Source organism: Sceloporus occidentalis, unplaced genomic scaffold, assembly GCF_023333645.1.
Source record: "Sceloporus occidentalis isolate IW3139 unplaced genomic scaffold, rSceOcc1.0.p SCAF_23, whole genome shotgun sequence".
In the NCBI taxonomy this organism is placed as follows: Eukaryota; Metazoa; Chordata; class Lepidosauria; order Squamata; family Phrynosomatidae; genus Sceloporus; species Sceloporus occidentalis.
Window position 1 is genome coordinate 4499643 of NW_028317003.1, and position 251630 is coordinate 4751272.

General features: G+C 39.6%; 2 protein-coding genes and 2 non-coding genes across 4 annotated transcripts; all 4 read right to left on the bottom strand.

The window, feature by feature from the left end:
- Positions 1–21267: 21267 nt before the first annotated feature.
- On the bottom strand, positions 21268–21395 carry LOC149300716 (small nucleolar RNA SNORA35). The gene has a single exon (XR_016272292.1). It is a non-coding gene; the product is annotated as a small nucleolar RNA SNORA35 (small nucleolar RNA).
- A 102990-nt stretch (positions 21396–124385) lies between these two features.
- On the bottom strand, positions 124386–208242 carry LOC149300717 (collagen alpha-6(VI) chain-like). Its single transcript, XM_089484768.1, has 47 exons — positions 208206–208242; positions 207241–207861; positions 205665–206225; positions 204218–204775; positions 202295–202861; positions 200523–201095; positions 199190–199527; positions 199028–199106; positions 197392–197537; positions 196086–196139; positions 193523–193594; positions 192695–192721; positions 190703–190747; positions 190511–190564; positions 184785–184838; positions 183709–183771; positions 180697–180748; positions 178507–179565; positions 177384–177710; positions 177090–177284; positions 175642–175883; positions 174146–174208; positions 172988–173050; positions 172519–172581; positions 171787–171837; positions 169752–169814; positions 168938–168997; positions 166720–166755; positions 165864–165900; positions 165165–165176; positions 163916–164409; positions 163102–163198; positions 160525–161181; positions 159733–159820; positions 149141–149197; positions 148946–149002; positions 148363–148419; positions 148171–148227; positions 137108–137164; positions 136631–136687; positions 136241–136297; positions 136046–136102; positions 135687–135743; positions 135103–135138; positions 132921–132995; positions 126161–126278; positions 124386–125399 (listed from the first exon to the last, which is right to left on the bottom strand). Exons 1-47 carry the CDS (start codon positions 208240–208242, stop codon positions 124386–124388), a joined length of 9264 nt encoding a protein of 3087 aa, XP_089340894.1.
- LOC149300718 (small nucleolar RNA SNORA35) lies at positions 141053–141184 on the bottom strand. The gene has a single exon (XR_016272291.1). It is a non-coding gene; the product is annotated as a small nucleolar RNA SNORA35 (small nucleolar RNA).
- A 723-nt stretch (positions 208243–208965) lies between the features above and the next one.
- On the bottom strand, positions 208966–242386 carry LOC149300719 (collagen alpha-6(VI) chain-like). Its single transcript, XM_089484769.1, has 2 exons — positions 242278–242386; positions 208966–209582 (listed from the first exon to the last, which is right to left on the bottom strand). Exons 1-2 carry the CDS (start codon positions 242384–242386, stop codon positions 208966–208968), a joined length of 726 nt encoding a protein of 241 aa, XP_089340895.1.
- Positions 242387–251630: the final 9244 nt, after the last annotated feature.

A 251630-nucleotide genomic window follows, 5' to 3' on the forward strand; every position in this document is an offset into this window, starting at 1 on the left:
TAATTTTATTTGCATAAGCATGGGTCACATTATACAGCAAAACGCACACATTTTAACAAAAACTAACACATTCAACTGCGCCAATCTGTTGAATCCAGCAAAAAAAAAATTGCTGAATATCCAAACATCTTTATATTTTTTTGTTTAAAATTGTAGTCATTACAAATTCCCTTGCCTGAAACGTGCTCTTGGCTCATCGGCTCATGTAACTGAACATACAAGCCTCTGAACAGCAAAACTGTAGGTGGCAGCCGTGTGTATGCAGCAGGTAGCCAAAATTTAATTTATAAGCCTCTGGCGTTATATAGCACAATCAAATTTTCAATCCTAGGCCAGTTCTGTGTATTTTTCTAAATGTCATTTTTTAATTCTACGTGATTCCCGAGAAGTTTCAACGTTTCCATAATCCGACGAAGCCATCAAAATGGGTTTTTGTGCATAGTATATGGTTGTGTGATGCTAGCCAGGTATGAACACGATCTGGTTCCCCAGCTGCTGTGAAGTCAGTTCCCATAATCTTATGCCACATTGTCTGTTTGGCATAACTGGAAGAACCTGTGTATACTCAAGCAAGACTGGCTGGATGCAAGACCACATGTCTGAGCCAGGCTATAACTGGCTAAAGTACAAACCCTGCCTGTGTGCCAAGGCCAAGTTGGCTCGTTCTGCGGCCCATCAGGCTTGACCATGGCTACAGATTTAGCACCTTCAGAATGGTAGTCCGTGGCAACTGCTGTGCCATTTACTACTCTGTCACAGTCACGTTTTGCTTTATTCCCGAGCTGTGTGAGTGGCATATATTGTATATATAAGCTATGTTTGAGGTTATATACTGGAAATAATTCATGGGCAAAGTGGAGCAGTCTGCAGGGACATTCCATATACTGTAGAAATCTGTCAGTTTTTCCTGGATTTAGTACATAATACGCTGTTTTTTCCCACTTTGCTTTAGTCGCCTTCATTTTGTGGTTCAAGTCTAAATGTCATTTTGAAAGTGTTGTTATGAATATTAGGCATCTGACAGAGTAGAAGTGGTGAAACCATGAAAAAAAATCAATCACAATGACAACCGTGATAAATCATTTTTTTTACAGATCATTCATGCTCATGTCATACTCATGTGATATGATTTAGTTTCATACCAAGATTAACTGTTAAGCAAAAGTGTAGCCATGCCCATAGAGTCTGCCAAAACGGAAAATACTGATGATACTGAATATAAGTGGTTTTAGTGCCACCTTCCAAAAGTGATCTTATCACAACATTCAATAAAAAAACACCTGCTGGTGTCATCCCATTGGCTTCCATGATGGTAAGATCAATCTTTCAATGAAACACTAAAAATGACTTTTTATATATAACCATAAAGAATGTAAAGGTCCATCAGCATATACTGATGTTGACATAGACCTGGGCCTCGCCTTTATCTTTACCTTTACCCAAATGTCAATAGATCGTAATCTTCTTATGAGCATGGCTGGGGTTTACCAACACCAACAATTTTAGGAGGCTTTAAGGCTTTAAAGGTGTTGGTTTTTAAAGACAAATGGGTGTAGCTAAAAGTTAGCAAAGTGTAAGAAAGAATATCTGTCTGAAGAATATGAACGTGGCACCCGTTATTAGAAGCAAACAGAGTTCCTAAGGTAGGAAAACTCTACTTTAAACACAATGTAAACCTTGAGTATATCTATGTAAAAAAATGAATTCTCTAAGTGTAAAAACACACTGAAAATTATCTGATTCACTATTGTCTGTAGAAGAATCGATGATTATATGGCTTAATAACTGAAGATAAACCTTTTGGTTGACACATTGATGTTGGATATTATATGCTACGGCAAAACACTAAATCTTGATTTTTTTATTTGTTTTTATTATTGCTGGATAGAGATAATTTCTGGGCTTGGTATCTGTGGCACAAAACAGTAGTTTAGGTGTCTTTTTTCACGTCCCGTTGGCTCTGTTACCTGAAAATAATGAAATGCAAGAATGTTACATTACAGCAAAAATAAAGTGAAACTGAAGTGATCTAAAAGTAACACATTTTAGGTTTGGTCCTTTTTAGAACCGCACAACACCCTTGATTGCTTGGAAGTCATTGTGATAGAAAACACTAATTACACATTCTCCAAAACAGACCAGATTTCCTATTAATCCTGCTAGACATTTTTCCAAAATACTACTTTTAGGGGTGCCATTTTACCTGTGCTCTGTCCCATCTAGCCCCCGAGGTGCTCTATGTTCAAATTTTGCATGGTTTTTCCAGAAAAGAAAATAGTTTCTTTTTACATTACTGTCATAGCAAGGCCAACTTAATGAAAAATTTTTTTCGTACTACCTGTACTTAACTATATATATATATTGGATGTTTCTCAGTTGCTCCCTGGTGTCCCCTACTCAGTAAGGTCTGAGGAGCAGACGTGAATCTCTGGTTGGACTGCAAGGAAATAGTATTCTGACTGTGCAACTCTGTAGAATATACACTATACTTATTTCAGACTCGGCGTGTTCTGACTATTATTAGTCAAAGGAATTTAAGTGATGATGGAATTATGTTAATAGCAATTTTCCTGTGAGAACTGAACTTCATCATCGGCATAATTACACATTTGGAGACTTTATAATAAATATGCCACATTTATCAAATAATTTCTGTCTACTCCTACATATATAAATTATTTGTGACTGATAAAAAAAAAACACTAGTTGCGCCAACTTAGAACAGGGATCTATCACGTTATTGCACTATAAAAATATTCTCCTTTTTTTCCCGGGTTCTCTGCATTCCGAGATAATAATAAAGGCCTTGAATCAGGGTCACTTTCTATACACATTCCTCGTTGTTACATGAATCTGTGCAAAGCCTCCAAAAAAGAAATATATTTCCATATAGGTTTTTGTATTCCTACCAAAATGTATTGTGCTAAAGCTATAATTAATTAATGCCCCACTTTGTGTCAGGCAGGGTGCCAGAGAGACATCATGGTCTGCCGGTATATAACAAGGGCAGTAGGCCCTTGTGTATAAAGAGTTTATACTCCAGAACTGTATGAAGCTCTGTGTAAATTGTCAGGGCTGTATCAATAATATTCTTATTGTTGTCGGTACTGCACAGGATCTAAATCCTCTCGATTGTGATCTTGGAAGCAGGGTCCCCTCTCTACCTAATGTACCGGCTTGTCTTAGTCTGTCAGTTCTAGTTTTGTCATATCATTTTGAATATATATACTGTAAGAAGTACGGAATAAATAGTTGCCGTTATATAAAAAAAATAATATAATATAAATAATAATAATAATACTTATAAATATTATTATTATTATTGTGCTCACCATGTAGGTTGTTACTCTAGTTACTTTAAAGTACTCTTTCAGTACGCATTACTCCAAAACCTAGTATAAAGCTGTTATCTGAGACAGAAGCTGTAGCCCGGCTGCAGCCACTGCCTCCTCTATGGTCCGACATTTCTTGAAGCAGCCAATCAGCTGGTGGAAAGTGCTCTACTTGAAATAAATGGGAGTGCTTTCTACACATGGGCACAGAACTGACCTCCACCCATAGTCTTCTCTGACCCAATGCTGGAGCAGACGGGAAGTGAGTATATCATGTACAGGGAGATGTTTTCAGCTGAATATGCATGTTTTGAAGATGAAAAAAAGTATTGCACTCTACAAATACATAAACCCTTCACAAAGAAAACAATGTTCGACTTCCAGTTGTGGCATAAGTGGGAGAAATATGGTGAAATTCTAAAGTCGGATTCCAGGATGTAAGCTTTGCTTGTTTCAGGTAGGATGAATGACATTAATTCACTGGTGGACAGGAATAGTATGACTGTTACTATATAACTATAATGAGCTCTAGACTGACGGAGGGTAAAAATACTTGCGAAGACGTAGCTATACAAATTTAACGTCTTGACCTTTTGAACATGGCTGTGAGTAAATAAACAGAGTGAATTCTGCAGAAAACATACGGTGCAAATGTTAAGCTAAAACATAAAAGTAAAGATAGAGCACATGTCTCTGAAGCAAGAACAAAAAAACCGATGATCTTTTTTAGGCCCACACACCCCTATAAAAAGAATACGAAGTCTGGAAGTAGGGGAACGAGGGCTGGGAGAAAAATTAAATGGAAGAAAACAGAAATTGCTTTTTTTTAAAAAAAAAAAGTAACATCGCCATAGAAAAAATAAATAAATAATTAGATATAGGGATTTTTAAGTTCAAAAACACTTACAGAGACACAAAAATATCTGTTACAAAAAGGATTTAAATTTGCACCCACCAATCACTTTAACCACTTCTCCACTTATATTGATGTACAGAGATTTATTAGAAAACTCAGTTTAAAGAAATTTTTCTTAGAAAATTCAAAAGGAAGAAATGAAAATATAAAGACTAAGGAAAGTACTGATGGCACTAATAACAGCTACTCCTTTTCTTAAAACACATTAATGCAAATACATGGGGAGTAGAATTGACTTCAGAGATTAGTAAAAGTCTAATTAATTTTTTAGATCTAAAAATATACATTTGTGAGAATAAAATAGAAACATGTATGTTGTTTTTTAAAAAGGTGGACACAAACAGCTTTATTGAACAATCTAGCTGCCACTTTCCACCATGGATTCAAAACATTCCTAAAAGTCAGTTCTATAGGATTAAAAGGAATTGTTTCAATATAGATAACTTACACACAGATGGCTAAATTACAGAGAGATTTTGAAGAAAAAGGATATGATTCCAAAAAATTAGAAATGATTATAACAGAAGTTAAACAAACAGATAGGGAAAAACTTCTGAAGCCAAAAGTAAAAGAAGAGAGAGCTATACAAAATGAGCTTCCCATGATTGTCGATTTTAATGCAAATCATAAACAAGTACGTAGGATAATACAAACTCACTGGCCGATACTCATGAAAGACAAATAATTAAATAAAATTCTCACTCCCTCTCCAAGGATCGTTTTTAGAGGAGCTCCAAATTTAAGAAAAAAGTTAGTTAAGAGCTATATAAAAGAAAAGAAACCAACACATTTTTTAAATAATGTAAAAGGTTTTATTCACTGTGGGAAATGCCAAGCCTGTGTAACTAGAAACAATCTTAGTAGTAAAAGAGTTACACATTTTAATTCTAATGTAACAAACAAGAAATATGATATAAAAACTGTTATCACTTGTCAATCAACCAACGTTATATATTTACTCACTTGCCCATGTGGGATGCAATATGTTGGCCGGACTACAAGGAAAATACTTCCTAGGATTAATGAACATATCGAAAATATCAGACGAGGGTATATGCCCCATAGTGTATCAGCTCACAAGTGCACAATAAAGAACCGAGAGCTCTAGATTTTATTGGAATAGGAAAGATTTCCAAATATTGGAGGGGAGATAATTTAATTAAAAGTATAGGTAAAAAAATAAAAAAAATTATTTTAGGTTCTTTTTATTGGCTTATATTTTATTTTTCATTTTTTGCATTTTTGTATGTAAAATAAATATATATTTAATAAAATTTTACAACAAAAACTTTTTATGTAAAAATGGGGCTGCTACCATATATAGAGATATATACACATCATTTATCTATTTTTATATATATTTTTAGATAGAATAAACTATATATTTTAAAACTCTCTCTCTCTCTCTATATATTTTTTTCCCTTTTCCTTATATATATATTTTTCCTTATGTGTATATTTTCTTTTATGTGTATATATTCTTTCCATATAGTATGGATAATAGCCCCATTTATATAGGGGTTAACCCCTTAAGGACCGGGCTCATTTTTTCTTTTTGTATCCTGTGGGACCAAGGCTGTTTTAACACTTTTGCGGTGCCTGTGTTCAGCTGTAATTTTCTCCTCACCCATTTAGTGTACCCACACATGTTCTATATTGTTTTTTTCAGGGCAAGATGGGATTTCCTCAGATACCATATGTTTTGATCATATCACCTTATTCACTATAAAAAAATTAATAAAACATGGTGAAAATTTGAAAAAAAACCCACCTTTTATGACTTTTCTTTGAAAAATCTTTTACTTACCTACAAAAGGAAGTAAAAAAACTAGCTAAATAGATTCTACTATTTGTCCTGAGTTTAGAAATACCCAATGTTTTTATTGGGCAATAAGTACAAGTAGCGTTTTATGATTTCCAAACCTTTTTTTCCAAATCTGGTAATTCTGCCTCCATCTCCTATTTGGAACATCTTTGAAGCCGGTAAACTCAATTAATCCCCATCAAACCATATATTTTTGAAAAACAGACACCCCAGGGTATTTCAAATGCTGGTATTTTAACTCTTTCCATGCACTAATTATACAACCACACTTTGTCAAACTTTGTAATAGTAATTTTTTTTATTTTATTTTCACACGAATTGTAATTTAGTTATAAATATAAAGGTCCTGGTATATGTCACTGTCAAACAACAATCCAATATGTGTTCAGCAACATCTCCTGAGTATGGTGATACCCCACATGCATAGGTTTGTCAGATTTTTTGGCTGGTAAAAGGCTACTTTTGGGACATGCATAATTCAGGTAGTCATTTTGTCATTCTGCCTCTATATCCTCTTTGGAACATCTTTGAAGCCGACTACTTCAATTTACCCCATCAAACCATATATTTTTGAAAACTAGACAACACTAAGTATTTCAAATGCTGGTATTTTAACCCTTTTATGCATGAGATTCTACCACCTGCCCTTTCCCAAAATTAAATTTTGTATTTTTTTCCACACAAATTGTACTTCAGGAATGAATTCATAGCTCCTGGTATGCGTCACTATCAAACAACCCCCCAATGTGTGTTCAGCAACATCTCCCGAGTGCAGTGATACTCTACATGCATGGGTTTGTCGGGTTGTTTGAGATTTAAAATCCCACATTTGGGAAGTGCGCTTTTTTTCTCTATTTTGGTCAGTCTGTACCTATGCCCTATCTTTGAGCCCGGCCACTCCAATTTACCCCATCAAGCCATTTTTTATTAAATTAGACACCCCTTGGTTATTTGAAGTGCTTTTATTTTAACTTTTTGTATGTTGAGATTTTTTTTTGAAATTTTAGCACTTGCTCAAAATACTAAACTTTATTTATTTTTATTTTTATTTTTATTTTTTTTACACATTTTGCTGGTACTGGATGGTTCCTCTGGTGACATCACTGCATAATTATTTTTAAATGTTAGCACATTTTTTTGTAAGCATTTTTTTTCCATATTTTTTTATTTTTTACTAATCACACTGTGATTAGAAAGCTGGGCTTCATTGGCTTGCAGGTTGAATGCAGTACCTGTATTCAACCTGCAAGTGGAGCCAGAGTTCTCTAGAGGGTCTGGAGACCGTCTAGCGAACTTTTTCAACTTTATTATTTTTTTTACAGGGCGGCCGCCATCTTGCGGATGGTGAAGATCACCGGCAGCGGCGGCTGTCACCGCTCTCTGGAGCGGTCACAGTCCATCCTGGGGTAAGTGTTTGGTGTCGCTGAATGCCTCCTGATCGAGGCATTCCAGCGACACCATTGAAGTTTAGGAGGTCTCCTAAACTCTTTTAAAACGGGCTCCCGCCGCCATACAATGTATGGCGGATGTTGACGCCCCGGGGAGGGGCCAGACATGGCCCCTGATGCCGATCTTGGCGTTACTGAATGCCTCGACGTCGAGGCATTACAGCAACGCCGTTTAAGCGAAGAAAGTGATCGTTGATCACTTTCTAAGCTTATTTAATTTTTTGACGGTTCAGGACCGTCAAAGGTCGTTAAGTGACCGTTTTTCCGTGACGGTCCTGAACCGGCAAAGGTCGTTAAGGGGTTAAAGAACTCCACCTTTTGATGTTATGTAGAATATATCATAGGTCTGTGAAAGGGTTAATCTAATTTACATATTAAATTGAATATGGGATGTATATAAAGGAAGTCCTATCCTCCTCCAAAAGATGCACCTGATAAAGCCGTGATAGAAGGCGAAACGCGTAGTGCTACTGTTTTTTTTTTTAACCTCCAGAGATCTTGTGAGGTGTCACACAAGAACCCGGAAGCAATCAGCGCGCTGTAGAAGATAGACGCCAACTGAGTTTCTTAGGTTTTCTACCTTCCGTTTGGGACTTCTATGCTGGCTGTATACATTGGTCCTGTAAGCATATTTATTGTATTTATTTAATGCCGGAATTAAACCTACATATAGAAGTTTATTCTGCGGGACCTTAACTGATCTTATTTACTCTTTATGATCCATGCATATAACACTTTATTAGTGCTGTTGTAAAGTGTGAGTTTGATACTGCATAATGTTTCCATGTTATTCATCTTGTAATTAGAGTTTGCGCTATGTATTATTTGTTTTTTTATGTTTCATGTTACGAGTTCTAAACATTCGGACAGAAGATCCTTCCACATTCGGATATAAGTATATGTTTCCATTTTTTATATTAATTTTTGATATCACAGGGTGTGAACAACACATTTTACATATTGATTTAGTGATTTATTATCCACAGCTCACCTACTCTAAGTTTTAATTTCACTTTATTTTTTTTTGGGTGTGTTCAAGGGAGACCACCTTGAGAATTTGGTTTGGAGCTTTTCTTAAGAGGCAGTTATGGTTAAGGGGGTGGTTAGGGTTAATTTAGGGGCAGTTATAGTAAATGGGGTCTTTAGGGGTAATTTAGGGGCAGTTATGGTTAATGGGGTCTTTAGGGTTAATTTAATGCTGAGGACTGAGGGTTAATTTAATTAATTTAATAAAGTTAACAAGGTGCAGTTAGAAGTAAAGGTGGGGAAATCTAAATCCTGGGGGCAGTGAAGATTAATCCTGTATTTATTTATAAAAGTATGGTGTCAGTGAGATTCTCTGAATCATTCACTGAAAGATTTGAATCTCTGATAGATTTGATTCTCTGAAGGATTTGAATCTCTGAATGATTCTCTGAATGACTTTCTGCATTCAGTGACATCACCAGAGTAGGCAGGCATTCATAGATTCTTATGAAAGGGGCGGGGTCAATCATCAGTGTGACTGCAGGGATGGACTGGGAAGGAGGGACTGGGAAGAATTGGGTCATAAATCGGATTTCAAATGACTATCAAGAAGAATTTTTCATGTGACTTCTGTTTTAAGGCCTGTCTCATAAGCACTTTAAAACTATTCCTCCTTACTCAAACATGAAGCATAGCTTGTGAATCTTTTGTAGGATCAACATTTTACCTCTATAATGATGTATTTTCCCACTTTTTTGCAAATCTTAAAGCAGAATTTCCATTTGGGAGGGTGTAACGGGAAACCCAGTACCCTTATTGTGTTCATAATAATTGGGTAAAATTCTCCCAAATCTCCATGTGACTTAAATAAATACATAATTTCCTTCTGTATTCTTGTTTTATTTTCCCAAACAAAATCTATTCTGGGTCATGAAATAAGTATTGACATTTTAAAGCCAGGGATCCACAGGTTATGATAGATGCATGCGCACCGGAAGGAGGCTGCTCACTACTTTATTACATTAGATGATAATGAAGTATCAATTAAGTATGACTAACACCCGGATAATAGTAACCAAAATATTTTAAATATGAGGAACAGGCTCGCATGGAGTCTCCACAGTCATGGAATACAACTAACCATAAACATGAATCTCCACTCACCATGGATCAAAGAGTTAATGATCCTCTAGGTTGTAAGCTCTTTTGAGCAGGGCCCTCCTCACCTGTTTTTTCTGTATGTCATCTTGTTATGTTACATAATTATTGTTATGTTCTGTCTATACTTTGTACAGTGCTGCAGAATCTGTTGGCGCTATATAAAAAACAAAAAAAAAAGAGGTATTTCATGTTTTGTTATTTATTATTGCTTAGTAAATTGGTGTAAATTCACTTCAAATGATGGCATAAATACCAAATTATAAATATTTAATTACATAAAAATGTACAAATGTAGCAATAATCCCTGCGGAATAATCAAATGTGCAAACATGGATCCAAAAATCAAAGCTAATCATTAAGTACAATTAGCCAAATATCTAGCATAATGTCTACAATCCCAATGATGGAGCCATGAAGTTCGGCTCACCAATATCATCAAAACATGTAGAAAAATTGGCAGTTTAATCAAACTCAGAATACCAAAAGTTTTTCATGAAACAATAATGGTCATAATAGCTTCCATCAAATACAGAGATACTCAGAAGAACCACTTGATTCAGTAATCATTAGTATGATAGTTTAAAACGGATAACTAGACTTGGGCACCGGCCAAGTCTTCATGTTCGTCTTCGTGTTCGTCTGTGTGTATAAAAAAAAATTTGTATTCCATGAACATTTGCCCGTTCTCGTGTTCTTTTCGGGCAGATATTCTTGTACATTCCTCGTGTTCGTTTTTTGCTGTTTTATTTAGCAGAGGTTAATATGGGGTTAATGCGGTAAAAATATGAAGCCAGGATTTAAAAGGTCTGTAAGAGCGACTCTATCGGTTGCCAGCAGGACCCTCTTCTTGCATCAACCAATGAAGGGTAGCACAGACTTAGACAACCGCTCTGAGCAACTTGGCTTGGGATGAACAGGGATTTCAGACTGTGTAAGGACACTGGGTGCCGGATCAAGTAGGAGTCTTGATGCAGGGGCAGGTTCAGATTCAGAGCATGGCTGTAGGCAGGCTGATGATGTATCCAGTTCTGGGCTGCGCTCCACTTTTGCCTTAGTCGTTCTCTTGGGCGCCATCTACAGGTGTTCAGAGAACTAGCAGGAAACTGAAAGGAAACTGCACCAGTAAGGCAAGAGGTAGGAGCACAGCTGGAAGCCCTCTGGCAGGGCACACGGCTTGGAAAGCCTCAGGCTGCATAGAGAAGGTAGGCTAGAGCCAGTTGGAAGGGACCAGGGAGATTAGCTAGGAGATATTAGTGAAGATGATTCTTCGTGTTGTGCTTCTTCGTCTTCATGTACGTTTACCCGCCGCCATATTACCATATTGGCTCGAATATAGAACGCACTTTTTCCCCCCACTTTAAGTCTTTAAAGTGGGGGTGCGGCCTATATTCGGGGTCTAGCACCCGACGCCCGGGACATGCAGGCAGCAGGGTTAGGATACAGATCCCCCGCAGCGATGCAGGGAACCTGCATCCTACTCTCTGATACGCTCAGACAGCCTTCCCTGCCAGCACTTCCCACGGGGGGGGGGGGATTGTTAAAGCACATCCTGCCGGCAGCGGAGGTCCGCACGATGCGTTTTACCTCTGCCCCCAAGACTTACCAAAGCAGACTCCCGGGTGTCTTGCGGGGCCGGCGGGGGACACCTACGCAATACGCGTATACAACTTCCGGTGCCGGCACATCCGCTGAGTCCCGGCACCGGAAGTTGTATACGCGTATTGCGTAGATGTCCCCGCCGGCCCCGCAAGACACCCGGGAGTCTGCTCTGGTAAGTCGGGGGGGGGCAGAGTGGCAGCATATCTCGGGGGGGAGGAGGAGGAGGACAGTGGCAGCATATCTCGGAGGGGGGAGGACAGTGGCAGCATATCTTGGGGGGAGGACAGTGGCAGCATATTTCGGGGGGACAGTGGCAGCATATCTCTGGGGGGACAGTGGCAGCATATCTCAGGGGGGACAGAGTGGCAGCATATCTCAGGGGGGGAGACAAAGTGGCAGCATGTCTATTAAAAAAAAAAATTCTTTAAAAAAAGCACCGAACTTTTAGGGTGCGGCCTATATACGGGGGCGGCCTATATCCAAGCCAATAGGGTACTTTATTCGGTATTCCGTTTGAACAACAAAAACGCACCATTCGTGTTTGTTTTCATGTTCTTCCGAATATGAAAGAATAGGTCTGCTGATAACCATTACTGTATGGGTAATCCGGCAGGTGTCTTGTATATCAGGGATCTCTCACCCCAACACTTCTCAGCGTCACAGAGAGGGATTATTTTATCTGGTTCATCGCTTGTTTGTTACCCAAATTAAGAGCAGGTATACATTCAGCACATAAAACAACCCGAGAACACCCTATTGCACATAATAATATATATTTTATTTTGACACCCGGGTAAGTCGGGGGGGGGGACAGAGGTAAAACGCATCGTGCGGACGGTCCGCACGATGCGCTTAGACAACCTCCCGTGCCGGCACCCCCCCCCATGGGAAGTGCTGGCAGGGGAGGCTGTCTGAGCGTATCGGGGAGTAGGATGCAGGTCCCCTGCACCGCTGCGGGGGATCTGTATCCTAACCCCGCTGCCTGCCCGGCGCCCGGGACTGCATGTCCCGGGCGTCGGGCGCTAGACCCCGAATATAGGTCGCACCCCCACTTTAAAGACTTAAAGTGGGGGGGAAAAGTGCGGCCTATATTCGAGCCAATATGGTATATATATATAGTGTATATGTACCGTTTTATAATTGGCCCCCCTACTTTGGTCCCTGGCCCCCCATGTGCCCCCCCTAAATATGAAAGCTGGAGATGCCACTGGGCTACGTGCTCCGATGTTGTCTGTCCTTCAATGTCCAATGTGGCGTAATCCATGGTGATCAATGATCATGTTATATGTGGAGACTTTAAAGGACCAATCATGATTACAACATTTTTAGATTTTTTTAAATTTTATATATCTTAATCCCCTCTGACATAATATCCCCCCTCCCCCCAAGCATTTCTTCCTATGAAGTGTCCATGGGCTCCTCCTCGCACATTCTGGAAAAGAGAATAATAAGTAGGCATTTGTCGTTACTTCACTTATTTAATATCAGCAGCCGTCTGACTGCTGGAGAGATGTATAAACTATTGATCAGAGGTATAGATCAGACCTTTAGTTGATCCAATGTGATATCAACTGAACATTAGCTACATCCCGAAATTAGAAGAGTCCATAACACTTACTTATTAATCCCCTTGAGTTCTTCATCTGATGTTCTGGAAAAGACAGTAGAGTCAGAGGTTAGTAGTGGCTCGATTTATAAACTAATAATCTGATATGTATCTTAGACCTTTACCCTAAAATTATAAGTGTCCATAACACTTACATATCGATTTCCATCGGCTCTTCGGGATCCAATGGTCTGAGAAAGACAGTAGAGAAGAAGGTTTGTAATAAAATGGAAACAAACAACTTTTCACCCTTTTTTGCTAATAACCACAAAAAGATGGAAAACGTGAAACCTACCTTGGTTTTGGATTCTTGAAGCTATAGATGTTGCTGGAAAGAACGCAAAAACTCCATGTCAGTTTGGAATTATTAGATATTCTTACCATTCTCTTTAATAGAAATGGATATCCATAGAGCATTCTGTGTTTGTTGTCTTATTATGTATGGAGAATAAATAGGCTAGAATTATAGCCTAATTATATCCGTCTGAAATGAGCTGCATGCTGGCCCAAGGTGTTTTTCTATGTGAATCTTTATGAAACATGTAGAACCGGGCAATGTCTAGGACAGAACCATAAAAGCTTGTAAAGAGCATTATGGATTTAATATGAAGTAACAGGGTAAGCCTGGATCTACCCTATATATACAATGGAATAGTAAAAGTTTTGAGTGCATACATCGTGACATTTCAAATAAGTGAAGCCTAAATTTGTTTCATTTGTTACCCGTCTTACCTGTCGTACATGAACTGTGGGGCCTTTAAGATTGGTCTGATTCCGTTATTAGCTTTCCTATTGAGGGCAAAAACAGGACAAAGATTGATTAGAATATCCTTGTGTGTTCCTTGTAAGCCTGGATCTATGCTATATATACAATGGAATAGTAAAACATTTAAGCGCATACATCTCGACATTTCAAATAAGGAAGCCTAAATTTGATAAGAACAAACATTCATTGGTTACTTACCCGTCGTACATGAACTGTGGGGCTTTTAAGATAGATTTGGACCCATCTTTAGCTTTCCTATTGAGGGCAAAAACAGAACAAAGGATAGAATATTCTTGTGTGCTCCTTGGTATAAATAATTGTTATGATCCCATTACGAGAATGTTTCTTATAAGTAAAGCATAAAGAACAAACATTTATTGGTTACTTACCCGGGGTCCATGAGCTGTGAAGCCCTTGGGACTGGTTTGATCCTATCATTAGCTTTCCTATTGAGGGAAAAAACAAAACAATAAGCGAATAGGATATTGTTGTGCTCTCCTTGTTATAAATAATTGCTATGAACCCATTACAAGAATTGTTCTTATATATCAACACCCACAGAATAAATAGGCTAGAATTATAGCCCAATTATATCCCTTTGAAATGAGCTGCATGCTAGCCTAGGTGTTTTTCTATGTGAATTTTTATGAAACATGTAGAACCGGGCAATGTCTAGGACAGAACCATAAAAGCTTATAAAGAGCCTTATGGATTTAATATGAAGTAACAGGGAAAGCCTGGATCTACCCTATATATACAATTGAATAGTTAAAGTTTTGAGTGCATACATCATGACATTTCAAATAAGTAAAGCCTAAATTTGTTTCATTTGTTACCCGTCTTACCTGTTGTACATGAACTGTGGGGCCTTTAAGACTGGTCTGATTCCGTTATTAGCTTTCCTATTGAGGGCAAAAACAGATCAAAGAGTGAATATAATATTGTGCGTTCCTTGGTATAAATAATTGTTATGAACCCATTACGAGAATGTTTCTTATAAGTAAACCCTAAAGAACAAACATTTATTGGTTACTTACCCGGCGTCCATGAGCTGTGAAGCCCTTGGGACTGGTTTGATCCCATCATTAGCTTTCCTATTGAGGGAAAAAAACAAAACAATAAGTGAATAGGATATTGTTGTGCTCTCCTTGTTATAAATAATTGCTATGAACCCATTACAAGAATTTTTCTTATAGATCAACACCCACAGAATGTGTCTGTAAGAATGAAGTAAAGGAAAACAAGGTATATCTGCATATTGCCAGCTGATACATTAGTTGAGGTGACTAGTAAGTAGAAAAACAAATTATTTTTATTGTATCTTCTGTAGTGTTAAAAGTTGTGTTGGCCTATTCATATAACACAGAATCCCTATCTGTTGTGGGGTACACTAAAAATAAAAAAAGTAAGAGGATCAGTTTTGAACAAGAAATCTCTAGGGTTTTGGACTGGGCCATAAAAGATCCTAAGGAGCATTATGAGTTTAATAGGAATTAATAAAGTAAGCCTGGATCTACCCTATATGTACATTGGAATAGTAAAAGTTTTGAGTGCATACATCTCGACATTTCAAATAAGTAAAGCCTAAAAGAACAAACATTCATTGGTTACTCACCCATCGTATATCAACTGTGAGGCTTTTAAGATAGATTTGAACCCATCTTTAGATTTCCTATTGAGGGCAAAAACAGAACAACGAGTGATTAGAATAATCTTGTGTGCTCCTTGGTATAAATAAGTGTTATGATCCCATTACATGAATGTTTCTTATAAGTAAAGCATAAAGAACAAACATTTATTGGTTACTTACCCGGGGTCCATGAGCTGTGTAGCCCTTGGGACTGGTTTAAGTCCATCATTAGCTTTTCTATTAAAGGGAAAAACAAATTAATTAGTGAATAGAATATTGTGGTGCGCTCCGTGTTATAAATAATTGTTATGAACCCATTACAATGATGTGTCTTAAATAATAAATAATATTTTCTGATTTGTTTTATTGTATCTTCTGTGGTGTTAAACGGTTTGTTGGCCTATTCATATAACACAGAATCCCTATGTGTTGTGGGGTAGACTAAAAGTAAAATAGGGGATCAGGGTTGAACATCCATTGAAGAAATCTCATTGGAATTGGCAACACCATAGCCTTAATAATGAAGGAATTCGGGTTATGTATAAAAAAGTGATGTTTCAGCAAAGCTATGGGAATGGCCATATCATTTGTAACATTCCATTTCTTGCTATGGCAACCATGTTTTGTACAACAAACATTGAACCTATCTGCCTAAACGCCAAAGCCTTCCTTTAAAAGTTTATATATTTTACTGCCATTAGCGGCAAAAAAAGAATTAGTGATGAATTAGTGTTTCAGAGATGGTGGGACTCGCGTCACTTGCTGTTTGTCCCATTCATCTGTCCCAATTATCTCTTGTGGCGAAACCCATTGAAACTATTTAACGTGTGTTGATACCACAGAACCTGCTGATGCTCTGTAACTAAAATGTGATGTAGTTCTCATATTATGTGCTAAATTAAGATGTATTTTATCTGCCCACGTGATATTCTGATGGAAAAATGGTGCCCCGAATATACAATTCCCACAGCACAGGATTCAAAAATCATCCTAAAATATATTTCTCTGCAACCCTTTCTTCTCTTACCCGGCCTCTGGAGGCATCATGGAAATGTTTATGGCGTTCAGCCACATTTTTCAGGCGCTTATTAAACCGCTTCTGCTGTCTCCTGAGATAAACAGAAAATGAGTCTGGTGGCAGCGGTCAACACATCAGTTGGCAGGCAACTGATGTCATAATTGGTTAGAACCCCACAGAGGTGCATGAGGATCCCCATGTTAACATCATATGGATATTCCATGTAAATAAAAATATAATAGGAGAAGCCTGGGGGCAATAGGAATTATAAGTGCTGAGGTGATGTTTAATACAGCAGAAGAAATGGAGATAGTTTATTATGATTTAGTATTCTTACCCACACCTTAGAATATCTCCAAAGATATTATAGCGGTGATAATGATGATGATAAAGTTATGAGATACTGTAGAGCTTTTTTGGACACAGAAAGCAAATTACACTATTTGGGCTGTTACATAGACCTTGGAGACTTTTAATCTCCAAGTGACTTATTCACTAAAGCTGCAGTTTACAGCACAGTGACAATGTTAGCACACAATGCAAGTTTATTCAGCAGGTAAGGCTTAGGAAGCCTTGGATACTTTCTAGTTAAAATAAAGAATCAATATAACGATTATATTGATTCTTTGAATAGTTGTGAGGAGTGTTATTTTGGAGCAGCAGAACGTGTAGGGTATATATATATATTTTTTTTCCCTCACATCTACACGTGAAGGTGGTTTCTTTGTTTTCTACTAGTTAAAATAAAGAGTCAACTTTGAAGATTTCTCATTTATTTTGTCTTTTTTGTATATATTTTTCAGAAATATGGCAGAACACGCTCATCATCAAACAGAAAATGTACTTAGGGCTGATAGACAAGTAGAACAGCCTCACAGCAGAATTTGGTTAAGGTTACTACAATAAGGGAATGTAGCCATGCCCAGGACAGGCACATCTTTTTATTTTATTAAGTACTGATTAAGGTTTAAGCCACTTATATGCATTTACAAACATCTTCACATTACAATATGTGTAAGTACATCAGTCTGATGGGTCTATGTGGAAATGTACATGTCTCTATATATGAGATGATGTACTTACATACTGTATGTATACATCTTATTCACACACACACTATTTATAGTTAATATATATATATATATATATATATATACATTATATACAACATCTATAAAACTAAACATCCATAACCGGCTTCCTCCATCGGTTCTGCATTACACCCATCCAGCACCCTAGAGGCAGCTGTAACGACCTTCACTTTAATCTCTCCACCGTCCTGACCAGATTGAAGGAAGGAGATGCGTTTTGCTATGACTTTACCGTTGACAGTTGTGAAAGGGAACTAATTTTTTTGTTTGTTTAGGATGCAAAGAAGACAACGTGTAACATGTAGGGTCCAAGTGAAATCTTATTTTTGGCCTCCACATGGGACAGGATCAGGATATATTTAGGATTCTTCCTTTATATTATGAGAAATCTACTGCATCTCTACTATTTACAACAGGGTTATATACGTTCTTTCACAGGAAGCTGCAGATTCTGATTTTGAATAATAAAATATATCGTTATATCAGTAATTAATTTGTTACAATTTATGCTTTCACCATCATCATCATCATATGCTATATAATTATATATCTATATAAAGAGAAATTGTTATAGCTATCATATAAAAGAATTCAGTGTCAATGGTGTCCATGATATATTATAATTATTCACGCATTCGGCGTTTCAGCTCATGGGAATGATGTTCTTGGTAGGTGGTAAAACCGGATGCCTAAAAGTTTCCTTGCCAGCTGCTTTTGGGCTTCATATGTATCTTTAAGATGAAATGTTTGGGTGGGGTTGTGGTTGTATCTATTATCTCTGCTTGCCCCTGTTCAGTGGCCATTCATGTTCCTTCTCTGTGAGGCTTCACAGGTAACAAAGTAACAACGTTTCAGCTGTTCTGGTTATTTCAGTATCTGAGACCATAAAGGGATAAATATCAGAAACTAATACAAGGAAATAAATAATTATCTCACTTATCTCTGTCTTTCCTATCCTGTTTATTGACATTTTATATAATTTTCCCTGACTTATTTCTTGACCACCCAGGTTATCTTCAGAGGTTCAGACATAAAATCTTGCTGCTGTTTTCAAGGGATTCTTGGGTAATCTACCATGTCAGCATATGGAATATATCATGGTCCATACATGTTGTACCAGAGGACATATCAATTAAAAATGCACAATTGTACCCTTGCACATCTCAGACAGTGTTAAGACAAAAAAACTTAAAGTACAAATATTATCAAAATAAATAAATATACTATAATGTGAGCACACTGATGTCACCATTATATATCTGGTATCCATAACATATCAGATAGATGCCCAACTGATCCCTATTCATATGGAACTAATACCAGTGCAAACAAAAAGAATATTAATGAAGAGAAAAACTAAATTTATTATATATATATATATATATTTATATATATATATATAGATCTATATATATATATATAAATATAAACCTTCACTACTCCCAAATCCCTTAAGCCAGTAGTATTAAAATAGTACACTAAAGGGTACTATTTAAGAGATGGATGTTGCTCTAAAAAGATATATGTGGGGTATTCCAGTAATTAATATAAATTGGGCTATTGTTCAGCAGTGCAACCAACTGTGTAGAAGATTTTTTTGATGTGTAATTATTATTTAATATTTGAACATGTATTTGCGTTTTTTGTATTTCTTCAATATTTTCATCTGTTGAATATCAACTAATAATCGTGTATTTGAATTTATATGCTATATATTTCGCGTTATCTCTATTTCGATTGCAACATTGTTTTGTATGCAATCTAATATAGTGATATTTATAAATATATTTAGCTGCTTCTGTGATTATTGGATGAAAAAAAGATACTCAATACTAAAATCCATCGGTACAGAAGGGGTTTAAGGAAGGCGGTAGAAACATTATACCAAGATAGGAAATGAATTATATAATGTTGGCTGTGCCACATTTAGTGACAGATTTGCCCGGCATGAATCTGCTGTAGTAAAAACTCTGAAACAGTTGTCTGTGATTGACAATAATATATATGTAGTTTACCTAATCTTTCTCTATTAATTAATTAAGACTTTACCCCACTCACAGAGAATGCTATCGTCTTTCTCCAGAGGGGTCAGATACCAGAGTGTAGTGTGTGTATGTGCATGTGTGTTGGTATGAGTATGTAAGTCTTTGCAAATGTGTATAAAATGTGTCCCAGCGTGTATTTGAGTTACCAGGAGAGCGGCAGGGGGCCATTGGGGTGGCTGCCAAGTATAGTATCTGCCCCTGGTGCTAAATACGGAAGCAGTCTGGGGAGAAGGTCGAAAGATATTAAGAGTGAATGTTTGAATGGGAATGTAAAAGAGAGTGAAAGAGTGAATTTAATAATCTTGATATAACATAATGGATGTGGGCATGGTTAGGTTTGCGGCTCTGGTGGGTGGGGGGACCAGCATTTCCTCCTTGGACCCATGCAGCACAATGTCTTGTTCTTCCCTGGGAGAAACAGTCTTTATTAGCATTGCCATAAAGAATCAGATAAATTAGTTATTTGAGCAACTCTCCCAAAGTATCACATGGCTGACAATAGACGTTTATTAGAATAAAAATGATTGAAACAGGTTTGTTTCAATGCTAACCTATATTAATGTAATATCCGACTGAAACCAAGTATGCACGGTGTTTGACAGAATAATGTGGATTTAAGCATTACTTCCAACTAAGTCCATGATATAATTATTTTCAGATCTCTTGTTTCTTAAGCCCGTAAGGACCGGGCTTATTTTTCTTTATGTACCCTTTGGGACCCAGCCTGTTTTAACACTTTTGCGGTGTTCGTGTTTAAATGTAATTTTCTCCTCACCCATGTAGTGTACCCACACAAGTTATATGTTGGTTTTTTTTCTGGACAAGATGCGCTTTATTCAGATACCATTATTTTGATCATATAATCTAATTTACTATAAAAAATTATAAAAAAAAAACCTTTTATGACTTTTATTTGAAAAATCTTTTACACATCGACAAAAGCAAGTAAAAAAACCAGCTAAATAGATTCTACTATTTGTCCTGAGTTTAGAAATATCCAATGTTTTTATGTTTTTTTGTTGTTTTTTGTAAGTTATAGGGCAATAAGTACAAGTAACGTTTTATGATTTCCAAACCTTTCTTTCCAAATCTGGTCATTCTGCCTCCATCTCCTCTTTGGAACATCTTTGAAGCCGGTTCACTCAATTTTATTTTTGGAAACTAGACACTCCAAGGTATTTCAAATGCTGGTATTTTAACCTGTTCCATGCACTAATTATACAACCACACTTTGTCAAACTTTGTAATAGTATTTTTTTTTTTTTCACACAAATTGGAATTTAGTTATAAATACAAATATATATGGTGTATGTCCCTGTCAAACAACAACCCAATATGTGTTCAGCAACATCTCCTGAGTATGGCGATACCCCACATGTATAGGTTTGTCGGATTGTTTGGCTGGTAAAAGGCTACTTTTGGGACATGTGTAATTCAGGTTTTCAACACAGACTTTTAGCATCTGGTCATTCTGCCTCCATCTCCTCTTTGGAACATCTTTGAAGCCGGTTAACTCAATTTATCCCCATGAAACCATATCTTTTTGGAAACTAGACACTCCAAGGTATTTCAAATGCTGGTATTTTAACCCTTTCCATGCACTAATTATACAACCACACTTTGTCAAACTTTGTAATAGTAATTTTTTTTTTTTTCACACAAATTGGATTTTAGTTATACATATAAATATATATGGTATATGTCCCTGTCAAACAACACCCCAATATGTGTTCAGCAACATCTCCTGAGTACAGTGATACCCCACATGCATGGTTTGTCAGGTTGTGTGGGGGCTAAAACGTAACATTTGGGACATGCGTAATTCACGGTTTTAATTTGAAATTTTGACATCCGTTAAAAACTTTTTTGTACCCAACTTTCAGAAGGGGCAGGCTACAAGAAAGCCTGGCCTTTTTCCAAGAAGGGATTTGATCTAGCACCGTTAAGCGATTCCCTCATGCCATGGGAAAGACACAGAGGTCACTTGTGCAAATAAAGGCTCAAAAATGGTGCAGCAAAAAAAAATCTAAAAAGCAGTAAATGTACAAAAAAATAAAAAAAAATATAAAAGTGGAGCAGGAACAAACAAAAAAAAATAAAAAAATGGGCAGCTGTGTGGTACAGCTTGAAGCAGTTACCAAGGCAGAGTGCAGGTTCTCCAGGGCAATCTGGACAGTAGAACGTGGTATCCTTTCTTTGCCCCCTGCTTCTTCTTTGTAGGAGGAAGTCTAAAAATAAAATGGGTAGCCCCAATTCTACTAGACTCCGTCACCGCCCGGGGAACAGGTGCATCTTGGTACAAGATACCCGAAATAACTTGAAGTTGAAACTGCAAAAAAGACAGTTGCATTCCGGGATTTGCTTTTTTGTGCAACAAAAAAGCATTGTAGGTCGCAATTTGCATGATATAAATTGCAACCTTCTTGTACCAGGCCTTTGCCTTCCTCATAATGAGGTAGGGCTGTAGGAGTTGATCTGACAGATCAACTCCACCCATGTTCTTATTATAGGCCCTGATGCACACTGGCTTTCTAGTGACCCCAGCTCTGCCACGGACAGAACCTCCACAGTTCTCTCATCGTGGATGGTGGTCAGCATGCACACCTCTTTTCTGTCCATGAACTTCAATGCCAAGAGCTCCTCTTGACGTAGAGCTGAGGTCTCCCCCTTTCGTAATCGGGTTTGTGCCAGATCTTGTGGGAAACCCACGCCGTTCTTTCTAATAGTACCGCAAGCTACTGTGTCAAAACAACACAGCAGCCTGAACAAAGGGATGCTTGTATAAAAGTTGTCAACGTACAAGTGGTAGCCTTTGTTCATAAGTGGGAATATTAGGTCCCACACAATCTTGGCACTGGTGCCCAGATGTTCTGGGCAACCTGGAGGGTCAAGGTGGCTATCCTTTCCCTCGTATACCCGGAAATCCTGAGTATACCCAGTCCCGCTCTTGCAGAGCTTATACAATTTTATGCCATACCTGGAGCGCTTGGAAGGAATATACTGCTTGAATCCCAACCTTCCTTTATACTTCATCAGAGATTCATCCACGCAGATATCCCTTCCAGGTGTATAAGCCTCTGCAAACTTGGCAGCGAGATGGGTACTCAGGGAGCGGATTTTATAGAGCCTGTCAAACTGTGAGTGTTCCTTAAGGGGGCACAGGCTATTATAGCTAAAATGCATAAAATGAAGAATCATTTCATACCTTCTCCTACCCATGGACTGGGTGTAAATGGGGGTACTAAGGATGGGGCTGGTGCTCCAGTAGGAGCGGATGGAGGGTTTTTTTAATAATTCCCATCAGCATAGTTAACGCCAAGAATTTAAGAAATTCTGGCACGTCAATGGGGGTCCATGGCTGCTTTGCAAAATAGGAGTCGGGGTTAGCAGCACGGTACTGCTGGGCATAAAGGTTTGACTGGGAGACAATGTCTCCCAAGATATCTTCTCCCAAAAAATCTGCACAAACTGCAATGGGGTGAATCCTGTAACATCAATATTGATGCCAGGAATTGCAGTAAAAGGAGGGATAGCTGGCTTATACCTATTAGGTGCTACCCACTCCTCAGGTGCCCTGCCACCACTACTTGTGGCAGCGGACCCAGCAGCCACAGATACATCACTAGATGTATCTGTGAACTGACCAACATCAAAATCTGACGCTGTATCAGTGGCCTCAGAATCTGAGGCCAAAAAATCATACACCTCCTCCGCAGTATACCTGCGCTGCATCATTAACCCCTAGCAGGTAAAATGAAAAAGAAAAATATATATATATATAAAAATACAGTAAGTAAAAAAAGGTGCTAAAAATAATATAACAATATAAAATAAACCTGAAATAAAATGTGGATAAAATAAAAGGGCACAAACAGCAAAAAAGTGCTGATGTGCAATATCACTGCCTATGCAGTGATCAACAGTAAGGAAGGGGTTAAAAAGAAAAAGAGGGGCTCTTATAAGAGCCTTTTGTGTAAATGTTTATTTTTGATAAGATTTTATCAAAGTGTACCTGCTTTCTCAAAGCAAGTGATGGAGGGAGGCAGATCTTTACCGGTCAAAGGCAATGTTTATAAACATTGCCTTTGACTGAGCAAATCAAGATCACTCTCCTGAGTGATCTTAAGGCTTTGGGTGTCAATCAATGGATGCTGATAGCATCCAGCAACACCCCCTGAGTGATGAAAGCGATTTGTAATCGCTTCTGAGGCTACTGCCAGGAGAAGGGCAGCGCCATCTTGGAAGGCAAGGTAAGCATGGCGGCTCCCTGCCACTAGAAACTTCGTTTAAGAAACGATCAAAGGTCGTTTTTTCCACTAAGTTGGTGTTCTCGAAATGCCTCGATATCGAGGCATTTCAGTAACACCAACTAAGTGAAGGAAACGATTGCCGATCGCTTCCTAAACAATTTTACCGGCGACATGGCGCCGCCATTTTTAAACGAAACGCCGTCTTTTTTATTAACTATTATAAAGGCTCCGGGGAGCGATCTAACCACTCCCCGGCGTTTTTTTTCTGTGTTACTGAATGCCTCTATATCGAGGCATTACAGCAACACCATCTGAAAAAATTTAACGCCATGACGTGTCAGGCACGTCATAGGTCGTTAACTGACTGTTTTGCATGACGTGCCTGACCCGGCAATGGACGTTAAGGGGTTAAATGTCTACAAGAAAGTCATGCAACAAATAATTGGCAAGGTTTTTTTCCATGTTCATCAATGTCTCTAATGATAGATGACATCCTAGATTAATGGCAATATTGACAGGTGAGGTGTCTTGTCTATAATCCCAGAAATCATGCAGACATTGTAATGTTATCACTACTCACTGATTTAACTCTATATATACTGCAGATTCAGCAGATACTGGAAACAGAAGCAGGTAAGTAGTCAATGTTACAAGCGGAAGAAATAAGTATCGCTTTCAGATGTAGGTTTCCCAGATACAGCAGGGATTCCAAACATTTAAATCAGAGACGTGTTTGGAGCGGAAGATTCCTCCATACAGTGAAGGAACACAGAGTCTCAGAGTAAACATGGACTCCTCTCACCGGGTGCTTCTGTCAGGGGTTCAGGTATCCAGAATTACTGATAGGAACTCTTAGAACATGCAGTCTTGAAGCAAAGACTGAATCTTATTCTGGAGTTCAATTAGGGATTTTAGCTTTTTGGAATCTCTGGCCTGGATCTCAAATAAAGTGTAGTAGGATAGGGGGTAGTAAATTATTCTGGTATGAATTAGTAACATAGGATCCTACAGAATCCTGACAAATACTCTGTTATTCCATGCTCAAGAGGAACTTTCCATGGGACTTCTGCTTTGAGTCCTGTCTCATAAGCACTTTAAAACGATCCCCCTTACTCATACATGAAGCATAGTTTGTCAATCTTTAGTAGGATCAACATTGCACCTCTATAATGATGTATTTTCCCACTTCTCCTGTTTTGCGAAAGCAGAATTTCCAATTGGGAGGGTGTAACGGGAAACCCAGTACCCTTATTGTGTTCATAATAATTGGGTCAAACGCTCCCAACTCTCCATGTGACCTAAATAAATACATAATTTCCTGTATACATCTGTATTCTTGTTTTATTTTCCCAAACAAAATCTATTCTGGGTCATGAAATAAGTATTGAAGTTTTAAAGCCAGGGATCCACAGGTAATGCAGGATGCATGCGCACCGGAAGGCGGCTGCTCACTACTTTATTACATCAGATGATAATGAAGTATCAGTTAAGTATGACTAACGCCCTGCTAATAGTAACCAAAATATTTTCAATATGAGGAGCAGACTCGCATGGAGTCTCCACAGTCATGTAATACAACTAACAATGAACCGGATCAAAGAGTTAATGATATTTTAGGTTGTAAGCTCTTTTGAACAAGGTTCTCCTCACCGATCTTTTTCTGATGTCATCTTGTTATGTTACATACTTATTGTTATGTCCTGTCTACACTTTGTACAGTGCTGCAGAATCTGTTGGCGCTATATAAAACAATAAATAATAATGAGATATCTCATGATAAAGTTATATATTATAGCTTAGTAAATTGGTGTAGATTGGCTACAAATGATGGCATAAATACTAAAGATTTAGTTACATATAAATGTACAAATGTAGCAATATTCCCAAATAGCTAGCAAAATGTTTAAAAACCCAATGATGGAGCCATCAAGTTCGGGACACGAAAACCATCAATACAGCATAATGTAGAAAAACTGACAGTTTCATCAAACTCAGAGTATCAAAACTTCATGAAACAAGGATGGTCAGAATAGCTTCTGTTAAATATAGTGATACTCAGAACCACTTTAAGCCGAGATTCACTAATAATTAGTGTGATACTTTAAAACGTATAACTAGACTTGGGCACCGGCCAAGTCTTCGTATTCATCTTCATGTTTGTCTATGTGTAAAAAAACAAATTTGTATTCCACAAATATTTGCCCGTTCCCGTGTTCTTTTTGGGCAAATATTCTTGTACATTCTTCTTGTTCGTTTTGTGCCGTTTTTTTTAGCAGGGGTTAATATGGGGTAAATGCATTAAAAATACGCAGCAGCTTTGGCGCCAGGTCTTTAAAGATCCATAAGTGCGACTCTACTGGTCGCCAGCAGGGGCCTCTTCTTTCATCAACCGGGGAACTCAGATTCCTGTTCCTCCGAAGCCAATTTGCTCAGAACGGTTGGCACAGACTTAGACAACCACTCTGAGTAACTTAGCTTGGGAGGAACATGGAATTCTCTGTGTAACATGGAGACTGTAAGGTTTGTCTTACCAGAAGGAATCCGATATGCAGGACTGGAACACACTTGCTCAAAAACAGAACACACGCAAGGGGCCTGGTGAGGATAACAGGGCACTTGGTGGTGTAACTGTAAGCACGAGTGGTCAGAGGGCAACCGTTTAGCAGACCAGGGTCGGGACGCCAGAGGTACACGTAGTCGGGTCGGATAGCCAAGGTCAGGATGCCAGAGGTACACGTAGTCGGGTTGGATAGCCAAGGTCAGGATGCCAGAGGTACACGTAGTAGCAGGAAGAGCCAGGGTCAGGAAACCAGAGAAACACAGGAAGCCGTTTAGCAGACCAGGGTCGGATACCGGGAGTACAGGAACAAGATATATATATATATAGGATACGGGAGGAGCCCGGGGGGGCGTTCCCCGACGTCCGGGACGTGATCGCGTCCTGCGTCGCCATAGCGACGCAGCGGAATCCAGCCGGCGGTCAGCTTCATGAATATTCATGAAGCGGCCGCGTGCGCGAGCGGCTGCTTCAAGCTCCAGTCTGCGGTGCCGGCGTTTCTGCTGGGGAGGAGAAGAGGACGGCCGGGAGCTGCTTAAGGTAGGTGCCTTACAGGATCCCCCTGCAAGACGCGACCTCCGGGGGCGAGGATGGCCTGGCTTGAGAGGATGCAGTTTATGAAACTTTTGAACACATAATGGAGCATGAACTTGACTTGCCGGTTCCCAGGTCCTTTCTTCTGGGCTATATCCTTTCCATTGTATAAGGTATTCTAGATGCCCTCGACGGATCCTGGAATCTACCACTTTTTGTACCACGTATTCTTCAATCCCGTCGATGACCACTGGTGCAGGAGGAGGAGGTACCCGGTCAGGAAAAGGATTGGCCACCCAAGGTTTGACCAGCGATACATGGAAAAACCGGATGAATCCGACAGGTAGAGGGAAGTTTCACTGGGTTGATGATTTTCGTGATATTGTATGGGCCAATGAACTTAGGTCCCAGTTTCTTGGAAGGGATCTGTAGGCGCAAATGACTTGTGGACAGCCAGACTTTGTCGCCACAATGGTAAGTAGGGGGACTGGAACGGTGGCGGTCTGCATATGATTTGTAGGCCTTTCTGGCCTTGATTAAGTTTTGCTTCAGGACTTGAAATTGTCTTGTTAGCACGGTGACTCGATCCGAGATCCCGGGAATCGTAGGTTCGGTTGGCAGACCTGGAATCATGATAGGATGGTAACCATAGTTTGCGAAGAATGGAGACATCTTTATAGATCGCTGTGTTTGATTGTTGTAGGTGAATTCTGCGGAAGGGAGAAATTGGAGCCAATCATTCTGAAGGTGCGTGGTGTAACATCTTAAGTAATGCTCTAATATTTGATTTAGACGTTCGGTCTGACCGTTGGTTTGCGGATGAAAGGCCGTGGACAAAGTGGGACGAATGTGCAGCTTGCGGCAGAACACCTTCCAGAAACGAGATGTGAATTGCACTCCACGGTCTGAAGTGATAGTTCGTGGTAATCCATGAAGCCGGAACACTGTATCAAGGAACAAGGTGGCTGTGGTGGAAGCGGAAGGAATGCCAATTGTGGGAATAAAATGTGCCATTTTGGTGAATCTATCGATCACCACCATGATTGTGTCGTGTTTCTTGGAGGGTGGTAGATCGACAATAAAGTCCATAGAAATTTTAGACCAGGGAACCGAAGGAATAGGTAATGGGCGGAGAAGGCCCGTTGGTTTTCTACGGAGGGTCTTGGTACGAGCGCAGGTAGTACATGAACGGACAAACGAGGTCACATCTTGGTCTAGCGAAGGCCACCAGACGTCGAACGAGGTCTGTAGTCTTCTTAATGCCCCCATGTCCGGAGAGGAGAGAATCATGGCATGCTTGTAGAACCTTTAAACGGGCCGGGGTCGGTACAAATATCTTATCACGGTAGTATAATAAGTTTCGGGTACGACGAACCGGAGGATTGGTTCTCGGAACTACGGCTCTGCGGGATAAGGAGCGAATGAAGTCCATGAGAGATGGTTGGTGTGTGAGGAAGAGGCTGGAAGGAAGAATAGTATCCGGATGAGTCTCGGGACAACTCGATACAGTAGGTAACCGAGACAAGGCGTCTGCTTTGGTATTACGGGATCCAGGGCGATACGTGATATGTAGGTTAAATCTCGTGAAAAAGAGAGCCCACCGAGCCTGTCTGGGGCATAGACGCCGTGCGGAGCGAAGATACTCCAGGTTCCGGTGGTCAGTATATACCGTTACTGGATGTTGAGTCCCTTCTAGCAAATGACGCCAGGTGTCCAGAGCCTGTTTGATGGCCAGTAGTTCTCTGTCCCCCACACTATAGTTCATCTCGGCCGGGGTGAGTTTACGCGAGTAGTAGGCCACAGGATGCAAATTTTGTTTCTCCCCATGTCGTTGGGACAGAACTGCTCCTACCGCTAGATCCGAAGCATCCACCTCCAAATGGAACGGTTCCGCCACCATGGGTTGAATAAGGATGGGAGCAGTGGTGAAGTGTTGTTTGAGAGCGTCAAACGCATTCTGTGCTTCCGGTGTCCAGGCAAAACGGGAGTATTGACGAGTCAACTTGGTGATGGGCGCGATAACATGAGAGAAGTTTCCAATAAATTTGCGATAATAGTTTGCAAAGCCAATAAAACGTTGGACCCCTTTTTTATCAGAAGGTACTGGCCACTCCAAGATAGCTGACACCTTTTTAGGATCCATCTGTAGGTTTCCAGGCGTAATGATGAATCCCAGGAATTCTACCTGATCAGCTTCAAATTGGCATTTTTCCAGCTTAGCATAAAGGTGATGTGTGCGTAGACGGTCGAGAACCATTTTGACCTGGTCGCGGTGATCAGATAGGTTTGACGAGAATATGAGAATATCGTCCAGATAGACCACCATAAAGACATCCAGATAGTCCCGAAAGACGTCATTTAAAAAATGTTGGAAGGTAGCAGGGGCATTGCAGAGCCCAAAGGGCATGACAAGATATTCGAAATGTCCATATCGACTTCGGAAGGCGGTCTTCCACTCATCTCCTTTACGTATGCGGACCAAATTATAAGCCCCTCGGAGATCAATCTTGGAAAAGATCCGCGCAGTTTTGAGTCGATCCAGGAGTTCAGGAATAAGAGGTAACGGATATCTGTTTTTAATGGTGATCTTATTTAGTTCCCGATAGTCTACACATGGTCGCAGACTCCCATCTTTCTTTTCTACAAAAAAGATTCCTGCGCCTGCTGGAGAAGTGGAAGGTCGGATGAACCCTTTAGCTATATTTTCTTGGATATAGTCCTTAAGGTGCTGTAATTCAGGTTCTGATAATGGAAATATCCTGCCGAATGGGATGGGAGCGCCAGGGAGGAGATCAATGGGACAGTCATAAGTCCTTTGGGGAGGAAGTGTATCAGCTCCCTTCTTATCGAAAACATCACGGAACTCTGCATATTGTTTAGGAATACGTGGATCAGGAGGAGGAGGCGAACAATCAGGAAGCAATAGAAGTGTAGGGTGGTCTGTCCGGCATTGATTGCGGCAAAACAGGGATTGGAAGGAGAGGGTCCCCTTGGACCAATCAATTGCAGGATTATGGAGTCTTAGCCAGGGTAGGCCAAGAATTACTGGAAACATGGGTGACGGAATAAGGTCAAAGTTCAAGTATTCCGTATGATTATTCCCCAATAGAGCATGAAGTGGTGATGTTTCGTGTGTAACGGGTCCAGTAGACAGGGGGGACCCGTCGACCACTTGTATATGTATGGGAGCTGACTTAATTGAAGTTGGTATATGCAGTTGCTTGGCAAAGTCCTGGTCCATGAAGCAACTGCTGGCTCCAGAGTCGATGATAGCAGAAACGGTGGTAGAATTATTGGTCCACTGTAAAAACAAGGAGATGTACAGGTGAGGAGAACCGTCCTTAGGGAAGGAACTTAGGCAAACTTTATCAGGTGCAGGCTTACCCCTGGGAGGGCGTCGCGGACAGGTAGATATCAGATGTCCAGGTTCACCACAGTATAGACACAGATTGTTCCTCCGACGACGGGCCTTCTCGGCTTCTGATAGTGGGCCACGTGCCACTCCGATCTGCATAGGTTCTTCTGGAGGGGGCATGATCGCTGGAAACTGGAGAGGAGGACCGGTAGGAACCGTAGGAGCAGTATGAACCATAGGAGGGAAGTGGCCTCTCGGGGTAGGAATGGCTGAAGCTGCGCGTTCCAGGTGTCTTTCCCGAAATCTGCGGTCAAGCTGTATGACCAGGTGTATGAGGTCTTCTAAGGAATCAGGAATGCCCACGCGAGCCAGTTCATCCTTCAATCCTTCGGCCAAACCCAGACGGAACTGATCTAACAGTGCTGGTTCGTTCCACTTGCTTTCCATAGCCAAGCTTCGGAATTCGGTCACGTATTCCTCTACTGGCCTCTTCCCTTGTCGTAAAGCACGTATGGCAGCATGAGCAGAGGTAGTGCGAAAAGGATCGTCAAATAAAGTGTCCATAGCGTGACTGAATTCGGTCCATGAGTTCAGGACTGGATTATTGGTGCGCAGTAGATGGTGAGCCCAGATCTGTGGTTCCCCTGATAATAAAGAAATCACAGTTCGTACCGTCACATGGCGTAGGTTCTGGGTTGGAGAGAGAACAGGATTTGGCAGGACGTCATGAAGGTACGATAACTGGCTCTGTCTCCTGAGAAGCGCTCGGGAAGAATAGCCTTGGGTTCAGGAGTAGCAGCAGCAGCAGAGGCCCCCTCCATTGGTGGAAGCGGAGCGGGAGCAGGAGATGGTGCCCCAGGGCCAGGGGGGTTAGTTTGCAGTTCATGAAGCTGGTGCTGCATATGCGCATGGCTGGCTTGGAGGTCCTGGAAGGAGCGAGTAAGTGCAGTAATCTGTCCAGCGATGGCTGCAAGAGCATCAGAAATTCCTGCGGATTCCATGTCGAGGCTCAGTTATTCTGTAAGGTTTGTCTTACCAGAAGGAATCCGATATGCAGGACTGGAACACACTTGCTCAAAAACAGAACACACGCAAGGGGCCTGGTGAGGATAACAGGGCACTTGGTGGTGTAACTGTAAGCACGAGTGGTCAGAGGGCAACCGTTTAGCAGACCAGGGTCGGGACGCCAGAGGTACACGTAGTCGGGTCGGATAGCCAAGGTCAGGATGCCAGAGGTACACGTAGTCGGGTTGGATAGCCAAGGTCAGGATGCCAGAGGTACACGTAGTAGCAGGGAGAGCCAGGGTCAGGAAACCAGAGAAACACAGGAAGCCGTTTAGCAGACCAGGTCGGATACCGGGAGAACAGGAACAAGATATATATATATATAGGATACGGGAGGAGCTCACGTAATACGGACAGAACCAGTATAACTGAGCACTGTGGATACTGTGCTCGAGGTTTAAATAGCCCGGGGGGGCGTTCCCCGACGTCCGGGACGTGATCGTGTCCTGCGTCGCCATAGCGACGCAGCGGAATCCAGCCGGCGGTCAGCTTCATGAATATTCATGAAGCGGCCGCGTGCGCGAGCGGCTGCTTCAAGCTCCAGTCTGCGGTGCCGGCGTTTCTGCCGGGGAGGAGAAGAGGACGGCCGGGAGCTGCTTAAGGTAGGTGCCTTACAGAGACTCTGTGTAAGGACACTGGGTGCCGGATCAAATAGGAGTCTTGATGCAGGGGCAGGTTCAGATTCAGAGCATGGCTGTAGGCAGGCTGATGATATATCCAGTTCTGGGCTGTGTGCCACTTTCGCCTTAGTCTTTCTTTTGGGTACCATCTATAGGTGTTCTGAGAATTAGCAGGAATTCAACAAGGGGTGACAAGCTTATTACAGGCAGGAAACTGGAAGCGCACCAGTAAGGTAATAGGTAGGAGCACGGCTTGAAACCCCTCTGGCAGGGCACACGGCTTGAAACCCCACTGGCAGGGCACACGGCTTGGAAGCCCTCAGGCTGCATAGAGAAGGTAGGCTAAATCCAGTGGGACAAGGGAGATTAGCTAGAAGATATGAGCATGAAGATTCTTTGTGTTGTGCTTCTTCATCTTCATGTACGTTTACCCGCCGCCATATTACTTTATTTGGTTCTTTTTCATGCTCTCCTGAATATGAAAGAACAGGTCTGCTGATAACCGTTACTGTATGGGTAATCCAGCAGGTGTCTTGTATATCAGGGATCTCTTACACAAACACTTCTCGGCGTCACAGAGAGGGAATGTTTTATCTGGTTCATCACTTGTTTGTTACCCAAATCAAGAGCAGGTATGCATTCAACACATAAACAACCTGAGAACACCCTATTTTACATAATAATATATATTTTATTTCAATATTGTTTTTAGTTACACGCAGATTATTAAGGGTATTAGCAAAAGTCTATAAGGTAGTAGGCAGAATAGCATGAAGATAACAGTAACAGTTTTTTAGTCGTTGAGCTGCACTGAAGGATTTGTCATCATCTAGATTATTCCTTAAAGTGCATAAAACCAACAGTAACAATAAAAGGGTTAAACCCGCCAACAGTGCTGAGTTTCATCTGCACCCAGGATTCTACAGTAATCATGTCACATAGAGGAGGTAGTTATCTAAAAGGTAGTGTTCAATAATGTATGGGTAAAATCAAATAAAACAAATGAGGAAATAAAAAATAAAATTAGCCTTTTTTCAATTTCCATACATGTTTAAATGCCTTCATTGTTTTAGCCTCAACCACGTCTGATGGGACCCTGTTCTATTTATCTACTACCCACTTGGTAAATCATTGGGGGAATGATAATACCGTGTAAGTAGCAAACTACTATCTCTGTACGTCATAACAGACAAGACCAGGCAGGCTACGCCCCCCGATGTGGTCTGTCCTTCAATGTCCAACGTGGCGTAATCCATGGTGATCAATGATCATGTTATTTGTGGAGACTTTAAAGGACCAATCATGATTACAACATTTTTAGATTTTTTTAAATTTAATATATGTTAATCCTCTCTGACATAATACCCCCCCTCCCCCCAAGCATTTCTTCCCCCATCTTCAATCTCTTCTCCAATCCCATGACCTGTGGATAAAGAGAAGACATGAAATGAAATCAATAAAAGAGACACTATAACTATATATAAAGTTATTTACACGTCTATAATTATAAACAGAGAAAGTCTCTGGAACTCCAACCCCATCATTTGTCGGTGATATTTGGCCGAGCAGACTGTAATGGGGAGTAGGGCTCTGCTCAAATGCGCTAATCATCAAGAATAAAGATGCATCCATATTTAAAAATTCACAAGTCAATGAAACTTACTATAAAGTGTCCATGGGCTCCTCCTCGCACATTCTGGAAAGGACAGTTGAGAATAATAAGTAGGCATTTATTGTTACTTCACTTATTTAATATCATACTTCTTTTCAAATGAAGCAGCCGTCTGACTGCTGGAGAGATGTATAAACTATTGATCAGAGGTATAGATCAGACATTTAGTTGATCCAATGTGATATCAACTGAACATTAGCTATATCCCAAAATTAGAAGAGTCCATAACACTTACTTATTAATCCCCTTGAGTTCTTCATTTGATGTTCTGGAAAAGACAGTAGAGTCAGAGGTTAGTAACGGCTTGATTTATAAACTAATACTCTGATATGTATCTTAGACCTTTACCCTAAAATTATAAGTGTCCATAACACTTACATATCGATTTCCATCGGTTCTTCAGGATCCAATGGTCTGAGAAAGACAGTAGAGAAGAAGGTTTGTAATAAAATGGAAACAAACAACTTTTCACCCTTTTTTGTTAATAACCACAAAAAGATGGCAAACATGAAACCTACCTTGGTTTTGGATTCTTGAAGCTATAGATGTTGCTGGAAAGAACGCAAAAACTCCATGTCAGTTTGGAATTATTAGATATTCTTACCATTCTCTTTAATAGAAATGGATATCCATAGAGAATTTTGTGTTTGTTGTCTTATTATGTATGGGGAATAAATAGGCTAGAATTATAGCCCAATTATATCCCTCTGAAATGAGCTGCATGCTAGCCTAGGTGTTTTTCTATGTGAATTTTTATGAAACATGTAGAACCGGGCAATGTCTAGGACAGAACCATAAAAGCTTATAAAGAGCCTTATGGATTTAATATGAAGTAACAGGGAAAGCCTGGATCTACCCTATATATACAATTGAATAGTTAAAGTTTTGAGTGCATACATCATGACATTTCAAATAAGTAAAGCCTAAATTTGTTTCATTTGTTACCCGTCTTACCTGTCGTACATGAACTGTGGGGCCTTTAAGACTGGTCTGATTCCGTTATTAGCTTTCCTATTGAGGGCAAAAACAGATCAAAGAGTGAATATAATATTGTGCGTTCCTTGGTATAAATAATTGTTATGAACCCATTACGAGAATGTTTCTTATAAGTAAACCCTAAAGAACAAACATTTATTGGTTACTTACCCGGCGTCCATGAGCTGTGAAGCCCTTGGGACTGGTTTGATCCCATCATTAGCTTTCCTATTGAGGGAAAAAAACAAAACAATAAGTGAATAGGATATTGTTGTGCTCTCCTTGTTATAAATAATTGCTATGAACCCATTACAAGAATTTTTCTTATAGATCAACACCCACAGAATGTGTCTGTAAGAATGAAGTAAAGGAAAACAAGGTATATCTGCATATTGCCAGCTGATACATTAGTTGAGGTGACTGGTAAGTAGAAAAACAAATTATTTTTATTGTATCTTCTGTAGTGTTAAAAGTTTTGTTGGCCTATTCATATAACACAGAATCCCTATCTGTTGTGGGGTACACTAAAAATAAAAAAGCAAGGGGATCAGTTTTGAAGAAGAAATCTCTAGGGTTTTGGACTGGGCCATAAAAGATCCTAAGGAGCTTTATGAGTTTAATAGGAATTAATAAAGTAAGCCTGGATCTACCCTATATGTACATTGGAACAGTAAAAGTTTTGAGCGCATACATATCGACATTTCAAATAAGTAAAGCCTAAATTTGATAAGAACAAACATTCATTGGTTACTCACCCATCGTATACGAACTGTGGGGCTTGTAAGATAGATTTGAACCCATCTTTAGCTTTCCTATTGAGGGCAAAAACAGAACAAAGATTGATTAGAATATTCTTGTGTGCTCCTTGGTATAAATAAGTGTTATCATCCCATTAGGAGAATGTTTCTTATAAGTAAAGCATAAAGAACAAACATTTATTGGTTACTTACTCGGGGTCCATGAGCTGTGGAGCCCTTGGGACTGGTTTAAGTCCACCATTAGCTTTTCTATTGAAGGGAAAAACAAAACAATAAGTGAATATATCAATAATTGTTATGAACCCATTACAATGATGTGTCTTAAATAATAAATAATGTTTTCTGATTTACAAATTATTTTTATTGTATCTTCTGTGGTGTTAAACGGTTTGTTGGCCTATTCATATAACACAGCATCCCTATCTGTTGTGGGGTACACTAAAAGTAAAGAGGGGGATCAGGGTTGAATCTACACTATACGTACATTGGAATAGTAAATGTTTGGACCGCATTCATCTCCACATTTCAAAGTAAACCCTAAGCAGCAAACATTCATTGATTACTTACTTGGGGTAAATGAGCTGCGGAGCCCTTAGGACTGATTTGATCCCATTGTTAGCTTTCCTATCGTGGGCAAAAACAGAACATAGAGTGAATAGAATATTGTTGTGCTCTCTTTGGTATAAATAATTGCTAGGAACCCATTACAAGGTTGTATTTTAGATATCAACAGCCCCAGGAATTGTCTGTAAGAATTGAAGAATGAGAAAAAAACATCAGTCTGCATATTGCCATGTCAGCAGGGAAAATGATCCCTGCAGACATGCAATAAATAATGTTTTCTGATTTTTTTTATTTTATATTCTGTAGTGTTAAATGGTTTGTTGGCCTATTCATATAACACAGAATCCCTATCGGTTGTGGGGTACACTAAAAATAAAAAAGGGGATCAGGGTTGAACATCCATAGAAGAAATCTCATTGGAATTGGCAACACCATAGCCTTAATAATGAAGGAATTAGGGTTATGTATAAAAAGTGATGTTTCAGCAAAGCTATGGGAATGGCCATATCATTTGTAACATTCTATTTCTTGCTATGGCAACCATGTTTTGTACAACAAACATTGGACCTATCTGCCTAAACGCCAAAGCCCTCCTTTAAAAGTTTATATATTTTACTGCCATTAGTGGCAAAAAAAGAATTAGTGATGAATTAGTGTTTCAGAGATGGTGGGACTCGCGTCACTTGCTGTTTGTCCCATTCATCTGTCCCGATTATCTCTTGTGGCGAAACCCATTGAAACTATTTAACGTGTGTTGATACCACAGAACCTGCTGGTGCTCTGTAACTACAATGTGATGTAGTTCTCATATTATGTGCTAAATAAATATGTATTTTATCTGCCCACGTGATATTCTGATGGAAAAATGATGCCCTGAATATACAATTCCCACAGCACAGGATTCAAAAATCATCCTAAAATATATTTCCCTGCAACCCTTTCTTCTCTTACCCGGCCTCTGGAGGCATCCTGGAAATATTAATGGTGTTCAGCCACATTTTTCACACGATTATTAAAACCGCTTCTGCTGTCTCCTCAGATAAACAGATAGTGAGTCTGGTGGCAGCGGTCAACAAATCAGTTGGCAGGCAACTGATGTCATAATTGGTTAGAACAGAGCCGGCCTTAGGCGTTGTGGCGCCCTGTGCGGACTACTCCTCTGGCGCCCCCCCTCACTACCCCCCCTCTCTGCCCCTTCAAACTACCCCCCCATGCCCCTTCAAACTACCGCCCCTCAAACTACCCCTCCCCTCTGCCCCTTCAAACTACCCCCCCGTCCATTCAAACTACACCCCCCCGTCCCTTCAAACTACACCCCCCCGTCCCTTCAAACTACACCCCCCTCTGCCCCTTCAAACTACACCCCCCTCTGCCCCTTCAAACTACACCCCCCCCTCTACCCCTTCAAACTACACCCCCCCCTCTGCCCCTTCAAACTACACCCCCCCCACTTACCTTGTTGCCGGAGTCCTGCGGTGAGAGCGGGAGGCATCCGTCTTCTTGCTCTGCCGCGGTGCCGGCATTTCATGTTGAGAGCCGGAATAGTCCGGCGCTCAACATGAGATGCCGGCACAGCGACGGAGTCACGGAGAGTAAGGGGCGCCGAGCGGTTGCCGAGAACTTCACGAGCAACCGCTCGGCGCCCCTGACCGGGACTTAGATTTAAACATCGGGTTTTTTTTAAAACTTTATTTAACATGAATGATGTTAAATAAAGTTTTAAAAAAACACACAAAAAAAAACCAGATGCTTTAATCTAAGTCCCGGTCAGGCGCCCCTGCAACCATGGCGCCCTGTGCGGTCGCACAGGTCGCACACCCCTAAGCCGGCCCTGGGTTAGAACCCCACAGAGGTGCATGAGGATCCCCATGTTAACATCATATGGATATGCCATGTAAATAAAAATATAATAGGAGAAGCCTGGGGGCAATAGGAATTATAAGTGCTGAGGTGATGTTTAATACAGCAGAAGAAATGGAGATAGTTTATTATGATTCAGTATTCTTACCCACAGCTTAGAATATCTCCAAAGAGATGATAGCGATGATAATGATGAGGATAAAGCCTAAGTTATGAGATACTGCAGAGCCTTTTTGGACACAGAAAGGAAATTACACTATTTGGACTGTAACATAGACCTTGGAGACTTTTAATCTCCAAGTGACTTATTCACTAAAGCTGCAGTTTACAGCACAGTGACAATGTTAGCACACAATGCAAGTTTAGCCGGCAGGTAAGGCTTAGGAAGCCTTGGATAATTTATAGTTTAAATAAAGAGTCAACTTTCAAGATTTCTCATCAGAATTTGGTTGAGGTTAATACAATAAGATAATGTAGCCATTCCTGGGACAGGCATACTTTTTTCAGATTTTAAGATGAAAAGTACTGATTAAGCTTTAAGCCCCTTATATGCATTTACCAACATCTTCACATTAGAATATCAGTCTGATGGGTCTATGTGGAAATATACATGTCTATATATGAGATGATGTACTTACATACTGTATTTATGCATTTTACATGCACAGTCTTTATAGTAAATATATATATATATATATATATATATATATATATATATGCAACATCTATAAAACTGAACATCCATAACCGGCTTCCTCCATCGGTTCTGCATTACACCCATCCAGCACCCTAGAGGCAGCTGTAACGACCTTCACTTTAATCTCTCCACCATCTTGAGCAGATTGTAGGAAGGAGATGCGTTTTGCAATGACTTCACCAATAACAGTTGTGTTCCCAGTTGCATTTTTTGGTTTAGGATCCAAAGAAGACAACGTGTAACATGTAGGGTCCAAATGAAATCTTATTTTTGGCCTCCACATGGGACAGGATCAGGATATATTTAGGATTTTTTATGTACATTCTGAGAAATCTACTGCATCTCTACTATTTACAGCAGGGTTATATACGTTCTTTCACAGGAAGCTGCAGATTCTGATTTTGAATAATAAAATATATCGTTATATCAGTAATTCATTTGTTACAATTTCTGCTTTCACCACCATCATCATCATATGCTATATAATTATATATCTATATAAAGAAAAAATGTTATAGCTATCATATAAAAAAATTCAGTGTCAATGGTGTCCATGATGTATTATAATTATTCACGCATTTGGCGTTTCAGCTCACGGGAATGATGTTCTTGGTAGGTGGTAAAACCGGATGCCTAAAAGTTTCCCTGCCAGCTGCTTTTGGGCTTCATATGTATGTCTTTAAGATGAAATGTTTGGGTGGTTGGTGGGATTGTGGTTGTATCTATTATCTCTGCTTCCCCCTGTTCAGTGGCCATTCATGTTCCTTCTCTGTGAGGCTTCACAGGTAACAAAGTAACAACGTTTCAGCTGTTCTGGTTATTTCAGTGTCTGAGACCATAAAGGGGTACATATCAGAAACTAATACAAGGAAATAAAGAATTATCTCACTTATCTCTGTCTTTCCTATCCTGTTTACTGACATTTTATATAATTTTCCCTGACTTGTTTCTTGACCACCCAGGTTATCTTCAGAGGTTCAGACATAAAATCTTGCAGACTTTTCCAAAGGATTCCTGGATGTCCTCATCGTGTGCTGCTAACTCTACCATGTCCCATGTGGTTTATCTACTATAAGATGAATGAGACAAATACTTGGTTTGTCACAAATCACTAAGTAGACATATTCATTGAATGTATTACTGGCTTTGGATAGCCTCTTCACCACTTTGACTAACAGTGGTGTAGAGGCTGAAAGTTGGTTACAAGGAATTTTCTGAGTGGAAAAAGTTTATTCTAATTTCATCAGTAACCAAACTTCGTTCTTTTGAAAACGTATGGACCAAAAACAAAACTGAGAATTTTTCCATATATTTTTTGATCCATTTGTATAATTTCCAGTGCATATATTTCACCAATTAATTTATCAATAATAACACAATAAATTACTGATTTTAAGATTTAGTTAGCAAATGTTCAGATATTGTTAAAAAATACATTTCTCTCAGTATTTAAAAACCAAAATAACAAGCAGCAAAACAATTTGTTAACAACCTTCTTTTCCTGTAGGTAACCTTTTGCACCCAGTCCTTGATTGTTCCCTGTGGAGTTTGCTAATATTTAATAAGCAGCACCTGTTACATTTATTGGGATCTCAGATGCTGACAGGTTGTTGCTCTTTACCTAATCTATGTCTCTGCAACATTTTATTTTTTGTTCAATGCTTTTGTGAACAATTGTAGGACCATCAAAATGTTGTAAGGTCTGTTGACGTTGGTTCTCTTTATTGAATCGGTATGTTTCTGACTAATGGTACCCCGCTGTTTACTATGTCTGCTGACATCTTATTCCCCTTCCATTAATAAAAATAAGATAAACAAAAATGTACTGTGCTCTGAATGCTTAACACATGTACCCACTTGGAACCTTAACCAATTTTTCTGCAGTTTTGCAATAAGTTTTCAATGGTTTTGAAGAAAAAATAATTTTAGTTAAAAAAGAAGCTTTTAAATCCAAATACACATGATAATAAGAGCAAAATATACATCACATACAGTGAGAATTTCTATTATTGTTATTATTATTATTTAAATTTGATTTTCCAACGTCAGTCATTTTACCATATGAATCTTCAGAATTTTCCTTTTTGCCTTCTCCCACATTATCACCCATAAACCCATCCCTGGGAACTTTCTAAATGGCCTCACCCTGAAAATCTTCAAATATTAACTTTTAATAACTCATTGTGAAGGTTCTATGGCGTGACTTGGGAAATGTGTCCCCCAAATGGCTCTAATGTAGCCAGTAGAAAACAGAATATCTCAACAAAAATAGGTTTCTTGGTAAAGCCGAACTGGATGACCCCCTCAGGGACACGGGATAAAGGATGAAAAGGTCAAAAATAATGTAATACTGTCTCTTAAAAATATCTGTATACAATTTATTATAAAATAACTCACAAACAAACATGCACTGAGGACCAGCTCAAGCGCAAAATGTGTATCAATAAAATTAGGATAACTGGAACCTCGGTACGATAAAGTGCTCTTCAAGAAATAATGCAGAATATAATTAAAGAGTTTGTGATACTTTAAGCACCGCTTTTGAGTTATGCAGCTATTATGCCAAGGTACTGGAAGAAAATATACTTAGGGTCAAGGGCAAATACAGAGCCTAACCTCTGGGGGGGCATTAATGCTAATTCACTAACATTCACAAAGACACACTCACATCTAGATACTCACACTAACACAATCCGATACTCACACAAATCTAGACATTCAGCACTAACACACATGCACATAAACTAATACAAAAACACAGACACACAAGGTAACAGAACCAGACACTCACACTAGAATAAACCCATGACACTTACACTAATACAGACTCACATCCTGACGCTCACATGACAGGGGTAGCCTCGACTCTCGGGCTATGTCATCCAGATAACCACCCCCCAATAAAACACAGACACGAAATGTGGGATGAATAAAGGCCACAGCCAATTTATTAACGTCATTGCCACGCAACCTGTAAACATAAAAAGGTGCATTAACACGGCAATGACCCAAATACCATAAACACCCGTAAGCTTGCCAGGACCAACCGGGGCCGAACCGTAAGCATAACCGTATGGGAGGGCATACCATGATGCCCCTCCCCCACCTGAGGTTCCAGCAACCGCCCAGCCAGGAACCTCCCACCGAGACTTGAACACCAGTGGCAATAACCACATAACACCCCCCGGCAACCTGGCAAGCTACCGCCCCCCCGGCTGTGACAAAATCCTGAAACAAAACAAAGAAAATTAGTAACAAGGTCACATATCCACATGAAACATCACAAAATAAAGGGAGGGAGGGTGGGACAAACACACCGGGTATGCTGGCACAACAAAAAGCCCCGAACCCCCTTAAGCCCCATCCTTATATACCCCCTTCACTTCCTCCCCCTCCCCACTGAACTTTCTATGACCCCCTGACCTAGCCCTGCTCTGCATCCCTGTCAAGGCCCCTTCCGTTCCATTCTGACTACACGGGCATCAATAACGTAACTGGGCACTCACACTAATATGTATGTATATACATGTACACTAACATACTATATATAGACACACGTAGATATATGCCCACAGATACACACTAACATACAAATTAACATATCCACACATACTCACACTAACAAAGCCAGATACACGCACATACACACACACAGTAATATACCCAGACATGCAACTCCCTTATTCTGTGAAGCCTCAGCCTGTCTACCGAGGGGGACACATCACAACCCATCTCTTTATTAAAATTAGGGAAATAAGGAGCTAAGTCTGGGACTCAAGAAATATATACTGAAAGAGGAGCACAGCTTTGCTAGAAGGTCTCCAGACCCTCTAGAGAACTCTGGCTCCACTTGCAGGTTGAATACAGGTACTGCATTTAACCATGCAAGTCAATGGAGCCCAGCTTTCTAATCACATATATTATATATTATAATTATTCACGCATTCGGCGTTTCAGCTCACGGGAATGATGTTCTTGGTAGGTGGTAAAACCGGATGCCTAAAAGTTTCCCTGCCAGCTGCTTTTGGGCTTCATATGTATCTTTAAGATGAAATGTTTGGGTGGTTGGTGGGGTTGTGGTTGTATCTATTATCTCTGCTTCCCCCTGTTCAGTGACCATTCATGTTCCTTCTCTGTGAGGCTTCACAGGTAACAAAGTAACAACGTTTCAGCTGTTCTGGTTATTTCAGTATCTGAGACCATAAAGGGATACATATCAGAAATTAATACAAGGGCTTAAAGAACGATTACACTTTTCTCTGTCATATCCTGTTTATTGGCATTTTATGTCATTTCTCTTGACTTTTTTCTTCACCACCCAGGTTATCTTCAGAGGTTCAGACACAAAATCTTGCTGCTTTTTTCAAGGGATTCCTGGGTAATCTTATCGTGTACTGCTAACTCTACCATGTCCCATGTGGTTTATCTACTATCGGTGGAATCAGACAAGTATCTGGTTTGTCTGTTTTCCATGGTTTGGCAATGCACAAATTACTAAATAGACATATTCATTGAATGTATTACTGGCTTTGGATAGCCTCTCCACCACTTTGATTAACAGGGCTACCATGGGCTTCCTTTCTTTTTCTTGTTCCATGATATGGGTCAGCATATGGAATATATCATGGTCCATACATGTTGTACCAGTGGACATATCAATTAAAAATGCACATTTGTACCCTTGCACATCTCAAACAGTGTAAAGACAAAAAAACATAAAGTATACAAAAATTATCAAAATAAATAAATATACTATAATGTGAGCACACTGATGTCACCATTATATATCTGGTATCCATAACATATCAGATAGATGCCCAACTGATCCCTATTCATATGGAACTAATACCAGTGCAAACAAAAAGAATAATAATGAAGAGAAAAACTAAATTATATATATATATATAGATATATCTATCTATCTATATATATATATATATCTATATATATATCTATATATATATATATATATATATTGTCAGATATTTTATGATAGAAAACATGTATTCCACATATTCTGTATTTTACATGAACACAAAATGGAGTCAGATCCATTTTATTTTATCATATAGTGATTATTTCTTTTTGTCATTGTTCCCTTTATAATTGAGAACAAAGGAGTATTCATGTATAATGATGTTTCAGCGTATATATGATACAATTAATGTTATCTTCCATGAGAAAGTTAAGGAGTAGACGCTGCATATCTTTAGAAATGTAACTTGGAATGGGGGATACATGGTAAGACTACCAAGGCCTGAGTTACTATCTAGGAGGTAACACCTGGTGATTAGGGTGACCAAGGATAAATTCCAAACACATATGTAATGGTTTTAAGTTAATTCTTAGACCAGAGCGTCTCTCACAGGTAAATTAAGAAATTACAACGGTGTAAATATGAGTAGAAATCCTAATTTTAATGGGTAAAACCCACCGTTATGATTGGAGAATTCCAATCAAGAGGTGGAGGCTATGATAATAAGCTCTGTTTTTAAGCTTATGTCTTGGATAATTAAGAGAAAAAAAGAAAAAGGAAAAGGAGGGACTGATTCACCAAATTTACCCCAGAGAATTGGAATCTAAAGATCCTGGCACCATATTTCACTCTTAGAGTTACTTGGAGTCCTAACCTATATAACTTTTAGAAAGTTATATTCTTGCCAACTTAATTTCTTGCCACTGAGCCTGGATTAATTTCTACAAGGACCAGTTGGACAACAGCAACAAGTGGTGGTAAATATAATTGTTTTATTATTCTGAATAGAGGTGAATTTTGTTTTCTTCATATAGAATTCCCTGTTTCTGGGAAATAATATATTGCATTATTGCATATGGCGGCTTGTGAGACTGCAGCTTATAACCCGTGATAATAACAATAATGAAAAGGTATTTTTACCTATAGATGAAGTTTGACATCATTTGCATCTATTAGGAATTTCACTAATACTCGTAGATATTATCAAATTATTTTTAATTTGTCATATTAGTTAAACTAATATAAGAGAGATAGCGATATCTTTATTACTGCCCTGATTATTATCAATTTTTGCTTGCTGAGTGGACTGGAAATTAATTGTGTGTTAGACTCATAAAGTACTAATTCATATCGATAACTATCGATAATATATTGTATTTGAATTGATTCAATTTTGACATGTTTTAAGAATTTTGTGTTTTATATCATGCACTGTGTGACTCATATATATATTTTATAAATTGTGTTTACAATAAATAATATTTTTATTGACTATCGTGGCGATATCTATCTAATTTGAATTATAATTTTCGGCGATCTGAAAGAATTTAGGATCGGAGATAAAATATAGGGTATCGCCTTAAATTAATATTGTGGATGTGGTACTACAAGATTTGGTAGCGTCGTTATTTTGTGTGTGTGACAAAATATTGGTTTTGCCTATTTTGTCTCATTAATATCCCTAACAATATAGATATAGATATATATATATAGATAGATATATATAGATAGATATATATCTATATATCTATATATATATATATATATATATATATATATAGATATATATATATCTATATATCTATCTATATATAAAAATATAAACCTTCACTACTCCCAAAACCCCTTAAGCCAGTAATATTAAAACAGTACACTAAAGGGTACTATTTAAGAGATGGATGTTGCTCTAAAAAGATATATGTGGGGTATTCCAGTAATTAATATAAATTGGGCTATTGTTCAGCAGTGCAACCAACTGTGTAGAAGATTTTTTTGATGTGTAATTATTATTTAATATTTGAACATGTATTTGCGTTTTTTGTATTTCTTCAATATTTTCATCTGTTGAATATCAACTAATAATCGTGTATTTGAATTTATATGCTATATATTTCGTGTTATCTCTATTTCGATTGCAACATTGTTTTGTATGCAATCTAATATAGTGATATTTATAAATATATTTAGCTGCTTCTGTGATTATTGGATGAAAAAAAGATACTTAAGGAAGGGGGTAGAAACATACCAAGATAGGAAATGAATTAGATAATGTTGGCTGTGCCACATTTAGTGACAGATTTGCCCGGCATGAATCTGCTGTGGTAAAAACTCTGAAACAGTTGTCTGTGATTGACAATAATATATATGTAGTTTACCTAATCTTTCTCTATTAATTAATTAAGACTTTACCCCACTCACAGAGAATGCTATCGTCTTTCTCCAGAGGGGTCAGGTACCAGAGTGTAGTGTGTGTATGTGCATGTGTGTTGGTATAAGTATGTAAGTCTTTGCAAATGTGTATAAAATGTGTCCCAGCGTGTATTTGAGTTACCAGGAGAGGGGCAGGGGGCCATTGGGGTGGCTGCCAAGTATATTATCTGCCCCTGGTGCTAAATACGGAAGCAGTCTGTGGAGAAGGTCGAAAGATATTAAGAGTGAATGTTTGAATGGGAATGTAAAAGAGAGTGAAAGAGTGAATTTAATAATCTTGATATAACATAATGGATGTGGGCATGGTTAGGTTTGCGGCTGTGGTGGGTGGGGGGACCAACATTTCCTCCTTGGACCCATGCAGCACAATGTCTTGTTCTTCCCTGGGAGGAACAGTCTTTACAATTGCCATAAATAATCAGATACATTAGTTGTTTGAGCAACTCTCCCAAAGTATCACATGGCTGACAACAATAGACGTTTATTAGAATAAAAATGATTGAAACAGGTTTGTGTCAATTCTAACCTATATTAATGTAATATCCGGCTGAAACCAAGTATGCACGGTGTTTGACAGAATAATGTGGATTTAAGCATTACTTCCAACTAAGTCCATGGAATAATTATTTTCAGAGGTCTCTTGTTTCTTAAATGTCTACAAGAAAGTAATGCAACAAATAATCGTCAGGTTTCCAATTAAAGCAGAATATGGATAAAAAGGTGGTAAAAAGGGTTTTTTCCATGTTCATCAATGTCTCTAATGTTAGATGACATCCTAGATTGGTGGCAATATTGACAGGTGAGGTGTCTTGTCTATAATCCCAGAAATCATGCAGACGTTGTAATGTTATCACAACTCACTGATTCAACTCTCTATATATTCAACTCTATATATCTGCAGTATATATAGAGTTGAATCAGTGAGTTGTAATGTTATCACAACTCACTGATTCAACTCTATATATACTGCAGATTCAGCAGATACTGGAAACAGAAGCAGGTAAGTGGTCAATGTTACAAGTGGAAGAAATAAGTATTGCTTTCAGATCAGTGGCGTCGCTACAGGGGTAATTGCCCCCCTTAGGATATTCCTTGCCCCCCCTGTTGCCCCCATGCCGAATTTGGAGTCACCCAGGACAGTCCCGCAATGGGACTTTAGCCCCTTGACTGCTAACGACTAGACTTGGGCACCAGGGGGCTCTTCGTGTTCGTCTTCGTGCTCGTCTTCGGGGAGAAAAAAATCTTCGTATTCCGCGAATATTCTGTTCCTGTCTTCTCTTCGGGGGAATATTCGTGGACATTCTTCGTGCTCGTTTGATCTTCGTTTCCCTCCTGGTTGCCTAGCAGGGGTTAATACGGGGTTAACAACAGATCGGAGCAGCAGCAGCTGCCGTGAAGGTACGTGTGTGCAACTCTATTGGTCGTTTTGGCAGGGGGCTGGTCTGGCATCAACGAGTGAATTGCAGAACGCACTTCATTCGTTGATGGCAGGCGAGCCCCCTGCCGAAACGACCAATAGAGTTGCACACACGTACTGAGGTGTACTCTACACAAAATGACCTAGAGACAAATGCTCCAAGGAACTTGGCCTCCGTTTTTATCATACACAATCACACATCCATAGATGTTTAATAAAAGAATAGGGATTATTTTAAATTTTATAATTGATTTTGGACCACTTGTAATACATGCCTAACATTTACTACCTATTTACAATGGCATACTGTGCAACAACCCAACTTTTACTGGACAGGACTGGAAAAAAGCAGGACTGTCCACCAAAATCTTGGGTGTGTTGGCAGGTATGCGGATGGAAAAATGAACTAAAAAATAGCTTAGGGTTAATGTACGGTTATGTTTAAGATTAGTAGCAGTGCACTGGTTTGGTTAAAGATGTATTATGTCTAAATAATAATTTAATTTTAATTTTAATGGGTTTTTAAAAAAAAAATAAGGGTTTATTTAAATGTATTTTAAAGTTAGATTTATTATTTAGTACTTTATTATATTTATTTAATGTTTATACTAGTGCTACCTACCGAGCTATAACTACCTACGTGTATTTGCATACCTAGTTTAGCTAAATTAGATGGGACAGGACTGGAAAAAAGCAGGACTGTCCCTGAAAAAGTGGGTCAGTTGGCAGGTATGTGGATGGAAAAATGTTATAGGATGAAGTGTGAGTTATAGCGTTAATGCTAGTGAGTGTAGAAGTGAAGGCCAGGACAAATAACAAGAGGAAAGGTCCTTGTGATTTGTGCATTGTACGTGTATGTGTTATGTGTGATGTCACTGTGTTATATGTGTTATGTGTGTTATGTGTTATGTCACTGTGTTATTTGTGTTATTGTGTGTGTTATGTTTGGTTGGTTGTGAATCAGAAGGAAAATAATGAAATGGAAATGGAAATGGAAAAGGCGAATGAGTGGGCAATTGGCGACCCACTCACCTGTTTCACCCCAGAGCAAAGCATCCAAACACTGTCAGTCTTAGACGTTTGGCAGCGGACTTCCAGAGCTCAGACACAAGGCCCTAGTGTAAGCTGGCCACTCCGGCGGAGGTAGCAGGCGTTGCCACACCGCAAACAGATGCAGCCAGGGGGGAGAAACTGCCCTTACCATTAGGGACATTTTGGGCATGACTCTAGCCAGGAAGCGAACTGGCAGAGAAGAGATGCTGGCACCACCACCAGCAGCAGCAGCAGCAGAATTGGAAAAGGCGAATGAGTGGGCAATTGGCGACCCACTCACCTGTTTCACCCCAGGGCAAAGCACCCAAACACTGTCAGTCTTAGACGTTTGGCAGCAGACTTCCAGAGCTCAGACACTAGGCCCTAGCGTAAGCTGGCCACTCCGGCGGAGGTAGCAGGCGTTGCCACACCGCAGACAGAGGCAGCCAGGGGGGAGAAACAACCCTTACCATTAGGGACATTTTGGGCATGACTCTAGCCAGGAAGCGAACTGGCAGAGAAGAGATGCTGGCACCACCACCACCACCAGCAGTATTGAAAAATGGGAAAGGCGAATGAGTGGGCAATTGGCGACCCACTCACCTGTTTCACCCCAGGGCAAAGCACCCAAACACTGTCAGTCTTAGACGTTTGGCAGCAGACTTCCAGAGCTCAGACACTAGGCCCTAGCGTAAGCTGGCCACTCCGGCGGAGGTAGCAGGCGTTGCCACACCACTGACAGAGGCAGCCAGGGGGGAGAAACAACCCTTACCATTAGGGACATTTGAGGCATGACACTAGCCAGGAAGCGAACTGGCATTGAAGAGACGCTGGCACCACCACCAGCAGCAGCAGCAGAATTGGGAAAGGCGAATGAGTGGGCAATTGGCGACCCACTCACCTGTTTCACCCCAGGGCAAAGCACCCAAACACTGTCAGTCCTTGGCGTTTGGGAGCGGACTTCCAGAACTCAGACACAAGGCCCTAGCGTAAATTGGCTACACCGGCAGAGGTAGCAGGCATTGCCACACCGCAAACAGACGCAGCCAGGGGGGAGAAACTGCCCTTACCATTAGGGACATTTAAGGCATGACACTAGCCAGGAAGCGAACTGGCAGAGAAGAGACGCTGGCACCACCACCAGCAGCAGAATTGGGAAAGGCGAATGAGTGGGCAATTGGCGACCCGCTCACCTGTTTCACCACAGAGCAAAGCATCTAAACACTGTCAGCCCTTGGCATTTGGGAGCGGACTTACAGAACTCAGACACAAGGCCCTAGCGTAAATTGGCTACACCGGCAGAGGTAGCAGGCATTGCCACACCGCAGCAAGTGCAACCAGGGGGAGAAACTACCCTTTCCATTAAGGACATTTGAGGCATGATTTCAGCCAGGAAGCGAACTGGCAAAAGATACTGGCACCACCACCAGCAGCAGCGTTGGAAACGGAAAAAGATGAATGAGTGGGCAATTGACGACCCGCTCACCTGTTTCACCCCAAGGCAAAGCATCCGAACACTGTCAGTCCTTGGCGTTTGGGAGCGGATTTACAGAACTCAGACACTAGGCCCTAGCGTAAATTGGCTACACCGGCGGAGGTAGCAGGCATTGCCACACCGCAGCAAGTGCAACCAGGGGGAGAAACTAAACTACCCTCTCCATTAGGGACATTTGAGGCATGATTTCAGCCAGGAAGCGAACTGGCAAAAGATGCTGGCACCACCACCAGCAGCAGCGTTGGAAACGGAAAAAGGTGAATGAGTGGGCAATTGACGACCCGCTCACCTGTTTCACCCCAGGGCAAAGCATGAAAGTCTGTCAGTCCATGGCGTTTGGGAGCGGACTTCCAGAACTCAGACACTAGGCCCTAGCGTAAATTGGCTACACCGGCGGAGGTAGCAGACGTTGCCACACCACAAACACGTGCAACCAGGGGGAGAAACTACCTTAAACATTAGAGAGAAAAAAAATTAACTTTCCAAGATAAGAGCTGGGTAACCCAATTTGGGCAGATTGAATTTAAGAAAGGCAATCTGCTCCATCAGATGAGGTGCCATGCGTGAGCGCTGTGGTATCAGTATGTTTCCAGTCATAGAAAACACGCGCTCACTTTGAACAGTGGTTGGCGGACATGATAGAAGCTGCTGTGCAACCCATGAGAGTGCAGGTCACACACTCTTCTTTTCATCCCAGTAGCTAAGAGGATCAACATTAGGCGCAGAAGGAACTTCACAGAGGTAAAGTTTGACTATTTCAGCAGCACTACTCTCCTTTCTGCTGCTAGCTCTGTCAGATGGTCCAACTATACTCCCAAGTGCCTCTTCCCAAAACGCAGCTGCTCCACTCAGCTGTGTTGTGATGCTTGTGGCACTGCTGCTGATGCTGCTGCTAGGAGTAGCAGACCACATCATCTCTTCCTCCTCCTGCACCTCTCCCTCCTCGGACAGCATTCCCATTTTACGCTGCCAGTCACGCACCTTGTTGACCAATTGCTCCCAGTAGCTACTGAGAACATTACATTTCAAAGCTAGCTTTCCCTTAATTCTTGGATCGCAAAGGCACGCTAGCATCATTTTGGGACTCTCTTCCATGCGTTTGCGAAGGTGTACTTTTAGCAGATCCTTCAGCTTCCTGACTATGGCTGCTACGTCAGGATGTAGAGTGCCACCTTGAACAGCCTCACGGTTTTCAAGGAACACATCCATCTTGCTGCCTAGATGGGAGAACACTGGGATTACCTGGGCCAGACTGGCAGTGTTCTTAAATTTTCTGTGGCATCCCTGAATGGTTTAAGTACTGCCACTAGCTGGGCGATCACTGTCCAATCCTCCCTATTCAATGGAGATGTAATCCCAATATTGTGCTCTGAGGCAAGATTATGGATTGCCCTCTGCTGCTCCAAAATCCTTTCCAGCATGTCTAACGTGGAGTTCCACCGTGTACTGACATCCTGACGTAGGCTGTGTACGGGAAGACCTGACTCTTCCCTCAAAAGTTGGCTAGCCTTAACACTATGGTGAAAGTGCCCAGCGATCTTTCTGCAGCGGGACAGAACTACTGCTACCACATTAGTTCCTTCTGACATTTCTGCCTTCACTACAAGATGGATGATGTGGGCTGCACAGCGCACACCAACAATATGACCATCTCGCAGCGCTTTCACCATATTGGCACCTCCGTCAGTTACCACAAAACCAACCTCAACATTGGTGCCCGCCTCTGCTCCCACCCAAAGGCTAAACATTTTCCTCATTGCATGCAGAATATTTTGGGAAGTGTGCTTTTCATCCATCACTTCTGCATGGAGAAGGAAAGATCGGTAGCCTGCTGCAGCAGCTTCCTTAGACACACCAGGCTGCCACCAGTGTGCTGTCAAAGAAAGAAAGGCATGCTGGCCGCTAGGTGCACTCCACAAATCTGTAGTGAAATGAACACACTGACCAGCAGCCTTGGAAAGCTCCTCTTTCACTGCTGCAACACAGGACCGATACAATGAGGGGACAATGTTCCTGCTGAAAGTGGAATGTGACGGAACTGTATATTGTGGAGCCACAGCCGCCATCAATTGTTTGAAAGGCTCCCCTTCGATCATAGAGAACGATGCCCCTCCAACAGCAATGAACTGACCAATCAGTCGCGTTACTTTATTGGCCTGCTGTTTGGGCATTGACCTTTTGGATTGGAATGCCACAAATTGTTCCAGGGTGGGCTGGACATGCAGTGCTCCAACCTGCCTTGGTCTCTGGCTGCCAGCACCTGCTGCTATTGGCTCAGAAGAAGAAGCTGTTGGGGTTTTTCCACGGCCACCAGCTATGCTGCCTGCACTAAGTTTTACTTCTGCATCTTTCCCCCATAGCACAGTGTTGTGTTGAGTGCTGAGATGATGCTTCATGCTAGCACTGGTAAAATGGCCAGACACTTTCCCTCTGCTTCTTAGCTTCCCACAATGTTTGCACTTTCCATAGCGCCCTTCTTCAACATTTTCAAAGTGCTCCCAAATTGGGGCGCGCATAGCCTTGGAGTGTGCCTTGGGTGCTGCTCCTACTGCTCGGGGTGGATGAACAGAGGCAGAACTAGTGGTGGTGGGACTGGTGGTAACAGTACTGGCCATAGTGGGACTGCTAATTGCTTTAGCTTTAGATTTGCTAGGTTTTTCTGCTGCTGGTGGTGATGATGGTGATGATCGTAGCGGAGAAGGTGGAGGCTCAGGGGAAAATTGTGCACTAGTCATTTGGACACTGCTCCCTGAGGAATCTGATTCCTGACCACTCATCTCCTCTACTTCCTCTGGCTCATAGTCTAGTTCTTCATTAGCCAGATCGAATGGAATTCCTGCTAGGCTGGAGCTAAGACTGATATCGTCGTGAGACTCGTGACTAGTAGTAGTGCGAGCAGGAAGAATAGACTCTGCACTTGGCCTCTCAGTCTCAGGCTCCTCTGCTACCTCGCTAGGTGGAGTTCCACTATGTGTAGCCCTCTCTCTAACTGTCTTTACAAAAATTTTGTAAGGACTTGGTGGCTTGCTAGAGGTACTAGGAGGACATGGCGTGGCGGTACCGGTGGGAACAGTAGGCGCAGCATTAGTGGCGGTAGAGGTGGGGGTGGTGGTTTTCCCTACAAAGGAATGTGATCGCTTTGGTTTGGGACCCCTCTGAGTCTTGCTGCTAATTTGGCTCTGCTTGGTACCTTGCATGCTGCTCGTGGATGGGGAAGATGCTGCTTGGGGCAAAAGACACTTCTTTTTACTCACTGGGCTAGTAGAAGTACTAGTTGTGCTACCCTTTAACTTTGAACGTGCTTCTGGTGCTTTAGGCTTTCCGTAAAAAACCATAGAGCTTGTGGGCCTAGCCGCACTACTACTGCCTGCTTTTGGTGCCTTTCCTTTACTTGATGATCCTTCAAGCAATGCTTCCCCAAATGATAAGCGAGAGCTTGGCCTACTTGGCCGACTAGACTGACGCAAAGGCTGCATCTTAGAACTGGTGGTGGTGCTGGTGGTGCTGGTGGTGGTGGTAGATGGAGTCCTTAGTCCCAAAAGGAGGATCCATTTCAAATTTTGTGTTGTGTGTGTAGTGTAGTGTTTAAAAAAACTTTAAAAAAAAAGAAAAAAAAAAAAAAAAGGGGGGGATAAAAAAATTAAAGACTTTGAATTTACACCGGCCTAAGAGCCTATCCTACTACTATGCTAAACCTAAAGCTATATTAGTATTCTAGTCTAACTCTAGGCAGACGCTCTCAAGCCCACTGAGCTAAAGTGAGGTTAAATTATATATAATATTATATTATTAGTAGATTAGAATTACTTATATTAGGGATTATAGATAGACTATAGTTTATGAATTAGAAAGAATTACTTATATATATTATAGATTATGAATTAGAATTTATATTATATTATATAATATATTATAGATTAAGAAGATTAGAATTATTTTAGTACTACAGCTAGTAGCTTGAAGCTTTGCTTAGTACAGTTGTTGTCGTCACACAGTCAATTTTTCTTGAAAAGAAATTAGAAATAAAATAAAATGTCACAGCAAAACAGTTAGCTTCACTGCTTGCTGAAACACACAGCACTTATGCGGCTGCACTCACTAGCCCAACAAGTTCACTTTACTGATGGACTGAGGTGAGCAAAACAAATGAAATAAAATGAAAGATTATTAATTAAGAAAAATTGACTTGGTCTCTTGCTGTTGCTAAAACAAAGCACAAACTATAGAGCTGCAGAACCATATACGCTAGTAGTAATTAATTAATATTATTACTTTTATTTATAGCTAATTTAATTAACTATTAAGATAAGAATGATAGAATTATTGATATTAATTAATGATTTTAGATTAGACACTAGTAGATGTCTTGAATGTCTACAGTACACTCTACACTAGTATACTATAGTATATAATATATATATGACTGACAAATATATATATATAATATTATAATGTACTATTGTCACATACCTGGCTGCCGGTGCCTCTGGGTCCGCGGACCGGCAGCCGTCGTGGAGAAGAGGGAGACCCCCCGCCGCACCGCAGCAGCTGCAACCGCCGCGGAAAAGAGGGAGACCTCCCGCCTCGGCACAGCAGCCTCAGCCGCCACGGAGAAGGGGGAGACCTCCCGCCTTACCGCAGCAGCCGCAACCGCCGAGGAGGAGAGGGAGACCTCCCGCCTCTGCGAGACAGCCTCCGCCGCCGCGAGGAAGGGGAAGACCTCGCAACTCCACACGTCAGCCGTCCACTGCTGGAGCCAGGTCTGGTCCTGCTGCGTGCACGCAGTCCTCTGCACGCCACCTAGTGGCGCCAGCCGGTACTACCGCTCCTTTTAGGATTTTACGATCTCGCCAATCCCAAAATGGCCGCGAACCGGAAGTGACGTAGCAGCACTTTGAATTTTTGGCGGGAATTCGTTAATTAATGCCTGGACTTCCTCTGCCTATTTAAGAGCCTCAGAAACCTTCCAGCTTTGCCTTCTGATGGTTGTACCTATCTTGCATAGTGTCTTCTCAGTACGCGTTCCTGTTGATTTCCCGTTACCGACCCGGCTTGTTCCTGTTTCCGATTTCCTGGCGTTTGACTCTGGCTTTCCTCACGACGATCCTGACTTCTGGCTTCCTGACCTTGGCTTGCTCATTGGCTATTCTGTACTGGACTTTAGTGTTCTGTCTATTGAACTTGCATACGCTGCTCTACCTGATTACAGGTTCTACTTTACGCTGTGCGTGACAACTATTAAATTATTATATATTCTATTAAATTATTATTTATAAATTCTATTATTTAATTTATTTAAGCAGGACAGGCAGTAGGCACTAGTGCCAGCCCAGGGCACTGAGGCACTGGGTGCACTGTCAACTCAACAGCACTATACACTACAGTTGATGACAAATTAAATAAAAAAAATATTAAATTAATTAAATTATTATTATTAAATATATTAATTAAGTAGAACTGAAGTGAGGATGAAGTACACTGTGAGAAATGGCAGGCTAAGGCTTACCAGTCTCACACAGAACAGAACAATCTCTCTCTGTAACGCTCGGATGCAGCACAGCAGTGTTGCCAAAGCAGTCACAGCGAAAAATGAATGGATCTCTCAGGCAAGCTCTGGTCTTATAAAGGCGCCTTCAGAATTCAAAAAACAGCAGCACAGGCATTGGACGAGACCCTTAGCGTGACGTCACAAGAGTGAGCTGATTGGACAGACGAGGATCGGCTGCGCGGCAAAAACGAAGACGATTCTTCGTGGTTGGGAGTCTTGGTCTTCTCCTACGTTTTGCCGGCACTGTATTCTCTTCGGCGTGTCTTCGGAATGAACAAAAAAACGGCCTCTTCGTGCTCGTTTTCATGTTCGCCCGAAGACGAATGCGCAAGTCTACTAACGACGGCATGGTGCCGTCGCTAGCAGTCCCAGTCAGGTGCTAACGACGGCACCATGCCGTCACTAGTTGGAGGTCTGTGGACCTCCATCACCACCTACCCCGGCGATCCGCCCCTCAAACTGAAGGGCATCACCGGGGCCACCCGATCCGCCCGGTGACGTCTCGCGCAATGACGCGATGACGTCACCGCGCAACTTTATTAACAACTGACAATTGTCAGTTAAAGAGGTATGGGGGCATGCTGCTTAGATGCCTGTATCTCAGGCATCTAAGCAGCTACAGACCCCCAACATATACCGTTGGAAAGGTAAGGCTTGTGAAAAGAATCAAAAATATTAAGTTAAAAAAATAAATTTTTTAAAAAAAGTTTAAAAACATTATTTAAACATAAAGTAGTTTAACTTAAAAAAAAAAAAAGTTTAAGTATTCTAGCTAAATGATCCACTGTGGTAGCCAATGTTACCACAGTGATCATATAGCTATAAAAAGTCACATTCCCTTTTTAAAAATGGCCGATACTAATTTTTAATCCCATGATCCCTTTGATCATGGGGTTAAATTTAGCCAATGGTAGAGGGAGGCAATTTTTGAAATCCTGATGAACTGCAAATATTAATAAAATCAACCATTTAGCCTGTGTGGTACGTGAGTAACCATCTTATCTTAACCCTGGAGCGCCTTGCATTTTTACTGCAAAACTTATTTTTGGTGTAAAAGTGATTTTTTTCTCCCTTTACCATCATTTCTTTGGGATTGTAAGAGGAAAGAATGGTGTGTGCTTCTGTGAGTGAATGTATGGAAAGTATGGTGTGTGCTTCTGCGAGTGAATGGAGATATGAAAGGCATGTGAATGATCAGTAATTAGGGTTGAAGCCTTGACGTGGCATTATTGCTCACGTAGGAAGTTAAATTATGGTACAAAAAGTATACATTTGCAAGAACTACACCCCTTGGCGCATCAAATGAGGGGCTGTATGTGTTTCTAGTACAAACCTGGAGTGCGCAAGACACAAATGAACATGTCGCTATGTTTAGAAAAAACATATTTTCTAGCCAAAGCGACATATTCCATCATTATTTGTGCAGTCAACTTTTGTCCTAGAAATACATGTAGCCCCTCATTTGAAGCTCCAAGGGGCGTAGTTTCTTAAAATGGATGAATTGTCCGAATGAGGGAGAGCATGAGTTAATGTGTTTGTGTGTATCATAGATGTATAATTGTGGAAGGGCAAAGATGGCACTAGCAGGAGGTTTGAGCCTTGGGGACCAAGATGGCACAGGCAGGGTGTATATGGGACAAAGATCGCAAATCTTATGTGTGTTATCTGGGTGCTGGCCTGGTTCTATGTGGGCAGTGTGGACGCCAGGGCTGACTTTGGGGTGTGCAACCTGTGATCTATGCCTGTAATTTAGGGGGTTTAAAATATACCTTTAATACTGTGTTTTTATGTGAATTCCAATTGACCTACACCTGCAAAGCTGGGTTTCTGTGTTATTCTGTAGATCCATATCTGCTATGCTATGTTTCCATACATTATTTATGTATACCTGCAAATACAGGGTTTGTATGTCTTGTTCAGTTGATTAATACCTGCAATGCTATTTCCATGTATTTATTTGATCTATACCTGCAATGCTACATTTCATATATTATTATTGTATACCTGCAAATACAGGATTTGTATGTCTGATTCTGTTTATTTGATATATACCTTCAGTGCTGAGATCACAAGTGAATTTCAATTGATCTATACATGCAAAGCTGGGTTTGTGTGTTAATGTGTTGATCTATACCTCCTATCAGCAGCAGGATATAATATTTATATATACATATATATATATATATTTATATATATATCGGCAGCAGGGACTAATATTAATATATATGGGCAGCAGGGGCTAATATATATATATCAGCAGCAGGATCTAATATTAGGCCCTGAAATCATTTAGTGCAAAAGTTAAGGTATTGTGTTGTTTTAAGGATTTCAAGGATTAGTTGTACTAAATTGTGTCTTCAGGCTTCCCATGTTGAATGATCAAGTATTGTATTGTCCAATAACAAAAGTATCATTCCATAGCACATTACTATTGGCAATAGTAAAGTCTCAGAGTGAACATGGACTCATTTCACCGAGTGCTTCTGTCAGGGGTTCAGGATTCCAGAATTACTGATAGCAACTCTTAGAACATGCAATCTTGAAGCAAAGACTGAATCTTATTCTGGTGTTCAATTACGGTTTTTAGCTCTTTGGAATCTCTGGCCTGGATCTCAAATAAAGTGTAGTAGGATAGGGGGTAGTAAATTATTCTGGTATGAATTAGTAACATAAGATCCTACAGAATCCTGACAAATACTCTATATTATTCCATGCTCAAGAGGAACTTTTCATGGGACTTCTGCTTTGAGTCCTGTCTCATAAGCACTTTAAAACTATCCCTCTTACTCATACATGAAGCATAGTTTGTCAATCTTTAGTAGGATCAACATTGCGCCTCTATAATTATGTATTTTCCCACTTCTCCTGTTTTGCGAAAGCAGAATTTCCAGTTGGGATGATGTAACGGGAAACCCGGTACCCTTATGGTGTTCATAATAATTGGGTCAAACGCTCCCAACTCTCCATGTGACCTAAATAAATACATAATTTCCTGTATACTTCTGTATTCTTGTTTCATTTTCCCAAACAAAATCTATTCTGGGTCATGAAATAAGTATTGACATTTTAAAGCCAGGGATCCACAGGTTATGATGGGTGCATGCGCACCGGAAGGCAGCTGCTCACTACTTTATTACATCAGATGATAATGAAGTATCAGTTAAGTATGACTAGTGCCCTGCTAATAGTAACCAAAATATATTAAATATGGGGAGCAGACTCGCATGGAGTCTCCACAGTCATGTAATACAATTAACAATGAACCGGATCAAAGAGTTACTGATATTTTAGGTTGTAAGCTCTTTTGAACAAGGTTCTCCTCACCGATCTTTTTCTGATGTCATCTTGTTATGTTACATACTTATTGTTATGTCCTGTCTACACTTTGTACAGTGCTGCAGAATCTGTTGGCGCTATATAAAACAATAAATAATAATGAGATATCTCATGATAAAGTTATATATTATAGCTTAGTAAATTGGTGTAGATTGGCTACAAATGATGGCATAAATACTAAAGATTTAGTTACATATAAATGTACAAATGTATCAATATTCCCAAATAGCTAGCAAAATGTTTAAAAACCCAATGATGGAGCCATCAAGTTCGGGACACGAAAACCATCAATACAGCATAATGTAGAAAAACTGGCAGCTTCATCAAACTCAGAATATCAAAACTTCATGAAACAAGGATGGTCAGAATAGTTTCTGTTAAATATAGTGATACTCAGAACCACTTTAAGTCGAGATTCACTAATCATTAGTGTAACAGTTTAAAACGTATAACTAGACTTGGGCACCGGCCAAGTCTACGTATTCATCTTCATGTTTGTCTATGTGTAAAAAAACAAATTTGTATTCCACAAATATTTGCCCGTTCCCGTGTTCTTTTTGGGCAAATATTCTTGTACATTCTTCGTGTTCGTTTTGTGCCGTTTTTTTTAGCAGGGGTTAATATGGGGTTAATGCGTTAAAAATACGCAGCAGCTTTGGCGCCAGGTCTTTAAAGATCCATAAGAGCGACTCTACTGGTCGCCAGCAGGGGCCTCTTCTTTCATCAACCGGGGAACTCAAATTCCTGTTCCTCCGAAGCCAATTTGCTCAGAACGGTTGGCACAGACTTAGACAACCACTCTGAGTAACTTGGCTTGGGAGGAACATGGAATTCGGACTCTGTGTAAGGACACTGGGTGTCGGATCAAATAGGAGTCTTGATGCAGGGGCAGGTTCAGATTCAGAGCATGGCTGTAGGCAGGCTGATGATATATCCAGTTCTGGGCTGTGCGCCACTTTAGCCTTAATCTTTCTTTTGGGTACCATCTATAGTTGTTCTGAGAATTAGCAGGAAATAAACAAGGGGTGACAAGCTTATTACAGGCAGGAAACTGGAAGCGCACCAGTAAAGCAATAGGTAGGAGCACGGCTTGAAAGCCCTCTGGCAGGGCACATGGCTTGAAACCCCACTGGCAGGGCACACGGCTTGGAAGCCCTCAAGCTGCATAGAGAAGGTAGGCTAAATCCAGTGGGACAAGGGAGATTAGCTAGAATATATGCGCATGAAGATTCTTTGTGTTGTGCTTCTTCGTCTTCATCTACGTTTACCCGCCGCCATATTACTTTATTCAGTTCTTTTTCATGTTCTCCTGAATATGAAAGAACAGGTCTACTGATAACCATTACTGTATAAGTAATCCAGCAGGTGTCTTGTATATCAGGGATCTCTCACCCCAACACTTCTCGGCGTCACAGAGAGGGATTATTTTATCTGGTTCATTGTTTTTTTACCCAAATCAAGAGAAGGTATAAATTCAACACATAAACAACCTGAGAACACCCTATTGCACATAATAATATATATATTTTATTTCAATATTGTTGTTTTTTTTCCAAAATCCAAGTTTATTTGGTTTTTCAAGATGTTTTAGAATATGGGAGGGGGGGTACAGAAGGCAAAAAAGGGAAGGGGAAAGGGGGGGCAAGGAACAAAGTGTAAGGCAGTGGTACAGCAAGTACAATAGTACATGTTAACAAGGCACAACGTACAAAATGAGCATAACTGACACAGCGAAATGTAGACGTCCCAGGCGCAACAACCCGAAACAAATATGAAAACGCGCCCATCCGAGCCCTGGTAATGGAAGTCGGTAAAAAGAAACACACACCCCAACCGAACGAGGCAATTACGAAGCGCGCCTACCCATGAAAGAGAGCCAGTGGAACCAGGTAGCAGTGTAAGCCTCCCTCTGTTTAAGAGAGGTGGCAGAGAGGTCCTCAATCACCCTAATGTCCTCCACTTTGGACATCCAGGCGTGCAGCGTCGGAGGAAGAGCAGACTTCCAGCTGAGAGGGATAAGGCACCTTGCTGCGTCAAGTAAGTGACGAATGACAGATTTTGTATAGCGCGAAACAGGGAGCGACGTGTGATGTAACAGCATGGACAGCGCCTGGTAGGGAGGGGGCGAGTCAGTAAGCTCTACAATAACCTGGTAAACCTCCTTCCAAAAAACCTGTAACACGGGGCAGGACCACCAGATGTGGAGCATAGTACCAACATCGCGGCTGCACCTCCAGCAGCAAGCGGAGACAGTCGGGAACATGACGTGCAACTTCTCGGGTGTGCGGTACCAGAGAGATAGGATTTTATAATTAGTCTCCTGGACTTTGGTGGCTCTGGAACTCCGATGGGTGAGGGAGAATATTTTGGACCAGTCCGCGTCAGAGAGCTGCACGTCACAAACGGATTCCCACGTCAGACAAAACGAAGGGGGGGGGTCCGCCACTCCAGACAGTAGCAATGAATAGAGCATGGAGATGGCCCCCGCCGGCGGGCGCCCCTGGGTGCATAAGGTCTCGAAGACCGAGAGATCCCTATACAAGCACCGCTGATTAGGAAGGGAAGAGATGTAATGCGTTATTTGGAGGTAAGTGAAGCGGTCCAGCCAGGACGGCGACCCGTGTGCGCGGAAAGCCGTAAAGGGCAGGGCACCCTGATCACCCAGAAGTGTGTGCAAACGGACAGGCGGGGGGACCCCCAAGAAAGCCAGCCTCCCCCGGGCCCGTCCCGGCGCAAAGTCCGGGTTCCCGTCGAGGGGCAACATGGGAGAGGGCGACGAGGAGAATCGGGCCCGACCACCCACGCACCTCCAGACCGCTAGGGTAGCAGAAATCAGAGGATGTTGCTCCACGCCACAGCCGAGCCGCGGACCCCACAAAGCATGAAGGACACGACCTCGAAGCGAACCCAGTTCCAACGCGACCCAGGGCTTAGCAGACGGGCCAACCAGATTCCATTCCAGAACTCGCAATAAGTGGACAGCCCGATAATACGATTGAAAATCGGGTAGAGCCAACCCCCCCCGGGACTTAGGGCGAGTGAGTTGCGAGAATTTCTGTCGAGGGCTCTTATTGCCCCAGACAAACTTAGTGACGGACGTCCGGAGGGAAGTAAAGAAAACGCGCGGCAACCGAATCGGGAGGGTTTGAAATAAATATAACGCTCTCGGGAGTAGATTCATTTTAACCACGTTGACCCTACCAATCCAGGAGAGGAAGAGAGGCGTCCACTTACGGAGGTCCTCGGCCAGCGCGGAGATCAATGGCGCAAAGTTAGCCCGGTATAGGTGCGCAAGATCGGCAGTCAACCAAATCCCCAAATATCGCATGCGGTCTGAACACCACCTAAAGGAGAAGCTCGACACCAGCGAGGGGACCAGGTCAGGGGGAACGGAGATGTTGAGAATTTCGGACTTGGCGTAGTTGATCTTGAGATTCGACAGGGAGCCATAAAGATGAAACTCTCGCATGATATTCGGTAGGGTAACACTGGGGTTGGTCACAACAAAGAAGAGATCATCAGCATACGCTACCACCTTATGGTGAACGTCCCCTGCACAGAAGCCCTGTATGTCGGCGTTAGCTCTGATCGCCTCCAAAAAAGGCTCTAGGGACAGCAGGAAAAGCATCGGGGATAAGGGGCATCCCTGCCTAGTGCCGTTCCGAATCACCACCGGGGGTGGCAGAGCGCCGTTAATCCGAATACGTGCGGTAGGTGCAGTGTACAGAGCCCCAATCCAGGCCAGCATAGCAGTGCCCAGGCCCTGCCGCTCCAAAGTCGCCCGCATGAATGCCCAGTCCACCCTATCAAACGCCTTTTCCGCGTCGGTGGACAGGAGCAGGACCCCGCGAGCCTCCCTCTTCGCCCTGTGTATCACGTTGAGCACCCTGACCGTATTGTCGCGCGCTTCACACTGGGGAACAAAACCCGCCTGGTCAGAGTGAACCAGCAGGGGGAGAAACCTACTCAACCTGAGGGCCATCATCTTGGCGAACAATTTTAGGTCGGCGTTAAGCAACGAAATGGGCCTGTAGCTCTGGCACAAGCTAGGGTCCTTGCCCTCCTTGGGAACAACCACAATTGTGGCAGACAGAGCCTGGGGAGGGAAACAGAGGCCCTCTTGGATGGAGTTAAGAGCCCGCACAAGGTACGGGAGTAGCCGGGCAGAAAAGGTCTTATAGTACCCCAAGGGCAGACCGTCCGGCCCCGGGCACTTGCCCCGTTGGCTGGATTTCATCGCCAGGGAAAGTTCCTCAACCGTAAAAGGGTCCTCCAGGGCAGAAGCCTGCTCGGGGGTAAGCCGACGGCGGACATGGCGGCTCAGATAATCAGACACCCGTGCCGGCACCTCAGGCCGCCCCCCCCGGGGGTCCCCCGCCCGTATGTTGTAAAGTGAGGTGTAATAGGCATGGAAAGCCTCGCTAATCTTGGCCGGAAAAGGGGAGACCTGACCTCCCCTCGTCCGAATCTTGTGGATATATGAGCGGCGGTCGAGGGGACGCAGCATTCTAGCAAGCAGGCTACCACATTTGTTACCGTGCTCGTGGAAAAAACGTTGGCTATAAAGGGAAGCCCTCCTGTAGCGGGAGTGGAGCAAATCGGAGAGCTTACCCCTCAACGCCGTTAACTCTCGGAAGGACTCAGTAGAGAGAGAGCATTTGTGTGCAGTTTCGAGAAGGGAGATCTGTTTGGTGAGCTCAGTAATCTTGCGATTACGTGCCTTCTTTCGCTGCGCCCCCTGCTGAATAAGAAAACCTCTGATCACACTCTTATGGGCCTCCCACAAGACCAACGGGGACATCCCCTGCGTGTCATTGCTCTGGAAGTAATGTTGTAATTCAGCCTCAATCTGCGCCACCATAGTCTCGTCCGTCAAGAAAGAATCATTCAGTCGCCACGTCCACTCCCCGGCTCTACAAAGCGGTGACGACATGGTCATGAGGACGGGAGAGTGGTCCGACCACGTTAGCGGCAAAATAGCCGCCGACTGTAAGAGGTCAAGATGGGGGTGGGAGAGAAAGATATAGTCCAGTCTGGAGTAACGATTGTGGGGAGGCGAGAAAAACGTATAGTCCCGAGCCGTGGGGAATAGGGTATGCCAGCAATCAACCAGAAGGAGTCGCGTCAGGGAACTGCGGAGTGAGCGCAGGCGACTATCAGGGAGACAACTAGAGCCGGACGATGTGTCCGACTGTGGGAAGAGGGGGGCGTTCAGGTCCCCTCCAGCAACCAGGATTCCCTCCCGAAAAGCTGACAGGGAGGTCGCGATGGATCGCAGTGCCACGTCCTGACCCTTATTGGGGAGGTAAATACTTGCAAAGGTATAAACGACTTCCGCGATTGTGCCCTTAACAAATGTGTAGCGGCCCGAGGGATCTAGCAGGGCGTCCTTAACAACAAAGGGGACTGAGCGAGCTATCAAAATGGCCGTACCTTTGGACTTGGCCTCTACATTATTACTAAAAAATCCCGTGGGGAAGTGAGTGTCCCTAAGGCTGGGAGCCTGTCCCGCTTTAAAATGGGTTTCTTGCAACAGCACGACAGAGGCCATATGAGACCGAAATTCCCGCAGGGCCCTGGAGCGCTTCTCGGGCACGTTAAGGCCCTTAGCATTAACCGAGTAGAACGTCAAGGGCGAGGCCCGATAGGCCATCGTGTGAAATGCAGTGTAGGAAGGGATAAGGGAAGGGAAGGGAGTGGGAGGACGAGGAAGAAAGGGAACCGGGAGGTGGGTACGGTGAAGGGAGAGCGGGGGAGAGTGGGAAACGTGTCAAATACCGGTAAGTGTACTGCGCCCCAAGAAGGGGGAGCAGAGACCCCAATAGGAGAAGTGTGACACCAGGTCCCTGAGGGGCAGGAGAGCAGGCAGACGAGGAAGGGGAAACCACCACCGCAACGATGCGGCTACAGGTGACTCAATGGAACAGTAGAACAAAGCCCCGCCACCCGCCGAAGCATAACGAAGCAGACTTAGCAACACCAAAGTACATTCACATGTATATAGGTGGAAACAAGCCACACCATCACCGTAAAAACAAAACAAACAAAAGAGACAATACAACAATAAAGTAAATGAATGTTTCCCCCGTGAGCAGTGTGGGGAGCACCCCGACACTATCCCCGGCGAGCGCCAAGTGCGCCTGCGCGCAGCGAAATGCAATGAAATGTAGGGCCAGCAGGCCTGGACAGTAAACGAAATAAAACAAAAACATGTATCTCACAAGCACCAGGAGCGAGCCGGCATGTTAAGTGTGCAGATTTCTGGGGGGCAACGAGCCCACAAGACGCGGGAAAAAAACGTCGGGAGAGCAGGAAAACACGGAGGGAGTCCCGTACCGGGGAGGCCGCTCCAATATGCATCAAACACGGGCGACCTCTTGTGCAGCTTCACGTGGAGAGCGTGGACGTCCGCCTCTGATCCGCGAAGGTCTAGGTCGTTGCGGTCGCGGCCCAGGGATCCAGTCGAGCCAATCATCGAAGGCCACCTCTGGTAGTTGCAGGGTTCTCAGAAAAGGCCCCACATCCGCTGGCACACGAACTGTGGCCGTGGTGTCACCTCTGCGTGCTATCACAGCAAACGGGTGGCCCCACCTGTAGGCAATGTTGTGGTCCTGGAGAGCCGCAGTGACGGGCCGTAGAGCCCTCCTGGCTTGTAGGGTGTAGCGGGAGAGGTCCTGAAAGAGGGATACCTGGTGACCCTCAAAGTCCCAGAGTCTGCGGGCACGTGCCTTCTGCATAATAGCATCTTTTAGGGAAAAGCTGTGCAGGCAGCAAATGACGTCCCGAGGGGGATCCCCCGGGCCCCCACCAGGACGAAGCGCCCTGTGCGCACGGTCAAATTTCATGGGTCGCCTACCCGGAACCGCAGGTTCCCCCAGAATCATTGAGAAAAGTCTATCCAAAATCTTGCGCAGGTCTTCAGGGCGCTCCCCCTCCGGCAGGCCCCGCACCCGTATGTTGGATCGGCGGCCGCGATTATCAACATCCTCCAAGTGATAAAATAAATCGGCTAGCCTGGTGGAGAAAGACCGGTCCAGAGTAGTGACCTGTTGTTCAACCTCCCTCAGCCTGGTCTCTGCAGTGCTGAGCCTCGTATCCAGGCGTCCCAGGTCCGCACGCAAGGCCGTGACCTCCGTCCTGACCGTCTGCTTCACCTCCGCCACGAGCATGCTAAAATCATCTTTGGTGGGGAGCGAGGAGAAGATGCGTCTCCAGTCTCTCGAGGTAGGTTCCGGAGAGCCACCCGAGTGCTGCTGTGAAGGAGCGTCGTCGTCCGAGGCCTGGGAATCAGTGTGGGTCGGCGCCATATTGGAATCGGCACGCTGTGACTGCAGCAGCGCCGGAGAGTTGAAGTACTCCCTCAGGGAGGACGAGGGAGGTTTGGAGCTGGTCCCCGGCGTAGCAGGGTCGGCAGGTACCTTTTTATTCCTGCCCATGGTGCAGTGTACAGGTGTGCGAGCGGTCGTAAAGGCAGGTGGCGCGGAGCTCAGCAGTTAAGCTGCCATCTTCATCGCCAGGCCAGCCACGCCCCTCAATATTGTTTTTAGTTACACACAGATTATTAAGGGTATTAGCAAAAGTCTATAAGGTAGTAGGCAGAATAGCATGAAGATAACAGTAACAGTTTTTCACTCGTTGAGCTGCACTGAAGGATTTGTCATCATCTAGATTATTGCATAAAGTGCATAAAACCAACAGTAACAATAAAAGTATTAAACCAGCCAACAGTGCTGAGTTTCATCTGCACCCAGGATTCTACAGTAATCATGTCACATAGAGGAGGTAGTTATCTAAAAGGTAGTGTTCAGTAATGTATGGGTAAAATCAAATAAAACAAATGAGGAAATAAAAAATAAAATTAGCCTTTTTTCATTTTCTATACATGTTTAAATTCCTTCATTGTTTTAGCCTCAACCACGTCTGATGGGACCCTGTTCTATTTATCTACTACCCTCTTGGTAAATTTAAACTTTCTTACATTACCTCTAAACCTCTATAAAATAGCTTAAAAGGAAGCTTTTTTTTCATTATGTTATTTAACTTAAAATATTTAGAATTGGCCAATATTAAATATAGAATGTTATTTAACTTTATGCCAAGTGATACCAAAGTTCCCAATCGTTATTATTAGTTTGGTGGACGTTTTATGTCATTTCACATATGAAGTCGCCGGATACAGAGTAACCAGCACTCCTCTCCTCCACACTATAACAGAAATGGCACAGTCTCTGCGTTAAACAGTTTGCAGGAAACAGAAGACGATAAGAAAGTTTTTATCTAGTATAACCTGAGTAGAACTACATCATATGATTTACAAAATGGGTTGACAGATAGGAAGTTAAAACATTGGGGGAATGATAATACTGTGTAAGTAGCAAACTACTAACTCTGTACATCATAACAGACAAGACCAGGCAGGCTACGCTCTCCGAATGTCTTTCGTGGCATAATCCATTGTGATCAATGATCATGTTATTTGTGAATATTTTGAAGGATCAACCATGATTACAACATTTTAAAAATGTTTTAAATTTTATATAATATCTGAATCCCCTCTGATGTAAAATCCCACCTCCCCCCAAGCAATTCTTCCCTCATCTTCTCCAATCTCATCTCCAATTGCATGACCTATGGATAAAGAGAAGACATGAAATGAAATCAATAAAAGAGACGCTATAACTATATATAAAGTTATTTACACATCTATAATTATAAACAGAGAAAGTCTTTGGAACTCCAACCCCATCATTTGTCGGCGATATTTGGCCGAGCAGACTGTAATGGTGAGTAGGGCTCTGCTCAAACGAGCTTATCATCAAGAATAAAGATGCATCCATATTTAAAAATTCACAAGTCAATGAAACTTACTATGAAATTTCCATGGGCTCCTCCTCGCACATTCTGGAAAAGAGAATAATAAGTAGGCATTTATTGTTACTTCACTTATTTAATATCATACTTCTTTTCAAATGAAGCAGCCATCTGACTGATGTAGATGTATAAACTATTGATCAGAGGAATATGTCAGACCTTAAGTTTAACCAATGTGATATCAACTGAACATTAGCTATATCCCAAAAATAGCAGTGTCCATAACACTTACATATCAATATCCATGGGCTCTTCTGGATCCAATGGTCTAAAAAAGACAGTAGAGAAGAAGGTTTGTAATTAAATGGAAACAAACAACTTTTCACCGTTTTGTGCTAACACCAGCAAAATGATGGCAAACGTGAAACCTACCTTGGTTTTGGATTCTCGAAGCTATAGATGTTTCTGGATAGAACACAAAAACTCCATGTCAGTTTGGAATTATTAGATATGCTTACCATTCTCTTTAATAGAAATGGACATCCATGGAGCATTCTGTGTTTGTTGTCTTATTATGTATGGAGAATAATTAGGCTAGAATTACAGCCCAATTATATCCATCTGAAATGAGCTGCATGCTAGCCCAAGATGTGAATCTTTATGAAACATGTAGAAACCGGCCAATGTCTAAGACAGAACCATAACAGCTTGTAAAGAGCCTTACGGATTTACTAAAAAATGGATTTACCCTATATATACAATTGAATAGTAAAACTTTTGAGCGCATACATCTCGGCATTTTAAATAAGTAAAGCCTAAATTTGATAAGAGCAAGCATTCATTGGTTTCTTACCCGTCGTACTTGAACTGCGGGGCTTTTAGGACAGATCTGGTCCCATCTTTAGCTTTCCTATTGAGGGCAAAAAAAAACAATAAGAGGATAGAATATTGTTGTTATCTGAAAAAAAGCTGCATGTTGGCCCAAGGTGTTTTCTATGTGAATCTTTATGAAACATGCCTAAATTTGTTAAGAGCAAACATTCATTGGTTACTTACCCATCATACATGAACTGCGGGGCTTTTAGGACAGATTTGGTCCCATCTTTAGCTTTCCTATTGAGAGAGAAAACAGAACAAATGTTGATTAGAATATTTTTGTGTGCTCCTTGGTATAAATAAGTGTTATGATCCCATTACGAGAATGTTTCTTATAAGTAAAGCCTAAAGAACAAACATTTATTGGTTACTTACCCGGGGTCCATGAGCTGTAGGGCCCTTAGGACTGGTGTGAGTCCGTCATTAGCTTTTCTATTGAGGGCAAAAACAAAACAAAAAGTTAATAGAATATTGTTGTGTCCCCCGTGTTATAAGTTCTTATATGTTTTATTGAATCTTTTGTAGTATTAAACGTTTTGCTGGCCTATTCATATAACATCTGTTGTGGGGTACACTAAAAGTAAAAAGGGCAAAAACAGAACAAAGATTGGATAGAATATACTTGTGTGCTCCTTGCTATAAATATTTTTTAATGAACCCATTACGAGTAAAGCCTAAAGAACAAACATTCATTGGATACTTACTCAGGGTACTTCAGCTGTGCAGCTCTTCGCACAGATTTCTGCCAATCGTTAGCTTTCCTATTGAGGACATAAAAAGAACAGAGTGAATAGAATAAAACTTTCTATGAACCAATTACAAGAATGTTACTTATATATCAACAGCCCCAGGATTTGTCTTTAACCCCTTCACGACCTTTGCCGGTTCAGGACCGTCATAACAAGAAGGTCACTAAATGACCTTTGACGGTCCTGAACCGTCAAAAAATTAAATAAGCTTAGAAAGTGATCAAGGATCACTTTCTTCGCTTAAACGGCCTTGCTGCAATGCCTCGATGTCGAGGCATTCAGCAAGGCCGAGATCGGCATCGGGGGCCATGTCTGGCCCCTCCCCGGGGCGTCAACAGCCGCCATACATTGTATGGCGGCGGACGCCCGTTTTAAAAGCGTTTAGGAGGCGATCAACGATCGCCTCCTAAACTTAAAAGGTGTCGCTGGAATGCCTCGATCAGGAGGCATCCAGCGACACCAAACACTTACCTCTGGGTGGGCTGTGACCGCTCCGGAGAGCGGTCACAGCCGCCGCTGCCGGTGATCTTCGCCATCAAGCAAGATGGCGGCGGCCCGGGAAATAAAACAATAAAGACGAAAAAGTTCGCTAGAGGGTCTCCAGACCCTCTAGAGAACTGGCTCCACTTGCTGGTTGAATACAGGTACTGCATTCAACCATGCAAGTCAATGGAGCCCAGCTTTCTAATCACTATGTGATTAGTAAAATATTCAAAAAAAATAAAAATAAATAAAAAATGGAAAAAAAATTAAAAAAAAAATGTGCTAACATTTAAAAATAATTATGCAGTGATGTCACTAGATGAACCATCCAGTACCAGCAAAATGTGTAAAAAAAAATATAAAAAAAGTATTAAAAAAATAAAATTAAATGAAAAAATAAAGTTTATTATTTTGAGCAAGTGCTAAAATTTCTCAAAAATCTCAACAAAGAGTTAAAATAAAAGCACTTCAAATACCCAAGGGGTGTCAAATATATAAAAAAAATGGCTGATGGGGTAAATTGGAGTGGCCTAGCTCAAAGATAGGGCATAGGTACAGACTGACCAAAATGGCGAAAAAAAGCGCACTTCCCAAATGTGGCATTTTAAATCTGAAACAACCCGACAAACCCATGCATGTCGGGTATCACTGCACTCAGGAGATGTTCCTGAACACACATTGGCGTGTTGTTTGACAGTGGCATATACCAGGACCTGTATATCTATAACTAAAGTACAATTTGTGTGAAAAAAAATAAAAAAAATTACTATTACAAAGTTTGACAAAGTGTAGTTCTATAATTGGTGCATGGAAAGGGTTAAAATAACAGCATTTGGAATACCCTGGGGTGTCTAGTTTTCAAAAATATATGGTTTGAATGGGTTAAATTGAGTTAACCGGCTTCAAAGATGTTCCAAAGAGGAGATGGAGGCAGACTGACCAGATTTGTTAAAAAAGATTTGGAAATCATAAAACGCTGCTTGTACTTATTGCCCTATAACTTACAAAAAACAGCAAAAAAACATAAAAAACATTGGGTATTTCTAAACTCAGGACAAGTAGTAGAATCTATTTAGCTAGTTTTTTTACTTGCTTTTTTAGGTGAGTAAAAGATTTTTCAAATAAAAGTCATAAAATGTGTTTTTTTTCAATTTTTCACCATGTTTTTTTAATTTTTTTATAGTAAATAAGATGATACGATCAAAATAATGGTATCTGAAGAAAGCCCATCTTGTCCTGAAAAAAACAATATATAACTTATGTGGGTACACTAAATGGGTGAGGAGAAAATTACAGCTGAACACAAGCACCACAAAAGTGTCAAAACAGTCTCGGTCCCACAGGGTACAAAACGAAAAATGAGCCCGGTCCTTAAGGGGTTAAGAATGAAATAAAATGTCTGCATATTGCCAGCTGATATATTAGTTCAGGTGACTAGTACGTAGGAACATGATTCCTGCTGTCATACAATAAATATGTGGTTTTTTTTGTATCTTCTGTAGTGTTAAACATTGTTGTGGGGTACACTAGAAGTAAATATGGGGATCAGGGTTGAACAACAATAGAAAACATCTCTATGGCTTTGAACAGAGCCATAAAAGATCCTAAGAAGCCTTATGGATTTGATAAGAACTAAAAAGATAAGCCTGGATCTACCCGATACGTACATTTTAATAGCAAATGTTTTGACCGCATACATCTTGCCATTTCAAATAAGATAATACTTACTCGGGATACATCAGCTGAGGGGAACTTAAAACAGATTTAATCCCATTCTTAGCTTTCCTGTTTAGGGCAAAAACAAATAATTAGTGAATATAATATTGTTGCAACCATTTTTTCTACAACAAAGATTGAACCTTTCTGCCTAATTGCCAAAACCTTACTTTAAAAGTTTAAACATTTTACTGCCATTTTATTTCCCACAGCACAGGATTCAAAAATCATCCTAAAATATCTTTCTCTGCAACCCTTTCTTCTCTTACCCGGCCTCTGGAGGCATCCTAGAACCTTTAATGGCGTTCCGCCACATTTTTCAGGCGCTTATTAAACCGCTTCTGCTGTCTCCTCAGATAAACAGAGTCTGGTGGCAGCGGTCAACACATCAGTTGGAAGGCAACTGATGTCATAATTGGTTAGAACTCCACAGAGGTGCATGAGGATCCCCATGTTAACATCATATGGATATGCCATGTAAATAAAAATATAATAGGAGAAGCCTGGGGGCAATAGGAATTATAAATGCTGAGGTGATGTTTAATACAGCAGACGAAATGGAGATAGTTTATTATGATTTAGTATTCTTACCCACAGCTTAGAATATCTCCAAAAAGATGATAGCAGTGATAATGATAAGGATAAAGCCTAAGTTATGAGATACTGCAGAGCCTTTTTGGGCACAGAAAGCAAATTAATCTCCAAGTGACTTATTCACTAAAGCTGCAGTTTACAGCACAGTGACAATGTTAGCACACAATGCAAGTTTAGCCGGCAGGTAAGGCTAAGGAAGCCTTGGATAATTTATAGTTTAAATAATGAGTCAACTTTCAAGATTTCTCATCAGAATTTGGTTGAGGTTAATACAATAAGAGAATGTAGCCATTCCTGGGACAGGCACATTTTTTCCAGATTTTAAGATGAAAAGTACTGATTAAGCTTTAAGCCCCTTATATGCATTTACCAACATCTTCACATTACAATATGTGTAAGTACATCAGTCTGATTGGTCTATGTGGAAATATACATGTCTCTATATATGAGATGATGTACTTACATACTGTATGTATACATCTTATTCACACGCACACTATTTATAGTTAATATATATATATGCAACATCTATAAAACTGAACATCCATAACCGGCTTCCTCCATCGGTTCTGCATTACACCCATCCAGCACCCTAGAGGCAGCTGTAACGACCTTCACTTTAATCTCTCCACCGTCCTGACCGGATTGAAGGAAGGAGATGCGTTTTGCAATGACTTCACCAATAACAGTTGGGTTCCCCATTGCATTTTTTGGTTTAGGAACCAGAGAAGACAACGTGTAACATGTAGGGTCCAAGTGAAACCTTATTTTTGGCCTCCACATGGGACAGGATCAGGATATATTTAGGATTTTTTATGTACATTCTGAGAAATCTACTGCATCTCTACTATTTACAGCAGGGTTATATACGTTCTTTCACAGGAAGCAGCAAATTCTAATTTTGAATAATAAAATATATCGTTATATCAGTAATTCATTTTTTACAATTTCTGCTTTCACCACCACCATCATCCTATGCTATATAATTATATATCTATATAAAGAAAAAAATTTATAGCTATCATATAAAAAAATTCAGTGCCAATGGTGTCCATGATATATTATAATTATTCACGCATTCGGCGTTTCAGCTCGCGGGAATGATGTTCTTGGTACGTGGTAAAACTGGATGCCTAAAAGTTTCCCTGCCAGCTGCTTTTGGACTTCATATGTATGTCTTTAAGATGAAATGTTTGGGTGGTTGGTGGGGTTGTGGTTGTATCTATTATCTCTGCTTGCCCCTGTTCAGTGGCCATTCATGTTCCTTCTCTGTGAGGCTTCTTAGGTAACAAAGTAACAACGTTTCAGCTGTTCTGGTTATTTCAGTATCTGAGACCATAAAGGGATACATATCAGAAACTAATACAAGGAAATAAAGAATTATCTCACTTAACTCTGTCTTTCATATTCTTTTTATTGACATTTTATGCAATTTTTCCTGACTTGTAGCTTATTTCTTCGCCGCCCAGGTTGTCTTCAGAGGTTCAGACATAAAACCTTGCTTACTTTTTCAAAGGATTCCTGGGTATCCTTATCATGTGCTGCTAACTCTACCATGTCCTATGTGGTTTCTCTACTATAGGATGAATCAGACAAATATCTGGTTTGTCTATTTTCCAGGGTCTGACAATGCACAAATTACTAAATAGACATATTCATTGAATGTGTTGCTGGCCTTGGATAGCCTCTCCACCACATTTGCTAACAGGGCTACCTAGGGGTTTCTTTCTATTTGTTGTTCCATGATATGGGTCAGCATATGGAATTAATCATGGTCCATACATGTTGTACCGGTGGACATATCAACTAATAACGCAAGATTATACCCCTGCACATCTCAAACAGCTGTGACAAACCCTATAGCATGAGGGCCATACATGTCACTTTTAGGGGTCCTAAGCACAGTCCTCTAGGGCAATCAGAGTCAGGAACAGCAGCTTTAAACAAAACAGCGCTTTATTTTAACCACTTAAACCCCAAAAACCAAATCATAAAAAGAAAACCTAGCTCCCAATTGGAGCCCTCTCTAACTTAACTATGCTGGTCTAAACTGACCAGCCTAATCACCCACTACCTCAACCTCCCAACCAGACCCAGCTACGCCAGGCTCTGGAAAACCTCCCCCAGACAGCACACAAAATGTCCAGGCAGGTATTGCCTCACTTGGCTCAGGGATAGTCTTCTTCAGGGCCTCTCCTTGCCCTGGGAGCACAGGGAACTTCCTCTTCCCCCAACAGTCTTCCTGAGTATCAGGCTCCAGGGGTTTTTAATGCCCAGCACCTGTGCCTGAAGCCAGCCTCATAGAAATCCCGGACCGGATCCTGCAGATTTCTTGCCTCCTGGAAAACCCAGCATGGAGTTTCCACAGAATGGGGGAATGGAGCATTGGCCCACCCTGCTCTCCAATTGCTCCACCCCAGGGACCCATATGTATAATCTGCATAGCAGCTGTACTCAGATGCCATGCTAATCATCTCCCTGGGGTTCACACGGTCACACAGCGTTAAGACCATGTGGTCAATTCTGTAAAAAAGAAAACCCCAAAGAAACATAAAATATACAAAAATTATCAAAATGAACAAATAAATAAATAAGACTATAATGTGATCACAGTGATGTCACCATCATACCTCTGCTATCCATAACATATCAGATAGATGCCAAAATTATTTCTGTTCATATGGCACTGATACCAGTGCAAACAAAAAGCATAATAATGAAGAGAAAAACAAAATTTGTAAGATATATATATATATATAAAAACCCTCACTACTTCTAAGCCCCCTAAAGCCGGTAGTATTAAAATAGTACACTATAGGGTATTATGTAAGAGATGGATCTTTCCATAAAAAATATGCATGTGGGGTATTCCATTAATTAACATAAATTGGGCTATTCTTCAGCAGTGCAACCGAATGTGTAGAAGATTTTTTGATGTGTAATTTTTATTTAAAATTTAAAAATGGATTTGTATTTTTTGTATTTCTTCATTATATTGATCTGATGAATATCAACTAATAATCATGTATTTGAATTTATATGTTCTATATTTCTCCTTATCTCTATTTTGATTGTAACATTGTTTTGTATGTACTTTGATATAGTTATATTTATACAATATAAATATTTTTAGCTGCTTCACTAGGCTGTGATTATTGGATAAAAAAAGATACTCAGGCTACTAAAATCCTTTGGTACAGAAGGGGTTAAGGGAAGGGGGTAGAAAGATTAAACCAAGATAGGAAATTCATTAGATAATGTTGGTTGTGCCACATTTAGTCACAGATTTGCCCATCATTAATCCGCTGAAGTAAAATCTCTTAAACAATTGTCACTGATTGACAATAATATATATGTAGTTTAAAAAGTTATATTGTGTAGTTACTGAATTTTTAATACTATTCTGCATATATAAGCTATTTTAACTCTTCTCCATTCCTCCAATCAGGTAAGAGAGTCTGCGTGGAGGCTCCGCCCTTTAGCGGAAAAGCTCTGGTAGGTCTGGTTATTGGAAAAGAAGGGTAGTTGTAGTAAAAGAGACATGGACATGGAAGCGGCAGACGAGAGAGAGAGACAGGGTGAAAGTGGGCTACAGTGAATCTTCTGAACGGAAAAAGCCCAACCAATTTCATCAGAACCAAAATGTCAGGAAACGAAATTTGTTCTTTCATAATGAATGGACCAAAAACGAAACTAAGATTTTTTTTCAGATAATTTTTGGTCCATTTGTATAATTTTCAGTGCATATATATAACCAAATAATGTATCAATAATAACATAATTACTGATTTTAAGATTTTGTTAACAAATGTTCATAAATTGTTAAAACAGACATTTCTCTCAGTATTTAAAAAACAAAATAACAACATGCTAAATAATTTAACAAAACTTCTTTTGCTGCAGGTAACTTTTAGCACCCGGTCCTTGATTGTTCCCTGTGGAGTTTGCTAATATTTAATAAGCAGCGCCTGTTACATTTATTGGGATCTCAGATGCTGAGAGGTTGTTGCTCTTTACCCGATCTATGATTTACGGGTCAAACACATCCACCTTATCCTCATCATGCCCCAGGACATTTACTGTGTAGCCAGAAATAACTCCTCTATAGCAGGCAAACAAATGAACACATTTCTTGGTAGATCTGCAATAAGTTTTTGTTACTTTCGTCGGGGTCACCCTTGTTTTGGGAGAAACAATCATTTTAGTGTTGTCATAAGGTACCGTAAGTACATCCTTGGAAACTTTCTAAGTGGGCTCCCCCTGAGAATCTTCACATATTAACCTTTTAATAACTCATTGTGAAGGTTCTATGTAGTGACTCGGTATATGTGACAACCAAATGGCTCTAATACCGGTCCTCATGAAAACCTTGACTTATTATTTAAAGGTACATCCTAGTCGACATCCTAGAACAGATTCAGCTTTGACTGACATCATCCATGTTTTGCTGCTGGCTCAAAATATTTCTTTACAGGAAAGAGGAAACCTAAGTTATGATATCACCAGTAACAGAAGCGTATCATGTGCTGAATAGGTTTGATTATACTTGCGTTATAATAATATACTGTATACATAATGTAGCACCACGTGGTCAGTAGATGTGCTAACAAAATGTGGAGGAACAAAGCCTAAATATTTCTGGAGTGTATTTCAACCTAAATTACTACGTTACTGAGTGACCATGTTTTTCTCTATACCAAATGACAATAAACACAGATCTATGTTATAATTAAAGAGTTTGGGATACTTCAAATACTGCTTTTGAGTTATGTAGCTATTGTGCCAAGGTACTGGATGAAAATATACTTTGTGTCAATCCAAAGCCTGACCCCTGGGGGTAGCACTAACGCTAATACACACTTACCCAGACCTACACACATCTAGATATTTACACTGACACAATCATATACCGTATTTGCTCGATTATAAGACGACCCTGATTACAAGACGACCCTCCCAAATCTGTATATTAATTTAGGAAAAAAAGAAAAAGCCTGAATATAAGACGACCCTATAGGAAAAAAGTTTTACTAGTAAATATTATTTCTATGTAAACTATTTGTTGATATTTAATAAAAGCTATGATTAAGAAAAATATATATTTTTTTGTTTTTATTTCCTTTTATTTGCCAACCTGCCCCCCAGTTATGCACATCTGCCCCCAGGCTTGCCACTCTGCCTCCCTGATATGCCTTTATCCCCCTTAGTGCCACTCTGCTTCCAGAAATGCCTTATACCCCTTTATGCCACTCTGGCATATAGGGGGTTAAAAGGCATATCATGGGATAAGTGAAGAGAATTAAAATAGAGAATTAAAATAATATGTATAATCCGGTTCTTCTGGATGTAAGTTCCGCCAAAGATCATACAATCTATATTTCCCTACAAAGATCTTGCCAGGCCAAAAACTTCCATATCTCTTTTTTTATATTCTAGCGTCATTTTATCTAGATCTGGGTCTGCAATACAATTGAAATCTCCTGCCATTAGCATTATTCCCTGGATATATCCTAGAGTTTTATTCATAAGTCAATTCAAAAAGCACCCCTGTTTTTTTATTAGGGGCATATATATTTACTATTGAATGTACTTGGACCCATTCTCTTTAATATTTTTATTAGTGATATTGCAGATGGTCTTGATGGAAAGGTCTATTTGCTGACGACACAAAAATTTGCAACAGGGTTGATGTTCCAGGCGGAAGAAGCCAAATTGCAAATGATTTAGATAAACTGGAAAAATGGTCAGAGTGGTGGCAACTGGCGTTTAATGTGGATGAATGCAAAGTAATGCATCTGGGGCATAGAAAGCCAAGGGCAGAGTATAGAATATTTCATACTGTCCTAACCTCAACGTGTGAGGAAAGGGATTTAGGGGTAATTATTTCTGAGGATGTAAAGGTAGGCAGACAATGCAGTAGAGCAGCAGGTAATGCTAGCAGAATGCTTGGTTGTATAGCGAGAGGTATTAGCAGTAGAAAGAGGGAAGTGTTCTTGCCGTTGTACAGATCACTGGTGAGACCTCACTTGGAGTATTGTGTACAGTACTGGAGACCGTATCTCCAGAAGGACATAGATATGTTGGAGAAAGTTCAGCTACTAAAATGGTTTATGGATTACAGGATAAAACTTACCAGGACAGGTTAAAGGATCTTAACATATATAGCCTGGAAGAAAGACGGGACAGGGGGGATATGATAGAAACATTTAAATACTTAAAGGGAATCAACAAGGTAAAGGAAGAGAGTTTATTTAAATTAAGGAGAAACACTACCACAACAAGAGGACATAGTCAGGGCCGGCCCTACCATGCAGCAGAGTGGGGCAATTGCTCCAGGTGGCACTTTTGAATAGGCGCCACTCTGCCGCCCCAAGCGCCTTTTTTTTTAAGCGGGGCTCCTCTGCAAGCCCTCTAGCTCGGTCTCGGTGCTGGCTTGTAATGCTGAGCACCAGAAGATGATGTAATTTCTGTCACTCAGCAGTAAAGCAGCGCGCACCGTGGCAGAGCAGGGAGACTCGCCGCAGGACTGCTGCAAGGTAAGTGACGTACAAAGGGTGGGATAGGGTAGATAATAGGGAGGGAAGTAGAGGAAGGGTAGATAATGACCCCTGGCGGCGGCGGCATTTTAAACTTCGCCCCAGGCCGCATTTTGTCTTGGGCCGGCCCTGGACATAGTCATAAGCTAGAGGGGCAAAGGTTTAATGGTAACATCAGAAAATATTACTTTACGGAAAGGGTAGTGGACGCATGGAATAGCCTTCCAGCAGAAGTGGTAGATGTTAATACAGTAAAGGCATTTAAGAAAGCATGGGATAGGCATAAGGCCAAGCTAGATATACAATAAGGGCAGGCACTAAAGGAAAGCACTCAGATTGGGCAGACTGGATGGGCCTAATGGCTCTTATCTGCCGTCACTTTCTATGTTTCTATATCTTATTATTTAATCTGCAAACCAGAAGTAGAAAACCTCCCTCTTTATCGTAATGGATATATAACTTCTCATACTTTATTTCCCTGGTAATCTGTATGGCGACTCCCCTCTTTTTTTGATGTTCTATTACTGGATATTTCCTAAATGAGAGCTTCTGTGTAAATTGATACGTCCAATGGGTTTCCTGAATTATTCCTACATCAATTTTATTTTCTACAAGGAAATTAATCAGACTCCTTCTTTTCTGAGGGAGATTCATACCCGGAACATCCAGTGATAATATTCTCGAAACCGTTTATTTAAATATTGATCATATTCTTTCTCGTCTATTTTGCTGTCTTTAAAAGAATAAGGAGTCCCACATCGGAATAAAGTATCGCTATTCCATATACCACATATAACATAAATTAAGTAAACATATAAATACTTTTCCCTAGCATATTTGTGGAAGATCATCGTTTCTATTGATCTAAACACAGTTATAATTAAATGGTCAAAACAAGAGAGAGAGGGGAAAAAAATAGATATACAATTAGAATATGTAAAGATACATTCATGTGTATATAAGGATGTCGAATTTCAAGATATAATAATATATCAATGTACAAATTAATTAATCTAACTACAATTAAAGTGTTCTATTAAGTAGTGAACTTGAAAAAAAGAAAAGAAAATGCTAAAATAAATACGTGTGCAATATTACTCAATATTATTAATTGTTATACCTATACATGATTGATGTAAGGGTGAAACTAGAAATGCAGCTATTAATATATCTGGATATCTCTTTAATTCACCCCACATCTTATTTCCAACAGATATTCAATTCATTTAAGTGAAAAAAAAAGAGAAAAAAATATTAAGATGTATAAAGAATATAGCCATGTGGTAAAATATAAAATATCAAAATATAATAATAATATGTAAGTGTAAAAAATAATTAATCTAATTACAATTAGAGTGTTCTATTTTATGGTGAGTGTGATACATTCAATTCGCTTGAATACCATAAAGATCTAATATACAGCAAATGAGTATTTAAAATCACGAAATTAGTGGAGACAAAAACCTATAAAAAATGCTAGAAAAAATACGTGTGCGATATTGGTTAATATTATTAATTATTATACCTACACATAGTTAATGTAAGGATTAAACTAGAAATGTAACTATTAATATATCTAAATATCACTTTAATTCACCCCACATCTTATTTCAATCAAATATTCAATTCATTTAAGTGCAAAATATAATCATGTGATAAAATAGCAAGATATAATCATATATAAGTGTATAATGTGAGCCCAGTGATGTCACCATCATATCTCTGCTATCCATAACATAGCAGATAGATACCCAAATGATCCCTATTAATATGGACCTAATACCAGAGATAATAATGAAGAGAAAAACAAAAGGTGAAATTCACCAACATACACCGAGACACACTCACACACACAAGCTAATATATCTAGACACACATACACCCTGGGGTGAAACAGGTGAGTGGGTCACCAATTGCCCACTCATTTACCTTTTCCATTTTTCACTCATCTACTTTTTATCAGCAAATGTTTCATTTCATTTTTTTCCATCTGATACACAACCAACCAAACATAACACACATACACACATACGTACAATTCACAAATCACAAGGACCTTTCCTCCCGTTATTTGCCCTGACCTTCACTTCTACACTCACTAGCCTACAGTTAACGCTATAACTCACACTTCACCCCATAACCTCATTTTTCCATTCGCATACCTGCCAACAGACCCAACTATTTTCGGCACAGTCCGGCTTTTTTCCAGTCCTGTCCCATCAAATGTAGCTAAACTAGGTATGCAAATGCAGGTAGGTATAGCTAGGTAGGTAGCACTATAAACATTAAATAAATATAATAAAGTTAATAATAAATATAACTTTAAAAATATAATAAAATTAATTAAACCCCTATTTTTTTATTAACACCCATTAAAATTTAAATTAAATTATTATTTAGGCATAATACATCTTTAACCAAACCAATGCAGTGCTACTACTCTTAAACATAACCGTACATTAACCCTAAGCTATTTTTAGTTCTTATCCCACATTTTCCATCCGCATACCTGCCAACAGTCCCAACTTTTTCGGGACAGTCCTGCTTTTTTCCAGTCCTGTCCTGTAAAAGTTGGGTTGTTGGAAAGTATGCCATTGTAAATAGGTAGCAAATGTTAGGCATATGCCAGAGTGGCATATAGGGGTATAAGGCATTTCTGGAGTTAGAGTGGCAGATAGGGGGACAAAAGGCGTATCATGGGGCACAGTGGTATATAGAGGGTTAAAAGGCATATCATAATGGACGCGATGTGACGCGACGGATGTGAATGAGCGCCGAACGTGAGAGGCGAGAGACGATGCCGGTACGTCCGCATCAATCACACAGGGGAGAACCGGACGGCCACGACGCTGACCGATATTGACCCTGGATCTGCCGGGTGGGCAACGGAGGAGGACGTCCTGTTCCGGCGCACCAATGCACCGCCGATCGATCGAACGCTCGGCCGCTAGAAGGACTGGCGGCTGACGATTGGTGGATGATCCTCGGCAATTCTCGGCAGAGTTCGGCGGAGTTCGGAGGTCTCCGGTACTACCTCGTTGTAGGGGCACGTTGCAGGTCTCGGCTTGGATGCCGTTTGATATCCCCTGACGGTCCCATGATTGGTGCAGATTGGTGCAGGTCACCCCCCCTCCTCCTCTCTCCTCCTCCCTCCTCCTTCCTCTTCCTTTCCACTCAACCAGGTGATGCTATTAAAGCAACGCCATAAAATGGGCGCTAGACGCCATTAAAACGCCGTTTAATCGCCACGAATACCTGCAATATACATAAGAAGCTGTGAAAGTGAAATATTGAAGAAATTGAAAGCTGGATAATCGGGAAAACTCATTAATCAAGCCATTTCAACCTTTTCAACCCTGCTAACCGTGAGTAATATTGAAACTAGAGACAATACAGAAAACATATAACTATATTATTGTATAACATATTTGAAATAACAAACGGGTACGGACAGCTCATTAAGCTATTAATTTTGGATAATTAAGGAATATTGTGGTTTGAGGAAACTTAAATAAAGAAGACTATAACTATATTTAATTTGGATAAATGGAGGAAACTATATTTATTCAATTGTAAATGGGAAAACGGAGTTGAGGAGCTGAGGTAGAGAAGGGGGAAACAACAGTGGTGATTGAAACTCGTACCTATGAATAAAAATACACATGCTTTTGAAATAAGCTCTATAAAAAAGTCGGTAAGAGAATGGCAAAATGAAAAAGGAGAAGGGAAAAGAGAAAAAGAAAAAAGAAAAAAAGATACAAATAATTTATTTGAAAGATAATGAATTGCTGGACAATATATTTAAATTAAAGAATACACTATACTTCTAATTCCTAGTTTTAGATTTAGGATTTTAACGCAGTACTAACCATATCGTCAGAACTATATTGCTCGGAAATTTAATATAAAGTTAGTAATAAAGATATATTTTCCCTGTACAGCAGATTTTAACTCAAATTAGATCGAGATAAACATCTTATTGAAACCAGCAGCTGAAAAACAATGGGACCAAAGAAAGATAAAGAGAAAGAAAAATTAATCCAGGAAAAAAAACAAGAAAAAACGAAATCAATTAATGATTTCTATTCTCCGAAAACACATAACTCAGACGCTACGCCAATTAACAGAAGGCTAACGTTAGAAGGCCGCAGGGACTCGATTCAGCTGGGGAAAGAGTCAATCCAAGGTAACGAAGAGGAGACGTTACCCGAATTAATTAACAATCTCTACAAGAAAATTAAATCAGATATAGAAGAAAACAGCCACCAGATTAAAGAAGATGTTTCCAAAATATTTAACCTATTAAAAATACAAGATGACATCATTGCAAAAATAAAAGAAGACCAAAAGATCCTACAAGTAGAAAATAATCAATTAAATATAAAGGTCAAAACTTTGGAAACTAAAATAAAGGACCAAGAAGATAAGTATCGAAGAAACAATTTAAGAATTAGAGGTATCCCGGAACTAATTACCTACGATGACTTAGAATCATATCTACTGGAATTAATACTAGAAGTTGTGCCGAATCATTCATTCAAGTATACTCCATTAGAATCGTATTATAGAATTAATAAACCAAGTCAAATAAACCAGGATTCACCAAGAGATGTTCTTTTGAGGTTTGTTAATGCATCAATAAAAGAAAAATTCAACAAAGGAATACGCAGTAACCCAAATAGGCCTGACAAATTTAAAAACTTAAAGTTTTACCCGGACATATCACCAATAATACGAAAAGAAAGGAAACAATTTGAAGAACTGACCGTAATTCTAAGACAAAGAAACATAGAATATAAATGGGGATTCCCAACTAGTATTAAATTGAATTACGAAGGCACTACAGTGAACATTAAGAATAAAGAAGAGGGGAAAGAAAAATTTAAACAATGGGGATTCCTGTAATGAAATGGTTATATGAAGTATATGAATTGATGAACATATGGTGAACAATATTTTTTTTTTTTTTTTTTTTTTTTTCTTTTCCTTTTCTTATGAAACACAAGTATATAAAATTTAATTTTATATAAATTATTAATATATTTAGTATTTATTTCACTAAGGAACTCACATCTTATACACAAATACACAAATTACTTTTTTTTTTTTTTTTTTTTTTCCTCTCTCACATAGATATTCACACAATTCAAGAGAATGCATAGACAGTATTAAATTTCATTAAAAATTAAAGTTTTTTTTTTTTTTTTTTTTTTCTTAACACCTAAATATTTAAATTTTACACTTTAGTTATGGAAGGGTTGCTAACCTTAACACATAAAAACACACATAATTTTAAGAGAATATACACTTTGTATTAAAGGGTCATTAAGATTAATTCACATCTTGATACACAAATAATTTTAAAGGAAAAGGAAGGAAAAAGGGGAAAATGAAAATTTTCTATATTTATATACCTTAAATATGCCTCATTGCTTTATAGACATAAAAATAAATATATATATGTATTATTTATTAATTTATATTATTTTTTATTTTTATTTTTTTTTTTTTTTTTTTTTCTTTACTAGTATTTATCTATTTACTTATTACTGTCTATAACTGACTATATTCTTTGAAGAGTACTGTAAATCCGACGTATGAATTTGTTGACATAAATTTATGCTGATACTTATTTTATGAATTACGACACTGACGCTAAATAGTAAATACATAATTTATCATATATTATGTATAGAGCATTTGTTTGTTTATTCTTTCTCTTGTCCCTCCGTCCGCCTCGTCCCTTGTTAATCAGGGGATGAGGCGGACGGAGAGACACGGGCAAGAATTTATGCAATAGTTTTAGATTGTATTGTATCTCGCCTCTACATCGGGAAATTCCTGTATTTGTAACAGGATGGATTTTGAGAGAGAGTTTCTCAAAACTGGAATATATTTGTTTATGTGTGGTATGAATGTTTTTATTAATATAAGTAAAGGAAAAGGAAATAATAGCAAGGTATCTCAAAAAACATATAAGGAAGAAACATTATGTCCCTGAAATTAGTTTCTATTAATGTGCAAGGGTTAAATTCTCCACAGAAAAGAAACCTCCTATATAATATGCTAAATAAAGAGAAGGTCGCTGTTGCATTTATTCAGGAAACCCACTGGATAGAAAATCCACAAAGATTTTGGAAATTTAGATCCTTTTCAGAAATATTTTATTCTAACCTAGAGGGGAATGTTAAAAAAAGAGGAACTGCAATTATGATCTCCAATAATACTAAATTCGAACTTGTATATGATGAAGATGATAATCAAGGCAGATCACAAATTCTAATCTGCAAGATTAACGATATATTGTACACATTAGTAAATATATATGCCCCCAATAAGGATTCTCCTAAATTTGTGGAAAAAATCTTTAATAGAGTACAACAAATAAAAAAAGGTATACTATTCATGGGTGGAGATTTCAACTGTGTTACAGACCCCAAAAAAGATAAAAGAACTTCTACAACAGTCGACCCATACATAAAAACAGACGCAAAGAAAATGAATTCCTTTATTGAAAACAATTTATTATATGACATATGGAGAGTACAGCACCCAAATGAATTAGATTTTACCTTTTTTTCACACCCACATATGTCTTACTCCAGAATTGACTATATTTTGACAGAGTTAGATAATTTGAGAATAATAATAAGTTCGAATATAGGACAAATTACATGGTCTGACCATGCTCCTATATTTATTAAATTTAAAGATAACCAACAATATAGAACAAATTGGAGATGGAGGTTAGACGACTCAATACTAAACAATCCAGAAATGTTAGATGATTTAACAAAACAAGCGGATTTATTTTTGGAGCAAAATAACAATGGAGAAGTGAATAACCTAATTTTATGGAATGCATTTAAATGCTTTATGAGAGGCTGTTTAATTAAAACTTTTTATAATATTAAAAAGAAATTGGGGCAGAGCCTAGCTGACCTATATATTGAGTTAGCAAAAAAAGAAAGATTAAATAAAGAAAACCTTAACATAGAAAACACAGCAGAATTTATTAAAATAAGATCAGAAATTAATATAAAATTACAAGAGAGAGTAGATAAGGGACTTTTAAAAATGAAACAAAGGTGGTACTATAGTAACAATCGTGTAGGTAAATATTTAACCAATAAATTAAAATACGAACGGAAAAAAAGTATGATAAAAAAAATAATAATAGGGAACAAAACTTTTTTAAACCCTTTACAAATAACTAAATGTTTTGAGGATTACTACAAATCACTTTATAATTTAGAAGGCCCTGTAAAATCTCAAACAGACATTAGAAATTATTTGCAATCCCTCAAATTACCGAAATTGAAAGAAGAACATATAGAAATGCTAAACGCTCCAATAAAACAAGATGAGATTAAAAGAGTGATTGAAAAATTGGAAAAGAAAAAAGCTCCAGGTCCAGATGGATATACAGCGGCTTTTTATTTAGCATTTAAAGAGATTATTATTCCGTTACTATTTAAATCCTTTGAAGAAATAACAAATGGTTCTAAAATTCCCCCTGAGATGCTTTTGGCCTCCATAATCCCGATACCGAAACCCAATAAAGACCCAAGCAGGATCCCGAATTATAGGCCAATATCTTTAATAAATATTGATATCAAAATATATTCTAAGATTCTTGCCGAAAGATTAAAAATCTACCTTCCTGAAATAATTCATTCGGACCAGGCTGGTTTTATTGTTGGCAGAGGCTTGTCAGATAACACTCGTAAGATGATAAATTTGATGGATACTATTAATAAAAGACCAGCATATACAGCGTTTCTGGCTTTAGATGCTGAAAAGGCCTTCGATCGAGTGGACTGGAGGTTTCTATCTGAAACTTTGGAGACCTTTGGCATATCAGGGAAATTTAAAAATAATATATTGGCTCTATATCAAAATCCTACTGCCCAAATTGTAGGTCCTATGATAACTTCGAAATCTTTTAGAATTAGTAATGGAACACGACAAGGGTGCCCACTGGCACCCTTATTATATGCTTTATCAATCGAACCTTTGGCGCAATCAATAAGGAATTCTAAAGAAATAATCGGGATTAAAATTAGACAAAATGAATATAAAATAACACTTTTCGCTGATGACATTATATTGACTCTTTTAAATCCAGATAAATCTATGAAATATGTTCTGAAATTAATAGAAGAATATGGGAATCTCTCTAACTATAAACTAAATGTTAATAAAACACAGATTATTTGTGCCAATCAGACTAAAGTGCAAGCCATAGCAATGAGATCGTTTATAAATGTCAACTGGGGTATGGACTCACTGGAGTATTTAGGTATAAAGATTAAATATAATCTTAAAGAAATGGTTAGAGATAATTATAACACACTAACAAAGAAAATGGAAGAAAAATTAAATAAATGGAAGGGCCTTGAAATTTCTTGGTTGGGAAGAATAAATGCCTTTAATGCGTATTATCTACCTAAAATAATTTTTGTTTTAAGAGCAATTCCATTAAGAGTCCCTTATCTTATTCTATCTAAAATTCAAAAATTAATCTTAAAATATATTTGGCAAAATAAGCCATCTAGAATATCCTTCAATAATTTGGCTAGACACTCTCAAAAAGGAGGCCTCTCGGTCCCAGATATTAAAGATCTGCATGAAACATGCATGATAATGCACTTATTACTTTTAGACAGACCAGAAAGTGATAAAACTTCATGGTTCATTATAGAAAAAGGGACAACAAACCTCGTACGTTTATCAGATATTATTTGGATGACCCATGAAATAAATAAATATATCAAAAGTGACAATCTAATAATTAAAGATTTAATTATAACGGCTAATAAACTTAAAAAAACTATGAATATGGAAGAAAGTCTTCTCCCTTCAGCTCCAATAGGAATTCTGAGTGTTTATATAAACAACTTAGATTTAACTAAATGGAGATATACAAATATAAAGTGTATATCAGATCTATACAATGCAGAATCTATTAAATCCTGGTCTTCCTTAAAAGAGAGAGAAGATTTACCAAATACAGAAATATTTAATTATATTAGAATAAAATACTATCTTCAAACTGTAGAAGTAACAGCCTCTCCAACATATGAAGAATTTCTCAATAAACATTACAAAACTAGATTAATTCATCGAATAGGCATATTAAAAAGAAGTATCGATACTGATGACATTATACCCAATAAAGAGAAATGGGAAAAAGACATAGGAGTAATACTCCCTATAGAAGAATGTTTACATGCTTACACTAAAACTAAGAAATATTCACACTGTTTAGGGATGCATGAACTTTATTATAAAATCATTCATAGGTGGTACAGAACTCCGGTCCAAATCTCTAAATATGATAAAAAGTCCTCAAAGCTTTGTTGGAGATGTGAGAAGGAAGATGGTACAATTTACCACATGTGGTGGGAATGTGAAGAGGTGAGATCAATTGTATCAATTCTTTTTAAGATAATTGAAGAGCTGGTTGGCTGTAAAATTAAGCCATCTCCTCAAATATTTATCTTTCATATGGGTCTTTCGAACTTAAATAAAACGCAGAGAAATCTGATCGTACAATTAATTTTAGCATGTAAACTCGTCATAGCGAGGAACTGGAAAAAAAAAGGTAAAATCAGTTGGAATGAAATTTATGCTCAAATCCAACATCAAAGCAAAATGGAAAAAGGCTACTATATGAGTATAGCTAAAAGTAATATACATATTGATATCTGGAAACCATGGATAACCCGCACACAGGTAGAACTAGTAATTGGAAACTGAATAGAAATAATCATAAAAAAAAAAAAAAAAAAAAAAAAAAAAAAAAAAGAGATACCGAGATGCTATTATCGATTCTTTCCTTACGGATAAACGTATTTATAATATATATATGACTTATTTATGAATGCGTATATGTATGATTATGCACTGTTGTTTGCACTTTCCTTCACCTTTTATGTCTAAGTATGATATTTATTGAGAATTTATGTTTGTATGTCATTTGATACGTTCAAATAAAAAAAAAAAAAAAAAAAAAAAAAAAAAAAAAGTTAATAATAAATATAACTTTAAAAATATAATAAAATTAATTAAACCCCTATTTTTTTTTTAACACCCATTAAAATTTAAATTAAATTATTATTTAGACCAAACCAGTGCAGTGCTACTACTCTTAAACATAACCGTACATTAACCCTAAGATATTTTTAGTTCTTATCCCACATTTTCCATCCGCATACCTGCCAACAGTCCCAACTTTTTCGGGACAGTCCTGCTTTTTTCCAGTCCTGTCCCGTAAAAGTTGGGTTGTTGGAAAGTATGCCATTGTAAATAGGTAGCAAATGTTAGGCATATGCCAGAGTGGCATATAGGGGTATAAGGCATTTCTGGAGTTAGAGTGGCACATAGGGGGACAAAAGGCATATCATGGGGCACAGTGGTATATAGAGGGTTAAAAGGCATATCATAGGACGCAGTGCCATATGGGAGTATAAGGCATTTCTGGGGGGCAGGTTGGAAAATAAAAGGAAATAAAAACAAAACACATTTTTTTTCCTCAATCATAAAAAATAGTTTACATGAATTAACATTTACTAGTAAAATGTTTTCCTATAGGGTCGTCTTATATTCAGGCTTTTTCTTTTTTTTCCTAAATTATTATTCAGATTTTGTGGAGTCGTCTTATAATCAAGCAAATACGGTATATCTAGACACACATGGTAATATGACCCCCCCCACACACTAACATACTCACACAAACACACATTAACATATCCACACATAGGCACACTAACAAAGCCAGATACCCAGACATTAATTTCACTTATTCTGTGAAGCCTCAGCCTGTCTTCAGTGCAACTGCCACACTACTACCGAGGGGGACACATCACAACCCCATCTCTTTATTAAAATTAGGGAAATAATTAGGTTTTGGTGGGTGGGTGGCTTTTACCAGCATTTCCTCCTTGGACCCATGCAGCACAATGTCTTATTCTCCCTTGGGAGGGACAGTCTTTATTAGCATTGGTTTGTGTCAATGCTAACCTATATTCATTTAATATCTAATTGAAACGAAGTATGCACGGTGTTTGGCAGAATAATTGACAAAATGTGGATTCAAATATTACTTCCAACTAAGTCCATGATATAATTATTTTCAGAGGTCTCTTGTTTCTTAAATGTCTACAAGAAAGTAATGCAACAAATAATCATCAGGTTTCCAATTAAAGTAGAATATGGATAAAAAAGGTGGTCAAAAGGTTTTTTCCATGTTCATCAATGTCTCTAATGATAGATGACATCCTAGATTGATGGCAATATTAACAGGTGAGGTGTCTTGTCTATAATCCCAGAAATCATGCAGACATTGTAATGTTATCACAACTCACTGATTTAACTCTATATATACTGCAGATTCAGCAGATCCTGGAAACAGAAGCAGGTAAGTGGCCAATGTTACAAGCGGAAGAAATAAGTATCGCTTTCAGATGTAGGTTTCCCAGATACAACAGGAATTCCAAATGTTGAGCGGAAGATTCCTCCATACAGTGAAGGAACACAGAGTCTCAGAGTGAACATGGACTCCTCTCACCGGGTGCTTCTGTCAGGGGTTCGGGATTCCAGAATTACTGATAGGAACTCTTAGAACATGCAATCTTGAAGCAAAGACTGAATCTTATTCTGGAGCACAATGAGGGATTTTAGCTCTTTGGAATGTCTGACCTGGTTCTCAAATAAAGTGTAGTAGGATATGGGGTAGTAAATGAACCTGGTATAGATCAGTAACATAGGATCCTACAGAATCCTGACAATTACTCTATATTATTCCATGCTCAATAAGAACTTTTCATGGGACTTTGAGTCCTGTCTCATAAGCACTTTAAAACTATCGCCCTTACTCATACATGAAGCATAGTTTGTCAATCTTTTGCAGGATCAACATTGCGCCTCTATAATGATGTATTTTCCCACTTCTCCTGTTTTGCAGGTTTTGAAGCAGAATTTCCAAATGGGAGAGGAAACCCAGTACCCTTATTGTGTTCATAATAATTGGGTCAAACTCTCCCAACTCTCCATATCACATAAATAAATAATTTCATTCTGTATTCTTGTTTTATTTTCTATAAGTAGACTTTGGCGCCGGTGGTGTCTTCGTGCTGGTCTTCGGAGAAATTTTTTTTTTCGTATTCCACCAATATTCGTCCGTTCCTGTCTTCTGTCCGGACGAATGTTCACGTGCATTCTTCATGTTCGTTTTTTTCTATGTTTTTTCCGTTTTAGAAGGGGTTGATACGGGGTTAACGCGGTATGGACTATGCGACAGCTTTGGCTCCAGGAGTTTAAGTGTCCGTACGAGCAACTCTATTGGTCGCCTGCCGGGGCCTCCTCTGCCATCAACCAATGAAGTACACCTGCACTTCATTGGTTGATGGCAGAAAAGTCCCTGCTGGTGACCAATAGGGTCGTTCGTACTGACTTCTAAAATCCTTTCCTAGCAACTTGGCCGGCAGAGGCCACTGGTCTCCCTGCTGCAACAGTTAAAAGTCCTTACGGACGACCACTAAAGTCCCTTGTACAGACCTTTAACTGTTATAGCAGGGAGACCAGTGGTCTCTGCCGGCCAAGTTAACCCCTGACGGGGAATCTACGGATTCACGCTCCCGTTATCTCGGCAGCATCGCAGGAAATCCGTAGGTTCCCCTTCAGGAGTTAAGAAGGCTGTGCAAGTGAGCCTATTGGTCGCTTGCATGCTCTTCCTCTGGAGTGGACCCTACAGGTGACCAATAGAGTCGTTCGCACGTCCCCTTTAACCCCTGACGCCGAACCTACGGATTTCCTCTTCCGTCAACCCCTGGCATGCTGTGGAGATAAGGTAAGCTAGATGGGGAAGGGACCAGGGAGATTAGTAGACGAAGACAAACACGAAGATTCTTTGTGTTGTGTTGTTCACCCTTTTTGGTATGAAGAATGATCCACAAAGGTTCTGTTAAGTCAACATTTATTTATTCCAGTACTGTATCATGACACATTAGGTGCTTGCTTTGCCCTCTACTCTGGGTGTCTGCAGTTCTGGCTCTTGCTGAGGCATGATGTCCCTTCCCGTTATCTGACCCTTATGCATATTCATAAGGCTCAGCTCAGCACATCCTTCCTTTTCTAAACAAAACAACAACAACAAAAACATTCATAATAATAGAACTATTGTTGCAAAACAAGATGTCAAAATTTTCTGACAAGTCAATCAACATATAACACATAAACTGAGTATAACACAAAATGAAGTAAAAAATGAGTTTAGGGTCAGTTTGCAGTTAACATTCTTCAATGAGTCTTTGTGGCCTTCTGATCACTCTGCCACTTGATGTATGTTGGTTCTCCTGTGAAGACTGTGGTAGAGTTCCACCTGTATATTGTTCTGGGGCATGAATGCCCTCTGCATTGTATCCTCAAAAGATGACTCATCACCAAAAATTGGATCACGATCAATTACATTCTGCTCATGTTGTATTTCAGGACAATCCTTTTCTGAATCCTCAGGATTGCTTAACAAATCCGTATTCCAGTGACTGTGTTTGGTCCAGAGAATTTTATTATTATTATCCTTTATTTATATAGCGCCAACAGTTTACGCAGCGCTTAATACAATACATAAATTCAAGGGATATGACAAGACAAGAATTGACAGACTAAGACAAACCGATACATTTGGTGGAGAGAGCCCTGCTCACAAGCTTACAATCTAGAGGGAAAGATTTGGTATCTTCAATAAATGTTTCCGATTACATCTCAAAATCACTCCGTTATTTCTCTTTACTTCAAAGGACCTGTCTGAGACTTGACGCAGTACTACAGCTTTATTCATCCAACGTTGACCTGTCCAGATCTTTACAGTGTCCCCAATGTGCAGCATTTGTACATTCTTTGCACTTTTGTCATAGTTCCTTTTCTGACGTTCCCTGATTTCTTCCTTCTTTGCTATGTAGGAAGTGTGCAAGTGTCTGTTAGAATGATACTGAGTCAAATTCAATTGTGGGAGTTTTGTCTTTGTCTGACGCCCAAAAAACAATTCCGCAGGAGATTTGCCCCCCCTCCAAAGGTGTAGCTCGATAATTAAGCAAAGCTACTTGTGGGTCTTCACCTGAGTGACTGGCCTTTTTAAGTAATCTTTTAAGGATTTTGACACCGCACATAGCTAATCCATTACCTTGAGGATATTTGGGACTTGATGTTTTGTGAAGAAATCCAAACTCCTCAGAAAATGCCTTAAAGTACCTGCATGAGAACTGTGGTCCGTTGTCTGTTTTTATAATTGTAGGGATGCCAAACCGTGAAAATATAGGTCGTAATTTCCTGCATACATGCTCTGATGATGTATTCCTGAATTTGGCAACCTCTGGGTACGATGAGTAGGAGTCCAGCATAGCTAGGTAATCGTGTCCATCGAGTGAAAACAAATCCACTCCCACTGTATGCCATGGAATCTTCACCATATCTTCTTGCAGTAGAGGTTCTTTAGGACTGGCAGGCTGAAATGACTGACAAGTGTGACATGAAGAGACTAGGGCTGCTATATCACTCATCATTGAAGGCCAGAAAAGAACTTCCCTTGCTCTCCTCTTGCATTTTTGTATCCCTAAATTTCCTTCATGTATTTTTTGTAGCAGGTCACACCTGAGAGAAACTGGAATTACCAATGTCCTGCCTTTCAAGAGTACATTGTCAAGCACTGATAGTGCATCCCTGTGTGCCAAGTATTGTTTAGGCATGTATATTTTCTTATTTGTCGAATGTATGGCTTGTATCACATTTTGAAGTGTTTTTTGAAGTTTTTTCCACATTATTGGTGAAATCACTCCAGACATCACGACACTGTTAATAGGAACATCCACATCAGTATCAATTCCATCATCAGGAGACCTGGTTCGTTCAGACCAAATCCTAGACAGGGTATCTGCAATTAAAAGATGTCTGCCAGGAGAGAACTCCAATGTATAGTCATATTTTTGCAGCTTGAGCAGCAGTCTCTGAATTCTAGGTGGAGCTTTCCATAATTCCTTGTGAGAAATTGTGATTAAGGGTTTATGATCCATTTCAATTGTAAAGGAAGTGCCATAAACAAAATTGTGAAATGCTTCACAGCCAAATGCTATGCCAAGCATCTCTTTTTCTATCTGGGCATACTTGTATTCAGTTTCTGTGAAAGCCCTGGCAGCGTATGCAATAGGCCTCCACCCTGTGCCATCATTTTGTAACAGAACAGCACCAAGTCCATCTTTCGATGCATCTGTAGAGATTTTTGTTTTAAGTGAGGCATCAAAAAACTGTAGCGTAAGAGCTGTCATTAGCAATTCCTTTAATAATACAAATTCAGCCTCATGCTCTTTTCCCCAGTGCCACTCAACAGCTTTTACTAGTAAACCTCTCATGTGTTTAGTTTTGTCTGATAGATTGGCAATGAACTTGCCCAAGTAGGTTACCATTCCCAGGAATCTTTGTAAATCTTTCTTGTTTACAGGACTTGGCATGTATTCAATAGCCTTGACCTTGGTAGGGTCAGGCTTCACTCTAGAACATGAGATGATCTCTCCCAGGTAAAGAATCTCTGATTGAAGAAATCTACACTTTGTTTGGTTTAACGTTAACCCCTTAAGGACCGGGCTCATTTTTCGTTTTGTACCCTGTGGGACCGAGGCTGTTTTGACACTTTTGTGGTGCTTGTGTTCAGCTGTAATTTTCTCCTCACCCATTTAGTGTACCCACATAAGTTATATATTGTTTTTTTCATGGGCTTTCTTCAGATACCATTATTTTGATCGTATCATCTTATTTACTATAAAAAAAATTAAAAAAACATGGTAAAAAATTGAAAAAAAAACACATTTTATGACTTTTATTTGAAAAATCTTTTACTCACCTAAAAAAGCAAGTAAAAAAACTAGCTAAATAGATTCTACTACTTGTCCTGAGTTTAGAAATACTCAATGTTTTTATGTTTTTTTGCTGTTTTTTGTAAGTTATAGGGCAATAAGTACAAGCAGCGTTTTATGATTTCCAAATCTTTTTTAACAAATCTGGTCAGTCTGCCTCCATCTCCTCTTTGGAACATCTTTGAAGCCGGTTAACTCAATTTAACCCATTCAAACCATATATTTTTGAAAACTAGACACCCCAGGGTATTCCAAATGCTGTTATTTTAACCCTTTCCATGCACCAATTATAGAACTACACTTTGTCAAACTTTGTAATAGTAATTTTTTTTATTTTTTTTTCACACAAATTGTACTTTAGTTATAGATATACAGGTCCTGGTATATGCCACTGTCAAACAACACGCCAATGTGTGTTCAGGAACATCTCCTGAGTGCAGTGATACCCGACATGCATGGGTTTGTCGGGTTGTTTCAGATTTAAAATGCCACATTTGGGAAGTGCGCTTTTTTTCTCCATTTTGGTCAGTCTGTACCTATGCCCTATCTTTGAGCTAGGCCACTCCAATTTACCCCATCAGCCATTTTTTTTATATATTAGACACCCCTTGGGTATTTGAAGTGCTTTTATTTTAACTCTTTGTTGAGATTTTTGAGAAATTTTAGCACTTGCTCAAAATAATAAACTTTATTTTTTAATTTAATTTTATTTTTTTAATACTTTTTTTATATATTTTTTTTACACATTTTGCTGGTACTGGATGGTTCATCTAGTGACATCACTGCATAATTATTTTTAAATGTTAGCACATTTTTTTTTAATTTTTTTTTCCATTTTTTATTTATTTTTATTTTTTTTGAATATTTTACTAATCACATAGTGATTAGAAAGCTGGGCTCCATTGACTTGCATGGTTGAATGCAGTACCTGTATTCAACCAGCAAGTGGAGCCAGTTCTCTAGAGGGTCTGGAGACCCTCTAGCGAACTTTTTCGTCTTTATTGTTTTATTTCCCGGGCCGCCGCCATCTTGCTTGATGGCGAAGATCACCGGCAGCGGCGGCTGTGACCGCTCTCCGGAGCGGTCACAGCCCACCCAGAGGTAAGTGTTTGGTGTCGCTGGATGCCTCCTGATCGAGGCATTCCAGCGACACCATTTAAGTTTAGGAGGCGATCGTTGATCGCCTCCTAAACGCTTTTAAAACAATGTATGGCGGCTGTTGACGCCCCGGGGAGGGGCCAGACATGGCCCCCGATGCCGATCTCGGCCTTGCTGAATGCCTCGACATCGAGGCATTGCAGCAAGGCCGTTTAAGCGAAGAAAGTGATCCTTGATCACTTTCTAAGCTTATTTAATTTTTTGACGGTTCAGGACCGTCAAAGGTCATTTAGTGACCTTCTTGTTATGACGGTCCTGAACTGGCAAAGGTCGCGAAGGGGTTAATCCCTTTTCATGTGCAATCTGTAGTACCTTCTCAAGTCGTTCATAATGCTCAGCTTCATTAGTACCCCAAATCAGAATGTCATCAATGTATACTTTGACACCTTCTACCCCATCAAACAGTTGTTGAATGGTTCGGTGAAATATTTCGGGTGCTGAACACAGACCAAGCGGAAGACGCTTGAAACAGTGCCTTCCAAAAGGTGTATTGAAAGTACATATGCTTTGGGGATTTGGTAATGCTCCCTTTTAATACTGGCATTTAACTCTTTGGGGTCCAGTCACAACCTTAGGGAACCATCCTTTTTTGCCACAATAACCAAAGAATGAACCCATTCCGTTGGTTCATGTACCTGTTCTAGGACATCCATCTTTATCAAGCGCTGTAGCTCTTTTTTTAAGTTTGTCTCGTAGGGCTACTGGTACTTTGGAAGGAGCATGAATCACCGGCGTTGCTCCAGTCTTTAAGGCAATTTTATATTTAATGGGAAGTTTTCCAAGTCCACTGAAAACATCCTTATACTTTACAAGTAAGGTAGCGATGATCTTGTGTTTCAGTTCTGTAATCTCAAAGAGCTTGGTGAGCAGTCCTAACTGTTGTATAGACTGTAATCCAAGCAAAGGAACCTTTTCTCCAGGAACCACAACAAACGGGTCTTTTGTGACTGTAGAGTTATGCTTTAGGGTAAGTATGCATTGACCCACAGTTGGAATGTCAAGTCCATTATATGCCTTCAGTACTTTAGTTTGTTTCTGAAGTTTAGGTCTAGGTTGTAGTTTTTTCCATAGAGCCTCTGGAATAACATTGGGATCTGCTCCAGTATCTACTTTAAATGGTATCAGTGTACCATGTGCTTCCACCTCTATAATCCATTCTTTAGCTGGCATAGGCAGTTGTTTGACCATGTCCACAAAAAGATCTTCATCACTAGAGTCAGAGGTATATGTTTTAACAGCATGTAGCTGTGTAGCTTGCTTACACCGTGAGGCAAAGTGATTATATTTTTTGCAGATCCTACATTTCTGTCCATATGCTGGACATTTGCGAGGCTCATAATTTTTTCCACATTTCCCACATTACATATCTCTGTGCTTTGCATCTTGTATATCCACTTCATTCCTCTGTCTCCTCTCTGACAGGTGTCGAGTGGACAATCCTCTTGAATATGTAGGTCTGTGTGTTCTTACATCATTAACCATGTCCTGACTATCTTGCTTACATAAGACACCTAGTTGTTTTCGGGACTGCTCTGCAGACTGACAAATGAACACAGCTTTTTGCAGAGTCAAATCACAATCTCTTAGTAGCCTCTCACGTGTTTTATTACTGTAGCAGCCTATCACAAGCCTATCTCTGATTAAAGATTCTTGCAGAGTGCCATAGTTACAAGACCTGCTTTTTAATTTGAGGTCAGTGAGAAACTCCTCCACTGTCTCGTGTGGTTGCTGAACCCTGGAGTTAAACACAAAACGTTCATATGTCTCATTTTTCTTTGGTGTACAATATGCAGAAAATCTTTCCATAACTATTTGATAGTTCTCACTATCAGTTTCAGATAATTGAAAACTGTTATATATGTCCAAAGCTTCTGCACCAGCAACAGTTAAAAGCAATGCTACTTTCTGATCACTTGGCAAAGTGCTTGTGTTTGTTGCTTTCATATACAGGCTAAACCTTTGCTTGAATGATCTCCACACTTCTTCCAGATTACCCACAAACCAGATTTCAGGAGGTGGCTTCAGACTATCTGTTCTCACTGGTAAATTCTGTGAGGTTTGCTGGCCATGAGGTGTGAGACTCATTTCTGCTCTTTGTTGCAGATCCATGCTTCTTTATTTGTTTGTTTCTTTTACCTGGAGAACCCCACTTCTGGTACCATGTGTTGTTCACCCTTTTTGGTATGAAGAATAATCCACAAAGGTTCTGTTAAGTCAACATTTATTTATTCCAGTACTGTATCATGACACATTAGGTGCTTGCTTTGCCCTCTACTCTGGGTGTCTGCAGTTCTGGCTCTTGCTGAGGCATGATGTCCCATCCCGTTATCTGACCCTTATGCATATTCATAAGGCTCAGCTCAGCACATGTGTCTTCGTCTTCATGTACGTTTTATGGCTGCTATATTCTATTATACGTTTCTTCGGAAACGAACACGAAATGCACTCTTCGTGTTCGTTTTCATGTTTATCCGAAGACGAATGCACAAGTCTAGTAATAAGTATTAATATTTTAAAGCCAGGGATCCACAGGTAAGGCGGTTGTACACTAGCTCTTTTGAGCAGGGCCCTCCTCACCTGTTTTTTCTATATGTCATCTTGTTATGTTACATACTTATCGTCTACACTTTGTACAGCACTGCAGAATCTGTTGGTGCTATATAAAAGAATAAAAAAAATTAGATATGAAATGATTTATTATTTAGTGCTCCTTAGTAAATTGGTGTAAATTGGGTACAGGTGATGGCATAAATATCAAAGTGTAAAGCTCTCCATACATAAAAATGTGCAGATGTAGCAATATGCCCAGCAAAATAATCAAATATGTGCAAACATGTATCCCTAAATCCAAGCTCATCATTAAGTACAATTAGCCAAATAGCTAGCAAAAGGTCTAACATCCCAATGATGGAGCCATCAAGATCAGTTCACGAAAATCATCAAAACAGCATAATGTAGAAAAACTGGCAGTTTAATGAGACTCAGAATACCAAAACTTCTTCATGAAACAAGGATGGTCAGAACCTCTGTAAGCCGAGATTCACTGATCATTAGTGTGATAGATTTAAAAATGATAATCATTACTGTATAGTAACCTGAGTAGAACTACATCATATGATTTACAAACTGGGTTGACAGGAAGTTAAACATTGCGGGAATGATAATACTGTGTAAGCAGCAAACTACTAACTCTGTACACCATAACAGACAAGACCAGGCAGGCTACGCACTCCGATGTGGTCTGTCCTTCAATGTCCAACGTGGCGTAATCCATGGTGATCAATGATCATGTTATTTGTGGAGACTTTAAAGGACCAATCATGATTACAACATTTTTAGATTGTTTTTAATTTAATATATGTTAATCCCCTCTGACATAATATCCCCCCTCCCCCCAAGCATTTCTTCCCTCATCTTCAATCTCTTCTCCAATCGCATGACCTGTGGATAAAGAGAAGACATGAAATGAAATCAATAAAAGAGACGCTATAATAATATATAAAGTTATTTATACGTCTATAATTATAAACAGAGAAAGTCTCTGGAACTCCAACCCCATCATTTGTCGGTGATATTTGGCCGAGCAGACTGTAATGGGGAGTAGGGCTCTGCTCAAATGAGCTTATCATCAAGAATAAAGATGCATCCATATTTAAAAATTCACAAGTCAATGAAACTTACTATGAAATGTCCATGGGCTCCTCCTCGCACATTCTGGAAAAGAGAATAATAAGTAGGCATTTATTGTTACTTCACTTATTTAATATCATACTTCTTTTCAGATGAAGCAGCCATCTGACTGCTGGAGAGATATATAAACTATTGATCAGAGGAATATGTCAGACCTTTAGTTTAACCAATGTGATATCAACTGAACATTAGCTATATCCCAAAAATAGAAGAGTCCATAACACTTACATATCAATATCCATGGGCTCTTCTGGATCCAATGGTCTAAAAAAGACAGTAGAGAAGAAGGTTTGTAATTAAATGGAAACAAACAACTTTTCACCGTTTTGTTCTAACATCAGCAAAATGATGGCAAACGTGAAACCTACCTTGGTTTTGGATTCTTGAAGCTATAGATGTTACTGGATAGAACACAAAAACTCCATCTCTTTAATAGAAATGGACATCCATAGAGCATTCTGTGTTTGTTGTCTTATTATGTATGGGGAATAAATAGGCTAGAATTATAGCCCAATTATATCCCTCTGAAATGAGCTGCATGCTGGCCCAAGCCAATCTTTATGAAACATGTAGAACCGGGCAATGTCTAGGACAGAACCATAAAAGCTTATAAAGAGCCTTATGGATTTAATATGAAGTAACAGGGTAAGCCTGGATCTACCCTATATATACAATGGAATAGTAAAAGTTTTGAGCGCATACGTTGTGACATTTTAAATAAGTAAAGCCTAAATTTGATAAGAGCAAACATTCATTGGTTTCTTACCCGTCGTACTTGAACTGCGGGGATTTTAGGACAGATCTGGTCCCATCTTTAGCTTTTCTATTGAGGGCAAAAAAAAACAATAAGTGGATAGAATATTGTTGTTATCTGAAAAAAGCTGCATGCTGGCCCAAGGTGTTTTTCTATGTGAATCTTTATGAAACATGTAGAACCGGGCAATGTCTAGGACAGAACCATAAAAGATCCTAAATAGCCTTATAGGTTTAATAGGAACTCACAAGGTAAGCCTGGATCTACCCTAAATGTACATTGCAATAGCAAAGGTTTGGAGGCATGCACCTGACATTTCAAATAAGTAAAGCCTAAATTTGTTAAGAGCAAACATTCATTGGTTACTTACCCATCATACATGAACTGAGGGGCTTTTAGGACAGATTTGGTCCCATCTTTAGCTTTCCTATTGAGGGAGAAAACAGAACAAGGGTTGATTAGAATATTCTTGTGTGCTCCTTGGTATAAATAATTGTTATGATCCCATTGCGAGAACGTTTCTTATAAGTAAAGCCTAAAGAACAAACATTTATTGGTTACTTACCCGGGGCACATGAGCTGTAGGGCCCTTAGGGCTGGTGTGAGTCCATCATTAGCTTTCCTATTGAGGGCAAAAACAAAACAAAAAGTCAATAGAATATTGTTGTGTCCCCCGTGTTATAAATAATTGTTATGAACCAATTAAAAGGATTTTTGTTAAATAATAAATAATGTTTTCTGATTTGTTTTATTGTATCTTCTGTAATGTTAAACGTTTTGCTGGCCTATTCATATAACACAGAATCCCTATCTGTTGTGGGGTACTGTAGGGTATGCAGGGTTTGGAGCGTAGCGCAGTGAGACACCAGATATGTGATAGAGTCAAAACAGGCAATATCAGGAATTTCAGCAAGTTTATTCTACAAAAAGGCATAAACTGTACCGTGTAGCAATCCTGAGGTCAAGGGTAGGTGAAGTGTAGCAAAGTCCATTAAGCAAGCCGAGATCAAGGGTAGGAGAGGTATATCAAAGTCCAATAACAAGCCGAGGTCAAAAGTCCAGTAAATCCAGTGAAGAGGTAACAGCATACAGGTATCAGCAAAACGGGTAGGTAGAGACTTGAACAATCAAGTAATGAGGCCTAGAAGCTGTGGGTTTAAATAGCCCTCTAGGAATCAGCTCCTCCCCACCAATAACAGAGACCCCTCCCCTCCTCAGTATGTACAATGGAGTAGTGACTGTCCATCACTACTCGTCCCGCCCCTGACCAGGAGTAATTCATTATTGGAGACGCCGGCCACGCCTCCCCGCCATCACTCCACGTGTGGAGTTTCTCTCGTGCGGTATTCGCCGCAATGGAGTCCGGGGATGCGGCCTACCGTAGGCCGCAGTAGGCCGTGACCGCGTGGCTCGCGGTCGCGTACAACGGGGCCGCGTGGTGCGCGGACGAAGTCCCGGGCGTCCCGCGACTCCACCATCGGGTGGAGACCTGTGCTGCCGACGGGGGAGTGAGGTAGGACCCTGACAGGTACACTAAAAGTAAAAAGGGCAAAAACAGAACAAAGATTGGATAGAATATTCTTGTGTGCTCCTTGGTATAAATATTTTTAATGAACCCATTACGAGTAAAGCCTAAAGAACAAACATTCATTGGATACTTACTCGGGGTACTTCAGCTGTGCAGTTCTTAGGACAGATTTCTGCCAATCGTTAACTTTCCTATTCAGGACATAAAAAATGAACCTATTAAAAGAATGTTACTTATATATCAACAGCCCCAGGATTTGTCTTTAAGAATGAAATAAAATGTCTGCATATTGCCAGCTGATATATTAGTTCAGGTGATTAGTACGTAGGAACATGATTCCTGCTGTCATACCATAAATATGTGTTTTTTCTGTATGTTCTGTAGTGTTAAACATTGTTGTGGGGTACACTAAAAGTAAATATGGGGATCAGGGTTGAACAACAATAGAAAGCATCTCTATGGCTTCGAACAGAGCCATAAAAGATCCTAAGAAGCCTTATGGATTTAATAAGAACTAAAAAGATAAGCCTGGATCTACCCGATCTGTACATTTTAATAGTAAATGTTTTGACCGCATACATCTTGCCATTTCAAATAAGATAATACTTACTCGGGATACATCAGCTGAGGGGCACTTAAAACAGATTTAATCCCATTCTTAGCTTTCCTGTTTAGGGCAAAAACAAATAATTAGTGAATATAATATTGTTGCAACCATGTTTTCTACAACAAAGATTGAACCTATCTGCCTAATTGCCAAAACCTTACTTTAAAAGTTTAAACATTTTACTGCCATTTTATTTCCCACAGCACAGGATTTAAAAATCATCCTAAAATATATTTCCCTGCAACCCTTTCTTATTTTACACGGCCGCTGGAGGCATCCTGGAAATGTTAATGGCGTTCAGCCACATTTTTCAGGCGCTTATTAAACCGCTTCTGCTGTCCCCTCAGATAAACAGAAAATGAGTCTGGTGGCAGCGGTCAACACATCAGTTGGCAGGCAACTGATGTCATAATTGGTTAGAACCCCACAGAGGTGCATGAGGATCCCCATGTTAACATCATATGGATATGCCATGTAAATAAAAATATAATAGGAGAAGCCTGGGGGCAATAAGAATTATAAGTGCTGAGGTGATGTTTAATACAGCAGATGAAATGGAGATAGTTTATTATGATTTAGTATTCTTACCCACAGCTTAGAATATCTCCAAAGAGATTATAGCGGTGATAATGATGATGATAAAGTAATGCGATATTGTTGAGCTTTTTTAGACACAGAAAGCAAATTACACTATTTGGACTGTAACATAGACCTTGGAGACTTTTAATCTCCAAGTGACTTATTCACTAAAGCTGCAGTTTACAGCACGGTGACAATGTTAGCACACAATGCAAGTTTAGCCATCAGGTAAGGCTTAGGAAGCCTTGTATAATTTATAGTTTAAATAAAGAGTCAACTTTCAAGATTTCTCATTGATTTTGTCTTTTTTGTATATATTTTTCACAAATATGGCAGAGCACGCTCATCATCAAACAGAAAATGTACTTAGGGCTGATAGACAAGTAGAACAGCCTCACAACAGAATTTGGTTAAGGTTATTACAATAAGGGGATGTAGCCATGCCCAGGACAGGCACATCTTTTTATTTTAGGAAGTACTGATTAAGGTTTAAGCCACTTATATGCATTTACAAACATCTTCACATTACAATATGTGTAAGTACATCAGTCTGATGGGTCTATGTGGAAATATACATGTCTCTATATATGAGATGATGTACTTACATACTGTATGTATGCATCTTATTCACATGCACAATATTTATAGTTCATATATATATATTTATATATATATATATATGCAGCATCTATAAAACTGAACATCCATAACCGGCTTCCTCCATTGGTTCTGCATTACACCCATCCAGCACACTAGAGGCAGCTGTAACGACCTTCACTTTTATCGCTCCACCGTCCTGACCAGATTGAAGGAAGGAGATGCGTTTTGCCATGACTTTACCGTTGACAGTTGTGAAAGGGAACTCATTTTTTTTGTTTAGGATGCAAAGAAGACAACGTGTAACATGTAAGGTCCAAGTGAAATCTTATGTTTGACCTCCACATGGGACAGGATCAGGACATATTTAGGATTATTCCTTTATATTGTGAGAAATCTACTGCATCTCTACTATTTACAACAGGGTTATATACATTCTTTCACAGGAAGCTGCAGATTCTGATTTTGAATAATAAAATATATCGTTATATCAGTAATTCATTTGTTACAATTTCTGCTTTCACCACCATCATCATATGCTATATAATTATATATCTATATAAAGAGAAAAATGTTATAGCTATCATATCAAAAAATTCAGTGCCAATGGTGTCCATGATATATTATAATTATTCACGCATTCGGCGTTTCAGCCTACGGGAATGATGTTCTTGGTAGGTGGTAAAACCGGATGCCTAAAATTTTCCCTGCCAGCTGCTTTTGGGCTTCATATGTATGTCTTTAAGGTGAAATGTTTGGGTGGTTGGTGGGGTTGTGGTTTTATCTATTATCTCTGCTTCCCCCTGTTCAGTGACCATTCATGTTCCTTCTCTGTGAGGCTTCACAGGTAACAAAGTAACAACGTTTCAGCTGTTCTGGTTATTTCAGTGTCTGAGACCATAAAGGGATACATATCAGAAACTAATACAAGGAAATAAAGAATTATCTTACTTATCTCTGTCTTTCCTATCCTGTTTATTGACATTTTATATAATTTTCCCTGACTTATTTCTTTACCACCCAGGTTATCTTCAGAGGTTCAGACATAAAATCTTGCAGACTTTTCCAAAGGATTCCTGGATGTCCTTATCGTGTGCTGCTAACTCTACCATGTCCCATGTGGTTTATCTACTATAAGATGAATGAGACAAATATTTGGTTTGTCACAAATCACTAAGTAGACTTATTCATTGAATGTATTACTGGCTTTGGATAGCCTCTTCATCACTTTGAGTAACAGTGGTGTAGAGGCTGAAAGTGGGTTACAAGGAATTTTCTGAATGGAAAAAGCTCATTCTAATTTCATCAGTAACCAACCTTCGTTCTTTGAAAACGTATGGACCAAAAACAAAACTAAGAATTTTTCCATATATTTTTTGATCCATTTGTATAATTTCCAGTGCATATATATTACCAAATAATTTATCAATAATAACACAATAAATTACTGATTTTAAGAGTTAGTTAGCAAATGTTCAGAAATTGTTAAAAAAAGACATTTCTCTCAGTATTTAAAAACCAAAATAACAAGAAGCAAAACAATTTGTTAACAACCTTCTTTTGCTGCAGGTAAAATTTTGCCCCCAGTGCTTGATTGTTCCCTGTGGAGTTTGCTAATATTTAATAAGCAGCACCTGTTACATTTATTGGGATCTCAGATGCTGACAGGTTGTTGCTCTTTACCTGATCTATGTCTGTGCAACATTTTATTTTTTGTTCAATGCTTATGTGAACAATTGTAGGACCATCAAAATGTTCTAAGGTCTGTTGACGTTGGTTCTCTTTATTGTATCGGTATGTTTCTGACTAATGGTACCCCACTGTTTACTATGTCTGCTGACATCTTATTCCCCTTCCATTAATAAGAATAAGATAAACAAAAATGTACTGTGCTCTGAATGCTTAACACATGTACCCACTTGGAACCTTAACCACATTTTCTGGCATTGCTGCCAAAATGCTAATCAGAACTAGTTTAGCCCTTAATGATCCCAGATAAATCAACTTTTTATAATGTCCACCCAGAAAATGTGTGAGAGGAAGAGATAACTCCTCTATAGCCGTCAATTTTTTTTTCCAATAAGTTTTCAATGGTTTTGAAGAAAAAATAATTTTAGTTAAAAAAAGAAGCTTTTATGAATCCAAATGCACATGATAATAAGAGCAAAATATACATCACATACAGTGAGAATTTCTATTGTTATTATTATTATTTAAATTAGATTTTCCAACTTCAGTCATTTTACCATATGAATCTTCAGAATTTTCCTTTTTGCCTTCTCCCACATTATCACCCAGATGGATTAATGAGTGTTGCCATAAGGTACCGTAAGTCCAACTCTGGGAACTTTCTAAGTGGCCTCACCCTGAGAATCTTCAAATATTAACTTTTAATAACTCATTGTGAAGGTTCTATGGCGTGACTTGGGAAATGTGTCCCCCAAATGGCTCTAATGTAGCCAGTAGAAAACAGAATATCTCAACAAAAATAGCTTTCTTGGTAAAGCCAAACTGAATGACCCCCTCGGGGACACGGGAGAAAGGATGAAAAGGACAAAAATAGTGTAATACTGTCTCTTAAAAATATCTGTATACAATTTATTATAAAATAACTCACAAACAAACATGCACTGAGGACCAGCTCAAGTGCAAAATGTGCCAGTGGTGGCTGCTGGGTAATTCCAATGGGGGTTCACAATATATACATTTATATACACTTATGTACAGGTTAAATTACATTTCCCTAAATTAACCCTAAAGACCGCATCAACCGTAACTGCCACTAAATTAACCCTAAGAAACACCATAACGGCCCCTAAATTAACCCTAAACACCCCATCAACCATAACTGCCCCCAAATTAACCCTAAGCACCCCATTAACCATAACTGTCCCTAAATTGATCCTAAAGACCTCATTAACCATAACTGCCCCTAAATTAACCATAAAGACCCCATCAACCCTAACTGCCACTAAATTAACCTTAAACATCCCATCAACCATAACTGCCCCTAAATTAACCCTAAAGACCTCATTAATCATATTTGCCCCTACATTAACCCTAAACACCCCATTCACCATATTTGCCCCTACATTAACCCTAAACACCCCAACAAACATAACTGCCTTTAAATTAACGCTAAACACCCCATCAACCATAACTGCCCCTACATGAACCCTAAATAAAATTTCATTAAAAAAAACATTTTAATCTAATTTAGATTGAAATAGATTTTTTATGAATTTTGCAAAATTTTGTTTACTTTTGCGCTTCTGGGTTCATGTGCGCATGTGCTCCTCTGGAGGAGCCTCTAATGAATTGTGCATCAATAAAATGATTGGCCTGGATCTCAAATAAAGTGTAGTAGGATAGGGAGTAGTAAATTAATCTGGTATGGATTAATTAACATAACATAAAATCCTACAGAATCCTGACAATTTCTCTATATTATTCCATGCTCAAGAGGAACTTTTCATGGGACTATTGCTTTGAGTCCTGTCTCATAAGCACTTTAAAACTATCCCCCTTACTCATACATGAAGCATAGTTTGTCAATCTTTAGTAGGATCAACATTGCGCCTCTATAATGATGTATTTTCCCACTTCTCCTGTTTTGCGAAAGCAGAATTTCCAATTGGGAGGGTGTAACGGGAAACCCAGTACCCTTATTGTGTTCATAATAATTGGGTCAAACTCTCCCAACTCTCCATGTGACCTAAATAAATACATAATTTCCTGTATACTTCTGTATTCTTGTTTTATTTTACCAAACAAAATCTATTCTGGGTCATGAAATAAGTATTGACATTTTAAAGCCAGGGATCCACAGGTTATGATGGATGCCTGCGCACCGGAAGGTGGCTGCTCACTACTTTATTACATCAGATGATAATGATGTATCAGTTAAGTATGACCAACGCCCTGCTAATAGTAACCAAAATATTTTAAATATGAGGAGCAGACTCGCTTGGAGTCTCCACAGTCATGTAATACAACTAACAATGAACCGGATCAAAGAGTTAATGATATTTTAGGTTGTAAGCTCTTTTGATCAAGGTTCTCCTCACCGATCTTTTTCTGATGTCATCTTGTTATGTTACATACTTATTGTTATGTCCTGTCTACACTTTGTACAGTGCTGCAGAATCTGTTGGCGCTATATAAAACGATAAATAATAATGAGATATCTCATGATAAAGTTATTTATTATAGCTTAGTAAACTGTTGTAGATTGGCTACAAATGATGGCATAAATACGAAAGATTTAGTTACATATAAATGTACAAATGTAGCAATATTCCCAAATAGCTAGCAAAATGTTTAAAAACCCAATGATGGCGCCATCAAGTTCGGGACACGAAAACCATCAATACAGCATAATGTAGAAAAACTGGTAGTTTCATCAAACTCAGAATATCAAAACTTCATGAAACAAGGATGGTCAGAATAGCTTCTGTTAAATATAGTGATACTCAGAACCACTTTAAGTCGAGATTCACTAATCATTAGTGTAACAGTTTAAAACGTATAACTAGACTTGGGCACCGGCCAAGTCTACGTATTCATCTTCATGTTTGTCTATGTGTAAAAAAACATTTGTATTCCACAAATATTTGCCCGTTCCCGTGTTCTTTTTGGGCCTCTTCTTGCATTAACCGGGGAACTCAAATTCCTGTTCCTCCGAAGCCAAATTGTTCAGAACGGTTGGCACAGACTTAGACAACCACTCTGAGTAACTTGGCTTGGGAGGAACATGGAATTCGGACTCTGTGTAAGGACACTGTGTGCCGGATCAAATAGGAGTCTTGATGCAGGGGCAGGTTCAGATTCAGAGCATGGCTGTAGGCAGGCTGATCCAGTTCTGGGCTGCGCGCCACTTTAGCCTTAGTTTTTCTTTTGGGTACCATCTATAGTTGTTCTGAGAATTAGCAGGAAATAAACAAGGGGTGACAAGCTTATTACAGGTAGGAAACTGGAAGCGCACCAGTAAGGCAATAGGTAGGAGCACGGCTTGAAAGCCCTCTGGCAGGGCACACGGCTTATTGGCCCTATCGCAGGGTACATGGCCTGAAAGCTCTCTGGCAGGGCACATGGCTTGAAAGCCCACTGGCAGGGCACACGGCTTGAAAGCCCTCTGGCAGGGCACACGGACCAGTGGGACCAGGGAGGACCAGGGAGATTAGCTAGAAGATATGAGCATGAAGATTCTTTGTGTTGTGCTTCTTCGTCTTCATCTACATTTACCCGCCACCATATTACTTTATTCGGTTCTTTTTCATGTTCTCCTGAATATGAAAGAACAGGTCTGCTGATAACCATTACTGTATAGGTAATGCAGCAGGTGTCTTGTATATCAGGGATCTCTTACACAAACACTTCTCTGGGTCACAGAGCGGAATTATTTTATCTGGTTCATCACTTGTTTTTTTACCCAAATCAAGAGCAGGTATACGTTCAGCACATAAACAACCTGAGAACACCCTATTGCACATAATATATATTTTATTTTAATATCGTTTTTAGTTACACGCAGATTATTAAGGGTATTAGCAAAAGTCTATAAGGTATTAGGCAGAATGGCATGAAGATAACAGTATGTCAGGCTGGTGGAAGCGAGGAGAGGAACCCAGTACGCAGGCTACCTTCCAGGAGATGAGGGAAGGTTTAGATGATAAGGCAAATCAGAGACGGTCCAAAGGTCAGGGTTGGAGAGATCAGCGAAGTCCGAAAGACGAGCCAAAATTCAGGGTTGGAGAGATCAGGACAAACGAAGTACAAAGCCAAGGGTCAAACCAGAAATCACAAAATCGGGAGCGCAAACTAAATAGCTCTGTCAGGGAAAATAACTGAGCACCGAATGAAACTCAGTGCCAGTTTTTAAATCCTCCCCTAGATGTCGCCCCTCCTCCTTGCGTGGTGCCGTTGACGTGCATTCCCCAGGCTACGTTGTGCAGGAAACTAGGAGAGGCAGAAGGAGACAGTACCTGCTATCGGCGGGTACTCGGGTGAGTTGTTGCGGCGAGGGTTCTCTCGCCGTGGACCCTGACACAGTAACAGTTTTTCAGTCGTTGAGCTGCACCGAAGGATTTCTCATCATCTAGATTATTGCTTAAAGTGCATAAAACTAACAGTAACAATAAAAGGATTAAACCCGCCAACAGTGCTGAGTGTCATCTGCACCCAGGATTCTACAGTAATCATGTCACATAGAGGAGGTAGTTATCTAAAAGGTAGTGTTCAGTAATGTATGGATAAAATCAAATAAAACAAATAAGCCTTTATTCATACTCCATACATGTTTAAATTCCTTCATTGTATTAGCCTCAACCACTTCTAAAGGGACACTGTTCTATTTATCTACTACCCTCTTTGTAAATTTAAACTTTCTTACATTACCTCTAAACCTCTATAAAATAGCTTAAAAGGAAGCTTTTTTTCATTATGTTATTTAACTTAAAATATTTAGAATTGGCCAATATTAAATATAGAATGTTATTTAACTTTATGCCAAGTGATACCAAAGATCCCAATTGTTATTATTAGTTTGGTGGAAGTTTAATGTCATTTCACATATGAAGTCGCCGGATACAGAGTAACCAGCACTCCTCTCCTCCACACTATAACAGAAACGGCACAGTCTCTGCGTTAAACAGTTTGCAGGAAACAGAAGACGATAAGAAAGTTTTAATCTAGTATAACCTGAGTAGAGCTACATCATATGATTTACAAAATGGATTGACAGATAGGAAGTTAAAACATTGGGGGAATGATAATACTGTGTAAGCAGCAAACTACTAACTCTGTACTCCATAACAGACAAGACCAGGCAGGCTACGCGCTCCGATGTCTGTCCTTCAATGTTCTTCGTGGCATAATCCATGGTGATCAATGATCATGTTATTTGTGGAGACTTTAAAGGACCAATCATGATTACAACATTTTTAGAATTTTTAATTTTTTTTTATATCTTAATCCCCTCTGACATAATATCCCCCCTCCCCCCAAGCATTTCTTCCCCCATCTTCTCCAATCGCATGACCTGTGGATACACAAAAGACATGCAAATTAAGTTAACAAAAGAGACGCTATAACTATATATAAAGTTATTTACACGTCTATAATTATAAACAGAGAAAGTGTTTGGAACTCCAACCCCATCATTTGTTGGTGCTATTTGGCCGAGCAGACTGTAATGGGGAGTAGGGCTCTGCTCAAATGCGCTTATCATCAAGAATAAAGATGCATCCATATTTAAAAATTCACAAGTCAATGAGGCTTACTATGAAATGTCCATGGGCTCCTCCTCGCACATTCTGGAAAGGACAGTTGAGAATAATAAGTAGGCATTTATTGTTACTTCACTTATTTAATATCTACTTCTTTTCAATTGAAGCAGCCGTCTGACTGCTGGAGAGATGTATAAACTATTGATCAGAGGTATAGATCAGACCTTTAGTTGATCCAATGTGATATCAACGGAACATTAGCTATATCCCAAAAATAGAACAGTCCATAACACTTACTTATTAATCCCCTTGACTTCTTCATCTAATGTTCTGGAAAAGACAGTAGAGTCAGAGGTTAGTAGCGGCTTGATTTATAAACTAATAATCGGATATGTATCTTAGACTTTGTCCCCAAAATTATAGGTGTCCATTACACTTACATATCAATATCCATGGGTTCCTCCGGATCCAATGGTCTGTAAAAGACAGCAGAGAAGAAGGTTTGTAATAAAATGTAAACAAACAACTTTTCACCCTTTTTTGCTAACACCAGCAAAATGATGGCAAACATGAAACCTACCTTGGTTTTGGATTCTTGAAGCTATAGATGTTGCTGGAAAGAACACAAAAACTCCATGTCAGTTTGGAATTATTAGATATTCTTACCATTCTCTTTAATAGAAATGGACATCCATGGAGCATTCTGTGTTTGTTGTCTTATTATGTATGGGGAATAAATAGGCTAGAATTATAGCCCAATAATATCCCTCTGAAATGAGCTGCATGCTGGCCCAAGGTGTTTTTCTATGTGAATCTTTATGAAACATGTAGAACCGGGCAATGTCTAGGACAGAACCATAAAAGCTTATAAAGAGCCTTATGGATTTAATATGAAGTAACAGGGAAAGCCTGGATCGACCCTATATGTACAATGGAATAGTAAAAGTTTTGAGTGCATACATCGTGACATTTCAAATAAGTAAAGCCTAAATTTGTTTCATTTGTTACCCGTCTTACCTGTCGTACATGAACTGTGGGGCCTTTAAGATTGGTCTGATTCCGTTATTAGCTTTCCTATTGAGGGCAAAAACAGGACAAAGATTGATTAGAATATCCTTGTGTGTTCCTTGTAAGCCTGGATCTATCCTATATATACAATGGAATAGTAAAACATTTGAGCGCATACATTTCGACATTTCAAATAAGTGAAGCCTAAATTTGATAAGAACAAATATTCATTGGTTACTTACCCGTCGTATATGAACTGTGGGGCTTTTAAGATTGAGTTGAACCCATCTTTAGCTTTCCTATTGAGGGCAAAAACAGAACAAAGAGTGAATATAATATTGTGCGTTCCTTGGTATAAATAATTGTTATGAACCCATTACGAGAATGTTTCTTATAAGTAAACCCTAAAGAACAAACATTTATTGGTTACTTACCCGGGGTCCATGAGCTGTGAAGCCCTTGGGACTGGTTTGATCCCATCATTAGCTTTCCTATTGAGGGAAAAAACAAAACAATAAGTGAATAGAATATTGTTGTGCTCTCCTTGTTATAAATAATTGCTATGAACCCATTACAAGAATGTTTCTTATAGATCAACACCCACAGAATGTGTCTGTAAGAATGAATTAAAGGAAAACAAGGTATATCTGCATATTGCCAGCTGATACATTAGTTGAGGTGACTAGTAAGTAGAAAAACAAATTATTTTTATTGTATCTTCTGTAGTGTTAAAAGTTTTGTTGGCCTATTCATATAACACAGAATCCCTATCTGTTGTGGGGTACACTAAAAATAAAAAAGCAAGGGGATCAGTTTTGAAGAAGAAATCTCTAGGGTTTTGGACTGGGCCATAAAAGATCCTAAGGAGCTTTATGAGTTTAATAGGAATTAATAAAGTAAGCCTGGATCTACCCAATATGTACTTTGGAATAGTAAAACATTGGAGCGCATACATCTCGGCATTTCAAATAAGTAAAGCTTTTAAGATAGATGTGAACCCATCTTTAGCTTTCCTATTGAGGGCAAAAACAGAACAAAGATTGATTAGAATATTCTTGTGTGCTCCTTGGTATAAATAAGTGTTATGAACCCATTACTAGAATGTTTCTTATAAGTAAAGCATAAAGAACAAACATTTATTGGTTACTTACCTGGGGTCCATGAGCTGTGGAGCCCTTGGGACTGGTTTAAGTCCATCATTAGCTTTTCTATTGAAGGGAAAAACAAAACAATAAGTGAATAGAATATTGTGGTGCGCTCCGTGTTATAAATAATTGTTATGAACCCATTACAATGATGTGTCTTAAATAATAAATAATGTTTTCTGATTTGTTTTATTGTATCTTCTGTGGTGTTAAACGGTTTGTTGGCCTATTCATATAACACAGAATCCCTATCTGTTGTGGGGTACACTAAAAATAAAAAAGCAAGGGGATCAGTCTTGAAGAAGAAATCTCTATGGTTTTGGACTGGGCCATAAAAGATCCTAAGGAGCTTTATGAGTTTAATAGGAATTAATAAAGTATGCCTGGATCTACCCAATATGTACTTTGGAATAGTAAAACATTGAAGCGCATACATCTCGGCATTTCAAATAAGTAAAGCCTAAATTTGATAAGAACAAACATTCATTGGTTACTCACCCGTCGTACATGAACTGCGGGGCTTTTAAGATAGATTTGAACCCATCTTTAGCTTTCCTATTGAGGGCAAAAACAGAACAAAGATTGATTAGAATATTCTTGTGTGCTCCTTGGTATACATAAGTGTTATGAACCCATTACTAGAATGTTTCTTATAAGTAAAGCATAAAGAACAAACATTTATTGGTTACTTACCTGGGGTCCATGAGCTGTGGAGCCCTTGGGACTGGTTTAAGTCCATCATTAGCTTTTCTATTGAAGGGAAAAACAAAACAATAAGTGAATAGAATATTGTGGTGCGCTCCGTGTTATCAATAATTGTTATGAACCCATTACAATGATGTGTCTTAAATAATAAATAATGTTTTCTGATTTGTTTTATTGTATCTTCTGTGGTGTTAAACGGTTTGTTGGCCTATTCATATAACACAGCATCCCTATCTGTTGTGGGGTACACTAAAAGTAAAAAGGGGGATCAGGGTTGAATCTACCCTATACGTACATTGGAATAGTAAATGTTTGGACCGCATTCATCTCCACATTTCAAAGTAAACCCTAAGCAGCAAACATTCATTGATTACTTACTTGGGGTTAATGAGCTGCGGAGCCCTTAGGACTGATTTGATCCCATTGTTAGCTTTCCTATCGTGAGCAAAAACAGAACATAGAGTGAATAGAATATTGTTGTGCTCTCTTTGGTATAAATAATTGCTATGAACCCATTACAAGGTTGTATTTTAGATATCAACAGCCCCAGGAATTGTCTGTAAGAATTGAAGAATGAGAAAAAAACATCTGTCTGCATATTGCCATGTCAGCAGGGAAAATGATCCCTGCTGACATGCAATAAATAATGTTTTCTGATTTCTTTTATTGTATATTCTGTAGTGTTAAATGGTTTGTTGGCCTATTCATATAACACAGAATCCCTATCTGTTGTGGGGTACACTAAAAGTAAAAAAAGGGATCAGGGTTGAACATCCATAGAAGAAATCTCATTGGAATTGGCAACACCATAGCCTTAATAATGAAGGAATTAGGGTTATGTATAAAAAGTGATGTTTCAGCAAAGCTATGGGAATGGCCATATCATTTGTAACATTCTATTTCTTGCTATGGCAACCATGTTTTGTACAACAAACATTGAACCTATCTGCCTAAACGCCAAAGCCTTCCTTTAAAAGTTTATATATTTTACTGCCATTAGTGGCAAAAAAAGAATTAGTGATGAATTTGTGTTTCAGAGATGGTGGGACTCGCATCACTTGCTGTTTGTCCCATTCATCTGTCCCAATTATCTCTTGTGGCGAAACCTATTGAAACTATTTAACGTGTGTTGATACCACAGAACCTGCTGGTGCTCTGTAACTAAAATGTGATGTAGTTCTTATATTATGTGCTAAATAAAGATGCATTTTATCTGCCCACGTGATATTCTGATGGAAAAATGATGCCCCGAATATACAATTCCCACAGCACAGGATTCAAAAATCATCCTAAAATATATTTCCCTGCAACCCTTTCTTCTCTTACCCGGCCTCTGGAGGCATCATGGAAATATTAATGGTGTTCAGCCACATTTTTCACACGATTATTAAAACCGCTTCTGCTGTCTCCTCAGATAAACAGATAGTGAGTCTGGTGGCAGCGGTCAACAAATCAGTTGGCAGGCAACTGATGTCATAATTTGTTAGAACCCCACAGAGGTGCATGAGGATCCCCATGTTAACATCATATGGATATGCCATGTAAATAAAAATATAATAGGAGAAGCCTGGGGGCAATAGGAATTATAAGTGCTGAGGTGATGTTTAATACAGCAGAAGAAATGGAGATAGTTTATTATGATTCAGTATTCTTACCCACAGCTTAGAATATCTCCAAAGAGATGATAGCGGTGATAATGATGAGGATAAAGCCTAAGTTATGAGATACTGCAGAGCCTTTTTGGACACAGAAAGGAAATTACACTATTTGGACTGTAACATAGACCTTGGAGACTTTTAATCTCCAAGTGACTTATTCACTAAAGCTGCAGTTTACAGCACAATGACAATGTTAGCACACAATGCAAGCTTAGCCGGCAGGTAAGGCTTAGAAAGCCTTGGATAATTTATAGTTTAAATAAAGAGTCAACTTTCAAGATTTCTCATCAGAATTTGGTTGAGGTTAATACAATAAGAGAATGTAGCCATTCCTGGGACAGGCATACTTTTTTCAGATTTTAAGATGAAAAGTACTGATTAAGCTTTAAGCCCCTTATATGCATTTACCAACATCTTCACATTAGAATATCAGTCTGATGGGTCTATGTGGAAATATACATGTCTCTATATATGAGATGATCTACTTACATACTGTATTTATGCATCTTACATGCACAGTCTTTATAGTAAATATTTATATATATATATATATATATATATATATATATATATATATATATATATATATATATATATGTATATATGCAACATCTATAAAACTGAACATCCATAACCGGCTTCCTCCATCGGTTCTGCATTACACCCATCCAGCACCCTAGAGGCAGCTGTAACGACCTTCACTTTAATCTCTCCACCGTCCTGAGCAGATTGAAGGAAGGAGATGCGTTTTGCAATGACTTCACCAATAACAGTTGTGTTCCCAGTTGCATTTTTTGGTTTAGGATCCAAAGAAGACAACGTGTAACATGTAGGGTCCAAATGAAATCTTATTTTTGGCCTCCACATGGGACAGGATCAGGATATATTTAGGATTTTTTATGTACATTCTGAGAAATCTACTGCATCTCTACTATTTACAGCAGGGTTATATACGTTCTTTCACAGGAAGCTGCAGATTCTGATTTTGAATAATAAAATATATCGTTATATCAGTAATTCATTTGTTACAATTTCTGCTTTCACCACCATCATCATCATATGCTATATAATTATATATCTATATAAAGAAAAAATGTTATAGCTATCATATAAAAAAATTCAGTGTCAATGGTGTCCATGATGTATTATAATTATTCACGCATTTGGCGTTTCAGCTCACGGGAATGACGTTCTTGGTAGGTGGTAAAACCGGATGCCTTAAAGTTTCCCTGCCAGCTGCTTTTGGGCTTCACATGTATGTCTTTAAGATGAAATGTTTGGGTGGTTGGTGGGGTTGGGGTTGTATCTATTATCTCTGCTTGCCCCTGTTCAGTGGCCATTCATGTTCCTTCCCTGTGAGGCTTCACAGGTAACAAAGTAACAACGTTTCAGCTGTTCTGGTTATTTCAGTATCTGAGACCATAAAGGGATACATATCAGAAACTAATACAAGGAAATAAAGAATTATCTCACTTAACTCTGTCTTTCATATTCTTTTTATTGACATTTTATGCAATTTTTCTTGACTTGTAGCTTATTTCTTCGCCGCCCAGGTTGTCTTCAGAGGTTCAGACATAAAACCTTGCTTACTTTTTCAAAGGATTCCTGGGTATCCTTATCGTGTGCTGCTAACTCTACCATGTCCTATGTGGTTTATCTACTATAGGATGAATCAGACAAATATCTGGTTTGTCTATTTTCCAGGGTCTGACAATGCACAAATTACTAAATAGACATATTCATTGAATGTGTTGCTGGCCTTGGATAGCCTCTCCACCACATTGGCTAACAGGGCTACCTAGGGGTTTCTTTCTATTTGTTGTTCCATGATATGGGTCAGCATATGGAATTAATCATGGTCCATACATGTTGTACCGGTGGACATATCAACTAATAACGCAAGATTATACCCCTGCACATCTCAAACAGCGTTAAGACCATGTGGTCAATGCTGTAAAAAAGAAAACCCCAAAGAAACATAAAATATACAAAAATTATCAAAATGAACAAATAAATAAGCTATAATGTGATCACAGTGATGTCACCATCATACCTCTGCTATCCATAACATATCAGATAGATGCCAAAATTATTTCTGTTCATATGGCACTGATACCAGTGCAAACAAAAAGCATAATAATGAAGAGAAAAACAAAATTTGTAAGATATATATATATATATATATATATATATATAAAAACCCTCACTACTTCTAAGCCCCCTAAAGCCGGTAGTATTAAAATAGTACACTATAGGGTATTATGTAAGAGATGGATCTTTCCATAAAAAATATGCATGTGGGGTATTCCATTAATTAACATAAATTGGGCTATTGTTCAGCAGTGCAACCGAATGTGTAGAAGATTTTTTGATGTGTAATTTTTATTTAAAATTTAAAAATGGATTTGTATTTTTTGTATTTCTTCATTATATTGATCTGATGAATATCAACTAATAATCATGTATTTGAATTTATATGCTCTATATTTCTCCTTATCTCTATTTTGATTGTAACATTGTTTTGTATGTACTTTGATATAGTTATATTTATACAATATAAATATTTTTAGCTGCTTCACTAGGCTGTGATTATTGGATAAAAAAAGATACTCAGGCTACTAAAATCCTTTGGTACAGAAGGGGTTAAGGGAAGGGCGTAGAAAGATTAAACCAAGATAGGAAATTCATTAGATAATGTTGGTTGTGCCACATTTAGTCACAGATTTGCCCATCATTAATCCACTGTGGTAAAATCTCTTAAACAATTGTCACTGATTGACAATGATATATATGTAGTTTAAATAAGTTATATTGTGTAGTTACTGAATTTTTAATAATATTCTGCATATATAAGCTATTTTAACTCTGCTCCATTCCTCCAATCAGGTAAGAGAGTCTGCGTGGAGGCTCCGCCCTTTAGTGGAAAAGCTCTGGTAGGTCTGGTTATTGGAAAAGAAGGGTAGTTGTAGTAAAAGAGACATGGACATGGAAGCGGCAGACGAGAGAGAGAGAGAGAGAGAGAGAGAGCGACAGGGTGAAAGTGGGCTACAGTGAATCTTCTGAATGGAAAAAGCCCAACCAATTTCATCAGAACCAAAATGTCAGGAAACGAAATTCGTTCTTTCATAATGAATGGACCAAAAACGAAATTAAGATTTTTTTCCAGATAATTTTTGGTCCATTTGTATAATTTTCAGTGCATATATATTACCAAATAATGTATCAATAATTGTCAGGGTCCACGAAGAAACCCACAACGCAGTGACTCACCTGAGTACCCGCTGACTGCGGGTACCAGCTCCCACGCCGCTGCTCTCACTGCTCCTGCCACAGTGCCGGTCTCAAAGAGCGAGCGCGCATGCTCCCACCTCTCCTTATTCACTCCTGAATGGAGAGGGCGGGGAACACACACCACCGTCAGCACGTTCAGGGGGAAGGGCGACCTCTGGTGGTAGCTTTAAAAATGAGCACTGAGAATCATTCAGTGCTCAGTTATTGTGCTGTTAAGAGCTACATTGTTGTTCTCTCCTGAGCCCTGTTATTTACCCTTGGCTTGTTACTGACTACGCTGCTATCTCCTACCCTGAACCTTTGGCTTGTTACTGACTACGCTGCTGTCTCCTATCCTGACCCTCTGGCTATTGTTACCGGCTACGCTGCTAAACCTTGGGTTTGATCTGGACTTTGCTGGGTTTTCCTGCATATCGGGTTCCTCACCTTGATCCTGACAATAATAACACAATCAATTACTGATTTTAAGATTTTGTTAGCAAATGTTCATAAATTGTTAAAATAGACATGCGTACAGGAGGAGACACCGTAGTCAGGTAGGACTGGCAAAGGATGGTCCAGAGAGCCGAGGTCAGGATACCGGAGAGCAGGATAGTCGAGGAACAAGCCGAGGTCAGGATACCAGATATCAGGATAGTCGAGGAGTAAGCCGAGGTCAGGATACCAGAGATCAGAGTAGTCGTATGAACAGGCCGAGGTCAATAACAGGAACAACAGGAACCAACAAGAACGCGTACTGGGAAGGCACTACCGAGATAGGCACGACCATCAGAAGGCAAAGGCTCAGAGTTAGGAAGTCTCTTAAATAGGCACAGGAAGTTAGGCACTAATTGGAGATCTCCTGCCAAAATTCAATGTGCCGATACGTCACTTCCTGCGCGGCCATCTTGTGGTTGGCGATCACGTAGTCTTCCCATATAAGTCGAGTTAGTACCAGCCGGCGCCACTAGGTGGCGCGAAGAAGAACGAGTCCGGATTCCAGAAGAGGACCCGTCTTCCGGCTGCAGCTGCTGAGGACGCACCGTGCAGGTAGGCGGTCTCCCTCTTCCTCGCAGCGGTGGCTGCTGTGTAGAAGCGGGGGGTCTCCCCCTTCTTCGCGGCGGCTGCGGCTGGAGTGTAGAGGCAGGTCTAACCGTCGGGTATGTGACAATGTCTCAGTATTTAAAAAACAAAATAACAACATGCTAAATAATTTAACAACCTTCTTTTGCTGCAAGTAACTTTTTGCACCCGGTCCTTGATTGTTCCCTGTGGAGTTTGCTAATATTTAATAAGCAGCGCCTGTTACATTTATTGGGATCTCAGATGCTGAGAGGTTGTTTCTTTTTACCTAATCTATGATTTACGGGTCAAACACATCCACCTTATCCTCATCATGCCCCAGGACATTTACTGTGTAGCCAGAAATAACTCCTCTATAGCAGGCAAATAAGTTTTTGTCAGTTTCGACGGGATCACCCTTATTTTTGGAAACTTTCTAAGTGGGCTTCCCCTGAGAATCTTCAAATATTAACCTTTTAATAACTCATTGTGAAGGTTCTATGTAGTGACTCGGTATATGTGACACCCAAATGGCTCTAATACCGGTCCTCATGAAAACCTTGACTTATTATTTAAACGTCCATCCTAGTCGACATCCTAGAACAGATTCAGCTTTGACTGACATCATCCATGTTTTGCTGCTGGCTCAAAATATTTCTTTACAGGAAAGAGGAAACCTAAGTTATGATATCATCAGTAAACGAAGCGTATCATGTGCTGAATAGGTTTGATTATACTTGCGTTATAATAATATACTGTATACATAATGTAGCACCACATGGTCAATCTAGATATTTACACTGACACAATCATATACCGTATTTGCTTGATTATAAGACGCCGCCAAAATCTGAATATCAATTTAGGAAAAAAAGAAAAAGCCTGAATATAAGACGACCCTATAGTTAAAAAAGTTTTACTAGTAAAAATAAAGCTATGATTGAGAAAAATAGTTTTTTTGTTTTTATTTCCTTTTATTTGCCAACCTGCCCCCCCTAGTTATTCACATCTGCCCCCAGGCTTGCCACTCTGCCTCCCTGATATGCCTTATACCCCCCTATGTGCCACTCTGCCTCCCTGATATGCCACTCTGCCTCCAGAAATGCCTTATACCAGATCTGGGTCTGCAATACAATTGAAATCTCCTGCCATTAGCATTATTCCCTGGATATATCCTAGAGTTTTATTCATAATTCAAAAAGCATCCCTGTTTTTTATTAGGGGCATATATATTTACTATTGAATGTACCTGGACCCATTCTCTTTAATATTTTTATTAGTGATATTGCAGATGGTCTTGCTGGAAAGGTCTATTTGCAGACGAATGGCAAATGATTTAGGTAAACTGGAAAAATGGTCAGAGTGGTGGCAACTGGCGTTTAATGTGGATGAATGCAAAGTAATGCATCTGGGGCATAGAAAGCCAAGGGCAGAGTATAGAATATTTGATACTGTCCTAACCTCAACGTGTGAGGAAAGGGATTTAGGGGTAATTATTTCTGAGGATTTAAAGGTAGGCAGAAACTGCAGTAGAGCAGCAGGTATTGCTAGCAGAATGCTTGGTTGTATAGCGAGAGGTATTAGCAGTAGAAAGAGGGAAGTGCTCATGCCGTTGTACAGATCACTGGTGAGACCTCACTTGGAGTATTGTGTACAGTACTGGAGACCGTATCTCCAGAAGGACATAGATATGTTGGAGAAAGTTCAGCTACTAAAATGGTTTATGGATTACAGGATAAAACTTACCGGGACAGGTTAAAGGATCTTAACATATATAGCCTGGAAAAAAGACGTGACAGGGGGGATATGACAGAAACATTTAAATACTTAAAGGGAATCAACAAAGATAAAGGAAGAGAGATTATTTAAAAGGAGAAATACTACCACAACAAGAGGACATAGTAAGGGCCGGCCCTACCATGCAGCAGAGTGGGGCAATTGCTCCAGGCGGCCCTTTTGAAGAGGCGCCACTCTGCCGCCCCAAGCGCCTTTTTTTTTAAGCGGAAGAGAGAGGGATGCCGAGTGGTTTTCGCTTACCAACTTGTCAGTACCCGCTCGGCGCCCCTCTCTCTCCTCTGCTAGCCGTCTAGCTCGGTCTCGGTGCCAGCTTGTAATGCTGAGCGCCGGAAGATGATGTCATTTCTGGCGCTCAGCAGTAAAGCAGCGCGCACCGTGGCAGAGCAGGGAGACTCGCCGCCGGACTGCTGCAAGGTAAGTGACGTACAAAAGGGTAATAGGGAGGGAGAGGAAGGGTAGATAATGACCCCTGGCGGCGGCGGAATTTTAAACTTCGCCCCAGGCGCCGTTTTGTCTTGGGCCAGCCCTGGACATAGTCATAAGCTAGAGGGGCAAAGGTTTAATGGTAACATCAGAAAATATTACTTTACAGAAAGGGTAGTAGACGCATGGAATAGCCTTCCAGCAGAAGTAGTAGATGTTAATACAGTAAATGCATTTAAGCAAGCATGGGATAGGTATAAGGCCAAGCTAGATATAGGATAAGGGCAGGTACTAAAGGAAAGCACTCAGAGATTGGGCAGACTGGATGGGCCTAATGGCTCTTATCTGCCGTCACTTTCTATGTTTCTATGTTTCTATATCTTATTATTTAATCTGCAAACCAGAAGTAGAAAACGGCCCTCTTTATCCTAATGGATATATAATTTCTCATACTTTATTTCCCTGGTAATCAGTATGGCGACTCCCCTCTTTTTTTGATGTTCTATTACTGGATATTTCCTAAATGAGAGCTTCCGTGCAAATTGATACGTCCAATGGGTTTCCTGAATTATTCCTACACCAGTTTTGTTTTCTACAAGGAAATTAATCAGCGTCTGTCATGCACAGCGTAAAGTAGAACCTGTAGAACCTGACAGTACCCCCCCTCGAAGGGGGCGGCCACCGGACGACCCTTGGCAAGACCAACACGTCTCCTGGCGAGGAAGACCCGTACCAGACGAGGAGCGTTGAGACGAGCAGTGGGTACCCAGGAACGACTCTCCGGACCAAGTCCTCTCCAGTGGATCAGATACTGCACGCTCCCTTGTTGTCTGCGAGTGGCCAGAATCATCTGACGACAACACCGAAGTGGATCTGCACCAGAAGTCCCCGCAGCAGGAGGTCTTGTGGTAGTAAAACGATTGCACACCAGAGGCTTCAGAAGCGAGACGTGAAAGACTCGCGGAATCCGAAGGGTACGAGGTAAGAGAAGTTCGTAGGCTACTGGATTGATCCGGCGAGTGATAGGAAAAGGACCAATAAAACGTGGAGCCAATTTCATGGAAGGAACCCTGAGTTTGAGATACCGGGTAGACAACCAGACCCTCTCTCCAGAGGGCCTGTTTGCCTGATGCTCCTGACGCCTGCCCTCCTGTTGCAATGCCTCTAGTACTGAAGACCACGTGGACCGTATGGTAGCCAATCTCTCCTGTAATTCAGGAACCGCAGAGGCAGGGAATGTTCCGGGAAAGGACTGTGGATGCAGACCATATAAACAGAAGAATGACGACACTCCTGTGGACTCCTGTACGGAGTTGTTACGGGCAAACTCAGCAAAAGGTAGCAGATTAACCCAATTGTCCTGGTGGTTATTGACAAACAGGCGTAAATACTGTTCCAAGTGTTGATTAGCCCTCTCCGCTGCTCCGTTGGACTGTGGATGATACGCGGACGAGAATGCCAGAGTAATACCCAAGGCCTTAGTGAATTCACGCCAGAAGCGTGCTACGAATTGTGAACCTCGGTCGGAGACAATCTCGGTGGGTAATCCATGGAGACGGACGATCTCGCGTATAAAAACTTCGGCCAACATGGCAGCAGAGGGCAATTTTTTCAACGGGATCATATGAGCCATCTTGGAAAAGTGATCAACAACCATAAGGATAACAGTATGACCTCTGGAGTTCAGTAAGTCCACCATAAAGTCCATGGCTATGTGCGTCCACGGAGTCGAAGGAAGAGGCAGAGGATGCAAAAGACCAGCAGGCAGTCTCTTGGAAGACTTGTTAGCTGCACACTTGGTACAGGACTGGACGAATAGGACAACGTCCTTGGCCCAATTCGGCCACCAAAAAGTTCTGGACACGAGCTCCTTAGTGCGTGTAATTCCCGGATGTCCCGCCGTCCTGGAACCATGAGAAAGACGGAGGACTCGAGACCGGAAACGAACAGGAACAAACAACTTGCCAACAGGTAGAGACACCGGAGCTTGAGTTTGCATACTGGCAATACGATCCAACAGGGGAGTACGACAGGTAAGTCGGATAGCAGCCATGACCTTGGTCGCAGGAACGATCGCCTCGGGTTCGTGACACTCCTCTTCAGGAAACGTGTGCATGCGTTCTTGGATCCTGGACGGTAGGTCAAAACAAAGGGAAATCGTGACAGGAACAAGGACCATCTTGCCTGCCGAGGATTGAGACATTTTGTGGTCTCGATGTACTGTAGGTTCTTATGATCCGTTAAGATCAAGGTAGGAACTTGTACCCCCTCCAGCAGATGTCGCCACTCCTCCAGGGCAAGTATAACCGCCAGTTCCTTGTTGCCGATGTCATAATTTTTCTCCGCCGAAGAAAATCTCCTGGAGAAAAAACCACACGGGTGTAGTGGCCCACTATACGAGGCCCTCTGGGATAGGACAGCCCCCACGCCCGTCTCTGATGCATCCACCTCCAGGACAAACGGTAAAAGGGGTCCGGATGTCGCAGTACCGGAGCAGTAGTAAACCTCTCCCTCATCTGGTCAAAAGCGGAGACGGCAGCGGGTGGCCATTCGATGGTATTGGTCCCTTTCTTGGTCAGGGCCGTCAGAGGAGCAGCAATCTTAGAATAGTCTCTGATAAAACATCTGTAATAGTTGGCAAACCCCAGAAAGCGTTGTAACGGTTTCAAACCCACAGGCTGCGGCCAGTCCTTGATAGCCTGTACTTTGGAAGGGTCCATCTCAAATCCCTCCGAGGAAATGACATACCCCAAAAACAAGACCTTGCGGACCTCGAAATCGCATTTCTCCAGCTTGGCGTAGAGCCCATGTTGTCGTAGTCGGTGTAGTACTTTAGCTACCTGCGTGCGATGAGTCGAGAGATCCGAAGAATAAATCAAAATGTCATCTAAATACACCACGACAAACTGTTGCAGGAAGTCTCTGAGACAGTCGTTGATGAACTCCTGGAAAACAGCTGGCGCATTGCATAACCCGAAAGGCATCACTGTATACTCGTAATGTTCCGACCGTGTGTTAAAAGCCGTCTTCCACTCATCGTCGGCACGAATTCTAACAAGGTTGTAAGCCCCCCGAAGATCCAGCTTGGTATAGATGGTAGCTCCGCGCGAACGGTCAAACAGTTCGGAGATCAATGGAATGGGGTATGTGTTTTACGTCTTGTAATTCTGTTAAGGCCCCTTTAGTCGATGCATGGGCGAAGCTCTCCATTCTTCTTCTTTACAAAAAAAAATCCTGCTCCTGCGGGCGACGTAGATTGGCGAATAAATCCCCGACGAAGATTCTCCTCAATATACGACTCCATGGCTTTAGTTTCAGGAACAGAGAGCGGATAAACCCGACCTCTGGGTGGCATGGTACCAGGAAGCAGATCGATGGGACAGTCGTATGGTCGGTGCGGAGGTAGTTTCTCCGCCTCCTTCTTGTCGAAAACGTCCGCGAAACACCGATACGGCTCAGGCAGAAGTGAAGTCCCGATGGAGTTCAGTGTCACTGACGTTTCACGAAGACGCAAGTCCACCTGGGAGACGTACTGTATTACCGCATCCAGGTCCGTAGGAAGGTCTCTAGCCGCGATCTCATCCTTGAGGGATTCAGATAGTCCATTCAGGAATGCGGCGACTAGAGCCTCATTGGTCCAGTTGACCTCCGCCATCAGGGTGCGGCATTCGATGGAATACTCCTGAAGAGAACGGGAACCTTGGCGGATAGAGAACAGGGATGCGGATGCCGTACTCCTCCTTCCAGGAACGTCAAACACCGAACGCAGACTTGAGACGAATTCCGAGTAGGACCGACATGGAGGAGCATTTCTTTCCCATAGTGGAGAGGCCCAAGCCAGTGCTTTGCCCGTGAGTAACGAAATTACATAGCCCACCTTAGCCCGTTCAGTAGGGAAGGCATAAGGCGAAAGTTCAAAATGTATCTCGCACTGGTTCAGGAACCCTCTGCATGCTGCTGGCTCGCCATCATAACGTTGTGGGGGAGGTAGATGAGCGGGCACAGAATGAATAGGTGCAGGCGGTGGTGGATGAACCGCAATTGCCAGAGGACCTTGTAGCGCTGGGTCTGTGTGTTGCAACAACGTCTGGAGAGCTTGGGCAAACTGATCCAGACGGTGATCCATCCCATCCAAACGATCCTCCGTGGAGCTCTGCTGTCCTACCGATGCAGGTCTCATATTGGCCTTCTGATTCTGTCACGCACAGCGTAAAGTAGAACCTGTAATCAGGTAGAGCAACGTATGCAAGTTCAATAGACAGAACACCAAAGTCCAGTACAGAATAGCCAATGAGCAAGCCAAGGTCAGGAAGCCAGAAGTCAGGATCGTTGCAGGGTAAGCCGAGGTCAGGAAGCCGGAAGTCAGGATCGTCGTGAGGAAAGCCAGAGTCAAACGCCAGGAAATCAGAAACAGGAACAAGCCGGGTCGGTAACGGAAAATCAACAGGAACGCGTACTGAGAAGACACTATGCAAGATAGGTACAACCATCAGAAGGCAAAGCTGGAAGGTTTCTGAGGATCTTAAATAAGCAGAGGAAGTCCAGGCATCAATTAACGAATTCCCGCCAAAAATTCAAAGTGCCGCTACGTCACTTCGGGTTCGCGGCCATCTTGGAATTGGCGAGATCGTAAAAGCCTAAAAGGAACGGTAGTATAGGCTGGCGCCACTAGGTGGCGTGCAGAGGACCGCGTGCATGCAGCAGGACCGGACCTGGCTCCAGCAGTGGACGGCTGACGTGTGGAGTTGCGAGGTCTTCCCCTTCCTCGCAGCGGAGGCTGTCTCGCAGAGGCGGGAGGTCTCCCACTCCTCCTCGGCGGTTGCGGCTGCTGCGGTAAGGTGGGAGGTCTCCCCCTTCTCCGTGGCGGCTGAGGCTGCTGTGCCGAGGCGGGAGGTCTCCCTCTTTTCCGCATCCAGGTATGTGACAGCGTCATTCTTTTCTGAGGGAGATTCATACCCTGAACATCCAGCGATAATATTCTCGAAACCATTTATTTAAATATTGATCATATTCTTTCTCGTCTATTTTGCTGTCTTTAAAAGAATAAGGAGTCTCACATCGGAATAAAATATCGCTATTCCATATACCACATATAACATAAAATAAGTAAACACATAAATACTTTTCCCTAGCATATTTGTGGAAGATCATCGTTTCTATTGATCTAAACACAGTTATAATTAAGTGGTCAAAACGAGAGAGAGAGGGGAAAAATAGATATACAATTAGAATATATAAAGATACATTCATGTGTATATAAGGATGTCGAATTTCAAGATATAATAAAATATCAATGTACAAATTAATTAATCTAACTACAATTAAAGTGTTCTATTAAGTAGTGAATGTGAAAAAAAGAAAAGAAAATACTAAAATAAATATGTGTGCAATATTACTCAATATTATTAATTGTTATACCTATACATGATTGATGTAAGGGTGAAACTAGAAATGCAGCTATTAATATATCTGGATATCTCTTTAATTCACCCCTCATCTTATTTCCAACAGATATTCAATTCACTTAAGTGAAAAAAAGAGAAAAAAATATGCATAAAGAATATAGTCATGTGGTAAAATATAAAATATCAAAATATAATAATATGTAAGTGTAAAAAATAATTAATCTAATTACAATTAGAGTGTTCTATTTTATGGTGAGTGTGATACATTCAATTCGCTTGAATACCATAAAGATCTAATATACAGCAAATGAGTATTTAAAATCACAAAATTAGTGGAGACAAAAACCTATAAAAAATGCTAGAAAAAATACGTGTGCGATATTGGTTAATATTATTAATTATTATACCTATATATAGTTAATGTAAGGATTAAACTAGAAATGTAACTATTAATATATCTAAATATCACTTTAATTCACCCCACATCAGAGGCGTATCTACTGAAAATAGCGCCTATGGCAAGCACTGAAATTGTGCCCCTGTCCAAATAAAAACCCATTTACTAGCCCCTGCTGCCTATATATATATATATATATATATATATATATATATATATATATATTAGTCCCTGCTGCCGATAGCGGGTATAGATCAACACGCAAACCCAGATCAATTGAAATTCACTTGTGATCTCAGCACTGAAGGTATATATCAAATAAACAGAATCAGACATACAAGTCCTGTATTTGCAGGTATACAATAATAATATATGAAACGTAGCATCGCAGGTATAGATCAACTGAATAAGACATATTAACCCTGTATTTGCAGGTACACATAAATAATGTATGGAAACATAGCATAGCAGATATGGATCTACAGAATAACACAAAAACCCAGCTTTGCAGGTAAAGATCAATTGGAATTCACATAAAAACACGGCATTAAAGGTATATTTAAAACCCCCTAAATTACAGGCATAGATCACAGGTTGCACACCGCAAAGCCAGCCCTGGCGTCCACACTGCCGACATAGAACCTGGCCAGCACCCAGATTACACACATAAGATTTGCCATCTTTGTCCCCAAATAGCCCACCACAAGTCAACTTTGTCCCCAAACAGTCCGGCCTGTGCCATCTTTGTCCCATATACACCCTGCCTGTGCCATCTTGGTCCCCAAGGCTCAAACCTCCTGCTAGTGCCATCTTTGCCCTTCCACAATTATACATCTATGATACACAAACACTTTTACAGTCACTCACTAATTCACACTTTAATTCAGAGAACTCATCCACACATTAACTCATGCTCTCCCTCATTCAGACAATTCATCCACACATTAACTCATGCTCTCCCTCATTCAGACAATACATTCACATATTAACTCATGCTCGCCCTCATTCACTCAATGCATCCACACATTAACTCATGCTCTTTACTTATATCTACCCCCTCCCTTATCACTTTTTAACCCCCTCCCTCCCTCCCTCATCGCTTTTTAACCCCCTCCCTCCCTCATCACTTTTTAAACCCACCCCCTCCCTTCCTTCCTTATCACTTTTTAACCCCCTCCCTCCCTTCCTTCCTCCCTTCCTTCCTCCCTTCCTTCCTTCCTTCCTTCCTTCCTTCCTCCCTTCCTTCCTTCCTTCCTTATCACTTTTTAACCCCTCCCCTCCCCTCACCTTGAAGTCCAGCAACGGGAGCACGATGTTGCTGTCTTCCTGCACCGCTCGCTGGTGCCCGCTGCTTCACTGCTGAGCGCCGTAATATGACGTCATATTTCGGAGCCCAGCAGTGAAGCAGCGGGCACCAGCGAGCGGCTTTTAAACACTGATGCAGAGGAGATAGAGGGGCGCCTAGCAACCGCTCGGCGCCCCTCTATCTCCTCCACATCAGTGTTTAAAAGCTGCTCGCTGGTGCCGGCATTTCATGCAGAGCGCCGCAATATGCCGGCATATTGCGGCGCTCTGCATGAAATGCCGGCACCGCGATGGGGGTACTGGGCTCGTGGAGGAGCATAAAAAAAATAAAATAAATGCCAGTGAGCGGCATTTAAAAGCCGCTCACCGGCGCCCCCCTTGAGATGGCGCCCATGGCACGTGCCATGGCTGCCATACCCTATATACGCCTCTGCCCCACATCTTATTTCAATCAAATATTCAATTCATATAAGTGCAAAATATAATCATGTGATAAAATAGCAAGATATAATCATATATAAGTGTATAATGTGAGCCCAGTGATGTCACCATCATATCTCTGCTATCCATAACATAGCAGATAGATACACAAATGATCCCTATTAATATGGAACTAATACCAGAGATAATAATGAAGAGAAAAACAAAAGGTGAAATATATATATATATATATATATATATATATATATGTATATATATATATATATATATATAAACCCTCACTACTCCCGAACGCCCTAAAGCCAGTAGTATGAAAATAGTACACTATAAGGTACTATGTAAGAGATGGATGTTGCCATAAAAAATATGCATGTGGAGTATTCCAGTAATTAATTATCATAAATTGGGCTATTGTGCAGCTGTGCAACTAGACAAGCAAACTATCCTGGAAAACATTAACATACTCACACACACAAATTTACCAACATTCACCGAGACACACTCACACACACAAGCTAATATATCTAGACACACATATTAAAATGCACACACATACACACATACACCCTGGGGTGAAACAGGTGAGTGGGTCGCCAATTGCCCACTCATTTACCTTTTCCATTTTTCAATCATGTACTTTTTCTCAGCAAATCTTTCATTTCGTGTTTTTCCGTCTGATACACAACCAACCAAACATAACACACACATACCTACAATTCTCAAATCACAAGGACCTTTCCTCCTGTTATTTGCCCTGACCTTCAATTCTACACTCACTAGCCTACAATTAACGCTATAACTCACACTTCACCCTATAACCTCATTTTCCCATTTGCATACCTGCCAACAGACCAAACTATTTTCGGCACAGTCCGGCTTTTTTCCAGTCCTGTCCCATCAAATTTAGCTAAACTAGGTATGCAAATGCAGGTAGGTATAGCTAGGTAGGTAGCATCATAAACATTAAATAAATATAATAAAGTTAATAATAAATATAACTTTAAAAATATAATAAAATTAATTAAATCCCTATTTTTTTTAAAACCCATTAAAATTAAAATTAAATTATTATTTAGACCAAACCAGTGCAGTGCTACTACTCTTAAACATAACCGTACATTAACCCTAAGCTATTTTTAGTTCTTATCCCACATTTTTCCATCCGCATACCTGCCAACAGTCCCAACTTTTTCGGGACAGTCCTGCTTTTTTCCAGTCCTGTCCCGTAAAAGTTGGGTTGTTGGAAAGTATGCCATTGTAAATAGGTAGCAAATGTTAGGCATATGCCAGAGTGGCATATAGGGGTATAAGGCATTTCTGGAGTTAGAGTGGTACATAGGGGGACAAAAGGCATATCATGGGGCACAGTGGTATATAGAGGGTTAAAAGGCATATCATAGGATGCAGTGTCATATAGGGAGTATAAGGCATTTCTGGGGGGCAGGTTGGAAAATAAAAGGAAATAAAAACAGAACAAAATTTTTTTTCTCAATCATAGCGTTTATTAAAAAAAATAGTTTACATGAATTTGCATTTACTAGTAAAACGTTTTCCTATAGGGTCGTCTTATATTCAGGCTTTTTCTTTTTTTCCTAAATTATTATTCAGATTTTGGGGAGTCTTCTTATAATCAAGCAAATACGGTATATCTAGACACACATGGTAATATGCCCCCCCACACACTAACATACTCACACAAACACACATTAACATATCCACACATAGGCACACTAACAAAGCCAGATACACACACAGTAATATACCCAGACATGAATTTCACTTATTCTGTGAAGCCTTAGCCTGTCTTCAGTGCAACTGCCACACTACTACCGAGGGGGACACATCACAACCCCATCTCTTTCTTAAAATTAGGGAAATATTTAGGTTGTGGTGGGTGGGTTTACCAGCATTTCCTCCTTGGACCCATGCAGCACAATGTCTTATTCTCCCCTGGGAGGAACAGTCTTGTAGCCAGAGGAGCAGCGCAGCTTAGCAGAGCAGGCCTTGACAGAGCTAGGAGGAGGGCTTTAAGGGTTGTAATGGATTGGGATTGGTGGTAGTCTTTGTAGGTGGGGTTTTCCTGGTTAGGTATATATAGGCGGACATTTTAGATCCTGCCGCAATTAATTTGAACCACTTACCTGTTTTTGTCCCACCCTCCCTCCCTGTTTTTGGTTTTTCTTTTTTGCCTCGCTTGGTCACAGCGGCGGGGCTGGATTGGTTAGGTGGGGGGTAGAATGGGGATGTTTTGGTTGGTTATGGTTGTCTGGTTGGTATGGTTGGTTCGTTTGGTAGGTTTCAAGCTGGTCTGTGGCTCAGAACCTGGGGTGGTAGGGGTATCTCGGTATGCCCCTACTGTTGGTTTGGTGTTAGTGTGCACCTCACTGGTATGGTGAGGTTTATGTGTTATAATTTGGGGGTCATTGTCTATGTGTTGACATGTTGGGGATGTGTGACAGTTATACTGTGTGTTATTTGTTGTGGACAATGACTTATTGTTTTGGAATGTTGTATATATGTTTATATCATACATGTATATGTTAATATATTTATTTTGTTATGGTTTATAATAAAGCTGTGGACAATTATTTTCCAACATATCTGTGTGGTCTCCGTTATTGGGTTTACGGTGGGGGGAGAATATTTTGGTGTCCTTCCCAAGCCCTATCTCGACGATGCGCCTGTCATTATTAGCATTGGTTTGTGTCAACAGAAGCAGGTAAGTGGTCAATGTTACAAGTGGAAGAAATAAGTATCACTTTCAGATGTAGGTTTTCCAGATACAGCAGGAATTCCAAATGTTTGAATCAGAGACATGTTTGGAGCGGAAGATTCCTCCATACAGTGAAGGAACACAGAGTCTCAGAGTGAACATGGACTCCTCTCACCGGGTGCTTCTGTCAGGGGTTCAGGATTCCAGAATTACTGATAGGAACTCTTAGAACATGCAATCTTGAAGCAAAGACTGAATCTTATTCTGGAGCACAATGAGGGATTTTAGCTCTTTGGAATGTCTGGCCTGGATCTCAAATAAAGTGTAGTAGGATAGGGGGTAGTAAATGAACCTGGTATAGATCAGTAACATAGGATCCTACAGAATCCTGACAATTACTCTATATTATTCCATGCTCAATAAGAACTTTTCATGGGACTTTGAGTCCTGTCTCATAAGCACTTTAAAACTATCCCCCTTACTCATACAAGAAGCATAGTTTGTCAATCTTTTGTAGGATCAACATTGCGCCTCTATAATGATGTATTTTCCCACTTCTCTTGTTTTGCAGGTTTTGAAGCAGAATTTCCAAATGGGAGAGGAAACCCAGTACACTTATTGTGTTCATAATAATTGGGTCAAACTCCCCCAACTCTCCATGTCACATAAATAAATAATTTCATTCTGTATTCTTGTTTTATTTTCTATAAGTAGACTTGGGTGCTGGTGGTGTCTTCATGTTGGTCTTCGGAAAAAAAAAAAATTGGACTATGCGACAGCTTTGGCTCCAGGAGTTTAAATGTCCGTACGAGCAACTCTATTGGTCGCCTGCAGGGGCCTCCTCTGCCATCAACCAGTGAAGTACATTGGTTGATGGCAGACAAGCCCCTGCTGGTGACCAATAGGGTCGTTCGTACTGACTTCTAAAATCCTTTCCCAGCAACTTGGCCGGCAGAGACCACTGGTCTCCCTGCTGCAACAGTTAAAAGTCCGTACGGACGACCACTAAAGTCGCTTGTACAGGCCTTTAACTGTTATAGCAGGGAGACCAGTGGTCTCTGCCGGCCAAGTTAACCCCTGACGGGGAACCTACGGATTCACGCTCCCGTTATCTCGGCAGCATCGCAGGAAATCCGTAGGTTCCCCGTCAGGAGTTAAAAAGGCTGTGCAAGTGAGCCTATTGGTCTCCTGCATGCTCTTCCTCTGACATCAACCAATTGGTTGATGCCAGGAGAGGACCCTTCAGGCGACCAATAGAGTCGTTCGCACGTCCCCCCTATATCCCCTGACGCCGAACCTACGGATTTCCTCTTCCGTCAACCCCTGCCATGCTGCGGAGATAAGGTAAACTAGATGGGGAAGGGACTAGGGAGATTAGTAGACGAAGACGAACACGAAGATTCTTTGTGTTGTGTGTCTTCTTGTACGTTTTATGGCCGCTATATTCTATTATACGTTTCTTCGGAAACGAACACGAAAACTCCCTCATCGTGTTCGTTTTCTTCTTGGTCCGAAGATGAATCCACAAGTCTAGTAATACGTATTAACATCTTAAAGCCAGGGATACGCAGGTAAGGCGGTTGCACACTAGCTCTTTTGAGCAGGGCCCTCCTCACCTGTTTTTGTCATCTTGTTATGTTACATACTTATCGTTATGTCCTGTCTACACTTTGTACAGCACTGCAGAATCGGTTGGTGCTATATAAAAGAATAAAAAAAATTAGATATGAAATTATTTATTATTTAGTGGTCCTTGGTAAATTGGTGTAAATTGGCTACAGGTGATGGCATAAATATCAAAGTGTAAAGCTCTCCATACATAAAAATGTGCAGATGTAGCAGTATGCCCCGCAAAATAATCAAATATGTGCAAACATGTATCCCTAAATCCAAGCTCATCATTAAGTACAATTAGCCAAATAGCTAGCAAAAGGTCTTACATAATGATAATCATTACTGTATAGGTAATCTGGCAGGTGTCTTGTATATCAGGGATCTCTCACCCCAACACTTCTCTGGGTCACAGAGAGGGATTATTTTATCTGGTTTATCGCTTGTTTCAGTGTTATCCAAATCAAGAGCAGGTATACATTCAGCACATAAAACATCCTGAGAACACCCTATTGCACATAATAATATAAATTTTATTTTGATATTATTTGTAATTACACACAGATTATTAAGTATTTTCACTATATTTAGTATATCTGTCATCTACATTATTGCTCAAAGTGCATAAGACCAAGAGTGGCAATGAATGGGTTAAACCCGCTGGGTGGAACAGTGCAGAGTTTCATCTCTATGCAGGATTCTACAGTAATCATGTGAAATAGAGGAGGTAGTTATCTAAAAGGTAGTGTTCAGTAATTTATGTTAAAATGGGTAAAATAAAACATAGCAAACACGGAAACAAAATATCATCTCATTGTTTTTCAGCCTTTATGCATATTCCATACATGTTCAAATTCCGTCATTGTATTAGCCTCAACCACGTCTGATGGGACACTGTTCAATTTATCTACTACTCTGTTGGTAAATGTAGACATTCTTACATTACCTTTAAACCTCTGATCCTCTATAAAATAGCTTAAAAAGAAAGTTATTTATTTAATTATGTTCTTGAACCTTAAATGTTTAGAATTGACCAACATTAAATAAAATGTTTTTTTACAATCGTTATTATTAGTTTCATGTAATTTCACATATGAAGTCGCCGGATACAGAGTAACCAGCACTCCTCTCCTCCACACTATAACAGAAATGGCACAGTCTCTGCGTTAAACAGTTTGCAGGAAACAGAAGACGATAAGAAAGTTTTCATCTAGTATAACCTGAGTAGAACTACATCATATGATTTACAAAATGGATTGACAGATAGGAAGTTAAAACATTGCGGGAATGATAATACTGTGTAAGTAGCAAACTACTAACTCTGTACATCATAACAGACAAGACCAGGCAGGCTACGCGCTCCGATGTGGTCTGTCCTTCAATGTCCAACGTGGCGTAATCCATGGTGATCAATGATCATGTTATTTGTGGAGACTTTAAAGGACCAATCATGATTACAAAATTTTTAGATTTTTTTAAATTTAATATATGTTAATCCCCTCTGACATAATATCCCCCCTCCCCCCAAGCATTTCTTCCCTCATCTTCAATCTCTTCTCCAATCGCATGACCTGTGGATAAAGAGAAGACATGAAATGAAATCAATAAAAGAGATGCTATAATAATATATAAAGTTATTTACACGTCTATAATTATAAACAGATCTCTGGAACTCCAACCCCATCATTTGTCGGTGATATTTGGCAGAGCAGACTGTAATGGGGAGTAGGGCTCTGCTCAAATGCGCTTATCATCAAGAATAAAGATGCATCTATATTTAAAAATTCAGTCAATGAAACTTACTATGAAATGTCCATTGGCTCCTCCTCGCACATTCTGGAAAAGAGAATAATAAGTAGGCATTTATTGTTACTTCACTTATTTAATATCATACTTCTTTTCAAATGAAGCAGCCACCTGACTGATGTAGATGTATAAACTATTGATCAGAGGAATATGTTTAACCAATATGATATCAACTGAACATTAGCTATATCCCAAAAATAGAAGAGTCCATAACACTTACATATCAATATCCATGGGCTCTTCTGGATCCAATGGTCTAAAAAAGACAGTAGAGAAGAAGGTTTGTAATTAAATGGAAACAAACAACTTTTCACCGTTTTGTGCTAACACCAGCAAAATAATGACAAACCTGAAACCTACCTTGGTTTGGGATTCTTGAAGCTATAGATGTTTCTGGATAGAACACAAAAACTCCATGTCAGTTTGGAATTATTAGATATTCTTACCATTCTCTTTAATAGAAATGGACATCCATGGAGCATTCTGTGTTTGTTGTCTTATTATGTATGAGGAATAAATAGGCTAGAATTATAGCCCAATTATATCCCTCTGAAATGAGTTGCATGCTAGCCCAAGCTGTTTTTCTACGTGAATCTTTATGAAACATGTAGAACCGGGCAATGTCTAGGACAGAACCATAAAATCTTGTAAAGAGCCTTATGGATTTAATATGAACTAACAGGGTAAGCCTGGATCTACCCTATATACACAATGGAATAGTAAAAGTTTTGAGAGCATACATTGTGACATTTTAAATAAGTAAAGCCTAAATTTGATAAGAGCAAGCATTCATTGGTTTCTTACCCGTCGTACTTGAACTGCGGGGCTTTTAGGACAGATCTGGTCCCATCTTTAGCTTTTCTATTGAGGGCAAAAAAAACCAATAAGTAGATAGAATATTGTTGTTATCTGAAAAAAGCTGCATGTTGGCCCAAGGTGTTTTTCTATGTGAATCTTTATGAAACATGTAGAACCGGGCAATGTCTAGGACAGAACTATAAAAGATCCTAAATAGCCTTATAGGTTTAATAGGAACTCACAAGGTAAGACTGGATCTACCCTAAATGTACATTGCAATAGCAAAGGTTTGGAGGCATAGATCTTGACATTTCAAAATAGTAAAGCTTACATTTGTTAAGCGCAAACATTCATTGGTTACTTACCCATCATACATGAACTGCGGGGCTTTTAGGACAGATTTGGTCCCATCTTTAGCTTTCCTATTGAGGGAGAAAACAGAACAAGGGTTGATTAGAATATTCTTGTGTGCTCCTTGGTATAAATAATTGTTATGATCCCATTACGAGAATGTTTCTCATAAGTAAAGCCTAAAGAAGAAACATTTATTGGTTACTTACCCAGGGCACATGAGCTGTAGGGCCCTTAGGACTGGTGTGAGTCCATCATTAGCTTTTCTATTGAGGACAAAAACAAAACAAAAAGTCAATAGAATATTGTTGTGTCCGCCGTGTTATAAATAATTGTTATGAACCAATTAAAAGGATTTTTGTTAAATAATAAATAATGTTTTCTTATATGTTTTATTGTATTTTCTGTAATGTTAAACTTTTTGCTGGCCTATTCATATAACACAGAATCTCTATCTGTTGTGGGGTACACAAAAGTAAAAAGGGCAAAAACAGAACAAATATTGGATAGAATATTCTTGTGTGCTCCTTGGTATAAGTATTTTTTAATGAACCCATTACGAGTAAAGCCTAAAGAACAAACATTCATTGGATACTTACTCGGGGTACTTCAGCTGTGCAGCTCTTAGGACAGATTTCTGCCAATTGTTAGCGTTTCTATAGAGGACATAAAAAATGAACCTATTACAAGAATGTTACTTATATATCAACAGCCCCAGGATTTGTCTTTAAGAAAGAAATAAAATGTCTGCATATTGCCTGCTGATATATTAGTTCAGGTGACTAGTACGTAGGAACATGATTCCTGCTGTCATACCATAAATATGTGGTGTTTTTTGTATGTTCTGTAGTGTTAAACATTGTTGTGGGGTACACTAAAAGTAAATATGGGGATCAGGGTTGAACAACAATAGAAAGCATCTCTATGGCTTCGAACAGAGCCATAAAAGATCCTAAGGATCCTTATGGATTTAATAAGAACTAAAAAGATAAGCCTGGATCTACCCGATCTGTACATTTTAATAGTAAATGTTTTGACCGCATACATCTTGCCATTTCGAATAAGATAATACTTACTCGGGATACATCAGCTGAGGGGCACTTAAAACAGATTTAATCCCATTCTTAGCTTTCCTGTTTAGGTCAAAAACAAATAATTAGTGAATATAATATTGTTGCAACCATGTTTTCTACAACAAAGATTGAACCTATCTGCCTAATTGCCAAAACCTTACTTTAAAAGTTTAAACATTTTACTGCCATTTTATTTCCCACAGCAAAGGATTCAAATCATCCTAAAATATCTTTCTCTGCAACCCTTTCTTCTCTTACCCGGCCTCTGGAAGCATCCTAGAACCTTTAATGGCGTTCCGCCACATTTTTCAGGCGCTTATTAAACCGCTTCTGCTGTCTCCTCAGATAAACAGAAAATGAGTCTGGTGGCAGCAGTCAACACATCAGTTGGCAGGCAACTGATGTCATAATTGGTTAGAACCCCACAGAGGTGCATGAGGATCCCCATGTTAACATCATATGGATATGCCATGTAAATAAAAACATAATAGGAGAAGCCTGGGGGCAATAGGAATTATAAGTGCTGAGGTGATGTTTAATAAAGCAGAAGAAATGGAGATAGTTTATTATGATTCAGTATTCTTACCCACAGCTTAGAATATCTCCAAAAAGATTATAGCGGTGATAATGATGAGGATAAAGTTATGAGATACTGCAGAGCTTTTTTGGACACAGAAATCAAATTACACTATTTGGACTGTTACATAGGACTTGGAGACTTTTAATCCCCACGTGACTTATTCACTAAAGGTGCAGTTTACAGCACAGTGACAATGTTAGCACACAATGCAAGTTTAGCCAGCAGGTAAGGCTTAGGAAGCCTTGGATAATTTATAGTTTAAATAATGAGTCAACTTTCAAGATTTCTCATTGATTTTGTCTTTTTTGTATATATATTTTTAACAAATATGGCAAAACACTATCATCATCAGACAAGTAGAACAGCCTCACAGCAGAATTTGCTTGAGGTTATTACAATAAGGGAATGTAGACATGCCCGGGACAGGCACATTTTGTTTTCCGGATTTTAGGATGAAAAGTACTGATTAAGGTTTAAGCCACTTATATGTATTTACCAACATCTTCACATTATCTTCTTATGCTTCTATGTGTAAATATAAATGTCTCTGTATATGAGATGATGTACTTCCATATTGTATGTAGGCATCTTATTCACACGCACACTATTTATAGTTAATATATATATATATATATATATATATATATATATATTCTGATTTTGAATAATAACATTTATCTTTATATCATTAATTAATTTGTTACAATTTCTGGTTTCACCATCATCCTATGTTATATAATTATATATCTATATAAAGAAAAAAAATGTTATAGCTATCATATAAAAAAATTCAGTGTCAATGGTGTCCATGATATATTATAATTATTCACGTATTCGGCGTTTCAGCTCATGGGAATGACGTTCTTGATAGGTGGTAAAACGGGATGCCTAAAAGTTTCCCTGCCAGCTGCTTTTGGGCTTCACATGTATGTCTTTAAGATGAAATGTTTGGGTGGTTGGTGGGGTTGTGGTTGTATCTATTATCTCCGCTTGCCCCTGTTCAGTGGCCATTCATGTTCCTTCTCTGTGAGGCTTCACAGGTAACAAAGTAACAACGTTTCAGCTGTTCTGGTTATTTCAGTATCTGAGACCATAAAGGGATACATATCAGAAACTAATACAAGGAAATAAAGAATTATCTCACTTATCTCTGTCTTTCATATCCTGTTTATTGGCATTTTATGTCATTTCCCTTGACTTTTTTCTTCACCACCCAGGTTATCTTCAGAGGTTCAGACATAAAATCTTGCTTCTGTTTTCAAGGGATTCTTGGGTAATCTTATCATGTGCTGCTACCATGTCAGCATATGGAATATATCATGGTCCATACATGTTGTACCAGAGGACATATCAATTAAAAATGCACAATTGTACCCTTGCACATCTCAGACAGTGTTAAGACAAAAAAACATAAAGTAAAAAAATAACATATCAGATAGATGCCCAACCTATCCCTATTCATATGGAACTAATACCAGTGCAAACAAAAAGAATAATAATGAAGAGAAAAACTAAATTTGTTATATATATATATATATAGATATATATATATATATATATATATATATTTAATCTTTCTCTATTAATTAATTAAGACTTTACCCCACTCACAGAGAATGCTATCGTCTTTCTCCAGAGGGGTCAGATACCAGAGTGTAGTGTGTGTATGTGCATGTGTGTTGGTATGGGTATATAAGTCTTTGCAAATGTGTATAAAATGTGTGCCAGCGTGTATTTGAGTTACCAGGAGAGGGGCAGGGGGCCATTGGGGTGGCTGCCAAGTATAGTATCTGCCCCTGGTGCTAAATACGGAAGCAGTCTGGGGAGAAGGTCGAAAGATATTAAGAGTGAATGTTTGAATGGGAATATAAAAGAGAGTGAAAGAGTGAATTTGATAATCTTGATATAACATAATGGATGTGGGCATGGTTAGGTTTGCGGCTGTGGTGGGTGGGGGGACCAGCATTTCCTCCTTGGACCCATGCAGCACAATGTCTTGTTCTTCCCTGGGAGAAACAGTCTTTATTAGCATTGCCATAAAGAATCAGATAAATTAGTTATTTGAGCAACTCTCCCAAAGTATCACATGGCTGACAACAATAGACGTTTATTAGAATAAAAATGATTGAAACAGGTTTGTTTCAATGCTAACCTATATTAATGTAATATCCGACTGAAACCAAGTATGCACGGTGTTTGACAGAATAATGTGGATTTAAGCATTACTTCCAACTAAGTCCATGATATAATTATTTTCAGATCTCTTGTTTCTTAAGCCCGTAAGGACCGGGCTTATTTTTCTTTATGTACCCTTTGGGACCGAGCCTGTTTTAACACTTTTGCAGTGTTCGTGTTTAAATGTAATTTTCTCCTCACCCATGTAGTGTACCCACACAAGTTATATGTTGGGCTTTATTCAGATACCATTATTTTGATCATATAATCTAATTTACTATAAAAAATTAATAAAACATGGTGAAAATTTGAAAAATAATTCTACTATTTGTCCTGAGTTTAGAAATACCCAATGTTTTTATGTTTTTTTGTGGTTTTTTGTAAGTTATAGGACAATAAGTACAAGTAGCGTTTTATGATTTCCAAACCTTTCTTTCCAAATCTGGTCATTCTGCCTCCATCTCCTCTTTGGAACATCTTTGAAGCCAGTTCACTCAATTTATCCCCAATAGCTGGTATTTTAACCTGTTCCATGCACTAATTATACAACCACACTTTGTCAAACTTTGTAATAGTATTTTTATTTTTTTTCACACAAATTGGAATTTAGTTATAAATACAAATATATATGGTGTATGTCCCTGTCAAACAACAACCCAATATGTGTTCAGCAACATCTCCTGAGTATGGCAATACCCCACATGTATAGGTTTGTCGGATTGTTTGGCTGGTAAAAGGCTACTTTTGGGACATGCGTAATTCAGGTTTTCAACACAGACTTTTAGCATCTGGTCATTCTGCCTCCATCTCCTCTTTGGAACATCTTTGAAGCCGGTTAACTCAATTTATCCCCATGAAACCATATATTTTTGGAAACTAGACACTCCAAGGTATTTCAAATGCTGGTATTTTAACCCTTTCCATGCACTAATTATACAACCACACTTTGTCAAACTTTGTAATAGTAATTTATTTATTTTTTTCCCACAAATTGGATTTTAGTTATACATATAAATATATATGGTATATGTCCCTGTCAAACAACACCCCAATATGTGTTCAGCAACATCTCCTGAGTACAGTGATACCCCACATGCATGGTTTGTCAGGTTGTGTGGGGGCTAAAAGGTAACATTTGGGACATGCGTAATTCACGGTTTTAATTTGAAATTTTGACATCCGTTAAAAACTTTTTTTGTACCCAACTTTCAGAAGAGGCAGGCTACAAGTAAGCCTGGCCTTTTTCCAAGAAGGGATTTGATCTAGCACCGTTAAGCGATTCCCTCATGCCATGGGAAATACACAGAGGTCACTTGTCAGTGCAAATAAAGGCTCAAAAATGGTGCAGCAAAAAAAAATCTAAAAAGCAGTAAATGTACAAAAAAATCTAAAAAAATATAAAAGTGGAGCAGGAACAAACAAAAAAAAATAAAAAATGGGCAGCTGTGTGGTACAGCTTGAAGCAGTTTCCAAGGCAGAGTGCAGGTTCTCCAGGGCAATCTGGACAGTAGAACGTGGTGTCCTTTCTTTGCCCCCTGCTGTAGCATACCCTGCATCTTTTTTGGGGACTCTGCTTCTTCTTTGTAGGAGGAAGTCTAAAAATAAAATGGGTAGCCCCAATTCTACTAGACTCCGTCACCGCCCAGGGAACAGGTGCATCTTGGTACAAGATACCCGAAATAACTTGAAGTTGAAACTGCAAAAAAGACAGTTGCATTCCGGGATTTGCTTTTTTGTGCAACAAAAAAGCATTGTAGGTCGCAATTTGCATGATATAAATTGCAACCTTCTTGTACCAGGCCTTTGCCTTCCTCATAATGAGGTAGGGCTGTAGGAGTTGATCTGACAGATCAACTCCACCCATGTTCTTATTATAGGCCCTGATGCACACTGGCTTTCTAGTGACCCCAGCTCTGCCACGGACAGAACCTCCACAGTTCTCTCATCGTGGATGGTGGTCAGCATGCACACCTCTTTTCTGTCCATGAACTTCAATGCCAAGAGCTCCTCTTGACGTAGAGCTGAGGTCTCCCCCTTTCGTAATCGGGTTTGTGCCAGATCTTGTGGGAAACCCACGCCGTTCTTTCTAATACTACCGCAAGCTACTGTGTCAAAACAACACAGCAGCTTGAACAAAGGGATGCTTGTATAAAAGTTGTCAATATACAAGTGGTAGCCTTTGTTCATAAGTGGGAATATTAGGTCCCACACAATCTTGGCACTGGTGCCCAGATGTTCTGGGCAACCTGGAGGGTCAAGGTGGCTATCCTTTCCCTCGTATACCCGGAAAGCCTGAGTATACCCAGTCCCGCTCTCGCAGAGCTTATACAATTTTATGCCATACCTGGAGCGCTTGGAAGGAATATACTGCTTGAATCCCAACCTTCCTTTATACTTCATCAGAGATTCATCCACGCAGATATCCCTTCCAGGTGTATAAGCCTCTGCAAACTTGGCAGCGAGATGGGTACTCAGGGAGCGGATTTTATAGAGCCTGTCAAACTGTGGGTGTTCCTTAAGGGGGCACAGGCTATTATCGCTAAAATGCATGAAATGAAGAATCATTTCATACCTTCTCCTACCCATGGACTGGGTGTAAATGGGCCAAAAAATCATACACCTCCTCCGCAGTATACCTGCGCTGCATCATTAACCCCTAGCAGGTAAAATGAAAAAGAAAAAAAAATATATATAAAAATACAGTAAGTAAAAAAAGGTGCTAAAAATAATATAACAATATAAAATAAACCTGAAATAAAATGTGGATAAAATAAAAGGGCACAAACAGCAAAAAAGTGCTGATGTGCAATATCACTGCCTATGCAGTGATCAACAGTAAGGAAGGGGTTAAAAAGAAAAAGAGGGGCTCTTATAAGAGCCTTTTGTGTAAATGTTTATTTTTGATAAGATTTTATCAAAGTGTACCTGCTTTCTCACGATCTGTCTCCCTCACTAAAAGCAAGTGATGGAGGGAGGCAGATCTTTACCGGTCAAAGGCAATGTTTATAAACATTGCCTTTGACTGAGCAAATCAAGATCACTCTCCTGAGTGATCTTAAGGCTTTGGGTGTCAATCAATGGATGCTGATAGCATCCAGCAACACCCCCTGAGTGATGAAAGCGATTTGTAATCGCTTCTGAGGCTACTGCCAGGAGAAGGGCAGCGCCATCTTGGAAGGCAAGGTAAGCATGGCGGCTCCCTGCCACTAGAAACTTAGTTTAAGAAACGATCAAAGGTCGTTTTTTCCACTAAGTTGGTGTTCTTGAAATGCCTCGATATCGAGGCATTTCAGTAACACCAACTTAGTGAAGGAAACGATTGCCGATCGCTTCCTAAACAATTTTACCGGCCGCCATTTTTAAACGAAACGCCGTCTTTTTTATTAACTATTATAAAGGCTCCGGGGAGCGATCTAACCGCTCCCCGGCGTTTTTTTTCTGTGTTACTGAATGCCTCTATGTCGAGGCATTACAGCAACACCATCTGAAAAAATTTAACGCCATGACGTGTCAGGCACGTCATAGGTCGTTAACTGACCGTTTTGCATGACGTGCCTGACCCGGCAATGGACGTTAAGGGGTTAAATGTCTACAAGAAAGACATGCAACAAATAATTGGCAAGGTTTTTTTCCATGTTCATCAATGTCTCTAATGATAGATGACATCCTAGATTAATGGCAATATTGACAGGTGAGGTGTCTTGTCTATAATCCCAGAAATCATGCAGACATTGTAATGTTATCACTACTCACTGATTTAACTCTATATATACTGCAGATTCAGCAGATACTGGAAACAGAAGCAGGTAAGTAGTCAATGTTACAAGCGGAAGAAATAAGTATCGCTTTCAGATGTAGGTTTCCCAGATACAGCAGGGATTCCAAACATTTAAATCAGAGACATGTTTGGAGCGGAAGATTCCTCCATACAGTGAAGGAACACAGAGTCTCAGAGTAAACATGGACTCCTCTCACCGGGTGCTTCTGTCAGGCGTTCAGGTATCCAGAATTACTGATAGGAACTCTTAGAACATGCAATCTTGAAGCAAAGACTGAATCTTATTCTGGAGTTCAATTAGGGTTTTTAGCTCTTTGGAATCTCTGGCCTGGATCTCAAATAAAGTGTAGTAGGATAGGGGGTAGTAAATTATTCTGGTATGAATTAGTAACATAGGATCCTACAGAATCCTGACAAATACTCTATGTTATTCCATGCTCAAGAGGAACTTTCCATGGGACTTCTGCTTTGAGTCCTGTCTCATAAGCACTTTAAAACGATCCCCCTTACTCATACATGAAGCATAGTTTGTCAATCTTTAGTAGGATCAACATTGCACCTCTATAATGATGTATTTTCCCACTTCTCCTGTTTTGCGAAAGCAGAATTTCCAATTGGGAGGGTGTAACGGGAAACCCAGTACCCTTATTGTGTTCATAATAATTGGGTCAAACGCCCCCAACTCTCCATGTGACCTAAATAAATACATAATTTCCTGTATACATCTGTATTCTTGTTTTATTTTCCCAAACAAAATCTATTCTGGGTCATGAAATAAGTATTGAAGTAGTAAAGCCAGGGATCCACAGGTAATGCAGGATGCATGCACACCGGAAGGCGGCTGCTCACTACTTTATTACATCAGATGATAATGAAGTATCAGTTAAGTATGACTAACGCCCTGCTAATAGTAACCAAAATATTTTCAATATGAGGAGCAGACTCGCATGGAGTCTCAACAGTCATGTAATACAACTAACAATGAACCGGATCAAAGAGTTAATGATATTAAGGTTGTAAGCTCTTTTGAACAAGGTTCTCCTCACCGATCTTTTTCTGATGTCATCTTGTTATGTTACATACTTATTGTTATGTCCTGTCTACACTTTGTACAGTGCTGCAGAATCTGTTGGCGCTATATAAAACAATAAATAATAATGAGATATCTCATGATAAAGTTATTTATTATAGCTTAGTAAATTGGTGTAGATTGGCTACAAATGATGGCATAAATACTAAAGATTTAGTTACATATAAATGTACAAATGTAGCAATATTCCCAAATAGCTAGCAAAATGTTTAAAAACCCAATGATGGAGCCATCAAGTTCGGGACACGAAAACCATCAATACAGCATAATGTAGAAAAACTGACAGTTTCAAACTCAGAGTATCAAAACTTCATGAAACAAGGATGGTCAGAATAGCTTCTGTTAAATATAGTGATACTCAGAACCACTTTAAGCCGAGATTCACTAATAATTAGTGTGATACTTTAAAACGTATAACTAGACTTGGGCACCGGCCAAGTCTTCGTATTCATCTTCATGTTTGTCTATGTGTAAAAAAACAAATTTGTATTCCACAAATATTTGCCCGTTCCCGTGTTCTTTTTGGGCAAATATTCTTGTACATTCTTCTTGTTCGTTTTGTGCCGTTTTTTTTAGCGGGGGTTAATATGGGGTAAATGCATTAAAAATACGCAGCAGCTTTGGCGCCAGGTCTTTAAAGATCCATAAGTGCGACTCTACTGGTCGCCAGCAGGGGCCTCTTCTTTCATCAACTGGGGAACTCAGATTCCTGTTCCTCCGAAGCCAATTTGCTCAGAACGGTTGGCACAGACTTAGACAACCACTCTGAGTAACTTAGCTTGGGAGGAACATGGAATTCTCTGTGTAACATGGAGACTCTGTGTAATGACACTGGGTGCCGGATCAAATAGGAGTCTTGATGCAGGGGCAGGTTCAGATTCAGAGCATGGCTGTAGGCAGGCTGATGATATATCCAGTTCTGGGCTGTGTGCCACTTTCGCCTTAGTCTTTCTTTTGGGTACCATCTATAGGTGTTCTGAGAATTAGCAGGAATTCAACAAGGGGTGACAAGCTTATTACAGGCAGGAAACTGGAAGCGCACCAGTAAGGTAATAGGTAGGAGCACGGCTTGAAACCCCTCTGGCAGGGCACACGGCTTGAAACCCCACTGGCAGGGCACACGGCTTGGAAGCCCTCAGGCTGCATAGAGAAGGTAGGCTAAATCCAGTGGGACAAGGGAGATTAGCTAGAAGATATGAGCATGAAGATTCTTTGTGTTGTGCTTCTTCATCTTCATGTACGTTTACCCGCCGCCATATTACTTTATTTGGTTCTTTTTCATGCTCTCCTGAATATGAAAGAACAGGTCTGCTGATAACCGTTACTGTATGGGTAATCCAGCAGGTGTCTTGTATATCAGGGATCTCTTACACAAACACTTCTCGGCGTCACAGAGAGGGATTGTTTTATCTGGTTCATCACTTGTTTGTTACCCAAATCAAGAGCAGGTATGCATTCAACACATAAACAACCTGAGAACACCCTATTTTACAAATTAATAAATATTTTATTTCAATATTGTTTTTAGTTACACGCAGATTATTAAGGGTATTAGCAAAAGTCTATAAGGTAGTAGGCAGAATAGCATGAAGATAACAGTAACAGTTTTTTAGTCGTTGAGCTGCACTGAAGGATTTGTCATCATCTAGATTATTCCTTAAAGTGCATAAAACCAACAGTAACAACAAAAGGGTTAAACCCGCCAACAGTGCTGAGTTTCATCTGCACCCAGGATTCTACAGTAATCATGTCACATAGAGGAGGTAGTTATCTAAAAGGTAGTGTTCAATAATGTATGGGTAAAATCAAATAAAACAAATGAGGAAATAAAAAATAAAATTAGCCTTTTTTCAATTTCCATACATGTTTAAATGCCTTCATTGTTTTAGCCTCAACCACGTCTGATGGGACCCTGTTCTATTTATCTACTACCCACTTGGTAAATCATTGGGGGAATGATAATACCGTGTAAGTAGCAAACTACTATCTCTGTACGTCATAACAGACAAGACCAGGCAGGCTACGCCCCCCGATGTGGTCTGTCCTTCAATGTCCAACGTGGCGTAATCCATGGTGATCAATGATCATGTTATTTGTGGAGACTTTAAAGGACCAATCATGATTACAACATTTTTAGATTTTTTTAAATTTAATATATGTTAATCCTCTCTGACATAATACCCCCCCTCCCCCCAAGCATTTCTTCCCTCATCTTCAATCTCTTCTCCAATCCCATGACCTGTGGATAAAGAGAAGACATGAAATGAAATCAATAAAAGAGACACTATAACTATATATAAAGTTATTTACACGTCTATAATTATAAACAGAGAAAGTCTCTGGAACTCCAACCCCATCATTTGTCGGTGATATTTGGCCGAGCAGACTGTAATGGGGAGTAGGGCTCTGCTCAAATGCGCTAATCATCAAGAATAAAGATGCATCCATATTTAAAAATTGACAAGTCAATGAAACTTACTATAAAGTGTCCATGGGCTCCTCCTCGCACATTCTGGAAAGGACAGTTGAGAATAATAAGTAGGCATTTATTGTTACTTCACTTATTTAATATCATACTTCTTTTCAAATGAAGCAGCCGTCTGACTGCTGGAGAGATGTATAAACTATTGATCAGAGGTATAGATCAGACATTTAGTTGATCCAATGTGATATCAACTGAACATTAGCTATATCCCAAAATTAGAAGAGTCCATAACACTTACTTATTTATCCCCTTGAGTTCTTCATCTGATGTTCTGGAAAAGACAGTAGAGTCAGAGGTTAGTAGCGGCTTGATTTATAAACTAATACTCTGATATGTATCTTAGACCTTTACCCTAAAATGATAAGTGTCCATAACACTTACATATCGATTTCCATCGGTTCTTCAGGATCCAATGGTCTGAGAAAGACAGTAGAGAAGAAGGTTTGTAATAAAATGGAAACAAACAACTTTTCACCCTTTTTTGTTAATAACCACAAAAAGATGGCAAACATGAAACCTACCTTGGTTTTGGATTCTTGAAGCTATAGGTGTTGCTGGAAAGAACGCAAAAACTCCATGTCAGTTTGGAATTATTAGATATTCTTACCATTCTCTTTAATAGAAATGGATATCCATAGAGAATTTTGTGTTTGTTGTCTTATTATGTATGGGGAATAAATAGGCTAGAATTATAGCCCAATTATATCCCTCTGAAATGAGCTGCATGCTAGCCTAAGGTGTTTTTCTATGTGAATTTTTATGAAACATGTAGAACCGGGCAATGTCTAGGACAGAACCATAAAAGCTTATAAAGAGCCTTATGGATTTAATATGAAGTAACAGGGAAAGCCTGGATCTACCCTATATATACAATTGAATAGTAAAAGTTTTGAGTGCATACATCGTGACATTTCAAATAAGTAAAGCCTAAATTTGTTTCATTTGTTACCCGTCTTACCTGTCATACATGAACTGTGGGGCCTTTAAGATTGGTCTGATTCCGTTATTAGCTTTCCTATTGAGGGCAAAAACAGATCAAAGAGTGAATATAATATTGTGCCTTCCTTGGTATAAATAATTGTTATGAACCCATTACGAGAATGTTTCTTATAAGTAAACCCTAAAGAACAAACATTTATTGGTTACTTACCCGGGGTCCATGAGCTGTGAAGCCCTTGGGACTGGTTTGATCCCATCATTAGCTTTCCTATTGAGGGAAAAAAACAAAACAATAAGTGAATAGATGATTGTTGTGCTCTCCTTGTTATAAATAATTGCTATGAACCCATTACAAGAATTTTTCTTATATATCAACACCCACAGAATGTGTCTGTAAGAATGAAGTAAAGGAAAACAAGGTATATCTGCATATTGCCAGCTGATACATTAGTTGAGGTGACTAGTAAGTAGAAAAACAAATTATTTTTATTGTATCTTCTGTAGTGTTAAAAGTTTTGTTGGCCTATTCATATAACACAGAATCCCTATCTGTTGTGGGGTACACTAAAAATAAAAAAGCAAGGGGATCAGTTTTGAAGAAGAAATCTCTAGGGTTTTGGACTGGGCCATAAAAGATCCTAAGGAGCTTTATGAGTTTAATAGGAATTAATAAAGTAAGCCTGGATCTACCCTATATGTACATTGGAATAGTAAAAATTGGAGCACATACATCTCGGCATTTCAAATAAGTAAAGCCTAAATTTGATAAGAACAAACATTCATTGGTTACTCACCCATCGTATATGAACTGCGGGGCTTTTACGATAGATTTGGTCCCATCTTTAGCTTTCCTATTGAGGGCAAAAACAGAACAAAGATTGATTAGAATATTCTTGTGTGCTCCTTGGTATAAATAAGTGTTATCATCCCATTAGGAGAATGTTTCTTATAAGTAAAGCATAAAGAACAAACATTTATTGGTTACTTACTCGGGGTCCATGAGCTGTGGAGCCCTTGGGACTGGTTTAAGTCCATCATTAGCTTTTCTATTGAAGGGAAAAACAAAACAATAAGTGAATAGAATATTGTGGTGCGCTGCGTGTTATAGATAATTGTTATGAACCCATTACAATGATGTGTCTTAAATAATAAATAATGTTTTCTGATTTGTTTTATTGTATCTTCTGTGGTGTTAAACGGTTTGTTGGCTTATTCATATAACACAGCATCCCTATCTGTTGTGGGGTACACTAAAAGTAAAAAGGGGGATCAGGGTTGAATCTACCCTATACGTACATTGGAATAGTAAATGTTTGGACCGCATTCATCTCCACATTTCAAAGTAAACCCTAAGCAGCAAACATTCATTGATTACTTACTTGGGGTAAATGAGCTGCGGAGCCCTTAGGACTGATTTGATCCCATTGTTAGCTTTCCTATCGTGGGCAAAAACAGAACATAGAGTGAATAGAATATTGTTGTGCTCTCTTTGGTATAAATAATTGCTATGAACCCATTACAAGGTTGTATTTTAGATATCAACAGCCCCAGGAATTGTCTGTAAGAACTGAAGAATGAGAAAAAAACATCTGTCTGCATATTGCCATGTCAGCAGGGAAAATGATCCCTGCTGACATGCAATAAATAATGTTTTCTGATTTCTTTTATTGTATATTCTGTAGTGTTAAATGGTTTGTTGGCCTATTCATATAACACAGAATCCCTATGTGTTGTGGGGTACACTAAAAGTAAAAAAAGGGATCAGGGTTGAACATCCATAGAAGAAATCTCATTGGAATTGGCAACACCATAGCCTTAATAATGAAGGAATTAGGGTTATGTATAAAAAGTGATGTTTCAGCAAAGCTATGGGAATGGCCATATCATTTGTAACATTCTATTTCTTGCTATGGCAACCATGTTTTGTACAACAAACATTGATCCTATCTGCCTAAACGCCAAAGCCTTCCTTTAAAAGTTGATATATTTTACTGCCATTAGCGGCAAAAAAAGAATTAGTGATGAATTTGTGTTTCAGAGATGGTGGGACTCGCGTCACTTGCTGTTTGTCCCATTCATCTGTCCCAATTATCTCTTGTGGTGAAACCCATTGAAACTATTTAATGCGTGTTGATACCACAGAACCTGCTGGTGCTCTGTAACTAAAATGTGATGTAGTTCTCATATTATGTGCTAAATAAATATGTATTTTATCTGCCCACGTGATATTCTGATGGAAAAATGATGCCCTGAATATACAATTCCCACAGCACAGGATTCAAAAATCATCCTAAAATATATTTCCCTGCAACCCTTTCTTCTCTTACCCGGCCTCTGGAGGCATCCTGGAAATATTAATGGTGTTCAGCCACATTTTTCACACGATTATTAAAACCGCTTCTGCTGTCTCCTCAGATAAACAGAAAATGAGTCTGGTGGCTGCGGTCAACAAATCAGTTGGCAGGCAACTGATATCATAATTGGTTAGAACCCCACAGAGGTGCATGAGGATCCCCATGTTAACATCATATGGATATGCCATGTAAATAAACATATCATAGGAGAAACCTGGGGCAATAGGAATTATAAGTGCTGAGGTGATGTTTAATACAGCAGAAGAAATGGAGATAGTTTATTATGATTCAGTATTCTTACCCACAGCTTAGAATATCTCCAAAGAGATGATAGCGGTGATAATGATGAGGATAAAGCCTAAGTTATGAGATACTGCAGAGCCTTTTTGGACACAGAAAGGAAATTACACTATTTGGGCTGTTACATAGACCTTGGAGACTTTTAATCTCCAAGTGACTTATTCACTAAAGCTGCAGTTTACAGCACAATGACAATGTTAGCACACAATGCAAGTTTAGCCGGCAGGTAAGGCTTAGGAAGCCTTGGATAATTTATAGTTTAAATAAAGAGTCAACTTTCAAGATTTCTCATCAGAATTTGGTTGAGGTTAATACAATAAGAGAATGTAGCCATTCCTGGGACAGGCATAGTTTTTTCAGATTTTAAGATGAAAAGTACTGATTAAGCTTTAAGCCCCTTATATGGATTTACCAACATCTTCACATTACAATATCAGTCTGATGGGTCTATGTGTCTATATATGAGATGATGTACTTACATACTGTATTTATGCATCTTACATGCACAGTCTTTATAGTAAATATTTATATATATATATATATATATGCAACATCTATAAAACTGAACATCCATAACCGGCTTCCTCCATCGGTTCTGCATTACACCCATCCAGCACCCTAGAGGCAGCTGTAACGACCTTCACTTTAATCTCTCCACCGTCCTGACCAGATTGTAGGAAGGAGATGCGTTTTGCAATGACTTCACCAATAACAGTTGTGTTCCCAGTTGCATTTTTTGGTTTAGGATCCAAAGAAGACAACGTGTAACATGTAGGGTCCAAATGAAATCTTATTTTTGGCCTCCACATGGGACAGGATCAGGATATATTTAGGATTTTTTATGTACATTCTGAGAAATCTACTGCATCTCTACTATTTACAGCAGGGTTATATACGTTCTTTCACAGGAAGCTGCAGATTCTGATTTTGAATAATAAAATATATCGTTATATCAGTAATTCATTTGTTACAATTTCTGCTTTCATCACCATCATCATCATATGCTTTATAATTATATATCTATATAAAGAAAAAATGTTATAGCTATCATATAAAAAAATTCAGTGCCAATGGTGTCCATGATATATTATAATTATTCACGCATTTGGCGTTTCAGCTCACGGGAATGATGTTCTTGGTAGGTGGTAAAACCGGATGCCTAAAAGTTTCCCTGCCAGCTGCTTTTGGGCTTCATATGTATGTGTTCTTAAGGTGAAATGTTTGGGTGGTTGGTGGGGTTGTGGTTGTATCTATTATCTCTGCTTGCCCCTGTTCAGTGGCCATTCATGTTCCTTCTCTGTGAGGCTTCACAGGTAACAAAGTAACAACGTTTCAGCTGTTCTGGTTATTTCAGTATCTGAGACCATAAAGGGGTACATATCAAAAACTAATACAAGGAAATAAAGAATTATCTCACTTATCTCTGTCTTTCCTATCCTGTTTATTGACATTTTATATAATTTTCCCTGACTTATTTCTTTACCACCCAGGTTATCTTCAGAGGTTCAGACATAAAATCTTGCAGACTTTTGCAAAGGATTCCTGGATGTCCTCATCGTGTGCTGCTAACTCTACCATGTCCCATGTGGTTTATCTACTATAAGATGAATGAGACAAATATTTGGTTTGTCACAAATCACTAAATAGACATATTCATTGAATGTATTACTGGCTTTGGATAGCCTCTTCACCACTTTGATTAACAGTGGTGTAAAGGCTTAAAGTGTGTCACAAGGAATTTTCCGAATGGAAAAAGCTCATTCTAATTTCATTAGTAACCAAACTTCGTTCTTTGGAAATGTATGGACCAAAAACAAAACTAAGAATTTTTCCATATATTTGTTGATCCATTTGTATAATTTCCAGTGCATATATATATTACCAAATAATTTATCAATAATAACACAATCAATTACTGATTTTAAGATTTAGTTAGAAAATGTTCAGAATTTGTTAAAAAATAAATTTATCTCAGTATTTAAAAACCAAAATAACAAGAAGCAAAACAATTTGTTAACAACCTTCTTTTGCTGTAGGTAACTTTTTACACCTAGTCCTTGATTGTTCCCTGTGGAGTTTGCTAATATTTAATAAGCAGCGCCTGTTACAGTTATTGGGATCTCAGATGCTGACAGGTTGTTGCTCTTTACCTGATCTATGTCTCATTTTATTTTTTGTTCAATGCTTATGTGAACAATTGTAGGACCATCAAAATGTTGTAAGGTCTGCTGACGTTGGTTCTCTTTACTGTATCGGTATGTTTCTGACTAATGGTACTCCACTGTTTACTATGTCTGCTGACATCTTATTCCCCTTCCATTAATAAAAATTAACATAAACAAAAATGTACTGTGCTCTGAATGCTTAATAAATGTACCCACTTGGAACCTTAACCACATTTTCTCGTATTGCTGCCAAAATGCTAATCAGAACTAGTTTAGCCCTTAATGATCCCAGATAAATCAACTTTTTATAATGTCCATCCCAGAAAATGTGTCAGAGGAAGTACGTGCTGAATTCTTGCTCTGTTTTAAGTCTCGTACTTTACCCCCACTCAAAGAGAATGGTGTGAGTGAGAAAGTCTTTGCAAATGTGTATAAAATGTGTGCCAGTGCGTATTTGAGTTACCAGGAGAGGGGCAGGGGGCCATTGGGGTGGCTGCCAAGTATAGTATCTGCCCCTGGTGCAAAATACTTCACTGACCAGAAGGCCAAGTTCACGGATAAGCAGACAAAGAAAGAAGACATAAGAATAAAAAGAGGCAAGAGAAGAAGCAGAGCTGCTGGAAAGGAGGCAGGGATACGGAAGCAGTCTGTGGAGAAGGTAGAAAGACATTAACCCCTTAACGACAAAGCCCGTACATGTATGGGGTTGCAGTGCAACGTGATAACGACAATGCCATTAAATAGCTGCATCACCATGATCGCAGCGTTTTCGCCGCGATCGGCGGCTTTGCAGCATCCACGGAAGCCTCACAAGTGAGCCTCACCGTGGATCCGGGGAGGAAAGCCCTCCCCTGAAGAAAAATGGCAGCCCCGGCTAAAACAGCTTAGGAAGCGATCGGAATTGCTTCCTAAGCACAAACTGTGTTGCTGACATGCCTCGATATCGTCAAAATTCCAATTTGAAAAATGCACACCTCTCAAAAAGGGCCTTTTAGTCCCCGAACAACCTAACAAACCCATGCATGTGGGGTATCACTGAGGAGTTGTTGCTGAACACATATCGGGGTGTTGTTTGGCAGTGACATATACCAGGAGCTGTAAATTTATACCTGGAGTAGAACGAGTGTGAAATTTTTTAAAAAAAAATGTACTACCATAAAGTTTGACAAATGCTGATGGTAGAACTAGTGCATGGAAATGGTTAAAGTACCAGCATTTGAAATACCTTGGGGTGTCCTAGTTTTTAAAAATATATGGTTTGATGGGGTAAATTTCATTGGCTGGCATCAAAGATACTTGAAATAGCACATGGGGCAGAATGCAGAAAAAAGCAAAAAAACATAAAAACATTGGGTCTTTCTAAACTCAGGACAAATATTAGAATATATTTAGCAGGTTTTTTCATTAGTTTTTGCAGACGAGTAAAAGTATTTTGTTTAAAAAGTGAGAAAAAGTAAATTTTTTTTTGAATGGGAATGTAAAAGGGAGTGTAACCCCTCAAGGGTTTTTAGTGATTGCTGCTGTGTCTCTGACTTGCCTGCAGTTCTTATGGAGTGACCAGCAGATGGCGAACTAAAAACCACATGGCATGAGGTGAATAAAAGGGGCCATTGGAGTTTGGGTAGAGGAGTTCAGAGTTGGACCCCAGAGGTGAAGGACTTTTGCTGAGAGAGAGGGAGAGTGAGAGAGGCCTAGGAACAGAGGCCTGCTTGAAATCCATGCTCAGAGGAGTGTTGCAACACCCTGGCAGAATCTTACAGCAGATACAGAGCTGTTTGCGGCAGAGTTGGCAGTGAAGAGGTTAAAGGCTGAACTGCCCTGATTGCAGAATGTGGAGTGGTAAGCCTAAAACCTCTCCTCCTGTGTCCACAACAGGGCACCCTGAACTTAGCCACACACCAATAAAATATTTTGATCTCCAGTCCCACTGACATACTGAAGTTTCCAATATAATTCAACCCATACTGTGGAGTAAGTTACTTATGGGCCCCAACTGTGTTATGTGCACCAACTAAAGGCATCCAGCGGTAACTAGGGCGAAGATTAGGGTGGGCCGCAGTGATTGTTGTGGGTGGGTGAACTTTATATTGTATATTGCATATTCTATATATTTCATTCTACTGTATTTCACGTGTTTCTGTTACAATTACGCGTAGTGTTTTGCTGTGCAATACAAAGTTAATTTTAAGTTAGCCCTGTGTCATTTTTATTAATCACTTGGCTATGTTCCCAACGGGAGCTCACATCCATACCATGGATGCTCTGTTGGGTGGAGGCACTGCCACACTTACCCCAACTCCCAGGTGGTGGAGGCACAGGATTGGCCTGCAGGTAACTGGGGTAAAGGACCACATAGATATTGGTGGGCCTACCCAAAAACCCGTTACAATAGTGAATTTATTATTTATTTATTTATTTATTGATATAGCATAATGGATGTGGGCATGGTTAGTTTGTGGTGGGTGGGTGGGGAGTCAGCATTTCCTCCTTGGACCCATGCAGCACAATGTCTTGTTCTCACCTAGGAGGAACAGTCTTTATTAGCATTGCCATAAAGAATCAGATACATTAGGTGTTTGAGCAACTCTCCCAAAGTATCACATGACTGACAACAATGGAAGCTTATTAGAATAAAAACGATTGAAACAGGTTTGTGTCAATGCTAAGCTATAGTAATGTAATATCCGACTGAAACCAAGTATGCACGGTGTTTGACAGAATAATTGACAAAATGTGGCTTCAAACATTACCTCCAACTAAGTCCATGATATAATTATTTTCAGAAGTCTCTTGTTTCTTAAATGTGTACAAGAACGTAATGCAACAAATAATTGGCAGGTTTCCAATTAAAGCAAAATATGAAGAAAAAAGGTGGTAAAAAGGTTTTTTTCATTGTTCATCAATGTCTCTTATGATAGATGAAGAATACCCTAGATTGATGGCAATATTGACAGGTGAGGTGTCTTGTCTATAATCCCAGAAATCATGCAGACATTGTAATGTTATCACAACTCACTGATTTAACTATATATATACTGGAGATTCAGCAGATACTGGAAACAGAAGCAGGTAATTGGTCAATGCTGCAAGTGGAAGAAATAGGTATCGCTTTCAGATGTACCGTGTTTCCCCGAAAGTAAGACAGCGTCTTACTTTCTTTTTATCCCTAAAAGCCCCACTATGTCTTACTTTCGGGGTATGTCTTATATTGGGAAAAAATTTTCGAATTTAATGCTTTCCTACCTTTCCTTTCTTCTTTCAGCTTCTTTTCCTCCTCTTCGCCAGTTCTTGTCTCCTTCCGGGTCAGAGGGCACGGACAGCGGTGGGCGCGGCTTCAGTGTTGTGCGCCGGGATCTGACAAGAAACCCCGGCGCACAACAGCTGTTGCCGCGCAGATCACAAGGGAGCGGTATCGGAGGTCATTAACAGACCTCCGGCTCCCTTGAGTGATTTTAAGCCGGGTTGAACCCGGCTTAAAATCACTCAAGGGAGCCGGAGGTCTGTTAAAGACCTCCGATACCGCTCCCTTGCGAGCCTGCTCCTCCAGCGGCGGACATTACTGTCCGTCTCTGGAGGGGTGCCGGGTGCCGCAGGTTGGCACCCCCTGGAGTGTGGCGCCCTGTGCGGTCGCACACCCCAAAGGTCGGCCCTGCTCTAAGGGGCCGGCCTTAGGGGTCTGCGGCCGCACAGGGTTTAAATAAAAACATCGGGGTTTTTTTTCAACTTTATTTAACATCCTCCATGTTAAATAAAGTTAAAAAAACTTTATTTAACATCCTCCATGTTAAATAAAGTTTTTTTTAACTTTATTTAACATGGAGGATGTTAAATAAAGTTAAAAAAAAAACCCCGATGTTTTAATTTAAATCCTGTGCGGCCGCAGACACGTAAGGCCGGCCTTGGTGGGGACTTCCCGGCCCCTTAGAGTGGCGGACCCGGTCGCAGGTGCGGCGGGCCTAAGGGGCAGGCGCCCCTTATGCCCTGCGTTAATGCGGCCGTAGGCCGTAGGCAAATCCCCCGTGTTTCCCCGAAAGTAAGACATATGTCTTACTTTCGGGGTACGGCTTATATTAGCTGACCCCTCTGAAACTCCCGATACGTCTTACTATCGGGGGTGTCTTACTATCGGGGAAACACGGTAGGTTTCCCAGATACAGCAGGGATTCTGAATGTTTAAATCAGAGACATGTTTGGAGCGGAAGATCCCTCCATACAGTGAAGGAACACAGAGTCTCAGAGTGAACATGGACTCCTCTCACCGGGTGCTTCTGTCAGGGGTTCAGGATTCCAGAATTACTGATAGGAACTCTTAGAACATGCAATCTTGAAGCAAAGACTGAATCTTATTCTGGAGTTCAATGAGGGTTTTTAGCTCTTTGGAATCTCTGACCTGGATCTCAAATAAAGTGTAGTAGGATAGAGAGTAGTAAATTAATCTGGTATGGATTAATTAACATAACATAAAATCCTACAGAATCCTGACAATTACTCTATATTATTCCATGCTCGATAAGAACTTTTCATGTGACTTTGAATCCTGTCTCATAAGCACTTTAAAACGATTCATTCAAACAAGAAGCATGGTTTGTTAATCTTTTTGTAGAATCAACATTGCACCTCTATAATGATGTATTTTCCCACTTTTCCTGTTTTGCGAATCTTAAAGCAGAATTTCCAATTGGGAGGGTGTAACGGGAAAACCAGTACCCTTATTGTGTTCAAAATAACGGGGTCAAACTCTCCCAACTCTCCATGTGACTTAAATCAATAAACTATTTCCTTCTGTATTCTTGTTTTATTTTCCCAAACATAATCTATTCTGGGTCATGAAATAAGTATTGACGTTTTAAAGCCAGGGATCCACAGGTAATGCAGGATGCATGCGCACCAGACAGCGGCTGCACACTACATTATTACATCAGATGATAGTGAAGTATCAGTTAAGTATGACTAGTGCCCTGCTACATACTTATTGCTATGTCCTGTATACACTTTGTACAGCGCTGCAGAATCTGTTGGCACTATAGAAAGCAATAAATAAAAATGAGATATTTCATGATTTGTTATTTATTATTGCTTAGTACATTGGTGTAAATTGGCTTCAAATGATGGCATAAATACCAAAGTGTAAAGATTGAATTACATAAAAATGTACAAATGTAGCAATATTCCATGTGAAATAATCAAATGTGCAAACATGTATCCAAAAGTCAAAGCTAATCATTAAGTACTAATTGCATAGCCAGACAGCTAGCAAAATGTCTACAATCCCAATGATGGAGCCATGAAGTTCGGCTCAAGAAAATCATCAAAACAGCATAATGTAGAAAAATTGGAAGTTTCATCAAACTCAGAATACCAAAAGTTCTTCATGAAACAAGGATGGTCAGAATAGTTTACTTTAAATACAGAGATACTCAGAACCACTTTAAGCAGAGATTCACTAATCATTAGTATAATAGTTTAAAACGGATAACTAGACTTGGGCACTGGCCAAGTCTTCATGTTCGTCTATGTGTAAAAAAAGGTTAATATGGAGTTAATGCAATAAAAATATGCAGCAGCTTTGCTGCTAGGATTTTAAAGGTCTGTAAGAGGGACTCTATCTGTTGCCAGCAGGAGCCTCTTCTTGCATCAACCATTGAAGGGCAGCACAGACTTAGACAACCGTTCTGAGCAACTCGGCTTGGGCGGAACAGGGATTTCGGCACTGGGTGCCGGATCAAGTAGGTGCCTCGATGCAGGGGCAGGTTCAGATTCATGCATGGCTGTAGGCAGGCTGATCCAGTTCTGGGTTGCACTCCACTTTAGCCTTAGTCTTTCTGTTGGGCACCATCTAAAGGTGTTCTGAGAACTAGCAGGAAATAAACTTGGGGTGAGAAGCTTATTAGAGGCAGGAAACTGGAAGCGCACCAGTAAGGCAATAGGTAGGAGCGCGGCTTGAAACCCTCTGGCAGGGCACACGGCTTGAAAGCCCACTGGCAGGGCACACGGCTTGGAAGCCCTCAGGCTGCATAGAGAAGGTAGGCTAAAGCCAGCCAACATTGCTGAGTTTCATCTGCACCCAGGATTCTACAGTAATCATGTCACATAGAGGAGATAGTTATCTAAAAGGTAGTGTTCAGTAATGTATGGGTAAAATCAAATAAAACAAATAAGGAAATAAAAAATAAAATCTCATTGGTTTTTAGCCTTTATTTATACTACATGCATGTTTAAATTCCTTCATTGTGTTAGCCTCAACCATGTCTCTTGGTAAATGTAAAATAGCTTAAAAAGGAAGCTCTTTTCATTATGTTCTTTAACTTAAAATATTTAGAATTGGCCAATACTAAATATAAAATGTTATTTAACTTTATGCCAAGTGATACCAAAGTTTCATGTAATTTCACATATGAAGTCGCCGGATACAGAGTAACCAGCACTCCTCTCCTCCACACTATAACAGAAATGGCACAGTCTGTGCATTAAAAAGTTTGCAGAAGACAGTAAGAAAGTTTTCATCTAGTATAACCTGAGTAGAACTACATCATATGATTTACAAAATGGATTGACAGATAGGAAGTTAAAGCATTGGGGGAATGATAATACTGTGTAAGCAGCAAACTACTAACTCTGTACATCATAACAGACAAGACCAGGCAGGCTACGCGCTCTGATGTGGTCTGTCCTTCAATGTCCAACGTGGTGTAATCCATTGCGATCAATGATCATGGCTGGAGTGTCCCTTTAAAGAGTCAAAATCTCATGTAGGACACTCACGCCTTCCTTTTGTCTCTGCTACTGTTAAGTGAGGTAACTCTGGAACATTTGCTTTTGAGCTCTTCAGGTGGATACTTGTTGATGGCCCCTGTTAAGACGACATAAAACAGCATTTTAACCTCTTTTCCAAACAACTACCATTTAGCCTTTATTTAACACATTTTGAGTGCCGCCTTTTAGTTTTTTCACGTGCAAATGAATGACGAATGACGAATCCCCTCTTTTGCAGTTGTACGGTTTCCATGCCGTTCAGCTCTTTGGCTCACAGGAAATACATTACGTGGCATGCATCCACTGCTTAACAAGTGTGCATACTCGCTGCCAGCCAGTACCATTATTGGCTTTGATGAGATTTCCAGGAGGTCTAGAGAGACCCTCAATGTAGCTGGCAGTGACTGGATGCTTTAGGTAGCCAAAACTGGAGCCAAATGTAGACAGCAGGAGTGCTTACAATATACTTCAATATTTGAGACACACTATGACAGTGAGCATCTACAGCTCATCAGATGCATCATCAGTTAAAAGTACTGTGTATTCTTACGATGACAAGTATCTGGCTTCTATCAAAGGCCAAAGGTGCGGCATTTCAAAAGTTCAATGACTCATTATCCATTTCTTAGCCATATGTCTTAATTAAGTAGGATTACTCAAGAATTCCTAGTTATTAATCAAATTAGTACAAAATACCTTAAAAACAGCATGTCTACAACATGGAAAAAAAATAGAGAAACGCAATCACAAGTCATTTAATTAAATCCCAATGATGAACATATAGCCATTGAAAACACTTACCTCTTACAGAATTTAGGAAGATCTGAATAAATCTAACAGCATAGTCAAGGTCAGGTTTATGAGTTCTGCCAAGCTGAAGAAGGTGATGGTCCAATGGCATGCTAGCAAGCTCTGTCAGTTCTGTATTATTGTACTGTCTACCAAGTGATAGCACAAATATAGCATAACCCTGGCACTTGGCTTTCAGAGAGGCTTCTTCAAGTGTTTGCTTATCCCAAAGACTCGTCTCTCCAGATAAAATTGCTATGATGACTTTATTTCTTCTCGGATTTGGAACCTTTGACATAATGTTATCAACTGTCCAGTCCAAGGAAAAGCCATAAGCAGGCGGATCTCTCAGAAGATAAGCTGCTTCCTTTAAGAGTCTCTTGATTTGATTCTTGCCAATATAGGTCGATAAGTCAAACTCAACATGAGGGGTTTGGTTAAACGCGCGAAAGCTGCTGGTCACTATAGCTATCCGGTCACCCGTGTTAGAAGTCTTTGGTTCCGATGAAATTTCAAGCTGATCTATTACCATGCTCAGGAACTTCTTCACCTCATCAAAGTTATCATCTTTCAAGTTATGTGAATTATCCAGAAGGAAAGCAATGTCCATATATGACCTTATCTGACGGGGTCTGCTTTCAACACACAGGGCATCTGGTTTACATGCATCTAAAACAATAAAAACTTTTAGGGGGATGCAATCAATTCAAGTTACTTTATATTTAAGTATTACGTATTTCTTTCTAAATTATCACCCATCTTAAGGACTGGAGGTGAGATACAGCCTTTTTTTTACAGTCATAATCTGTCTTAAATATCAGACTGCATCATCAGTTCTATTATGAACTGCCACATGTAGGTGCCCCTTCACATTCAAAAGCTCAACACCAATCTTGTTCATGGGTCTGTGGAAACAGATGCCGCATATGGTATAAGGCTCAGGTGTACTACAGAGTGTTTTACTTGTGATAATGACTGTTTTCATAACTGCATACTGATATACTACTGTGCGCTTCAGCCACCATTTTTTAGCCGGTTGTCTGTTATTACTGCTTACAGTGCCCTACACTACTATTGGCACCCTTAGTAAATATAAGCAAAGAATGTTGTGAAAATTTGTTTTTATTGTGTAACCCTCTGATCTTTTCTTCAAAAGATACTCAAAAATACTCTGCTGTCATGGATATCAAACAATTGCAAATACAACACATGTTTATCACAAAAAATATATGTGTGGCATAATTATTTGCACCATTTTAATCAATGCTTTGTGTTACCTCCCTTTGCCAAGATAACAGCTCTGAGTCTTCTCCTATAATGTCTGATGAGGTCAGAGAATAGGTGTCAAGGGATCTGAGACCATTCCTCCATGCAGAATCTACCCAGATCCTTAAAATTCCAAAGTCAATGCTGGTTCACCCCAGAGGTTTTCTATGATGTTCAAGTCAGGGGATTGGGACGGCCATGGTAGGAACTTGATTTTGTGGACAGTAAACCATTTTTGTGTTTATTTTGATGTTTTGGATCATTGTCCTGCTGGAAGATCCAACCATGGCCCATTAAAAAGCTTCCTGGCAGTCAGATGTTCATTTAATATCTGTTGATATTTGGTAGAGTTCATGATGCTATGTATCCTAACAAAATGTCCAGGTCTTCTGGCAGAAAAACAGCCCCAAAACATTAATGAGCCACCACTTTATTTAACCATGGTCATGAGGTACTTTTCCATATGGCTACCTCTCTGTGTGCGCCAAACTCACCTCTGGTGTTTATCGGCAAAAAGCTCTTTTTTGGTTTCATCTGAACATAGAACCTGATCCCTTTTTAGGTTCCAGTATTGTCTGGCAAACTGAAGACGGCTGAGTTCGTTTTTGGATAAACTTTTGGTGATGTAGGTGATGTCAGATTGTAGTTTTGGGGGCTTTCTGACCCCAAGATGGAACTAACTTCCGCAATTCTCCAGCTGTGATTCTTGGAGGTTTTTTGGCCACTTGAACCATCCTCTTCACAGTGCATTGAGACATATAGAGACACACGTCCTCTTCCAGATTTATTCATAACATTTTCAATGCTTTTGATATTTTCTTATAGCCACTTCCCATTTTGTGAACCTCAAGAACCTTTTGCCGCACATCACAGCCATTTTTACATATTGTGATGAATGACTATGGGAATTTGGCCTATGTGTCACCTAATATTTATACCCCTGTGAAACAGGGAGTCATGGTTGAACAATTTCCTGTTCCTAGTCACCCAGGTGTACTAAAAATGTAAAATATCAATGGGAATATACTTCAAGTATAATTTTCTCCTATGAATTCTTAGGGGTACCAATAATTGAGTCACACATATATTTCACAATTGTTTAATATCCATCCAAGTAGAGCATATGCATATGTTTTCTTTTAAAGAAAAGATCAAGGGGTTCATTCAGTATTGCTCATATTTACCAAGAGTGCCAATATCAGTGGAGGGGACTGTATGTTCTGTGACAACACTTAATGCTATACACGATGATTTTCTGTATATTCTCATACCCATTGTCTCACAGAATCCAATGACAAATCTAATATTTTGATCATACTGTACCAAAACAGAGGGTGCACAACTGCATGGTTTTTAGTAGAGGATTGTAGTCCTCATCTACAGCAATATCAATCAGCTGAAATGTTCCAGTGAGATCCATCTGTATAAAAGAAAAAATATATATTTTGAATTAAAAATATTGCTTTTTTGTATCTGTGAAAATATATAGAGACTATGATTGCAACATACCTGCTGGAACTATTCAAATAAACTACAAAATGTGCGGAACATAAAATATAACAGTAAAGAATATTGAGCTATCAGTATTTGGTAGTGAATAGATATTGGGCACCATAGAACTGCCTTTTGACCAATGATGCTTCAGTGGGAATAGATACCCTTTACACTAGATTCAAATTAGTTAGACATACCCTGCTGCTGTTCTATAATTGTATTTTTTTTATTTATTTGAAGTAACTTTTTAAGAAACAAGATTAATGCAATTTGGATTTGTGGACAAACAGGAAACATCTATATTCATTTGTTTTCTACAAGTTTTTGGAGTCTAGACAAAAATAATAATCTACTGAATGCAATCTCATAAGTGCAACAAAGTTCTCCCAAGATCATAGGTTGTGAATCAACACAATGTTAATTTGAAAGTTTCTATGTTATAATGATTAGGTGTGTTAATAGGGTATATTCCTTAATCTCTTCTCTAGAAAACACTGTAACAATTAAATATGAGATAAAAATTATTATCTTATTAGCTAAGGTGAAATACTTCAGGAAATATAATAAATTAATATGGTATAGCTTCCATCTATCTATATGTTTGCATATTCAAATAAGATATGCAGTTTATGGAAAGTCTTACTGTAAAAGCATGCTTGAGTCCTGGTAATGGAGTGAACGCAATGACCACTGGAATTATTCCAAGTGTGCTGAATTCCATGATGGCTGTGTTGATGGACACCACATCATTGGAGGGTCCACTGCTGAAAATAACTGCAATTCTTCTGACAGTGGCACCTTTAAGAGACCGCTTAAAGATGTTCCTGGCTACAAACCTCATGGCACCACCAATATCATGACCTTTAGCTGTGTTAGCCAGAGCGATGTCCTTCACAGCTCTTATCAGTTTCTCTTTGTGATGAAAGTCAGAAAAGCGTATAAGATAGTCGGTTTTTAGATTGTAGGATACCACAGATACCCTGGCTCCAATTGGACAATTACTTTCTCTGATAGTCATGTTCTCCAACATAGTTGTTACAATATCTTTCATTTTTGTAAATATCTTTGGGGTGGTGTCAGCAGACACATCAAGAGCAAATACCAGTTCAGTTGGATAAGCAGGGCACAGATTTTTTCCTAAAAGCCAAGAACAATAATAAGAAAGGGAAAACAACACTGCATTTTTACTTTACTGTACTGTGTCACATAAATAACCTTACTTTATTTATCTATACTATTAAGTAAACCTTATTGTTAATGTATGCAGCATTTGCATAATTATTTCCCTAAGACTCAAAAGAGTTTAATGTCACTTGAATCTTTTCTCACTGTTACAGATAAGATGTACTGCTGTTGACTACATAACATTTATTTTAAAACGTACATTCCCTGCGTATCTGCTAAGAAAAGCTAAAATGCTACTGAATTGTTCAAATAAATTAGTAAACAGTGAGGTCATCCGGTCCTGTAGTGGTCTGCGCCAGAGGTGGCACAGAATTCTTTCTCCCTTGTACAATCACTTCCTTGGGGTTGCCCTGGTGCCACAGACCATTAGCATTAGGATGTTCATTGACCTAAAAGGGCTCCTGGAATTTGTCAACTGTAAAAACTGGTTTATGTATTAAAAGAACATCTGGTGCAAACTTTGAAAAGACTCCTGATCACCCTAGAAATCAACAAAATGGTCCAATCATTTCCTTGTTTGCTATGGTGAAAATACCATGTTTCGCATTTTGCAGAAGAATCACCTTTAATACATACCACTGTGTCAAATGAAAATGTAAAATCTAGCTATGTAAAGGTCTGGAGAGTCATGGTAAGGTTATTGTTAAATCTGAATGGATAAGACATAGACTACTAAAATTAGAAAAAAATACAACCGTAGCTCTTACCTTGACAGCATGCTGAAACAGAGAGAGGAAACATTTATCAATTATCTACAAAATATATTGTAACAATAATTAGTAATTGCACAATAAAGATATGGAACATAAGTGTTTCTCTGGAGGAATCATTGGGTTTTTTTACAAACACACGCCTACATGCGCTGCAAGATTATATCAGTGGTGCACAAGTGCCACCAAAAATTGATTTCTTAATGCTGAGCTCAGGCCTGGACTTGTCATCCAGCACACTAGGCAGATGCCTGGTTGACTGGCAGCTCATACCAGCAGATTGGCTGGATATGCGCGGCTGCACGATGCATATGTATTCATCCATCAGCCGCACATATGTCATTTGGTGGCCGGTGCTAGATAGTTTTAGACATAGTGTGATTCCCCTTGATCTGGTCAAACTAAGGAGCAATTAATCTGAACTTGGATCTTAAATTCTGTGCTTATTGACCACTCTGTCTAAAAAGGGAACTTCCAGTTACCAAGCATCCTCAACATTTTCTATCAGGGTGAGCCTCTGTTGAGATGATGATCTGCTAAATGTCAATATACTCCATTCAAATATTTAATAAAATAATTTAGATATGATATTTAAAATCACTTTTTACCAAATTTATAACTAATTATTAACTAGAAATGAGCATATGAATTTAAAACATAAAGATACATAAAGATATTTTATGTAAAGATACTTACAGCATGTATTACGGACAAAATTGATTAGATCACATTCCTGTATGATAAAAAAAACATAGTTACATTTACTTTAATTTACAGGCTCCTGCATCAACATCTATACAGCAGCTGTCCTGTAGTCTGAGTGCTACTACTCTGGGGCAACTGCTGGATGAAGTCACATTTGTGGGGGTTCTTCACATACTCATGTATTATTACTTATGGTTCACCTACAGTTATCTCCAGTGCATTGATCCTCCCAAGAAAGGTGGAAACATATAATTTGATGGTATATAAAGACCACTGTGCCCATCTAGTTGATCATTTTAAGTTTGCCTTAGCTTTGTCCTACATCCAGGGTAGGACAAAGCTAAGGCAAACTTAAAATGATCAACTAGATGGGCACAGTGGTCTTTATATACCATCAAATTATATGTTTCCACCATCCAGTCTTATCATAATGCGTTGGATTTTACGTTTCCTGGCTGTAATAATCTTTACCATAGCTGCAAGACTGCTTCACACATACAACCAGCTCAGTTCCATTATGTGTTCCATTATATTGATCTTTCTTATCCTTCGTCCAAGCTACACATGCTAGGACCCTTAAGCCTTCTCTTCTCTTGCACAACTTTTTTTACCACACTATTTTACCATTTTTCTTCATGACATACTACACCAAGATGTGACTTACAACTCTCTTTAGTGCTTGATTTACTGTTGTGTTTGTGATTACCATCACATACATATTTTACAATCTACTGAAGAAAAAAAACACTTTCCAATTAATGTTATTTGGAAAACAAGATGGCTGCTTAATTAGCAATTATGAAATTTCACACAACAAATGATAAAAAATTAAATAATAGCCTTTTACCGACAGCTCAGTGGAACCTTTCTGTCCTTTTTTACCCTAAAATTAAAATAAAGAATGTTAGTAAAAATAAAGCAATTAAGAGTAAAATTAAGTTTTTATTGGGGGCTTTTTGTGGTTGTGAATAAACTAACTACTTGTCACAGAATTGAATCATTATGCAAGAATTTGTCTTTACTGAGGTTTATATCTTTATGAAAGAGACAGACATAATTATGCATAAATATTTGTTATGATAATCTACTAGGGCTGCAACTAACGATTATTTTAATAATCGATTAGTTGGCCGATTATTTTTTCGATTAATCGATTAATCGGATAAAAAAAAACAATATGCAAATTTTTAGTTTATTTAAAATAATTTAATGAACTGGATGTTAAAAAACAACTTAAAATTTACATTAACATTCCTATTTTGTTATGATGTAATAAAAAAACAATATTTTCAAAGTACAAAAACCCAAACACAATATTTATGAAACAAAATAACCCCAAACATTCTGAAAAGAGGTGGACTATTACTGTTCAAGAAACTTTGCCCCAGCCCTGGTACTTTGCACCCAGCACTTTGCACCCAGCACTTTGCACCCAGCACTTTGCACCCAGCCCTGGCACTTTGCACCCAGCACTTTGCCCCACCCCTGGCACTTTGCACCCAGGACTTTGCACCCGGCACTTTGCACCCAGCCCTGGCACTTTGCACCCAGCACTCAGCACTTTGCCCCAGCCCTGGCACTTTGCACTCAGCACTTTGCACCCAGCCCTGGCACTTTGCACCCAGCCCTGGCACTTTGCACCCAGCACTTTGCACTGTGCCCCTGCACCCAGTCTCCAACTCTGCCCTGCACCCAGCCCTGCCCCCACATTCTGCCCTGCCCCCACACTCACACCCTGCACCCACTCTGCCCTGCACCCACACTCACACCCTGCCCTGCATCCACACCCCCACTCTGCCCTGCACCCAGTCTCCCACTCTGCCCTGCACCCCCACCCCCACTCTGCCCTGCACCCAGTCTCCTGCCCTGCCCCCACACTCACACCCTGCCCTGCATCCCCACCCCCACTCTGCCCTGCACTCAGTCTCCTACCCTGGCCTGCCCCCCCACCCCCACTCTGCCCCCCCACCCCCACTCTGCCCTGCATCCCCTGAAACCCCACCCCCACCCCCACCCCCGCGAATCGCTCTGTGCGAATGGAGCCACTCACACAGAGCGAACCGCTCTGTGCGAACGGAGCCACTCGCACAGAGCGAACCGCTCTGTGCGAACGGAGCGATTCGCACAGAGCGATTCGCACAGACATGAAGAATACTTACCTCCGGAACGCGTCACATCCGTCACGCAGTGCAGAGCGTGTAGCGGAAGCAGGGAACGCTCGCGGAGGTAAGTAAAAGGAGCCAACAACGAATCGATCACTCGATTAATCGATAACGGAAATCGTCGACAACGATTTCCGTTATCGATTATTATCGATTTTATCGATTCGTTGTTTCAGCCCTATAATCTACACACTATACTATAACAAGGTACTTTATTACATACTAGTATTTCACCTACTGAATTGCAACTTAAATGATTTAATACCCTAACAGTACCAATTCAATGTGGATCTGTCACTTTTCTGAAATAATTCTTTGTAGTGGGTGTTTAACTGTTTGACTGCTGATGGTCTGGCCTATTTATGTAGTTTTGCTATAGGTAGATTTGTGGGATGAAAGATTAATTTAGACACACAGTAAAAAAAATATGTCACATGCTACGCTCTTACACGCTTGTAGCGTGTGGCTGTGTCTATGTCTGCCTGCTGTTAACTTAAGTGTGGGCACCATCAGCCCAAGTGGCATTTTCCTGGTTTGCCCAAAGGCCTGTCAGGGCCTGATTCAAAGAAGTCTTAGATACATCTTAGTGAATGTTCATAGAGTACTATGTACTGTAGGCTTGCATATGCTTTTAAGGCCTTGAGCTTTTTCTGAAGCTTGTTATGCTACTCTGTGAGCACTGGTCTACTAAAATTTATCATAAACTCAAAAAAGACAAGAGACACAATATCTAAGCAGACAGGACACATTGTCTCTCAACCTCAAAATTTGCTTTCATTCACAAAATTAAAACAGATACTGAGTATACATTTTATTTTTTGTTTAACACCTTTAACCACAGAATATTCAGTATAATTAGGAATATTCATACAACACAATGGTATATTGTGCTAACAACTTTACCCTAGGGCCTTGAGGTCCTGGTGCTCCTGGATCACCAACACCACCTCCATGTGCATGGACCTCGAACAGAATTGAAAAACAATAGTCAATGGTTACATTTCATTTATTGGACTAGGTAAATGAAATGTGGGCTAAAAGAAATGAACAATGTACTAAAGACATTGTATCACGTAAACACATAAATTGCACTCTCTATTACATTACAGTAAACCTTAGGCTATCTTTTTTATTTCACCTAATAAGTAACTAAAAATTATATATAAATGTTCAGCATTTTAAGCACAGATGCATTTAAAAAAATGAATTAAAGAATTCTTTTTGGGAAGGGTTTGGACATTGATCAGTGCTAGAATGATGATTTTTATGCTGCGTTTAGTTATAACAAGGAATATATTGTTCCATATTCCATATTGCTCCAAGAAAAGATGTCATTAGCCAAAGTTAAAATCTTTTATTGGACTAGCATAGGAAAATTTGCCACATAAACCGTCACAACTTAAATAGATCTCTAATACTGATGGAATATTAGCCCAATAAAAAACATCAATTTTAACTGCATTAAGTTACAAAAGTAATAAAGTAAGCAGAATACGTAGAATAGCAGCTTTAAAGTGGTATCTCATAATCGAATCATATCACCACATCTTTAGGGATGGCTTAAGGTTCCAACACATATGAGATGCATGGTTGGCACATTGGGCGCAATAAGTAGGACTTAGATACACCTGGGAGAATAGTACAGACAGCCTTGCAGATCACATGATGCTGATGTTGGTGATGTGGTCTCTTTGTATACAAATAAATATATACTTACAGATGTTCCAGCAACACCTTTTTTCCCAGGATCACCTGTCACTCCAGGCTCTCCACTTGTTCCCTTGGAAATAATAAAACCATGCAGCATTATTAAGCAATAGTAATTCATAAGTCAACTGAATTTTACATGTTTTGAAGAATGCCTTTATCAAGTCTACGAACACACAAGAAACCTGCTGTACACACAGGTACAGAATAGTTTTCACTACTTTAATTGTACAACAAGAAGTAAGCAAAATATTAACTTTTTTTAGTCTAGGGAGAGACCAGGGGGATATGAAAAGTCATCCATATTTGTGATGGGATAGATTCCACTAGAACGCGTTTGTAGTAGCATATGCTCTGCGTTGACTGTGTGTCTGGTTTTCAATGATCTCACACCCATGTTACCAGTAACTGAATCGCCTGTGCGATAATTTTGACTTCAAAATATCAGTTCAAGAACAGCAGCCCAAGTCTGCTGATTTATGTTGAACCATCCAGAAATCACTATTATGATAATTATAATAATTATTATAATTCATTATAATTAAGATTTCTGGATGGTTCAACATAAATTAATTCTGATAGGTATTTACCCATTTATAAAGGCACTATTGTTATTTGCTTCAATGTGGGCTTTTTGCCTTCTGGATTATGATGAGCTTTTTCAACTTAAATTACTATGTAGCTATCTTTTTGTGCTATGCAGTATTTTTATTTATATATTGACACACGGAATATTAATACATACCTTAAAACCGCTATATCCTGGATATCCCCGATCTCCCTATGCAAAAAATAAATGCAAATATTTGAATAAGCTATGACTATAAATAAAAAATGAATGTGGTAGTATTCTTATGGCTCTTTGTCCGGAAAAAGTAGGACCGGGTAATAAAGGATTTATAGGATTCCTAGATACTTTCACAGTAGTACATAAAAATAAAACATTGAATGAGCTATTAGAAGTAAATACTAGTTTCAATGTTTGTGAAAATCAACACCCCCAAATAAAACAGCCAAAATCAACTACTTTGCGAGGCAATGCTCAATGCTAGTAATGTTTCTGTAGCTATTTTAGTCAACAAATATAGCCATTATGGTCATTCAAATACAGAGCCAGAGAGCCTTATATTACACAAAAGTGTGCTGTTCACACATTAAGTAACAAAATGTGGACACCCCTCATCATCATTAAGTGTTTTTAAGTACAAAAATCCACTGTTCTCTGTAGAATCACTAATTAAAGATTTTCAAACAGCCTGTGGAAGTAACATCAGCACAAGCAATGTGCGTCATCTTCAAGAAATGGGTTTCTATGGCTGAGCAGCTGAACACAAACTGAAGATCACGATGTACAATGGCAAGTGTCGGTTGGAGTGGTATAAAGCATATCGCCACTGCACTCTAAAGCAGCAGAAACATGTTCTCCAGAGTGATGAATCACACTATCTGGAAGTCTACTACCTGCCAAAATACATATTGCCTGCTGTAAAGTTTGGAGGAGGAGATTTAATGGCATGGGGCTGTTTTTCAGGATTGGGGCCGTACCCCGTAGTTCCAATGAAGGGTAATGTAAATGTCTACAGGAACTAAAGTGGCCTGTACAGATAGCTCTGAGCATAACCCCATTCTCCACATTTTGAATGAATTGTAATGAGTCAGGCCTTCTGGTCCAACATCATTTCCTGACCTCACAAATGCTCTTTGGCTGAATGGGCACAAATTCCCACAAACACACTCTAAGCCTTCCCAGAAGAGTAGAGTGTGCCAATAGTATCACAGATAATATCCCACGTCAGCACTGTGCATTCCAAAAACGGTAGAATAGGCACACTATTGTTGTGAGCATACTATCTGTTTTATGTGCACAAAGATATCTTGTTCTTTTCTGTTACATGATGTAAGTGCCCATCAGCAAACACTTAATTCACAAATATTTAGTGACGTGTTCCATAAAACAGCTATTCTAGATTATCAACACAATAAAATGTTATATTTGCTGTGTTAATTTGGGACACAGTGTATATACAAGTGTGATATGATTTCACCTTTGCTCCCTTTTTTCCAACTGCTCCATAGTCAGGCTTGCCATTTTCCCCCTGTAAACAAAGATGTTATACAAAATCATACGAACAACTTAATATTTACATTTTTGTTCTCTATTTGGAAGAGCCACAAAGTAGAAAAACAAATTTTTGTCAACTAATTTCACACTTTAGGAAGCTGAAAAATCAGTGTTTGAGTTAAAACAGGTATAATGTTGCTACCACCCAATTTCAGTCAAGCTCATCTGCTCATGGTCAGTCTCAAGAAATGTTCTACAGACCTGGGATGGTCCCATGTGTTAATGGTTTGCCTAGCTTTGTGGATAACACATTTTCCAAGTTAACCATTTAAAAATCTAGGCAGACCAAAAGAAATGGTCTACATAAGTCTTTCTCAAGTGTGGCCACCAGCCCACAAAGCAAATGTGGTCTTATATGTGGTCACCAGCTTAATCATGGATGTTCACCAAATCCCCGCACTACCAATCTTAATACGGATGAACTATATGTGTCTGTATGTGTTTAAGGAAGCATTTGGGTAATGGAAAGTGCCTGTGAATGTGTTTGTATATGTGTGCTGGAATGTGTTAGTATACGTCATTGTGAGAGACTATGTGGATGTGTATATGTCTATAGGAATATGAATGTTTTATGTATATGTTGGTAATCCTATGTGGGTTCTGTAATGTTTAAATGGTAAAATAATGTAGATTAGTTCTGAATGCATTATCTAACCTCAGGTCCTCGTTGTCCCATTGGTCCAGGGTCTCCTTTATCGCCAAGTTCTCCAGGTTCTCCCTGTCATAGAAATAAACAGAACTGATGTAAAAAACTTGGAAATATACCCTTAGAAATGTATATAAACTTGGCATGTATGTGAGCGCATGGTGTTAGAGTATTATTAAGAGGCTGTCTGTCCTTGGTGAGTCAATCTCAAATCTTTTTTTGCATGACATTTCACCCTTTGGGGATTTCTTGGGGTTCACCCCAGGTAGAAAGGTAGTAGGGCAGTCGGGGATAGTAACCTGCCCCTTTAAATTAAATATATATTCTTACTGATGTTAACTGAGCCAATCAGAATGAATCTTAACGCTCAAACCATGATCACTGATCTAGAATTGCATATGCACAAGTAAGCTACCAGAGGTCAAATATCCACAATAAAATGCTGATTTGGAGAAACAGTAAATGTCACTTCACTTACCGTCTTTCCCTTGGCACCAGCATTCCCAGGGTTTCCTTTACTGCCCTCGGCCCCAAAAGTACCCTAAGTTAGATTACAATGAAAAAAGTAACAGTATTAAATATGTCCATATTATTACTGCAATATACAGAATATACACATTAATACCAGATTCACACACTCCACGCAAAACTTAGCATCCTAGAAAGGCACATTAATCCGCCTGTGTTACCCTATGACCAGAGAACATACTCTATCTCATATTGGTTTGTCAAATTTAGTTTGATCCTCTAATAACAGTTAGAAGAGCAAGGTGGAGGTGAGAAAGAAGAACATGATTATGTGGAGAGCATACACAGACATCACTACAGCGTGTGTCAGGGTCTAGGGGTGGCAATATTTGTAGGCAGAGGTGGTACGATCAACAGGCCAGGGTTGGCTGTAGAGAATGGAGTTGGCAGGGACCGTGAGCAGATCAAAAGGAAAGAAGGAGAGAAAGGAGATATTAAGGATGTATTATACAATAGAAATGTTTCACCTCTGGAATTAAAATGTAGCTTTTATGATAAATCACTAAACTACCAAATATATTGCTAAGAACTGCACATGAATTTCATGAAGACATTTCATCTTATCCCTAATGGCTGCTATCTGGTCTGCCTATACTACTTATTTTATCTATCTGTTTCTTAGAATCATAAGCACAAAGGGTTATTTTGATGGCAGCACACATGTCAGGTCACTGGAGTGTCGCTGCCTAAATTTGTCATTATGAAGGGCAAATGCTGGAATTCTTCTCCATCAGGAAGGGCTGAGTTGGTCCTTAATGGCAGAGGACACTATGAATAAACTATTCACTATTGATTTAACTATGTATTATACAGGTCTGGCCAAGCTCTTCCCACAGAATATCCTCACTGGGGTTGGACTTCCATAATGTAGAGAGAAGTCAAAGAGTGGAAACCACAACTCTTCTGCAATCTCTCCTGACAACTCTAGTAAATAAACCCCCTGTCTAGAATTATTTTGCATCACCTTCTTCAATTCCTGGATTAATACAAGTATTACCAACACAAAATAAAGGGCGCCGTAATAAGCATTCAATTAAACACATATGTCTGATCATTACTATGACTTTGTAAATCCTGGTTTGTATTCACAATTGTTGTTATGACTTACTGGAACCCCATTTGGTCCTCTCAATCCTTTTTCCCCTTTTATTCCAGGAATACCAATTTCTCCCTGTGGGAATATGAACAACATGTGGTTGTATGGTGTATTACAATGTAACCAGATAATAAATAAAAACACAGATACAATTTCTTTGGATGAACAAAGGCCGTGGTCTTTTATTTAGCTTATAACAAAATTACCATATAAACACTCAACCAATAACTTAGTATCAACCTCATAAATAACCACAACTCTTGGCCCAAACCACAGAGTTAATAAATTACAACAAGGCCGACTGCCCCAAAGCCGGTCGGCCTACCACTGAAACAACCCCTTTGTTCACTCTCTTTACAGAAAGCAACTTAACCCCAATAAAAGCCACAACATGACATATACTTTTCTTTTTTTTTTTTAAATATAAAAATACATATACGTAAAATAAAAAAGCCGAGGGGGGGCGGGCGACAATTCAGCAGCTCTTCCATGCTGCCCCCCGAAGCCGTGCTGAAAACCGCCGCTCACCAGACGCAATAAAGGTCAGTGCAGTCGGTTAACGCAGCCTGGGGTAGTGAAACGAACGCCTCAGGCACAGCGCTTATATAGTGCAAAATCCCGCCCAAACCATAGCGCGAGCTGTCCGCGAGCGCAACAAAAAGCAGCAGCGCGAGGAAAACTAAGCGGCGCGAGGCAAACTAAGCGGCGCGAGCCGCCACCAGAACATTCTTTTCAAAAAAGGCGGGCAAAACTGAGCGGCGCGAGCGCATGCAAAACACAAACCAGGATATCCTTTGCCTGACCCCTGCAGACTTAACCCCTTCACATCCTTAGCTTCCCCAACAACCACATGTAACCCTGTGCTATTTACACAGGGTTTTTTCATGTGGTTGTATGGTGTATTACAATGTAACCAGATAATAAACAAAAACACAGATACAATTTCTTTGGATGAACAAAGGCCGTGGTCTTTTATTTAGCTTATAACAAAATTACCATATAAACACTCAACCAATAACTTAGTATCAACTTCATAAATAACCACAACTCTTGGCCCAAACCACAGAGTTAATAAATTAAAACAAGGCCGACTGCCCCAAAGCCGGTCGGCCTACCACTGAAACAACCCCAACCGCCACAAATGGATACTAAAACCCATTTGTGGCCCCTTCCACAAAAACCACGGCCTTCTCAACCATGCTCTGAAGATTTGAATTAAAAATATCACAACCAATAAATGATAAATGAACACCATCATTTCTGTACAAGCCTTCACATCCACCTTCCAATTCCGAATGTCTGAAACTTAAACCCCCCTCCATAACCATAAATTTTTCCATAGATCTATTTAATTTCCGCCGCACTCTGTCCAATGCGCGTAACTCCTTATGATTCAACCAAATTAAACGAGGAACAATTTCAGACCATACTAACTTAGTGCCTACAAAAACATCCTTTAACTGTTCAATAACATCTTTAAAATCCATTAATAACTGAACAGACCTTACCTTACCAATATCATTACCCCCACAATGTATTATCATAACATCAGGCCATGGAAACAATTTAATAAAACCCAAAATATTAGCTTTCAGTTTATAAATGCTTAAACCCCGTATACCCATCCAATAGATAACGATTGAGGCAGGGTTAAAACCCAAATTTTCTCCATAGCATCGTTCAGCAGCTCTCCGATGTGCCCAGAATACAAAAGAATGTCCTATTATCCAAACCACTATTGGACGCTTTTCTGAAAAGAAATCAATATTAACATAAAAACATAAAACTTACATCAAATGTGGTCTAACATAAACTTTAAAACGGTTAGAGTCCCACCTACCCAACCTTTTAATTACAGAATTATCCAGCCCCAGCAGAGCCGCCTCTGTAGCGGCACCAATACGAAATGAATGTGAAGAAATTTTCTCGGAACCTAAACCTAGACTTACTAAACAATTCCGTAAAATTTTCCTAAATTGAAATTGGGTTAACGGCAACCCTGAACGATGTATTAACCAGTTACCGTTAAACTCTGGCCTTTTGCTATTGAAAAAATCTGCTGTTCTTACCGGCCAGATTTCACAATTGGTTACTTCATTCAATGTAACCCAGCAGCCTTTTCCTGATTTATCTGTCTTAGAAGATCTTAAATATATTAGCAATTTATCCCTGCATAAAACATCCTCAAACTGAATACCCGAACCACCTTTACTATTTGCTGCCACCAATTCGCATATGCGAAAGGCACCAAAGAATGCTATGATAAAAGCTGTCTTAAATAATAGGGCTTCATATTCATCAATTATCATGCACGACAGCCACCAGCTTTTGCAGCAAATTAAAAGAAATTGGTTTTCTAACATCCACACTCCTGTGTTTCCGAGCGAAACCTTTTAAGATTTGCTTAATTAAAAATTCTTTACCTACCGCTTGTTTCCCTGCTAGCTTCATGAAAAAAGAAACCCCTAATAAATAACAATCAATCCTACTACGCGAAAAACCCAGATTAATCAATCTTAAAACAAACTCTAACGTTAACTCTAAATTATTATCAAACTCATTTAACCCTTTATCCTTCATAAAAAGAATCCATTCCTGCCAAGCTCTAGAATAGTTATCCCATGTAGCCTTAGAAAGAGAATTGTATATATAAAAACTTAACTTGGCGATGTTAAACGCCAAACATCCCCTGGAACTGTTATTCCCTCCTTGTTTGCCATGGGCGCCAAACGCCTGAAAACCTTAAAATCAAACCGAGATAAAGCGTCAGCGATACTATTATTAACTCCCTCAATGTGTTTAGCTTTCAACCAAATATTATATTTTAAACATAAAAACACCAGATGCCTAAGTAAATTAATAACTGGTACTGATTTTGCTCTTAACGTATTAACCACCCACACTACTCCCATATTATCACAATGCAATAAAATCCGTTTATTAACCCAATGCTCACCCCATAAATAAAAAGCCACCACGACCGGAAAAAGTTCCAGCAAAACCAAATTCTTTGTCCATCCCGCTGCAAACCAAGATAAAGGCCATTTCTCAGCAGCCCATAACCCTTGCCAATAGATACCAAATCCAACCGAACCTGCAGCATCAGTATACAATTCCAAATCATTAGCACTAACAAAATCACTCTGAAAAACTGTAGAACCATTAAAATTTTTAAGAAAAAGTTTCCAAACCTTCAAATCCTCCTTGACTTGCTTATTAACCCTCACTCTATGATAACCGACCTTTTTACCGGCAATACTTCTTGCCATAAGCCGTGAAAAAATTCTGCCCATGGGCATAATTCTAGCTGCAAAGTAGAGCTGGCTTAACAACGACTGAAACTTTTTAACCGTTACTTTCTTTGCCAATAAAACTTCATCAATCACCATTCTTAATTTACAAATTTTATCTAAAGGCAGCCTAAATTCCATATTAACCGTATCTATAACGATACCCAAAAATTGCAGCAATGTTGTAGGGAGAACAGTCTTATCCTTGGCTAAAGGAATCCCCAAAAACTCTGCAATCTCCAAGAAAGTATTTAGCAGCATAGTACAATCACCCGAACCTCTTTTCCCTATAAACAGAAAATCATCTAGATAATGAACTTCTGAACTACAACCCGAAACCGTTTTAACTAACCATTCTAAAAAACTAGAGAAAGCTTCAAAATAAAAACATGAAATAGCACAACCCATCGGTAAACACTTATCAAAATAAAATTTACCCTCAAACTGAAAACCTAAAGAACTAAAACAATCCGGATGAATGGGCAACAGCCTAAACGCCGCTTCTATGTCAACTTTTGCTAACATAGCATCCTTACCACAACGCCTAACCCAAAACAAAGCATCCTCAAACGATGCATATTTAACAGGAAAGTTTTCCACATTAATTTGGTCATTTAATGAACCACCCTTTGGGAATGATAAATGGTGGATCAGACGAAAAGAACCCGTCTCCTTCTTAGGCACTAGCCCCAAAGGGGACAATCGAAACTTTTCAAATGGCGGAGACCTAAAAGGACCTTCAATCCTACCCAACGTCAGTTCCTTCTCAATCTTATCACGTACAATTAGAACATTTCCATTAACGGATTTAAGATTATCCACCCAAACAAAATTATCCACATCATATAACGGAATCTTAAAACCATTATTAAAACCATGAAATAATAACTCAGCCATCCGTTTGTCTGGGTAGCTGCTTAAACAAAGGCGCAGTCTTGCCACTATCACCGGCGTCACTGCTTTTTGGAATTGAATCCCTCCCACTTGAATTTCCACTGTTCCTCCGAAAACACCTGGAACCAGGGTGATTACCTCCACAAACCGCACATTCATGTTTAAATTTACAGGCATTCATAAACTTACATTGAGCCTCATTAAAAGCCCAACATACCCCTTTCTGCCGCAACTGGTTAACATGGGCTGACTGAAATCTGTTCGTATAATTATAACGCTGAGGGAGCATTATGCTCACCCATGTCCCCACGTCTTTCATTCCAAATTTTAAATTTTTATGTACCGCCAATTTCTGATGAAAAATTTCATCATAATTGAACCATGACATGCCCCCAAAGTTTTTATACGCTTCAAGGACAGACTCAAGGTGCTGAAATAAACCTGAACTGCTTTCCTTATGTTTTTCACAGTAAACACTGGAATAAATACAAAATGCCTGACACCAGTTATTAAATGACCTAGGGACAGGTCTTCTCCTGTCCTCCTCTTTATCCTGCTTAACCAGAAACTCCTTAGATGCTGGAAGCAGTGACAAAATATCAACGTATTCGTTGCTCCAAATTTTTTCTTTTAAAGTTTTAGATGAATGAAAGCCCAGCGGTGACATTTCACAAGACAAAGCCTCTTTCATATTAACCTCATTAACAAAACATCTTTGACTATTCATAACATTAGACCCCCAAGCCTGAGCTGGATTAGGGCCCTGCCATTCCTTAAGGATATCAACTAAAGAACCGACCACCGCGTTTAACTTATCAAGATCACCTCTTGGGCACTCACCCACAGCCGCAGCCGAATTGGCATGTCCTGAGGAAGGTCCTGGCTGATCCAGATCCTCCTGATGAACAGGAACAGATGCAGCCAGAGAATGACGCCTGCATCCGGAGTCCAGCTGACTCTGACGATCGTCTCCCTCTTCTTCTTGCTGGTACCTTCTCTTCTTGCAGGGCTGTTTGCCTCTAACAGCCCTGGCAGCTTGAGAACGCCGAGATGCTCCTTTACCTGGTCTACTTCCGGGTTCAGCGCCTTGAAATGACGTAGACGCGTCTTCATGATCCCGCGATGACAGCCTTCTATCTCGCGATACCTGGACCACACGATAAGCAGCCGCGCCATCTTCCCCAGCTGTAGACTCCTCCTCCGCGACGTCTCCAGCTTCAGCCAGCACCGCAACAGGAGAAACTTCATCTGTGCCCGGAGCCGAAGACAGACAGGACTGCAGCCTCTTCAAAGCCTCTTCTCCCGGCTCTCTCGCGAAGACAATTCAGCAGCTCTTCCATGCTGCCCCCCGAAGCCGTGCTGAAAACCGCCGCTCACCAGACGCAATAAAGGTCAGTGCAGTCGGTTAACGCAGCCTGGGGTAGTGAAACGAACGCCTCAGGCACAGCGCTTATATAGTGCAAAATCCCGCCCAAACCATAGCGCAAGCTGTCCGCGAGCGCAACAAAAAGCAGCAGTGCGAGGAAAACTAAGCGGCGCGAGGGAAACTAAGCGGCGCGAGCCGCCACCAGAACATTCTTTTCAAAAAAGGCGGGCAAAACTGAGCGGCGCGAGCGCATGCAAAACACAAACCAGGCTGTCCTTTGCCTGACCCCTGCAGACTTAACCCCTTCACATCCTTAGCTTCCCCAACAACCACATGTAACCCTGTGCTATTTACACAGGGTTTTTTCAAATGATGAGCGGTATTAAGTAGACAGACCTTTCTTTTTGCCTGCATGGTTGGAATATGTTTTGTAACGTCATTAGGATAAGTATTGAACAATGATAACATACGCACCAACATTTCCATCCTAAGACAAAGGGGGTGGGACCTAAAGGGGGCGTGGTCACAGACTCTGCATGACCCTGCACCATTGAGCTCTAGGCTACCCAGTACAGATATTGGGTACTTTGGAGCTTATTTAAAAGTGTTTAAGCTGTGTGTGTTATACATACCTAGTTAAAATGTAAAGGTGCGGTGCACAGTGTAATGCAGTATTTTTATGCCAAGACAGACCCAAATGTGACGGTACAGGACCCAAAAAAGATATAACAGTATAAAGAAGACTAGACATGTAGATTACTGAATTTTAGACAATACAGGAAAATCAGTAATTACAGCTTTTGAAGCAGTGAGCATGTTTCCCTGTTCACTGTTTGTTGAGTATCTCCTCTGTACTCACAGACTGACCAAGCAAGAGAATCTGGAAAGTGTTCCTTTCCATAATTAATCTGTTGGCACATCAACAGTTCCGGTTGATGGATAATGAATTATAGATGTAAGTAGCAACTAAATACTGTTAAATCACCAAAAAGCCTTGATGCTTGATCATTTGCCACATTGTTGCACTGTGCCTGCACTTAAACTCTCAACTCTCTCAACGTTATTCTAAAATGTATAATTTACAGGGAATCTTATTTACTGTATAAAAGCTTGAGTAGATTTGTACGCTTTCAACTAAGCAGCATTTATTTTTCATCTCATAATGTTTTTGTTTAGCAAATAAATATTAGGAGTTCAGCGGTGGTTTTCTTCCATCTGAAGGTTTAATAAAAGAAACAACACAGAAACCTTTGAGAAACTCAGTTTCTATGAGGACAACTTAGTGCTCATCACATGACAAGTGTTCCCAGGAAAATTATGAATGAGACTTGAATAAAGAATTACTTCTGGGAAGGGTGAATACAATCAACAAAACTAGGATTTTTTTGTCCTACACTGCATTTAGTTATATATTGTGTTAGTTACAGCAAAGTAGGTGGAACAGCATCTTTAACTGCACCTTGCTGTGACACCGTTGGAAATGCAGCTATTTCAGTATGCATCCGATTCTTTCAGGCACATCATGAACATAAAATACCTCTACAGTTTCAATTGTAAAATGCATGATATCCAGATTTGATCATCACGCAGCTGTGTGGCAGTTTTTCATTGTTCTGGATTCTAGATAATCCTTGTGATGTTTAAATTGACTAAAACATATTTTACAATTTCCACATAGGAATCATGTTATATAAAGCAAGTGAAATGTGAAAAATGTTAAACTTAATTATTATTATTATAGACTTTTAGAATTGATTATGAAGGGAATATTTGTGATTATAATTACATATATATGGATATTTTTTAATTAGGCACCATATTATTTTACCTTTCACCATTATTTAAACCATTTGGTTGTCATCATTAGCAAGTCACTATATCATATGCCTTGTGACTGGCTTTATTTGAAAGACTCTCAGGGTCACTGCATATAGACAGTTTCCAACTATAAGGAACCGGACCAAACAAAAGGGAGGACATTGAAGTCCTGGTTAATTCTGGCCAGAGCTGGTGCAAGGATTTTTGCCACCCTAGGCAAAACATAATTTTGCCGCCCCCTGGTTCCACCCCCACAAGCCCCTCCCCTTTTGTCCTCTTAACTGGCTGACTCGCTCCCCATAGTGACTGTGAGCCGTGGCCGCGCTAACTGAATGACCGCGGACGGCCTCCCATCAAGTGACCGCGAGCCGCGGCGGTTCGTGGCTGCAGGCTCCGCGGCTGTGATTCTGGCATACATGAAATCAGAGAAGGAACTGCATGACAAGGGAGAGTGAGCTAGGTAAGGGTTAAGGAAAAATCTAGCAAAGGGGGTATCAAGTGAGGGCTCATGGGATGTCATGGTTGAGGGGCAGCTGTGATATGTGTGTGCTAGGGGGAGGAGCAGTCAGTCGCCATCCCAAAAACACATTGCCCATCAGCCAAAAATGATTCTTGTCTGCCACCAAGTTCTATGTTTCTATGCCCACTTTTCCTGCCCCAAACCCCAGCTATTTTCCGTGCAAGAAATGTGCCTAATGCATCTACATGTATGTGATAGGCTTATTGCCAGTAAGTTCCAGCTCTGGCTCAGTGAATGCATTGGGTGGGCATTTATACATACGCCTGGGCGCATGTGCAGAAAGTGATTCCATTGGTTTGAATGGGAGCGCTTTTCCTGTCACAGATTACACAACATAACAACTAGTATTTATATAGACCCTTTCTCCCATTGGAAGCACACGCTCTCTGAATTAACTAAACCGGCAGCTGAATAATAGATGTTATTATTACCCGATCAATGGTACTCATTTATCAACCTCAGAAGGATTAAGGGCTGAGTTGACTCTGCCGGGATTTGAACCTGCGACCCTGAGGTTTCAACAGGCGATACAGTCACGGTACAATTCAGTTAGAAGAATTGTCGGACCACTCAGCAGGAGAAAAGAGCTGCCGCTTCTGCGTCAGTTCTTTTTTTTAAATTGAAGAAAGCATATTAAAGTGCTCACAGAGTACTTTAATATGCTTTCATTTTTAGAGGGTCTGTGAGGAACAGTTTTTTGGGAGCAACAAATAAAAAGGTTGCTCCTAGACTGGAAAAAAGGACTAATTGCATATCATGTTCTGTTATTTTTGTCATGAGATGTGGAATCTCAGACCATTCAATAAGTAAGTTTACAGCAAAATTAGTCTTGACTGTTGCCAAGTCCTTTCCAAGAGAAATAATTTTCACTAGATGAATGAAATTAAACAGAAACAGGGTCAGAGTGGTTAAGAAAACATAATGTGAGGTTTTAAGAAAACTCAAACTATGTTCATTCAGTTCAAGATTAAATGCTTCTTTGATTAAGGCCCTGTTTACATTTTCTTTCTGTAAACCCACATTGTTATGTAACGCTTAACCTGCATCTGTTTGCCCATCGCACAGGACAATGGAATATGACGGCACAGAGCCGTCGCTAGCTCCTTTTGTGCCCGAGGCAAACTGTCCCACCCATTGTCTACTTGGGTAGTAGCAGAAGTTTTCTGTTACTGAGCCACAACACCGTCTCAAACGGAGATACAACCATTAAGTAATAAAGTATTTACATATTATGGGCTGAAGATCTAGCAAGCAGTCTAAAATAGCTATTAACTCCCTAAAGCAACATTTCTGTTACATAATTGGAGAAAAATATAGGTCTCATATAGGTTTCCTTTTTTATTCTTTCCTTATGACCTAGTAATAGTGACATGAAAACACTGGTTTATTACGCAATGAAAATGTTTCTGGGGAGAAGAACATTACAAAGATTAATGCTTCCTGAATTGCTTTCTGGAAATTTCACTCTAGCTTGAGCATTATATGTTTCTTGGAGTAGAAACTCACACATTTCAGGAAGTGGGGTCATTTCCCAGCTCATTGTGTATGATGATGTTAGCAAGCTTGTACTATGTGCAACCATGGACTTCACCAGTGCCCCATTCATTTACAATGAAGAAAAGGCTGACCCATGACATTGTGCTGCCTGGGCCCGAGGAATATCAGAATATATAAAGCTTCTCTTTACCTCATGCCCTTTGAGTCCTTGGTCACCTACAAATCCAGGTTCCCCATCACTTCCTTTCACTCCCTTTAGAGAGAAAAGCAGTTTATTAAAAAAAAAACATTTAAGCCTAAATCATCATGGTTCTATTTTATTGCACAAGCAAGAAGTGTTTTTTGTGGGTGTTTACTTAACAATCATTAATTTGCATGCATGTTTTCAGAATTCTGAAAAGAAAAAACTATACCTTTGGACCTAGAATTCCTCTTCTGCCAGGTAAAGACTACAAATAAAAATAAAAAAATAAAATAACAAGTATACTTCTTTTCTGCACACATAACAACATTTTTGCAAGAAAATCATGAAACAAAATGATAAAGCTAGGCCACTAGGACTATTTTACTATGACTACAAACTCACAGTTTTTAATGTTATAGTATTATTATATGGTTTATTTCAAGCAACCCATCTTCAGTGACCAGTCCAGCACAAAGAGAATTAAAAAAATTACTTGGCTACATGGATTATACCTAGCATTCCTTGTGCCTATGGAACGTGCAGTTAATTAATACAGAGTTTACCTGCACAACCAAAGAGGGAGCACTGGTGCGAAGCAAAGGGATTTGGTTTTACCACTGGAAGCCAGTGTGACCACATTGGCCATGTTTTCCAGGACACATAATTTTTACATATTGATGACCAGCCTAGGTAAAGTGCTGCCCTGCAGTATGGAGGATGTATAACTGACTGGTTCCTTTTCACGAGTCTATACATCCCGCATACTGCAGGGCAGCACTTTACCTGTGCTGGTCATCAATATGTAAAAATGATATGTGTCCTGGAAAACATGGCCAATGCGGTCACCCAACTAGAAGGTCGTATTATAAAGTGTTTTGTCAATTTATTAGATTGAAACAAGATACACATTACCTTACAGATTATGCTTGCAGTGAATTTATTGATTTATATCCACTACAGCATTTGCTGCATTTTATTAATATTTCTTCCACCGATACCAAAAAAGTAGAAAGTGTGAAAAGCCCATGTTTTGCTGTTTAACTCAACGTGGCTGGTTAAATTATATTTTTGTTAGCACTTACTCCGGTTCCTTTTGATCCGAGTATTCCTATATCTCCTTCAATTCCAGGGTCACCCTGTTAAAATACAGAAATATGTTAAAAATTTTAAAATAGTATTTATGCAAACAAAAACAACAAAAATGTGCATTACATAGAACATCCTCCTTCATACATCCTACACATAAGGAAAATCCCATATGGACATGTCTGCATGTAAGGAAAGTTCCATATGGACATGTCTGCATGTAAGGAAAGTCCCGTATGGACATGTCTGCATGTTAGGAAAGTCCCATATGGACATGTCTGCATGTAAGGAAAGTTCCGTATGGACATGTCTGCATGTAAGGAAAGTTCCATATGGACATGTCTGCATGTAAGGAAAGTTCCATATGGACATGTCTGCATGTAAGGAAAGTTCCGTATGGACATGTCTGCATGTAAGGAAAGTCTCGTATGGACATGTCTGCATGTAAGGAAAGTTCCGTATGGACATGTCTGCATGTAAGGAAAGTTCCATATGGACATGTCTGCATGTAAGGAAAGTTCTATATGGACATGTCTGCATGTAAGGAAAGTTCCGTATGGACATGTCTGCATGTAAGGAAAGTCTCGTATGGACAAGCCTACTCTCTAGCTTTACTCTTGCATATGCAGGAGCTCCAGATTTGAGGCTGCATGTTCAGAATAGACTTTATAATTATTTAATCAATAGACTGAATTATTGTATGTATTTTTAGTAGGTATTTTTAAATAAACTACCAGTATATCCCACAAATGCTTGCTCTACTACGAAAACAAATGGGGGTTTTACTGGAGAAGGAAATGCAAACCAACAAGTGGAGCTTTTCTCCAAGTGAATATTGTTTTTGAAACTCACTGAAATGTTTGCTTAGTTACACTGACAGGCGCTATCTGTGCAATGAGAATAATTTACATGCTTGAAACGGACTCAAAGAATAACTCTGAGACATGGTATCCTTTCACTGATAAATTCATCTGAGGTAAATGCGGCACTGCTCAGTGTCTTACCGAAGTGACAGTTTAATGGGAAACACAATTTGAAGTATGGATTTGTTCGCATAATAGAAGATAATTAATATTCAAAAAAATATAAAACAAATAAAGCATAATCACCTCACTTCCTGGATCTCCTTTTTCTCCCTTGGGGCCTGAGGTTGTATTATCGGTTCCAGGCTCGCCCTGTGCATACAAACATATGTCTTTTCACTAAGATTTTTGGTGGAATCTAGGCAATTTAAAAAGGCCGTTCCACTTGACAAACTCAACTTTTTTTTACACCGTAACAATAAATCTTTAGTGCAGTAAAATCTCATCCTTTTTAAAAAGCTGTTACTTTCCCAAATACCACATTTTTAAGCTAAAAAAATATCTGCTTCCACTCGATATACTAATTGCCAGTCATTTTTAAGTTAATTACGCATTATACAATTTTGTAGTATGGCCAACTAAATTAAGTAACGTAAACGTGTGCCCTCTGTATGTGGACAACAAACCCACGCACTCACCCTGTCTGCCACTCCAATGGCGGATCATGTGCTGTAGTGTGTGGCCAGTGGCTGAATATGCCCATCCACACTCAAAAAAAAAATTCCTTCCAAAAAATCTGATTTTTCCTTGGATCAACAAGCACTAAATTAATATTGATTCCTATACTATGATACATATCCCTCTATGTTCTGGTTCATTAAAAAAAACTATCCAGGCTCCTTTTAAAGGCATCTAATGTATTTGCTAGCACCATTTCTTCAGGCAGTGGATTCCATACTTTTATTGTCCTTACTGTAACCCCCCCCCCAGCCGTCGTAGACTAAATCTCCTATCTTCTAGTCTTTGCGGGTGACCTCTTGTCCTCTGTAATGTTCTATTAATGAACAGGTCTTTAAAGAGCCCTTTGTATGGGCCCTACACATATTTATATAACATTAACAAAACCCCTCTAACATGCAGTTTCTCTAATGTGTAAAAACGTAACTTTTCTAGTCTTCTTGATGTACTTTAATATATAAAAAAGTAAATTACTTACCTTATGGAGAAGCAGCAGCTACCTGCCTCCTATATAGTCCAGTGTTTTGCTCCACTGACTGGCAATTAGTATATTGAGTGGAAGCAGAGGTGTTCAGCTAAACACATCTCCTGCATGACTAGAGGGGGACTAGAGTGTAACAGGCAAATGCAGATGGGCAATTCTGCTATCATAGGGGCAACTCGGCTTTTATATGCCTTAAAGTATATATGTTGGCTGCAGTGTCACCTTCAGTGGGGTATCTTTTTACCTGTAGCTGAATTCAGATGGAATTGAATGCCAATCTCGCTGCAGCAAGTTCCCCTTGCTTTGGTTTAGTGGAGCTTATCCACTTATTATTAAATATTACTAATATTACAGGCTGTGATGTTAATGATAACAATGCATAACTCACTGATTGTTAATAAGACAAAAAAAATACCGTATTGGCTCGATTATAAGACGACCCTGATTATAAGACGACCCCCCAAAATCTGAATATTAACTTAGGAAAAAAAGAAAAAGCCTGAATATAAGACGACCCTAAAGGAAAAAAGTTTTACCAGTAAATGTTAATTCATGTAATTTTTTTTTTTAAATAAAAGCTATGATTGAGAAAAATATATATTTTTTTTTATTTCCTTGTATTTTCCAACCTGTCCCCCATTTACGCACATCTGCCCCCAGACTTGCCACACCAATATGGCACTGTGGCCCATGATATGCCTTTTAACCCTCTATATGCCACTGTGCCCCATGGTATGCCTTTTGACCCCCTATGTGCCACTCTGCCTCCAGAAATGCCTTATACCCCTATATCCCATTCTGGCATTTAGGGGGTTAAAAGGCATATTATGGGGCAGAGTGGCATATAGGGAGGTATAAGGCATTTCAGGAGGCAGAGTGCTCTATTAAATGCCCCCTTAACGCCACTCTGCCTCCTGAAATGCTTTATACCTCCCTATATGCCACTCTGCCCCATAATATGCCTTTTAACCCCCTAAGTGCCAGAGTGGCATATAGAGGTATAAGGCATTCCAGAAATACCCTATGCCCCCATTTAACACACACACGCACACACACACTTACCGGTGCTTCCAATTTCCTGCTGTATTGCCGGGGCAGCGGGTTGACGTCTCCTTCCGCTGCAGCCGGAAGGAGGTGGAGTTGGCAGCGGGGGTTTGTCTGCGTCTGCCTCTGATCTCTGACAGTCGGGGAAGGTATCCGCGACAGACGCAGACAACCCCCGCTGCTAGCCACACCTCCTTCCGGCTGCAGCGGACGTTGTCTATGCATATCGCGTAGACGTCAACCCGCTGCCCCGGCAATACAGCAGGAAGCACCGGTAAGTGTGGGGGGGGGGACAGGAGGATCCAGGTCCCCTGCAGCGGTGCGGGGGATCTGGATCTTAGTCTCATAATCAGACCTCTATTTGAGGTCTGATTAGAAGACGACCCCGATTAGAAGACGAGGGGTATTTTTCAGAGCATTTGCTCTGAAAAAACCTCGTCTTATAATCGAGCAAATACGGTAATAAAACAATTGTTTCATAAATGTTTGTTGCCATGGTTTAAAATATTAAATGAGAAGTCATACCAAGTCTCCTCGAAGTCCCTTAGCTCCTTTATGTCCTGGTTCTCCTTTGCGCCCATGGCTTCCCTGATAATAATGATAATAATAATAATATATGATTTAATACTCAGAGTAATAGTAACTTTTCTTTTTTATCGGTCCTTAGTATGTGGGTCAAATATACTCTAAACGTGATTATAGGTTCCTCCTTTAAATGTACATACATTTAAGAATAAATGTGAAATCTCCAGTAAGTATCATAGACCCCACATTAGCCTCTTTGTGAAAAAGGGAGAGTTTTTGTGTGGCCAATACAAGACTTCATAAAGCTAGTTAATTATTAATGTCACCATCATAAAACTGGATTAACATGTATTATTTAAAAAACACTATTTTCTAATTTAGGTAAATCAATTTTTATTGTTTTAACATGTCAAAAGAAGAAGGGTACAGGAAGAAAAGAGGTAAGAGGGAGAGCAACATCGGAGTTGATGATCCAGCATGATACAGTACGGTATGATACATACAGCCATTGTGTGACAGAAGTTGGACACGAACATAGGTCATAGATGTGATCATAACAGGAGGATGTGACACCGTGGTCCGCCTGGTGTTACAACATTACAATTCGGTACACTTCAGTCAACCACGATGTTACATAATCAATAGGTACAGGTAGTGTCATAACATAAGGATGTCGCGGGCCGCACAATGTGACACAAAATGAGCCCGACACTCATAAAGTGAGGGTGTAACGTTCTGTGGAGCACTGCGATTCAGGAGGTGAAAGGACTAGATCCAGCGGAATACGTTGCTAAAAAAAAAAAAAAAAAGGGGGTAGGGGAGGGGAGGGCAAGGGAGGGTAACCACATCAGGTGAGGTTATGGGGGATAGACAATAAAGTCTGGGCGGTAGGTGGGAACGAGCCATGCGCGATCGGATGCATTCAGGGCTGTGCGAGAAGAGCCCGTAGCGAGTCGGACGACAGATAAGACAGCCAGCTCGCCCAAACACCCGTGTACTTTTCCATTTTATCATTAGACATATGAATGAGCTCCTCCATTACTCGTATCTCCTCTACGCCGGATACCCAAAGGGGTCTCTGTGCGTTTCCAGAATAATGGAATTAAGCTGCGGGCCGCATTGAGAAGATGACGTAGCACCATAGTTGTAACCAGGGTCCGTGAGGGCCCACCGTGCAGGAGAAGAGCAAGGCACGGGGAGAGCGGAATCAACCGACCCACCACTTCCCCTGAGCCTCGAAATACGCCTTGCCAGAATGGTTTGAGACTGCTGCATCCCCACCAAAGATGTAGATAAGTACCGGGTTCCGCGCCGCATCTCCAGCAGGAGGGATTGCTGCCGGGGAAGAGCCTAGCAAGAGTCACAGGGGTCCTATACCACATCGCCAACAGTTTGTAGGCTGTCTCCTGCATGCTGGTTGCTATTGAGCATTTATGTGCCAATGCGCAAACCCCATCCCATTGTGGTTCGGTCAGAATCTCACCCAGGCGGCGAGGAGAGGTCTGCTACCATCAACAGACGGTACAGCGAGGAGATCCCACCCCTAAGCAACGAGTCGCGGCCAGCGAGCATTTCAAAGGGTGTCAACGCTCTAGAGATGTGGTGTCTGCCCGGGATAGATGACGCATAACGGGTAAGTTGGGCATACCCAACTAAAGCATTTTAGCAGAGTGAGCTCCGCGCCAGGGATTTTGCGGGAGGATGGCATTTTGACCCCACACCGCGGAGAGGAGCGTGCGCGGGGGCAACCCCAATGAGTCTAGGAAACCCCGTTCCATGCCAGAAGGGAAGTCAGGGTTACCCTCAAAGGGGGTCAGAGGAGAGGGGAAGGAGGTGAGAGTCCCACCCACACGCCGCAAGCGCCATACCATACTATTTTCTAATTTAATTTCCTACATATCCAACATTGCTAGTCCATATTGCTAGTTCATTTATGTAAACACTTCTTTATTCCATTGTATTATTGTAATACGGTTTTTTTTACATTCAGTTGATGTTTGCAAATGTGTTTTAAGGTGGTACTCTTTTAAGATGTAGGGGAGTTATGAAATCTACCTTGTTTATGGTTATATATGTAGCTAATCTACATATGGAACAGACAATAAGCAGACAAGGAAAAATGTCTTACATTTTCTCCTCTTTCACCCTTCTCTCCTTTGATTCCTGTGTGTCCTTTATTTCCCTGAAATACATTTATGAGAAAAAAATTATTTGGATTTTTTTTCCAAGAAAACATGATATCTTTATCAGTTTAGGGAAGATAACCAATCTATGGATTTTTTAAAAAAAACAATAAAATATTTCATAGTAAGCACGGCACCTGTTCACCAGGAAGACCATCCAGGCCAGGATCTCCAGGTACGTTCTAAAACACAGTAATGAAAATAAAGATACATTTTTATGTCACAAAAGAGGGACAGAACAAACCAGATGGATAACAAAGGTCTATAGACCAAATGTATACACAGGAAAACAGATTTCACAGTTAACCTATAATTTTACCATTAAGATGTTATTTGACTAAAAGGACATCACTTTGTAACTTGATTTATTTAGCTTCCATTATATAATGGTCATTAATAAAGCTAAATAATATCTAAAAGATAATTCCTTGTTCAATTGTAACAATGCCCATGTGTGGATATACTCCTAGTACTTGTTTTGTGTATTTAGTTTAAATTTATGATCTTTTTTGCATAGGTTTCTGATCATAATCTTTTCCCAGCTAAGAATAACTTGAATTTGGCATTCCTCATGTTTTATCCTATTTATAATTATTTCATTATTTTACTATCTTTCCTGCTTCCATTATAGGGGAGAGGTGACCAGCAACCAACCCTCTACTACAGGGACTGCAGCTGAAAAATAAGCAACACATTTGTAGTAGTTGGTTGGTTGTTGGTCGCCTCTCCCCTATAGGATGGAAATGTTTCTACTGGGTGCAATGCTGACCCATTACAGCCCGATTAATTTTGTTGTGCAGTTAATATATATTTTGTTTACCGTCTGTATTGTGCAGCATGTGTTTTAAAGTAATATATGTTAATGTAAAGGACCTCAAAATTCCATATTAAGAGTGGCTTATGTTAAAAGAGGCATGGGGCTCTTAATATTGGCTTCTCCGGGTTACTTTATGTCTTTGAAAACCTGTCTGTTTATCCACAAATTTAATATAGGAAAAACATTAATACAAAATAAAACAATGTTTAGAAACATGGCCCTCTTTCTAACTCATTTGGATAGATAGTATGCTATATTTAAAAATGAATGGGCTTTCTCAATTGTTATATGTACTGAGAAGTTAAACCGCCATCCCCCACTTACAAGTCATTATGGAATGTTTTATTTGCAAATACTAAAACGCAAGATCTTCTACTACATTGCTCCAGATGTCTCTGCAGTCAAGGGGCTGGGGACAGTGAATATCAATTATTATAATCATGCCCCTATAATGGTACAAGTTGTAATGTGCCAGGTCTCCCAACATACAGTGTTTTGGCTTCATCAGGAAAAAACTCCAGAAGCTCTATTTATCTAGGTGTACTTATAATGAGTACCTAAGTTAACAGAGGCCATCATGGCCTTGTAGGAAACTCAAGGAAAGCGTGTAAGCAAAATTCTCAACTTTTCTGTATTGTCTTCAGCCACTTCGTTATCTAAACTGTCACATTTTAATCCCAACCTAAGCCTTTTTCATTGGGTCAAAATAGGGATTGCTTGGCTAAATCAGTTGTTCTCCTGGTGTAAATTAATCTCATTTGATGAACTAATTTGATGAAAACAAATACATTACCACTACCACCAAATAAGATATATGTATATCTCTGAATTTGACACTTTCTGAAGCAAGCAATTTGGTACCAGGCATTGTTAGAGCCAGTTCAGAATGATAAAATAGGAAAAACAGCTTGGGAAAACATTCCTCATCTCTGAACTAGGATTTAATGATAGACATGATACATATGATTAGTGTTTTTGGTATGGCCAAGTTATTTTCCTTAACTATAATTAATATAAGTATATTGTTAAATGTAATATTGTTGTACAACATTGGGATCGTTTTCTCATAAAAATTATATTGTTGAATGCAATATTTCTGTATAACAATTTATAACAATGGGACCTTTGTATTGCAAAATTAAACATCCTAAATTTACAACAACATGAATACAACATGCAGATGGGTATATAAAGATGGGTACATGCAGATATGGATATTTAAAACAACATGAATAATTAAAAACAGTGTATAGATATACCAAAAGAAACTATTGAAAAATGTATTTCTCTATAGCGTTAAGAGTGTACTTACCCTGTCCCCTGTAATTCCTCTGTAGCCCTGAAAATAAATCAGATATTTCATCAGACAAACATTTGACTGACATTCTATGATAGAGAAAGTAAAAGTCAATAACTTTCAATAGTTGCTCTTTTTCTGTGTGCCAGCCATTGAAAGTCAAGGAAACTTTTCAGGACCGGCTTAGCTCCAGAACCTACATTGGACTAAATTAGTTTACAATAAGCTTTTTGTCATTCCAGACTAAACAGTCCAGTTCTGGCTTACATTTTTATTAAGTTAAATAAATCAAATTCCATTTCTTTCACTCAATAAGAGATCGTTGACTCTCAAATGTCTCTAACTTTTGAAGAATAAATCTCTGAGGTCCCAAAAGATTTTGTTACAAAGATTTTGTTGGCACAATAAAAATTACCTTTCGACTATAGACTTCACTGTTATTTCTAGAACTATAGTACATACTTCTTAAAACTGGTGTCCTCCTGTATTTAATACTTGTGTACTGGTTATCATCACAATTCCTATTATTGACTGATTGCAACTTACTAAATGTTTTATTTTTGAAGCATGTCCTAGCTACCTGGAAGCCTTCTCGAGATCAGAACACTGCTTTGATTGTGTCACACACAATATAGCATCAATATAGATGCTGCAAATGCTACCTAACATCATACACAAACTGCTAGGTACCCTGCATAACTATGCCAGCCAAAAAAGACACTTTGGGAGTTCCACTTTATCTTTTGACATCAATGCTGTAAACCAACCATGTTGGTACAACATTTGGCATAATGTAATTAATACCAAGAGTGATGTTAATTACACTAATAATTGCAATCTTACCTTAGGCCCTTTTATTCCTAAACATCCTTTACTTCCTTGTTCTCCCACCAAACCTTGTGACCCTCTTACACCCTACAATGAAATGCAAAGTCATAAAGATGCACCAGAGATGCACAGGTTAAATATTCTTGCTACACAGTTTTGCATCTTGAATGAGGCAATGTAGATTGAATACTGTACATAAAATAAACAACTCTTAATGTCAATCCAATTAAGAGAATATTAATGCCCCATGTTGGGTCTTCCCATCGTTTAAAGATTACAGACTCAGAACTGTATGTTTCTAGAACTGCCAAAACCTTTAACAAATGTGAAAGCGTCTTCTGAATTTTATATGTGTTTATTTTTTGTTCAATTTATTTGGTTGTTAAATCATACTAACCTGAGTGCATTAAGTCCGAAACCTGAGTGCAAAGTCTGAAACCAACCTGCCCATATCCTACATACGTTGGGATGGGGTCAGTAGGTAACAGGTTAGGGTTAAATCCTTATCTACTGCCTCAACCTTGTTGCAGTCCAGGATGTGAAATATGATATTAATCTTAATTCTTTGGTGCTAAAAAGGTTGGACAGTGAAATGCTACTTTTCAGCTCACCAAAACTGCCAATGGACAGTTGAATGGACATAAACGAATAAGTAAGTTGAGATGGTATTAATGAATAAACACATTGGACATGTTTAAACTTCCAAACACAACTGCACTGTTCTTCAATGTTCTAAATCAATGGTGTAATGGGGTGACAGCAGGGCCAGCCCGACAATGGAGCCGAGTGGGGCAACCGCTCCAGACGGCACTTTTGAAGGGGCAGCACTTTGCCGCCCCAAGCCCTTTTTTTTTTTTTTTAAGCCGAGAAGAGAGAGAGAGTGAGGGGCACCGAGTGGTTTTATCTTACCAAATTGTCAGTACCTGCTCGGCGCCCCTCACTCTCTCCTCTGCGAGCCCTCTAGCTCGGTCTCGGTGGCGGCTTGTAATGTTGAGCGCCGGAAGATGATGTCATTTCCGGCGCTCAGCATTACAAGCCGGCACCCAGACCGAGCAGGGGGACTCGCCGCAGGACTGCTGAAAGGTAAATACGGGGGGAAGAAGGGTAGATAATGGGGGGGCAGCAGGGAGAGGAAGGGTAGATAATGGGGGGGCGGCAGGGAGAGGAAGGGTAGATAATGGGGGGGGGCGGCAGGGAGAGGAAGGGTAGGTAATGGGAGCGGCCGGCATTTTAAACTTCGCCCCAGGCGGCATTTTGTCTTGGGCCGGCCCTGGGTGACTGAAAAAGTACAAATATCCAAAAATAAAACTGAATTTCATGTGTGCAATTTAGAGATAGTAGTGTTTTTGTCAAGGCTTGTGGAAATCTATGTTGTATTATCTGTCATTAGTTACATTAAGGTCTGCCTGCAACCACACTAGGTTTTATATGTACTAAATTGAAATCTTGGGGAAAACTCTGGTAAACATGGTGCAAATGTGCACAGTGTATTTTCTTTTTTCAAAATCCGATTTTTATTAAGTTTTTCAAAGGACATGGGAAGAGGAGGGGAAAAGGATACAGAAAGGAAAAAAGGGAAGTGGGGAGGGGATGAGCACAGAGCTGAGTGCATAATACAGTCACACCTAGTACACATAATACAAGGGCGAGTAGCATTACAAAAAGCAACATCGAAATACAGCATTGGGAGGGACACATTGAAATGAGCCTCGATTGTGCCCGTGTTAACACAAGAAAGTGCACCATCTAACGGTAAAAGGCGGATCAGAGGTGTTTGGAAACATTCTGTGTAGCCTTTGTGGCGTTCTATACCAGTGTGTCAACAGTTTATAGTTTGTTTCTTGTGTCTTGGACGCTCTAGAACTCTTGTGGGTAAAGAGGAAAATCTTGTCCCAGTCCTTGTCAGAAAGTCGAATGTCGCAGGTGGACTCCCAAGTCATGCAAAAGGACGGTCTTGTCGTGTGAGTCCCTGTTAAAAGCAAGGAGTAAAGTAGGGAGATGGCCCTCTCCGGTTGGTAATCCCTTGTGCACCAGGTTTCAAAGCCTGTTAAGGCCCGGTAGAGACGATCGTGATTTGGCAAGGTAGAAAGATAGTGCATAATCTGATGATATGTGAAGCGCTCAGAGTTCGGCATCAGCGTCCCCAAGGGTATCAGCCCTCCCTCTCCCAGCAGTGCCCGAACCCGGATAGGGGCAGGGACCCCAAGAAAGCTCAGTCTCCCCCCACTACGTCCCGATGAAAAGTCTGGGTTTCCCCAAAGGGGCATTAGGGGCGAAGGCGTAGTAGAAAGCCGTGCCCGCTGCCGCACCTCTATATTTTCTATTATTATTTTAAAGGTTTCTGAAAAATTTGTTGTAGTGTAAAACTGGACTTTCATGATACCGAGTTTGCAACTTTTTGATGATTTTCACCAAGCCACGATGAGTACTAACACATAACCCAAGCAATCGAAAGAGATGTTCCAGAATATAGTAAGAATAGATAGTTGTATATGAGCAGTTGACAGGTCCTCATTTTCTCCTTACGAGACTAAGGTTACAAAGTCTCTGTTGTGTGTTGTCCATTTAATGAACTCACCATTTCACCTTCTTCTCCGACATGTCCCTTTTCTCCTTTCGCCCCATTGTTACCCTAAATGATAAAAAAAGTGTGATTTGTTAATTGTTACTATTGAGGTAACTAATGGTAGTTAGGTTAGGACCTTTAGGAAGGCGATGGCTATGTTTCATTTCAGAACCCTGTCGTATGTGATAAATAAATAAGCATTTACGTCTACTTGTGGAAGATAAAGGTTGTTATAATGAACACTTTGCTATAATCTGCTACTAATGCTATATAGAAGTTAAGAATGAAGTCTGCCAAAGATTGCACCTACATTTTGTTTGTTGATGGCTGTGAATAGCATAGTGCCATGTTATATGGTCTGTTCACAAGGAAAGTCATTATTTTATTCTTTCTTGTGCAACTGCTGAGCTTAATAATACAAATTTGTATAGTACTATTCTTACTTAATGTTTCAGAATTCCCTTTCTTAGCACAGTTCGAGGAAAAGTTTATTCTCTCTTTTATTTCAAAATTGTCTTATATCTGCTTCTTTCAGAGATGGGGGCTGTTTGAGTAGCTGTATATAGGCTAGGCTATCAGAGTAGTGAATGGAAAGGACGCAGGGAGGTTACATGAACTTATTTAATGAAAATCAATTAATAAATACATTACCCTTTTCCCAGGGTCTCCATATATCCCGGCAGCACCTCGTTCGCCATGGCACGTGCAAAGCACACAACAGCATGTCTTCTCAACAACATGAGACTGTTAACAAGTAATAGGAATCAGTTCACTATCCATGCAATGGGCATTATAGCTAGATTATATGGTCTACATGAATGCTTGGATACCCTGGAAAATATAATCTTTATGATAATCCACATAGTATGGCGAGATCAATGAGAACCATGCCACAAGGATGTTGAGAACCAGCACACTGAAAGAATTTAACTGCCATAGTAGGTTTTAACACAGCTTAGAAATTCGGAAAACCCTCTAGCTATCCCCTCAAACTGATCAATCGTAATACAAATGTGGAGACTATGATCAAATTTACTATATCATCTCCCTAGTCACAAATACATTTTGCTTTACTGAAAGGGTAGCATTTAGATGGAATTAAAATATGCATCGGATAGGCAGAAAGCTGCCCTGAAAACAAGACCAAGGACTATTTAAGGTCTGATACTTCACATCAGGAACTAGATGGACGGAACATTTACTATGTGCTGTCAAACTCTACGCTCTATGCTTACGTACGATATGTAATTATCGTTTAGTGTGGCGCCTTACTTGTAGCACATGCACCAGGGCTCCACTAAAGTAATCAAGCACTCACCATCTGTTTAGCTATCATTTCTCCAATGTTTGACATTCCAATATGCAACTGGTCCATGTAATTAAAGCCTCTGCCAAACTCTATGTGCTTGATGTCATGAAAATTGTTTGTGCCTTCTAATGCAACAGTAATTACTCCATTTAGTCCTAAATAAATAGATAAGGTTATTACCATCTAGACCACAATACAGATTAGGATTGAGCAAAGGACAAATCTGACATGTTATTTCTGCCCATTCTAGTCATACAGAAAAGTATTATATTTACAAAGCTGAGGACCCTTTTGCAATTTGCTGTAAACTCCATGGATGCATAAATTATAATTGTCGTGCATTAAATTACAATATATATTTACATTGTAACCTTTGCCAATTATTGGAGTAATCTAGATTAGGGAGTTACTAATAGTACTGTCACAATTTTTAATAGATTTTTTCTTTTTACTTGTTTTTGATTAATTGATGTAGGGATTATGATTATCTTACTCTCTTTAAAACTATATTCACGCCTTTGCAGACGTGTAAATTTAGTGTAAATGATTAATTAGTTTATGAAATGTATGTATAACATTTGCTTTAAAAAAAGTGCTACATTTAAGTAGGGAGAGATTTTTTTCAGAACAGTTACTTTGCTTCCTGGGCATAACTGATTATGGAGATTTCTGTTATTCTGTATTTTCAAAAGAGTGTTCAGTTATTTCAGGCCGGGTTTGAGTTAATGAACTAAATGGCATATAGATTTAAATTCTGCATGATTTAGGTGAGGGCATGCAAGCTCAATGATGTCCTGAAAAAAATACAATGGCATTGATTGAAAAACAGCATTAGCTGTGCAGGTTTCCTCTTGTGCACCGGTGGCCTTAGCACTTGGATGATGAATTGCTACTTCCAGTGACCTTAATGTGCCTCATTCAAGTTTATGGATTTAGGAAATGGTCAGATAGCACCCTAATTGCACGAGCAGCTTTCCACCTCAAATGTAATTAAGAATCACGAGGTGCTCAGCCATGTGAATAAATCAGTGCAGTTTTATTTCCACAAAAGTGGTGACGTTTCAACCCAATGGCTTGAGAAAAACTATTGGCTATTGGGTTGAAACTTCACCACTCGTGTGGAAATAAAACTGCACTGATTTATTGACATTTCTGAGCACCTCGTGAGTCTTTACTTCATTCAAGTTTATGGACACATTTAGAGTCTATGGATTGGGAACCAAATTCCAAACACTGGGGTATACAGTTGTAGATATGCATGTTCCAACGCAGTCAACTAGGATTTGCAACTTGCAGGTTAATGAATTTGCTTGTTGCCTGCTTTTTTTCACCTAAGTTTATTTTGTTTTGTAAGTGTACATGTAAGCTTTTTTTCAAACACATTTTTGCCATCATGCAAGCACTTTAGTAAATAGACCTGTCTGTCTTCAATTGATATGCTGAGGATGTGAATGAAGTATTCCTCCTGCTTACCATTGCTTTAGGAAGTTAAATGATACAAAAAAATAGCAATACAGTCTTGGGAACTAAACTGATTCTTTAGTGCTATAATAGTTGCTGGTTCCCACTAACTTCCCATTTTAGTACTACATATCATAGCTAACAAATGACCACCATAACAGGTGTCTATAGCACAGCTCATTACCTTTTCTTCTTAGCACCTCTGTGGTTTTTTTAAGGAGGTTAGTATCCTCATCCAGTCCATCAGTGAAGATAAGTAGCATCTAGAGGAAATTCTGAATGTTTAGAAACATGAAATGGAACTTTATGTTTTGCTGTTATTTTATAGGTGGCAAAATATACGCACCTTTGCTCTGTTTGCATTTTGGAAAGTGCTCCACATGGACATGACAACATTAGAGTCAAGATTTGAAGGGGCACTGATTTCAATTTCCTTTAAGTGCTTGACTAAGTCAGGGCTGTAGATGTGAAAATTCGGTGAGATATACTCCTTTGCATTTTGCACATGGAATGCCAAGCTGATTTGAGGTTTCACTCCGTGAGTGCAACTTGCACTTGGCAAAGACGTAATATGTGTTAAGATATCATGAAGGCGGTTTTCCAGAAGAGTTTGACTATGAAATAATGCGGCACCTCTGGACTGTGTTGAAATGTCAAAGCCCACAACAACATCAACTGAGCAATCTGATAAAAAAAGAGAAAAGAATTACATAACGATCACCTCTCTTTTGAAATGTTACATTATAGAATTCAAACTTCTAAATAGCACAGCACTGATTGAATGTCATCCAAACTGCTAAGTTATATAGGAATTCAAAATTTGGCACAGAAACTATAGCAAAAGCCTTATTTTTGACTGGTCAACTTACTCTGATACACGCTGGCATTCGCCAAAAACGCTATGCACTTCACAAAAGTTCCATAGGTAATTGGTATTACTTAAATAGAAACCATTTGAGTAGCTGACCAAGCCAACTCAAACAGAAACCATTCAATTAATTCAGGTTGAGTTGTTGTTGAAATTAGTCAAGTTTTGAGGAGAAGAGTTGATTTTGTTGAATCACAGTCCCTTTTGAACTCAATTGCAAAGTCAAGGAAAGTTTGAGTTATTCGACACGTTTTTTCCCCCTAGCATTTTCTTGCTAGATGACACTCATGTTGACTTGTACTGTGGTACAAGTCAATAGATGAGTTGATCAGTTTTGGCCAACTTAGTCAAGCTAGCCTGAACAACTCAACACAACGCACACTTTCATGAACCAACCTCTTAGTTTTTTTCTACTACTGCCACCAGAAATACATATTCATTGCTCACAATATAACCAGGTATGTGCAATAAAGCAATACAAATTGGTAATAGGTAGTGCTTATAAGTGTTAACCTAGAGTTGATAGGGTGAAATAGAATGAACAATATGGCCTGGGCTTTCAAGTAACAACAGTGGCCCATAAGTTGTGTTATTGTTCGCTCTAAATGTCCAGTGGCCCACCATTTTTTTGTCCAAGCATGGTGGTTAAGACGCTTGACCACTGCGATTTGAAGGACTACAATAGGCTCCTTGTAAAATCTTTAGAATGTTTGTATACAAATGTAAGAAATGTAATTTCAAAATAAATCCATTTGTAAACATTAATTATTAGCTTAAGTGGAAAGACACCAAAACCATAAATAATACTTACTTGCTGTAACTTTTGGTGTGCATATATTCCGGACAATTCGTCGTTTAATAGATTGAAGCTCAGCAAAGTTGGCAACAGAAAATACAGTCTGCGGGGATCCAGCAATTTGAACAAGTTGTGTGTTGTCCACATCCCCTATGCCCAAAGCATATATATCAATCCCTTTTCTGCGTAGAGCCTGTGCAGGCTGTGAAACGTCGTCTTGTGACTTTCCATCCGTTATCACAATCAACAGCTGGTGAACCCCCTCCTTAATGCGGCTGTTGGATGACGGACCAAACAGTGTAGTTTCGGTTTCCTTCAATGCTTTTCCAATATGGGTGTTCCCACTTGTTTGGTTGATTTTTTCAATTTCATTCTTTACCAATTCCTTTTTCATAAATGATGTAACATTAAAATGTAGATTGTAAAGGTGACTGTACTGAGCAACTCCCACATGAACTCTACCAGGGGCAATATCAAAATCATAAACAACAGATATCATGAATTTTTTCATTTTTTCAAAATCTTCAGGAGAAATACTGGTGGAACCATCGATTAGGAAAACTAAGTCTGCTTCTTCAATTTTACATTCTGAAAAGATATAGAATACAATATTAAAATAAATCTATGAATCATTATGTATCGTTGTAGGGTTTTCTTTTGCCGTAGTTTGACATGTTGATCAAAGCAGAAAACTAAAATCTAAGGCAATTATAACCAGTTGACCTTTAGGTAGAAAGGCAAGGTGATCACTAACATATAGGGAACTGGTGTAAGAATCTTCTCTTTCCATTTTTTCTCCCTCTGTTTTTCCTTCTTTCCCTATCCCTCTTTCTTACATGTGTTTTTCTAATGTTCCCATCTTCTTCTTTTGTGCTACCACTTTCTTACTCAGAAATACAGTATAAAATCTGACAGTAGGTAAGGACCAGTTGGCTCATCTATTTTTCAGACCTTAATCAGTCCTTGATCTCGAATTAGATTCAGGAAAGCTTTATGCCTATCCCATGCATGCTTAAATTCCTACACTTGTTTAGCCTCTGCCTGCTGTGTGGTTGTTCAATTTATCAACCGCTCAGTAAAATAAAACTTCCTTACATTACATCTAATCTCATACCCTCTAGTTTTAGCTTAGGACCTCTTGTTCTAACATTTCTCCTTCATTAAAACAAACTTCCCTCCTTTGAGTGTTTACCTGTTTCTATCCTCTCTACATACCTCCTAGCTACACATATGACTTGCTTATATTCTTCTCTCCTTTTCTTCCCCTCTTTGTTTTCTTTTTCCTCTATATCTTTCTTCTCTCTATCTCTTTCTTCCTGTCTTTTCTCCCTCTTTGTCATTCCTGTCAACCCTCTGTTCTTTCCCTGTTTTTGATCCCCATACCTGCACACAACACTATCTACAAGACATTCCCCAACTCTATCCAGCAAACCCAGCCACAGCAAAATCAGCTGCCCCCCTACTCACCATTGACAGAGCTTTTGGTGCTGCGCTGGGCAGGGTATACAGTGTAGGTCCTTTCATAGTCTCCTTAACACTAAGCTGTACCCTGCTAGACTAACAAGTTACACTATGACAAGGTTTGTGTATGTACCCTCTAAAAGCATATCAAATCAGATTGTGTGTGCTTTTGTTTTTGAGATCGACTATTTATGTACTGTCTATATATTTTAACTATTGATACAAAAGTCATAGCCATAGTCAAGACGTGTGTCTTATTTTAGATGACATCTTTATGTTTATATCTTTATACATTGGTAATGTGAAAATAAATAAATTAGACTAACCTGTATTATTGCACACGGCCTGTGATACATTCTGAAAAATGTCATTTAAGCCACTAAAGGAATCGACAAGGAAAGATTTGCCCTTTGTCCCTGCCATTATTTCCAACTCCTCAGTATTTGCCTTATCAATCCCAATTGCAAATATGGTTATGTCTAAGTTTTGTAGCGATGTTGATACTTCTTTCAGACTCGCGCGATCATGGGATTCACCATCAGTGATTACTATCAGGAACTGAGGGACTTTAGGCCTCCGACTGCCATGTTTCTCTGAAAAAAACATCTCAGAAAAGTTTAGTGCCTTTGCTGTGTACGTGCTGCCTCCCTTTGAAATATCACTTTGAATTGCATTGATAATATCCAATTTGCTGCTATATGTGTTTAGGAAGAACAACTTGGTTGGATCATCTGAGTATTTAAGGGCTCCAAACTGAACATTATTTGGACCAATGTCTGATTTATTTACGATGGATATGACAAAATCTTTCATTAGCTGATATTGGTTAAAGTTTATGCTTCCAGAGGAATCGATCACAAAGACGATATCAGCCATTTGTATATTCTTGCAATCTGGAATAACACAAAAGAAATTATTTCAGTCAGAAACATTGTTAAAGGGTCTAATGGTTAATTAGGTAAACCTCAACTGGGTTGAGGTGGCCGGTTCTTATTTAAATATGTGAAACAATATTTTACTATATAGATAAAACAATACATCAGGTTCACAGCTTGTGATTTATATGGGATAAAATTTATGAAGGTGATCTGAACAAGGGCAATTAGCGTATCTCAGATTGGAGAACTCCTTACACGTGATAAACTGAATTGTGCTACAAAACACTAAAAGACATTCCACAAAGTGCATACAAAATAATTACAGTGTAATAAAGGCAGAAACTTAGTGTTGAGCACAGTGAGAAATAATAGTAAATATATAAAGATCAGACAATGTACCTGCGGGTCCCAGGAATCCCGCACACTCTCGCAAGGCTGCCTTCGCATTGCTCACAGCGTCTCTTTTCTTGCTCCACCCAGGAACCCAGCGGAGTCATGTGAATTTACGTCACATCACATGACTCTGCTCCGTTCCTGCTTCCCCTGGGTAGGACAAGAGAAGAGACGCTGTGTGCGAGCAACGCGAAGGCAGCCTTGCGGAAGTGCACAGGAATGTGGGGAAGTTTGGATGAATGAGTATGCATGATTGAGGGAATTAATGAGTATCTGTGAATGAGGGAATTAAATGTTTCATTATCCCTAAAAGCTGTGACAGAATGTTTACGGGAGTGGGCGGGATTGGACACATATGTTGTGGGAGCGGGTGGGATTGGACACATATGTTGCGTGAGCGGACGGGAGAGTGGAACACACACGTAATGGTTAGAAATTCAGCAGGAGCAGGTGGGAGTGGAATTAAGAATAAAAGTACCATTACATAAATTATGGTGGGTAAAGGTGATGGAAAACCCTTCCACTAAAATTAAGTGAGATTTTGTCTGTAGATGAGAGTTTAATAATGTTTCTACTACCCTCTTTATAAAAGTACCATAAGACTAGATAGCAATCTCACAGGCAGGGCTCTCAGCTCCTGATGTGTCTGTATTTATTAATGTATATTTATTATGTGTGTGTTAACTGCCCCATTTAAATTGTATTGGCACTTAATAAATAAAAGGGCATAATAACAATAATATTAATCTTGGATCACTCCACATTCTGTCTTTCTTCTTTCATTTGATATATAATGTATATGGTATATTTATAGCGAAGGGGTATCATGTATCAGTGCACCTGCGATAGCACCCCTCTCCCCACTACCAGAAATACAAATGAAAAGATGTGCCAAAAATGTCAATTTGTCTTTTTCCAGAGTAAATTTACCAAAGCTTTCTATTCACTCATCTTGGCTCAAGAATGCAATATACTAACCTTCGGGAGGGTTGCATATTCCAAAAAATAGTTTTTCTTCTATAGTCTTCAATGTGTCAAATGACTCTAAGTAAAATACACGCTCAGCCTTTTCACTTATTTCATAAAGCTGTGTCTTATTAGCATTGAAAACACCTATAGAAAAGATGATCACTCCACTGTGTCGAAGGGAATCCGCGGGTTTTTTTACTTCATCATGTGATACTCCATCCGTAATTAATATGAGGAATTGTTTTACGTTAGACCTTGCTCCTTTAGCCGCTGTATAATATGGAGGCAAATATTTCAACGCTTCTCCAGTATATGTGGTGTTGCCAATATATGACATGCTGTCTATAGCAACCAAAATTTCAGCTGTGGTCAGGTGTTTGTCTAACTGAAACTCTTCATTGGGTTTGTCGCTATACTGAACTACTCCAAATCGTACTTTGTTAGGCCCAACCTCAGTTTTATTTACCAGGGTTTTCATAAAAGTCTTCATTTTTATATAGTTGGCATCTCCTATACTCCCGGAACTGTCCACAAGGAACATGACATCAGCCTGAAGTTCACTGCAAGCTTTGCAGAAATGGAAAAAAGGCTTGTTACATGGTGCAGATTTATGTAGTACATCAGTAGAAGCAAAATAAAACAAAATACAACCAATAAAGGTATTCATGTATATATAAAGTATGTAAAGCAACAACTACTACTGAAATGACTCAGTTTCATTTTTCTTCCACTATCCTTTCTCCACCAGTACTGATTTTGATTTTCTCTTCCTCCCTTGTAGTGTAGTTACAGCTATCACTCAAATTGGCAACCTAGGAAGACAATATCACCATCATACCTGGGAATTGTCCCACTCTCATGCTGTGTGGCTAGCTTCTTCCCTTCTTAAAGCCACAATTTCTGAAGAGGGAGTACTCTGATAACTCTACCCTAGGATGTTCCCAGGTATCATCAAAAATAGGAACACCTGTCGGTATCATGAAGGGCAACTAAGGCTTTCTTCTCAATGTCTCTAAATGATGTCTCTTCCACCATGCAACAGCAACTAAACTCCTGGGGTATGAGCTTAGTTCGTACTGAACACTGAGAAACAGTGTTGCAAAAGGACCTTTTTTGATTTAAACCACTGCAAGTCGTACAGTAAATGTATCATGCAAGCAGAATGTCTACAGCTGGAGACTGAAAGGGTGCTGCCTCAGACTAGTCTATAAAGCTGGATTCTAGTCATGTATATTTACAATACCATTATTCCTTGAATTGTTTCTTCACTCATTGAAACTAACAATATAAGATGATTCTTACAGCTATTTACCAGCATAAGATATGTAGCCAATGAAAACAAATTTATGTGATCATGAAAAAACTCTGCTTTCCAAAATCTTATCCTGTTAAAACTAAAGGCGGTGGAGGAGTTGCTATATATTTACTACAACTGTCTTCATCGAGAGAATCTTACCTTCCTTTGAACAGATTTGACGTGCTATCTGGTTCTTTATGTCCTTTAAGGAATCGTAGTCTTGTACAAAGTGAACCATTCTATTGTTGTGTGCAATCTCGAATAGTTGAGTTTCACGAGCGTCTTTCACTCCAATTGCATAAACATTAATATTGTCATCATGCACAACCTGAGCAGCTTCCTTGACGCTATCTTGTGATGCTGCACCTGTAAGAACAATCAAGTACTTTGACACATTCACCTCTCTAGCATTCTTTGGATCCATTATTATTTCATGGGTGTAATTTATTGCTGCTCCTGTGAAGGCTTCTCCTTTCAGCTGCCTAATGTTTATTAGAGCTGATTTTAAGTCAGTTTTGCTATATTCAGTCCAAATGCCAAATTCCAGTTGGGTTACATTTGAATACTGGACAGCAGCAACTCGAACCTTGTGAGGTCCTAAATTAAACATTTCTACCAGCTCCATCAAAAACATCTTCATGCTTCTGAAGTCATCAGGATGAATGTTTTCTGAACCATCAATAAGCAAGTACAAATCAGCTAGTTCTGTGGCCAAACATCCTGGGGAAACATAAGCATTGTAAATTATAGCTTTTATCTTTCAATCCTAACATTCATTACAGGTTGATCATAATCTATCAACTGCAAGAAACAGCCAGAAAATATTGTACATGGACCTCATGCAGTGATGTATTTACCGTCACAGCCCATACCCAGGGAAGTGATGCCCATTATGCCCTCTTCTCCGCTATCCTCACTTCTGGGAATCGGTATATGATGTCATATCCCAGCACCCGCTTTTAAAGGAAGCCCAGAAAGAATATATGGAGGAATGTGCCTAATTGCCGATTGGGTGACCACATTTTATTTCTGGCATTCAGGGACACATACTGTGAAGCGGATGAGATCACACATCCGTATACGCACCATCACATACACATAAAATACATTTTAGATTATATATATATATATACGTATATAGCGTATTCGCCCGTATTTAGGGCGCACTTATTTCTTCACTACTATAACCACTGCTTACCTACTAGAAAGCGTAAACAAACGATGGCATGATTGAGAAAAAAAAACAAACTATGTAGGGGACAGAGAATAGGATGAAATGGGAAGAATAAGATTAAAAATGGGGATTTAAATACCCAGGAAGGAATAAACCAACACTTTGTAGTATTCTCTGGGGTTATAAAAATATTGCTAATGAATTTCCCAGACACAGAAGCAAAAATGTCTTCTGTTTATTACTGCACAGAACTCCAAACACCATTCATTAAAAAACTGGTTAACTTAATAGAACACCAACATATTGTACAGTACTAAGGAATATGATACCATTATTTAAATCAATAATTAATATTAATCTCATAATGGCCTGTACTGTAGACTGTAAATTTAATAAAACGTATAACATTTTGTCATTTAAGTATAAAAAAAAATACCTAGCAAAAATGTAAGACATGTCATATAAACATGGACTTTATGTCCATCAAAGTTTACAAGATTTATCCTGGTCTGTTTGTAACCTTTCAGATATTGTGCTCGTTAGATATAATTGCATTATTACCGTCTTTAAGCAGGTCAGTTTTTCTTGCAGAAGTTATTATGTCTTCTTCAATTACATTCTGAATTTTCTTTAGTAACGTTTCAGCTTGAGAAGGTAAGTCAGCGAATGTCTTTACATCAACAAGGTAGCGATCAGTAGGATAAGAGGCAATCTGACTCAGTTGGGTCTTGTTGGATTTTGCTATGCCCACAGCGAATACTCTTACATTATTGTTCCGAAGGAGATGAGCGGCCTCAGAAACACTGTCAGAAGATGAACTATGAGTCACCAAGATTGCAATCTGCTCAATTCCCTGGAGATTTCTACCAGCACCTTGCTCATCAAAAATGAATTCTCTTGTGAAATCTATGGCAGCACCGGTATTTACAGTGTCTTCATCAATAGGAGAAATGCCATTTGCAAACTGTAATGCTAACGTTTTATTTGTTCCTTCAGCGAAGGATGCTATTATGTTTGCTTTGCTGCTGTATGTTGCCATTCCGACATGGACACAGTAGCTGGTTATTTCTAAGCCAGATATGATTTCATTTAGGAATTTTTTCACATTCTCACTCTCTGCCGGTGTGTGACGAGATGTGTCGATCAGGAAGGCTATGTCTGCTGCCACACCTCGTTTGCAATCTGACAAGAAAAAAAGCACATATTTAATTATATATATCGAGAGAGAGAGAGAGAGAGAGAGAGAGAGAGAGATTTGGTTCTTTAGAAAAGATAGAAGAAGAAAAAACAATATTCAGTAGCAATTCTTTTTTAAATTTCCCATTGTGGGGAAAATGAGTTTATTCAAGATGCATCAAGAACAGCTAGTCACTTCAGTAGGTGGATCTGTGAAGAAGTCATTAATAATCCATCAGTCCATCAGTGCAAGATGGAGTTGGAATAGATGATGCCCATTATTAGAACCTCTAAACACAAACGAAAACCCCTTAATTGTGATGAAATGTTGACAGTCCCCTCTAACTTACGGTGCTTTTGTTTGACGTCTGTAGAATTTGTATCCATTTTGTTGGTAAGGTCAGGAAAATCAGTTGTGTTCCAAAGTGCAGGAAATGCTGTATGAAGTGTTGTGTCTTCTATACACAGGGAGACAATTTCATGATAAAGAATCGGCTAAATATAATACCTTGACAAACACCAGCTTTTATTAATAAAGTCAACCCAAAGAACGGATTAGTAATTTTACAGTTCAAGTCTAGCACAGCTATAAGTTTGGATACTTTGCACACAAAGCATGCCAGGGAAATATTGTAATAATCCTCAAAAAATCACTTCCTAATAAGTATATTAATGTAATGCTTTCTATAGCTTCTCCAGTGTTTCTTAAAGACTGCTGAATCAATTCATGAGGATATCTCAATACTAGCTATTGTAGCATCTCATGACGACACAAAAAACACAAAAAACATGAACTTTGTAATAATGAGAATTACAGATTTTATTTAAAAAAAAGTGGCAGATGAGTGAAGTGTATTTTAAACATAGAAACATAGAAAGTGACGGCAGATAAGAACCAGTAGGCCCATCCAGTCTGCCCAACCTCCGAGTACTTTCCTTTAGTACTTGCCCTTATCCTATATCTAGCTTGGCCTTATGCCTATCCCATGCTTGCTTAAATGACTTTACTGTATTAACATCTACCACTTCTGCTGGAGGGCTATTCCATGCGTCCACTACCCTTTCGGTAAAGTAATATTTTCTGATGTTACCATTAAACCTTATATTTTATCACATATAAGTTAGAACTACATCTTTGTTACCTGCTTGTATGGAATATGCCGGTTTTACTGCATCATGAATTTTGTTTGCCATTTCATCCGAAAATTCAATCATTTCCCGAACACTTTCCATCTGAAAAGCAAAACTACGATCTGAAGCAATGGTATGCAGCTGGCTTACAGGAGTCCCAGGTAGACCCACTGAAATGACACGGACACCACTGTCTCGTAAAGAAGCGGCTGGGACCTGTATGTCGTCCAGTGAAGATCCAGACAGAATCACAACAAGAACATGTGGGAATTTAGATTTGTCTCTGCCATTAAGTCCTTTAAAAAATGTCTCATGTACCTTTGCGATAGCGTTACCTGTCTGTGAAGATCCACCGTTAAAATTAAATTTTTTCTTAAGATAATTCAAAATCGGGTTTTTTGTCTTATATGTGTTTAGCAAAAATTCAACATGCATGTCATCACTGTACTGTGCCAAGCCAATACGAAATTTGTCCAACCCTACTGGCAACTGAGTAATTGTTTTGGTAAGGAAGGCTTTTGCCTGGTTGAAGGCTTTATTTCCCATGCTGCTGGAGCTGTCAACCAGAAATACAACATCTCCGTACTCGATGTCTGCTGTAGGGAAAGAAAGCAAAATAGAAACTCACTCAAAATACTAGATATCTATTATTCTTACATATATCTATACATTCTTAGGCAGTGTTAAAAAACACAATGTTCTACTCATATGAAGTGAGGTTCGACACTCCAACTTTAAATACAGGTAATAATAGTTAAACATTACTGAAAAATCTAGAAATAATTACATCCATGGCAAGTATGATATCCACATAACTCTGAAATCATAAATTCAGGTTTATTTAGAGACATTGAATCATTTCTCCCCATAACTAGAATGGAAACCCAGACAAGAAGTCATTCAAATGATGTGTTTGGTGGGATGATGGGATGGTTCTTAAAACAAAGAAGAAGAACAAATTACCAGTGTTGGTGATTCCTTTATCTTTGTTTTTGAAATTTCATATAACTCAGTAAGTCAATAAGGATTTAACAAGAAAAAATGTATGTATAACCCTAACTTGCCAGAGTATTTAGCCAAAAGTCATATCTTTTTTAAACCAATATAGAAAAAAATTTAAAGTCACATAAACTTTTGGGACCTCAGAGGTCTCGTGTTGGCCCAATGAAAGGTAGCGTCTAAAGAGGGAAGGAATTTTTTAACTAAGGTATGGGTATCGCTCTTTTTCTAAAAAGTACCAGCCAGGTTATTGGGTACATAGAATCATTGTTGAACCTAAGGTAGATTCTTACCAGACGCTAACATAAGATCTATTGTACTTATGGTAATTACATTACTAGAACCAACATATGGTATGTTTTTTAATATAATAGGATCTACAAAATCATCATTACTTAGTAACAATTATACTTCTCCAATTCAATCCAAATTTATGGAGATGCTCTTCACCACTAACTTCTTTTTCCTTCTACTCACCTTCTGAAAATTTGTGACAATTAGTTCTGATTACATTTTGATTTTTTTTACTCAGGTAAGGAAACGTGAAAAAAGTAAACCAAAGAATTATTATTTTATTGTAATCCGGTCGTTACAAAATTCAGATTACCTGTTGTCTGGGTCATGGATATTTGCAGGCAGTTAACCACAACAACCAGAACAAAGAACATCTTCATGTTTAGGCAGTTACCTTTTGGTGACAAAAAACACAATAATTAAAAAACTTTGTGGGCGATAACAAAAAGAACATAGGTCTAAGGGATGCTTTTAATGATGAGGAGGCTGGCGTTAACCAAGCAGTCCTTCCTTCACAATACTGTGCATGAATTCATAGTGTGTATGAATGACAACACCATTTGTACAAATAGCAGAAAATGTACCATATATATTAATTATTCCACTGTTAATTATTTAGAGTATATTTGTCTTTGTTAGTTTTGCACTATTATACTTCATAAGTCTTACAATGATGTTTATGTCATGTGAGATGACTATTTATTGTGGCTGAAAGATAGGTTTCCAAAAATTGTGGATATGTGAAAATTTATGCTCCTATGTAATTAGACATATTATTTAATATTTGAATATGCATTTCTGTATTTATTTATTCAGACAAAATACTAATTCATACTAATACTCACTAAACAGCTGGTATATTCATTCACTATGACAATTTTATTGGGAAAGCAACTTTACATTTTGTTACAGTCGAGGGCACTGAAGTTGAGCAACAATTCCCATGCTTTCATCAATAGCAAATTTAGTCTAATAGTTTTTTTTTTTTTTCTGCATCTCAATATTTTGGGGAAATTCTTTAAAATGTTCTGGAGTTCACGGAGTGACCTGATTTTAATTTTTGTACATTTTTTTAAAGGGGAAAAATCATGCAAAATAAAATTAGTTCAGAGCTGTTTACCAAAACCTATGGTCTCCATATAATTAAGGGTATAAAAAATAGGTCCCTGAGACTGATTGTACGCCGAAATATAAATGATAAGGCGTAAAGTATATATTTACCTTTCTTTCAGAGTACATTCAGTCTCAGGGCCACTCTGCAAAACTGATGCAAGCAGCAAATGTAATCAAATACTCACAACTTACATAGTATTTATATTTAGAAGTGTTACAGTCTATCTTTCTATTGTTACTCAGATGGGCTAAACTTTCCCCGTCACACAATATACAAGAAGAATGTATATGCATGTACATCAACATTCCAACATAGATTAACATACTAGAAAACCTACTACACAAAGTCTTGTGATAACATTCATACAATTTGCAAATAACCATCACACTTATCAGCTCTGGGGCAAAGTAAAAGAAGAGGCCACTGCTGAGTGCCAGAACTTTATGGGTTCATCACAGATATCTCACAGTATTCAAAGCACGCCATGTTTTTTTGGGTAGCAACATGAGGATACGGTGCATCATATACGTTTGTTATGAATATTAATATAAAGGCACATGCATTTAAGTAACTGCTGCTTTATACATAACATTTGGCAAAACATATGACGTACAAACACTTTCAGGACCTTGGAGAGCAACACAGTATTAGCTTCACTTAAAAGTTCAGTTGTATTCAGTCTGATCATCACCTAAATTACTGTATTTTAGGGATTAGTGCTCTAGACATGGTTTCCCAATCTTAAATTACAGTGAATTGTGGATTATGTTTACCTTTATGGGTAGGGTAAAATTATAAGCCTCCTGTTTGGATAATACAGGCTCCAGAGGCTTTATTTTTACCTCTATCTATCTATCTATCTATCTATCTATTTATTTTAGAATATTTAAATTTTTGTTTCAGGAAACTAGGTTTTCCAAACTGCAGCAAGGACATGCAAGCCAGCCTGCATGCCCTCGCTTGCAGCTCACAAGATTTAAAATTGGACACCACTTGCCAGTAACTCATATATAAAAGAAAATAATTAAGTAACTTTAATATGAAAAAAGGCACATTTGAGAGGGTTTAAAGCCTGCCTTACTTCTCCTTTTACCTCCAGGCTAAGGATAGGGTGCATTTATCAGACTCCTGTTTGTTTAGTACGGGCTCAAGAGGTTCCATTTTTACATTCTTTATTTATTTATTTTAGAATATTTAAATTTTGGTTTCAGGAAACTAGATTGTCCAAATTGCAGTCAAAGACATGCAAGCCAGCCTGCATGTCCTCACTTGCAGCTCAAAAGATTTAAAATTGCACATTACTTGGAAGTACCTCATATAAAAAATAAGTAACTTATGAAAAAAGACACATTTGAGAGGGTATAAAGCCTGCCTTAATTATCCTTTTACCTTCAGGCTAAGGGTAGGGTGCAATTATCAGACTCCTGTTTGGTTAATACAGGCTCTGGAGGCTCGGTTTTTACATTATTTATTTATCTATTTACATTAGAATATTTACATTTCTGTTTCAGGCTACTAGAATTTCCAAGTTGCAGTCAAGGACATGCAAGCCAACCTGCATGTCCTCGCTTGCAGCTCAATTTAACATTGCACACTACTTAAAAGTAACTGATTTATTAGTGAATATATAAGATGTTATGCCAGTGTCATTACGTGAGGACACATGGTTTCAACCTTTTCCCTGTCTAAGGTTTGCCAGAAAGTAGCTAAACATGAATAAAGATTTAGCTAGTGGCTAAAATCTCTCAACCCTGTTTTTTTCTTCTATCGAGCTGGAGTTTAAACATTAAGAAACCAAATTGCAATAAGTGGACCCAGTTTGAATTTGCTTTTTTTCCCTAAAGCTACAAATTGATATTATGCTTATACACATGCTGCTAATTTTATAGAGCAATTTTATAGAGACATTTGTCCTTTGTTTACAGTACATAACACCATTTTCTTCACTTAAAGCAGATTTGTGTACTTAGCCAACATTAGGATTCAATACATAGTACTTGATGCAATAGTAGTATAGCATCTGTTCCTGTAAATCCAAGTGAAAAGTGCCATACCGGGTCTATACATCTCAGGTTGGGTAAATTATTGCATAAAGTACTACCACAAACACATTTCACCTTGGCTCCCCAATAAGAGGGAACTGTGAAAATTGACCCACTTAAATTGATTTTTAAAGCAAAATAATTAAAAACAGTTCCCCTAGACCCTCTATTAACCGGGTAGCAAGTGATACACTCCTTACCCTACTTGTATACAGGGCTGCTCTAGCTCCTGTCCCTTGCCTTTATCCTGTATGTTTTTGGTTTGATGGTTAATTATGTTTATGTTGCAGTGGGATACAGTGTTAAACAAATCCTAAGGGAAAAATGTCTTGCGGCTCATCCCCCAACTCTCATGAACTCAAATCGCAAAACTAACTTGAGAGCATATCAAATGTTAATCAGTCTTTTGGTTTACTAACAACTTTGACCTCTACTGAATGAACTGCACTGCCCGGATCTATAGGGTTCATCTGTAATAAGCAGTAGAATATCATTTTCAAACTAAACCATGAAACTATTTATCAGCATCTATTATACATGTTCCCCATGTCAACAAAATGGAAGCCTTTATCTGCAGTGGAAGATATGCCTAGGAGAACGTTTATGTAGGAGAAGCTGCATATCTTTGTATGATTAATGTGTCTATCTCCTTGTGTTGTGAAGTTACCTGCACTATTGCACTATATTGCGCTGTTCTTTAAGGATCTTTACTAAAAAGCCAACAGAAGTTACATTGGGCACTACGATCACACACCAATCAAAGCAAATGTAATTTTACTTTTAATTCTACTTTTTCTAACATGAAAGGAGCTTCATTACTATATTGCTATAGCTTCCTAAGGTTCCTTTCAGTACCAACATATAATTTATTTTGTATCATTTTTTGTAGGTCTAACCCTTCTAGTGCCAGAAGTTTTATTTGTATTTTAATATCTGTTAACCATGACTGAAAAGTAGCTGCTACATCCCCATGGTTATCTCAGCGTCTTTTCTGCTTATGTATGCCATAAAAGAGAAAAAAAACATCAACAAACCCACATCCATCCTGGTGGGCCTCATCCATGTACTTCAACTAGTATCATTCTAGGAACAGGTATCAAAGAGTCCACCTTTAAAGTACCATTCTTGCTCTTCAGGACAGCCCTAACAGTCTACTATAAAATTGATATCAGATCTTAGGTCTCAAATGCCATTATTGGTGGGATTAGTCTTATCATCTTGGTGAAATATATTCAATGGAAAAAGGCTAATATTTGACTCACTGTCTTTCAAGACTATAGGGAAATTTGTGAAACGGTTTGCTTCTACGAAGATGACACGATAAAATCTAAACTTCAGATTGCAAAAGTTTTGATTTCTGGATGCGTTCTCTGGTGCTAGTCCTATGTCACCCCAGGCAAGAGTATTCTTTGTCAATTTTTAATAGGTATGTTCAATAAAGTCACAAAAGATTATCATTTTTTGTGTGTTATTAGCTTAAGCACATCGTGACTTGATCAGATCACATTTTATGAACAATTAAAGCAGAAAATCAATTCCAAAGGGTTAATTTACTTTTTCTTACCACTTTATATACTTCAGCAACCATCACTTCTGTTTTCCAATGACATGTTGTATTAGCTAATCTAAGTTTAATTTTAAAAAGCGAATTGATTACTAGACATTTTGCAATATATATATATTGTAAAGTTGCAATTGAGGTCACATGATATGAAAATCTAGCTCCTCTCGCAAAATGTCAAGTTGCATTCACTCAAGAACAGCTTGATGTGGTTTGGTACACATGCAAGCAGTACTGAACCTCTGTGGAGCTTCTCATTCAGACAATAAATATTTAGCAAATCTATTAAAGCCACTTGGGAAGAGGGGGATAAATGAATTACATAAAGATATGTGAATAATATAATGGAGCAGTTTAAAGCAGAATTTCCCTGGAAAAGCATTTCATGAGGACAAAACAGTTGTGAGCCAATAGCTAAGAGTGCCAGGAATTGTCACATTGGATTCACAAGAGTGATGAGGTGATAGACACATGGAAAAGTTTTGCAAAATAATATAATTGCCAAAATGTGTTATGTTTTAATTAAATTTCCACATTTATAATATTCCAGGTCATGCAATTTTTTGCCATAGCGAATGGGCAGCTATACCCCCTGCAAGAATTTGGTGCCTCATAGACAACTATTACAAAAGACTACACGCTGTCATTGATGCTAACGGGGGTAATACCAAATATTAAGTACTTATGGTATGCAGACTCTTAAACAGGGGTCATTTCTTTTTTTCCCATGTTGCCATGTTTTATGATTGTGCCATTATATTGTAACGTACAGTTGAATATGAATCCCATAAGAAATAAAAGAAATGTGTTTTGCCTGCTCACTCGTGTTTTCTTCAAAAATGGTATATATATCACCAATTCTCCAAGGGTATGCAAACTTTCGATCCCAAGTGTATTAGACTTGTGCATTAGGATTCGTAGGAATTGCAAATGTAAAAAAAATGGCGATTTTATTAATTTATATGAATCTTTGAAAACAAGGCCAGACCCCCCAAGAAATGGAAGCAAAAAAGCTATTACTTTTAGTCCGAAATTTGCAGGCTCTTTCACTCCCACACTTTCTGAAGTCTCACTACATTTGCTGCCTATCAATTCATCTTGCATGTCTTGCATCATCTTGTTCTTCTTCATAAGCCCCTGGCAAACTTCCACCAAATACCGTTGCTTCCTGTGATGTCCTCTCCCTTAATTGGAGGGGCAAGGTAGAGGAAGTCACCCTGCTATTTTGCCCTAAGATAACCCTGCGTAAACGTTCACCAAAAGGGCGGACCTTCCCGTGACATCCTCTCCTCCCATAATTTTTGCCCTAACATAACTTTGTGTGAACATGTGCCACAATGATGGAGCTTCTGGTGATGTCCTCTCCCCTTATTCTTAAGGTTGGCCATGTGTGGGTTTGTCTAATCTTACTCAATGAGCACTGTGTAAAAGGAGACCTACTATTAGGATTGTGCAGTATCATCAGAAATAAGCCATGCGGTAGCTAGAGGGAATAAACATACCGTATTTGCTCGATTATAAGATGACCCTGATTATAAGACGACCCCCCAAATCTGAATATTAATTTAGGAAAAAAAGAAAAAGCCTGAATATAAGACGACCCTATAGGAAAAAAGTTTAACCAGTAAATGTTAATTCATGTAAACTATTTTTTTTAATAAAAGCTATGATTGAGAAAAATATTTTGGCTTTATTTCCTTCTATTTTCCTGCCCCCCCCAGTTATGCACATCTGCCCCAGAAATGCCTTATACCCCCTATATGCCACTGTGCCCCATGATATGCCTTTTTTAACCCTATATGCCACTGTGCCCCATGATATGCCTTTTGACCCCCTATGTGCCACTCTGCCTCCAGAAATGCCTTATACCCCTATATGTCATGCTGGCATTAAGGGGGTTAAAAGGCATATTATGGGGCAGAGTGGCATATAGGGAGGTTTAAGGCATTTCAGGAGGCAGAGTGGCATTAAGGGGGTTAAAAGGCATTTCATAGAACACTCTGCCTCCAGAAATGCCTTATGCCCCCCATTTAACACTCCGGTGCCGCACCGGTACGAGGAACTCTGATCTCTGACAGCCGGGGAAGGTCTGCACGATGGACGCAGACAACCCCCGCTGCTAGCCGCACCTCCTTCCGGCTGCAGCGTAAGTTGTCTACGCAAATCGCGTAGACATCTACACACTGCCCCGGCTGCACACCGGGGACTCAGAAGCACCGGTAAGTGGGGCGGGGGGGGGGAGACAGGAGGATCCAGGTCCCCTGCAACTAGTCAGACTTATTTGAGGTCTGATTATAAGACGACCCCGATTATAAGACAAAGGGTATTTTTCAGAGCATTTGCTCTAGAAAAAACCTCTTCTTATAATCGGGCAAATACGGTATATCATTTCTTTTAAATTAATCTATTGTATATTTGAAAACATTGCATAAACATAGATTTATATACTTGAATATATATATATGTTTTTTTTAAATAAAAAGTAAATGACATCAGAGCTTTTTCGCTGGTAGTATGACAATTCTCCAGGACCACATTTTAACAAAAGCATGAGAGAGGTGACATGGCTTACCTAGACACTAGGAAAAGCTATTTTGTCAAGCCACAGCCTATTTTGTTTGTGATTTTCAATATGGAGAAAGAAGGTTGCTGGTAACTCTGGAAGCTCCTTTCATTTCTGTGGAACACCCAGCAGTGTATTTACCTTTGGCACTGCCCTAGGCCTGACCAAGGGCAGCTCCACCAGGTCACCTTCACTACAGGGCGCTGGGATATGGCATAATTTCCCTGTTCTCTGTGTACTAAAGGCAAATAAATATTTTATATTTGATGGTAGTACCTCTTTAATTGTTCCAGGGACAGTATTGTAAGTCATCAACTGCTTACAATAAACTGAAATGAGGACATTATTTACATCTACTGTATAGTATTACAGAGGGAAATGTGAACATGTCTGCAATTTCCAGGACCATTTTCCGTTGTTAAGAGTTTTAACCATGCAGACAGTTAGTACACACAGCTGTATTTACAACATGTCTTTAAAAGACAGGGGTTATAGCTCAAAATGATTTATATGTCTATTAACCATACCTGCCAAGCAGTCCCGGACTGGGACAAAAAATAGGCCCAGGCATTTAAGACTGAGCAGCCCATTTTTATTTATTTATTTATTATTAAAGCCCACCCTTCATGTACCATCTTTGCATTTCCCCAAATCACTTAAACATTCATGATAGAAACAAACACTTACTCACTCATTCACACAAATCATTAACACATATTCATTAATGCAGTCTCACAAATCATTCAAGCAATTCATCCACACATGAATTCATTCATTCTCATAAGCATTCACACAATTCATCCACACATTTATTCATTCATTCTTGTACGCATTCACACTACCCCCTCTCCCCATCTTATCTGCCCCTTCTAACTATGTTCCCCCTTATCACTATGTACCCCCTTCCCCATTTCTCAATATGTACCCCCTCTCACTATCTATCCCCTCTACCCCTTTCTATCTAACCCCTCTCCCCCTCTCACTGCACCCCCCTCCCTTACCCTACTTACCTTGTTGCCGGAGTAAGCAGCAACTGCGACCGGGTCCGCCACACTAGGGGGCCGGGCAGCCCCCACCAGGGCCGGCATTAGGGGTGCGCGCCCGCACAGGGCTTAAATTAAAACATCGGGGTTTTTTTGTTTTTGTTTTTAAATAAAGTAAACAAAAAAAAAACCCTGATGTTTTAATTTAAGCCCTGTTTGGCCGCGTACCCCTAAGGCCGGCCCCGGTGGGGGCTGCCCGGCCCCCTAGAGTGGCAGACACGGTCGCAGTTGCTGCGGGCTTAAGGGGCAGGTGTCCCTTATGCCCTGCGTTAATACGGCCGCATAGGCCCAGTCAGTCCGGTCCTGACTGAGCCTATTTTAAGGTAGGGGCCTGGAGCTGCAGCTCCATCGGCCCCTACGTCAATCCGGCCCTGGGCCGTCCGGCTCACCGGGAAAATGCCCGGTGTGCCCGATGGCCAGTCCGGGCCTGCTGCCAAGTATAGCAGGATAGTCCCGATGTTCAGGCACTGTCCCTTCGGATCCACCCACTTGTTCCTCTAGCCACTCCCACCCGCTTCTTCACACTTCCTACACGTGTCCCAATTTGGACAATTAAAAGGTTTCAGGTTATGTATTAGCTGATATATATATTGTGCAATAGACATGTGTAAAGGGGCCAAAAATGATTCAGACTAATTTTTTGGTTCATTTTGTGACCCATTCATTTTCGGGCAACAAATTTCATTCTCTGCGCATTTGGTTTCATGTATATTGCTTGAGGGCTTCCTGCCGTGTGCCATACCTGAGGGCTTCCTGCCATGTGCCCTGCTTGAGGGCTGCCCAGGTACCTGAGTCTGAGGTGCTTGTCCCCTATGCGAGTCCAAGGTGCCTATCCCCTATCCGACTCCGAGCTGCCTGTCCTCTATCCGAGTCCGAGGTGCCATCCAGCCACATCTCCCTGTCAAGAGACTTTCCAACCCATGTGTTACCTACAGCGTGTATCCTGTTTGTGCCTTGTTCTGCTGTGTACACTAGTCCTGTTTGTAATACTTGATCCTCCACACCATCCAATATAGACTGTTTCATAGATATCCAGTCTTGTTTGTGTTCTCTTAGCCTGTCTGTACCTTCCCGCCCGGTATCATGCATCATAAGGTACAGACAGAGCCCCAGATATCCCCTGGAACTGGGCTCCTACCTGAACTGCTTACCCGAGTCCTGACAGAATGAGAGTGTAAGAGAGTGGACCCAGGAACTTCGGACAAAAATTATTTTTGCTTTGTTTTCTTCTGGCCTCGGGGCTTCATACGAATCCCGAATTTACCAAAATTCTGTAAATTCTAATCTGAATGCACAAGTCTATTGTGCAAACTTCAACATAATGAAACTTAATGATAATGATGCATTTAAATCTATGACTAGACTACCATCTAATTCATTTCTCAAGGATACTACCAAGGTACTTTTTGAACATAGGTAGCTTATTTTAAGGCAAAGGTGGAGTGAGCTTAGAGAAGGGCAGTAATTACACAGTAACACAATACACCATAAAATGAGAATACATTACGCTATTATAATTAATTATTCCCATGACATAGCCTAGATAAAATGAGAGTGTTCATAAAAAAGTTACTTCAACGTTTGCCAGAAAAAAATGTGAAGACTTTATCTCTGGAAGGGAATTTCCAAAAAAGCTTGAGAACCACTTAATATAAAACAGTTTGCTATAGGAGGAAGTTAAAGCGATAATACTATCAGAAAATAATGATTTTGTTTGAGGTAGCCAAACTGTTACAAATCACACAAAAAAACTCACAAATGAAGGGAAACACTCACTTCTGTGACTTCAAACCTTTAAGCGCAATAAATCAAGTGCCAATGAAGAGCTACCAAGGGACAGGGCAGATCGTTTGCTGTAAGCAGTACCATAGAGTCTACGTCCTTTTTTCGCTATCTGGCCACACATACATCTGAAGATTCAGGCTTACCGGATGAGTAGTCTTCTGCTTCACTTCAACTCAACAGTGAACTATCCCGGTATAGATCTCACTACACAAAAGATGCCACTCAGAAACCCTCAACAGCAGCCATGCTTTGAGTGCCGACTGCAACCAAGATAGTCTAAAATACTGCAGCCACAATGATTACACGAATACTTGAAGAGACACAGTTGAGATGACTAGAATATACAAATATAAAATTCAGTTGGATTATATCTCTGTGTAAGAGGAATAAACAAAATAAGTGTTTAATGACTTATTAGAATGGCTCTACTACTGCTACTTTGAATACTAAAATGGTCCTAGGTTATGAACACCTTGCACATATCTAAAGCACTGGACTGGCCATCTGGCTCACCAGGCCCATCGTCGATCCACCCATTATACTGATATAGCCTGTCATATTCTGATATAGCCTGTCATATACAGCCATTCGCCATGCTGACCTCATTCGTGGCTGCTGGCTTTAAAGCCCCAGGATCACAGTTTCCAAGACTTATAGTCTAGATTATAGTGGGATCCATCAGAGTGAATGTATTTTTTAATAAGACTCATCATTTCTTAAATACATTATTCTGTTCTTAACATAATATCACCTCACTATGAGTCTTCATTGAGAAGAAACCTCTCTTGAAAAATTCAATTTTTTGTTCTCTTTCTTATTTAGTTAAACATACACTGATTTCAGTAGCTCACAAAATGACATTAAAAAGTATCTATAAATATCTAGTCATCCCTCTATCCACACCTCCTAAAACAAAAGTGTGTGTGCTCCTTTGGCCTTGAGAAGTATGTGATTGATATTAAACGGCATATAGTAAAATGGGATCTTCAGATGCTTTGGCCAGTTTATAGAATAAGGATCAAAATGCATAGGAAATAACCATGTACTATTCTGAAAACTGCCTTTGCAGGCTGAAGTTTATTAACACCGTTCGTAACAAAAAAACGCACCACCAACTGAAGCACGATACCTATCTCCACTTTGAGATTTCCTATTTTCGGTTAATGTCAGCACTATATAAATAATTTAAACTTTACACTTTTTGGCAAATATGCAGACGCCTGTTCCAGATTGCTGCAAACTCAAATGATCTGTAGTTGGCAAACTGAACAATGTAATTTCGGTCATTTCCTGTGTAAAGCAAAATAAATTATGGTTCTGTGAAAATTCACTTTTTCCAAAAATGATATTTTGTCCCACTAAAAAGAGAAGCAATCTGTATCTTTTTTTGTTATGATTGAGGTGAACATTATCCAATATCATTATTTACATTTTTATCTATTCTCAGTGGGAGAGAAGACTGCTAGACTATTACACATTAGCTAGAGTCCACTTGGCTTCAGTAAGCTGTGAAGTAGTCTGTTAAGCTTGAACAAGTGCTGGCTTTCATTTATTTCATTTGATATTTAAAAGAGCATTATTTTTGAGCATAATACATAAAACCAAAATGTCGGTAAACACTTATATTTTCATTACGTTGGCATTTTATAGTAGTGATATTGCCTGGTCAGATTCCCTTTTTTTTTCCTCATCTCATCCCACTTACGAATACATAATCACACACAAACACCTACACATCCTTGGCCACACACACAATTACACATCCATGCTCACGCTCAATTACAAATTCATGCTCACACACACAATTACACATCCATGCTCACACACACAATTACACATCTATGCTCACGCACAATTACACACCCATGCTCACATACATACATAAATACAAACATACATACATACATACCCCCCACCTGCCTGCCCCTCCATACCTGTCAATGCTTCAGCAGCTTGCTATCCAGCAGCCTTGGATTCACCACGTGGTCACGAGACATAACCTGACCCTGAGATGTTCCTGTCTCCCCATGCCAGCTCAAAATAGTTTAGAAAGGGCTCTTCAAACCTGGACCATACCAGTCCACATCCCTTTCTAAACTATTTTGAATCGGTATGAGGAGAAGGGAACAAGGGGTCGCAGGGGGTCGCAATTCACTATATCAACAAGTAGTCTGATTCTTAGATGTCCTTCATTGAGTCCCCTTTTAATTCAATAAAATCTCATTTTACAAGCAGATCTCAAGGGTGTGATGTCATCCCAAAGTCAGCTGTTCTAACCACCTTACATATTAACACTTGCCACGAAAGTCATCAGCATCCAGAGAGATTCTTTCCTGTTCAGCCGGAATTATTTTATTTAGTTAGTACTGAACCTACCAACAAATCCACTAGACTCCAGTTGTGTAAAATAATCTGTATACATGGAAATTTCACTACTTAAAAAAAAAAAAAAATTAAATTGTGTAGTATATGTAGCCTTGGACATACATGGACACCACATAAATGTTATTGCTTAAGTTACCCATAAGTGACTGATGTCTCTCTGCAAAGCTGGATTTGTGGAGTATAATTTGGTACTAACCAGATAAATTGCCTTACCAATTACAAATGGACCTTTCACCATCATTCACAGAATCAACATCCGTGTATTCAGGGGCCCCCCATCCTCAACAGCTAGTCTGTGCCGTCATTGCCCCTACACAACTGGTCTGTGCCTTCTTTGGCCCTTGCCTCCCCTTACACAAATAACACATACTTTTACTCACTAACACACACTCCATCACACCCCACTTACACATCCATGCTCACACACACACAATTGCACATCCATACTCATACACACACACAAGTACACACACATGCTCACACACACACACAGAACTACACATGCATGCTCACACACACAAGCGCACATTCATACAGATATATACATATATACCTAAATATACATATATGTATATATATATATATATATATATATATATACATATGCAAACAACTAATCCACTCCCTTGTAATCTCCCGTCTAGACTACTGCAACAACCTACTTACCGGCCTCCCTCTCTCCCGACTATCCCCCCTCCAGTCTGTCCTCAATGCCTCTGCCGGGCTAATCTATCTCACCCGACGCTCTGCCGAACCTCTCTGCGAGTCCCTCCGCTGGCTCCCCATCCATAGCAGAATTAAATTCAAAATACTCACTCTATCCTACAAAGCTCTCACTAACACCACTCCCCTCTACCTATCCTCCCTCATCAGCAAATATACTCCAGCCCGCCCTCTAAGATCCAACAATGACCTGACCTCCTCGCATCTTCACTTATCACCTCCTCCCATGTTTGCCTACAGGACTTCTCTCGCGCAGCACCAACCCTCTGGATCTCTCTTCCCCGTGCTGTCTGACTCTCACCAACTCTACCCTCCTTCAAACGCTCCCTAAAAAACCTTTATCCTCAGGGAACCCTACCACTGACATAAACATAAAAACTTCACTTACAACCCTTATCTCGACCTACATTAACATCATTCACTACCACGCAGTCCTCACCTCCTGTTTCTCAGCCCTTATCCGCCTAGATTGTAAGTTTCTGTTCTATTTATCCTGCAGACAATACCCACTTCATTAATACAGTAAAATGTTTAGATGGGTCAAAACATTCTCAGAGAATAAGTTGTTTTCTTATTGCACGTAACAGGTGTTTGGCCTTTCCTGCAGCCAAATGCTATGATCTGCTCATTGGATATACCAAATCATTCCCACAATAAGCTTTTTTTTGTTCTCATTAAATATTTGAAAGTATTTTGGAATTAATCCATGCTTGTGTCGTATTTCTCTGAACTCAAGCCATTACTGCAGAAATTACAGGAAATAAAGTGATATTTGTAGCAATACGTAATAAAGTTGGCTTTCAATCATTTTTTTCTATATTGTATCTGTCCATGAAATTAACCATTTTATCAATGTTACCGTATTTGCTCGGTTATAAGACGAGATCTGACTACAAGACTAAGAGTGGCAAATAGGTGGTCAAGAGGCATATCTGGGAGGCAGAGTGGCATATAGGGGGTATAAGGCATATCTGGGGGGCAGAGTGGCATATAAGGGGTATAAGGCATATCTGGAGGGCAGATGTGCATAACTGAGGGGCAGGTTGAGAAATAAAAGGAAATAAAAAACAAAAATGTATTTTTCTCAATCATAGTTTTTATTAAATATGAAAACAGTTTACATGTGAATTAATATTTACTAGTAAAACTTTTTTCTTATAGGTAGTCTTATATTCAGGCTTTTTCTTTTTTTCCCTCCTAAATTAATATTAACATTTTGGGGTGTCGTTTTATAATCGAGCAAATATGGTAATTTTATATTTTTCAGATCATGCTTATTTATGAGGGATTGGGTTTGATAGGGTTTGGTATCTTTCCCCCATAGGTCTCTACATATCCCCCTTGTGTTTCATATACAGGATATACGGGTTCAAAAGTACACCAGCATCAATACTACCAAAATATAACCGTTTTGATTCACTGATCAATCGAAATCTTACTTGGCAATGGTTTAAAAATGGATGGTTTGCAATTCAGCTCCCAGAATAATCCCCAAATAGCAATTATGAGATATGGCCACTAAATATGCATGTACATTTTAGTTAGAAATAATTTTAGCATTTTTATTCGTGTATTGCTTTGAATGATTTGTTTGCATCCTTATTACTTAACAGGTTTAAATGGTATTGATATATTTCTGTACAGTTCTTCTGCTCAGAACGTTTCTTTCTATCCAAGCATCTGGATTCTTACTGCATTTCCAGAGATCCCAGCACATACATATTTGTGATCCACATTGGAAGATTCCCTCAAGAGTACTAATGAGCAGTTTCTAAGTCTGATATGACATCTCAGTGAGGAACATTAGTCTTCCAGCTCCCTCAAGTGTACTTTTTGGATGTACCTTATGTATATTTTACTATTCACTATTTGGACAAATGTTTGGACATGTTGCACTTGCCATATAACTTCAACTTGCTTTGGTTTTACTGAGTCTACCATTTGATTCCATTCTTACTTTTCTACGAATATTGCTTGCACCATTATTGTAGATGATTGAACGATATGGTTGTGTAGAAAGCAGCACACTTAAATCCATTAATGTCCTTGTGGTCAACTTGGATTACTGGTTTAATATGAAGGTATCTATCTCAATGATGTGCTCTTCATTGTGGCTATGTATCCCCCTATGATGTTTGTTGCCTATATATGCAAATAGTGAATAATTTATGTTTTAATACATCAGCCTTAGATATTTAATCAACTACCTTCATTGTTATCTCTGGTTTTTGTTTTTCTTTTACAACCTTGGGAGGACCCAATAATATTATGAAGCTGACCTTATTGAAGAAGGTTAGAATTGTTCCAGCTCAGAGATAGTGAAAACCATTATACCGTATTTGCTCGATTATAAGACGACCCCCCAAAATCTAAATATTAATTTAGGAAAAAAACAAAAACCTGAATATAAGACTACCCTATAGGAAAAAAGTTTTACTAGTAAATATTAATTCATGTAAACAATTTTTTCATATTTAATAAAAGCTATGATTGAGAAAAATATATATTTTTTATTTCCTTTTATTTGCCAACCTGCCCCCCAGTTATGCACATCTGCCCCCAGGGTTGCCACTCTGCCCCCAGAAATGCCTTATACCCCTATTTGCCACTCTGCCCCATGATGTGCCTTTTAACCCTCTATATGCCATTCTGCCTCCAGAGATGTCTTATACCCTCCTATTTGCCACTCTGTCCCATGATATGCCTTTTAACCCCCTATATGCCATCAAATATGGACTTGAACTGCCCAGTGATGACTATACTACGTGGCCACGTGTAAGTGGTGTTGAAGGGGCACATAGCACCTTCCACTCACATTTTCCCAAGATGCTAAGCCAAATTAAGCACCATGTGATAACCTTAGCCATTGAGCTGCTGATGACATAGTAAGAGGAAGATGGAGTGTCCTAAAAGGTAATTTTAGGGATTTTAGGAGTAAGATTAAAAAAAGGACCTCCAAGGTAGGATTCTCAGAGATACTACCTGTGTCATGCGCTACACCAGAAAGGCAGCGGGAGATTAGGCAGCTAAATGCATGGCTGATGTCTTGGTGTAAGAAGGAGGGCTATGGGTTTTTAGAGCACTGGGCTGATTTGCTTTGGGGTACGATCTCTATAGTCGTGATGGATTGCACCTAAATGAAAGAGGGTCCAATGTGCTTGGGGAGAGAATGGCTAGACGGTTGGAGATTTTAAAATAGGAATGGGGAGGAGGGAATAAATACCGGGCTAGACAGTATAGAAAGGGAAGGCGATTTACTTAGTAACCAGGATGTGTGGATCTGGGGGCTTGGTCTATACAGATAATAGGGAGAAGTGGCTGAGACATGGTATAATGATAAAAAGTGACTGGGACATATCAATACCTGGGTACTCTTTATATAGAAAAGACAGAAAGGGCAAGAAAGGGGGAGGGGTGGATATATATATATATATATATATGTGAAAAATAACATAAAATCTAACTTAACACAAGTTGGTGAGGAGAACATAGAGTCGGTTTGGGTTACAGAACAATTTGGCAAAAGTAAAGTAATTTTAATCTTCCTGATGTGAACTGGAATACCAAAGTAGCTGGTTGTGCCTGGAGTGCACATATTTTGAACTCCCTACTGGGATTATCTTTAAAACAAGTAGTTGAGGAACCAACTCGTAAGGAGGCCATATTGGATTTAGTGTTCACAAATGGAGATTTGTTAATGGATATTTCTGTAGGTGAAAGTTTGGGATCTAGTGATCATCAGTCTGTGTGGTTTAACCCCATAAGGACCGGTGTCCTCGTACTGCGACCACAGTTTTATTTAACTATTTTAATTCCCTGCTCGTGATTTGCTTTAAAGTGATCACGTGCACGTTCATAGCGAGGCTGGATCGCGCATCATCGATGACGTACCGGGTAGTCCCGGTCTGGCGGTGACATATGACCAGGAAGTACCAGGTACGTCCCGGTCCTCAAGGGGTTAATATACAAACAGACAGAGTCGCACCACACAAAAATAAAAGTTTTAGATTTTAGAAAAGCTGATTGCATGTGTAATTTTGTGAACATGTTTCTTTGGGTTTGTCAATGTGTGTGTGTGTGTCTGGTTGTGTTAGTTTGAGTATCTGGATATGTTTGTGTGGGTGTCTGTGTATGTTAGTGATAAAGGGATAAAGGGATAAAGGGAAGAGGTATACAGTGAGAAAAGGGAAATATAGTAAGCACATGGAGAGATAAAGAGAACAATATAGGGGAGAGATAATGTGGAGAAGGAAAGGAGATAGAGAGAGAGGGGTTAATGAGAAAAAAGAGAGACAGGAAGAAAAGGAGAGAATGAGAATTAATAATAGAGAAAAGTTGCAGAGAAAATAGGGGAGAGATAATGAATAGGAGGAGAGATGTGGCCAAAAGAGGAGAAATAAAGTAAGAGATAGAGGAGAGGGAGAGGGGAGAGATACTGTAAAAAAGGGAGAAATGAGGTAATGAGAGATAGGGAGAAGGGGGTTAATAATAAAAAGGGAGAGATAAATAGAGTTGGGAGGAGAGATAACACGAGATGAGATAAAGAAAAAAAAAAGAGTTAATGGGAAATAGGGGATCAAAGAAAAGGGGGGAGAGATAAAAAAAGGGGTACTGGCCATGTCCAGTGTGTGCAATCTGGGTGCCATCTCTGTCCTTTGGACTGTGCAACCTGTGATCTATGCCTACCCAAGGGTGGTATACAAGGGGCAGAGCCAAAGGGGCAGCAAAATGAGTTTTTGCTTATGTGACAAAAATCCTTGCCTCAGCTCTGTGGCCAAACGTGGCTCCCGTGTCTGGAATAAAAAGTAAGGTGACCAAGAGACTCAGGGAAGCAGCTTGTCACCTGCTCATCTCAGTAATGATAATATAATTATATTCATTTTTCTTATTCAAGTACTTGTGGTAGATTTATCTGTGGCATTGAATCCAGCCCATTGTCAGCTTATCTGCAGCTCATCAGGAAATTAGAGGTTAACGAATCCCTAAATGTGCAAGATGACACAACTCAAGTGTGAGTACAACTGTCAGGAATGAAGGGTATTAGCCAGTTTACCCTTAAAATTTTACTTATGTTGTGTTTTATCTTCAACCCCTTAAGTACCAGGCCACAAAGTGAACATTGACACCTGGCACCAATAGTGCTAATCCAGGACCTCTGCATATTTACTTTATGTTTGTCATATAATAGCTGATAATTATTTGGAGTCTGAGAAACAGACATTTTTTCCAAATGGTATACAAATTGTTTGGATAATATCCAGGGAAAAGGATAAAATAGAAAGGAACAAATTCTTCGCCACATAAAAAAACCTATTGCGTTACATTTAAAGAAAGAGATCTGCCAATCCATTACAGAATGGTCCTTAATGACCTGTAAGAAAGCCATAGAAATTTGCTTTCAATACCAAGCACAACACTGACACGTAGAGCTTTAACCCTTCTGCCTGAAACCATGCTGTTCATTCGGAATGTGGCTCTAAGGAAGGCTAGGGTAATAAAACACACCAAAATCTGAAATCAAAATATGACTAAAGAAGCCAACCCGACAGTGTAGATAAAATATAACCTTTATTATGTATACAATAAAAATCTTTGATATCAAAGTGAAATAAAAAAATCCCTACTGTACATATAGAGGACTCATCATATAGCTGGAGGCAGAAACAAGCCACACTAACGTAAAATACAATTAAGTCATTCATAAACTGTTTCCTAGATTCCCAGTTGCCAGATGATTGGAGTTAAAGTATAACTCCAGCTAAGTCTGCCATTTAATTAAATTGCTAGTGCTATCTCTGGTAAAACAAATACTCTCAACAAGTTATGTGCGTCAGCTCGACACTGTCAGGGGAGACGGGAAACATAATGGTTTGGGGGCGCAATGCCTGGATACATTGTTAATCTATTTAATGTACTGCACTGTTTCATTAATTCACATATAGAGTAACAGGAAGTAACACCCTCAAATCTCATTGGTCCTCAACAGAAGCTCCCTGCTTTTTATCAGGCTACATTTAACATCTACTACAAGTTGCGCAATTTGCAAAAAGGATCCATGTTATTTTATATGCCTCCCGCCACACTCCCACTCACTGTCTTATGCTCTCACTCATTGTCTCACTTTTTCACCCACTCTCCCTCTCTCACCCTCTCACTTTGACACTATCCTCTCAGACTCTCTCACTCTTACTCATGCTCTCTCACAATCTCACTTACTCAGCAGAGTCTCCATGCACACCTTCTCCAACCTTTTGCAGAAGTACTCTAAGAAGCCAGAAAAATGGAGACAGATTCACAGTAAGAGAGGTTTATAAATGCCAATCTTTCTCCACAAATCTGTCTGCAATATTCTGGCTTCTTGGAGTACTTCCACAAAAGGCCAGAGCCATGGCGCACACATTTTGGCAAGCCTCACATCCATGTTAAGGAACCACAAGTACAAAGGTTTCCTAAATGACATTTTCGGCTTCAAATGAATATACACATTTAATTTTGATGTCCATTAACTAACTTATTGTTTTGCAAGGATACCTTCATCTGACTAAAGCCTGAGTCTTTACATCAGGAAAAATAGACAGACAAAATGGGCCAAATGGTTTTTACCTGCTGTGACATTTTATGCTTCTATTATTTCCAAAGACATCTAAAGGTAATAGAATGGATTGCATGCGGAGGCAATTTACATACAGGCTAATACAGTAATCCACTAGCTATGGAGTTGCATTTAGAATATAAAAAATAAGATTATATTTAAATGTACCTAGAAAAATAGGTTTATGTGATCTAGAAAGCAGAATTTATATTCCAGAATGTAGACATGACTACTGCCAGCAATTGAATACCACAGTCAGAAATTATTGTCTGTTATTCAAATTCCAATTTGAAATAAGAGAATTGAGTAATTGGTGCTATAAATTACACTCATTCTAAGCAACCCTTTAATCATTTAAAAATGTCTATTTGAAATGTAATAAAAAAGAATTTGCCTAACACAATATTTTATTCTTCGCAGCAGATGGTCACCAGTACATTAAATTGCTGCAGGTTGATTCCCAATTTTATTATATGTTGTATTCTGGATGCTTGCAAACTATTATTAGTATTTCTGTTCCTCAAATCCATACTTCAAATAGATAGCTAATTAATGTAATTTGTTCTATGTAGATAGAATAAGCTTATTTCTTAAAGTATATATTTTATTTTTAAATAACTGCAAGTACATGTTTGTTTAGTTACAACCTTACTCCACAAAGTATGTGAAACAAAACCATGAAAGAAGTGTTATTGCAATGTCACCGAAAGTATGTTTTCATTATTGGCATGGTTGTCAGCTAGAAAAGCACCTCCTCACAAGGAATACAAACACAGAACAATGATTGATTCTTAATTTGTAATATTTTATTCATTAAGCCAATTGATTTACAGTGCCTTCCTCCCTTACAATGTTGGTAAATGGGTCAATTAGAGCAAATGGATGAAGCCTGCTGAACATGGGTGGAATGTAGTCACATATGTGGGTTTATGGCTACTGTAAAGTCACAACCACTTGACCTAATGGTGTCACCTTATTTAAAAATGTGTTCCTTAGTCACATAATTTTGTTCCCATTTGTTCTCAAACTTTACACGGAGACAGAGTCAGTAAAGTTTGTTTTTTAATTTCTGGAGTAAAATATTAAGATTTCCTAAAATAAGATTCTTATTATTATTATCTCACTACTATACACATTTTTTTCACAAGATAAGCTATAGAACATTAGAAGTCTAGTGTCCCAACTACAATTTTATGTTCTGTAAAATATATTTCCACTGGATGGAGCTCAGTTAATAATAGAGATACAGTACTATATAGACGTTCTGCCAAGTTTATTTTCTAGCTCACAGTCCATGGCCTTATGACTTATCTATGCTATCATCGCTAGCTCACTTTCTCAGGGACTTTATCAAGACTTGGAAACTTTATCTTTCTGTGCGCAGAATCATTTTTCTGTTTTACAGACGCTGCCAAACGCTTACTCTAGCTGGCAACACTGATTAAAGCATCTGGACTCTGGATGTAAAGACATATTTTTTCAAAGAAACAGAACAAAACAATGTGTTGTGAACATGGCACCAATATTTAAATGGCAAAGATACATCATTGGCAAAATTATATAACGGTCTGCCTACTATAACGTAGCACATCATCCTTCAATAGTGAAAATATGAGACATTCTTGATCAGGGCCAGCCCAAGACATAATGCCGCCTGGGGCGAAGATTAAAATGACGACCACCACCCCCCCCGCCGACGTCAGGGGACATTATCTACCCTCTCCCTCCCTCCCTATTATCTACCCTCTCCCTCCCTCCCTATTATCTACCCTCTCCCTCCCTCCCTATTATCTACCCTCTCTCTCCCTCCCTATTATCTACCCTCTCCCTCCCTCCCTATTATCTACCCTCTCCCTCCCTCCCTATTATCTACCCTACCCCCCCCTTTGCACTTACCTTTCAGCAGTCCTGCGGCGAGTCTCCCTGCTCTGCCACGGTGCGTGCTGCTTTACTGCTGAGCGGCGGAAATTACGTCATTTTCCGGCACTCAGCATTACAAGCCGGCACCGAGACCGAGCTAGAGGGCTCGCAGAGGAGAGAGAGGGGCACCGAGCGGGTAAGCGAAAACCACTCGGCGCCTCTCTCTCCTCCGCTTAAAAAAAAAAAGGAGCTTGGGGCGGCAAAGTGCCGCCTCTTCAATTACCCCACCCCTGCTCCATGGTAGGGCCGGCCCTGTTCTTGATCCATGCTGAGATAGATACTGACACAGGATGAGCAAAAATTGGATGCTATTCCCTAATAACCCAGGATGTTGTAAAATTACTTACCTTAGCTCCCCATCCCCACCATGGTCCGAAAAGTAGCTCAAAGTAGCCAATCAGTGACAGGTAAGAGCTCCCATCACACTCACTCTAACACCAGTCTAGTGGCTAAACACATCTCCTGCACAGCAAAGGGCTGGGATGGAGAAACGGGGCACTTGCATTTGAACTAAATTCTGCAGAATCTCCTTATGCGTTTACAAAGGGACACCCCAGACATTTAAAGGGACCTCTTAGCCATTATATGCATTAAAGTGCATATGATGACTGGAAAGCTCGTTTAATGCTTCTCTAAGATCCATTTACTTGACAGATATGTAAATGTATCTGGGTTTAGTTGTCCGGGAAAGGTTTCTTATCTCTCACAGATGTTCTATTTTTCCTTTCATAGGGGCATGTAGCTCTTTCAATTAACATAGTTATTATTTTATTTACGATGAATGATCCATTTTTAATTATCTGGCACTATCCCAAAGACATATACTTTTGAGTGCACTTGAAGACCTTGTTTAAGAAACTGTGGTAGACTTTTTATTTAGCATTCATACATGGAAAGCTTCCCCTTTTGTTGTATTAGCCTGAAAGTATAGAGTAAATTATGTTTTTTTTGTTTGAAAACCACGAGTGGTGGTGAATGTGTTCCAAAAATGCTGGTCAACCTTATCAGCTTGTTCCTGATAATATTTCTGGCTATATTAACTAAACTGGATCAAAGAAGTGAGAAGGTCATATTTTCAAATGGCAATTAGTAAAAGTAATAGTATCAACATGGGTCTTTAGTAAACTGAGCCAGAATCTAGAGCCGTCTTTACTGGGTGGCATGTGCTTACTATAGGGGCCCACAGCAGAAGTCATATCATCAGCAGAAGTTTTTTGGAATTCTGCAGGGTTAGTAAATGGTACGTAAGACCGTGTTGGTCTTATATATGCATTTACATATAGAACCCCATCCCCTCTAACATTCCTCCACTTCAGACTATACGTTCTGGAAATAATCACTGCACCACTGCACCATCACTGCATCATGGCGACCATTAATCCAACTTGTTTCTATAGAATAACTTTTTAATTATGACATTCAAAATCATGACAAATGATTCTCAATTCCAATGTTTTTGCTGGGCTTATTTTTCTTTCAAACACATAATTTCCAAAAGCAAAAAATACTTTGGAGTCGTTGCCAGAACCCATTGGCAGCTCTGTATATGTAAGTTAAAATGACATCAGTTCCTTAATTATTTCAAAGGCAGCTATTTACTTAACAAACTACAAACCTAACATCACGTTTTTCAGACTGAATGGTCTGCTGAGAGTAGTAAGGTGAGAGCAGTCAAGAGAAGAGGTCTAAGCCCTTTATTTTCATGAAAAAAAAGATTTCATCCTCTCTGGGAACCTACATCAATTCTGTTTCTTTGTTTTTTCTTTGTTTTTGTTTACAGACAGAAGCTCCTTAAAAATATTTAGCAAAACAAATTTTTTTTGTTAAAAATAGCATTAATTTCCCTAAATTAATAAATGTTAAACTGGTTAAACAGCTGCTCGAACATTAAAATCTGTTTTATAAAGCTGTTAATCACAGATCCTAGATAATTCTATAATGTGTATAGTAATACCTTTGATTAATAGTTCATGGTTTAGAGATGTACCAAGACATTTCATGTGGTCACTACTACTTCAAACACAAAAAAGGAATCACACAAGAAAAAAAATATACAGTATGACAACTATCTTAACAATCACTCGATTTCTGTGATATTCTCTTCGTAACTTAGGTTCATTAATCAAGGCAAAGAAGACTTTGAAATTCAAGTCCAAACATTTTCTTCTAAACTCCTTTCTAAAAATGCATATTCTTCCACAGGTATATTAGTAATTGTTCTGCATTGTTTGAATCCAATAACTACTAAAGCACATACAGTCAGCAGCAAAGCGCATTCATAATATAGACTGACAATGAAAATATGAATAAGGGAATTTAACTCACACAAATCATGGAGTGATGCCAGTTGACCGGATTTCAGACCTTTTGGAGAAATTCTTGCAAATGTTAAGAGTAGACGATGAGATTTCATACTTAAAGGAAGCCACAGATCCCTCCCTCTTTTGAATGGCCTTACAGTTAAATTCCCTCTAGACACATTTCATTGATGAATTGAAAAAATCTCCTAAAATAATTCAGTATGACGGTTCTGATAAGAGCCCTCAAATAGCGTTGTTCAGTTTTCATCAACTTATATAAATACACTGATAATGGTACCGTAGGTTACGAGCATTTCAAAATATAGCTTAAAAATGTTAAATGTTTCTTTTTAATAAATACATTTTGACATATTTTGCGATATACTTGATAATATATTTTAGAAACATAATAGAGCTTCCAACCTCTGACCAAAGGCTACTGTGGGTTTTAAATTTAGTAGAAAGAAGCAATCTGGCAGATTCCTGTTGAACAGATTTTGCTGAATTAACCCTTTGAGTGCCAGGTGTTGGGAGGCAGGTCAAGTTTTCGTAGCCGTAATATAATTTGATTAAGGTGACAACAATATAAAACGGTTTACATTTTAGTGCAGTGATATCTACTTGCAGATAGCAGCCAAAGCCAAACACAGGTTTTGCATGGAAAGCACAAATAATAATGTGTTAAATCCCATAATGATGCTAAAGAAACAAATTATAGGTAGAAAATACAAATTGTCCATATATATGGTACCCTTTTTGCACCAATGATGTCCCCTATTTAGAAGGCTGCAGTTCCCATCACCCTCACTAGTATTCAGCATGAGTGTGATGGGAGCTGCAGTCCATAAAAGCTCATAAGTCTGTTTTATTTAATTGAACATATAAATATATATAAATAAGCGTCTGTATTTTGTATATTTTTTGTATTGAACTAGGAGTTCAGAGTGAAGGTAGCATCTGCATGATAGCCAGCTGCTTTCACAGTAGATAATCTGGCTCATGGTTCCACGTTTACTTTTTATTTTTTCAATTTATTACCATAGTAGCAAGCAGCCATATTAGGCCATCTGCTCCATGGACTGATCACTACCTAAAGGCTGTGATTTTAGTTTGTTACAACAAAAAATGTTTCCATAAAGGGTATAACTAAAAGTAAATCAAGTTAGTACCTATGTCATTCCCATATTCTCCAACAGAAGAATAGCTACTGCATATAAGCAGCTTACAGTTTATAAGGAAGACAGATACTCTACTCTAGTAACATTTCTACCTGCTCTTATTGCCAAGATCAGCAAACATTTGTAACATTTACTGTCAGACTGGGAGACTAAAAGTCAAATTGTGTTCCCCCTGGTACTCTGGCATGCGCTTCACCAGTATGCATGCTGGCTTCATCAGTAGGCATGCAAGGGATGTGGATAGCCTTGCGAGGGGTGAGGCTACTTGTGTGGAAGGGCAGGGCAAGCCCAGATACAATTAAATGGGTTGGGATGGAAAGAAAATGGCTAAATGCTGCTACCCCAATAAGAGAAAAGAGTGACGTAAACAAATAAAATATAGAGGAATATTGTCCATGGAATAATGGCTGCTCCTGTCCAGCTCACAGTATTCAAGAGCTGCTCACAGTGAATGTAGAGGAGATCCCTTGTTCCATAGCGGGACAGGGCTATAGCTGCTGACCAGTATAGTCTCGAAGTGATGCATTCCTATGTGCTATACTCCTATGAACAGCATGAAACAAATATTTTTAATTGTTATATATGTGCTGTTCTCTTGTCCTATTTTCCTCCTGTCTGCCTGCCCCCTACCCCTTTTTCAATTAGAACAAATGGCCACCCATAAAGCGATTTGCCAAGAATGTTTTGGCTTTTTGAGTACATAAACTACTTCACTCCAAATCTCATGTCCTCTTCCCTCCTCCTCATATAGTTTCCCCCTTCATTGTGGGATGTCAGATCAGAGGCGGGCAGGGATACTTATGGCTTCAGAGGCTCACCTACCAGTCAACTACAGACAGGTCTCCCACCGTGCCACCACATAGTGACCATTAGAGAGGGCTGCATATACCAGCAACCTCGGATTCTAAAGAGAACCAGGATCAAGCTGATCACTGTGCATGTCCTTGTTTAGTGACTATGAACTGGAACAATCAGTAAGATGGTGTCCAAGTGCACTGTGCCTCACAGTTTTCACTCTCACATGCATTTTACACGCATGTGCGTGTTATTCTTACCGCATTTGTTGTGTTCCAATCTTGGGAGTGCAGGACCCCATGCAAGTATGTAGTCATATGGGAAACTCCCATCTAAGGCCTTGCTATCATATACAATGCACATCATAGCCATTTGTGATTGCAAAAGAGGTCCAGATGACTAATATATAGGGAGTATATTGCCCCCTTATAATTGCCCCTGTCTACCTTGCTGATTCTTTCCCGATAATCTGATTGACTGTCATGCTGCATGTGTCTTTTCTTAGATTTTCTTCTCAAATAATTTGTGAATTGCATTTACATGTATTTTTACTTTGCTCTGGTAGCTGCTCTGGCAGTTTTCACCTTTCTGTAGCCTAATGCTGTAAAATTAGGCTTTCTTCTGTGGTACTTTCCAATCCACTAACCAATCATTCATGTGGTGAATTGTTTCTCCCACGCACACACCTATTTCAGTGTGATGCAACTTAAATAAGTTTAGATTGAAGTTTTATATCTATAACTGATCCCAAATATAATTAAAAGTAATAAAAAATGGTCACCCCTGCCAATGCTCATTGCATCAAAAAAATTGTGGTGTAAAAAAAAAAAGAGTGGCTGGGTAGTAAAGACATTGTTTAAAAGTTTTTATGGGGGCTAAAAGCTACAAGTTTACTAAGTAGCCATTAATTTACCATAAATTAGTAGGACAGGGGGCAGTTTCACCCTGGACCACAGAAGATTTTGGGGTAGAATATAAGAAGCTTTGTTGCAGTTTGCATGTTTTACTTGATTGTTAGACAATATGTGAACCATAACAGGAGTTTTTCTGGGTTCTTCCTATAGGTTCTTATCTAGTTCCCTTCAGTGAATGTAAATTGAGTAGGTCTGGATGATGCCCACCAGGTGCATTGTCTGCAAAATGTGTTTTCTGTCATTTGGCTGAATCCTTCTCCCACCATGGCTGAAAGTTGCAAGCCCCTAATCAACTTAAGCTGTCAATTTACTGTTGAAGTTCTCATGAATTGAGTCATCATACAGTTCAGTGGGGAATAAGTGGGGACTTTACTCAAGCTTGTTTCAATGGAAATGTATCACAATCGACTTTTATATTGAACTTGGCAAGGCTCACTCCTTGTTCAACTGTAGAATTGAACTAAAGTACATTTTAGAAATGTCTTTAGATGCATGAAATTGTACTTTTCTTCTACAATTCCATCGCCAGTGTTTGTCAGCTGCCTTGATTTGTTTTTAAAAATCAGAAAAGTTAAGGACAAAAGAATTACATAGGAATTTTGACAGACTAAGGGTGAGTTTTACAACCTCCTAAGAGATTCTGCAATATATCACTTAAATACTGATACCTTTGGCAAATGACATTAGCTGTGCTCCTACCCTGTAAGAAACCAATAACAACTGTAAAAAGTCTGTGTTTTCATTGTTCCATATACTGTACATATATAGAAACATATAATTTGATGGAAGATAAGAACTATTTGGCACACCTAGTCTGCCCATTTTTCCTGATGTAAGGTCATTTGGACAGGTGCTATACTGACGAAAGCTTTATGCCTATCCAATGTATGTTCAAATCCCCTCACTGTATTAGCCTCCACCAGTTCAACTGGGAGACTATTCCGACCAAGTAAAGTAGAAAGTCCTTCTACGCTAAATCTAAGCCTCTGACCCTCTTGTTTTAGACCATGACCTCTTGTTCTAACATTGCTCTGCCTTTTAAATGAGCTTGTCTCTTATACTTTGTTAAATCATTATTCAACTATCAACATTCAACTATTTGAATATTTCTATTGCACCCCCCCTCTCTTCTTTCCTCCAAGCTATACATATTAAGATCCTTTAACCTTTCCTGATAACTTCTGTCCTGCAAACCACTTGCCATTCTTGTAGCTATCCTCTGAACTCTGTCCAATGTGTCAATATCCTTCTGGAGTTGTGGTCTCCAGAACTGTACGCAATACAGGTGAGACTTGACCAGAGATCTGTAAAGTGTCAGAACCACCACTATCTTCCTGCTACTAATGCCTCTCCCTATGCAACCCAGCACCCTGCTTACTTTTTGAGATGCTTTTTTGCATTGTCTGCTTACCTTTAAGTCATCAGAAATAATTACACCAAAGTCCCTCTCTTCCTTTATCAATGACCATTGCTTTATTCTGCCTTGGGGTTTTTTTTATGTCCCAAGTGCATTATTTTACATTTATTAATATTTAACTGCAGCTGCCACACTGATAATTCTGATAATTTATCATTTAAGTTGTTCCACTAGGAATGTCTACCCTGTTGCAGACCTTCGTATAATCTGCAGAAAGACATCCCTTACCATTATGACCTTCTGGAATATTTGTACAGGTCCCAATACTGAATATACACCATTAACTACAACCTTCTGCCTCCTATAACTAAACCATTGGCTTATCCATTCAACTATTCTGGTATCCAAACCCAAAGACTGCAATTTATTTATGTCTTCTATAAGGGACAGTGTCGAATGTCTTACTGAAATCTAGACATCTAGGCTATATCAACAGCAACTCCCTGGTCTATTGTCTTAGTTATCCAGATCTTGCTGTAGTAAACCCGTGCTGTTTCTGATCATCCAAACCATTTACTAGCAGATATTTAACAGTTGCTTTCTCGATTGCCATGAATTCAATGTTGTAGACAGCATTTTAGTAAATCTCCCATATACCGATGAGTTTTATGAGAACTGCCTGTTTGGCCTTAGGATAGAGCTCACTGGTATGACAAGAAAGGAGGGAAGGCATCAGGGAACAGGTGGATCAAAGTAAAAAACAACAGAGAAGGATTACAGAGTAAATAAGATAAAAGTATGAAATAAATAGAAGGCCCTGTAAAAACAGGGGAAAAAGCCAAAATAAATAAAAAAAATAATACTACAAATCTTTGTATGTGGGTGTGTGGTGAAATACATTTTTCTGGAGAATGTTAACAATTATCATTAATAAAGTACATCTGGTTTATACAAAATTTAGTTGAGTAGTACATTTTCTTAAAGCAGGGCTCAATACATTACCTGCTGAGTCACATAATGCAGGAACCAGGCCCTACAACATGTACTACATGGCCAAACAAATGTAAAAACAAAAATAGTCCTGTGAATATATACAATTACCTGTGGCTCACCCTGTTGATAAGATATATATCCCAGTCCATCAAAGCCATTGATCCTATATCAGCTATACAAAGATTTAGTATATTCAAATGATCAGTTGAGTTCAGTCCAATTTAAACATACTTAAATCGCAATTTATGCTTAAACCTTATATAGTAATTCTGAAAATCAAATCTTTCTTAAACTGAACTCATTATCTTCCCTCCTTCCGTCTCCACTCCACTGCCTGAATTCTCTATCACCATTAACAACACGACTATCTCGCATAATTAACCAGGCCCGATGCCTTGGGGTCATCCTTTACTCAAACCTCTCCTTCATCCCTCAGATTCAGTCCCTCGCAGATCCTGCTGCTTGCACCTAAAAAACATCTCTCACATCCATTGGTTGATTCCAGAGGAGGCTCCTGCAAGCGACCAATGGAGTCACTCACACAGACCTTTAACTTCTCACACCAATCTACGGATTTCCGCTCCCATTAACCCCTGAGATGCTGCATAGATAAGGTAGGCTAGATGGGGAAGGGACCAGGGAGATTAGTAGATTAACAAAGACGAAAACGAACGTGAAGATTCTTCGTGTTGAGTGTCTTCGTCTTCGTGTACGTTTTGCCGCCGCCATGTTCGTTTCTTTAGTATTCGGTCTCAATAACGCAAATGCACCCTTCACGTTCGTTTCATGTTCGCCCGAATACGAATGCACAAGTCTAGTTTGCAGGGCTAATCAAGCACATTTGCAGTAGAAACACAACGGGGTTGGCTATTAAATAAAAAAACCAACAAGGAGTGTTTAACTCCCCTTAGACTCCATATTTAGTGGAATTTAATGTATTTGCTTCTGCTAGTTCTAGTTCTTTCTGCAGTTTTTCAATAGAGTTGGTCCTCACTGCTGTGCTTCTAGCTTCCTAGACCCTTAGATATTGACCCGTAGACACTATGCAAAGGAAGGAAGAACTTTATAAAGGAAAGATATTTAACTTCATCTATTTCTCAATAAATGAGGCTCAAGGAATTCTGTTAACGAATTGTACAGTATGCTTTGGGGGAAATCTTGGCACGTTTCTTCATATACTCTCAAAAGCCCAAAGAAAATGACCTGCAGATTGAAAAATAAATTACATGTAATGAATAACTGGAAATGTGCGCACACATGTTTTTTTTTCTTTTAAAAGGATCTGCATTCATTTTTAATTATCTACCATCAATATAGCCAACATTGTAGTATTTTTATGTTTAACAAGAAATATGAGATTTCTCCAAAATTAGAGCACTCAGCACTTGTACCTTCCAGAAAACACAAAACTTAAATTCTTCGCTTTTTCATCATGTCCTAAATATCTAATTGTCATGTCGTCGGGTACCGAAGCACCTCAGCGGTCCCCAACCTGTCGGCGCTATGCAATACATGTGACCGCCATTTTGGTTCCTGACGGGGATGTCACATAGAGCAGACAGGTTGGGGACCGCGGAGGTGCTTCGGGGACCCGGTGGCATGACAATAATGCTAGAAGTGAACTCATGTGGGCTACTGTTGTTCCTTTCCAAACAACTAGCTTGAGCCCTCACTGGCATGTCCTTTGACCCAGAGCCAGCCTTAGGTGTTCTGGCGCCCTGTGCGGACTACTCCTCTGGCGCCCCCCCATTCCAAAAAAAGAAAGGAAAAAAAATCATGTCACAAAACTCCCCTTTCTCACTATCTACCACCTCTGCCCCTTCTATCTACCACCTCTACCCCTTCTCACTGCCTTCCCCCCTCTGCCCCTTCTCACTGGCTCCCCTCTCCCTACTTCTCATTATCCTTACTTACCTTGTTGTGTCCTGTGGTCGGAGCAGGAGGCGTCCGTCTCCCCCCTCTGCCACGGTGCACGCTTCACAGCTGAGTGCCGGAATATGTCATCATATTTCGGCGCTCAGCATGAAACGCCGGCACCGCGACGGAGTCACGGAGAGTGAGGGGCGCCGAGCGGTTGCTGAAAACTTCACGAGCTACCGCTCGGCGCCCCTGCCCGGGACTTAAATGAAAACATTGGGGGTTTTTTGTTGTTTTAACTTTATTTAACATTCTCCATGTTAAATAAAGTTTAAAAAAAACTTTATTTAACATGGAGGATGTTAAATAAAGTTTAAAAAAAAACTAAAGAAAAAAAAAACGATGTTTTATTTAAGTCACGGGCAGGCGCCCCTATTGCCGTGGCGCCCTGTGCGGCCGCACAGGTCGCACGCCCCTAAGGCCGGCCCTGCTTTGACCTATACATTGTAAGTCAAACTTTGGGTTACCAATGTTTATTAAAAATACTGGCCAGAATTATTTTTGTCTAAGGTACGTTTTATGTCAATAATTAAACTGCAAAAAAAGGTAACAAAGTTGGTACGCTAGCCACTCTCCCTACCGCATCAGCCATGCTCCCTACCATGATATGGTCATGATAGAAAAGATGGGAAGCATGTATTTGAAAATCACGGTAACCAGACACAACAACTTTGTAAGTACTTTAATATGCATCATGTTTATTTTAGAAATAAAAAACAAGTCAACAGGTAAAATTGGTTGAAGGCATGATGAAGAGTCGGAGGCTTGTTTACTAAACAGTGAGTATATGTGAGCTGGAAAAAAATATCGATTTACACTTGCAACTAAACTCCAACTCCAACTCCGAACAGCGTATGGTCCGTCGTGCATCTGTCTGGTAGTATTGGATAGCTGCTCCCTGGTTGCAGTCTTGATCTAACGGCATTCTCTTAAGCTCATGTGCCATTGGGCATTTGGGTGCCAGCAGACTTTCTCAAAGACTCCACAACCTAATTTACTGAGCAAAAACCCATAGATAAACCCTTTTTAAAATGGCTCAGTTGTTCACTCATTTTCTATACCAACTCAACGTCTCGCAACCTGTTCCTGCTCCCTGCCCATTTTCCCTAGCTCCTATTAACTGCCCTTTCCTGCCCCATTCCTAACCCTGTGTACTGTGACATTCTGGCTACTTACCATGACTTGTTAAGACTATGGTCAAGTCTGCCTAGGCCTTTGGCTACTGACTCTGTCTACTTTGACCTTTGAGCTGCTGATCTTGGCTTGTTTAGACCATGCTTAAGTCTGTATAGTCTCTCTTCCTACTGATTCCAGCTACTGTGACCTTCTGGTTACTGACCTCAGCTTGTCTCAGCACCAGGCTGCCTAGTCCCTCCAACTACGACCCTTGTTGTTTTACCCTCTGGCTACTGACTTCAGCTATCTTTGGAAAAAAACAAAATGTTTTTCTGTACATTATTTTGCTTACTCTTTGTGGTAAAGTCTACCTTGCTACTCATTGTAGCTATCACTGGATCACAGTAAAAGACTGCAAAAAATCAGGCTATGAATCAAGTAGATCCTAACATACATGTCCACTATGTCCACTATTCATTACAGGACTGTCAAGCTAAAAAGCATGAAACTTGCAGTGTCCCTAGATATGTTTATATTATACAAAGTTACTTGCAAAATATAAACATATCTAGGGACACTTTAGATGTACCTAGTAGCAATTGAATGTAGTATCCATTTAAATATATAGTCTATGATGAAAATAACACAGAGGTTATGACATAGGACAGAATCCTAGCTACATATATGAAGTAATTTTAAAATATGGCCAAAAGAAGTACAAGCCATGCCAACATAAAGTTATGGTTTCTCCAGACATTTATTAGTTTTAATTCAACTACCACATATTTCAACAAGCTTCATGTTTTATGTTTCGTGCTTGACTTCAAACTCCCAGAGCTTGACATTTGGTTCTTCACACTGATAGGGTGAGGAGAGTTTCACCAGAGGATGCCGTTGCTAGTCTGGGACTTTCGCAATATGAGATCACTCACCTGGGAACTTAAGCAAAATGCCGGTTTGAAGGTGAAAAAATACACACGTCTTACCAGTTTTGCCTACCACAACCATGTTCTTCATTTTACCATCCACCTATGACTCTCCCTACCTCACATATCCATACTCTGCCCTACCCATATGAAATGGGAGAGGGGAACTCTGGGAGAGGATATGTGACAAGTTCCAAGTGTGCAGTTCATTGTTCCTGATTTTATTTCAAGACACGGAGGCTCATATTGTGCATTTAACCTTTTCTTTACTCCCAACAGCAGCAAAGAAAAAATACAACATTTGTTAGAAAAAATAATGAACAATAAAGTACGCAATAGCTCCTCCCACACCATCTCCATGGCCATATAAAAGTGATAGCACTGCCCACAATCTTCAGATAAGTATAAGCAGATAAGTATTTTTTCACTTCATATTTGGCTATTTTGATATTGGCTTCAATTGTGATATTCTAGACCTGTGTGTCTTTTCCCTTCTAGACTTGTGTGTCTTTTCCCTTGTGTTCATTCAAGGTTTCGTCAGTTGTTATTTTTCCTGCCCACGGGTTTTCTCCCCGCGATCTATACTTTATTGTGTTCGTCCCCTCTCCAGGTTTCTGTGCCCCTTATACGTTGTTCGCCGGTCTCGAGTCCCGCGTTCCTTCAATACGTGCGGTTGCCGACCATTTTGGACTTACCTCCGTGACTGGTTCTCACTGCGTCACATCTCCTCGGGAGTCAGCAGTGGCGGGCGCTTGCTCGCTCGCTTTTTGTTATCCTGCAGAAGCGCGTGAAGACACCAACGTCAACGCCTCACGAGGAGGCGTGACGTGGCGAACAGAAATCGTGGTTTCCGTTCGCCGCGTCACGCCTCCTCGTGAGGCGTTGACGTTGGTGTCTTCACGCACTTCTGCCCCAGGCTCCTCCCCTCTTTATAGCGGGTGCCATTTTTTCTGTCCCCGCTAGTGAATAGGAGCCTTGGGAAAGAATCGGTCCGGTTTTTTCATATATTTCGTCTGTGAGTTAGAATAATTCAGTCTGTCTCACTCTCTGCTAGTTCGGTTTGCTTACTCTGCAGGTCTTGTTTGTCAGATTTTTTCCATTAGTAGGGAATCTTTCTCTTATATTTTTTCCCTTCCTTGCAGTTTATTTCTTACTGTGTATACATACAGGGGCATATCCCTATCTGTTCATCACATACATTATGGCTGGACCAGGATCCCTTTATTAGAGAGGATTTGAATTCTGGGTTTGATCCTTTAAAATAATTAAATAATTCAGTAACTCAGGCTATTGCCTCAGCCATGAATACTATGACCTCGGCATTGTCAGCATCCCTGGCCCAGGCCATCCATAAGTCCATACCTGTACCGGTTCCCGCTCCAGAGCACTCTTCAGACTTGGCCCCTAAAGCACCCGAGGGCAGGAAAGCGGCATTTAAATCACGCCATACGCGTGAATCAGCCTCCAGAATCTCTATGACTGATGGTGACAACTCATCCTAGACAGCGCTATCTCAAAGCGCAAAAGAGCCCTTACTCGCCGGGCAGAACGAGCGAGGAAATGGAGGTGTGCTAGGGCACAATCCTCAAGTGCGTCTGATTCAGACGCTGGGTCACTAGAGGAGGCTTGGTATGGGTCTGACTCAGATTCCTCTGTGGAGGTTCGGACCGCGGACGACACGGCTCACCCATCTGGGACCCCTGCGCAAACGGAAGGTACCCAGACTATCTCTCCTTCCAAGGCCTCGGAACCCTTGGCTCTGGACCAATTCGGGGAGCCGTTTTTCGAACCCGAGGGTTTACATCACCCCCGCTCAGCCGAGTGGCTACCCTCTGATCATGTAGCCCGCTATTTGCAGGCCAGAGTCCGCAGAGTCCGCAAGATAGAACCCAAATTGGCCAATCTAGCCCTTACTGAGATGGGGAGTGAGGCTCAAGGCATGCTTTTTGGGGATTCATTTATTAAAGACCTAGGTCGTTTTGTGGGAGCTTTCACAGCATTGGACAAGGCGCAGACTTCAATGCGCAAGGTTTTCCATCAACGGGTTTCTCCCAGGGCCGGCAGATTCAGGGGCCGCCTGTCCGGCCGTTCCTCCCAAGGCTCAGCTCACACGGGCCGAGGCTCCTATTCGTATTATTCTTCCCAACGCTCACCCTACCAGAACTTCTCCAGGGGCAGGTCTCCTTTCTTCCCCCAGCGAGGACGCCCTTGGCAGGGCCAGAGGACAGCATGGATCACAGTTTACCCGCAGACCCACTGGTAAGCCTTTTTCACATTACCCATTCTTCCCTGTATCCTGTAGGGGGCAGACTCACCCATTTTTTACAGGTCTGGCAGTCGATAACCTCCGACTCCTGGGTAATTCAAACTGTCCGCGGCTACGTGATCGAATTGGTAAGCCTTCCACCCCTAAATCTCTTTTCCAAACCTTTCAATTTTTCTCGACAGGACGCCAGACTGGTGGACCTAGAGATAGCCACCTTGGCAGAGAAACAGGCGATAGAACGTGCTCCTCCAGACGCCCCTGGTTTCACCAGCAATATTTTTCTGGTTCACAAAAAGGGAGGTGGTCTTAGATCAGTGATCTACCTCCGCCGACTAAACTGTCACGTTCGTTACAGGCACTTCAAAATGGAAGGCATTCATCTGCTCAGGGACCTGTTATTGATGAACGACTGGATGGCCAAGATAGACCTCAAAGACGCCTACCTCACGGTTCCGATAGCAGAAGAATCCAGAAACCATCTTCGTTTCCGTTGGCGCAATGTGTCCTGGCGTTTTACCTGTCTGCCCTTCGGGCTATCTTCAGCTCCTTGGTGCTTCACCAAGTTGCTCAAGCCAGTTGTAGCACTTCTACGTTCCCGTGGTGTTCGCCTGATCATCTATCTGGACGACATGCTCCTTCTGGCTCAAGACAAGAGTGTATTGCGCTTGCACACCCGATGGACACTGGAGTTGCTTCGGAATCTTGGATTTCTCATCAACATGGAGAAATCCCATCACACCCCGTCCAAACGTTTGGAGTTTCTCGAATTTGTCATCGACTCCAAGAAAGGTATTCTCAGGCTACCAACATCCAAACTACACTCCATCAAAAAGGAAATCCGCAGAGTCCTTCGCTTACGTACAATCTCCATCCGTCACCTGGCCAGGATAATCGGCCTTTTGTCAGCCTCCATTCAGGCGATCTTCCCTGCCCCGCTCCACTACAGGGCGATGCAGCGCTTGAAAATCAGCCACCTCCACCTAGGAGCATCCTACGCGGATTCAATCACCCTGGACCCTCCGACAGTGGGCGAGTTGCATTGGTGGCTGCCCAATATCACTGCCTGGAATGGCAAAGCAATTTTTGGAATCAAACCGGAGATGTCCATCGAGTCCGATGCCAGCTTACACGGTTGGGGTGCGAGATGCGGGGAGACGTCCACGGGAGGTCCGTGGTCTCAGATGGAGGCAGGTCTCCATATCAACTGCCTGGAACTCTTAGCGGGCTCGTTTGCCATCAAGAGTTTCTCCAAGTCATGTATCAACACCTGCATCAGATTGCACATGGACAATGTATCTGCGCTTCGATACTGCTCTGGATCAACTGCTTAGGAGGGACTCAATCGCCCATTTTAGCAGATTTAGCCAAAGACCTTTGGTCTTTCTGTCTGGACCGCAACATCATGGTCCAAGCGGAATACATTCCTGGTCTTTCCAACACGGTGGCGGATTGGAATTCTCGTTACCTGTCGGATGCCAGCGATTGGACCCTAGAGAGCCAGGTTTTCTCATCTCTTATGGCCTTGTGGGGTCCGCTCCACATCGATTTATTTGCTTCTCGGCTGAGCTTACGTCTCCAACTCTTTTACAGCTGGCGACCAGACCCAGACGCCTTGGCCGTCGACGCTTTCCTTCAGGATTGGTCCGGAGGACGACACTACGCTTTCCCACCTTTTGCGATGATTTCCAGAACGCTCCTCCAGATTCAGTGTCAACGGGCGTCAGTGGTACTCGTGGTTCCTTTCTGGACGTCTCAACCGTGGTTCCCCAGTCTGCTGGACCTGGTGGTAGCGGTTCCTCGGGTGTTGCACTCCCTGTCTCATCTAGTTCTGGATCCTTACGGATCCCCACACCCTCTGGTACTGGACGGCAGCCTTTCTCTTCTAGCGTGTTTGGTTTCCGGGGTTCCTGGCAGATCCCAGGCATGTCGGACTCAGCTCAGCAGCTCCTGGCAGGAGCTTGGTCACCGGGCACTCACAGATCTTACCGTGCAGCCTGGAAAACTTGGGCTTCTTGGTGTGTGGAACGGGATCTGGATCCCTTTTCAGCCCCTCTAACCGGTGTTATTCAATTTCTCACCTCTCTTTTTGATTCGGGCCGCGCCTACAGTACTATCAACTTATATCCCTCAGCCATATCCGCTGCTCATTCCGGGTTTGAAGGTATTCCTGTGGGTAAGCATTCTGTGATCTGTCGCCTGCTTAAGGGGATTCGGCTTTCTAGACCTCCTCTGCTGAAATACTCGTCTACCCGGGATGTCAACTTGCTCCTGAATCTGTTTCTCGCGTGGCCCTCTAACTCTGCTCTCTCTCTGAGGCAGTTATTGGCAAAATTAGCCATGCTGTTTTGCCTTATCTCGTGCAAACGAGTTTCCGATGTGCGCCCTCTTGATTGGAACGCCAGGTCTTATGTCCCTGAGGGTGTTTGTTTTGACATTTCTCGTCGCACCAAGACTGCGATTAAAGCTGTCACTTACCCGGCGTTCCCGTCCAACCCTATGTTGTGTCCGGTTGCTTGCCTTAGGGAATACGAACGGCGCACCTCTCTCTTCAGAAAGATGGATTCCCCTCAGCTTTTCTCATCTTCCTATCTCCTCTGCCACGCTCTCTCGCTGGATCAAATGGGTGATGGCTCTTGCTGGCCTGAATCTCTCCAGGTTTGGGGCGCATTCCACCAGAAGCGCTGCTGCCTCCAAGGTATTGGAGTTGGGTGGCCGTTTGGAGGATATCCTCTGTTCGGCCGACTGGTCTAGAGAATCCACTTTCAAAGAATTTTATTTCAAACCTATTGAGCATGTTTTTTTCTTCTGTGGTTTCTCAGCTTTAAACTTGCACAATATGAGCCTCCGTGTCTTAAAATAAAATTATAGGATTTTACTAAAACATGACATAAAGTCATGATTTTATGAATGACACGGAGGCGAATATTGTCCCCCCACAGGAGCGTTTTTCCTATTTATTCCAAACTTTTCTTTTTCCCTCCCATAGGGGGTATTATTTTGTGGGGAACTTCTGGAGTCTCAGGTTTGGTCTACTTCTTGTTTATTTGTTTATTTGTTTATTTATTTGCTTATCTGTCGCTTTTATTTAGTCTTACCTTTTGCTTTTCCGGAGGCCCGTGGTTTACTATGTTTTTCTTCTGCGTCTGCTCATTGTGTTTTCTTGTCATTGAGAATTTATTGGACTAATTCGCTCCACATTCTCTGTTTATATCTTTTTCAGGTTGATTCATCTGACCTTAGTTGGGAGTCTGCAGTTATGGCGCAGAGTCGTTCTCTTCGCTCAGAAGTTTGATGTTCTCCAGTTGATTTGGTTGTTTCCACGTTGGATTCAACGTGTTTTCCCGACTTTGTGAGGGTGGTCTTCGTTGCAGCCAAGAAAGAGGAAGATTGTGGGCAGTGCTATCCCTTTTATATGGCCATGGAGATGGTGTGGGAGGAGCTATTGTGTACTTTATTGTTCATTATTTTTTCTACCAAATGTTGTATTTTTTCTTTGCTGCTGTTGGGTTAAATGCACAATATTCGCCTCCGTGTCTTTCATAAAATCATGACTTTACGTCATGTTTTAGTAAAATCCTATAATTTTCAGACACTGTCATTCATAACTGTTCCACTGTCTGCTTTTTTGGGCAGTGGTGATCCTCTGATCTTCTCCGACTGGCCCAGGGAGCTATAACTTCAATTGGAATCTGTGCTGCAGACAATAATGTATTCATATCTTTTAGCTGATATCTCCCCATATTTTGGGGTTTTTTCTCAGGAATTATTTTAGTGGGTATCATATTCTGAATTATTATATACTTACCAGAACAGGTTTTGTATTGCTACTTGGAACAAGTCTGCAACAAATGACCAATTGTGCTATATCACTGGATCAGTTTTCCTCTTTTTACATGGAAGAGAAAAATTCTAGTGAAATTTCAGCTAAAATACTTTTTTTTTCCTTATCCACATATATTGCGTTTGAGTAACCAGATGTTAACAATTCGATTAAATGTTGTGGTCAAAGGGGACATGTTTATCCTGTCAAATGAACAAATAAACAAATAATTTTGGCTTAAACGTGACTGCAATTTGTCTTAATGTATTCTGTCATACAATTTATAATTATGTTCAGAACCTGACTTCTACTATTCAATCTTTTTAGTTCCCATAAACAGATTTTAACAGTAAACTGTAGAGTGAATGGGTCATTTGCCATTGACAGACCTGTATAAACTAACCGGTTGCCATTCTAGAAGGATTGCCATTGTGTGACTTGACCATGTTCTTATTAAGTATTTTATAGAGGACAGATTGCGAGCATATCTAGGCAAGCCAGCTAACTAGGATTATGTTCATACGCTATTCCTCCTTCAGTATTGAATGGCATTATGCATACAGTAATGTGCGACACTGGAATGTTGTAGATCTGCCATTAGATTGTTATGTGAGATCTGAGCTATCATCCATACTTGGATGACCTCAAATCTCTGATTGCCAAGCACAATTCCAGATTCTAATGAATTGTTCTGTGTCACAGGAGCCCCACTTCCAAAATTAAGTCAGTATAACCATAGCTCCAAAGTTCAGGGCCACGTTGAGACAAGGGGTGCACTGCACCCAGGCACTACAAGGGTTGCGGGGGATCATGGTCTCCCTCTAACCAGACCAACTTTAATGGACTGGGAGATCTGTCACTTCAGAACCTTGGCTTCCTAGCTCCCTAGCACTATGCACTAGTTTATCATGCTGGGCGTCGGGATATGACATGATATCTCAAAACTCAGTCTACCGTGGGCACCAACAGGAAGCAACAAAGCAGAGATCTGAAGTGACAGCTCTCACTACAGTATGGAAGAGGAAGAAGGAGAGATACAGCGTAAAAACATAAGAGATGGGGGGAAAGGGGGTAGGTGATGGCATGTGTAAGTGCAGTGTATATGTGTAGGTGTGTTTAAAGGCAGTTTATATGGGTGTCTATGGGCAGGCGGTTGTAAGGGTAGTCTATATGTGTGTGTATGGTCAGGCATGTGTAAATGCAGTGTATGTGTACAGTGAATTTTCACCTTATTTTATTATTTTAGGTTAAAACTCTTCTTGTTTTGGACCACCCAAAAAACAAATATATATATATATATTGTGTGGGTACACTAAACGAGAGAGTAGAAAATGCAGCTAAACATTAGCACCGCATTAATGTTAAAAACATATTCAGCCATGAAGGGTACAATAAAAACATCCTGGTCCTTAAGTAGTTAATAACTGGTGTATGTATAATGGAGTGTATTATTGTAATGTATGTATATAATTTATAATACCACTTACAGGGACTACATCAGACATTTTTTCTCAATTTACTTTAGGGCAAACCCTCTAGCTTTTGGTCAACACAAAAAAAATATTTGTGATAAAATGATGCATTTTGAGCTTGCACATGGTGTGCTTTAGTTGTTTATTAAATACTTTTCTGTTCTGAGTAGAGTTTATGAACATGCATTTGTGAATGAGTGAATTAATTAGTGTTTGTGAATGAGTGTGTGTGTGAATGAGTGAATAAATATTTGTACATTAGTATGTTTGAATGAGTGAATGAATTAGTATGTGTAAATGAATATGTGTGAATAAATTTGTATGTGTAAATGAGTGAATGAATGAGTATGTGTGAAGGAATAAATGACTGTACAGTGTGTGTGTGTACAGGATGCATGATTTAAACACTATCCCCAGATAAACATTATCTGGGGATTAAGTTAACTATTCACTTCATAATTTATAAGATTTCCACAAATACATAGAAGAAAACTGATTTTTTTAAAAGAAACAATTTTATTCACACCAGACTGAAATCCACATAATGTATATATATAAAATGATTTCCA

What these genes read in the sequence shown, in the direction of transcription:
- LOC149300717 (XM_089484768.1), bottom strand. Translation starts at nt 208,242, where the DNA reads ATGGATACAAATTCTACAGACGTCAAACAAAAGCACC. An exon ending in CAGGACCTCAAGGCCCTAGG is followed by an intron (nt 166,756 to 168,937) that starts GTAAAGTTGTTA and finishes TTTTAATTTTAG; the next exon opens with GGTAAAAAAGGACAGAAAGG. An exon ending in AGCAGAGACAAAAGGAAGGC is followed by an intron (nt 149,198 to 159,732) that starts GTGAGTGTCCTA and finishes TCCCTTCAATAG; the next exon opens with AAAAGCTAATGATGGACTTA.
- LOC149300719 (XM_089484769.1), bottom strand. Translation starts at nt 242,386, where the DNA reads ATGCCGTTAGATCAAGACTGCAACCAGGGAGCAGCTATCCAATACTAC. An exon ending in GTTGGAGTTTAGTTGCAAGT is followed by an intron (nt 209,583 to 242,277) that starts GTAAATCGATAT and finishes CTTTCCCTACAG; the next exon opens with CAGACATCGAGTACGGAGAT.